This window comes from Labeo rohita, chromosome 3 (assembly GCF_022985175.1).
Source record: "Labeo rohita strain BAU-BD-2019 chromosome 3, IGBB_LRoh.1.0, whole genome shotgun sequence".
NCBI classification, from domain to species: domain Eukaryota; kingdom Metazoa; phylum Chordata; class Actinopteri; order Cypriniformes; family Cyprinidae; genus Labeo; species Labeo rohita.
In genome coordinates this window covers 8,590,769-8,831,552 of record NC_066871.1, presented here as the reverse complement: position 1 = coordinate 8,831,552, position 240,784 = coordinate 8,590,769, and the positions used below count along the sequence as shown (strand labels likewise).

The following is a 240,784-nucleotide window of genomic DNA, read 5'->3' as shown; positions in this document are numbered from 1 at the left end:
CTGAACTTAAAATATTAAAGCATAACAAATTATTTTAAGCTGACTCAAACTGTTTTTTTTTTTTTAACAGTGTGGCCGTTGTGTTCCCAAATGCATGATCAACTCACAGCACATGCAATAAACGAGTTCACTGCATTCGCTGTGAACGGAGCCATTCTGAAGCACGGAAAACACCAGATCACAAGCTGATCGCCTAATCCAAGTGCATGCTTTGCTTAAAACACGCAGCAAAAACAGACTTGATGAAGGGATTAAGTCATATTGTGCTTTTGGTTTTAGTTAGTTTGACAGATACTGTGCCAAACCATAATGGCTCAAAACACATCTTTAAAGACCTTTTATGGTAGCATAAGTTTAAATATATTTTTGAAACTACGCTGTATGCCCGGAAGACCTATCATTTCATATCATCATGTGACCACGATGATATCGCGATCCACAATATTGATAATAACGTTACATCCCTACTATTAACTTTTAATGCGTGTTATATGACAACAAATGTAATCTAAATATAAAAATAGAAATTAGCATGAGGAATTAAATATACAACATCTGGTAATATACACTATCCTTCAAAAGTTTGGGTTCAGTGTTTTTTTTTTTTTTTGTACTTTATAGTCACTAAGGGTGCATTATATATTTTTTTTAATCAAAAATACAGAAAAACTGTAATATTGTGAAACTGTTTCATGATTTATAATAACTGGTCTCTATTTGACTATATTTTAAAATGTAATTTATTCCTGTGATGCAAAGCTGAATTTTCAGTATCATTACACCAGTCTTCAGTGTCACATGATCCTTCAGAAATCATTCAAAAATATGGATTTGCTGCTCAAAAAAAACATTTAATCACCACTGTTAAAAACAGCTGTTTTTTTAATCTTACTGTCCTCAAAGTTTTTGACAGTAGTGTGTATTTAATTAAAAGTGTCTAATATGAGCCAATAACTAATATGGTACACATAAACTGTACCACCCTCAATTAAAATTCTACAGTTTATTTAAAAGCTGAAAGAAGAGAGCAATACCAATTCTCTCATGTTTCTAATCACCTGTTCGAACTTCCAGCCATCTGACATGGTGGAGACCATCTGTGTCAGTTCCTCCTCCTGACACTGCAGAACTCTGTAGACGTGCTTCACAGGCAGCTGAAAGAAGAGGAAAAACTTATGAGAAGACTAAAGAATACTATATGAAGAGGCAAGGCACAGCTTTTCTTTTTCTCAGTGCTCCAATTTATTTGCAAAATGACTCTTTGTCATTCCTGCAGACCAGACAAATGTCATCCGATTAAGCTGAGAAGGCAGATTTCAGAGGACACATTTGTCATGGGATACTGCGAGAACATTTTGAAAGGACCTGGAATTGCAGTGTAAGATGAACCCATGTAAAAAAAAAAACAAAAAAAAAACAGGTTTGCAGGTTACAATCTTTCTGACTGGTATATATGTTTGAAATCAATGGCCCTCATTCATGAAAGACAAACAGAATGTGGAAATAATCTGTTAAAGAAAGAATTCTGGCATAAATTTAATTCTAACCATTAAATTGAATTATACTGAACTATTTATACAAGAATGGTTTAATTAATGATTAAAGAAATTATATATACGAAGATTTCAGATGCAAAACCATCTAAAAGCCACCTCAAAATTTATATAATGATACTGAGTGAATTCTCCTGACACACAGTATATGTCCAACAAATATTTGTACTTCACACTCCCTAAATTCCAGCCTCAGCCCAATCAGAAGTACCAGTACTTACATAGAAACCTGTATAAAGTAGCCAGAAACAAATGCAAATTTTAAAGGAATACGTCAGATGGATTTAGAGGCTTTTGCATCTGACATTTTCATATATATAGGGTTATATATATTTTTTAAATGGCTGATGGCCAACATAATGTTGATTTACATATATGAAAAAATATTAATAAAAAATAACAAAAAAAAAACATGAGATGTATATACTATTAAATGAAAAACAAGAACTTGAAAATAAAAAGGCTTTAATAAATATGGGCTACTCAATTAAAAAAAAAAAAGAAAAAAAAAAAGAAAATTACCCATATTTACTAAAGGCTTTTTATTTTCAGTCACTTGAATGCTTTGTATTTTATTTACAAGTTAGCTTTCATGTTTCCAATGAGCATGTGTGGATATATACTTAATACACCCTTTTCTATACTTTGAGGATTTACATATTCTTTCTCATTTTACAAAATAATATACTTAGAATTCACTCCCAGATAACTTTTGTTTTGTTAGATATGTAAAGTAGCACAACAATCTTGAAAAATAAATAAATAAGAAAAAAAAAAATTAAAACACATTCCCAACAATATAAACCCAAACTGATTTACCTGAGCCGTTTTACAATCCCTCTCTCTGATTTTGTCTTTGACCAGTTTAATCAGTGAAGTGATATTGTAGAATTCAGCCTCTTCCAGCACACCTGACAGACGAAACAGATGAAACATTTAATCAAAAACCACATATTATAAACAAAATAGCTTTAAGTCGAGAACACGCAGAGCTTACAAACAAGTTACAACTGAATTTAGCTGCATGTTAGAAAACAGAGAAAATCTAACAGCATGTTCAGACATATTTTAAACGTCTTGATTGCATTCCCATCATACCTTCCTCTGCTAGGCCTCGGTTCAGCACCAGCTTCCCGTGTCTCAGATAGTTGAGCACCGGACCAAAATAAGTGGGATCCCGGTCTATCAAATAAGCACCTGTTTCATCCTGGATGAGGAAAGCGCATTGTCAGTAACAACCAAGACGGCAACTCATCAAATAGTTTGTCTGAATTAAAGACAATTTTCAACTAAATAAAATGTTCAGTGCCTGATCAGTACCAAAGAGTGTCTGTTAAGACGAGGTGCAGCTGACATTTAACATACATGCTGCAGAGCCCATAGGGACGCTGATCCATCTCCAGCACAACATCATTACCACGGATCAATACTGAGGTCAGAAAAGTGAGCTTTATTCCGCAATGTTTACACTCTAACAAAAGCAACCTGCAAGTGAAACTTAAAAGCTAAATCATGCAAATTTTGTTTTGCAATGAGAACTACTTTATTTGTAAGAAATATTTTTGGCCAAGCCGACGGACAGAAGAATTTCTTTGTCTTTTTAGTGGCTTTCAACTGTCGTTGCCCTAATAAATGATGCATACTGACCTTTAAAAGTTTAAAAGCATACAGGCAACCCTACTTCTTCTTCTGTCACAAAGAAGAAACTAGACAATTTATTAAAAAGGCAGATATGTTTGTTTGACATGATAAATAATCAAACTCAATGCATAATATACATTACCATTAATTAAACTAGTTTAATTCAATCTTGGTTCAGTTAATCTAAATTACAGTGCGTTTTGAGTATTAAAAGAGTTACATATTTATTCAGGTAGTTATTTAGCATTTTGCTGGCAGGTTTAAAATTAAATAATGTTTAATTAAATTAAATTCATAATTTATTGATTTAGTTAGTTTATTCATTTGTGCATTTATCATTTTGTTTATGAAAACGTAATATATATACTATATAATGACCTTGAAGATTTAAACTAATTTAAAAAAAAAAAAAATACAAAAAAAATACAAAAACTAAAATCTATATTACATATCCCTAATATTAAATACTTTTAAATTTATAAAGTAAACTGACCAGCAACTCAAAGGTTTGTATTGGTTACTCTAGTTAAAGCCTTGCAAAACTGTTTTATTGTTAAACAGGATAAACAATATATATTTTTAGAGTGTAGTCTAATAAATTTTAGTAAAACCGTTTAATTGGACTAGTTTAACACAAGTTTACACTAATGTTCATTGTATTCAGATAAACACCATTAAAATGTTTTATATTTTAGTCATATATCACATATATTAAGCACTGATTACTGATTTGTTGCCAGTTCTATTTTGGATTAGTTTTTCCCAATTATACTGCATTTTGATCACAATGTAATATAGCAATGACAACTTTGAAAACTAATTAAAAAAAAAAAAATTAAACAATTAATTAATTTAATTCACTATTTATTCATTTAGTTAGTGTATTCATTTATGCATTTATCATTTTTGCTGGCAGGTAGGGCTGTCAACGATTAATCACGATTAATCACATACAAAATAAAAGTTTAAGTTTGCCTAATATATGTGTGTACACTATGTGTAATTATTATGTATATATAAATACACACAAATTAATGTGTATATATATGAGAAATACGTAATTAATATACAAAATGATTTTATTTATATATAATATAAATTATATAAAAATTATAATAAATACATATTCTTGTAAATATTTCTTAAATATATACATGAAAGTGTTTGTATTTATATATACATAATAATTATACACAATACACACACATATATTAGGCAAACTCAAACTTTTATTTTGTATGCAATTAATCGCGATTAACCGTTGACAGCCCTACTGGCAGGTTAAATAATGTAATATAGAACTGGCAACACTGAAGATGTAAACTAATAAAAAATAAATCAATAAATACCCAAACTAAAATCTATATCATATTTCCCTACCATTAAATACTTGTTTCTAACGAAACTAAACTGACTAGCAACTCAATGGTTTTTATTGTTTACTCCAGATAAACACTAGCAAAACTATTCTATTTTTTAACAAAACAAACAACATCAATAGTTAATATTTTTACAGTTTAGTTTGATAAACATTAGTAAAACAGTTTAACTGGACTAGTTTAGCACAGTTTAACAACTTTAACACAAGAGTTAATATAGCTTTGGTTTATTCAGACAAACACTAGCTGAAATACTTTATATTTAATAACACTTCACATAAGATAGCATAGTTAGCTTTAGATATTATGAACTACTAATAAACAAATTTTCCATTAACTAAGATTAATAAATGCTGTAAAAGTACTGCTCATTATTAGCTCATGTTAACTAATGCTTTTAAACGGTCTTGTGAAGTGTTACCAATATGTCAGTGGTTTAATCAGATAATAGCTAGTAACTTAGTTTAGAAGTTTCCAGTCAGACAAACGGTTACTAACAAAGGCTAGTAATCGTCATAACGTTTAAGGTTTGCTTAGACAAGCATTAGCAATGTTTAATACTTCAGTTTTAATGAGAACAACACTAGTTTAAGTTCTTCAGTTAGCTCCTGACATGTAGCATGTAAGTTTGTACTAATGAAGGATTAAACGAGACGTTCTCGTATTTCAATATTAACGGGTTAAACGAGCTGAATCTACTTAAAATATACCGCAAATGACCTCTTTAACTAGATCTGACAGTCGAGCGCTGACTTTATTTGGCGAACAAGCTACATCAAGTGTTATCAGTTAGGCTAAGCTAGTAAGCGGAGCTCCATTCACTGTAACTTTACCAGCTAGCCGTCTAGCTACATTATTAAAATGCATCAATGTAGCGAAAGGAAACACTAAATGCTTATCATTTTGAGTTTTCACATTTTTAAAGGAACTGTTTAACGCTCAGATAAGCGAAGTGGCGGTTAATGTTCATTGTCATGTTAGCGAAGAGCTCGCCGTATAAATACCTTGTCAGAGTCGAGGTCGGGGTCGGCCTGGCACAGGCGGTACAGGAAAGATTTCGGGTCTCTGCACAGCGTTTGTCTCGTCGTGAGAAAGTACGTGCCGCCGACGTTCAGACGAACCCATTTGGCCGAGCCGCTTCCAGACGGCTGCAGTCTGTCTCCGGGAGAAAGAGCGGGACACCTCCGACCGTTCGAGCCGCTCGGGTCAGGGCTCTTCTCCGCCATCCCTCCACTGCTCTCCCGCTGCCTTACTGATGGAACTGAGCGAGAGCAGGAAGTGTGCGGAGTTTGAGAGTCGCTGTGCCCTCCCATTCCAACCAGCTACACAGGCCGTGTCTCCAAACACACAGTTGCTGACTATCCAGACCGCACACTTTTGGCACCCAGGAACGCTGGACGCGCAGTGATACTCAAGAATTCTACCTAGCTAGGCAGCTCGGTACGTTTTGAAACACAACCACGATTTTTTTTTATTCAAACTGTTGAGACTTTTTACACACTACAGGAATTTTCTACTGGAATTTTTTGTTTGTTTGTTTTCCTCATTCTTCTTCTTTCCAATTTCTAAGAAATTATGTAATAATAATAATAAAAAAAAAAGAGCAGAAGTCGACCGACAAGAACGTCATTGTTTCCGTATTTAAAGCAGCCACATGATGTAGGGGCCTCTATGCAAAAATAAAACGTCTGTCAAGCACTTAGAAAACTGTATTTCAGTGGTTTAGTCAGATACACGATTTAGACGGGGAAAATGCCACACTGACATGCTTTGCTAAGTCATTATGACATAAAAGTCGAAATTATGACGACAAAAAAAAAAAAAAAAAGAAAAAAAAAAAAATTAATTATGGCACAAATAGTTGAAATTACAAATGATATCAGTGATAAATCGCAATTATGACACAGAAAGTAAAAAGTGCATTGTGCTTTAGTGTAAACCTTTTTCCATTTTTATGTTGATTTTTTTTTGTTTACATAATTATGACATAAGTCAAACTTTTTAGATAATTCATAGTTATGAGATGCAAATCACAACGATGTCAAGGTCAAAACTGTACAAAAAAATAATTTATGAGATAAAGTCATAGTTATGAAATGCAAAATTAGGTAAATTTAAGTCAAAATTGTAAGATAAAGTCAGAATTATAAGATAAAAGTCAGTGATGAGATAATTATATTTATGTCATAATTACAAATTACTATAAAATACTGTAAAATATTATATAAATTTTTTTAATAAAGTCATAAAAAGCCAATCACTATATAAAATTGATCACACGGACAAAAGTAAAAATTATGAGATTAATTGTGAAAGGTGAATTGACTAAATATTGGCTTTTCGTCTCTTTTGACTTGAATTGTGACTCATATTTATGACTTTTCATCTAAGAATCACAATTTTGACTTTTACATCATAATTATGATTTACAAAGGCACATTTCTTTTCGTATTTAGCGAAAATGGGCTTCCATCATGATATAGCTAGTGTTATATAAAATACTGTAAAATATTATATAAAATTTTGAAAGAAAGTCATAGTTATGAGCCTGAAAGTTTCAATTGTTATAAAAAGCCAATTATGATATATAAAGTCTAAATTATTAGATACAGAGTCATAATTATGCCATAAATAATTGAAATTCTAAATTATATTAATATGATAAATCTCAGTTATTACATAGAAAGAAAAACACTCATTGTGTTTTAGTGTAAACTTAATAGATTATGTCCTGGCAGAAAATTACAGTACCTTTTTCCGTTCCGTTTTTACGCTTTTCTGTGGATTTTTTTATTTATTTATTTTTTTACAGTGCAGAATTATGACATAAAATTACATTTATGAGATAAAAGAGTCACAGTTATGAGATGCAAATCAAAATGATGTAAATTTAGTCAAAATTGTATATTTTTTTACAGTACATAATTATGACAAAGTTAATTTATGAGATAAAAAAGTTACAGTTATGCAATGCAAAATTGTCAATTTAAGCCAAAATTGTAAGATAAAGCCAAAATTATATAAAAAAAAAGTCAATTATGAGATAATGATTATGTCACATTTGTCAAAATTACAAATTACTATAAGATAAATGTAAAATATGGATATAAAAATTTGAAATGAAGTCACAGTTATGAGACTGAAAGTTAAAATTGTTATATAAAAGCCAATTATGACTATATATGACAAAGTCTAAATTATTAGATACAGAGTCATAATTATAGCATAAATGGTTGAAATAATAAATTCTATCAATGATAAATCCCAATTATGACATAGAAAGTAAAAAGTGCATTGTGCCTTAATGTAAACTTAACATTGTGTCCTGGCAGAAAATGACCTTTTAACAATTTTGACTTTTTTTTTTTTTTTTTTTTTGCAGTGCATAATTATGACATAAAAGTCAAACTTATGAGATAAATATTCATAATTATGAGATGCAAATCAAAACGATGTCAAAGTCAAAACTGTGAGATAAAATCAAAATTATAAGATAAAAAGTCAATTATGACATACTGTTAAATGTCATAAAATGACAATCATTATTTATTTATTCATTTATTTATTTAACAGTACCTTTTTCCTTTTTTTACGGTGAGATGCAAATCAAAATTGTTAATTTATGTCAAAATTGTATTTTTTACAGTACATACTTATGACATAAAAGTCAATTTATGAGATAAAAAGTCATAGTTATGAGATGCTAAGTTATGTCAGTTTGTCAAAATTTTAAGATTAAAAGTCAATTATGAGATAAAAAGAGATTATAAATTACTAAAAGATAAAAAGGATATGACATGACAAATACGACATAAAAATGTGAAATTATGAAATTTAAAGTTGAAATTGTTATATAAAAAGCCAATCACTATATAAAATTGATCACACGGACAAAAGTAAAAAATTATGAGATTAATTGTGAAAGGTGAATTGACTAAATATTGGCTTTTTCGTCTCTTTTGACTTGAATTGTGACTCATATTTATGACTTTTCATCTAAGAATCACAATTTTGACTTTTACATCATAATTATGATTTACAAAGGCACATTTCTTTTCGTATTTAGCGAAAATGGGCTTCCATCATGATATAGCTAGTGTTTATTTGGTTTAATCAGATCAACACTTAATAAATCAGAAGTAGAACAGTTTATATTTCAATGGCTTTGTTAAGTATAATGATCTAGTTCATATTTTTTTTTATGGTTTTATCAGATCATGTATCCGCTTCAGTGATATTACAGTGTAAATGATCGTGTTGACTGATGACTGATAATATGACTGATAATATAAAAGACAGTCTACTGAGTAGCAGGCATTTATCATCGCTTCCTGCTATTGCTACTGTATAAACTGAGATGTGTTTCTCATAGCTGTTGTTTTCCTATGTATGAAAGCCTGTGGGCATTCTCATGCTGTATATGTTTACCTAAGACCTGGAAAGCTGAATGGTGAGTTCATACAGTGTGACCTCATTTCAGCGCTGCGAGATGTCGAGAAATGTAAACAGCCAGCATGCATGAGAGAGCCAAATGTAAAAGACATGGAAAGTCTATTGGGAGCTGTTGTCTTAGCACTGCTGTCTCGCACATGCTACCAACACTCTGACAGAAAGAGAAGCAGAAAGATGTTACTCTTCATATACACTTTTATTATGAGACTTAACATGATTTCCCTCCTGGACATTCTTCAGTATCATTAAAGGTGCGCGGAAACCCCGAGGGCCTAAACAATGAATCTGATATCATTTACGTGGCCTGATTAGGACACGTAAAAATCTTGCAAAATATTACAGCCATCGTTCACATTCAGAGGTTTTACATCTCAATATTTACAACACGTGGCCCCTGAACGCGAGTCAATTTTAAAATCTCTGAATATTAGAATTTAAATAACATTAGGTACTACAGGCTGAGCCGCTGCCAGCAAATAATCTTATATAAGAATAAAATTATACAAGGTGCAAATCCAGTAACACTGCGTTACTCTCTGAATAATACATCATCTGTACATCACAGTTATATTCGTTGACAAACCTAGTCGAATTATAAATACACGATTGAACGATGCAAGGAGAAAACACGCTTGATTCTCACTTAGTTACAGCATTTTCGTCTGTCTGTGCTGGACCAACATCCTCTTAAATGTACAATAAAGTGGTCAAAAACAGCATCTGCAAACACGGCCCTTATTTACAGTTGCGATTCTCTTCACAGCTCAATTCCCGTAGGTATAACATCATATTTACACTGCAAGAGAGTGACCCCGGGACGACAAAACAAGAGTGTTGACAGCCATCCGCTTTTTGTTGCGACACCCAATGCTGCTCGCTTGCAGTGTATTCTGTGTAACGTACCTGATCAAGTACTTATTTTCAATCTAAACTGATGTTTATAAATAAAATATAATATAAAACAAATATAAACAGCAGATTTAAGGAACCCAGTGCAAGTTTCGCATGTGAAACCACAAAAAAATCCACTGCTGGGTACTAAATGTAACGGCTCAAAAGTGATCTTTTTCTGATGATAATAATTTCATGATATCATAGATGAACAACATGACTTAGAGAATAAATATAAATATATTAATCATTTGTGTATCAATTTAATATTTACTTGACCTGTAGGATTGTTTGAGTGTCCTCTATAGCTATCCTTATTATTTTAAAGGCAACAAATATTTGAGTGTTTTTTTTCCCCCAAGCTTTTAGGGATACTTTTTATGTATATACATATATATACACATATATAGTGTACAAACTGCTGATCTTTGACTTTATATTACACCTGCTAAATATGACAAAAACACTGCAAGCAAAACATCTTTTCTCTTCAAGAAGGAATATTGAAGCACTAGTCCCATAAAAGCACAGTTGACTTCCTGTTTGGTAGTTGAATGGTGAAGGGCTGAGACGTCTAAGACTTGCCTTGACTCTAGTGGTCTTCTGATGTCCCAGTATGCCAGTAGTCTGTTATTAGTGATATACTGTTCCCCACACCTCTTGAATCTTCTTACACCACTTGTCTGCATTGCCACTAGGATCCATTAGATAATATGTCCTGTTTGGCTGCATACGAGAAAACAATTAAAAGATTTAGCAGCATTTAGGAAAGTCCTAAAAAGTAAAACAATACTACTGTTTTTTCTTTGGATATGTAACCTTGGAACACCATGTTAATGCTATGTGTAAATCATATTTAGTAATCTTTCAGTATGATTCATTTATCAAAGTACCATGATATTACATTTAAAAGATTAGTTCAAGCAATAGTTTTTTATTTAATCAGAACAGATTTGAAAAAATGTAGCATTACATCACTTGCTCACCAATGGATTCTCTGCAGTGAATGGGTGCCGTCAGAATGAGAGTCCAAACAGCTGATAAAAACATCACAATAATCCACAAGTATCCTGTCCATCAATTAATGTCTTGTGAAGTGAAACTTTGAATGTTTGTAAAACTAATCCTGATTCAGACTAGGGGTGGGCGATAGGAATCTGTTTTAATTTGATTTTATGTTTATTGCCACATCAGCTTTATAGGCTATTTCATGGCAAACAAAGATTATATATTAAAAAAATGATACAATAGTACACAATACAAAAAAATTAAATAAACCAATTCTAAAACAAAGTGTACATTAAACTTCTATAAAAGATTCTTTAAATTTACTTTTGAAAAAATTGTAAAAGTTTTTCTGGGTCTATCTTATAAAACAAGTCCTTGAAGGAGAAGTATATGAAGAAAATATTTCAGCATTTTTCTCCATATAATGGACTGCTATGGTGCCCGCGAGTTTGAACTTCCAAAATGCAGTTTAAATGCGGCTTCAAACGATCCCAAATGCAGTTTTAAACGATCCCAGCCAAGGAAGAAGTGTCTTATCTAGCGAAACAATCAGATTTTTTAAAAATAATACAATTTATGTCGGCGCCGATAGCCTTGTGGGCAGCACGCCGACATACAGTGCCGTTGCGCTCCGGGCGTCCCATGTTCGAATCCCGACTCAAGGACCTTTCCCGATCCCACCCCCTGTCTCTCTCCCACTTCACTTCCTGTCAATTCTGATCTGTCCTATCACAATAAAGGCAAAAAAATGCTGATAAAAATAATAATAATAATAACACAATTTGTATATTTTTTATTGTCAGTCGCTTGTCTTGTCTTGCTCTGCCTGAACTCTGTTTTGTTCCGGTTCATGACAGTTAGGGTATGTTGAAAAACCCTCATCTCATGTTCACCCTCAACTTTAAAATCATCCTATATCGCTGTTTTGCCTTTTTTGTTAGAGGCGTTTGATCTTCTTTGCATGTTCACTTTGCAAAGACTGAGTCGGTACTTCTGCAGCGATGTAGGATGATTTTGAAATGATTTTTTGAAGTTGAGGGACAAAATACGATTGGAGTTTTTCAACAAACCCTAACTGTCTTGAGCCAGAATACACAGAGTTCAGGGAGAGAAAGGCAAAATGAGCATTTAAGAATAAAAAGTATTTAAATAGTATTTTTTAAAATGAAAATAGCCAATAGTTTCGCTAGATAAGACCCTTCTTCCTTGGCTGGGATCGTTTACAACCACATTTGGGATCGTTTGAAGCCGCATTTAAACTGCATTTTGGAAGTTCAAACTCGGGGCACTATAGCAGTCCATTATATGGTATAAAATGCAGAAATGTTTTCCTCAAAAAACACAATTTCTTTACGACTGAAGAAAGAAAGACATGAACATCTTGGATGACAAGGGGGTGAGTACATTATCTGTAAATCGTTGTTCTGGTAGTGGACTTCTCCTTTAAGAGTTTGTCCTGATAATAACCTTTGTCTCATGACATGAAATATTTGGCAGACCAAAAGCACATGCTTCACCATCAAGTGAGTCCCACAGTATTGACATTTTGGTGCTTCTTCACCAATCAATAAATGTACACGAGTTAATCTAGAACGTGGTTACACGCTCACATGATGTTGCTATGTCGCGTGGTCACGAAAACGTACGTTTGCATGCATTTTTAAGCATTGCAGAAGTGATTTTAAGCTGTTGAAACATAATCAGCAGTGAAAAAGAACTCATTTCACGATATGCGCGCACTGTCTGAGCGCACTGTTTCTGAATGCGGTCAGAGAGGCGCTCACACGTGAAGACGGTGTTCAAAGTGTGTGGGAGTATTGAACAGAGTTATTTTGTTTTGCATGTATCATCATAACCAGTAATTTAGGTCTTAAGTGAAAGTAAACAGCTGGGCAAGAAAACACACGTGTAACAGTATATTAGATCTGGCAGCTCTTAAAGTGACAGCAGTCTAAAATGTTCCTGTTGTCTATTATTTATGTTAATCAAACAACAAAAGAAAGAACATCTCACACTGCTCTTGACTAAATCACTTCTGTAACTTTAATAAAGAGAAATATATTTACACAGTAAAGAATATTTTATGTTTTTATACATTTGATTACTTGATACAATATATGTAGTAGGGCTGGGCGATTTTTCAGATTTTATCGATTAATTCGAACTTAATGTTTTGCTATTTTTTTTTTTTTTTTTTTTTACAAGTCAAGGAATCGCGATTTAGAATAGAAGCATTACCAAACGTTAAAATTAAACATTAAAATGATTTTTACTGGATTAGGAACTTAAATAAAGATCATGTTAAAGACCATGAAGATGTTTTGTAAAATTCCTATTGTAAATATATCAAAACTTAATTTTTGATTAGTATTATGCATTGCTAAGAACTTAACTAGGACAACTTTAAAGGCGATTTTCTCAATATTTTGATTTTTTTGCACCCTCAGATTTCAGACTGTCAAATAGATGTATCTCAGCCAAATATTGTCCTAACAAACCGCACATCAATGGAAAGCTTATTTATTCAGCTTCCAGATGATTTATAAATCTCAATTTAAAAAAAAAATTGACCACTTTGACTGGTTTTGTGGTCCTGGGTCACATATATGATGTGATTTGTTTAACATTGACAACTTCATGTGTGGTGCACTTGGAATAAAATTTTCTTTAGGGGTTAATAAAGAAAAAGTTACTTAAATCATGCTGTACTTACATTTTCAAATTGACTAGTTAAAAAAAATATATCAAGAATCTTTCTTTTTGCTTCACAAGATGTTAACTGATGGACTGGAGATGTTTGGATTACTTATTTGGATTATTATGACGTTTTTATCGGCTGTTTGGACTCTCACTCTGACGGCACCCATTCACTGCACTCACTGCAGGATCCATTGGCGAGCAGGTGATGTAATGCAAAATCTATCCAAATCTGTTAAGATTAATGAAAAAAAAAATCTACATCTTTGATGGCCTGAGGGTGTTTTTAAGTGAATTATTCCTTTAATACCATCCCTAAAGCTGCTAGAGAAAGCAAACCTTAATCAAATATCTATAACCTACAAAGCAACTATAGAAATATCTATATACAAAACTACCTATATATGTATAATATAATGTAATAAAAATCACTATATTAAAAAAAAGTACTAAATAAAAAAAAATCTATATTTTTTACCGTATGGACAAAAAAGGTCTTGAAATTTTTGGCCTCGGGACGCAACTCTGGAGACCATGGAATTTCCCCCTTTAGTACTTTATTCACAGGATCCACATAATATAGATGTGGCCCTTCTGTCAGTAAAAGCTGACGGCGTCGAGCAAACAGTCCCTGTGAAAAATAAACAAGAATGAGGCAAAAACATTCACTGTCATTACCAACTGCAGCCAAAAGAGGGTGCTATTTGTTTTTGTATTCAACTCTTAAAAAAAGAAAAGAAAAAGAAAAACATGCACCTGTTTTTCACTCTAGATACCATAAAAGATAAGAACCAGGGGGGAAAATATTACCTTTCGTTTGTCAACAGGTCCCATTTTATATATCAGGTTATTTTCAACAAACTGGTGCCTTTGAGACAGAAAAAATAGCAGATGTTAATGAATAACAAACTGACAGTTACTGCTACTCATGTTGTTGAAAACAGAACTGCAATGATCAAGAGTTCATTTTACAACATGCTATAAAAATCCTAACAGGAAATGCAGGAGATAAAAAAAAGGTCATTATTACCACATACACACGCAACCCTTTATAATCCCTATTACTATGTGTAAAAACAAAATGAGTGTGTTTAAACTGCGCTGTCACTACAGGATGGCAATTTAATATTTAACCAGAATGAACGTTTATGAGCAGGAAAACAAATTTCTGAATGAAGGTTATAGCATACCAAGGGTTGCCACTTGTTTGCTTCTGCAGCAGAAGTCGTTTCTCCTCGCTGGAGAACTGCAGGTCCAGCTCAAAGGAGTTGCTGTCCAGATCATGGATGTACTGCTCAATATTGCTGCAGGATCTCAGCGGGACGATCTGAAATGAGCTGGACGGGACCACTTGCAGGCTGCTGAACTGACTGAGGAGATCTTCATACTGTGGGATTCAAATAAAACAGCAAATCAGCAAAACAGCAAATCAGAGCTCACGATTTGACTGACTTTAGACACTTTAATATTTAACTTTCATTTAACCTCAAGTCGTGGCCGATTTTACTTTGTATCTCAGAGTGAAAAAGAATGTTAAATGAGAAAAAGATAGATGGCGGGCTTGATTTTAGCGCCGTCTCAAGCTCACAGGAGACTGACGGTCAGAGTAGAGGGAATAAGGATGTTCAGCACAAGCCGTCAATCTGACATCATTAGAAGATTCACCATTCTAGAGGGGAAGCAAATTTTCAGATTTTGTCTAGATTACGAAAACAAAGTAATTTTCTGTGGACTATTTTGCACCGATTAGTTGTTCACCACAAGACTAGTAATGTGTACTGACAAAGTAAATAGGATCAGTTTTGATTTCATCCAGACTTCAAAGAAACATGAAAAGGTATCTGTAATGTACTGTTAGGACCCAGTTTTTATAGACATAATTTTACAGTGTCATAAGGGGTCATGAACTGGGAAACCAAAATATAAGGTCATTGTACTATAAAAAACATTTTGTTAGTTTCAGAACTCAAAACGTTCTTGTTAGCCTGCTTCCACATCACTACTTGTTTGGCCCTGCCCACCGATTCATGCATGTAGTGTAAATAAAGACTGAAACTAAAAGACGATCCTGTGCAAAATATGTTGGATCCAACAGTAATGCTGCACCACACAAGTGTGAGTAACTGTTTTTATGTGCTCACTATTCCTTTGTCTGTTATTACAGATCGTTTGATATGTTCTGAGTATTTATGCATTTTTAACCTCACAGCAGTCCATTTATGAGCAATGTAGAATGTCAAACATGCACAACTGTTAGCCAGCCATAGCAGTGGGTGTTTATTTCCGTGTCTAAAATCTGCTATGGCTATTCAGCGTTCTGATGAGGTGGGGTCAAAATAGGACAGAGCATAGCCTATGACTTCTAAATTATTATGTTTTTTACGTACAAATCCTCAGAGAACAGTGCAAAATAATAAAAAAGGCAGTTCATGATCCCTTTAAAACAAAATGTATGAAACAAAAAGCAAAAAGCAAAGCATAACAAAACAAATCAAAAACACAATACAACAAAAACAACTAAACAAAACACAAAATAAACAAAAAGGAAAAAACAACAACAAACAAATCAAAACAGTATTGCAAACACAACAACAAAATAAAAACATAACATAAAACAACCAAACAAAACATGAAACAAAACAACAAAATAAAAACATAAAACAACCAGCTAAAACAAAAAAACAACAAAATGAACATAAAAACCAATCAAACCAAACACAAAACAAATAAAAACAACAAATAACCAAAGCAAACAAAAACAATAAATAAAAACATAATAAAACAACCAGACAAAACACAAAACAGATAAAAACAAAATAAAAACATAAAAAACAAACAAAAATAAATAAAATAAAAACATAGCAAAACAACCAGACAAAACACAAAGCAAACAAAAACAACAAAATAAAAAACATAAAAACATCCAAACCAAACAAAAACAACAAAACAAAAACAACAGAAATCAACCAAACAAATAAAAAAAAACACACAAAACGAACACAAACAATAAAATAAAAACGTAACAAAACAACCAGACAAAACACAAAACAAACAAAAACAATTATACAGAAACATTAAACAACCAAATAAAACACAAAACAAACAAAAACAACTAAATCAAAGCACAACATAAAACAACCAAACAAAACAAACAAAAACAATTAAAAAAATTAAAACAACCAGACAAAACTCAAAAAAAAAAAAACATGACAAAAACATCTAAACCAAACATAAAACAACAAAATAAAAACACAACATATAACAGCCAAACAAAACAAACAAAAACAATTAAAAAAAAACTTAAAACAACCAGATAAAACAAACAAAAACATCAAAATAAAAACATAATGAAAAACAAACAAAACAAACAAAAACATCAACATATAAACATAACAAAAACAACCAAACAAAACAAAAACACATCAAGCAAAAACAAACAAATCAAAACACTGTTTATATATGATTTTTCAAAGTATCGTGGATAATAAAAGGTATGATAAATCTAACTAACATTGCCATAGTAGTCTTCATCATCTTCAGCCATGGCTGGTAGGTAAGGCGTCAGCTTGGGTGGAGTCTGAACAGGCAAGTTCTCCCATGAGATTGTCTCAAAGAACATGTGGCCTTTCAGTGGATTGAACCCACCCATTTCCTCACATCCTAGCCGCTTTCTAGGGTCCAAAGACTGAAATCAGAAGGAAAACAATGAGTGTGCTTCACCACAGTCGTGCAACTGAAAATAATGACATGTGATGGAAACAAAGATTCTCACCAACAGTCGCTGCACCAGATCTTTAGCCTTAGGGAAGAACTTCTCAGGAAATTCATATTCAAGCTTGATTATCTTTTGGAAAATCAAGTACTCGTTCCTAATGAAAGACAATCGGTAAATGACTAATAGTGCTAAATCAATATCAACTGAGTGGGTGTGTAGTCTCACTAGCAGAGCTGAGAGAAAGGGAGTGAGAGGGTTAAATTAGTCACATGGCTGAATGTTTTGTTTTCAACAGCCGTTCAAGCCAATTTATTGGTTGTAATGTTACCAAAACGGCAAGCGGGTCATGTGACCCGGTGGTTGGGGTTTCCTCAGAAGCCCTCTGTACTGTCTACACAAACAAGTCATAAACACCAAAGCCAACACTTCCTGTTATTTCACACCATGTTTTTTAAAACTGCGATTACAGCAGTGATCAACCACCAGCACTTCAGCTCAAGTGCGAAACACCATCACATATTTTTAAACGTTAATCGAACTAAAACCGAATGATCAGTAACCTACCCGGCTCTAAACGGAGGTAATCCGGCAACCAGCTGGTAGATTATGCAACCCAGTGCCCAGAGGTCAGAACTGAAACAGAAACAGACAATTTTAATGCAACTTATTCACATCTTAATCTGCTAATATGTACATTAAAAAAAGCCAATACCTTTTGCAAGCTGATTTTTCCGTCAGCAGCTCTGGAGAAACATACTGTGCAGTGCCAACAAAAGAATTGGCTCTTGCTGTAAAGATAAATTTTGACATTAAGAGCAGATTCAGGTGGGCACAAATAGCATTACACATCTTCATTGACCATAACGGCGCTGACAATTCATATATGTGCATAACAAAAAATAAAAGACTGTCCCATATTTATGTTATCTGAGAGCTGTTATGAGTGTATCTATAGATAACAAACACTTCACGCTTGACCTACAAGAGGGTTAAAGGAAGTTAACGACAGTCGTTAGGAAAAAAAACAACAATAACCAGAGCAAAGCAATTCTATGAAATATTATGAAATAATAACAGTGCATTACTTTGAGCGCTGTCCGTCGACAACTGTTTTGCCGTCCCGAAATCCGTAATTTGAATGTGCATGTTTTCACTCAATAAAATGTTCTCCGGCTTAAGGTCCCTAAAATTAAAAAAAAAAAAAAAAAGTACAAATAAATATTTTAAAATGCATAAAGCAGTTATTTCCATTCAAAGTCACATTGTTAGTGAAAACTGTAAATTACCTGTGAATAATTCCCATTGCGTGCAAATACTCGAGTGCACAAACTATCTCAGAAGTGTAGAATCTTGTGCAAGTCTCATCAAATGAGCCTATTTTGCGAATGTATCTAAGTAATTCTCCATTCTTTGCATAACTGAGGGCGAAATCTGACGGATTAGAAGTTAAGAACATTTTAACAATGTAATAATGAGTTTAACAAACACAGACTTGATTTCATTTCACAGTTTCACAGCTCAACACCACAAAGGATACATAGTTTATGGGAATCTTGAAACGTGAAGAAGAGCTTTACGAAAAAGGGATGATCTATGCTTGACAATATATCCTTCTCTCTGATTACATAGTGTGCTTTATTCTCTTTCCTGATGTGATTCTTCTCTAGAATCTTCACTGGAAAACATATTGACATCAGGTTAGATGAAATGAAATAAAATGAAATGAAATAAAATAAAATAAAATTGGCCATTACTTGCATATTCTTTTCCTGTGGCCAGTTCCTTCGCAAGCACAACCTGCAATTCAAATATGTTCAGCTGTTATAACTGGATATTTCTTATTAAAACTGTTAATTATTAACTAATTCTTAAAGATTTAATTGCAAAATCCGTTAAAACAAAACTCTGTACGCACCGTTGAGAAGGAACCCTCTCCTAAAATTTTGCCAAAGCTGAAATCCTCCTTCTTGCGTGATTGCGGAGGCTTGATGGTAGACGTCTTTGGCTGAGCGCTTGCCTCACCCCCGCGGACCTCCATGCTGAGACAGTGAGGAAGGTTGGAGTTGAGCTGAGTCCTTACCATTGATGAAGAAGCACAGGAGCACAACACCACGCTAGGCTGGATGGGAGCAGCATCGTACTGAGCGAGCAAAACACACACAGAGAGCAAACATGACACAGACTCAGACATGCGGGTGCATGTGCAATGAGGAACAAAACCACCTTGGAGGCAGTAACCAGCAGCTGATAAAGTACAGTAGAGCTTCCGCAGAGAGGGAGGGCTGTGTTTGTTTTCACCCAGGATTACGAGTACTCAAATTCATTCACTCAGACCTGCCTTTGTTTACGCTGGAGAGAACGCAAAATATTTACCCTGCTGAAGTTACAAAAACATCATTTCTGCGCCGCGCTGTTAAGCCTAACCACACTTTAGATGCTAAACCACATGTACTGTACTTGAAACTCGTGAGGTGATGGTTTGAAGGTGCTCTCAGTCATTTTTTACTTATTAATAACTTAATTCATCATAATGCCTCCTTCAGTGATTCCTCTCGCATCAAAAATCGAAGAGCATTTTTTGTTCGGAACTGTTTTAAACTGGCTTTGAGTTTGTGCATATTTCTCTCCTGATTCAGGCAAGGTGACTTTTTTTTCAGAAAGCAGTTATTATGAATCGAGGACTTGTATTTTAAAAAACTTCTTAATGATGGATTTGTTTCTTACAAATTTGCAGCTTTTCACTTCACATGATGTTAAATGATGGATTGGAGTCGTGTGGATTACTTATTGCAATGTTTTTAATCAGCTGTTTGGACTCTCATTCTGACGGCACCCATTCACTGCTGAGGAACTATTGGTGTTTAAGTGATGCAATGCTAAATTAAAATATTTCCAACTTTGATGGAGAAACAAACTCATCTACTGTACATCTCGGATGACCTGAGTTTAGGTTAGTCCATTTTTGGCACATTTTTATTTTTGGATGAAGATTATTAATATTATTAATAATTTAATTATCAATATTATTATTAATAATTTAATTCATAATAATGCTTCCTTCAGTGATTCCTCTCACATCACAATCCACCAACATATTTTGTTTGGAACTGATTTTGAAAAGGCTTTGCTTGTAAGAAATGCAAGAGAAAGCAGTATTCTGAATAGAGGACTAATATTTTTGCTGGAAGCAACTTTAAAATGTCTTAATGATGGACTTGTTTCTTACAAACATGTAGCTTTTTACTTCACATGATGTTAACTGATGGACTAGATTTGTGTGGATTACATATTGTGCTGTTTTAATCAGTTTAATTTGCTCAGAGTCGGTAAAATGATCCGAACTTCCCATCACTACTATGAATCAAGTGTAAGTTCATTGTCTGTGTACTGAGTATGGCGAAAAACTCCATCTTATTTTCTCCTACAACTTGAGAGGAGGACATCGTTGTACCTGTGATGTGATTCAATAGTACGTAGCGCTGTGAACGCACATCCCAGAGCCTGTGCTACACAAGCTTTTGTACTTAAAAAGTATAAAAATGTTTATTTTCCGAAAAAAAATTACTGATTGTTTCACTAGATAAGACACTTCTCCCTCGGCTGGGATCATTTAGAGCCCTTTGAAGCTGCATTTAAACTACATTTTGGAAGTTCAAAATCGGGCCACCAATAAAGTCCATTATATGGAAAAAAATCCTGAAATGTTTTCCTCAAAAACCATAATTTCTTCACGACTGAAGAAAGAAAGACATGAACATCTTGGATGACAAGGGGGTGAGTAAATTATTTGTGAATTGTTGCTCTGGAAGTGGACTTCTCCTTTAAGTTTGGCCAAATTGTCATATCTGGGTGAAGATTGGGTGCTGTTATTTATAATTTAATCAATAATAATGCTTCCTTCAGAATGTTTCCTTGTAAGAAGTGCTTAGTCTGTGCATATTTCTCTCCTGATTCAGACATTTTTTTCACTGGAGGAAGTTGTATTATGAATTGATGTCTCATATTTTTGCTGGAAGCGACATTAAAATGTCTTGATGGATTTGTTTCTTACAAACTTGCAGTTTTAAATTTCTGAGTAAAGATTGGGTGCTATTATTAATAATTTAATTCGCAATAATGCCTCCTTCATTGATTCCTCTCACTTCACAATCCACCAACATATTTAAATTGGAACTGTTTTTGAAAAAGCTTTGCTTGTAAGCAGTGCTTGATCTGTGCATATTTCTCTCCTGATTCAGACAAGGCTCTTTTTTTGTTTACAGGAGAAAACAATTATGAATAGAGGACTCATATTTTTCTTTCTTCAATAAAAAAGTCCATCTCCTGTTATTCTCTCACATCAAAATCCACCAACATATTGTATTTGGAACTCTTTTTGCTCGTAAACAATGCTTGATCTGTGCATATTTCTCTCCTGATTCAGACGAGGCAACTTTTCCACTGGAGAAAGCAGTATTACGAATTGACTTTTTGCTGGAAGCAACAATAAAAATGTCGTAATGATGGATTTGATTCTTAAAAACATGGAGAGTTTCACTTCACAAGACGTTAATTAATGGACTGGAGTCGTGTGGATTATTATTGCGATGTTTTTATCAGCTGTTTGGACGCTCATTCTGACGGCACCCATTCACTGTAGTGGATCCATTAGTGAGCAAGTGATGTAATGCTAAATATTTCCAAATCTGATGAAGAAACAAAATCATCTGTTGTATATCTTGAGTCAATTTTGGACAAATTTCCATGTATAGGGTGAAGATTGGGTGCTGTTACTTTAAGTAACATCCAAGCAAGTACAGTAGAGTACAGTTCATGTACAGTTCTTTCTTGTACGCAAATCTATTTCTTTATTGGTTAATTGTAAATGCTATTTTATGGTAATATGGGGCAATATGGCATTCAGTCTGATTATGATTAATAATTATGACTTCAGAAAGAGGAATCTGAGAGACAAGACTAATCATAATGCAACCATCCAATTAAGAGTGTTTTGTTTAGTGACCTGCAAGAATTAAGTCTTAAAGGGACAGTTCATTCATAAATGAAAATCCTGTCATCATCTACTCACCCTCAAGTTGTTTCAACCCTGTATAAGTTTATTTCTTCTGTTGAAGACAAAAGAAGATATTTTGAGGAAAAAAAAGAAAGAAAATGAAAAAGAAAAGAAAAAAGGTTAATGGTCCCCATTGATTATCACAGTATTTTTTTCATACTATAGAAGACAATGGGGACCATCATTACCCATATTCTTCAAAATATCTTCTTTTGTGTTCATCAAAAATAAAGAAACTCTGTATGAGTTTGGATTAACCTAATATGGTTTGGGTTGAGTAAATGATGAAAGAATTTTCATTTTTGGGTGACCTATCCTTTTAAAGACTTATACATCTCTTATATACATACAGGGTTATGTCTGTATCAACATGAGGCAGTTTTAGCTTTAAGATAACACCCAAAGCCATGCAAATAAAGGAAGACCTGCTTCCCCACAGCAGGTTGATCACTCCTCATTTGTTTACTATGAGAAATGTGGAGAGAGAAAAAAAACATATTCTAACAGGTTCTGTTATTAGTGTAAAACCCTGGTACTTTCCAGACACCTGCTACATAACTTCTCCAATACCACTATGCCAAACAAACTCAACCACAGAAACTAAAGAGGACTGTCCCCTTGCCTGTAACTGACAGCATGGATGCTACAGGAGCTTCACGTATAGAAAAAATAGAAATCATGCCATATACACATGGATTAATGACATATTAAAAGCTAGAAGGAATTTAACTGTCCGCAAACAGCACTCAGAGAAAAGTACTAAAATAAGATCTCAGACATGCAGCACCAGTCTCTTTTTTTTATAACTAGAACTATTTTTATTTTATTTTATTTGAATATTTATTTATTGAAACATTTCTGAATAATAGTATTTTTGAAGTCATCAATAGTATGAAAAAATGCATTATGCAGTGACAAAAAAGGTGCATCCTGGGATGCTTTTTGGCCAAATCTTAATTCTTAGAATTATATATTTATGTATTTAAATTATCAAAATATGTACTGTCAAATAATAATAAACTCATATATTTACAATATATAAACTCAAAATTATGAGATACTAAGCCATAATTATGAGACAATTAAAAAGTCAAAATTATGAGATACAAAATCATAATTATGACTGCTATAAATGACTTTGACTGTTTGTGTAATAATTTCTGCTTTATCTCATAATTATGACTATCCAACTTTAATATCATATTATGAGATACAAAATATGACATTAAGCCATAATGGCTTTGTATATCATAATTATGACTGTCATAATTTCGTCTTTATCTCATTAATATAAACATCTCATTTAATTAGAATTTTTATCTCTATGTGTGCAACACCTGTCAAAAGTTTTCAAACACCTCCTAATTATTTTTTTATTACTATTTTATTTATTTAAACATTTCTGCATAACAGTATTTTGAATAATATTTTTGAAGTCAGCAAAAGTATTAAAATATTTTTGCCCATTTTTGGTTCACCAGCCAGTCCCAATAATCTTAATTCTTAGAATTATATATTTATGTATTTCAATTATCCAAATATGTACTCTCAAATAATATCCAAAATACAAGAAAGCCATTTCCTCCACATGAAGTCATGCTTTGGTAAATCATAATTATTACATAAAATGTCAAACTTATGAGATACTAAGCCATAATTATGAGAAGATTAAAAAAGTCAAAATTATGAGATACAAAATATTTTAAGTCATAATTACTTTGTATGTCATAATTTTGAGTTTTTGAAAATGCCACGTCCAGCACCAGTCAAAAGTTTTCACAAAAGTTTTCTAATTCTTTTTTATTACTTTATTTATTTATTTATTTATTTATTTATTTATTTAAACAATTCTGAATAATAGCATTTCAAATAATATTTTTTTTTTATATTTCAATAGTATTTTTGCCACTTTTTCACCAGCCAGTTCAAATAAACTTAATTCTTAGAATTATATATTTATGTATTTAAATTATCGAAATATGTGCTGTCAAATAATATCTAGAATACATGAAAGCTATTTCCTCCACATAAAGCCATGCTTTGGTAAATAAAAATGATGATGTAAAATTTAAAATTTACAACATATAAAGTCAAAATTATGAGATACTAAGCCATCATTATGAGAAGATTAAAAAAGTCAAAATTATAAGATACAATATATGACATTTTAAGTCACAATTACTTTGTATGTCATCATTTTTATTTTTATCTTCACATGTTCCACATGTGCAGCACCAGTCAAGTTTTCACAAAAGTCTTCTAATTCTTTTTATTACTTTATTTATTTATTTAAACAATTCTGAATAGTATTTCAAATAATATTTTTTTTTAATATTTCAATAGTATGAAAAATGCAGTATGCAGTCACAAAAAGGTGCGTCCTGGGATGCATTTTTGCCACTTTTGGTTCACCAGCCAGTTCAAATAAACTTAATTCTTAGAATTATATATTTATGTATTTAAATTATCGAAATATGTGATGTCAAAAAATATTGCGATTACCTGAAAGCCATTCCCTCCACATAAAGTCATGCTTAGTCAACACAGAAAGTCAAAATAGTGAGATACAAAATATATTACATTTTAAGTCATAATTACTTTAAATGTCATCATTTTGACTGTCTTTTTATTACAATTTTTTTATCATTTATTTAAACATTTCTGAATAATAGGATTTCAAATACTATTTTATTTTTATTTTATTTTATTTGAATATTTATTTATTTAAACTTTTCTGAATAATAGTAATTGTAAATGCATTATACAGTGACAAAAAGGTGCATCCTGGGATGCTTTTTGGTCATTTTGGTTCACCAGCCAGTCCAAATAACCTTAATTCTTAGAATTATATATTTATCTAAATTATCAAAATATGTACTGTCAAATAATCGCTCAAATACATGAAAGCCATTTCCTCCACATAAAGTCTTTGGTAAATCATAAGATGTCATATTTACAACATAAAAAGTCAAAATTATGAAACACTAAGCCATAATTATGAGAAGATTAAAAAGTCATAAATATGAGATAAAATATATGACCATTTAGGTCATAATTACTTTCACATTAATAACTTTGACTGTTTGTTTTGGCTTTACTCAATCAAATTTAATTTTACTTGTTATCTCATAATGACTTAGTATCTCATCATGTCTGTCACACTTATGTTTTACCAAAGGTTTTTATTTAAAAATTAGATTTCAATTAAATATTGGATTTATGACGGCGCCATGGTTAGTGCGCCGACATATTGGCGGCGACCCGAGTTCGATTCCCATCTCGAGGTCCTTTGCCGATCCCACCCCTTCTCTCCACCCAATACTTTCCTACTGCCCTATCTAATAAAAGGCATAAAAAGCCCAAAAATATAACGAAAAAAATAATAAATAAAAAAAAATACTGAATTGATAGAAAAACACACACATAGACATTTTGTTTGTCAGAATATAAGATCATGAGAAACTTGTTTTGCAGTGTGTGTTTGTAAAAGGATCAGCTATCTGAACAGATACTTCAAGTATTAACAATAAACATCACTTCCTTTATGACACATTAATAATATAAATGGGAGTGGCATAAACACAATGGCTAAAACAACAATAACAATTCCAAGCTGTGGAATAAGCCCTCCGCCTCCCTCAGGATCAATGCTATCAAAATAGCGTACTACGCTGTAATCTGATCGCACAATGGACATCTTTCCTGGAAGTCGCATTTAAAACTAGATTAGGAAGTCGAGTTTTGATAGAGTCAACAAGTTCAATACTCTGACATGGCATCAGCCAGCACTGGGTGACTTAAAAAGCAAACAGTGGCACTGTATGCATGACAGAACACTATAGTAAAGGTTGACAGGCTGCCAAAATAAGCGTGAATGCAAACAAGTTGGTTACCCTGGTCATAAAGTGCCTTCACAAGGAAAATAAATTCAGAAAGGTCTAGACAGTGCTTTTATGTTTCAAAACACAAATCATAATGCAACACAGCGAGAGACAGATGACAGCTTATCTGTAAACAGTGTCTAGCCTGTCTGCATATTACTGTTAAGCATTTGTGAGACACTAAGCGACACTGTCTCTGTACATGCCTAATATGTTGAGACATACAAGCTGCAAATGTCAGATCGTATCTTTAAGACTGTAAACACTTGTTCAGCACACACACAGCCACAATGACTTTGACTGTTTCATTCAGTGCATTTGTAGGTAAGATGCAGCATGAATTTCCTGCATGCGCTGTGGCTCATTATCAAATACGTGGTCACATAAACAACATCCTAACACAGATTAGAAACACAGTTTGCCTAGTACAGCTGCATCTAAGTAATTTCAGTATTTATTAGCATGATATTGATCTTGAGGAAATATATACAGGGACTTTTTTGGCCGCTGAATTTTAGTTATTACTTAAATCTTAGAACGGATTATTTACATTATAATTTTTTACTGCCAAATCGTCTGTAATACATTAAAGTCCATTTCTGACACATGAAGTCATGCTTAAAAATGTCAAAATTACAACATATAAAAAACATACTAAGCCATAATTACGAGAAGATAAACATTCAAAATTACAAGATCGAAAGAACAACTCTACATGTCATTATTACTTAGTATGTCATAAGTTTAACTGTCGTAATGATGTAATATTGCATAATTTTGCCTTAGTTGACTCAGTATCTCATATTTCTAGGGCTGTCAAACTATTAATCGTGATTAATCGCATTCAAAATAAAAGTTTGTTTACATACAATATGTGTGTTTACTGTGTATATTTATTATGTATATATAAATACACACACATGTATATATTTAAAAACATATATTTATATGTATTTGTACTTGTATATAATTTAGATTACATATAAAAATCTTATATATAAATTTAATATATTTTTCCTTAGTATAGACATGTATTTGTGAGTATTTATTTATATATAATAAATAATCTTATAATAATAAGAATAATAATAATAATAAATATACACAGTGTATAAATATAGTATGTAATATATATATATATATATATATATATATATATATATATATTAATCGTTTGACAGCCCTACGTATGTCTATTTCATAATACTGATTTAACATAATAATATATTTTTTTTAATGTGGGGGGAATATGCTTTCATACTAAAAAGACACAAAATTTAATAATGAAATTTACATGATACTATTTAAGATTTTATTCATCTCCATAATTCTTCCAGGTTTTCTATGTCCATTAGCATAAAGAGCAACCAATGTCCTAAAAAAATAAGGTTCATTAGTTAACATTTATTCATCTTCGTTAATATTAATTTCAGCCTTTTTATCAGCATTGTTAACATTAATGCACTGTGAACTTAACATTAACACAGATTAATAAATAGCGTAATGAATGTATTGTTCATTATTTGTTCATGTTAGTTAATACATTAACTAATGTTAACAAATGACAGCTTACTGTAAATTGTTACCAAATTAATTTTTTTAGTTTGTTTCAACAAGAGTCCTAAAAAATGCAAAATGTAACTTTAAAACACCTTTAAAAAAATTCTAACTTATTTGACATTTTGTTTTCAATCAAGAAAAAACAGAATTGTCAGTAGCGCTACAATACGGTGTCATTTGTTAACATTAGTTAACGTATTAACTAACATGAACAAACAATGAACAATACAATTATTATACTGTTTAATAATCTTTGTTTATGTTAGTTAATAAACATAGTCATTCAATGTTTGTTCATATTAGTAAGTAACTAATGTTAACAACTGTGATTTTAATAATGCGTTAGTAAATTCTGAAATTAACATAAGCTTAAATACTGCAGAAGTATTGTTTATTTTTAGTTCATGTAACTAATGTTAACTAATGGCTCTTACTGTAAAGTGTTACAGCGTTCGTGTTAAGCAATATTTGTTTACAATTCGCATCTGCTGTAAAGCAGTGGAGTAACTAGTCTTTTGAGGTGGATTATCTCGTGTACGGCTGGTTACATTTCTACGGTGTTGTTTGTCAAGTGAACAGGTCTCTAGTGAGAGCCCTTTCATGAGGTGACTGTACGGACACCTTAAACAAATTAAACAAATCCATCATTAACCGACTCTGCGTTGCTGCGTCACTTCCTCTGGCATGTTCACTAGCACTGCTGTTTGTTTTTAGCCTGTCAGCTGACAAACTGCATAGGCTATCAAAACAACCACAGTAATTAAAAAAAAAAACACTGTATGTAACTAATGACATCGCTACGTGTAATAACGATGAGCTATGTTAAAGCACGGGTTTTATTTTTTATTTTTTATAACATAATAAATATGAATGCTGAAACAAATAAGCCCGTGCCCTTCGTTTTCTTTTTTTTTCTCAAAAACGCCTAAACAAACTAATTACTTAAATTAAGTGAATTATATTTGCAGCGTAAAACTTACTAAAGTGAAACCCCTCCCAAAACACTAAGCTGCTTAGCTAGAAGAAGATAGCAACTGGCTAATTTAAACAGTGTAAATAAAGATGCGGTTTCAGGACATCCCATCGTTCAGTGTTACTCGAGATATTACGTTGTATCTTTCATCATATACTCACGGCTTGGCTCTTGGTCTTTGCCATGGACGTTTTCAGGCAGATGTGTCAGTAATGTTGTCATTACAGAGCTGTAGTGGACGGCCGCTGCTGCGTCGCTCCTGCCAGCTCTGACGTCACACCACAACAAGCTCTCATGCAGCGGAGAGGCGTGAGAAGCGCAGTACTGACTCCAGACCGCAGAGGGCAGCACAGCACAGGGAATGAGGGCGAGACTGTCTTCTGACGACCGTAATCCATCGCTCTGTTTCAGTGGTCCTCAATTACAGTCCCGGAGTACCACTGCTCTGCACATTTAGTATGTCTCTCTTATAAAAGTTTACCCTCTTAGAGGTCATTTATGTATGTATGTATGTATTTATGTATGTATGTATCTATTTATTTATTTATTTATTACTTTCTCCCATTTACCTCTATAAAAGTTCACTCTCTTAATTTTATTTATGTATTTATTTATTTATTTATTTATTTATCTCTCTCTCCCATTTACCTCTATAGAAGTTCACTCTCTTAGTTTTATTTATTTATTTATTTATCTCTCTCTCTCCCATTTACCTCTATAGAAGTTCACTCTTTTAAAGTTTATTTATTTATTTATTTATTTATCTCTCTCTCTCCCATTTACCTCTATAGAAGTTCACTCTTTTAAAGTTTATTTATTTATTTATTTATTTATCTCTCTCTCCCATTTACCTCTATAAAAGTTCACTCTCTTATTTATTTATTTATTTATTTATTTATTTATTTATCTCTCTCCCATTTACCTCTATAGAAGTTCACTCTTTTAAAGTTTATTTATTTATTTATTTATTTATCTCTTTCTCTCTCCCATTTACCTCTATAAAAGTTCACTCTCTTAATTTTATTTATTTATTTATTTATTTATCTCTCTCTCCCATTTACCTCTATAGAAGTTCACTTTCTTAAAGTTTATTTATTTATTTATTTATCTCTCTCTCTCTCCCATTTACCTCTATAAAAGTTCACTCTCTTATTTATTTATTTATTTATTTATTTATTTATTTATTTATTTATCTCTCTCCCATTTACCTCTATAGAAGTTCACTCTTTTAAAGTTTATTTATTTATTTATTTATTTATTTATTTATTTGTTTATCTCTTTCTCTCTCCCATTTACCTCTATAAAAGTTCACTCTCTTAATTTTATTTATGTATTTATTTATTTATTTATTTATTTATCTCTCTCTCCCATTTACCTCTATAGAAGTTCACTCTCTTAGTTTTATTTATTTATTTATTTATCTCTCTCCCATTTACCTCTATAGAAGTTCACTCTTTTAAAGTTTATTTATTTATTTATTTATTTATCTCTCTCTCTCTCTCTCTCTCTCCCATTTACCTCTTTAGAAGTTCACTCTCTTAAAGTTTAATTAATTAATTAATTAATTTCTCTCTCTCTCTCTCTCTTTCTCTCTCTCTCTCCCCCATTTACCTCTATAGAAGTTTACCCTCTTAAATTTTATTTATTTCTCTCTCTCTCTCTCTCTCTCTCTCTCTCTCTCTCTCTCTCTCTCTCTCTCTCTCTCTCTCTCTCTATCCCATCTACCTTTATAGGAGTTCACTCTCTTAGAGTTTTATTTATTACTCTCTCCCATTCATCTCTACAGAAGTTTAAGTTTATGCATGGTTACTTTCATTATATATTTATTTATTTATTACTCTCTCCCATTTACCTCTATAGAAGTTTACCCTCTTAAAGTTTATTTATTTATTTCCCTGTTGAAAAAAACAGCTAAAACCAGCCTATCCTTAGCTGGTCAGCAGGCTGGTTTTAGAGGGATTTTGGCCACTTCCTTAGCTGGTCAGGATGGGAGACCAGCTGGAACAACCAGCTAAAACTAGCCTGACCAGCCAAGGAAGTGGCCAAAACCCCTCTAACCCCTAAACCCCAACTACTTCCAGCTTAGGCTGGTTTTATCTGTTTTATTATTTTTATTATTCTTATTATTTTCCAGCAGGGTTTTCTACACTCTCCCATGTACCTCTGTAGAAGTTTACTCTCTTAAAGTTGATTTATTGATACTTTATTATTTATGTACACTATTCATTCATTCATTACCTCTATAGATATTTTTCTGATTATTTATTGACTGATTTATTAGGGTTCAAGAAATCCTATTGTAATTGTTAGACCGGTCACGGATCAGCGATCTCCATGTAAAACTGATCGTGCAGACCAAAGCGTTAGTCGTACAAGGTTAACAGAGGCTGATCAGAACAAAACTTGGTGGTCCTGTTTAACTTGCAGCCCCAAAGGTCTGTGAGAAGTTTGAAAGAAATCAGCCACTGGGAGTCAATATTGCATTATTCAAGAGCATAAACGATTGTGCATTGCACTGTTTTTCGCACATATGTACGATATTCGTATCATATGACAGAACTCCTCATTCCAGAGGAGTCTAGGTCAATAATTATCACAAAAAAAAAAAAAGTTGAAATTTACCCTTTGGGAAGCTATAACAGGGTCGTTTAGAAAAGGGGCCTGTCCAAATTGACTCAAAATCCTATAAAGCCTAAAGGAAAACTGGTGAGCACATGTGACAAGTGATTTTAAACAAACATGCTAAGTTTAAGGAGATCGGACCACAGCTGGCGCTATAACAGTGATAAAAAAAGGCTTGCTACATAATGACTTTTTTCATATGAGCTATATTTTATATAACATTTATACATTTATATAGCAGCTATATAATTATATATGCATTATATTTGACCTCTATAGAAGTTTAAGTTTATTTACAGTTACTTTCTTATTTATGTAGGCTATTAATTCATGTATTTATTTATTTATTTGACTGTCATCTGTCTGTCTATCTATCCATCTATGCTCTCCTATATGTATCTAGAAGTTTACCCTGGTAAAGATATATTATTCTAAATGCACAGACATTAAAACAGAGTTTGTCTTCCCTGTTACAGCTATAGCAGTTTCCACTCTTTGAAAGATGATTTTGGAGTGTTTCTGTGTGAATTTTTGCCCATTCATCCAGTAGAGCATTTGTGAGGTCAGGCACTGATGTTGAATGAGAAAGTCTAGCTCACAATATCCATTCCAGTTTATCCCAAAAGTGTTCTAACTCAACCAACTATGTCTTTATGGACCTTACTTTGTGCACAGGGGCACATGCAGATAAGGGTTTACCCAAACTGTTCTTAGCACAGCATTGTCCAAATTGTCTTGGTATGCTGAAGCATTATTTCCTTTCACTGGAAGTAAGAGGCCTAGCTCAACCCCTGAAAAACAGCCCCATACCATCCTGTACAGGTGGCACAATGAGGTCAGGCAGTTCTTTTGGCATCCACCAAACCTGGACCCGTCTATCAGACTGCCAAACAGACAAGTGTGATTCATTATTCGAAATTGCAGTCAGTTCAGGTCTGGCTTTAACAGGCCTAACCGCATAAAATGCACACTATTTTAATGTTCTTCTCATTACAAATGTCACAAATAGAAATATATTCAACACTAATGTTACTTAACGAATGAAAGAAAAGAAAAACACAGAAGCATATAATCAGTGTACACAAAAAATCAAACCTCACTTGAAACAAGCCAGTATAGAGTATACTCACCACCGGGCAACTTGTTTTCATTGACGTATAAGAATGTCTTGTTTACGTTATTTGAAAAAGTCTTTTTTATTTTGTTATTCAACGTAAATTATATACATTAAGACTTCAAAAGTGAATAAATGATCAGCAGTTGATATCAATTCAGAATGTCCACATATTTACAGATGTCTGTCGTGTCCTGGTTTCCGGTTTGGTCGTTTCCGGTGTCGTGTTGCAGAGTGGTGTGCGTTTGTAGCTCCCTGGAGTCTCATTTATCTGAAGAAATCTCTATTTTACTATTACTTTCTGTTGTTTAAAGTGATAAAATATAGCTTTTTCCCACCAGATTTCTGATATTATCCATCAAACTAATCGTTCGCTTTTATTCTATAACCGGGAGTGCAAGGCCATGCTGTGTGTTAGCATTCCGTTTGCTGGTTAGCCTGCCATTTGCATTCCCACTCACGCCTCTATTCACGTCTACTACCGCTCTCCTTTTTTCCCTCGCTCTCGTTGATCGCTCGTTTTTATTCTACACCCGTGAGTGCAGTGTGCCTGCAGTGTGTTAGCCGGTTAGCTTGCCATTCACTTTTACTTTTCTATATGTTTCTGCTATGTTTGACAGAAACCTGGCTAAAACCAGATGATTACATTATCTTAAACGAGTCTACCCCTCGTGATTACTGTTATAAACATGAGCCACGTCTAAAAGGTAAAGGGGGAGGTGTTTCTACAATTTATAACAATATTTTCAGTGTTTCTCAGAGAACGGGCTTCAAGTATAACTCGTTTGAAGTAATGGTTCTTCATGTAACATTATCCAGAGAAACAAGTGTTAATGATAAATCCCTCATGACGTTTATACTTGCTACTGTATACAGGCCACCAGGGCACCATACAGATTTTCTTAAAGAATTCGCTGATTTTATATCTGAGCTGGTGTTAGCTACAGATAAGGTCTTAATAGTAGGTGACTTTAACATCCATGTCGATAATGAAATCGATGCACTGGGAGCAGCATTTACAGACATTTTAAATTCTATTGGACTTAGACAACACGTGTCAGGTCCCACTCATTGTTGAAATCATACTCTAGACTTAATACTGTCACATGGAATTGATGTCGATGCCGTTGAGATTCTGCAGCAAAGTGATGATATCTCTGATCATTATCTAGTCTTGTGTATACTCCAGATAAATAAAACTGTAAATCCAGCTCCTTATTACAAGTATGGTAGAACCATCACTTCTACTACAAAAGACTGCTTTCTGAGTAATCTTCCTGACTTATCTGAATTCCTCAGCATGTCCAACAGCTCAGAAAAACTTGATGATGTAACAGAAACTATTGACTCTCTCTTTTCCAGGACTCTAGATACGGTCGCTCCTCTGCGCCTAAGAAAGATTAAGGAAAACAGTCCGACCCCGTGGTATAACGAGCACACTCGCGCCCTAAAGAGAGCAGCCCGGAAAGTGGAGCGCAGCTGGAGGAAAACAAAATTAGAGGTTTTTCGTACTGCTTGGCGTGAATGTACCCTAACGTATAGGAAAGCATTAAAATCGTCAAGATCTGATTACTTTTCGACTCTTTTAGAAGATAACAAACATAACCCTAGGTATTTATTCAATACAGTGGCTAAGTTAACAAAAAATAAAGAACAATCAGCAAAGCAGTAATGACTTTTTGAATTACTTTACTTCCAAGATCGATACTATTAGAGACAAAATTGTCACCATGCAGCCGTTAATTACAGTATCGCATCAGATAGTGTCCTATAGATCTCCTGGGGAACAATTCCACTCATTGTTTCTTTCTTATTCCAATTCCACACGAGTCTGTTTCTTTCTTATTCCGAGGTCACCTTAACCACCAGATCCAGTCCGTATCCAGATTAGATGGTCATTGCAGTCCTCCGGATCCAGTCCGTACCTAGCCCAGACGGTGGATCAGCACCTAGAGACGACCTCTACAGCACTGAATGTCAGCGGAGACCACATCGACTAGATGAGCCCCAGAGACGGATGCCCCAGTGAAGACCTCGTCACCTAGACGGCTATCGGCACAGGACCACGGGACCTGGCGAGTCCTCTGTGTCTGGCCAGAGGAGAACTGGCCCCCCGATTGAGCCTGGTTTCTCCCAAGGTTTTTTTCTCCATTTGTCACCGATGGAGTTTTGGTTCCTTGCCGCTGTCGCCTCTGGCTTTCTTAGTTGGGGACACTTTATCTTCACTTTATCTTCACACAATATTGTATTTTATTTTGTTGTATTTGATTAACTACCTTTACCTGAAAATTGAGTGTTTACTGTTGCCCTTTGCATTGTTGATGTACTATTTCCTATTTAATACTGTACAGCCGCCTTGTCACAATTCTGTATTGTTAAAGGCGGTATATAATTAAGGTGATTTGATTTGATAATGACTTCCTGGATTTATTCACTGGAGGTGTTTTCGTCCTGCTCTACATCTCTGTTGAAGGTGGGAACGGGGCCTGTGGGAGTGTTGGTGAGAGTGCAGTAGTCTTGTTTGAAACACACAGGAACTGGGTTAATGATAACCGGTGCCTCAGAAGCCTCACAGTCCTCAAGACACTCCAGATTAAGAGTCAAGTCCTCCAGTGACAGACCATCCCCACTCAGACACGCCACGTTCAGAGACTGGATTAAGTTGCCCACTTCACCAGGCAACTCTTCGCAGAAAAAAGAGAAATCTTCACATGGGATGCTCGTCTCGCTGCACGTATCAGGCATTTGGCGTGGGGCCCAGATCTCAGTTGTGGGGCCCACATAGGGTGTGTGGCACTGTCCTGTGGGATACATGCCCGTTTTCTCTGCCTGATCCTGTAGTGTAGTTATGACCTCGGAAATCTTGTCAATTGTTGAAAAGTCTTCCATAACGTGAAAATCTTGTAAAGGACTTTTTGCCAAAACCCAACACTTATGGGGAAAAAGGACAAACATAACAGGATATGAATATATGAATATATCGTACACAATCACATTATATATTATTACCAGGGGTGTGCATAACTTATTTACCTACTGCATAAAAAAATGCACTGCATAAATAAGTTCAGACTGCCCATTTGTGTACAGCTGACTGACAGCTGTTAATGCACAATCACCGTTTTAGATCGACTAACTGTGTACTGTGTAAGATTTCAATTCAAATTGAAAGCATAAATCTAGGCACAATGCAAAACTGTGACATTTCATTCACTTAAGGTCTTCCAGGGTTGCCAGGTTTTTAAAACAAAATCTGCCGAATTGCTACTGAAAACTAGCCCAGTCTCCTTTCGAGGGGAACCCCTGTTAAAAATCACGTTTGTCGGCATATAATATACGTTTTTGGGTGGGGTTTTCCTAGTAAAATTCGCATTCCAGTGGATGAATATAACATTTTTTGGGTCGCTTCAACCCACGGACATGAAAAACAACCCGTGGCAAAAGCGTTAAAGTAGCCCGATTCCGCTGTAAAATCGCGGACTTGGCAACACATTCGGCAGCGCATATACCTACTTACTTGCCGGTGTTATGGCAAATTCTGATCCCTGCCAGATTACTACCCCCCTAGTATTGGTAGGTTTAGGTTAGGTGTGGTGGAGGGGTTAGGATTAGGGGTGGGGTTAGGGTTAGGCAAATCAGGTAGTGATTTCAACGAGATGGGGTAATAATTTGGCAGGGGTCGAAAATGGGCACAACCCGCCAAAATAATAGCTTGCTGATTTTAGGTTTTAAAAATTAATTTTAAAAAGTTAAAAGTGCATATTAGCATATTATTTTTAAGCATACTATACAGTAATTGGGTTTTTATTTAATAGTAGTATATTACTTATTAGTATTAGCATTATTAATAATAGTATTATCACACTTTATTTTTTTATTTATAGTTATATTTATTGGGTTACACTATGTGCAGTGTGAGCACCAAACCAAATCTCCAGGTGCTTTCATGAAAACCAGACTGAAAAACGTATGTGCACCCCTGATTGTTACAAATTAAATTAACTGTTTTCTATAAGAATAAAATGTAAGTTATTCCTGTGATCAAAGCTGATTTTTCAGCATCATTACTCCAGTCTTCAGTATCACATGATCCTTCAGAAATCATTATAATATGCTGATTTGCATTTCAAGAAATATTTAGTAGTATTATCAGTGTTGAAAACAGTGCTGCTGAATATATATATATATATATATATATATATATATATTTTTTTTTTTTAAGGAATTAATTCTGGGAATGGTTTCCACAAAAATATTAAGCAGCTGTGTTCAACATTGATAGTAATAACAACCATTATTAATATTTGAGCACATTAATTGATAATAACTAAGCGAAAAATAAAAAAATAAAATCAGCATATTAGAATGATCATTCTGAAGTACCCAATTTCACATAAGCCCCTTACAGTCAATTCGTGAAACCCCAAAGGGTTTAAACCCTCGGTTATGAAACCCCGGTCTATTTGAAGTGTGAAATATTACCTGAAAATTGCCTTGGTAATTTTGATAAAGTGGCTGGAAGTACGTTGCTGGTGTTGGCACCCATGGATTTTTTTTCATCTGAAATCTGTAACGCACAAATATCGTATTCTATTTCCAGTTAACTTTCCTGCGACACCGGAGTTGCTCATTACATCTGTATATTTTTCCGATGTTTTGCATAACTGCACAATAAAAATATCCTGCAATATGAATAAACAATTACCTTGTAGCAGAAACGCACATAAGCAGAATTAAAAGTCCAACCATTGAAAACATTCCAATGGTAATCTTTCTGACTTGATTGGCCTCATCTTGTCCTTGTCATTTTCCAGAAGAGGGAGATTGAGGATTAAAATTGGAGAAAAAATTGGAGAAAAAAGAATCAGCAAGCAATCATAGAATAAAAGAATTATTCACCCAAAAATGAAAAAAAAAAAAAAACAACAACAAAAAAAACTGTCAACTGTCAACTGTCACCCTCATGTCGTTCCAAACCTGTAAGAGCTTCGTTCTTTTTCGGAATACAAACTAAGATATTTTTGCTGAAATCCAAGAGCTTTCTGAGCCTGTACAGACAACAGCGCAACTTAAGTTTTATTGCCAAGAAAGGTAGTAAGGATATTGTTAAAACAGTCCATGTGATGCCTGGCAGAGAAGAAATTGTTGTATAAAGTAGTTCTTTTTGGAAGAAGTATTCTTGCAGCTTCAAAAAATTGGGTCTTGAACGTGTCAGTTGCGTTGCTGTCTAAGTGTCTATGCAGGGCCAGAAACCTCTTAGATTTCATCAAAAATATCTTAATTTACAATCTTAACCTTCAAGGTTTGGAACGACATGAAGGTGAGTAATTAATGACAGAATTTCATCAAGTATGTGCAAGTGTAAAGGTAAAGCCACCACAGTGTTCACCTGCTGTTTTCCATTTCACTGCGTTGCTCCAGTCACTCCATGTTCCTATGTAGTCTCCTCCATTAATTTTACTCCTCACCTCCGCAGTGTATGCAGTGCTCGGATCAAACCACTTTTCATCAATCGGAATCATTTCTTTGCCTTGTGGAACGACCTTCAAAAACAAGAAGCATTAATGTTAACCCATTCATAGAAAACATTCATTTTCAAAACAGGATTACACAGATAGATGGTGTTATATAAATGTCTTTGATGTGGGTGAAACAGAGGATGTTCTCTAAGAACATGCCCTGTGAATGGCGGACAATCAGAATTGAATCGTCATTATAATCAATCTTACACTTGTATTGTCTCCATCTTTGTAGTACTTGAATTCGTATGTGATGGGTAGAACAGCTCGGTACATATGATCTTCATATCCATTCTTCCAAAAGAAATGATACGTTCCGTTTGCACGTTGTAACGTCAGATTAAATGGCGTTTTCGGTTTAACTGAGAAAAGAGAGAAGCTTCATGTATGTGAAATATAAAGTGTGTAAAGCATGTTTTTTTCTTCGATTCCACAAAAATCTACTCACTGTTTTTTACTGGCCTAAAAGAAGCATTCAACAGAGAATTCTCAGTTCCGTTTTCCAAATAATAAAGTGTTATTGAATATTTCTGATGACTCTTGAAGTCTGATTTTACTGTAATATTGCAGATGTGATCTTCATGTACTTTCTGAAGTTGGCATCTGCTCGTCCTGTGTGTAGAAATCCATGTTTGGGGAAATCTTGCATACAACTACACAACTAATGCATACAACTATTTGAATAAAAAAAAAAAAAACACTGTATGAAGAACTAAAAAGACAATAACTGGAGCATGCTTACTCTTCTTTATCAGAGATCAGTCGAGCTTCCAGCCAGTATATGTTTTTAGAAGATGTGACTGCTTGTTTTAAAGAGCAGCTGATGGTTTTGCAGTAATCTGTCACACAGTTGAGCCCTTTGTCGGAGATGAAATGGAAATGGTCATACATTTTTGGAAGTACAGTAACTGAAACTGCAGGTTTAAGAAACATGTTTTACCCTGTGAAGAAGCTTTAGGCTGCACTGAAAAAGCCAGGAAAATGTAGAAAATTCCAGTGCGGCTCATTATTCTTGTCTTCAGTTTGGCTGGAATTCACACAACTCAGCACATGCCACTGACGAGATATGAAATGTTACGCATAACTGCAACAACTATTCATTCAACATTTATTCATTCAAAGGTGACTTACAAATGAGAAATACAATGGCGATTCATTTTACTAAACTGATAAAGAAATGCCTTTGATATAAAAGCCCCTCAGGTTCCGTTCAAGTGATCAAAATCAGATGTTCATTCTCAAATTTAATGCGTTCAGTGAAAATAAACAGCGCAAGTTAAAACAAGCACAAGATGCTTAAAAATCAAGTACGTATTATAAATTTGAAAGGAGACACATATCGACTCACCAAGTTTATTCTGAAGCTTTAGAGATATATTACATAATGTCATGAAAGTTGAAGTCTAAGGCGCTGAAGGGCATCAAGTTGGCTTTATATACACAGAAGTTCCTGTTTATGTAGGAGGTCTTAACCTCAATATTATCTGAAAATCTCTCATTAGTGAAGATGGCATCTTGAGGTTCAAACTTCAACAAACATCACGAATAGAATCACACGGTAAACTCTCACAATAAATTAGAATTCGCAGGTAAACACATTTGCTTAGGAGATTTTTAAACAGTTTTGCAAGGAGAAAGTTTCCTCACATTGCGACAGAAGAATTCAAATACATTGATTGTGATTTGAACAGGCCTAAATATATACCTCTTATCTTTTTATTATACTAAATTATGTACATATGTAACATTTCCAGTTAAAAACATCTCTACGTGACTTTCCCCCATGTGTGACTGATTCTATAAATGACTGCAGCTGACATTTAGCAAAGACTGAAAGTTGGAAATATGAACTTGTATTTGTGGCTTCCTACTATATGTCATGGTGTCTTTTTTCATCTTCCACTTGATGTTGTAGAAAAATTTTAGAGTGCTTCTACATATACAGTTCGAAAAGTAAGGCCACAAATGTGGCTATACAAATTTTACAAATTTACAAAGTCATTTAAACATCTTATTGTAGTGAGTTGAAATGATTGTACTTTTAAATTGATTTAACTTCAAATTTTAAGGCAGCTGCTGAACTTAAGTTTTTAAGTTGAAACTGGAGAAAATTTGTACAATGTACTTACTTGTCTGTATCACTGTAAAAATACAGTTTGTTGAGTCAACTTAAAATAATTTGTAACCCTGCTGCCTTAAAATTTTAAGTTCAGTCAAATCAAATAAGTTTAGTCAACTTGAAATGTTAAGTTGTTCAGCTTAGATATTCGAGTTGACTAAACAAAAAACTGGTTTGTTAAACTTAAAAGTTGTGGTTGTTACCCGGCTGTCTTAAAATTGTGAGTCGAATCAACTCAAATATCTAAGTTGTCACTTAGTAAAACTTAACATTTCAAGTTGACAAACATTTTTTTGAGTTGACTGAACTTAAAATTTTAAGGAATTTTAACTAATTGTTTTTTTACAGTGTATAGCTTTTAAACCAAACACATTGTACAGTAATAAGGTGGTATGGTAATGTAAGTTTGCGTTCAAACCCTCCACTCTAGTTGTGCATAAAGTCTGTAATCACCTCTAAAGATCAAAGTGTCAACTTCCTTAATAATAAATAATCAGATCATTAAAATAAAGTGCATTTCATGAAAATAAGAGCATTAATGAAAAAAAAAATGAATAGGTTAAAAAGCACTTGACAAAAATGTATATATATATATATATATATATATATATATATATATATATATAGTCTATATGCTGAGCTAATGATTTGTACAAAAGATCTGATATGTAGAAATACCCGTAGTATTATCAGGTGGCTGGCATTTTGTAGATCCGTCTGAACCGTGCCTTATCTTGCTCTGAGCAAACTCAGATAACTGCAGCATTGTGTGCAATGACAGAAGAACTGCACAGCTCATGCCTTTCTCACGCAAAATAGTCACAAAACATGTACATCATTAGATTATCAGTACATAAACACTGCTCGCACCTCATGTCCCATACGTTTGCTACTTGCTAAAAAAATGTACTTCCACTGCTGCTGGGAAAGTACAGAGCTGCTGATGAGATGGTACGTCAGTACTGAGACATATGACCACATCATAAAATCACCACAGACCCCTGTCATGTACTGATCATGCTAGCATGTAGCTAAATTCATTACTTATCTTAGGTTCCAAACATTTACACAACCTGCAAATAGTCAGAATATTAGTTGATCAGTATGGGTTTTCAGTGACCAAAATGTTGAATTAGCTCAAAAAAAATGCACAAATTACCTGACATTGTAAACACCCAGGTACATTTTGCATGTTCATTTCAATGGGCTATAAATTGGTACGCCCTAATTTTACTCTTGCATACTAAATGTGCTTGTGTTGACCATAATTTGGCAAATTTGCAAATGCATAATGACAAATAATTCAAAGTCTTTTCTGTCGTTTACACCAAGTACGCTAACTATGAAGATACCTAGAATGCTAACTTATATTAGCATCCACAACCCACACATGATAACGTTGTTTCTTTTATAAACGCACACTGCAATTTTGTCTTTTAAATGTTTGAGTTTGTTAAAGCACCATGGCTGTCAATGTTTTTATTGTGCATCAACTGGGAAATATCAGTCTGAAAGTAATTTGAATAATTTTGTTCCTCTATAACGTTATCGTTACACCATGTCCACACCGGACGCGAGCAGACAAAATACTATAGAACTCATTATAATCAGTGATGCTTGCCATCTACGTTGGATGCCTGACAGCTATGGAAGGCCGTTAGGGCCAAAATGTTATGGAAGGCTGTCAGGGCCAAAACGTGTAGTACTAATGTGTTAACACCGAATTTACACATTACGTAATGTAAATTGCGTGTTAAATTTTTATGATGTACTGACACAAAGTTCAAACGATTTGCAACAAGTGCTTTGTTGCGTCCAATGATGAAAGGCTCCCAAAGCTGTTGTGGCATGGCACGACAACGATCATGTCCGTTGTGGACACTTTATTTTTTGTGTAAGACTGGGCACAGCCATTTGTAAATTTTATGGGTCTGGCTTTGAGCTATAAATAGTCATAATTATCTTTTATGTATTGGTTTTTACTCTGACATGTTATTTCTTGTAATTTTGACTTTATTTCTTGTGACCACTTATCTCACAGCTGTAATACCATACATCTTAAAATATAATTATATTTCTTATTTTAAACTTTCTCACAATTACTAAATAGATTATTTTTTTCAGAGTGTCTATTTACACCAAGTGCAAACAGCCTGTCTTGTTGGCAGAGGCTATTTACACTAACTCCACCCACCAACGTGTGATTGGGAACATCAGCTCCAGTAGCGCATACGATACAGTGCACGCAGTAGTCTTTTTGACACGATCGACCAGGGTTCGAATCTGCCGATAGGTGAGTTTTATTCTCCCTTTTCAAATCTTACATCATATCGGAAAGGCATTTATTTTCAATAAAAATAAAGGAAATAATTTGAAAATAAAGTATCGGGTAGGTCTAGGGTGGGTGTAGGAAGACCTTATTGTCCCAATATAAGGCAGCATCCAAATAATAATTTGAATTAAAACTATAATTTGCACTCAATACGGTATTATTGCATACTGTTTTATAATACTGAAGTGCAGATAATTGCCTCTATTTGCAATAAGTATTACAAATAGCAGAAAATCCTGCCATTTTAACAGTGTAAACAGAGTCTATAGCTATTTGCACTTAGTGTAAATAGCATGCATCATTAAGAAAGTATGCCATTTTCATTTAGTGTAAATAGCCTCCATCGCAAATAGCCGCTGCCATTTTTTTTTACTCTTAACCGAAAATGACCTTTCATAGTTATTAGAAGGAAAAAGGAGAAAAGGTTTAAAAATTCAAAACTGACTAGGAAAAGTAGGATTTAAAAAGTAACATGTTTTTTTTTGTAGTTTGTGTGACAAAGTCACCTTAAAAATATTGAGTGTTACAATATTTTACTGTAATATAAAAATAGAGCATGACAGAAAAAGTACAACCCAGTCCATTAGAGTGACAGGCAATCATAATTAGTAGCACAACCTCTGGCTACAGAACTTGTTCAGGTTATACGCCATATTGAATTTAACACGGATGAAAACAAGGCTGTGAAGGATAGACTTACAATATTTACAGTGTCAGGCACTGCATAAAGCTCCTAGGTCAGCTCTTTTTCACAACTTACAAACACATTTTAGAGTTTTTGTCAACTGAAAGTTTCTTTATAAAGAGGCTTTGTTGCCTGAACAACAGTATAATTCTTGGAACGCACTGTAATTCAGTCTCTCACAGCTTTGTTTTCAGTCCTGTCATATATGGCACTGACCTGACTAAAGTCTACAGGCCTAAAGGAATGATAGTATGCAAATTGAGATGCAGCCATTTATACTGTCCTGAAGTCTTAATGTAGACCAATGTCCTGTGAATGATGACACAGCTCATGTCTAATGAGTCTATTTATGCCACAAATACAGTTCAGTGTAACAAGAAACAGCTCACATGTGAGCAAGTTGAAGTCTTTATACGTTTTGTAGATGCTTTCACTTTCTGTTGTCTATTATTCAGTATTTAGATTGGCGTAGCTATAGAAACTCCCATGAGCAGCTACTTTTCAGTGGTGTGGGCATCAACTTGAACTGATGTAAAAGCCACCCACTGTTTGACATAATTTGAATGGGAACGTCCCACGCCATCCAGCGATGAAGTCTCTATCTGCTCGTTCCCGTCGAACGCGGACGGGCTTGAACAGTCCGACTCAAGAAATCCACTGTCTATGGTGTCCAAATCCAATCCCATTTGTGGATAACCGTCATCGGACTGCTCATTAGAGCTGTAGGAGTCCAGTGAGACCTGCTCAATGTTCTCCAGGTCGTGCTCCTGTAGATGCCAGTCGTCAAAGTCTGAACCCTGTAAACTCCTCCTGCCGTTAGGTACAAGAGGCTGCCTGTCATCGATCTCAGCCGCTCTCTGATTGGCGTCTTTGCCGTTGAGGAAGTCCTCTAGGCTCCGTCTGTGACTGTCACCAGACCAGTCGGCCATGACGCCCTCCTGACCGGACACTGTAACGGTGTCCATCGATATGTGGCCGCCGGAGTGTGCGATGCCGTGACTGTTGCTTCCGAGGAAGTAGAGTTTAGATGAGTTTTGACCCGCCGGACCAAAGTCCCGCTCGGCGCTCCTGTTGTTAGCAGGCTCCTCTGAGCCTTCGTTCTGCTGCTTCTCACAAAGCACCTGCAAAGTGGTGCTCTTCTCAAGGACATCAAAGCTGTTGAAGGTCAGGACTGGTCCGACCCATCTCTGCAATAAAACACAAGGAGATCTTGTAAATAAATTACTCTATGCCCCTCCTCAAACATACAAACACATTTGAATTCTTAAAAACATGTTCATTTAGAAAAAGTGTCGAGACTTTTTAATGTTTTTTAAAGAAGTCTTGTGCTCACCAAGGCTGCATTTAATCAAAAACACAGTAAAAACTGTAATAATGTGAAATATTACTAGAATTTACATAAACAGTTTTTTTTATTTGAACAAATTGTAATTTACTCCTGTGATTTCAAAGCTGAATTTTCAGTTTTAAGTGTCACATGATTAGAAATCATTCTAATATGTGACCCTCGAGCACAAAAATAAGGGTCAATTTTTTTTTAAATGAGATTTATACATCATCTGAAAGCTGAATAAACAAGCTTTCCATTTTGTTTAGGGTTTGTAAGGACAGGACAATATTTGGCTGAGATAAAACTATTTGAAAGTCTGAAATCCAAGGGTGCAAAAACATCAAAATATTGAGAGAAATCACCTTTAAAGTGAAGTTTTGTATATTTATGGCAGAAAATGTACAAAACGTCTTCATGGAACATGATCTTTACTTAATATCCTAATGATTTTTGGCAATAGTTTTGACCTATACAATGTATTTTTGGCTATTACTACAAATATACCCATGCTACTTAAGACTGGTTTTGTCATCCAAGGCCACATATGATGATTTGTTGCTTGAGAAATGATCAGTATTGATATTTAATAGTTGTGCTGCTTAATTTTTTGGTGAACCGTTATCGACTCAGGAGTCTTTGATGAATAAAAAGCTCAAATCAACATTTGCGCCAGAATTTTTTTATAAGTTATAAAATTTTTAATTATAAAATTATACATTTTTATATTTTTTTTATAAGAAATCTTTTATAAAATTATGAATGCCCTTTATGTGACTTCTGATTAATTTAATGCATCCTTGCTGAATAGAAGCATTAAAAGAGAAACTTCATATATTTAAACTACAAATCTTTAGCTGTGTGCAGTTCTAAATCAGCAAATGAACTTGCTAAAACACTGATTAAAATCAAACCACTTCTTCACAAACAACGCCTACTCGCAGATAACGTAAATGACATCCGTAATCATCGTAACCATCATTTCCTGACTTTTAAAGACGTGTTAATTAAAAGAAAAGAAAAAAAGTCATTCATCAAATGCTTTTCATCCCTATGAATGGTTAGCTCTTCAAAACACGAAGTCGCAATGAATCACAAAGCAACATTTGTCAGGTGTTTGGTTCACACAGAACGCTAACCAGAACAATTGCACAAAAAAAAAAATAAATGACATTAAACGTTTAATTACTTCATTAATTTTGTAGTATATTCTGAGAAGTCTATTTTGGATGAAGAGGCGCTGGAAAATTAGAGTGTCACGGAACTATTCACAGCAGATCAAAACACTTATCCCACGACACCTCTACTGTTTCGTCACAGTATGGAAAATAACATTGTTACGTATATCCTTTTGGAATCATTTAAAAGAGTTGATCAAGATGACGTTCTGAGATGTATGGGTTTAACTTTCCATTTGATGACGCACAGCTCTCGCTGTTGTTAATGCAACGTGTTACTGACCCCTACTGGAATGTGTGTTTATTACAGGTGAAAAACCATACAACTGCCACGTTTCCTCAGTAACTGTTTGGTGGCGCCACGACACTGTCACATTTCATAACGCTTAAGTTTAAGAGCAATCCTCAAGTTCAGAAATGCTATTACTATTAACGTTCTCTGAGGAACAAAAATAGCCTAACTCAAGCAGCAGCTTATTTTTGTTAGGTCGAACCTGTGATAAAGGGTAGTATTTTCACCTCACACTAGCCTACCCAGCGGAATATTCACTAAATTCCCCTTTAGCTGAAAACAACTATTTATAACTACCCACCTTATCAGAGTTTGGGTTTGAATTCATAGTACTTTCCATTAGAGGGGAAAACTGATACTTTCAGTTTTCATATTCAACACAATCTTAGCCAAATGTTAAGCGAGCCCTCCTGTTCCTTTGAAGCCCCTACAGACTGACTCATTTGAAAAATGTCACATTCCCCGCTTGCAAGTGAGGTTAAGCATGTCGCACTTATGAAAGTCCCCTTACAAGACGTTATCATGCTCGCACACGCACGCAGAGACTTCTGCTTATATGCTCAAAGACAGAAGAAAACATACCTTAAAGTCTCCTTGATATGTATGGTAGAGTGGTGTGAAGTACTCGTGAGGGCTTGGGATGTGTTGCCATAAGGACAGCTTTTTGATGCCCCCTCTATAGATGCAAAAAGACGTGGTGGATGCATTAACAGGCTGTTATTGTAGGACACATCAAGTCAAGCTTTATGTTTAGGACATTTTATACAAGCAAAGCAGCTTTCAGAGCCTCAATTATGCAAACTTCAAAAACAAGGCAAATTCTGCTATGAACACATGAGCTGAAAGAGAAATGGAAACAGCAGATGTCATAAGAACAGTCAAGCTTATGCACTCGCAGAGCTTGTAGGTCTGACTTCCTCCAGTTTTTGACCTACATGAAAATAGACTGTCTGCAAAAACATATCTGCTGCTGTTGTGGTTTTCATGAACGTAGGAGGTGAGAAAAAACTATTCATATACGGTAAGCGTTGTCATACCGATTACCGGAAAACTCATTTAGGAGGCACTATCGAAATTTAAGATCACGCTCGTTTATTCTTTTATTAAGCCTGTTACTTTGTAGGATATCAGGGCTAGCTTCTCAGTACATTATCTTTAAGATTCTTAGGAATGAGTGAACCGATCTAGATAGTTTGAAAGGTTAATACAGGCATATGACTAACAGATAATAAAGGGACTCTTGTGACTCATAAATAAAGTAACAGTCATATTGAGAAAGCTTTGAGTTTGCTTCACTTCTCCATATTCCAAAAAGTGACTTCTGTGCAATTCCCTAAATGTGCCTCATGGGCTTTATAAGTAGGCAAACTTCTCAATTTCAATTTTGACTTTGTCAAGTAAACAGTTTGTACGGAGAACGCCATTTATTTCAGACTAACGCATATCTGAGGTGAAAAAAAGTGAAATATTGCACAAATAAAACAAGTAGGATTGATACTTACAATTTCACACTGTACACAAGCAGCACCACCACCACAACCGGAAGTGCCAACAGTAGGAAATAATACTGTTCTGACTCTGGAGAGTCAGTTGTCCATTCAATGCTGTTGCTCCATTCACTCCACATGGATTCAAAACATGAAGGATGCACTGCAACCTGAACGTCTGCCACATACTGCCTTCCCGGCTTGAGGTGTTCACTTAAGATAACCAGTGATTGCTGGTTCTGCTGCAGGTCGTAAATTTGCCCATTCTGAGGAATAATCAGCATTACACTGCATTTAGAAAAACATCCAAAGTAAGCGTGGTTTTCCTTTCCAAATATATATAGAAAAACTGGGTTTTTTACCGTATCCAGGTTGCTTTTAGTTCGTAATCGTACTCTGTACATTAATTTTGTACCGAGAAATTGACCTGCATAAGCCACATCCCAAGTGAGGTTGAAATCCACACCGGTTTTTGTAATGTTTAGGTTGAAAGGTTGCTTTGGCTTAACTATGAAACAAAAAGAAAACCAATGTTAATGCATTGTACACAAGTATATGAGACTGCTGAATTACAGTTGAGTCCAAAAAGCCTGAAATCACAATAAAGCTATAGAATTATAAGTTAACCAGAATGTTTTAGCATTTTAAAATTTTACACCAAATTCTGCATTCCCTGTGTCACTGATCATGTGACTTTTTACAGATGGTCAAATGTTCTTCTTCCATTAAAGCTTAAGATGCTTTTTGGATCAAATCGTGCTGGAGAACATGATCAAGATACAAAAATCTCAAATACTAAAATCGTTATTAAATTACAAAATTTTTAAGCATGAGTGTTCTCACTTCTTAGATCTCACTTCATCCGTCTTATTTTTCAAAACAGAAGTGAGCTATTTTTTTTGTGAACATTCAGGACTTTCGATTCATTGGAACTATAATAACAAAGGTTAGCGTGTTTATATTTACAACAATATACATGTGACCCTGGACCACAAAACCAAAGGTCAATTTTTTGAAACTGAGATTAATATGCTTCCCACTGATGTATGGTTTGTTATGATAGGAATATATTTGACGACAATATCAGGAATCTGAGGGTGCAAAAAAAAAAAAAAAAAAAAAAAAAAAAAAAAATTATATTATATTATAATATTATATTATTATATATTATACATTATATTATAATGATTTTTGGCATGAAAGAAAAATCGATAATTTTGGCCCATGAAATGTATTTTTGCCTATTGCTACAAATATACATGTGCTACTTAAGACTGGTTTTGTGGTCCAGGGTCACATATTAAAATAGTTTGGTCTGATGAAAAAAAATTGCAGTTTACATCATAAAGCAGCTTAACATTGTTTCGTGCTGCTAAAATGACCTGAATCTGACCTGAAGTCTTCATTGTCCACCCACGCCCTTACATTTGACATTAATTGATCAAGTAAATAATTAAATACGTACTAGATCTGTACAAAACAATGTCTTCAGAGTGACTCTCTGTTGGGGTCTCCACATTGCCTTGTTTGGTCATTTGTGTTACTATGATAGAGCAGTTGGTATCAAAGGACATTATATCCAGATCTTCTGGCTCCATTGTGCACCATGACTGTGGTGGGCTGATGCTACAGCTACCATTTCCAGATAAATATTCATCCCTGGAAAACATGAAAATGTGCCAATTAGACAACACATTGGTCAGTGGTAATGAAGGGTAAAAGGGTAAGAGCAGGCTAGACAATGATTCAGTACAATGAGTCAATTCAGCACATGATGTGCTAGATCTGTACCTGCAATTAGCCACAACATGACACGAAGCTGCTCCTCCCAAGTCAGAATTCGAGCAGTTCAGCATGGAGATAAAATCTGTGGTGCAGGTCACACTGCACACGCCGTCATCTGCAAACAATGATGTGAGAGGAATTGTGGTCAGTCGAGCTACAGAAACGGTAGCGTTTCTTCTCAAAGCAACACCTGAATAGGTCAAAGGACACCAGCTAAACTGCATTAACTGTTGCAAATATATCCTTTTAAGGGTGGCGTTTTTAAACACTACATCTGCACTTGTTTTACAAGATGATTGTTAGATATGTTGCAATAAATGTAAACTTACTGCACTCAGCAAGTCCACAAATTACAAGCAAGGCTATGGCTTGCCATAGAGCCATCATGGAGGAAGAGGGAAAGAATCTGCAGTCAGCCCCACTCAAATGCATTGTAAAGAGCCCACATGCAAACTGCAATAAAAATAAATATGTTATTGTACTGCTTTTGTGTATTAATGTGTAACAAATTAACATGTTGTGTTTTAAATTATAAAGAAAAAAAAATAAAATGTAAGAAAATAAATACCACACACACACACATTTTTAAATATATAAAATGAACAAACACATTACAATAATGTATTAACGTTTTTTCCTCTTAATCATCATACCGTATATAGTTTAGTCTACAATCAACATATTGTTCAGTTCAAGAAGGTAAGTGAAAGTGCCTATAAAAGAAGTAGAGAAATTTTAAAACTTACCTTGATAATATTCCCATTGAACTTGTTCACCAAAATATCAAATCTGGATAGAAATATGAAATTATCCCGTTCCCAATCAAACACCCGTTGTACATTGCGTAAGTCTTGACATTTACAATGCCAATCTACTGATCAACATGCACAGTCAGAGAGCTTGTGACGAAAATATGACATGAAGGATGTGGTTGTGGTTAAAACAAGAGCCTATTTGCAGAAGCCCCGCCTCCTGTGTGGCCAATTAGGGTATTTCCTGTTATGTAGGTGTTGTCCTCAAGGTCCTGATAAAAGTGCAAAGTCATCAATTTCTGATTTTAAACACGGTCTACACCTAAATTTGTTTTTAATATTAGACTCCAATATGTGAACCTGGACCACAAAACAAGTCAGATTTTTTATTTTTTTTTTAAATTGAGATTTAAATAAGCTTTCCAGTGATGTATGGTTTGTTAGAATAGGACAATATTTATCAGAGATACAACTACTTAAAAACCTGTAATCTGAGAGTGCAAAAAAAATCAAAATATTGACAAAATTGCCTTTAAAGTTATCCAAATAAAGCTCTTAGCGATGCATATTACTAATCAGAAATTAATTTGATATATTTATGCTAGGAAATTTACAAAATATCTTCATGGAACATAAACTTTACTTAATATTCTAATGATTTTTGGCATAAAAGAAAAAGCAATCATTTTGACCCATACAATGAAGTATTGCTATCTATTGCTACAAACATACCCGTGCTACTTACAACTGTTTTTGTGGTCAAGGGTCACATATTTACTCAAATTTATGTCCTTACTCATATTTATAACATGAATACATGTGTGCTAGAGATTCTATAGGAGTCTGTCCAAAACAATGCCTGACCAAAACGTTTAGATCATAAATCAGTGGGTTTCTCTACCTCGGTTTGTAAAAATAAGCAATAAAGATTGTGAAATATATTGCTGTTGCACTAATCACATAGTATTAATTATTATGTTTTAATCATTTAATTCTTTTATTGATCAATTATCAATTAAGTATTTGTTATTTGCTCTAAATTGGATGTTCAGGTGATATTTATCAGCTTGTGTTTATAGGTAACAGCTTGCCGCTGATCCTCTTGTAATCAAATAAAACAATCAATTCAGTTTGACTCAGGATAAATAAACACTGTTGAAAGTTTCACACAGGCATCTGCGTGTGTGCTCACGGGTCCTAGTTATCTTGGGTAAATGTCTGTGTTTTCTTTTTTTCCAGGAGGGAAACTTCGATAGATTTTTGCTTTGAGTTTGACCTGAATTCCCAATTAAACGGTGCTTGGTCTAGAGTACACTACTCGACTTTACTGAAAAGGTACGTGTGACGCGAAAAACAGAGTTAAACGGTGAGCATGCACTGTAGTTTGCGGTGTTTTTGTTTGCGGCTCTTGTTAGCTAGCCAGCTATGCTAGGCTAACAGTTTATTCACACAACACGCGACGCGACAAACTACAGCGCGCGTGCATTATAATCCAGTAATTGCACGCATGTAGAGTAAACGATTCCGCCTTTGTAGTTTTTACACGAGCGGTTTATCGCAGTAAAGCGTGATTTGGTTCATTCAGCGCTAAAGTGCGCAGTGAGGGATGCTGGTGTGCGGCATCGCGCTGAAAATGCGCATCTGACAGGTCGATTCATTCAACGCGCGTTATAACTGCAATCAAACATAGAATAGCGTATTCATTATAGTGAGCTGCTTTGTGCAAACTGCAGAAACCTTGAAAATAATTTGCATATTTTAAGCGTTCGCACTTTTCCACTCATGCATTATTATTATTATTATTATTATTATTATTATTATTATTATTATTATTATTTTATTTTTTTTTTTTCACCAGAGATTTTAACGTTACCGTTGTTGTTTATTGTCGATTGTGTGTCCCCAGACTGTTTCCCGCGATTTAACGGTTTGTTTGATTTTTCACTTCCTCTTATTAAAGCCAACTGCCCCTTAAAGTTACACTTTGTTTAGTCTGTTTAAACGGTAATTTTCGAATGCGTTGGTTATGAGAACAGTGCATATTTTTAGTATTTTCGCTTCTTCATTTGTTCTCACCACAAAATTTCTGTACACAGTACAGGTTTTAATTTTCCGCAAATGATCGCGTGAACATGTTTACACTTGTCAAGTGTTCTTCGAGCCTGCATGAAATCAATTTACCACGTCTGTTTTCTAAATGCAAACTGTACTCTGTAAAAATAGAAAACAGTCAACTTAAGTAATATTACAGGCGTTTTACCTATTTATTTATTTATTGCATTGTTTTTAGGGTTAATGGAATGTCAGTAGAACTAATAACGGATAATGTCTTGGTAGATAGTGTGTGTGTGTGTGCACACACTAGCTGTGCATATGTTTTGGGCCTCAGTGTTCATTAAAATATCATAACTCTGATCTTCTGGTGAAATGACAGACTTCTCCAATGATATAGTCTGCTTGAACCCTGTCCCTTTCTAAATTCCACTGTAAGCTTGCACTGATTTGAGTGCAACGCGCACATCTCAAGATCCGATCAACAACCAAAGGATAGACACCGTGCCGTCCTACATCTTTTTAGATAATCCATTATACTGTATGTCACAATGCGTAAGAAAATGTGTGCTTCGTTTGTCTTTGTGACCTTAATAACATTAACAGCCCCTAAAATGATCTATAAAAGGCACTTTGGATTGGATTATATAATTTCCGGGTGTGCCGTTTTAGAACATGTCACTATTGCATTAGTGCACATATTTAGTTGTCATTACAAGTGTAAGCATTGTGAATCACACGTAGCTTATGTAAGATAAGCTCCCTTTTGACTCATGATGATCAGTATCAACCTTTTAACGTTACTAATCAGGAAGCCTTTTTGCTGTTTGGCTATTTTTCTGTTATTGCATTAAAGCGAGAGCTGCAATATTTCTCCTTTTAGAAACCAGGTTTTAGATGTGTATTAAATGGGGGAAATCTTAACCAGTCATAAAGATGATATTATTGTATTTTTTTTTTTTTTTTTTTTTTTTTTTTTTTAAATTGAGATATATATATATATATCTCAAATAAGCTTTCTACTTATGTTGTCCAAATGTTAGCAATGCATATTACTAAGATCTGTACTTAATATCCTAATAATTTTTGGCATTAAAAGAAAAATTTATAATTTTTACCCATACAATGTATTGTTGGCTATTGCTACAAATATAAACAGTGTCCAGGGTCACATATTACAACCTATTAGTCACCCCTGATAAAATTGGAAAGTTCATATTGTACACATGAATCACCTACACCTTTTGTTATGGGACTCCAGTAACCTTATGTTGAGAAAAGCCTTAGTTATTTGTATGATTTAAAGGAGAAGTTCACTTCCAAAACAAAGATTAACATATAATGTACTCACTTCCTTGTCATCCAAAATGTTCATGTCTTTCTTTCTTCGTAAAGAATTTTGTTTTTTGAGGAAAACATTTCTGCATTTTATTCCATATAATGGACTGATATGGTGCCCCGATTTTGAACTTCCAAAATGCAGTTTAAATGCGGCTCCAAATGATCCCAAATGCGGTTATAAACTCTTCCAGCCGAGGAAGAAGGGTCTCATCTAGTGAAAGGATCGGTTATTTTCAAAAAAATATATAATTCAAATACTTTTTAATCTCAAATGCTTGTCTTGCCTTTCTCTCCCTGTGTATTCTGACTCAAGACAGTTAGGGTATGTTGAAAAACTTCAATCATATTTTCATAAAATCATTTAAAAATCATCCTACATCCCTGCAGAAGTACCGACCCACTCTTTGCAAAGTGAACATGCAAAGAAAATCAGACACTCTTAACAAAAAAGGTAAAACGGCGATATAGGACGATTTCGAAGTTGAGGAAGAACATGAGATGGGACATACCCTAACTGTCATGAAATGGAACAAAAACAATCCAGGCAGAGCAAGACAAGACAAGCATTAGGTATATAAATTGTATTATTTTTATGAAAATAGCAGAATGTCATGCTAGATAAGACCCTTCTTTCTCAGCTGGGATCATTTATAACCGCTTTTGGGATCATTTGAAATCCTGCATTTTGGAAAAAACTGCATTTTGGAAGTTCAAAATCGTGCACCGTAGCAGTCCATTATATGGAGAGAAATCCTGAAATGTTTTCCTCAAAAAACATAATTTCTTTACGACTAAAGAAAGAAAGACATGAACATCTTGGATGACAAGGGGGGTGAGTACATTATATGTGAATCTTTGTTTTGGAAGTCGACTTCTCCTTTAAGTCAGATCATCTACTAAGGAGACTGTGTACATTTCACAGTCATTCTGTACTAAACAGCAGGGTGTTGTTGCATATCACCACTGATACAATTGCACTGCTGCATGCTCTTATAAAATAGAAACTAAAAAGCTCCCTATGTACAGTATGTTTTAGACACTATGGTAACATCTCTTCATGGGTGTTAACCCGATGTGGTTTTAATGTTTACGTCTTATAGCATTCTCAGAAACAATGTTGTTTAAATTTTATGTTATGTAGTTTGAGTTATTCATTAAAGGTTAGAGTGGAAAAAAATGCAGATAAATATATGACCCTGGACCAAAAATAAGGGTCAATTTATTTTTGAATCTGAGGGTGCAAAAAAAAAAAATTCTAAATATAGAGCATCACCTTTGAAATTGTTTAAATGAAGCTCTTAGAAATGCAAATTACCAATCAAAAATTGAGTTTTGATATTTACTGTAGGAAATGTACAGAATATCCTAATGTTTTTGGCATAAAAGAAAAGGTGATGATTTTGATCCATACAATGTATTTTTGGCCATTACTACAAATATACCCGTGGTACTTATGACTGGTTTTATGATCCAGGGTCACACATTATTTATTTATTTATTCATTTATTTATTTTTTTATTTTCCCCCTTTCTCCCTATTACTCTGTTTTCTGTCTTGTATCCTGTAATAACTAATAAAGTAAGTAGTTTTGAAATTGCATACTGTGTATAGCTTTACCGATACGTGCATCTTGTTTAAAGAGAAGACCATTGTCTTTATTTTCCAGATTTTCAATCATTTTGTGGGCCACAAGTCATGTCTGGTATAGCGTTAAGTCGTCTCGCACAAGAACGGAAGGCTTGGCGGAAAGACCATCCTTTTGTAAGTAGAAGACATTTCCGATCATCAATGTGCAGCTGTTATACAGAAATATAGAAAGAGAAAGTTTTTGTTTAACTTGTGTTTGAAATGCAGCAGTGTTTGCGTACATGTATCAGTTCCCAATGAAGAACTTTTTTTTTGAGAATTATTAAATTATTTAGAACTGCGGAATTGACCTTCAGAGGAAGAGCACTGTGAGGGGGTTAATGAAGGGGAGTACTTTCCATCTATGGAGGGAAACTTATTTTAAGATGTCACTATAATTTAATTTATTCTGCTGAGAAGTCACTATTGAAACTGTTGGGGTGTATTTGCTTTCACAAATGAGACCACAGATAAAACAGTTTCTAGAGTCTGACATTTTGAAACTTTCGTAGCCACCCACACGATTAAAAAAAAAAGAGATTTTGGAAAAAAAAAAAAAAAAAAGTTTATAATTTAATTTATTTTCCTCTCAGGGTTTTGTAGCCGTACCAACAAAAAACCCTGATGGAACTATGAACTTGATGAACTGGGAGTGTGCCATCCCTGGAAAAAAAGGGGTAAGTGCCCATTTTGAAAGTTAAATTTTATTTAAAGTCCACTTCCAGAACAAAAAAGTACAGTTAATTTACTCACCCCCTTGTCATCCAAGATGTCCAAGATATATAGATATATATATATATATATATATATATATATATATTTTTTTGTTTTAGTTTTTTTTTGAGGACAACATTTCAGGGTTTATCTTCATATAGTAGACTTCAATGTTGCCCCGCAAATTTGAACTTTGGCTTCAAATGATCCCAAATGTGGTTGTAAACGATCCCAGCCGAAAAAGAAGGGTCTTATCTAGCGTAAGCTATTTTCATAAAAATAATACAATTTATATACTTTTTAATGCCAAATGCTCCCTCAACTTCAAAATTGTCCTATATCGTTGTTTTACCTTTTTTGTTAAGGGTGATTGATCTTTGCATGTTCACTTTCCAACGGATCTAAACGATCCCATCCAAGGAAGAAAGGTCTTATCTAGCGAAACGATCGGTTATTTAAAAAAAAAAAAAAAAAAAAGGACAATATTTTATTTTATTTATTTATTTTTAACCTAAAATGCTTGTCTTGTCTAGCTCGGCATGAACTCTGTGCATTCCGGTTCAAGACAGTTTTTAACTTTTTAATGCTGCGTTCAAGTACTCCTGGGACGTTCCTACTTACAAATTGACAAGTAATCATTACGAGGTCAGGTGCATTCAAGTCACTTTGGTCGGAACAAAATGATGATTTTACCTTTTCTACATAAAATTTAAAAGTTTTTTTTTTTTTTTTTTTTTTTTTTTTTTTTTTTTTTTTAATTTATTTTATGAAGATGATGCACTGCATATATTCTGTGGTAATTATACAATAATATAATATTTATTATATGCAACTTGAGTAGTTTTGTTGTATGTTTCAAAAAATAATTTTATTTCAACAAATTTACCATCAAGACAGATGCTGCATATCAATTGTCTTTGGCTGCTTCCATTGCATCCGACACGTTTTTCACTGACACGCCCCCAACTCAGAAGAAAACTTCAAGTTTCCCACTCGTAATAACGACTGTGGTGGCGTTCGTGTGCGTTCAACTCATAAATACAATCTATCCGACATGACTTGAATGCGACATGACTTGAACGCACCATAACTGTCTTGAACCGGAATACACAGTTCACGCAGAGCTAGACAAGACAGCATTTGAGGTTAAAAAGTATTTAAATTGTCAATTTTTGTTAGAAAATAATGGATTGTTTCGCTAGATAAGACCCTTCTTCCTCAGCTGGGATCATTTGGAGCCCTTTGAGGCTGCATTTTAAACTGCATTTTGGAAGTTGAAACTCTGGGCACTATAGAAGTTCACTATATGGAGAGAAATCCTGTTTTTCTCAAAACATTCTTCGGTCATAAAGAAATTAAGACATGAACATCTTGGATGACAAGGGGGTGAATAAATTATCTGTAAACTTGGTGATGTTTTACAGTAGAGTGACCTATTACCATTTACAACTTGTGTTTACATTCTTCTCAAAAGTATCACCTGTAAACTCTGTGTTTTGTATTTATGTGGTTTGAAAATACATGTTTGGGACTTGTATGCACCTTGTATGTGTTTGTGTTCTCAGACACCGTGGGAGGGAGGCTTGTTCAAACTTCGGATGCTGTTCAAGGACGACTATCCTTCCTCTCCACCAAAGTGTAAATTCACTGTTTGGTGGATCTAATCCTTTATTTGCACTTTGCAGTATGCACGTTGTGTCTAATTATGGCTGGCTTTTATCATGTGACTCCTACAGGTAAATTTGAGCCCCCTTTATTCCATCCGAATGTATATCCGTCTGGTACCGTATGCTTGTCCATATTAGAGGAAGACAAAGACTGGAGGCCTGCCATTACAATCAAGCAGGTAAGCCGTAAAAGTTGGATCCTTAAAGGTTGTTCCGCTTACACAAAGTGTAGTTCAAGATTGTTTAAGGATGAATATTTTCATTGGATTGAACTTCAAATGTCATACTGATTTGTGGTGCATCTTAAAATGTCCTTAAACCAAATCTGCCATGCAATCCTGAAGAGGGCAGTGTTATCTCATAAAGCTCCACAACTGATTTATATTTTTAGATCTTGCTAGGAATCCAAGAACTCCTTAACGAACCAAATATTCAGGACCCCGCACAGGCTGAAGCATACACAATTTACTGGTACGCAGCTCTAATATAGTCTTTCCTGTTGAGACAGAAATGGTTATTGCCTGTGTTATGAATGTTGTGTTTGCATTTCTGTTTCAGCCAAAACAGAGTGGAGTATGAAAAAAGGGTCAGAGCACAAGCCAAAAAGTTCTCGCCGTAAACCTCAAGATTTCGCACTGTATTGGAAATGGGTTTTGACCAGGTTTTGCCCCGTTAACCCAACCCCCCCCACCCCTTTACAAATCATATCCACTTCATACTAATTTACTGCTGGGCTTAAAGAAATGAATGTGTCGTGCCATTGTCAATCCACTGATGCTCGTCCCAACAAACTCTTTCTGGGGGTTTTAAATTTTGTCCTTTTGTATAGTATCTTTGTTTTTTTTTTTTTTTTTTTTTTTCCCTTCCCGTTTGGGCAGCAGAGACGCTCACACAAAGTTGTGAGGTGCGGAATATTTTTTTTTTTTTTTTTTTTTTTTTTTCTTTTGGGTGGGGTACTTGGTAACAGTGCTACATATTTGCAAAAAAGGCACAATGAACATCCTCCACATGCAGAAGAAATGATATTCCACAGATGCAGAGGTATGAGCCTACAACTGCTTTAGTTTTGCTTAATCTTTGTTTTCTTTCAGACTGGCCTCCTTAGTCTCTTTCATGGTTTTAATGATTTAAAACTTGCTATTAATGTCAGTATTTCAACTGCTGTAAAATGATACTTTTATACTTTCTTTACTTTGAATTAGTGTCCGTAGAGAGATTTCCATTCCTGATGCAGGCAGTGTACTAAGCATGTACCATTCAGTATGATAGCATTGTGCTGCCTCGGCCGTCTGTGTTTTGCTAAAAAAGAAGAAAAAAAGACTTAACGTAAAAGGCCTCTGAATCAAATGGTTAGTTAACCGCTGCATCAGTCTCTTTGTGTTCATATGGTGTTTTGTTCATGTAAGTGTATAGAGTAAATAAAAATGTTTATACAAAGCCAGTCGTGACTGCAGGTATATTCTTCGCACGAATGGATTGATTTCAACAACCTTGAACGGTAAGTCTTCTCATGGTTCTTGGCCATGGTCACTTTTTAGTTTTTGAAGATTGCTATGCTACAGGAATGAATCCTTTCAAGATTTGGTTTACTGCTATAGTATACAGAAGAAAATTGAACATCTGGGAAGAATTTAATTTGTCTCTGAAGCTGTGATCTGCCTGACAACACTGGAAACTATTAGTGTTACTAATAGCAGTAATAATTATATAGATTTATTATTGTTTCTTTGGAAGTGTTATTTGATCATTTAAATGTGTAAATGCAGAGAAGAAATAAATTGTTAATACATGAATTTATAACATTGTTGTAGTAGTAGATATGAGAAAAATGAAATATGAGTCATTTCATTTTTTTTTTTTTTGATTAATAAAGGCGTCTTACAAAATGTTTTAGTCATAAATGTTAACTTTGTTTTCAAGTTATTAGTAGAATTGATTATATCAGCTGATATCTTCAGTTACTATTAGTTTTATCTCTTCACAAGTTTTATGACTCAAGTCCTGCTTTTGACTCAAACATTGGTTTAAGAGCTCCTGTTTTGAATATGAGACTGTTAATGTAACCGGTCTAACAGGTATAGGCGGAGGGTGAACCAACTGCAGGGTAAGGCTAAAAGTAAAATAATATTAACTAAAAACACCATTAACCCCCTTGGGGGGTGTTTCATAAAACAAGTTTACCGAATAAGCCAGGCTTATTTCATTTAGCCTGACATATCACTTTATTTGGCTCAAATTAAGTTTGAGTAACTGAAATATGCCTGGCATATATATATATATAAAATAGCTAAAACCAGCCTAAGCCGGTTGTCAAGTCTGGTCATAGCAAGTAAGCAGGCTTGGCTTGCAGGGTTTTTGACCACTTCTTTAGCTGGTTAGTTTGGGAGACCAGCTGGAACAACTAGCTAAAATCAGCTTGGCTAGACTGGGAGACCAGTTAAAACCAGCTACTTCTATCTTAAACCAGCTAAGGCCAGCCAACCAGCTTAGTTTTGTCCATCTTTTTAGGCAAGCACCAGGGTCCCTGGTGAAAAAACCTGCATATGCTGGTAGATACGTTTTGATGCTGGGATGCTGGTTAGGCATAATTTGATGCTGGTTTTATGCTGGTCATGTTGCTGGTCAAGGACCATCTTAAACCAGCATCAAAACATACCTACAAGCATATGCTTTTTTTTTACCAGGGGTGTCCTGTTGGTTAATAAAATATTTTAACAGGACTGAATTTTCATTCAACTATATCACAAGTTAATAAAAACATTAAGGTGGTAATTTTAACGTTCAAACAGCGAATGAGTTGTATACAGAAAGCAAGCCAAGAACATTATCGCCAATTTAAATCTATGACAAGTTTAAAGCTAAAAAGCTATAATCTATAATCAGTGAAGCTGTTTACACTGTGAATGAATCTTACATACATTGTACATCTGCATTTTGTTGTTCATGACGGGAGAATTCGCGAGAGTGCAGTATTCAATGAAGAAAATCTGGTGTTTCAGTGATGACTCATCTGAACGCCTCTGATTGGCCACTGCATTCATAAGCTCAACAGAATCGCGTGTGATTGGTTAATGCGCGACGCGTAAAAAGAAAACTAGTAAAACACGAGCAAATCTCATTTTAAAGGCACAATATATACGATTTTTTTGATGAAAATATCCAAAAACCACTCAAACAGTATTATATATTTTGTGGACTTACATGATCTCAAATGTTTCCGAGAATGTTTAAATCCAAAGAAATAAATAATTTAAATAGGGTAACATGCCCCGTGTCGTTGAGTCGCCAGCCAATGACGCCATACACCCATGAAAACATGGAAACACCAAACATGCTTTAATATGTTATGCATTTAAGTAGACAAGTGACAAATGATCAGAGTAGTATTATAATATCACTTCAACACGCAAATGGATCTAGTATGATAAAACAGTGCCACTTTACCTCATATACGCATGACTGGAAAGAGCAGAAGCGGTCGACTGTGGCATAATAAAAGCTCTGTGAGTCACGCTAGTCTCATTAGAAATTGCTCCAGAGGCCTCGTTTTTTATTAGCTCATCCATGAACATGATTTCTTGCCGAGTCCCATTGGATTGCAATCAGTGCATCGCCTGTGGGAATGAAGACGACAGCTCCCATGATTCCACACTCGTTCACAGTGTCATCAAACTACGCCTTTGTTTCGTTGTTTGTTTTGGATATGTACGCTCTAGCAGTGAAAAATACATATTGTGCCTCTAATGCTGCAATCGACACTTTATTTATTTTCCACCCAAGCATGATTTTTACTAGGGGAACATCCTGAAACACAATTGGGCTAGTTTTAGGCTAGTTTTAGGTAGACACACTCCACCTATGCTTACTGAGAAGTGCCATATTGAGTCACAAGGAGCTCGCATTGTTGTTTCATAACTACATTTGTTAGCGATTTAATAATTAGCCATTAGGTGTTTGTTTTGTGTTCTGAGAGAGATCTGTTTGTATGAATTAGAGGCAATGTATGTGATTGGGGGAACTTATGTAGTGGTGGTAGCTGGTTTGAAAAATGTGAGAACTGCTGTTCTACAAAGATTAAATATGAATGTTTTCATTTATTTAGTGCCGTCAGATTAAGCATAAGCCCTCTAGGGTCGATGCTGCTTAGCAGCTGCAGACCAGGACCCCTACTTGGGAGGTCAGTGTTTTGTTGGGCTGTTTGAAGGGATCTAACAGCCAGACACCCATGAGAAAAATGCCCACAATTGTATGTTAAAGGTGCAACAATGGCTGGCCTAGAATTTGATAAGCCTCCTCACTGAAATGAGATGTTAAAGCATGAGAATTTCCATGCTAATTATGTATTCTTCTTCACAAAGGTAATGTTTAATCACGTTGACATTAACTTGGTAAGGTGTTTCTTACTGCTCTCATTCCTGTGAGAATTGCAGGTACTTTGAGCTTATCAAGACTGTTCCGATAGAATGAGGAAAAACCCTGGACTCCAGGCTCTCGCTGGGGTCAGCACAATTATGAATATGAATATTTTCTGCATGATTTCCACAGCCTGAGTTGTAAGGAAACTGCTAGAAACTATTAGGGGAGGAATTCATGTCAGTGTAGAGACAGAAAGTCCCACTTAAGATGTTATTCTGCTAATTGCAGGAGGAGATTGCTAGAGTGTAACTTCTGGGTAATTACTGGGTTTATTTAATTCTTTTTGAAAGCTTATTTTGATATTTTACAATTTTTGGCTTTATGCACTTAAAATTAAATATAAAATCTCAGCTTCAGTAAAGCTGACACACTATAATTGGTGGTAGCTGTGAAGGCAAACTACTACTATTGCTTATTGAGATTTTTCAAAAACCTTACCATTTTTTGTATTTAACTCATCCTGTTATATTTACTCACACTTAGGACATCAAATATGTAAATGAGTTTGTTTCTTTACTAGAGAAAGCAATATGTGACCCTGGACCACAAAGCCAGTCATAAGTAGCACGGGTATATTTGTAGCAATAGCCAAAAATACATTGTATGGGTCAAAATGATTGATTTTTCTTTTATGCCAAAAATCATTAGGATATTAAGTAACAATCATGTTCTATGAAGATATTTTGTAAATTAACTACCGTAAACATATCAAAACTTAATTTTGATTATATGCATTGCTAAGAACTTAATTTGGACAACTTTAAAGGTGATTTTCTGAATATTTATTTTTTGTTTTTGCACCCTCAGATTCTAGATTTTCAAATATTAACAAACCATACATCAATGGAAAGCTTATTATCAATTTAAAAAAATTGACACTTATGACTGGTTTTGTGGTCCAGAGTCACATTTTATGGTAGAGGACTTTTTTTTTTTTTTCGCGTTTAGCGAAAGCAACAGTTTGAAGATAAAAATGTATTAATGGTGGATTTGTTTCTTACAAGAAGCCAGCTTTTTGCTTCACAAGACATTAATTGATGGACCGGAGCTGTGTGTATTACTTGTGGAATATTGTGATGTTTTTATCAGCTGTTTGGACTCTAATTCTGACGGCACCCATTCACTGCAATGGATCCAGTGGTGAGCAAGTGATGTAATGATACATTTCTCCAATCCTGTTCTGATCAAGAAACAAACTAATTAGGCCATCTTGGATGGCCTAAAGGTGAGTACATGATCAGCAAATTTTAATTTCGGGTGAACTATATCTTTAAATCTTGCAGATCTGTAAGGACAGGTGTGCTAATATCTTTCTACATGTTACAAGTTATGATTTTCGCCTGGCTGATAATAAAATGGCTGAAAAATCTCACTGATTTACACTGAAAGTCCTGAGCCACATAGAACCACAACTTTAGGTCTAACTGGATATTAATGTTCTCTACGAGTTTCATATGACTCAATGGGCTTTTGAAGCCATATGCAGCAATCTGTATTTTGCTAATTACAATGTATAATACAAGAATGTCTCGAGAACATTTCAAAATCATTTGTGTGTCTTATGGGATTTCTTACAGTAACCTTGTTGATTGCCATCTTCAAGTATCTGGTTAAATAAGATTAACACACAATGCAAATGACAGTTCTGCAATGCAAATTAAATCATTAACAGTGCTCTATTCACATCCTCGACATTGAATTTGTGCCTCTCCCCATTTCGGGAAAGGTGGCGTTGATTATTTTTCTCAGTCACGTTTCATAAATGTTGATTGCCATTTAGAGACCTTTTACTCCTGACATCAATTTCATTTCTAAATGACTTATTTGCTCTGTATCCAGAATGGCTGCATATAATATCCATTTAGTAATCACCAGATGTAATGGGGAAATTGTACTTGTTCAGGTGTCACAGTCTGAGACCAGGAAGAGAAATCCCTTTGATGCATTATTGCATTCTCTTTCCAAATGCTAAAGATCTTGATCAATGCTAAATCCTAATGCATGTTCAAAACAAAACACCCTGCTCTGTGTCCCTACCCGTCTTTAAAGTAAAGCTCTATTTGTTTTTAAAGATGCTGTGTGGTAGGTACTTCAAACAGTCTGATCTAGCCGGGGCGGTGCACTAATGATGTGCCCATGGAAACAGACGGAAGGGTCATTGTGAACCTTTTCCTCTGATCAAAAACCAACAGATATCTGCAGTCATCCACTGAGAGATCTACCACACGTTATGTAATGTCAAGCAGCTGTCATTTATAGTGTGAGAAATGATTTCACTGCGTATATTGACGTGTTGATGCGTATATAGAAATGTATGAGTCATTTTAATATCAAAAAATAACTTACCTGTATTTGTGTCTGACTGTTTATAGAGCCGAGCTTTGTTATTCATCACCTTAGACTTGACGTTCGTGAAGCCTTTCGAATTAACTACATTACTGCTGCATGACTCATGAAATGTGATTTCAGCTGCATCCAGGTACTAATAACAGACTTATTTAATTAGCAACATGCGCAACATTTGGCAGTGCTGTATTTTTAATGAACAAATGCTTTGTACAACCAAAATAATTAATGGAAAAAGTATTTGAGCACTTACATCTAGTAAGTAGTAGAATTAAATTGCTTAAGCCAGTTGTGTAGAACTCAGAGAGAAAAAGGTACAAAAGGTACAAAACTCTTTCAAAAATACATCTTTGTACCTTATTTATGCATAAAAGGTGCATTTTAGTACTTCAAAGGTACATATTTGTACATAAAGAGTACAAATAAGTACCTAAATGATACATATTAGTGCCCTTTCAAAGGCTACCGCCACATGGACAGCTTTTTTCTGAGAGTGTGGGTGGGAGTTACCATTATTATTATTTTTTTTCTGCTCCTTTGGCATGAATCTATGGAAGCTTATTTCCGCCATGGGATAAACATGTAATATTTTTGTCTTTTATTTCATTGTCTCACAATTCTGACTTTTTACCTGCGATTCTGAGTTTATATCTCACAATTCAGACTTCTCTTCTCGGAATTGTGATTATATATCTTGGAATTGAGTTTGATTGACAGGCGATCTGACCAATCATAATGCAGAATCTGCAGTTCTGTCAGACAAACAACCCAGACAGAAGAGTAGGTAAATATCGGTGGGCTTAAACTTGAAAAGTAGTGTGTATTGACGTCTTTCCTCGGAAACAAAATGCCTTTTGATGTCCATTAATGTTTATGTTCTGCTATAAGTGGTAAAGAGGAAGAGATGATCGGTTCACGTGCCACTTTTACTGAGGCACTACGGCGATCTGTCATGATCACATTGAAGAGCCACAAAACGGTATTTGTTATTTGAATTTCTTATAAAATTACAAAATTTGAAAGCTGAGACTTTGTTTCATGTCTGAAGTAACCTGCTCGGTCCTGTCTGACAGCGCGTTGTCAGTTTCTTCTTTGCTTCTTTTTGTAACAAAGTAGGGCGGTCTTTGCGATAGGTCAGTTGACCCTTTGCAAAGACCCGCCCCCCTTCGGAACTGTTCGGAATCCCCTTCGGAACTCTACGCCCGACAAACCATGACGCTCTCACCCGCCGACAGTCAATATGTACCATTTTTGAAGTTCAAGTCCAACAACATAAATCTATTCTCCTGTCTGGTTTGTTTGTCAGACAAAAATGACAGACTTCATGTTACGATTGGTCAGTTTGATTGACAGGAGCTCTGACCAGTCATAACGCAGAATCTGCAATCTCACGATTCAGAGAGCTGGAGATGGCTGAAATAGATTTTGAAAAACCCTTGTTAAAAAATAAATATTACAGAAATAAAATCATATGGAACAGGGGTGCTCAACCCTGTTCCTGGAGATTTACCTTCCTGCAGAGTTTAGTTCCAACCCTGATCAAACACACCTGTCTGTAATTATCAAGTGCTCCTTCAGATCCTAATTAGTTGGCTGAGGTGTGTTTGATCAGGGTTGGAGCTGAGCTCTGCAGGAAGGTAGATCTCCAGGAACAGGGTTGAGCACCCCTGATATGGAAGCTTGTTGCTTGTTACTTTATATATTGCAATTCTGACTTACATATCTTACAACTAGCTGTTTTTCTCAGAATTATGAGATCAGAATTGCAAGATAGAAAGATGATCATATATGACATAGCTTGCTGCAATTTTGTCAAATTTATTTTTTTAGTATGAAGTTTACAAAATCTGTTTCAGCTCCCTCCAGCTTTGCTTAAAGTATAGAAACCTATTTCTGCTGCGGAGCAAGAAAAGGTCACTTTAGATCTTGAAATGTAACTTAAGCTCAGGTTTGTGTTTTGTTTTTGTAAAACTTTGAGGTCTTTTGTAAGAGAGCGGTTTTCTATCCGATGCTGTTTTTCTTTAGATTATGTAATGTTCTTTGACGCCCTGTCATATGATCTTGTGGCAGCACTGAATAACCCCCTAATATATGAATGCTTACGATTATACAAAGGAGGGAGACGCTCGTGTGATGACGATTCAATCCATGAAAGCTTTGAGTGCAGTCTATGAGCGAAGCTTGAAAGAAATATTTCCATTTGATCCTTTCAAACTGTGATATATTTGAATACAAAACAGTACGCGGCGCCACAAGTGGGCTGGTGGAAGTGGAAACCTCTAGAGCTTCAAAGGACCCATCAATTGCGGCGAATGGCTATTTATAAAGCGCAGGCCCTAATTCTCCATGTTACAAGCACTCAGCGTTTGCAGGAAAACAGCACAGTAGCATCCTGTTCAAATCTAATTCATTCTGACCCGACCACTTAGCATGTACTCAAAAAAGAAAGAAACCTGCATGCTGTGGTCCAGTGGAGCTCATTACATTGGGTTATGGCTCAATAACATTGGCTCATACTCTTAATTATGGTTTTTACGACTTTTAACATGTTTTAGTTGCTGTGGACAGTCTGTTTCAATGCTAATGCATCTATAAATGACTAATCTGGACGTATTAGATGTACCTACTCAGCACTGTTGCCAAATGTATTGTAAACTGTAAACTGTAAAGTAATACAGCAAAGAAAGCAATGCCAATATTACAAAATATAACATTAGAAAAACAAGTGATCTGTGCAATTTTTAAATAAACATTGTCCCACAGCGACACCAGCAGGTAAAGTCTCCATCGCGATATGATTGGCTATAACTGGTTATGCTCGGCTGTGATTGGTTCATGCGATAAATCCCGCCTCCTCTGTTCGTTCGCTTTCACAGTCTGAATGAACCATATAACAGCAAGACTTATATGACCAAAATAAGACTTAAAATGGCATGAAAACATGATCTGTGGGAGTTTTTAGTAAGTAATAAGCTTGGTGAACTTTAAAGTAATCTCTGTGTCTGTGACCAATATTTACCAAGCTTTGATGGTCCGAAAAATTCAAAAAATAGTTCAATTTTAACTATTATAAAAGAATAGCTTAACAGACGTTCACAAATAACTGCATTTAACACTTTATTAATTAAAAGCAGAATTTATGAAATTTCAAAACTTACATCAACTATAGAAAAAAAATTCTATAAATCATTATATGAAATGTGTATGAAAATGTAATTTAAGAATTACCAGCATCAACTAGGTTTAAATTCCTTTAAACTTTTAACAAATGACTGCTCAAAAAGAGTCATTTGAATGTTACACATATGTTTCCTAACAAAACAACATAAATATTACTCTGGAATATTTTTAAATCAAGTAAATATATTTTACTTGCATAAACTTCTACTGCTACAATGCTTCATCAAATCAAAATATAGTTCCAAAAATGTGCAAGATATGGAAAAGATGCTTATAAAAGCAGTATTTACAAAAATTATCTACAAAAGTATTTTTGAGATAGACTTAACTCATAGATAAAAAATGTCTGGATAACATCATGTGTGATTAGTTGTCTTGGCACATTTTTAAAGTTTGATTCCCATACTCAAAACTCTCTCTAACTGAGATTATTCATTTTAAATCTATCATTGTATTTCTACCAGCAAAAATACGGCTTTTTAAAGAAAAAAAAACATATCGCTCCTCAAGTTACTTCAGAGTAATTAGCTACTTTTTTCCCCTTGTTTGTAGCTTGTATAACTGCTTGTTCAAGTATCTTGTTTAATTATATGATTAGCTTGTATCTTGACAAGCTGCAGTTTCAAAGCAGCTTCTCTAAGATGTTTGATGGCGACAATCCCAATCCATTCCAGCATTCAAGCCAGGTGCTGTGATTTCAGTGCAGCTGTGAAATCAATGAACGAAAATAACCGTTGGACACATCCTCCTATTCCCACCTTCTTGAGTGCAGGTAAAGCCGTTTAGAGCTTCATCCAGCCATTTGGAAATCCGTTGCTGAGAAGAGATGCCTGGCTGGTGCTTTGTTGTATTGGCTCTGCTAAAGAATAATTTCAGTGCACTGAGAGGCACCTCACCCCAGCAGCTACGTAATTAATGTGTCCGAGCCTATTTATAGTAGCGAGGAAAGGCAGTGGAGACGTGGGTGGTGTCGATGGGTGAGGGGTACGGTTGGTGGCGGGGTAGAGGGAACGAGCCAGAGGGGGTGAAGTGACACTTTACGTTGCCTGTGAATTCTGAGGCTTCATAGGTGAATGACGAATAGTGAAATGTCCTGAGACAGGGTTTGATGTAGCAATAAAAGACACAAATTGAACCGAAACATCTGATCTTTTACTTTTACCTTTTCTGTACAAAAATATCAGCTAACCCTTTTCAGACACTTTTCTTGAGAGCGTGTGCAAGGTTTGAGATCCATTCAGCAGAACTCTCTTGTTGCTCTTTCATCGCTCACAGACTTCTCAGTTCGGTTTTCAAAGTATCAAATTTGTCGAATATTTCTCCCAAAATTCTTGATGTGAAATAAAAATAGATATAAAGAGCTATAAAATGAAAGTGGATAGCATAATAGAAGAATTTAATGAAAGTGACATCTGACGTTTAAAGAATTTGACATCTTAGGAAATCAGATCATGGTTTGATGCACTCTTTCTTATTTGATATGTTGTTCACACATGTGAATTTTTTTTTTGAGGATAAAAATCTAAAAATTAGGCTTCAAGTCTGTCCATTCAGTCTCATTTCTGTGTATGAAGATCTTTTTCAGAGGAGAAAAATCTAAAAATTATACTTCACGTACAGAAATGAGACTGAACAGAGAGACCTGAAGATCTTGTTCTGAGGACAGAAATCTAAAAATTAAACTTACAGTCTTTCCATTCAGTCTCATAAACAATTAGGATGCTAACTCTATAAACAATACTGTATCATATTTGATGAACATGATCTCATGATAATTTGTATGGGTTTTACATAAAATGTGGTTCTACAAAATGTACAGTTGAGGTCAAAACTTTACATACACCTTGCAGAATCTGCGAAATGTTAATTATTTTACCAACAATTTTCTTTCTATTATTATTGTTTAGTAATTACCTGAATAAGATGTTTCACATAAAATATGTTTACTTACATATTTCCCAGAAGACAAAACAATTTCAATTTACCCTTATCTTCAAATTTAAAAAGTTTTCACCCCCCTGCTGTGTTTCCTTCTGGAGCATCAGTGAACATTTAAACCTTCTGTAATAGTTGCACATGAGCCCCTCAGTTGTCCTCAGTGTGAAAAGATGGATCTTAAAATCATACGGTTGTTCCATTGTTGGAACGGGTTCAAATACACAAAAATGCTGAGGACATGTTCAGGACAAACAAGGGACTCATGAACAACTATCACTAAACAAAAAAAAAAAAAAAAAACACAGCTGTGTATCATTCAGGTAACAACACAGATTTAAGAATCAAGCATATGTAAAATTTTGAATAGGGTCAGTTTTATGAATTTAACTATTATTTTCTCTTGTGGACTATGTGTAACTATGTGTTAACACTTACTGTCAACACTTACTGGATTGACGCAACTACTTCATCCATACATAATTTTCAGAAATATAATGTTAAATGTGAGCATCAGATTTGATACAGCAGGTTTTGAGGACCTTTTTGTATTGCATTGAATTATGTTTTCACCTCCACAAAAACAAAAAAAAAACAAAACTACAGAGCTTTAATCATAAAACGAAGTATTTAAAAATCATCTTATTAACACATTTATTGGGAGATATCCACCTTATTTTTCCCATAAGAGTGGGTGCAGCCATTTGTCTTTTTCTTTGTGTGTGTCTGGCTTCCGGTCTCATCCACTTCCAGCTATTTTTAGCTGCACAAAAAGCTTGTTTTGCTGCTTGATATTGCAAACTGGTGTGTCTTACCATATTATTTTAATGTATTATCTTAATTATGAACACACTGGTTTGTAGTGCAAACTGTTTTACCGTTTACTGCACTTCGATATTCTTCTCGTTATTTCCCTATGGCTGATTATGAACCGGACATGTAACACATTACCAGAAAACAGCTTACTTCCGCATTGAAAAATAAGGTGGATAGAGCAACAGCTGATATTATTATGCATTTTATGTAAGTCATTTGCTATACAGTTACAGCAGTCTCACTGATTTACATTACAAGCTAGAATTTCATCATGCCTTTTGGCCATATAGATATCAGCAGCATTGTATTTTACATTTTGTTTTCTAGTTCAATAAAATTTTATTAAAAGAAAAAAGACTTATTTCATTTGTCAGGGTTTAGAGAATTAACAAGGACTTCTGACCGCAGGTGCTCTCCGTAATTCTTTGAACAAAAATGCCCCGTGATTGAATCACCTGGATTGTGCTTGAGCCTAAAAGCTCTTGTGAGGGTCTTTAAACAAAATGAACAACTGGCATTTGGCAAAGATTGCGTTTTAATTTCCTGAATTGACTTGCCAGATCTGTCTTTTGAGACTGACGTTGGCTCAACCAATAACTATGTTGACACTAATCTAATCTAGTTCCCCACATTGAAAGACTGGTAATCAATAACCACAGCTCAATAAGATCAGCCTATGTTAGTGAAGAAGTGGGCCAGTTTTAAAGACCACCCCATGTCGCATGCACACATTCAAATTAAACCTGGAGAAAACACAACAGAATAAGAACATCTCAGCGATGTTCGTTGAGTGAAGGCAATTTTCCTCGTGCGATCTACAAAGACTCCTCAACATTCTGTGCTTTTCATCCTCCGGCTCTAAGCACTAAAAGCACAGTGTTTTATCATATTCTCACACGCGTGTGCATGAACACAAGGCTCTCACACGTTTGGTCTCTGACAGCATGAGTCACCGCACTGTTTGGTAGCTCGGGTCCACGCTTCTGTTTTACTCATACTAATAAATGTCTCAGATCTACTGTCTGCAGGGTAGCACCTCCTCCTACTGCTTTGTCTAATTGGAACAAAATAGAGGGGACCTACATAAATGCCAAGCCTTGGCTGCGGCTTTGCTTTCAGTCAGCTCTGAAAACAATAGCCTAGAGAGGTTTTATAAAGGTTTTGTGAAATTTGCCCTAGTTATGCAATGCTGGCAAGCCCACAGCAAGGGAGAGTCAATTATTGGGCTGATTTATAAAATTGTAGGCTGTCCAGACTGTGATATTCATCTGTTTGGCAGGCAATACTCACGCAATCCTTATAGAGAATCTATTATTCTCCATATAAAGCAGATGACTTGCTGACAAGAAAGTCAAAACACACACACTTTCTAAGCGTTCATAGCTACCTGTTTTGCATAACGAAGTCTTTTTGTATCATTTTATGTCGCGGTACACGGTCTACACACTAAAAACTAAAACATTTTTGTTCCACAATAATATAAAACACGGCAAAGCTGTTCTTTCTTGGCAAAGCGGCTGACAGCCCCTCAGCAACAGCTAGAGGCATGCAAAGTAGTCTTGCACTTCCCTTTGCCATATATGGATCATACCGGCGCGCAAGAGAGCAGACGGAAACGTCTCGGAGAAATTAAAACGTTTTCCTGTCATCAGATGAGGACAAATTAACGTTTATTGCTTAGTTGACATCTCCCGTCTTAAAGGGATATACCACCAACCAGTTGCGTAGATTTCGATGGGCGAAGAAAAGTCTGAGACGCACAGAAACAGTCGAGCGCGCATCGCACAGCAGTGAATGAGAAATCCACAGGTGAGATGCATTTCTATGCATTTAGACGTGCATTGTGCTGTCTGAATTAAATGCTTTCATTTAACATTGTGAATTAGAGTCTAATAAGGCTGAGTGGGAAATATTACCAGCTTTATTCAATTATCTGCGAGTACAAGTCAATATATATGTTGTTTAGTCTTGCTTCACACCTGCGTTTTTTCAACACACTAAATCGCGTTATTTTTCTAATTCAGTCTGCGTAATGGCTTTCTCTGGTTTTGAATTGCGTTTTAGTGACTGGGCTTTTTAAGCTTTTGATTTATTGTTTCTACCTTTTTTCCTGCTTGCCGATTTCTGTTTATGTCTTATAGTAGTTCAACACCTGTAGCTATGTCTCAACAGATGTTATGGCTGGTAAAGTAGCTCTGTGAGGGCGCAGTTTTTGTATTTATTGATCCATTTGTTTGTCTGATGATGAAAAAGAACATTGCGGATTGAAACTGAATCATCATTATCGTATTTAGTATGCAGACAATCAAAAGTAGAATCATAAATAGTGGGATGTACATCATTAAGTATTGTTGATGTATTAGGTGATGCACAGATTCATATCATTTATTTGATTGTAATATATAACGAATTAAATGGTGTAAAACTGCTCTAAAAAAAATAAAAATATTTGTTTTAGTTTTAAATTTAAAAGTGCAGATTTCAGCCACTGAAAGTACAAAGAATTCGAGGATAATTGAAAGACGTGCGTCTTGGGTAACTTAGGGTACCCATTAAAATCTTCATTTTAATGCGAACACATTTTTTATTTTACCCCTGAGTAATGTGTTGATGGTGCAATGGTGCACAAGGGAGTTAGTTGCCAAGACAACAACACATATAGACACAAGATAAGGTTGAAATTCCTAGAAGCAAATTATAAATCACGTGTAGCGTATGCATTTAAACAGTTTGGAGGGCAGAAACTTTTCAGTACAAATCACATAGAATTCTATTATTATACATAGGAGCAAAACAACTTAAGTAGTGGAGTTTAACCACTGAATCACCACTGAAAAAGATTGTAGATGTGATAAAATGTTTACTTTCTGTCATTTTTATGTTTTGTATTCATCATAAACATCATCTCATAAGTTGTCAAGAATTTAGAAATAGTGTAGATATCTAAATGAAAAATGAATAAAATATTCTATTTTTACGTTGGCAGTAGAGATGTGAGCGCTCACGCAAGAGCTTGTCCCACTGTAATTGAATGTGAAATCTGCGCAGTCTTTCCTTTGGTGTCTGATTGACAGTTTAAATCTTTGCTGTTCTTAATGGGGGCTTGAGCAGACGTGTGAGCAGAGCTTCCTGCCACAGGTGAAAGACAGCACTCCATTCTCTCATCTGTCTTTCTGTGAGCTGCTGTGAACGTCTCAGTACAGCTATAGAAAAACAAGTGGAATTGTATTACTTTTTTTTTTTTTTTTCTTTTACACCGACTATATATTTTAATGTGCTGCAATCAGATGCTGTCTTGGAGTTTAAGAGTCCTTTGATTTGAAAGTAACTGTTTTTTTATTAGAGCTGCTGCCTTGCAAAAGTCCATCCATTTTTCATTCCTCTCTAAAATCATGATGGCTCGTCATCATTTACCCTTTGTGTTACCCAATAATCAGCTGCTCCACTTTAGTAGAGTAAAATTCCACTCCCTAATTTGAGAAGACTACTTGAAAGTTGCTGTTGATTTGAGTACTATATGTTAAAACCAAAGTAAATGTCAGATAAATCAAGGCAATATTACTGTTTCTTTCGATCATGAAATAAGCAGCACAAGATACGTTTCCATTCATATAACGAGGACTGACAACTGGAAGATTTGTGTAATAGATGGTAATAATGCACACCAAATAGGGTGTGCAAAGATGACAAAAAATGATATCTCGATATTTTCTGGAATTTTGGCAGTAACGATAATTACCTTGGCAGGTTAGGACTGCTGTGGACAGCTGACTCCCAAAGCTTTTGATATTCGTCATATTCTGTGTGCTGATTAGTTTGCAAGAGTAACAGAAATTAACTTTTACGATATGTTTAAACTGATTATAACCTTTTATGGGCACTTTTACCTTTATAAGGACAGTTTTTTCTAACATAATTAAATGTATGCATCATCTTTTGTGTCAAATTCTTAAATTGAATCAACAAATTCAAATAGTAAGACACTATAGGGCTGTTACCAAACAAATAAAAACTCTGAAGTGTCATTTAGATTCATTCTCACAGACTGTTGAACGCTGGACATGAATGCATTTAACCTGCAGTTATAATTCCATAAATAATGTTTGATGTTTTAAAAAACGTTGAATACTGATATTTAAAATGATTTGGGGAAAAAATGAAAAATCACCAGTAGATGGTGGCAAATCACTGCATGAGTGAGTCACTGAGTCATTCATTCAAACGATTCGTTCAAACGGCTGATTGATTCAGTAACAAAACACTTTTGTGTGTTGCTGAGAGAAGCAAAACAGCTCTGCTGTGGCTTTGTTTTAAACTATTTTCAATGACGAAATAGAGCAAAAACAGGAACTGTTGTGTCTAAAATGCAAGTCAGTTAATATTAACTTTTTGTTTACTGGACTTTGTTTTATAAAATCAACATAATGTCAAATCGCATATCATTTAAACAATAATTATGATATTATCAAAGATGATATATATCCCCAAAATGAAATTTGTAATAATTTACTTGCTCTCTCTTTACAGCTCTTTCATTTACAATGGTATAGTGAACATGCCTAATAAGGTACAAAAATGCATTTTTGTATGCTATATTCCAAGTCTTCTGATACCATATAAAGCATTGTGTGGCAAACAAATTGAAATTTAAGTCATTATTCACTGAAAATTTCCTCAATGCGTCAGTGAGTTGAACGACAACCACAAAACTATTGTATAGCTGCAGAAAACTTGCAATATAGCTCCAATTTTTATGTTTGGAGCTTAAAGGAGAAGTTCACTTCCAGAACAAAAATTTACAGATAATTTACTCAGCCCCTTGTCAGCCAAGATGTTCATGTCTTTCTTTCTTCAGTCATGAAGAAATTATATTTCTTGAGGAAAACGTTTCAGGAATGTTCTCCATGTAGTGGACTTCAATGGTGCCCGCGAGTTTGAACTTCCAAAATGTAGTTTAAATGCAGCTTCAAAGGGCTCTAAACAATCCCAGCCAAGGAAGAAGGGTCTTATCTAGCAAAAAAATAGGTTATTTTCTAAAAAAAAAAAAAAAAAAATGTACAATTTAAATACTTTTTAAACCTCAAATGCTCGTTTTGTCTAGCTCTGCGATGCACATGTGTACTCTGTGCGCTCCGGTTCAACACAGTTAGGGTATGTCGAAAAACTCCCATCTCATTTTCTCCTCCAACTTCAAAATTGTCCTACACCGCTGAAGAAGTATCGACACAGTGTTTACAAAGTGAATGTGCAAAGGTCAAACGCCCTGTACAAAAAAGGTAGCGATGTAGGACAGTTTTGAAGTTCAAACTCACGGGCACCATTGAAGTCCACAATATGAAGAACATTCCTGAAATGTTTTCCTCAAAAAACATCATTTCTTTACGACTGAAGAAAGAAAGACATCTTGAATGACAAGGGTGAGTAAATTATGTGTAAATTTTGGTTCTGGAAGTGAACTTCTCCTTTAACATTCATGGACAGACATTTTGGACAACATAAGGGTAAGTAAATGATGTGTGAAAAAATAAAAGAATAAACTAAAATAAAATAAATAAAAAATAAAGATGATTGATATTACTCACCCTCATGTTGTTTCAACCCAGTAAGACCTTCATTCATCTTTGAACCACAGTGTTATGAAGCAACGAGAATACTTTTTGTGTGCAAACAAAACAAAAATAACAACTTCATTCAACATTTTTTCTTGTCTGGATCAGTCCAACACCATTCACGAGAGTATCATAATACTATTTTAACGACACTACGAACTTACTACGTTTCCGTGCCTTTACCATGGTAGTTCTTGTTGTCTATGCAGGGTCAGAAAGCTCTCGGGTTTCATCGGAAATATCTTAATTTGTGTTCTGAAGATGAGCGAAAGTCTTGCAGGTTTGGAACGACATGAAATATCCCTTTAACAATATTGCAGTATTACCTTAGCAACAATGTCAAAATGTCAATTGTGTGCATCGAGTCTCCTATCCAGAGCTATTTGTGTTGCTGCCTATAGCCAAATATATAGTGTACTACAGAACTAGCATGTTGCCTTTGATTGATTCAAGTTGATGGGTAGTTTGCTACAAGAAGTCACAGATCCCAGTGCATGTGTCCAGTGAAGTTCTTCCAGTGAGATGACTTGTGACGTGTTGTTTGTTGAGCTGTTCTCACGAATCAGCTCTCCCGTTTATACGCGAGCAAATTCGTTCAGAACACATTCAAGGATCAGGGAGAAGAATGATCTCGTAATTGACGTTCCTAGCGATCAGTTGTGTAGTGTGCACAGCAACATGACAGCAAACAAGAAACTAAGTCTTTAAGTGTCCGCAGGGAGACATTTTCAGTCATGTACTGCGTGCTTGGCTTATTTAAGAATCATTTGAAGTGCTGTGATGGTTAGGACGCTGATTTAGAGGGAATTTGTCCATGTAAGCAGTGAGTTAGATCACTAGGTTTGGAACATGGCCAATATTTCACTAGCTGTCATTGTTCAGCATTCGGTGACAGAACACATTCGGTGAAAAGACTGTGTCATTGGACGTCTATCTGATTTGTTCCATCACATGGTGAGTGTAAATGCAGCTTGGACGGACACAGAACTATAGCTATTCTAATTTAGTTTCATTCCAGAGAGACCAATAGGGTTTGGAGTCCGATCGATCCCAATTGCAAAATGTCTGTGGTATTATGCCTGATGTTAACGTCGATCAACACCACAGATTGGCTCTTTGAGAATGGCCTTGTGGGGAATAAGATGGCATAGATCCCCTGATGGCCCCATACACCTTTATCACAGCCTGGAGGATTACTGGTCTTATCGGCTCTGAGATCGTAATGATATGAGCCCTGGTTCCTCCCCTGTGCTACCTGCCCTGTATTAGTGTTTCCTAACCTTTTTTGTCTCAGGAACCTAACAGCCCATCAGCAGTAAGTACTAATGCATCAACAAGTTAAACGTGAAATATGTTGCTTTTTAAAAACAAGTTTTACATTTAGTGCAAAATAATAACAGCAATTTAAACAATATATTAACAATATAGTTAACTATTTTTGAGTTCTTCTTCATCAAAGCTCTGTAAATATTGTTCACAGACATAGAGATTTGCTTTTCACCATGCTGATTACTCACTAAAAACTCCCACAGATCATGTTTTCATGTCAATTTAAAGTCTTGTTTTGATGTAACAAAGTGGTTATATCTAAGTGTGTGAGTTGTTTACTTACTTTTTATAATTAGTCTTCCCATTAAAGCTATTATATTGTTCATTCAGACTGATTTGCGAACATAGAAGGCTTATGAACACAAGATACTTTCCCCCATTCATTCTCAAGTACCCCCCACCAAACTCAATGCATGCTTTAGGGGGTCTGTTAAAACTAAATGGGCTCAGGGGAGGTGAGAGAGAAGTGGACTCCAGCTGTTTTTATTCATTTATTTATTTGTAGTAGTATTAGTATTATTATATAGGTATTACCAGAGCCAAAGAACACATTGGAGAAACACATTTAATTGCAATTTTATTATTATTAATAAAATAATAATAATTATTATTTTTTCTGTATTATTTGTATGTGATACTATTATGTTGTTGTTGTTGTTATCATCATCATTATCATCGAACCAAATTATTATTTATTTATTATTTATTATTATTATTATTATTATTGTCATACATAATAAAAGTACAATTACACCACTATTGTTTATTTACTTCACTACTGTTTATCGCAAATAATAAACCACAGAGCTTTTATTTTAGCGAAACCACATGAAAACTTCTCTTTTGAAATGACTTTATAACAGATTTATAAATCATTCCCACATGTTGGCGGATGTTATATTTTCAAATGAACATTGAGATAGAGTTTGTGTGGAGCAGCATTTACTGTGACGATTTTTTTATTAAAATATCCAAAAACTACTAGAACAGCATTACATATTTTGCTGACTTATGTACTTACATTATTCGAAATGTTTCGAAGAATGTTTAAATCCATAGACATAAGCATAATTTTAAAGAGGTCATATTATGCTCTTTAAGAGAGTCTTGATTTTGTTTTGGGGGTGTACTAGAACATGCTTTCATGGTTGGTGGTTCAAAAACGCATTATTTTCAACATAATTTACAATATTACAATACATTTCTCCCAGCCTGGCACAAATTACTCGATTAGATCCAGGTTCTGCCTTCCGAAAAACTAAATGTTTTGTGATTGGTTAGCTGTCCCACTAAGTTGCGATTGGCGAACAGCTTAGACGGTGTTTCAGTACTGCCACGCCCCTTGTCAAAGAAGCAAGCTCCGCATACAACTGTTAGCGCAAGCTAAATTAAATTGATTCTTACGTTTTATATATGGGTATTTTTCTTACAAAAATCGATTCGATACAGGAGGCCTTTATTAACCCCCCGGGGCCGTGTGAGGCAAATTTTAATACAACTCTGAATGCATTCCTCTGAAAGAAGGAAGTCATATACACCTATGATGCATGGAGGGTGAGTAAATAATACACTACAGTAGTGTTGGATCCTATCATCAGCCTGCCGGATCGCTGATACATGATATTATGGTGCTAATCTATTTAATTATTTACATACTTAGTTTCATTGCCCGAAACCAGCTCTAGCATAAGGCTAAAAGCAGCCTAACATTATCAAAGAACATCATCACTTATTAGCCTAGCCTATTCTAATGCAAGTTTATCTACACTGTCTGAATCTGTTTTGGAAGTGGACTTCTCCATTAAAGGATCAGACTGAATATTTATTTAATTACAACACAGTTTTCCTGATGTGATAATTGTGCTAAACCATATTGTGTTCTGAGGCGTTCTTAGAATTAATTTTAAAAAGTTACCAGCCATCTGGCGAGTAACACTGTTTCGCATACTCGCCAACGCTGATTATTATTCGCGTTTGGCAGTGTTTAATTTTAGCCACTGGTTGTTAAAGATAGTATTCATTAATAAGTGTATCATTAGTTACAAAGAAAAAAATTAATATGTTTAAATGTTTACATTTTTTGACAGGCCTAACATTTTTGCAACAATTATATATGTTGTGCATACAATTTTTTTCTCATGATTTCAGTTATAGAAATAGAAACGTTTCAGTGTTCCCACGGAATCACCCACTCACTGAGAAAACCCATGTCTCATACCGGCAACACCAGCTCTGCCCGTCTGCTGACTGATCTGCTGCTCCGTCTGTCTTTTTGTCAGTCAGGTTAGACATAGCTTTCACTCCAACATCTCGCTTGGGGAGAAAAAGCTCAGGATATTCTACACCCACACAACTAATATAGATGAGAAAGCACACATCCCAAGAAAGAATTGTGGGTCTGATTTGATTGGATCACATAGTGGCTAGGCAGGTTAAAATATTAAATATATGTGTATATCATTTCATTATTGAAGTGAAAAAAAAATTGGCACCCATACAGGCAACCTTTTACCCCACCATTCAGAGCTTCATAATGAGAAGGACACTTGACATTTCTCCAATTTATGAAATACTGGAGACACGGTTATGGGCCGTCTCTCAGTGCTTATCCAGAAAGACTTCATTGTGAGAGAAGAGAGCGGTGATTGCATCCATGACAATCACAGGGCCTGCCATCACAAATTATTATGAAAACAGTGTTCCTGTTGAATTGGTGGGCTGAGAGCAATAGAATAAATAGGAAATGGTGTACAGAACATGCAGCACATACAATTTATGTTAAAAAATAATGAAAAAATATCACTTTATGTGATATCTGAGGATGCCAAAATCAAACAACACTCTTAAAAATAAAGGTGCTTCAAGATGCCATAGTGGAACCTTTTTTGTCTAAATGGTTCCAAAAAGAACCTTTAAAATCTGAAGAATCTTTCTGTTTCACAAAAGGTTCTTTGTGGCAAAAGAAGGTTCTTCAGATTATAAAAAGGTAAGAAAGAGATGGTTCTTTAAAGAACCTTTGACTGAATGGTTCTTCTATGTGAAGAACCTTTTAAACCCCCCTATATTTAAGAGTAAAGACGGTCTATTTAGTGACAAAGGTGCATAAAACAAATAGATGCTGACCTGGAAAACCTCATTGTAGTCTGAAAGGTCTTCTTCCGTGGATGGCATATCTTGTCAGAAAGAATCTGCCGCAAATGAATGAAGGTTGAGGAATAGGCACTGGTCAGGCTGGCGAAAGCATTATACAGCAGCCCTGCCTCATTTCGCTTGACAAAGATCAGAAGGTTAACTCATCTCTATGAATGAGAATGAAAATCCATACGACGAAGCCATCCTGCAGCCTTTGTATATGAATGAGAGCGGGAATCTATGTAAAAGAAGATTAAGAAATCAATAAAACAATTTGGTAGCAATTGGCGAAATTGAAATCGCTAAATCTGAAGGCAAGGAAAGAAGCATATCAGCGATATTGCTTATCTGATGGGGGCGCTCTTAACTTTTACATGCGAGTTGAGGAATTGAAGATGATGTGAAATTTCTCCCAGAATCCCTTGGTGCAGCTTAACTGCCCCAACAAAAGGTGATATGAGCAAAACAAAAGCATGATTTGTGGAGCTTTTGTTGAATCCTGTGTACCTGCATTGGCGGTTCCTCTCGCTCAACCGTTACCATAGAGACCCGTCCGTCCCCAGCGGAGAAGCCTTTGACTGCCAGGCTTACCGTCTCTCTATTGAGCAGCGGTGTCATTCACGTGGCCCGAGAGCCTTTGCGAGGGACAGAGGCTCAGCGGGGACGACCCGGTGAGAAGGAGCCGATGTTCCCGCTCTCGGCTATGGCAACGCTCCCTTGGCAGCTGTTGTCTTGTGTTTGGTAGCGTGTCAGTTCTCGCCTTTCATGGGAGCTGATGGCTGAGACGGAGTGACATTCAATTCAGATGGCGGAGTGCGTAATTGAAATGAGTTCACCTGGGAAGCAGCTGCTCGGTGGCCTGGTGCTAATTGTCACCAGTAAGAGTTGAGAATTCAGGTGAAAGCGCCGTGGTGCCGTTCGATGTGCATTACGCTCGATTCCAGCACAGCGACTGGTGGAATTCGCTCTGTGGAGGGAGTCGAGAAGGTGCTGGGATTCAGATAGAGTGCTTTGCTTTGTTTATTCTTTTGGTGTTTCTTAATGCACGCCTGGTCAGATTAAAGAAAGGGGAAAAGCAAACACATCCTTTCCTTTTGTCCTGCAGGGTTAATCAAGCTGAGAGGAACCAGAAATGCGCTTACCTTGCTGGAACAGAAAAACCTTAAAGTAGAATAAAGGCTGGATACACTATACAACTTTTACCCAAATTTTTGCCTCTATTTATGAGTTGACGCTGGTTGCCAAAAGTCAGAGCCAGTCTGCAGATTTGAGTTGACATTAGTGTTCCAACCCATTTCCAACCCGATCTCATGGCAATTCATACATATTTTATGGCTAATTCTTATGAATTCGTACAACCACACTCATGCAAATTCATACAATTTGTACAAGTTGTACATATTTTACAAGACTGCAAATTCTTAGGAATACATACAGTGGACCACCCCTAAACCCACCCATGAATTAACCACCTCATAAAATATGTACAAATTGGTCATGAGATAGTGTTGCAATTTCAGTACCATAGCAAAAACTATTCTAATGCTAATAATAATTAAAAGTAAATATGTTAACAGAATGAGCATGTAGCCTTCAAATATTGTTCAATGATGTAAATATTGTATTAAAAAGGTTAAAGTAATAACAAAGACACATGTTACATGTAGCAGAACAAGCATCTGTTAATGCACAAATCTATTCTGACACGTCAGATTGGTTTTGTCCTGTCCTGGGGTGCGTTTCCCAAAAGCATTATTAGCCAACTACGGTCGCAAGTTCCGATTTGGTGTTTCCTGAAACCATAGTGCAAACGAACATTAACACAAACAGTGTCGTAAACATAAATGTAAGCTCTCGACCTGTGGCTAGAAGCATAGTTTTTTGTTATTAAGACATGGGCTTAAATAAATTATGCTCTTGTGCACAAAAAGCAAGCTAACATGCAGTACAATCCATATCGTCCATTCTATCTACATACAAATGCATTTTAATCTACGTATTTTACGCATCCTCAATAAGCGCTGCTTTTGAAGAGTATGCATGTGCATAAATGCCTAAGGGAACCCCAGAGTATGACGTAAGAGGAAACCCAGGATGAATCAAACATCAAATACAGCAAAATGACAGGGAACACATAGTAAATTAGTAAATTAAGTAGTAAATTTTTCATCAGGTGCCATGTTCAATACAACGGCATCTTAGAGATCTCAAATCAGTTAAAAAGCAGAAGTTATCACTCTACCACATGTGTGTGACATCATTAACAATGGAGCTATATTGTTGAACTAATGTGGTTCAAACGCTGGAGATGCGACCGTGTTCAGGAAACAGTCTAGCTGGTTTGTTTCCACAACACTGCATCATACTATGGTGGTTAATTAGTGAGTTATATCACTGGACAGGAAACACACCCCTGCTAAGGTAAACACAATGTCAAACATCACAGTTTCAGATTAAGTCCCACATTTTAATACAGTCATCACTCCTGAAACTTTGCAGTGTGCGCTTAGCATGAAAACTAAAACTTTTACTCATATTATGAATGGCTATGCACAGAAAGTGAGCAAATTCCTTAAAATCAATGAAGGTGCTATCAGTTCAGTTCATCTGCAGCACAAGCTCACTGACTGAGTGAAAACTCCTGTTATAATAAAAAAATTGTTCTACACTGCACAATGATTCTCTTATTTACATAGTGTTTATACCAGGGGTCTTCAAATTTGGTTCTGTAGAGCCGGTGTCATTTAAATACACCTGAATCAGCTAATCAAGGTATTACTGGGCATGCTAAAAATTTCCAGGTAAGGCAAGTCTGCCGGACGAGTTTGGAGACCCCTGGTTTATAGTCTCGTGTAGCCAGACCTTCAGACTGATGGCAGAAGGTCTGAGAACTTTGGGCAAGGTCTGAGAACTGAATGACCAAGGTCTGCCCAAGGGGCCATATGATTGACAGGTACAGCAACGTCACGTTTCAACTGTTTCGTTTTGTGTCAATATTTTGAGCCAGTTTTAGAAGACATATTGTTTATCTTTGTTACATGTGTTGGTTTTCTTCATAGTCATTAACAAGTCGACAAGTGTATGATGTAAAGTGTATTCAGATGTCATGTAGCATATACCAGCCTTAAGAGGATTTGAGCAAGTGCCACCTTCCAGAATGTTGCACATTTCTGTACCTGAAACTTGGCAGCCACAAACATGCCATGAAAGTAGACTACTGAGAAAACATTACACATATTCTTTTCTTTTCTAATTTGTTATTCACTGTACAACAGAACGTGCACCAGGAGAGCCAGCTGACAACGTTGATTGTCCTTTATGTGTTTTTCTTCTCTAGTCACATTTGATCTTGTGAGTCTTCTTGAGATCTCATGTCACTGGGAAATTCTTCCTACAATCAACAAGTGTCTGACAGCAGACTGATGCCGTGTTTTATTTATGACATACTGACACAAAGTTCAAATGATTTTCGCTTTGTCATGTCCAGTGTAGACAGACATCAAGGTCTTTACACTCTTAAAAATAAAGGTGCTTTAAAAAGTTCTTCACAGCGATGCCATAGAAGAACCATTTTTGGTTCCACAAAGAACCATTCAGTCAAAGGTTCTTTAAAGAACCATCTCTTTCTTATCTTTTTATAATCTGAAGAACCTTCTTTCACCACAAAGAACCTTTTGTGAAACAGAAAGATTCTTCAGATGTTAAAGGTTCTTTATGGAACTATCTAGATTAAAAAAAGTTCTTCTATGGCATCATGAAGCACCTTTATTTTTAAGAGTGTAAGATCATTAGAAACTTCCAAACAGGTGTGTGGGGGCAGATCAGACCTAAAGTCTGCAAACTCTGGATTGGGCTAAGATGTTTTTTTCAGCTGGGTGGACTTAAAATCAAAGCTGCAAATGGCTTAAACCAGCTAAACTGGTAATCAGCATAAATTACCAGTTTATTTTAAGGGGTTCTGAGGCACCTTCATGCTGTTTTTTTCAGGTCATGTCTAAGAGTTGATCTAGCTGGACTGTAGTAAACAGCTCAAAAAGTATGTTGCAACATAAACCGGTCCAAACTGGTCTATGGTGCTTTTTTCACTGATTTAAAATGCAAAACCTGAAATTGAAAAACCTGATAGTCCGATGTAGTATTCTGAGGTAATGTACTAATGACATGTAAACGTAGAGTCACATTTGCATGTCTTTGATGTATAGAAAACAACTGTTACAACAGTGGGCTTCAGAACTCCTCCTCGTAACATTTAGAGATCTGACAAAGGCGGACTGTCAGGAGATGAAAGAACCGTTTGTATGTCTGACATCTCAATCAAAATTATCCTCCGCCACTCATTCTGTCACTCTTTTTTCACCCCATGGTTCTTTCTGTACAGAGCCGTCGCTTTTCCCAGAGATGTGAGTGAATGTGGCTCACTAGTGAGTCACTCTCAGTCCGTACCCAGAAGTGGCTGTTCTCCGATCTCGGACTCCTTGGGTTAAGAGCCTAGAGTTTAAACCTCTGGTTCCAGTCATAACAGAATTAAGAGCCTGTGCCGAACTCCCACAATCTCCGTCTGCACCGCATCTGAGCTGTCGGGTGAAAAATTCACCGCCGTCTTGACATTGAGAGTAATTGCAGGCTTCGCTTCTCACACCGATGACCGCTCGCTGCGGCTGAAGACAAATGTGCCTGACACGTACGTCAATTAACACCGGACAGCAGCCGCGTGCGCCCTATGCAAAGTGTGTTTATAACTGGATTACGAGAGGGAGGCATGATGCCTGTAATTACTCATCGTGCCCGTTGTGAGCACAGCCAATGGTCGGCCCGAGAGGTGGACGCTGGGTTAATTGTTTCCCCGCTCCCGCCTTTCTGAGAAGTGCTCTCTGATAATGGCCCCCACACGTCCCCTCATTCTGTCACCTTTCCACCCCTCCTGCGGCGTAGCTGATGCAGTGTGTGGTATTTTCTGCAGATAGTGAACGAGCATGTCGACGCTGCTGGATCTGAAGAGCAGTGTGCTGAGGCAGGTGCAGAGGAGCCAGTCCCTGAGGACCAGGAGAGAGCCACCGGCCAGCACCAGCACCGGAGGGAGTCCCCCGCCGCTCGCCCGCCGCTCTGGCACCATCGTGCACAGGTGAGTCCGCACCACTCGCTCATAAATTGAGGCTTCCATTACAACCTAAAAGGCTTTTACAGCCTGAACTCGCCTCTTTATTCACCATTTCAGTTCTATTTGTACTTTAGAAAGCTTCTTTATACGCAAAGTGGAACGCAGATCAGGATTGAATGCCGCTGCTTTAAAACACCAGTACAAAGATTTATGTTTTCTAAAGAAGGGAATAGTTCTAATCTCCAAAGAACCATGAAATCAATTCAGTTTGTATTTGTATGTATTGTGCTTTCACAATGTTTCGTCCCAAAGCTGCTTTACAGAGAATAGTGCCTTTCAAACCTTCCAGAGAGCAAGACAAAGGTGACGGTGGAAAAACTGAATATGTTTAAGTGAATAGAGAAGAAAGCTTAGAAACCTTTTCACACTGACACACACGTACGGCACTGACAACACATTAATACAAGTCATACATGTACAAATTTAAATTAAAACAGATGTAATGCAGTCATAGAATAGAATAGAATAGAACAGAACAGAATAGAATAGAATATATATGAGTGTACTCTTAAAAGGTGATAAAACAGTTTTAGCAATTTTATTATTTAAAAGTTTGGGTTTTGGGATTGTTTTTTTTGTTTTGTTTTTTTGTTTTTTTTTGAGCTTTTGAAAGTCTCAATCATCATTGTTAACAGTAATTATGTGAAATATTATTATTTGAATATATTTTAAAATGTAACTTGTTTGTGTGATGCAAATCTGAATTTTCAGCATCATTACTCCAGTCTTCAGGGTCACATGATGTTAAGAAACATTTCTTATAGAAACATCTTATTATTATCAGTGCCAATGGATTTGTTGAGTTTTTAACAGTTGTGCTGCTTAAGATTTTTGTGGTAACCATTTATTTATTTATTTATTTGTTTATTTTTAATGTAAAGCTTTTTACTCTCACTTTTGAGCAATTTAATGCATCTTTTCTGAGTAAAACTATTTAAAAATAAATAAATAAATAAATAAAATAAAATAAAACAGTGAAACTTTGAACAGTGTGCACATTTATAATTTATCACTCACAGAATAAAAAATTCTTGACAATTTACCTACCCCAGTCTTTTTTCTTCTATCGAAAAGAAATGAAGGTTTTTGAGGAAAACATTCCAGGATTTTTCTCCATATAGTGGACTTTAATGAGGATCAACAGGTTGAAGATCCAAACTGCAGTTCCAATGCAGTTGAGAAGGGCTCTACATGATCTTAGCTAAGGAATAAGGGTTTATCTAACAAAATGATCAGTCATTTTCTAAAAAAAATACAAATTTATATACTTTTTAACCACAAATACCCTTCTTGCACTAGCTCAACTACACACATTACGTAATCATGTTGGAAAGGTCACGCGTGACGTAGGCTCAAATACCGACCAAGTGTTAACAAAGTAAATGTGCAAAGAAAGTCAAACGGCCTTTACAAAAAAAGGTAAAACAACGATGTTGGATTTTGAAGTTGGAGAAGAAAATTAGATGAACCCTTTTTCACTGTAATGCTTGAAGGCGTAGACACGCATCACAGAGCTAGTGCAAGATGCACATTTGTGGTTAAAAAGTTTCAATTTGTATTTTTTTTTTAGAAAATGACAAATCGTTTCACTAGATAAGACCTTTATTCCTCGGTTGGGATCATGTAGAGCCATTTGAAGCTGCAACGAAACTGCAATTTTAACCATCAACCCGCTGATCCCCATTAAAGGTCCTAGAATGTTTTCCTCAAAAACCTTAATTTCCTTTCGACTAGAGACATATCTTGGATGACATGGGGGTGAGTAGATGATCAGGAAATTTTAATTCTGGTAGTGAACTAATCCTTACATTTTGAAAATGTCTTTGTGTGTTTTTCGCCCATTATCAACCGGTCAGGGCTGGTTAAAAGGGATGAGCACTTCGATATGTCCTGTCCCAACCCATCTCAGTATTATACTTCAATCCAGAACAGAAATTGCTTTAACAGCCATTATTTTACTAAGCGATACAATAGAGGTTAATACACTTAACAAACGGAGGGTAATTGTTTTAATGTTCTCAATGTTTTGAGTTTTCTATTGATCCTTCAGATCTTAGCAGATGGTGGTATGACAGTCCATGAACAGGCCAGTGACTCATTTAGCTCTTAAACGCCTACTGTGTCTATAGTACATTCAAGCTTTGAGAGTGACTCAATCTCGACACCTTGCTCTATCACATTTCAATTTTATCGTTGTTAAGAATTCAGTACAAGAAGACCTTTGTGCGGATCGTGCAACAATTACCTTTCTGGCTCAATGCCGTTTCTTTTCCATTCAGGCCAGGTTTTTTTAGACAATTTCCAGGCAGGAAAGATAAAAGTGGTTTGGTCTCTGTGCTTTGCGAAGAACGATAATGCAAGTCAGTTTGATCTTTACGAAAAGGCGAAGAAAGTCCTAATACCAGAGGCTATAAATATAACACGGCCTAAGTGTTTTCCAGCACATCTCCACCAGTGTTACAAGAACAGAGCGTGTTTTTTACCCTATCTGGCGTATTATACATCACTTTGACTTATTTTGTCCTAGGTCACATGACCATTCAGTGCTATACGATCAACTTCATTTCCACAATTGTGTACGTGGTGAACAGGTTGACTGCTGTAGGTAAACAAAGTCGATTGTTTTTCAGTCGTCCTCTGTGTCTGTCTTGTTTTGATTCCTTTTTGACTGATTTCAAAGCCAAACGTAATGATGGGCATATGAACCTTGAGGTTTCTATAGCAACCAAAACACGTCTGTTTATCACAGCTGCTCCTAAAATATGAGCTGCTTTATTTTTAATGACTGCACCTCTTCTGTCTAGGAGGGAAAAACACCTGTTACGTGCAGAGCTGAACTAAATGATTGTTTTGCGCTTGATTTGATGTACCCTTCTTCGCTAATGTTTTTATACCGTACGCCAGGGTGATTGCTGCCGTCGCCGGCCAGATGTAACTAGCAGTCAATGCACGCAATCCCTCCATTGTTTTCCTAACTAGCGGATGGACTAGACAGGATTCAGTCAGCCTCCTGTGAGACTCTGAAACGTGTTAGCCAGCGTTGCCTCGGGCTATATGACTGCCATCATTAGGTCTGCAGGAAGCAGTTTGTCTCCTTCATTAGCACCAAAGCGAAGTAATACCTGTAACCCAGATACTCACTCATTAATATTATGCAAATGATACAAAGCTGTGCAGAGCGTCCTTTCCTTATTCACATCACAGGTGATCCTGATTACAGCCGGTGTAAGATCTACAGATCAATGGAAACGTTTGAAAAAGATTATGTGGTGTAAGATCCCAATGCCAGGCACAGATTTTTGAGAGATCTTTTGTATTTCTGTATTAATATGTTATTACTCACATAATAGGCCTTCTGTATAACATATATAGGTTTCACAGCTGTATGTAAAAAACGGGAAGTCTTCATACTGTCTTCATTTAAATGCATACAAAATGCTTTTTAATTTTTATTTAGTACTGATCTGAATAAGATATGTCACATAAAAGATGTTTACATATAGTCTACAAGAGAAAATAATAGTTGAAATGATAAAAATAACCTCATTTAAAAGTTTACTTGCGCTTGATTCTTAATACTGTGTTGTTACTGAATGTGCATTCGAATCCTTCACAGCAATGACTGTATGATTATGAAATCAGTCTTTTCACACTGAGGACAACTGAGGGACTCATATGCAACTATTGCAGAAGGTTCAAATGCACACTGATGTTCCAGAAGCAAATGCAATGCATTAACAGCCAGAGGGTGAAAACTTTTGAATTTGAACATCAGGGTAAATTTTACTTATTTTATCTTCTGGGAAACATGTAAGTATCTTCTGTAGCTTCTGAAGGGCAGTACTTAATCAAAAAACTTATCAAAAAATATATGATAATTATGCGAAATAAGAAAAATTTACACATCTTCGTTCTGTTCAAAAGTTTTCACCCCCAGCTCGTAATGCATTGTGTTTCCTTCTGAAGCATCAGTGTGTGTTTGAACCTTCTGTAATAGTTGCATATGAGTCCCACAGTTGTCCTCAGTGTGAAAAGGTGGCTCTCAAAATCATACAGTCATTGGAAAGGGTTCAAATACAAAAATGCTGAAAATCCAAAGAATTTGTGGGACCTGATGGATTTTTCTGAAGAACAGGGGGCAGTTTAACTGTTCAGAACAAACAAGGGACTCAAGAACAACTATCACTAAAAAAAAAAAAAAAAAAAACAGCTGTGGAATATTAGGTAAAAGCACAGTAGTAAGAATTAAGTGTATGTAAACTTTTGAAAAGGGTAATTTTTATGAATTCAGCTATTATATTCTCTTGTGGACTATATGTAAACATCTTTTATGTGAAATATCTTGTATGTAAACTTTGGACCTCAACTGTAGGTTAATTATATGATGGGTCAACACCATCAGATACACAAACAGTTAAAGGGATAGTTCACCCAAAAATAAAAAATTCTGTCATCAGTTACTTACAAGTTGTTGTTCCAAACCAGTAAGATCTTCATTCATCTTCAGAACTCAAATTAAGATATTTTTGATGAAATCCGAGAGCTTTCTGACCCTGCATAGAAAGCAACACAACTGACACGTTCAAAACCCAGAAAGGTAGTAAAAACATTGTTAGTCCATGTGTCATCAGTGGTTCAACCGTAACTTTACTTTTTTTTGTGCGAAAAATAAAAATTATGTCCGTCTTTGACACACGTTTACGAAAGTACCCCAACAGATGCATGTGAAGAGAGAAGAAACTGTTGAATAAAGTCATTATTTTTGTTTACTTTGCACACAAAAATTATTCTTGTAGCTTCATAAAATTACAGTTGAACCACTGATGTCACATGGACTATATTAAAATGTCCTTACTACTTTTCTGGGCCTTGAATGTGTCAGTTGCATTGCTGTCAAAAATAACTTAATTTGTGTTCTGAAGATGAATGAAGGCCTTACGGGTTTGGAATGAAATGAGGGGGAATAATTCATGACAGAATTTTCATTTTTGGGTGAACTATCCCTTTAATCATTCGTGTATCTGATGGTGTTGGCCCATGCAGATTGGTAGGACAATAAAAACACATTGTGTGAGAATATGGAAGAAGCAGGACTAAATAAACCTCTGAACATTTGGATTAATCCAAAATAATTTCTCTCTCTGGGTACATACACTTGTTTTTCAGTTCTGTATCCACTGATGTCCCATATCTCCAGAATCAGAGCAGGGCTTCCCTTATTTTTCAGCTATTGATTAGATCAGACAGTTTGTAATAGCTTTTTTGTCTTGGTAGTATCTAATCACGCACACTAATTTGAGTTGATCATTACAGCGAATAGTAGAACATTTTATTTTGTATCGTCAAGCCGACCGCAGACCGCAGCACAAACTAAAACACAGAGAGAGCAATTTGTCATCATTTTAAAAGGAGAAAGAGGTGGAGGGGTTCTCCACAACAAGCTCTATACTGAATCACATCATTACAGATGCGCTACATGACAAAATGTGAATGTTTTTGTACTTCTGGTCTGTAAGAGAGTATATTAAAGCAAAGGAAAAACAAATTTTTATTGCTTATGGTAATAAAGTCGCAAGCTTGATTATTCAGCCTTGAGTGTTGGAACCGAGAATATGAAGCTTCTCTTGTTACATTTGTCTTTTTTTTTAAAGCGATTATGACTTGAAATAAATATAAATATTTTAAGTATTTCATCCAATTACCACATATTATCCAATGCTAATACTGCAAACTCAGTGTGAAAGCTAATCAAATAAATTGAAAAATGACAGCACAGAATGTGGCAAACTACAAAAACCAAGCAATAAAGTTAAATTATAGATGAAACATTATTCATTCTCAATCATCCATAAGAACAAAGACTTTCGGGAAGACGAGACGGAGCTGTTACAGTTCAGCGCCATGTTTACTTGATATAATCACCTTGTTGTGAGAGAAACAGCAGTGGGAGACTGGATGTGTAACTTTCATGTAGCTGTGACAGTCATCTAAATGACCTGGTTAAGAGACAGATCTCGTATTATGATGCGCCCACAGTACACTGTGGAAAATATGAGGAATACAGTTGATTGGTGGCAGCATTAGAAATTAGCGTAATCACATGCAGTACGACCTGAAGGGCCCGAATGGAATCAGACGTAATGAGCTCCATCCAGAATTGTATTTCCTGTTGTGTGGGTGAGCGTTACTTTTATTTTCTCCACAAACTCAGCAAAATGATTTGTCCCTAAATGTCGCCTTAACCAAAGGATGATTATTGCATACTTAACATTTAATTTTGCAGGGCATTCATCTGATTCGCAAGTGCCAAGCCATATTTTTTATTCTGTGCCTCTGAAGTCCAGTCGACGGGAAGCTCCTGTATTCATCCTGCTTGTATCTGTGTGTGTTTGTGATATGTCAGTAAATAATTTACTTTTTCATTTTTGCTCTCTGATACAACCTTTGAAGTTGGAATAATGAAAATAAACAATATTGCTAAAATAATAAAAAGCTTCACGGAAAAGTCTGTTTCCTAGCAACATGAATGTAGACGGCCAAATAAGCTTTGTGCCTATTTGTGTGTGTGCGCGTGTGTCACTCGCATTCGTATAAATCACAGAAGTTGTAATAATCCATGCCTCCCATGCAATCACTTTTCAAGTAATAACAGCACAGGAAGGTTTAAAAGCTTTGATTGGAGATGTAAAGCCAAGCACAGACGCAAAGTGTTCATGACTTTTAAACAGCATGCTCATTGGTTTTCAGCAACACTCGGAGTAAAATATTATAGCTTAGAAGTCACTGTTTATAGCTTTGTCAGTTACGTCTCAGATGTTTCTTTTAAAGGCAGAGTAGGTGATTCTGTTAAAAAGCATTTTTTGTTATGCTAATTGAAAGTCTCTTCACATCCTGATAGAAATCATTAAGTTAAAGGGCACCTATTATGCCCCTTTTTTACAAGATGTAATATTTGGGTGTCCCCAAAATGTATCTGTGAAGTATCAGCTCAAAATAACCCACAGATCATTTATTATAACTAGGGCTGCCTCCTGATAGTCGGCTAACCGTTAGTCGACAAGAAGAGGCTTGTTTGACCAAAATTTTATTAAATGCTAAGTCGCGGGAAAAAATCCACAGGAAGTGGTGAAGGCACGCAGTCCATGATGGACAGATTGTTAATGACTGATCTATGTGGTAATATAGTTCATTGGGCAGGACATTTAAATGCTCGCCTATCATTCATCTACCTCAAATATGGCTTTTCATTGGAAAGATGTATGTTGTAGCAACTTTACATGGCAGCTCAATTTAATGTTAACTTAGAAAAATGTGTGCTATTTAAGTGTCTGTGCGGAGTGTGGAAGCTGAATAGTAGCAAACTCACTGCATGACAGATGGAGGCGCCGGCGCAGTCACTTGCACTTAAAATACTCCGTCATTTTTGGTCATAAAGATCAGAGTAATACATCTTTCAAATCTCCAAATGTTTATTTGTGTGCACAATAACAATGAAATGTTGCACTTTTGTAAAATAATGAAAGCAAACAGGATGTGCTTTCTGCCATCTCTGTCTCTGTGAACTTGAGCATGAAACTTCGAAACTTTGTATATTTGCCTTACAGGCATGAAAAATATATCTATAGAGATTGGACCAATTCAAATAGAAAACACATATTCTTAGATTATGTAGGCTGATCCATATGAAACATGCATACAGGTGCATCCACTACTGCGGAGATGAGAAGTCAGTGTCGCCGACTTCATCTCTTAAGCCGAAAAAAAAAAAAAACTAGTTTATCAATAAATTGTTTTAGACGTTGATGCAGTCTCCTTGATGTTTTTCATGGACTCATTCATAATTATCAAGTGGACAGGGTCTTATTCAGTAAGGATATTATCAAGTCAAAGAAGAAGGGTCTTATCTAGAGTAAGGATCGGTTATTTTAATAAAAATAATACAATTTATATACTTTTTAATGCCAAACGGTCGTCTTGTCTTACTCTGCCTGGATTGTTTTGTTCCTGTTCATGACAGTTAGGGTATGTCGAAAAACATCTCATGTTCTCCCTCATCCTGAAAATTGTCCCATATCGCTGTTTTACCTTTTTGTTAAGGGTGTTTGATCTTCTTTGCATGTTCACTTTGCAAAGACTGGGTCGGTACTTCTGCAATGATGTAGGATCATTTTTAAATGATTTTTGAATTTGAGGGAGAAAATACGATCAGAGTTTTTCGACACACCCTAACTGTCTTGAGCCAGAATACACAGAGTTCAAGGACTGCAAGGCAAGATGAGCGTTATAGAGAATAAAAAGTATTTCAACTGTATTTTTTTAAATGTAAATAACTGATCGTTTCGCTAGATAAGACCCTTCTTCCTCGGCTGGGATCGTTTACAACTGCATTTGGGATCGTTTGAAGCCGCATTTAAACTGCATTTTGGAAGTTCAAAATCGGGGCACCATATCAGTCCATTATATGGAGAAAAATGCTGAAATGTTTTTCTCAAAAAACATAATTTCTTTATGACTGAAGAAAGAAAGTCATGAACATCTTGGATGACAAGGGGGTGAGTAAATTATTTGTAAATTGTTGTTCTGGAAGTGGACTTCTTTAAAATGAATGACTACTAGTCGAACAGAAACATGTTTAGTCAAAAAATATTTAACTTGAGGAAAATGTCATTTTTGGGGCGTGTCTACAAAAGAGGTGTTTTGGTGTATATCACTTTAAATGCAAATGAGCTGCATATTCCCGCTCTGTTTTCCGATAAGGGAGTAGCATATGCATCTCTGCTTTGCATACCTACAGCAATAAACAGTCAGTAGAAGCAACATGACTGAGAGTGAGAGAACAAGTGTACATCCGTACATATATATCCAAACACAGAGCACCAGGATTGCTTATAAGACATTGTTGATGGTACAGCTGCTCGAGAGTGGAGAAAATGGAGAACAGTGGACAACCAAACATAACTTGCTGAGGGTGGAAACTATGGCAGTGCGGGACTCTTAGTCAGCAGCTGTGGGCGGGGCCTAAACAATGTGACATCACACTGCTTTGAGAATAAAAACCACATGCCTAATGAGACTAGTTTGGTTTAATGGGGATTAAAAAATAAAGAGTGGGTGTTTTTTTTTTTTTGTTTGTTTTTTTGCATAATAGGTGCCCTTTAAATGTACTATTTATATAGTCTGTGGAAGGCGTAGGACCATAAAATGTTCGTCCAGTTATATTCCTCGGTCCAAGTGCTATGATAGGCAGTCGTACCTGCCTGTCAACGTATGTATTTGCATACCTCCGTGCACCCTATTTGCACAGACGTGATATGTAATCAGTGCGTTCGTTATGCTAATGAAGACCAAGTGAGAATGGAGGGTGTTATTGTAATATTATGTGCTTTGTACTGTAATGTTTTCCCAACGGTGAATGAGACATGAGGTAATCTGACAGATCTGTAATCTGACAATCTGATCTGTCTCTTATCATTTCACATGGTTAGCTTCTGGTTGTCATGTGTTTTAGAGGAGGCTTGGCTTTAGAGAGTGATTTGCAGGGAGGGTGGGATCTTATGCTTTTAAAGCTAACTTGCTTTTCCTAGCCTCTCTGAAATCACCTGCCTTACCTTTAACATTCCCCAGGAGAAATAAAAACAAATGAGGCAGTTGTTGACATGTGGTAAGAGTATACAGCTGCAAAATGAGCTGAGATCATTTGGGTTTGAAGGAATTTGACATTCTGAAGTGTTTGTTAAGACTTTATATGAGAACATCTCACTTTTGATTGCATTCTTTGGCATCTTGGCACATTTTTGACATTGTGGAGATCTTTGCTGTAGCTCTAGAGTAGATGTCTTTTCCCAGGAGACAAAATCTCTGAAACAGGCAACTTGAATGTGCTCTAAGCAATGTTTTTTGAATACCACACATAAAATGGCCTCCCTGTCTGTCAGATACCACCAAAATATATCACTACCTGTCTCTACCTGACAGTATTAGGCTTTGTAAACAGCTGAAAATAAAGAGAGAAGCAGCCTCTGAAACTAGCCAATCAGAAACAGTCTGTGCCTGTCAGTCATTTTGCATGGTTGCCAAGGATGTCTGTAGGACCTCAAGGAAGTCTGTGATTTGATATCTGCCATCTGTGCTCATGGGACCGTAATGTATTTGAACCAATCACCTGAGCTTTACATGTCATGTGCCTAATCACTCTGGAGCTACTCACGACAACATCGATACACACAGGAACTAGGAAAAATATAAGGTTGCATGTAATTTCACACATTCTCTGAATAGGTAGGCCTACTTCTTTTGAAAATGTTCTTAATTAGGGACATTTTTAAAGTGTGAATGTACGTAGTATGAATAGAATTGTCCATCATGTTTTCATTGTCATGTGAGCTACCTGCGTTAGTTGTATCGCTTCACTGCCATTCATGTGGCGGGGACATCCAATGCAAAATTCACTTTTACATGGTGTTTGCATATAAATGTGTCTTAGGAGTGTGTGGACAGAACCACCCTACAATGATAAAAATCAATTTGCTTCTTTTTTTCAGAACCCAAAAAAACCTTAACAGTCTCAATTATCATGCCGTTTTGATTTTCTGAGCATTATGACGTCATATTGCTCAGATCCCACCCACAATGCTGTTGGACTGTCCTGGCATATTTCTGCCTCTTCCAGTTATACACTGTCCACCATTTTCTCAGTGCTCGAGCAGATGTAGCGACAACGTCTCTTAAGCAATGCAGGTGTTTTGTAGTTGGATATAAAAGTGAACATAAAAGTCTTCATTTTCTCCCGACATCAGAGCCACTGAGGATGCAGTGGACCAATTTTATTTTTGATGGTGATTCGCCACCAAATACACAAAAAAACAGAAGAGATATAATTTAAAGAGGAATGCACCGAAACGGCTCGCTGTGAACAGAGCTGGTTTTGACAAGGGAAAAGGGGTGTTGTTTTACATGACCATTGAGGAATTTTAACCAAAATATTTTGCAGACATTTCATGAAGAACCTAAAGAATCAAACTTGTGGAAAATGGGCATCCAGTGTAACCTTTAAATGTCCAACAGTGAATAAGATGATTTGCAGAACTAACAGTGTCATGATGTGATGTCACATTCTGTGGTGTCTGTTTTAGGACTAAATTCAATATGTTGCATTCTAAAAAATGCTGCGTTAAAAACAACCCAACTTGGGTTATTTGGAAACACAGCGCTGGGTGAATATTGGACAGAACACATGCCGGGTTATTTTGACCCAGCTGGTTGGGTTAAATGTTTTTACAAAACACACTGGGTTATTTTATTTAAGTCAACTGTTGTTTAAAAATGATTATATTGCTGGCTTAAAATGGACTGGAACTTATTAAAAAAACATATAAAATTACTAGAGGTGACAGCAATAATCAAAAGATGAACATTTATTATTAAGCAAGAACACATGGACAAAATACAAGACAAATTTAATTTATTTGGGTGAATGCCCCATAGTTCACAATACTACATACATTTAAACTCATTTGACAAGCATTTTAGATGTAAAAATGTAACATTTAAAAATATCATTTTAATTTTAATGTATTCAGCCTTTCTCTGTAATCGGTTTTTAATGAAATATCTGAACCAGGGAAGAACTGCTGTTCGCCGGGGTAACTGCAAACTTCAGACTGCATCCTCACGTTTCACTCGTAGCCGAAAGACGCTGTGACTGACTCCAAAACCTGCCCATAAACAAACAGTACTGACATTAGAGAACATATTTTAACATCAAATTAAATTAAACTCAACTCAGCACTATAATGAATAAAATCCATTTATTTTATGCAAGGCAAAAGGCGTTTCCATCATGTGACTTGACCGCTGCTGACGCAGCTGACTGACATCTCGTCCTTGTGTTGCGTTGCACAAAATAATACAATTTACAGCACATAAGACTTTATAAATGAAATAAAATGTATACAAACCTTTATTCCGCTGAAGAAGTGCAACAAATCGGTGGCGCTGAGAACCGCTTTTGCCTATAGAGGACTCAAAAAGCCCACACTCTGCCTGTAACTGAGCAGCTGGGTTGTTTCATCAGAGACAGGCTAAACCCAGCGGTTGGGTAGAAAAAAATAACCCAGTGTTTAAAATGACCCAGCATTTTAGTTACAGAAAAACTACCCAGCACCTGGGTAAAAAACATTAAAAATAACCCAATAAAATGACCCGACAAGTTAAACCCAGTATTTGGGTTCAAAAATAACCCAGCACCTGGGTAAAAATATTAAAAATAACCCTATAAAATGACCAAACGGGCTGAACCCAGCATTTGGGTTAAAAAAGTAACCCAGCATGATTTTGTACATGTAATATAAACTACAAAATGCAAAAAATATACAGTCAACTCCACTTTTATGCATGCTTTACAGTTTCAGCTAGGTTACACAGTGATATGTAGATCTTCCATTAACCACACGTAATGTAAATTTGCTCACATAACGCTTACATCTGAATGCAGTGAAATTCGCGAGAGCTTATATTTCCAGTATAATTCCAGTATAATTCCAGCTTTATATTTCTCACAATTGCTCAAGTATGAATTAAAGTCAGGGGTTACCACCCCTTTACAAGGCCATGATAACCAGCCCCAACCTTAAGCCTTGGGGCTTGCAGACATGTTTTTGGAGCACCTTTGTGCTTCTTTTTATCTCATTGCCATCTATGAGAATCCATTTGTGATTTTTCCTTCTCAGGGGTAAGTACAAAACAGTCTAGACAGTCCTAGAATTATCAGACAATGATATAATGTGTGGCCTCGTTGAGGGTACATTAATATGGATGTATGCGGACTCAAAGTGTCATCCCTAATTCATCTCATGAGGGAATCCCGGGAACGCTCCGTTGGATATCTGGGGGCGCAGGTATCTAATGCTCACCTGCTGTGATGGTGTTGATAAAGAAATGGTCTGGAGTGCTGTGGGCTGGATAAATAATGAGAGGCGGGGGTGGGGAGGTGGGGGGGGGGGCTCACAGAGGGGGTCTGACAGCTGTATGGCCATACTAATGCATTCCCCGCTCATTCCTCCGCACTCTACTGAAGTCAGGCAGGGCAGAGCAGGAGAGATGGGCGATATTCCCTAGGTGCTGCGCTCTGCCAACCAATCCCGCATTGAACGGGCTATCATCACCATGACGACCGGGTCTGGAAAATTAGCAAGTGGCAGGGGTCCAGGAGTTCACCCCGGTTTGCGGGAGATGCACGCTTTCCACCCCCTCCTCGGATCGGCTGGCGATAAGATAAATGAAGTTAGACAGTGCCTAAGAGTCTTGATCGGAAGCGGCAAGACACGTTTGTATACTTGTTGCATTGATGATGTTTAAGCAGCGCGGCAGTGACTAATGAGGACGGAAAACGTCCATCATCATCTTATCTCCATGGAGGCCGTTTCTCGGGGACGCGCTTCAAGCTGTTGATTTTCAGGCTTGTCAGAGGGATGGGGAGGCCTGTCACCTCAATCCCCAGTGAGCGCAGGCGTTCTGCAGATAAACTCGAAGCAACAAGGTCCACGACAAGTCCTGATATCTGCTGTCAGTGTTTCCCACCATGTTTGTTTGTTTCGCTTGGCTGAGCCACATCTGCTTTCTGATCCCATTCTTTCAGATGAGTAATGTAACGGATTACCTGCCTCGATGAAAAGACCAGCATGAATTTACAGTATGCACCAGTCTGAAGTGCGTTTCCCAAAAGCATCTGTAGCCAACTGTGGTTGCAAGATCTGACGTTTCCAACATAATTCAACGATTTGGTGTTTTTGTGAATCCATAGTTCCAAAGAACATTTGCAAACTGCATCACAAACTTGTGTGATTGAAACTACAGCTCTAAACCTGTGGTTAGGTGGTTAACCTGTGGTTATCACATTGGAAAGGTCATGCGCAGTTAATTTTTTGTCTGTGTACTTTGGTTCAAAAAGGTAGGGTAAAAAAACTACAAAATTGTCCGACATCGTTGTTGTACCTCTTTTGTAAACGGCGTTTGACTTTCTTTGCACGTTCACATTGTAAACACTGGGTCGGTACTTTCCCTTTACGTCACACATAACCTTTCCAATGTGACTACGTAATGCATGAAGTTGTGGAGGCAGAGCTAGTGCAAGATCTTGAGCATTTGTGGTTAAAACGTATATCAATTAAAATTTTTTGTATAAAATGACCAATGATTTTTCTAGATAAAACCCTTATTCCTTGGATGGGATCATGTAGAGCCCTTTGAAGCTGCACTGAAACTGTAATTTGGACCTTCAACCCATTGATTCCCATTTAAGTCCATTATATAGAGAAAAATCCTGGAATGTCTTCCTCAAAAACCTTCATTTTTTCGACTGAAGAATGAAAGATATGAACATCTTGGATGATGTGTGGGTGAGCAAATCATCAGGAATTTTAATTCAGGAGTAGCTAATCCTTTAAATCTTTTGATAATAACAAACCAGCAAAGGTCAGCATTTATCTCTTGCAACCGGATCTCATGAAAAAACATAACTACTTTATAAGATGTCTTTCACATGAATTTGTACAATGTGATTTGTATTTTTTTTCTTTGAAAAAAATAAACTCAAAGGTCCATCCCAACCTAACTATCAATGGAGTGTATGCAGATTGTCTGAAAACTTACAAATAAGATTGTAGAAAAAAATTCATATGAATACAAATTTGTTTTGATCTGTTCCAAAGACAAAATGTTCCAAGAACAGAATGTAGGCAGGGCTTAAACAGAAAGTGCAACTGAAGAAAATCCAATTTTCATGTATACTTTTCATACTGCAAATATGCCATATATAATTCATATTTTATTCCTTTGTTATTAAAACCTTTAAAATACAGCTAAAAGTGAGACACAGAAGCATTCTGATTTCTGAGACACAATAAAATGAGAATGACCACCAGAACTTACACAGAATTATGAACATTTTTTATTTATGATGTTCACACTTTAGTCCTATTTAGCTTTATAAACTCACCATTGTGTTCCACAGTGAAAAATAAACATAGTAAAATGGGTTAGGGTTCATTTGAAATATATTTATTTCATGCTAAGTAAACTACAAATACATTTACATATTTATGTACTTAATAAAAAATACCCTGCAGTTTTACTTTTAGTATACTAAAGTTGTATACTGAAACTAATTTGGTGCTTAATGCACTTTAATTGTGCAAAAGTAGTGCTAACGTCCAACTAAAGATATACTGAAGTATATCTGATTGTGCTAAAGTGGAACTGTTGTAAGTATATTTCATGTACACTTGAAATATATTGCATTTAAAGACCAATATTATTCATAGATCATACAGTCCTCATCAATAGTGACATTAAAACACATTAGGCATATTAGGCATATTATTAAGAAATGTGCATTGTGCACATGTACTCCAAATAAAGAGTTTAATTAAAATTTTTATATCAGTATGTCTTGAGCGATATGTTGGTAAATATGTTAGTTTGACATGAATTTTAAATACAGTATATTTATTAAAAATGAAAAAAAAAAAAAAAAATCTTTTTATGTTGGTATAGTTGGTAAATCAGTTCAGTGAATAATTTGTCTTATTATTGTTTGGTTGAATTCATTATTCATTTCTGTTATGAGTCATTATTTGTGCTATTCAGAAGAAGGTGTTCAACACATTGCTACTAAGTATTGTTGTTCATAGTGTTCACATTGAATAATGAAGTTTAATTTTACTGTCATGTCAAAATAATTTTTACTTCTCTTAAGCCTAAGCATTGTTTGAAAGTAAAACCTTCATGCTAATTTGTTCTCACCCTGCCGTACGTCAGCCCCGCTCTCGGTTTCAACCTAAATTTGACAATTTGACAGTTTATTACCACTTCTCCATTTATCTATGTTCCAGTAATTACATGTCAACACAAAACAAGCATTTGCTGGATGCCTGTCAAAGATCTCTCAATGTTGCTCATCTTATCTTATTAGTGTGAACGAGCAGCACTCCAGAGGTCCAGATGAGCTTTCAGCATATATGTGGTACTGATTACGGTGAAGCAGAGCTGGGGAGCAAAAAAAAAAACATCCCAGACTCGGCTGGAAGGGAAACTCTTTTTGAAGCCGCATTGTGTAATTAAATGTAAACAAGGGTGAAATGTTCCGCAACTGAACTGATCCGTCTCTATTTCCAGGGTTGCCAGGGGAAACGGGGAGTTCTTTGACCGCATGAATAAAATCCTCCAGAAACAGGATAGTCTGCTGTCTGCCGACCAAACTGAGGTAACCACATTCTTCAAAACGATTGCATCCCTGCTTATACCAAGGTGTATCCCTGTCCCCTGTGTGCTGAAGAATCAGGTCATATTAAAGTAGGTCTTTCTCCTGAGCACTGCTGCGAGATTTAGCGATCACAGAAACTCACCCTCTCTTTTCCCCTCATATAAAGACAGCGTCAGAGTTAATGTGCTAGAAGTTTACTGAAGAGCCTTCCTCTGCCACTTTTCTAGCGGTAAATGTTGAAAAGGACAGCAATCAATGTTGGCCAAGTGGTTCTGGGTGACAAAAACATCATTAGCACTTATAATGGGCAGTACTGTATACTCACAATTAAAGCATCCTACATAAATGGTGTCCTTAAGATCTATTTGCTTAATTAATGTACGAAATTATGCTTTTTCACATCATTATTGAACACAAAATTGTGCAAACCTTGATGTATAGAAAAATATTTTCTCCTTTATCCCTTGATGCATGAATTAGTGAATCACAAAGTAGCAAATACATACAGTGCTGTTTGAAAGTTTGTGAACCGTTTAGAATTTTCTATATTTCTGCATAAATATAACGCGTAATATAAGTCTTTAAAGTTGACAAAGAGAATCCAAACAAACAAACAAGACAAAAATATATACTTTGTAATTCAGTTATTGAGAAAAATGATCCAGTGTTAAATATTTGCAAGGTGCACAAGTATGTGAGTCTTTGCTTTCAGCATCTGTTGTGACCCCTTTTTAAAGCAATAACTGCAGGTAACGTTTTTTGTAACTGCGGATCAGTCCTGCACAACGACTTGTAGGAATTTTAGCCCATTCTTTAGTACAGAAACACTTGAACCATGTGATGTTGGTGGGTTTCCTCCTAAGAACTGCTTGCTTCAGGTCCTTCCACAACATTTTAATTTTAACTCGGCCGTTCCATAACATTACTTTTGTTCTTGTTTAACCATTTTTTGCTAGAATGACTTGTGCGCCTGGGGTTATTGTCTTACTGCATGACCCACTTTTTCTTTAGATTTTAGTTCATGGACAGATGCCCTGACATTTTAGAATGTATTGTTCAATCAATGATGGCAAGTTGTCCTGACCCAGATGCAGCAAAACAGGCCCAAACTCTGATACTACCACCACCATGTTTCACAGATGGGATAAGGTTCTTCTTATTCTGGAATGCAGTGTTTTTCTTTCTCCAAACATAACACTATTTATTTAAACCAGAAATTATATTTCATCCACAAAACATTTCTCCAATAGCCTTCTGACATGTCCACATGATGTTGACAAACTGCAGACAGGCAGTTGTGTGGCTTTCTCCTTGCAACCCTGCCATGCACACCATGGTTGTTCATTGTTCTCCTGATGATGGACATACGGCCTTTAGTTGCTTAAAGTTATCATGGGGTTCTTTGCAAACTCAGAAACTTTTATACATCTTGCTTTGGAGTGATCTTTGTTTGTCGACCACTTCTGGGGAGGGTAACTGTGCTCTTGAATTTCCCCCATTTGTACACAATCTGTCTGACTGTGGATTTGTGAAGTCCAAACTCTTTAGAGATGGTTTTGCAACCTTTTCCAGCCTGACAACCACTTTTTTTTCTGAGGTCTTTAGAGATCTCCTTTGTTTGTCCCATAATTCACTTTCACAAACATAATCAGACTTTAACAGATCCGCGTTCTTTAAATAAAACAGGGCATAAACTGACACCGATAGATTGACTCTAATTTTGCCTTCAAATAAACTGCTAATTCTAGAGTTTCACACACTTTTGCAACTCACAAATATTTAACGCTGGATAATTTTTCATAATAAATAAATGACAAAGTATATATTTTCATCTCATTTGTTTGATTGGGTTCTCTTTGTCAATTTTCAGAACTTGTGTGAAAATCTGATTAACTTTTTGGTCATATTTATGCAAAAATACAGAAAATTCTAAAGGGTTCACAAACTTTCAAGCAGCATATTTTTGACTCGGAAAATAAGAATACTGACATTTTATATATGTTATGAAGGCTGCATGTTCTTAGGCATGTATTTCTCTTCACGCCATTGAGATTTTTGTGCTGTCTTGCTTGAACAGGTCATGCCACAACATTTCATCCGGCTAAAGGTCAGGACTTTGACTTGACCATTGGAAAACACAAAATTTCTCTGGTTGCGCCTCTCCGTTATTGATTTCCTTGTGCGTTTAGGATCATTAGCATTGCGATGCTCGTCCTGCAAACTGTTAAGCTTCACCTCGAGGACAGATATCATGATATTCGCTAGTATATTTTTCAAGTCAAGTCAGGTTTAGTGCCATTCTTCTCATTATAGTCCAACTGTAAGGGAAAACAATAATATGTTATTCTCCCACAACATTACAGCGACAATGGCAAAGAAATGAGGAAATGTCATGTAATAATGGTAATAAATGTCAGCTAACCTTAGTGACAGACAAAAAAATAATAAATGCAGTGCTGAATGAAATACAATGCCAAGTGAGATTGGATGCAAAGCAGACAGAGAAATTCACAAGTGTTAGCTGGCGGTACTGCTGTGGAGATGAAGAGTACAATTAGGATTCATTATGCCCACAAAGACTGCGAGCTATCCGCTTCTTAGGCTGTAAATCATGCTACTCCCACCACCATATGGTACGTCTGCTATGAGGGTCTGATGTCGGGATTCACCATTTTGCTGTGGACGAAAATAGCTTTCCCATTTATGCTGTAAAGTTCAAATTTTATCTCTCCACTTGGGTAGATGTGTCTGAACCATACTGGTGGACTTTAACAAAGATGAAACGGAGAGCACTGTTCTTTTTGGCGAGGAGTGAATCCCTCCTTAATAACTTCCCACGCGCACATCACCGGCTCAGTGTTTTCCTTACAGTGGATTCATGAACTCTTGACAGCAGTCAGTGCTGGAGTTATTGCTACAGAATTGGTGGCTGTTTTCCTGGGATTTTGAGATCAAGTGACTGTTGCTGAAATTGAACTGGTCACACCCACAGGAAGTTTTGGAATTGGAATTACAGAAAGTGGAATTTACAGAATTAGGTGCCGGAAGTAAAAATCCTATTCATTTTCTCCATAAGAGAATTAATGTTTGACAATTACTAATAAAGTGGTTGATTGATGTCATACACTTTTGTTGAAGCCATCAGTCAACATTATTTGAACTTTTCTTTTTAAATAATTTCAACCTAGGCTCATTTGAAATGCATGCCTCTATATATGTTTCTGCAAAACTGAAAAAAAAGTACCTATATGTACAAATTACTGCGGTTTCTAGTTGAAATGAACACTAGAGGCAGTAAAACTCTGACAACTTTTATTCCTTTTCACACAAAGTATGATTTACACACAGAGTTTTGATTAATAAAGCCTAATTTTCACAAAGTTTCTTGCAGAATATTATGTTATGACTTGAAAACAATTTTAACGTCCTGCACGATTTGAAAACTGATACTTTTGAACATTGTCGTCACATATACAGCTTCATATGTACAAATTTTCTAATTCTGTAGAGTTGCTTGGTAGCTCACGCGATACAGTGTTGCGCTTGAGTGATGAAACTACGGTTCGACAAAACAGCTCAAATCCATGTAAGAAGTTAAAATAGCACGGCTGCATCAACAAATGCATTTTTCTATGACTTTTGCATTTGTTGAAACTATTGGTTAGGTTTGGATTTAGTGTAGGGGATGTTTACAACACATTAGTGCATTAACCTTTAGCAACACTACCCGGATATTTTAATTCTGAACAGCTGCAATACGTACCTCAAGCAGTGTAATAAAAATGCAGCATTACATGCCTGTACCAACGTAATAAAAACTTGCCACGGTCACGTATTGAACATATTTTTTGGCGCCACTCTCTGGACATTTCAGTTCCGCAAAATGTGCAGTAAGGTGTTTCAGAAATGTATATAGAGGCACGTATTTTCATGAGCCTGGGCCTGGAGAAATCTCAATGAGAAATCTCCACCAAATCACAGCAAGAAAATTACACTAAATTAAAAACTACATATATGCATTTTATATATGCTTATCCACCTTTTTCTGAACATGAAAGTCTCACCCGACCAAAACGGAGCTGGTGTTTCCAGTCAAATTAACATATTTCATTAAACCTGCACTTATTTTCATATTTAGATATATTGAAAAAGTTTAAATTCAGTCCCATTTTTTCCCCGTTTTAAAATAGATTTCTATGGAAACTGGAACACAAAAGCACCCAAACGGAAGTTAGAATCCCTCATGGCGCTGCTCATTGGTTACTCAGTAAAAAGGTGGATATATGCATATTTTGTAATAAGCTTATCCTACGGTATATGGTAACTTTCGTCATCCATTTTTTAAATGACATTGTTCACAATGCTTCATGGGATTGTAGTTCTTTCACTCATTAAAGTTGAGTATGCAGTTAAGTTTATAATGTTGTGATTCACTTCATAGCTAAGCTGGTTTGGTTCATGGCTTTTAGCCATGAAAGGATAGTTCACCCAAAAATGAAAGTTACTCCATGATTTACTCACCCTCAAGCCATCCTAGGTGTACACTCTTAAAAATAAAGGTGCTTTGAAAGGTTCTTCACAGCGATGCCATAGAAGAACCATTTTTGGTTCCACAAAGAACCATTCAATCAAAGGTTCTTCAAAGAACCGTCTTTTTCTTACCCTTTTATAATCTGAAGAACCTTCTTTCGCCTCAAAGAACCTTTTGTGAAACAGAAATGTTTTTCAGATGTTAAAGGTTCTTTATGGAACCATTTAGACAAAAAAGGTTCTTCTATGGCATCGTGAAGCACCTTTATTTTTAAAAAGTGTATATGACTTTGTTTTTTCAGATGAATACAATCAGAGTTACATTAAAAATGTCATGGCTCTTCTTATAATGGCAGTGAATGGCTTTTGAAATTTAGCAGTCCAACAGAAGTCCAATTGATGCAAATCAATGCATTTTTGTAAGAAAAATTTCCATATTTAAAACTTTATAAACCGTAATCTCTAGCTTTCACTAACTGTAATAGTGGTTCACTAGACAGTGGCGTTCAGGCGGATGATGCAGGACGTAGGCGTACCAAAAGCTCCGGTGAGTCTTGTGAGAACCAAGTTTTGTTCACAGCAAAGGAAAATCGGTCTTCTGGCTTACAGTATATCGAAATCCTATGACATTTTCCTTTTCTGCATCTTCATTTTGTACTTCTAATTTATGACCAGTGTTTTGTTTTGTCTCACCGGAGCTTACGCTAGACCTACATCCTACGTCATCCACTGGAACGCCACTCTCTTGTGAACGCACGTACGTCAGTTAGTCAAAGATAGAGATTACAGTTTAAAAAATATTAATTATGTATATTTTTGTTACAAAAACACATTGATTCACTTCAGAAAGCCTTTATTAAACCCCGGAGCCATGTGGAGTACATTTTTCTTTCTTTCATCATTCTTATGATGGATGGACTTCTGCTGGACTATTGAATATCAACAGCCTGATTGTATTCACCTGAAAGAAGAAAGTTATATACACCTGGATGGCTTGAAAGTGAGTAAATCATGGGGTAATTTTTATTTTTGGGTGAAAAACAAGGCCTCTGAATAAATAAATTCAACAGGCATAGCATTTGGGGAAATTAAGTGTTCTTCCACCTTTGTCCATAAATGTGTTAAATGTAAAGAAGTTGCCCTCCAAAAGTTTGGAAACATCCCTGGCAAAGTGTGGTTTTGGACGATATCAGAATAAATCCTTATCAATTTTTGGTGCAAATACATTAAAGTAAGTTGACATTATCGTTGAAGACCAACAATAAAAATTTTCATGTTGATTACATAATAATGGCAATACATACATGTCAAAGTCAGACATGCCCCTTTGCCAGTTGTGATGCCTGGTTACTGGTTTAAACTTGGCCCAGGTTTTTAAAATAATTTTGGGGCAACACACCTTAACAGCTTCAACAATTGATTACCAATTAAGAATACAGTGAATTTAGGCCTAGATTATGCAGAGCTGTAATAGCTGCTAATGGTGGATATTTTGATGAATGTTTTTTTCTATGTATAAACTGTTTATGTAATACAATATGTTGTCATAGTTTATGTTGTCTCATTTGCTATTTCCATTCCAATTTCACATATTAAATTCAAATGTATTAGATTTTTTTTTTTTTTATCTTAAATTATTTATGAATAGCACACTAATCCAGTACAGCGAGGCTATTGGTTAATAACCATTTGATACAGAATCAGTGTTTTATTCTTGGCCCATGGTAAGTACTCTAAAGAATGCAATGGTATTACTATTGGTAGTAACCCATGGCAGAAAATCTTTTTATCAGAGTTTTGTTTTCTATTTTTTTGTTTCACATTCTCCCAGAAATAGCTGATTGTGAAGACATTGATTAGAACATTCGTCTCAAATGACTCCTCTCAGAGAACTGATTGTGTTGTAGATTTGCCGACTAAAAAGTAAATGACGTTCATCGACAAAAGTGGGAGTTTATCGCTGTGCCATTGTCAAGATCCTCTTAATCTATTAGCCCAGCTCAAATGAAAACGAGCTCATATGTTGGATCAAATTATCCATTGCTCACAGAGGATGCTGAAGGGCTCATAAACTCTCCTCTTGCCTCTTGCCAGGCTCATTGCTCTCAGCCGGTGAAGCCCTTGAATCTACACGGTTAGAGAGCTGCTTTGAGCACATTGTTACGCACAATTAATGATCTCCCCACTCTTCATTGATCACCTCACCTGTCATCTTTGTTTCTATTGGTTCTCCATCCTCATGCATTTACAGGAGGAGAGCAGCTGTGCTCCTCCACCCCCGGAGTGCAAAGACCAGGCTTTTGTTCCAGAAAGATCCACCAGGGATGAGGTGAGTCTCCTGGTCATCCTTTGAAAAGCAGCAGTGATTCAGATAGCATGATTCCTTCTTGTGGTACATTGCAGTTTTCTCGTTTTTTAAATAAACCATTCTGTTTTAGCTGGATTTGTTGTATGAGGAGGCCATCTACACCGTGGTCAACCGCGTCGGGGTGCCGTCACCAGAATATGTTACCAATGAAGGGGACATTTTCAACTACCTGCAGAAGGTGCAACTTTGTTATTTTCTCAATAAATTGCATACGTGATTCAAACACTCCAGCATCCCTCCATAGCATCACAAATATCACAATGCGTGTCGTGCCTCTGGCGCTTCAAATCCACCAAGACCTAAATAAATATCATGCTCTGATTGATTTCTAAATAGAAATGAAATACACAGAAATACTTGTTTTATCTTTTGTTTTCAAAGGGCTTGCATTCTTGAAAAAAAGCTGGTCCTTGAAGGGATTGTGGGGGAACGGAGGGTTGCGCTTGGGTGGTGGTGGGGGGGTTTGTTTACTTTGACTTGGTTTTATGAGTTGGAGCAGATGCTCTTGTCTCAGACATGATTAAACATCAAAGCCCGTGCCCAATGGGGATTGATGTTCGGTGCTTATATTACACCCATGAAACCCCTGTCACTCCAGAGGAGCCTGATTCCATTCTGAGACCTCTAACACTGAGGTGTAGCAGGTCTTACTTTTGAAGTGTCTGATCTATAATGTTTTTCCTTCCAAAAAAAAAGAATGAAGAAAGATTTTTACCTTAAGCGCTGACATAACCAGAGCTTTGACTACCAGCACTACTATAAAAGGCAATGGCCCTTTTCTCAAGAATAATGTTCGTCAGCACTCATAACCTTTGAATTAATTAAGTTAAAATGAATAAATAGTAGACATGTAGAAGCAGTTAAACAGTTTTCTGTAGCAGTTTTTGAAAGCTGAGATGGAAACTAAAAGTCAGAGCTTCTGAATTGCGCTCATAAGCACTTTGACTCCAAATTAGAGACTTGTGAACAACACAACAGGCTTTCACACTGGACATTTTAATAGTTCCTAGAACTATTGGTGAAAGTACCTGCTTTTTGGCATGTTCGCACCACAGGAACATGGAATAATTTTAGTTATAGGAAAGCCTTTTGGCAGAACTACATTAGCTCCTATTTTAGTGTAGGGTCTAACGTTGGAGAAAGTTATTTTAATTTTAAAAGAAATGCATTACAATATTGTGTTACTTCCTAAAAAAGTAACAAAATGTGTTTTTATGAATAGTGAATCTGTTTTGTGCAGGTGAGATGAGTTAATGCATGTTCACATTTAGTCTAGAGCTACAGTAACCATCATGTTTACACACACAACGCCTCTGTACTTACTCCCAATTTCTCTCAACATGGGGGCAAGAGCGCTGTCAGTCAATAAATGGGAAAACAAAGTAACTTGCATTACTTATTTGAAAATGTAACTCAGATATTTTCTTGTAAATTAAAAAGTAATGCGTTACTTTACTAGTTACTTAAAAAAGTAATCTGATTATGTAACTCTTATTACTTGTAATGCATTACCTCTCAACGCTGGTCTAACCCAGCACAATAGGAACTACTATTTATGTAAGTGTACACTGATTGGACTATGGCACCTGCCATTTTTAAAAGTCATAGTTTACATATACTTACTATATGAACTAACTCCACAAACATGGAAAACAGCGATAGATGGACCGATGGCAAAGTCCAGGCACTTTTCCATCCTCAAAAATCGTACGTATTTTACGAGATGGCTAAATCGTATGAATTCATATGAACTCTCTTGTATGAATTTGTCTGATTTGTGGAAAACCGTATGTATTTTATGAAGTGGCTAATTCATACAAATTTGTACGACCTACTTTGTATTTGTATGATTTGTGAAAAATCGTACGGACCTTACGAGGTGGCTAATTTGTATAAATTCGTACAACCTCACTCATATGAATTTGCATGATTCGTGAAAAATTGTATGTATTTTACGAGGTGGCTAATTTGTACGAATTCATGTAATTCACTTATATAAATTTGTACAATTTGTGAAAAATTGTATGTATTTTATGCAGTAGTTAAATCTTACGAATTCGTACAACCGCTCTTGTATGAATTTGTATGATTTATGAAAAATCATACGTATTTTACGAGGTGGTTAATTTGTACGAATTCATATGAACTCACTCATATGAATTTGTACGATTTGTGAAAAATTGTATATATTTTACAAAGTGGCTAATACGTACAAATTTGTCAGCCTCACTTGTATGAATTTGTATGATTTGTGAAAAATCGTATGTATCTTACGAGGTGGCTAATTTGTATGACTTTGTACAACCTCACTCATATGAATTTGTATGATTTGTGAAAAATCGTATGTATTTTATGACGTGGCTAATTCGTACGAATTCATATGAACTCACTCGTATGTTTTTGTACGATTTGTGAAAAATCGTATGTATTTTATGTAGTAGCTAAATCTTACGAATTCGTATGACCGCACTTGTATGAATTTGTATGATTTGTGAAAAATCATATGTATTTTACAAGGTGGCTAATTTGTATGAATTCATATGAACTCGCTCATATGAATTTGTACGATTTGTGAAAAATCGTGTGTATTTTCCGAAGTGGCTAATTCGTACAAATTCGCATAAACGCACTCGTATGAATTTGTACGATTTGTGAAAAATCGTATATATGTTACAAAGTGGCTAATTCGTACGAATTAATACGACCTCACTCGTATGAATTTGTACGATTTGTGGGAAATTGTACGTATTTTACAAGGTGGCAAATTTGTACGAAGGACAACCCTTAAACCTACCTGTTACAGAAATCATACAAAATCATGCAAGTGAGGTCATACAAATTAGCCACTTCATAAAATACATACAATTTGGTCGTGAGATAGTGTTGGTTTGTCGGCTTACAGCACTTTAGGGTTCCTATTAAAATCTTTATTTGAAATAAATGTCAATTGAATGCATCCTTGCAGAATAAACATACACTTTTCTATCAAGATAAAATAAAAATAAAATATAATAAAATATAATAAATAATAATAGTATGTGCTGTAGAAATTAATTGTCCTGGGTTTGTAACACTCGAGACTAAACTGTAAAAGACTTGAAACTGACTTGTGAACACGTCTGTCATTGCATTTTGAATATGACGTTTTTATGACTTAGTATGATAGGTATAACTTCATATTCAAAATGCTATTTTTCTATAAACCAACCTTTTCTCTGATCACTCTCTTGCTCAGGTCTTTGATATGGGTCAAGAGGAGCATGACATCATCCTCCAGCGAGTCCGAGAATCCAAGGTGAAGGTCTCACATAGATTTTGTCTGATACCCCAAACACGACTCTCTTCTTCTCAACCTTTTGTTCTGACACTTACAGCAATAGCGGTATCTGCCGCCAGCTCGATATCAAGAGCCAGCTTCTTATGTCTTTATAGACAGATTTCATTCTTTTCTTCGTATGAGTAAAGGCAAAAGAATTATTCAACAAGTGGAAAATACTGATATCTATAGAGAGCCTCTCTTACTAAACACAGATGCAGAATCATTTAGAGTAACGATTTAAACAAGTTTTATCTTTTGCTAGACTAAAGAAACTTTGAAATGTCACAGCTGAAAGAAGCTCCAGCTACCTCTTGTAACCTCTTAAAGGTCTTTGAAAAAAACAGGAAAATGTTGTGCTATTTGAATGTGCATCACAATGATCCCAGCCTTCATTTGAAGAGCAGGCTCCCACTGCCTGTGTCATACATAATATACTCACCTCTAACATCTGAAAAAGAAAACCTCTATTGATTTCTTTCCTCTCGACAGGCCTTGGCACTACAGCACGGCATGCTCGCATTTGTTTTACTGTGCACTCACTCGAGGTGCCGCCACCATGTCGAACAGCAAATGAAACATGCTTAGTTTTTATTACTGCCGTGATGCCTTCTAATCCACGTCTGAAATGTTCTTTTGTAGAAAGCCAGCTTTTCTCTCAGGGTCTCTGTAATGAAAGGCAAGAATCTCATGGCGAAAGATGCCAATGGTAAGATGTTTTTGCCTTTCGTGAATTATTTGTGTGTTTTGCTTCTGATAACATGTCTTTTTGATGTAGTCTGTGGCACTAACTTTTGTTGTGGAAAAAAAGAAAACAGCAAGACAAAACATTCACATATAGACATAACACCTATATTCCTTGGAAAATCTTCAAAGGGCATTTTATTTATTTAACCCTAAAGCATCACAGAAATTGTATTCGTTCTTAAATTGTATTTTGTCTTCAAAGTTTTATTCTTGTTTTGAAGAGCCAAAATTCACATTGCATTCTCAGAAATAAAGGTACTAAAGCTGAAAGGTACATCTTTGTGTCTTATTTACCTTTAAATGGTACATATTAGTAACTGAAAGGTATATGTTAGTCATTTAAAAGTACATACAGTCATGGCCAAAAATATCGGCACCCTTGTAATTCTGTCAGAAAATGCAACATTTCTCTCAGAAAATTGTCCCAGTTGCAAATGTTTTGGTATTCATATGCTTATTGTTTTTGTTTGCACTGCAACAACACAAAAAAACAGAGAAGAAAAGTCAATTTCACACAGAACTCAAAAATGGACTGGACAAAATTATTGACACCTTGTTAGAATTGTAAGAAATAATTGCTTTTCAAGCATGTGATGCTCCTGTAATTTGTATTTAGACACACCTGTGGTAAGTCACAGGTGTGGGCAATGTAGTAATCACTCTTGCAACCAGTCAGCTCACACTATCCCTCGAAAAGGGACGCTATGGTAGGAGACCCAGGAGGACACCACTGCTGACACAAAGGCATAAAAAGCAAGACTGGAATTTGCCCAAACTTATGTAAAAAAAAAAACAATCCGTCTAGGAGAATGTACTGTGGACAGATGAGGCAAAAGTAGAGCTTTTTGGTAAGGGACATCATGGCAGTTTACGGAAATAGAAATGAGGCCTTCAAAGAAAAGAACACAGTCCCTACAGTCAAACCTGGTGGAGGTTCAAAGATGTTTTGGGGTTGCTTTGCTGCTTCTGGCACTGCATGCCTTGACCGTGTGAACGGTATCATGAAATCTGATGATTACCAAAGAATTTTGAGGCACAACGTAGTGGCCAGTGTCTGGTCATGGGTCTTCCAGCAGGACAATGACCCGAAACACACTTCAAAAAGCATTCAGAAATGGATACAAACAAAGCGCTGGAGAGTTCTGAAATGGCCAGCAATGAGTCCAGATCTGAATCCCATAGAACACCTGTGGAGAGATCTCAAAACAAAATGAAGGCATCCTTCAAATCTGAATGACCTGGAGCAGTTTGCAAAAGAAGAGTGGTCCAAAATTCCAGTAGAGAGGTGTAAGAAACTCATTCATGGTTACGGGAAGTGCTTGATTTCAGTTATTTTTTCCAAAGGGGGTGCTACCAAATATTAAGTTAAGGGTGCCAATAATTTTGTCCAGTGCATTTTTTGGGGGTTCTGTGTGGATTTGTATCAGATTTGACTTTTATTCTGTTTTTTTGTGTGTGTGTGTGTGTTTGTTGTTCCAATGCAAACAAAAAATAAAATAAATAAATAAACATGTGAGTACCAAAACATTTGCAACTGCAACAATTTTCTGAGAGAAGGGTTGCATATTTTCTGACAGAATTGCAAGGGTGTCGATATTTTTGGCCATGACTGTATTTGCAACTAAAGTGTACATATTAGTACCTACAAAAGGGAATTTTTGTACCTTTTTTCTGAGAGTGCATAAATGTCAACACAAAAACTCTTCCAGGAAAACAGACTATTTCCTGACCTTTATTGAATTAATTAGTGAACATTTTTGTCTGTGGGTGCTGTGTAGGTTACAGTGACCCCTACTGCATGCTGGGAATCCTCTTGGGACAGTCGCCCAAAGACACTGAGGAAAAGAAAGAGAGGAAGTTCAGTTTTCGCAAGAGGCGGGAAAAGTTAGAGAAGCGCTCCAGTGTTAAGGAAGTGCTGGCGGGTCGAGATATCCAGGTGACCGAAGTCAAACCAGAGACTCTGAACCCAGTGTGGAATGAACACTTTGTTTTGTAAGTATCCTACTGTTAGAACTGAATATATATTATTAGATGATTTGTGCATTTTTAAGTTTGTTTGTTTTTCACAGTGATATTGATGATGTTCACAATGACCTACTCCATCTGGACATATGGTAAGATGCGTCAACATATGTCCTACAGAATGAGAACAGTCATCTCTGTTTTTCTCAACTGAAGAGTTGTTTGTTATTTTCCACCCTAGGGATCACGATGACGATGTTTCTGTTGCGGAAGCCTGTAAGAAGCTGAATGAAATCAGTGGATTCAGAGGAATGGGCAGGTAGGTCACACAACAACCATCTGTTTTCTTAAAGCAAATGAGCCGAAGATACATCTGACACATTCTCTGCAAATACTGGCTCAAATGCACACGCTGATTGCATGACTCAAACAGTTGCATCATATTTTTAGATATTTCAAGCAAATTGCCAAATCCGTGAGGGCTAACGGGGCCGCAGCATCTGGAAGTGAGGAGAATGCTGATGACTTCCTGGGTTGCATCAACATCCCGTTGAATGTGAGTTCTAATTCCGCTTTAACAGTTCTAATTGTTTCTGTAACAGTAAGGCAAGTTATTCTGTTTGCCGTTGAACCTACTTTTGGATCATTTTTAATAGGAGATCCCGGTCGTTGGTTATGATAAATGGTTTAAGCTGGAGCCCAGATCCAGCGCCTCTAAAGTTCAAGGAGAATGTCACCTGATTCTTCGTCTCTTCACCACTCAGGTACCGCTGCTCACCTGAGATCTATCAGTACTCATGAAAGAGATAGTAACGTGTAAAATTAAAATTCTGATGTCATTTATTCACCCTTATGTGCTAAAAAAAAAAAACCTGCATGACCTACATTCTTTTGTAGAACGCTGAAGAATATACTGGCTTCATTCTTCCATCTACTTATTAAATGAGGATGCATGCTGATCAGAAATTTTGGAACTCCCAGATTCCAGATTTGAAAACCCAGATCCCTATTTACTTGCATTAAATGTACAAGAGCAGAAGATTTTATTTTATTTTTTTCATTAAGCATGCATTAAATTGATCAAAACTGACTGTAAATACTTTTCTAATGAATTCTGAAAAAAAAAAAAGAGATTCCACAAAAATATTAAAGTATTAGTTCACTTCTGAATTAAAATTTCCTGATAATTAACTCACGTCAGTATACAACTTTAGTATACTAAAAGTAAAACTGCAGGGTATTTTTTATTAAGTACATAAATATGTAAATGTATTTGTAGTTTACTTAGCATGAAATAAATATATTTCAAATGAACCCTAACCCATTTTACTATGTTTATTTTTCACTGTGGAACACAATGGTGAGTTTATAAAGCTAAATAGGACTAAAGTGTGAACATCATAAATAAAAAATGTTCATAATTCTGTGTAAGTTCTGGTGGTCATTCTCATTTTATTGTGTCTCAGAAATCAGAATGCTTCTGTGTCTCACTTTTAGCTGTATTTTAAAGGTTTTAATAACAAAGGAATAAAATATGAATTATATATGGCATATTTGCAGTATGAAAAGTATACATGAAAATTGGATTTTCTTCAGTTGCACTTTCTGTTTAAGCCCTGCCTACATTCTGTTCTTGGAACATTTTGTCTTTGGAACAGATCAAAACAAATTTGTATTCATATGAATTTTTTTCTACAATCTTATTTGTAAGTTTTCAGACAATCTGCATACACTCCATTGATAGTTAGGTTGGGATGGACCTTTGAGTTTATTTTTTTCAAAGAAAAAAAATACAAATCACATTGTACAAATTCATGTGAAAGACATCTTATAAAGTAGTTATGTTTTTTCATGAGATCCGGTTGCAAGAGATAATTGCTGACCTTTGCTGGTTTGTTATTATCAAAAGATTTAAAGGATTAGCTACTCCTGAATTAAAATTCCTGATGATTTGCTCACCCCCACATCATCCAAGATGTTCATATCTTTCTTTCTTCAGTTGAAAAGAAATGAAGGTTTTTGAGGAAAACATTCCAGGATTTTTCTCCATATAGTGGACTTCAATGTGGATCAGCGGATTGAAGGTCCAAATTGCAGTTTCAATGCAGCTTCAAAGGGCTCTACACGATCCCAGCTGAGAAATAAGGGTCTTATCTAGCAAAACAATTGGTCATTTTCTTAGAAAAATACAAAAGTATATACTTCTTAACAACAAATGCTCATCTTGCACTAGCTCTTCGATGCACGTCTACGACTTCACTCATTTTGTAATCACATTTGAAAGGTCACGCGCAAACTACTCCATCTCTTTTTTTCTCCAACTTTAACATCGTCTAAAGTTGTTTTACCTTTTGTAAATGGCATTTGACTTTCTTTGCACGTTTGATCCCCATTTAAGTCCACTATATGAAGAAAAATCCTGGAATGTTTTCCTCAAAAACCTTCATTTCTTTTTAACTGAAGAAAGACATGAACATTTTGGATGACATGATGATAATGCTGAAAATTCAGCTTTGCATCATTGGAATAAATTACATTTTAATATGCATTATACTGGAAAACAAATTAAACTGTAATATTTCTAAACATTACAGTATTTTTGTTGTATTTTTGATCAAATAAATGCATCCTTGTGAGCATAATTGTCTTCTTTTAGAATAATTACAAAAGTCCTACTAACCCCAAACTTTTAAAAGCTAGGCAAGGCTCTACACTTACTTTTCTTTTTAGGAGAACTTGTGCTCCTAACTTTAAAAATAGAGAAGAATTAAAAATTTCAGGAGCACCTTCTAATCAATAATTAAAAAATCTGATAAAAAAATTTTGCCTTCCCATTACGAGATGATATTTGACTCCTTAAAGTGATTTACAGGGGAATTTTCGCACTGGTGCTCCTAAATATATGCAGTCGTTTTCAGTCACAAATGCCAAAAGACAATATTTAATAGCACATATAATATGTATTAATCTCTCCTCCTTCTGCTCAACAGAGAGACACAGCCCTGAGTAAAATGGCCTCCAATGTGACCATTCACAAGAAGATGCTGAGTCAGATTCTGGACTATGAGCATAATCAAATTCAGGTTGCGCTTTTTTTATTTGCCTAGAATTCATTTGCATCAAGCTTAAGGCTTATCATAAATAATCATACCGTTTTAATTGCAGAAAGAGCCTTATAACTGGAATGGACAAGTGTGTGCGGCTGCATGGACTGTGCTGTCCCATCATGCCGTGCAGGCTGACCTCTCTCCTCTGCAGCAGGCCATCATGTGCGTATGAAACATCAAACCTGTAGTGAGATCATGGCTCATCTGTGACATGCCACGCAGTCGGCGTGTTTATTGACAGGAAGAGCACAACAGCATGAAAACAGCAAATGCTTATAACACCAAGACCCATCCTGATAATCGCTGCATGCCTCAGCTACACATGCCTGCCAACAGTGAGACTGACACTAGTGTGTAAACGGATGTTTTTTCATGTGTTTGCAGCCGTTGGCAGTGTTACAGCAGCCATCACCGCTCTCAGCGGATGAGCTACGCTCTGCTCCTCAGGCTGCTGAAAACCGTGGAGGCTGAGTGGGAGGATACCGCTGTGCACGGGGAGCTGGTGGGTTTTTACAGCAGCCTGTTGACCCTGAAAGTCTGGGCACATTCATGTGCCGTATCACTGAGACTAGGGCTCAGTGCTCTTTGGAGCTTTACACATTAGGGGTGAATTCATTGCGCTGCAAAAAATCATTTTCTCGATCAGCATTTTCTTCTTGTTTACCAGTAAAATGCTAATTTGTAGAGCAAGAGACATTTAGTTAAGAAGCAAATATGCGTGATATGAAGATTTGTTTTCATGAGAATATCTGGAGGCAATATTCGTTTTAAGCATAAATCTTACAAAAATGAGGTTTATGTTTATAAATTATGCATAAACAATTTTTGCTTAAAGGTGAAGTATGTGCTACAGTTAGAGGTCTAATGATACACAAATTCACGATTTGGCATGTACCTCGGTTTTGGGGTCAAGATTCTATATAGTTCATTACAACAGGAAATGTATTTTTTATAGTAGTTCTACATACATGTAGCATGAGCAGTTGTATTTGACTTGAATTAAATTGTAGCCTATAATTTTAATATTTAAGGCAAAACAGAATCTGATTTTAGATTTGTGAAATTATGCTACATAAGACAGTTGCACAAAAAAAAAAAAAGCAGGTGGATTGAATGAAGATGCAAATTTATTACAGCAGGTGGCACTTATAGAACAGCAGTGATATAGAGTTTTCTTGGTTACCGTTGTAAACAAAGCAGCTGCGCTTATAAACACTGCTTTAACCTCCTGAGACCCAGGAAAAAAATGTAGTAGAAAATTTTTATTTTTTCATGTCATTACATTGTTCAGAGCATTAAAAAAACGAATATTTTTAAACAACATTTCATTCATACGTTATGCTATGTCTCAATAAACACTCCAAAAAATGCACGTCTGCGCCGATAGACCTGTGGTTAGTGCGACATATACAGCACAACTGCGCTTACGGTGACCCGAGTTCGAATCCCGTCTTGAGGTCCTATGCCGGTCTCGTGTCCTTCTCTCTACCCAGTACTTTCCTATCATTTCTTCACTGTCCTGTCTGAATAATATATTAACAAAAATATAACTTAAAAAAATATATAAATAAAAAAAGACATATATGAACATGCATGAATACTTCTTCCAATACATTTTTAGTTTTCAGGATTTTTTTTTTTTTTTTTTTTACCAAACTTTGTTTAAAGATGAGTCTCAAATATGTTATAACAGAATGATTTTATATACCGTTTTTCTTTTCTTCATAAAAGGGTTTTCTCATTTTATACAGTGTATCTATAAACTAAATCTAACTTGCATATTAATGTGTTTTGGGGCAACATGTAACGAAAAAAGAAGTGTAATAATGGGAGTTATAATTGACAAGATTTTCATAATAATATATAATATAACATAGGAATATTGAAATATAATTTCATTCCCTATTCATTTGTTGTGTCTCCCAAAATGCGTAATAAACATGCTTTTAGTCCTGGTGTCCTCATATGAGGACATGTATGAAATCAACATCTTGTTTCGTAACAGAAAGTCATATTTTGATTTGAAACCCCATAACATTTTTCTAAGACGTTGATTTATGACACAGTTTAAAAATTAGTCAGATTTAAATGATAATTACAAAATATTATCATACTTCCATAAGAGTGTCACTTCTAGTAATACTGTTACTTCATGTAAAAAAATCTTTCTTAAGAGTGTAGGTTAAGAAAATGTATTTTTTTTACTTTTTACAAACAGACTTCACCTTTAAGTACATTTATGTTCCTTTATAGATATGTAAAAGATTTTAGATATTTCATCACCTTGGAATTATAAAGTTCTGGTATTTTTTCACATATGTGACCGTGGAGCACAAAACCAGTCATAAGAGTCAGTTTTTTTTTAAATGAAGATTTATTATAAATAAGCTTTCCATTGATGTATGGTTTGTTAGGATATGGCAATATTTGGCTGAATTACAACTATTTGAAAATCTGGAATCTGAGGGTGCAAAAAATCTAAATATTGAGAACACTGCCTTTAAAGTTGTTCAAATGAAGTTCTTAGCAATGCATATTACTAATCAAAAATTAGGTTTTGATATATTTACAGTAGGAAATTTACTAAATATCCTCATGGAACATGATCTTTACTTAATATCCTAATGATTTTTGGCATAAAAGAAAAATCGATAATTTTGACCCATACAATGTATTGTTGGCTATTGCTACAAATATACCCGTGCTACTTACGACTGGTTTTGTGCTCCAGGGTCACATATGTTATTCACATATTCTTGTTTACATTATGTTGTTTACATTTTGAGCCTTCTTATTTAGAAAACAAAAAAAAAAGATCTATATGGCATGCAAAAAAGCTCAATATCTCAAAACCACTCAAAATTCAGACAGAAACTTATAATTCCAAGGTGGCGGTTTTACTGGAAAAACAAAACAAAAACAGAACATTTTTGCATTTTAACCTGAGCACCTCATTTTTAGAACACCATCACCCAGTTTCACAGACAAGGCTTAAGCCTAGTCCTAAACTAAAATGTAAGTCTGAGCTGTTTCAACGCACGTGTATAAAAATTACTTAATTGTCCTGTCCTGTCTATGAAACCGAGCCTATATCTTGTAATAGACCTAAGATGTGAATGCAGCGGCCCATGTCGACTTCATTGCATCGCATCTTTTAAGCACAAACCCACCTCTTTTTTGTACACTAGGCTTATTATACTCAACGCTGCTTGTGCAGTTAACGTTGCATAAAGCGCTCGCAGAGTTGCGCTGTGCAAATTGCAATTGGTGCTAATTTATTGCATAATTCCTTTAGCGAATCGGGTGCTAAAACAACGCAGTCAGCGTGTGCAAATAAACGGCGCTATCAACGGGTGTAATTAATTCTCCGTGAATTCCCCCCTAAGGCTCTAGTTTGGAACTAATTCTTTTCATCTGGGTCCAGTCTGTAATTATGTGTTTCTGAGTGCAGGAGGGTCTCTTGGCAGAGAGCTTCAGACTTTACTGTGATTACTGCCTGTCTCAAATGAAGAGTATGCGTCAAGTATTCCCCTGCAACAACTCTGCAGCCATCATACGCTGTGAGCTTATGCTGAGGTGAGTTCATACACGCACACGGGCTACATGAACTCGCACACATGTTCACAGAAACCGGCATTCATACGGTCGATTTCCTTGCTGAAGGACCAAAATAAAACCATTTGAATTCAGATATTTCTCCCATCAATTGCAGCAGCTGTGTCTGGGAGCTCATGGTGATCTGCCCTTTCGGACTCCTATGGGTAGATCAGTACTGGGTAGCGGGACACACAAAAATTGACATCCTGTGGGCATTTCTAGTGTTGCTACTACAATGTAGTACAGTATACTGAGCTCAGAGACACACCAGCACACAAACAGTTCATGCAGTTTCCACATGGTGTCGTTGAAACTTTTCTTGGGTTATTGATCTGCTGTGTGTATGTGTGCTTTAGGAGCATTGGTCACATGCAGTCAATGGCAGCCTTTAGAGCCGTGTGTTCAAACCGCAGTGAACTGCACTTGGAAATAGCGACAGTTATAAAGGTAATAAGGTGATACAGACATACAACAGTGAGACATACAGTGGTCCTGAAAGGTATTTGGACACTGAAGCCACGCTTTTAAAAATGTACACTATTGTTCAAAAGTTTGGGGTTACTAAGAATTTTATTCAGTGGAGACACATTTAATTGACCAAACTTTTGAGTTCATCAAAGAATCCTGAAAAAATGTATCACGGTTTCCTCAAAATATTAAGCAGCACAACTGTTTTCAACGATAATAAGAAATGTTTCTTAGGCTTCAAACCAACATATTAGAATGATTTATAAAGGATCGTGTGTCACTGAAGACTGGAGTACACTGTAAAAAAACAATTTGTTGAGTCAACTTAAAATAATTAGTAACCTGGCTGCCTTAAAATTTTAAGTTCAGTCAACTCAGAAAAAAGTTTATTCAACTTGAATTGTTAAATTATACTAAGTGACAACTTAGATATTTGAGTTAAATCAACTTAGCAAACAAATATCTAAGTTGTACTTGGTACATCTTAACTTTTCAAGTTGAATAAACTTATTTTAGTTGACTGAACTTAAAATTTTAAGGCAGCAGTGTAACTAATTATTTTAAGCTGACTCAACAAATTGTGTTATTTATTTTTTGTGTAATGATGCTGAAAATTCAGCTGTAACACAGAAGTTTAGTTTGGTTTCAAATTGTAAAATGATAAATAAATAGTTCTAAATACAGACAAAACAGAGATTCTGGTTGCCAAATGTAGAGTATAGTTCATGTGATGAAGTACGCCTGTGGTCAATATATTACACCTTTGTGAAATGGAGAGGAAATGACTTCATACATGCACTGCTCATCTTGAGAGACCAGATGGTTAAAGGTTGTGGCTCTGAGAAAATCTCTAGCAGATGCTGTTTGATTTTATACAGTATTTTGTATCAAATGCAGCGACTTTTTGAAATTTGAACAGTAAGTTTGGTTTACGTGTCCAAAATTGTTCAAATATTTTCAGGGCCACTGTACACAGAGATTTTTAAATAGCTTTATTGTATAATGGATGCATTTGTATATTATTACTATTTGTAATTTTTGGTTTCTTTGTTTATTCCCGACTTTAGAAAGGCACAGTTGAGTGGTATGAAGGAATAATATCAAGCATTAAACCAGATGAAGGCGTAAGTATTCATTTAATTAGCTTTTAAAAGTATTTTAAAGTGCCCCCATATTATGCCATTTCAAATATTGCCTCTCATGCAGTGTAATGTAGCTGTTTGTGAATGTTAATGATCTACAAAGTAGTAAAGCTAAAAGTGCACGTTAATAAAGTTATTAAAGAGCTGACTCTGTACAGCCTAAATGAGTCGTTGGTAATTTAAATCCCAGTTCTGTGATGGCTACACTTCATGAGGTAACACATTTGCATAATGCACGCCTATGTTCTACTTTGGCTAAAAACTTGGCCCATCCCATAAACACGTAATTTTATTGACGACTACTTCTCTAATCTCTGGGAGTTCAATAGACCAATTTAGAGTAGACTTCACAGTTATATTACTTGCAGCTGCGCACGCATAGTGGTTGCAGAAAAACACTGGGAACAAGCAGAGGTAATTGGGTAAAATCCATGGAATAAGAGGAAAAAAATATATGTTTCTGCCTTTTAATGTCAAAATCGGAATGCAAATAATTTTTATAGAATACTGTCATCAAAGACGCCATTTGAAGCTAAACGCAGATGTTTAAACGTACATACTATGGACTGCTATGATGACTTTTAAAGCATAAATTGGATTTAAACAATAGGTCTACATAATATTCACATATGCTGTTCATAGTGGACGTATTGTATTATCCCTACAGTTACAGCATGAAATATTATTTAAACCTATTACTATTAACATTTTTACATAACATATATTTAGTCTCACAATTCTGAGAAAACAATTTTTCTCTCAAATGCAAGTGTATATCTCCTAATTCGGACTTCATAACCCCAATTTAACTCAAAAATAGTGAGTTTGTCAATTCTGAGGGTAAAAAAGCCAGAAGTGTGTGCTATTCTGAGCCAAGGGGAAAAATGAGAAAGACGAGTTGTTTTTCCTTATTAGAATTGTGAGATATAATCTTGGAATTGCGAGAATAAAGTACGAATTCTGAAATATAAAATCAAATTTACCTTTTTTTTTCTTTTATTCCATGGCTCCATAGACCACTACTTAACTGTAGTTTTGTAGTGTACTTAACTGTCATTGTCTGCCACCGGATTGGCACCGCCCACAAAAAAAAAAAAAAAAAACGTCATCTCTGTTTCAGATCTGTAAGACTAAGACTAACTGACATCAATTTCGTCGAATAACAGTGCCTATCCATGGGTGACAAGCTCTTGTAATATGCAGAGAATATTTTGAAAATGACATCTAATAAATCTAATCTATAATCTTTTTAAATCTAATTATCCATGTAATTCTCTAGCCGTAAAGGCTATCTCTCTCGGGTTTTCTGCAACCATGATGAGCGCACATACTGAATGTTTACAAACATATAATTGGTCTATATGGGATTTACAGTGAGCTTGCTCATGAAAAATAACTCAGTACCCAGCTGGTTCCACTGAATCTTAAACTGTAAGTTTGAAAAATAATAGATGTTTATCCTTTTTATCAAGGGTTTAAAATACAGAATTATGACAATGGGCGTATCGTTTCTGACACATGCTGTACGCGGTAGACCAATCACAACAGACTTGGCCATCTGACCAATCAGAGCAGAGTAGGATTACAGAACTGCTTCAAACGAATAATTTGAGAATCACTAGAAAATTAGGTGATATTAAATACATATTTTGAGAAAACAAAAACGTTGATTGTTCATGCATGTAAGGCTAATTTGTGGGAGACTCCCAAAACATTATTAGGAACCTTAAAAATGGCATAATAGGGGCACTTAAAAAGTAGTTCCAACCATTTAGCTACAGAATTAAGTAATCTTGGAAACTAAAATGAATACCTAGTTTCACTGGCCCTTTATATTATGATTTATATTATCATATAGCATAAAACTAGAATAAACTGAACATTTTGTACTGTATGTCTACCAGTGTTGGTGGTAAAACATTACAAGTAACGCGCGTAATCAGATTACTTTTTTCAAGTAATTAATAAAGTGACGCTTTACTTTTAAATGTATAAAGAAATATCTGAGTTACTTTTTTAAATAAGTAATGCCAGTTACTTTGGGAAAAATCAGGAGTAAGTCCAGAGGCACTTCCTTCTGCCTGAGGATTATCCATTTCACAAGTGTGAAAGGGCCTTTACAGTTGCCAAAAATATAACTTTTGGGTTTTTTGTTATAGAAAACAAATAAGCAAGCCTAGCCTGGATGACAAAAAGTCATGCAAAAGTAATGTAATGTAATGCATTCGTTTCCTTAAAAAGTAACTAAGTAACGCAATTAGTTACTTTATCATGGAGTAACACAATATTCTAATGCATTATTTTTAAAAGTAACTTTCCCCAACACTGCTGTAGATAAAGCACCTGTAGTTTCTCTATTGCTTTTAATTAATTTTAACTAGCATTTCAGTATATGTATCTGTTGTCTGCACATCTCTCCAGACTCTAGAGGAGCAGCTGAGGCGTTTGGTTATGGTGGTGGATGCAGTATGTGTTGATGTGCAGAGAGGACAAAATGTCTACAACAAGCTTTATTACAGGTAACTTTAGACTTTTGCTAATGACTATTTTCAAACAGGTTTCCAAAGCATCCTCCCTGCCTTCCAATGATCAGCTACACAGTCCCAAGTCAGTATGTCTGTGTTGGGCAGGTTGGAATGTTCAAACAAACAATGTTTTGTTTGCCCCGCAGAGACACGGGATTTACACTTTTCGGAAAAACCAACCTATGACTAGCTTATTTAAAGCACACTCTTTTTTTAATGAGATGGGTTGGGACACAACAACAATGAAACAAGCTTAAAACAGATAAAATGTTTTTTGTCTTGTCTTTCAGCTCTGTGAAAGTTGACTTCTTCAGCATCTCCTACCGGCAGTTAGAAAAGCTTGTAAGTTTGAGCACCCTTGGGAACGCTTACAGATCTCTGTTAAAAATAAATCTTGCTTCGATAAACAGGAGTCAGGCGATGGAGAGGGAGCTTTAATGTTGCACTGTGTCTCCAGGTGGCAGATGACGTGAATGTGGCAATGGAGCGAGTGTGTGGGAACCTGGAGCAGGAGAGTTCACGACTCACCCAAACCATGGGAGAAACCCTTTTTTGAGCTTTACATGTCTCTGAAGTCCCTCAAGCGCTTCAGGGAGTTTCTGCCTCTCAGGTAAGTCACTGGGATCCTCTTAATCCATCTGCATAAGAGCTAATTAATCAGCTAGGCTAATTATGTAAAGAGTAAATGTACAGGGTTGATAGATAAATGATTTATCCATAATTGACAAGGCTATCTACTCTTGAGTGAGCTTGAGTATGGCTTAGTCATAACTGGTGATTCACATGTGGCCATTTCTCTTCAGAGACACTAAGATGTTGGCTCTAACTGGATTTCACAACTGGTTCAAGACCTCTATTCATAAATGGCTGCAGATTGTACATGAAAGATCCACTGACAGGATCCGCAAAGCTGTGGAAATGGATCAGGTCAGTTGGAGGCCACACTAAAGACATTATAGCTACCAAAACAGGACGTGGTGATTTCAAAAAGAATAGCATGAAATAGCAACAGATTCATGGCCTGAGCCTGTTTCCTGAAAACTATGGCTCTCTTGAACATTGACTTAACATGAACATACAAGCACTTTACATTCTACTTAAGAGTCTCTGTCTTCTTGTGAAGTGTTGCATTATAACCTAACTGAATCACACTGAGGCCATGTCATCATAATCCTGGTCCACTTTTCCACGTCTCTCAATATTTACCTACTATGTGCGTGAATTGGTGGGCGGGGCTAAACAGGCAGTGATGTAGAAGCAGGCGTCGATCTTCTTCTGCGGAGGCTATGTTTAGCCACACTGTTGCGTCATAAAATGGCACATTCCACAACCTGTCGTTTTGGCAGATTGGCTTCAATATAAGTTATTTTTAGACTAATGATACAGTTTTGAGTGCTGAAACTTTCAGGATGTTTTTATAGTACAAGGACCTCTTATATGTCAAAAGAATAATGGAATTTTCTCACTTCCAGTGATGGGAATAAAGGCGTTATAAGCAGCATTATTTTTTCAGTAACGAGTAATCAAAATAATTACTGTTTCCCTTGTTCCAACGCCATTACCGTTACTGAAAATATGTTACCATAATTTATTATAATATAATTTTATTTTACAGTTTATCTGAATGGCAGCGTACCTGTTTTTGACGAACCGTAAACTATAGCGTGAAGGCACATGACTAGCCGAGCCATACAGAGCGAGAGAGTTGATATGCTACATGTAAACAATTTTCTTTGTTGTATTTCCTGTCAAAATAACGGAGTTCGTTTGAAATTCTGCAGCTTTTAAGAACTGCCGCTTTCTCCGGTAGTAGGCGGAACTGTTGCACAAACGGCAATCTCATTGGCTGGCGCTCACCTATTATCATTCCTGTTTTGATTTCAGCAAATCGGTTTGAGTGAATGCAGACAACGTGATTAATATTCATGAACCCAGCAGCTCATTAATCCTTAGTGTGTTTTATATTATTAGTAGTAGTAGAATTCATAGTAGTTTTGTTATCTCATCAATATAATTTTTAGTTTGTCCCTTTTTATAGAAACACTAAATGACAAACAATATCTTAAGCACCACCACCAGTCATAAGTTCAGTCAACATGACCAATTTGCATTCATACATGGTTATTCTAATTACTAAAGTTCTAATTACTAGTTTAATGCTAAAATATCATATTATTATGCTTGACTGACTGATGCAAAGTGTACTTTCAGATATTTAAAAAAAAAAATATATTAACATATTTAACAAATATGTTAAAAAACTTGGGGGCAGCCAAGTTATTTAACATATTTGAACAATTGTTTTTTTTTTTTTTAAAGTACCACAATAGTTACTTTCCCTGGTAATTAGTTACTTTTATAATGATATAACTCTGTTACTAACTGAGTTACTATTTGTGAGATGTAACTAGTAACTATAACTAATTACTTTTTTAAAGTAACATGCCCAACACTGCTCAGTTCATGACCCCTGAAGTATTGTACAGAAATAACAATGATGGCAATGCTGCAGATGAGTTAACAGAGCAGAATAAGTTATGGAAGATGAGGAAGATGGTGTGGGGTGACATGATGACAAGCCAAGACGTGCAATAGTTTCCATGCCTGCCAGTGAGTCATTGTAAAACCCATTTCTACTTTAAAGACAGCATATCCGCTCCTGCTTAATGTTATTTATATAGTTGTCTGCACCTGTCATGCCAGTGCTTTGTTTATACCAACATTGGTTGCCCATCCAAAATGTATTTTTTAATTTTTTAATTTTATTTTTATACTAGATTATTTCCTGCACAACTTTTACAGTTTCCAGACTCTCCAGTACTAGTTTCAATGCTTTTGGGATCCATGTCAAACTATAGTTTGAAGAATTTTCATATAATAATTTCTGTGATTTACTTACAGTTCTTTTTATAAAACACGGCCCTGGCAGAAAATATTCTTCACGTTAAGAAATGGCTCTTTTGAGATCTGTCCACTGAAAGGTTCTCTGTGGAGCCCAAAATATTTCTTCTATGGCATTGCTGCGAAAACCCCCTTTTTATTTTTAAGACTGTATCGAGAAGACCTATAAAGTCAGCCTCTTGGAGTGAAAAATGTACCCTATTGAGGGTGTGTGTTGGCTGCGTAGCGTAACGTGTCTGTTTTAATGATACAGCTGGAGCCAATCCAGAGTCAGACCAAGCACAGCTCCTCGGCGGTGGACGTTACAACATGCTTCAGCCAGGTGCGGGAGTTCTGGGCCCAGCTGGCGTGGCCTGATTCAGCGGGAGCCTTCATTTTCATCACGCGGCTGACGGACGTGAGCGCCTCTAAGCTCTAAGCTCCACTTTCATAAGCATGTAGTTTAAGCTTGCACAGCTGGGGAGCGGCGGTCAGAAACACTGAAAATAAAAAGTATGCTCGTAATGGAAAGGAGAATTGATGGTTTCACCCACATAACGCAATTCTTTCTTGATGTGTGGCAGAATTTCTGCAGCGAGGCGGTGTGTTACGCCGAGCTGATCAAGCGCAAGATTGAGAGGGGCCAGCTGGGACGAGACCACAAGAGTTTCATCGTGCAGGTACCGATTCTGGGCAAGGGAGGGTTGGCTTTCATTACGAGCGAAGTAAATGTCAGCGTTGAGTGCTTCTCCCTGACAACACTGACGTCTCAGCGGTGCGCCTGTGTCACAGTGTGTCTGACCTCGTTAGCGCCCCCCTTTTCATTTTGCACTATATGCTTTCTCTCTCCCTCCGCCCCATTTAGACCTCCTTATTTTCTTCCTTTTTGTTCTTTCCGCTCTTTACCTCTCCTTTCCTCATTTCCGATCTCCCTTCCTCCTCTTCCTGGCTGCTGCTTTGGCGCAGGTTTGTATCGCTCTGAACAGCACGGAGCATGTGCGCGTGTACCTGGGGGGTCTGCCGCGGGACCTGGACTGGCGGGGGGTCGAACAGGCCATGGAGGAGTCATGCGGCTTGGAAGGGAAGGAGCAGGTCAACAAGTCCCTCAATGGGCAGCTCTACAACGCTGATATCGACTTGCAGAGGGAGGCCAAACGCCTAATCACACACCTTACTGATAGGGTAATGACATACATCAAAAAGCACAGTTCAACTGCTAAGAGACCTGATTATATCAAGAGCTATGGCAACATACTGTACAACACTGAAGCATATTGTACCCAAAATAGATTTCTGGGGTGCCTTTTTCCCTTAGCTATCCTAGGCAGGGATGTAACGGTACACAAATATGGCGGTTCGGTACATTCCTCAGTTTTAACGTCATGGTTCGGTATGATTTCGGTAAAGCGGGGAAAAACTTTTTTTTTTTTTTTTAATAAACAGTGGTTTACTGAACAAGTTGCTCTTTCTTTAAGTGCATTCCCTTATAATTAAAAATGTCTTAGTGATAAAAATCTACTTCAGCTTTTGCTTTAAACTATAGGGAGCACTTTTACATTATAAGGTTACAATTAACAACTTAACCCAAACTTAAATTCAATTACTATTTACTCTTAAATATAATAATCAACACTTATCTTGATATTGATTAATGCCCAACCTTTTTGACACTCTTGACCACTCTCAACGCTTTCCCCGCTCCGTTTTTCAATCCCACAATGCACTGTGCAAGCGTTTAAGCTCAGTTTACATAGGAATGAATTGAAAACGCCCACTCCGCTCCACTCGCTACGTGCCAGTGGAAACGCACCGTTACAACGCCAAATCCACGCTCAGTGCCACTGGCAACGCTACAACCCCACTGCTTTTTGATGCTCTCACCCACTCTCAACGCTTTCTCCAAGCCGCTTTCAATCCCATAATGCATCCCGTGAGCGCTTACGCTCAACTTCCATAGGAATGAATGGAAAACGCTCACTCCGTTCCACTTGCTACGTGCCAGTGAACACCCACCGTTACACTGCACAAGTCTGCGGCACATTAGTGGCTCTGCGGCCAGCAGAACTGATCACATTCACTCTAGTCAATGCATCTGTTTAACAAGCACGTTTCTGAACCATCCCAGAAGCAGATCTCCAAGGCGTTTATACAGCGATCTGTCATTCCACATCAAAGACTGTCAAAAACACAGTTTATTGTTTGAATTTGTTTGAAAATTTTTGCTACAAATACATGTACCGTTACTCCCCTAATCCTAGGTGTATATGACTTTCTTCTTTGAGTTATTTTAAAAAATGTCCTTATCCAAGCCTTACAAAATATCCATATTTAAAACTTTATAAATCTTAATCTCTAGCTATCGCTAACTGTCGTACATGTGTTCATGAGAGAGTTGTGTTACAGCAGAAGTGTTATAGCTGAAGTGTAAGCTCTGGTGAGAAGTGGTGAACAGAAGCACAGAGGAGAGAGCAAACCAAAAGACAGCTCACAAATTAGAAGTATAAAACAAGTGTTTGTGAAGAAAAATGTCAGAGGATTTTGATTTTAACCAAGGGGAGTTTCCTTTTCTGTAAACAAACCTTGGTTCTCGCGAGACTAGCTGGAAAGCCACTTTCTTATGAACACACCTACAGATGTGGCCATTAATAATACATTAATAAATGTGTTGTGCTTCACAGATTATCCACCACATGGAGCTTTTGCTACGTCTACATCCTTTATTAGACTTCAAAACACTACACTTTATTAGACTTCAAAATCTCAGTGCCCATTTGCTGCCAGTATAATGCCTGAAAAAGCCAGGACATTTTTAATATAACTCTGTATTCGTTTAAAAGACATATACACCTAGGATGGCTTGAGGGTGAGTAAATCATGGGGTAATTTTCATTTTTGGGTTGTCTATTCCTTTAACTATGTAAATGGCTAACATGGTTTTGGGGAAAAAAAACCCTGATTAATTGGTTTGCACAATTTTTGAAGTAATAAGTCAATCACATAAAACTGTATTACACAGATGCTTCCTGAACTCAGAAGATGCATTCAACACATCAGCCTATCTCCAGACTCCATTAACAATGATGAGGCAAGTATGAATAAACAGAGAAAGAACATATAATTACGGCCTAATGTGTTTTTCAACATATGTCCTCTTTGATGAACTAATCCAGGCTGTGGCTCCCCTGATGAAGTACCTAGATGACATTCTAGTCATCCTCAATGAGTCACTGGTTAAGGAGAATCTAACAAGGTAATTACTTGCTTCATTTAATGATAAGGGGAACATACTGTAGCGATAACAGTAATAACACATAGATTTATCCTTGGAAGCATGTTTTCCAAGTAAATTGGGCTCTGTAAAGTGGTAATCAACTGAATGTGAAGGAGGTCGCTGTGTCCGTGAGCTTGATCTTTCTGGTTGTTGTGCACCCCAGGGTTCTGCAGAGTCTGTGGGAGCTGCTCCTGCGGATGATCCTGGACACTGTCGCAGAAAACAGGGGTGTCCAGGTGGAATTTTACACACGATTCCAGTACACCGTAGAGGTCAGTACGAATGAGTCACAATAGTGGCTTTTCCGCCGTTGGGCAAAAACGCTCTTGTTGATTAACCATTCCATTCCGTACCGATTCCGGTACAGATATTGTTTCATTTTCCACTATGGGGCTCATAGCAGAGCTCGTAATACAAATGCGTCAGCCGTGCCCTTGGTAACGCAAGTGTTTACATACAGTATGAGATGCAAATAGCAACCGCGTTATGCAGTATGATCAGATATTTCTGTTTACTTCGCTCAAATAGTGTGCTTGCACAGCTACAACAAACAAGAGACCAATTCTGAGTATTGACGTCACAACACGCAGTCTACCAGCACGGTTCCAGGCTCAGAACGGTTTGTAATCATGCCGTGGCGAACCAAGCTCAAGTGGAAATATAACTATTTGGCCTGACGGTGGAAAAGTGGCTAATGAGTATCACAAAGTAACTTTCAAAAAAAGTCAATTCACTCTGACCATATTTGTGACCCTGGACCACAAAACCAGTCTTAAGTAGCATGGGTAGATTTGTAGCAATAGCAAAAAATACATTGTGTGGGTCAAAATTATTGATTTTTCTTTTATGCAAAAAATCATTAGGATATAAAGTAAAGATTTTGTTCCATGTAGATATTTTGTAAATGTCCTACCGTAAATATATCAAAACTTAGTTTTTGATAAGTAATATGCTTTGCTAAGAACTTCATTTGGATAAACTTAAAGGCGATTTTCTCAATATTTAGATTTTTTTGCACCCTCAGATTCCAGATTTTCAAATAGTTGTGTCTCGGCCAAATATTGTGCAACCTAACAAACCATACATCAATGGAAAGCTTATTTATTCAGCCTTCAGGTGATGTATAAATGATGTATAAATCTCAAAAAAAAGACCCTTACAACTGGTTTTGTGGTCCAGGGTCACATTTGCAACACCTCCTTGCAAATAAATACAGTAAACAGTTGGATAAAAACGACAGATTATTTCCATGTTTTTGCGACAAAATTACATTTTATTACGTACGGAAAGAACATACTCTATTTTTTTAACTCTCCTTTACACATGCACACAAATACAGTTTGCACACACGTTAACATACACGCTAATGTTGTTAGCACTGCTCTGACGATTAACAACTTAAAAACTACATGACATTTCTCACAAGCAAGGTAACAACGGCCGTGTTCAGAAAATGAACTTAAAAGTTTCTGCTTCGCATCATGGCCACATCACCACCTCAGGTGTGCATTATTTTCTAAGAATTGCAACACCTTCTAGAAGCTATTTTACTCATGCAAGACCAACTCCTATATACTTGAATGGGGAAATATTTAGTCTCAAAAACAGGTTACCAAACACATGTAAATAACAATCGGACATTAACTGTCCCATAAATGTTGTTTCTTATGCTAAAATATTGTTAAAGAGTCATGTATTTCAGGTTGGTCCAGCAAATGCACGTGTGGTCCCAAGTGCGTGCCTCGGGACACTGACTGTTTCTATAGCAACTAGAGCTTCTAACAGCAGCTGTAGTGATGCCATGACTTTACCAACTGGCATCTGGCTCTTTTGTTATTTATTACTTATTGTGCCATATTGCATATTACAGTTTCTCCAACACATACGAGTAAAGCATCTTGGTGTATATATAGTCCTTGGTTTCCATAGATAGTTTACTAGTGATCAACCTGGAATCTTTCCATGTGTTCCCACTGGAAAAAAGGTGATTTTAGGCCAGATAAATTGGTTCCACAATGGTCCAAAATGCTCTATAGTAATCAGTACAGCAACAGCAAGAGTGACGCAAATGAATACATAAACTCTGTAAAACTAGACTACTATTACAGTTGCGCAATGTGTCGATTCAACACATTTATATGTGTTAATTGACCCTTTGCCAGGAGTTTGATTGACAGGCAACCTGACCAATCTGTAATTTCTTCTGACAAACCAGACAGAAGAAAAGATTTATGTTGGTGGACCTGAACTTGAAAAATGTTGTGTATTGATGTCTTTCCGTGGATACCTTCTGATGTTTATTTATGTTTATACTTCAGGGCTGTTGAATGCTTGAATCTGATTGGCTGACGAACGTTCTAAGGTGTGCAATTAATTTCAGGGAAACGCACAGCGAACGTAGTTCCAGGCAGCTTTTGACCGCATTACATGTCCATATCACTTCGCCGCATGATTTTATTTATTTCAAAGGTCCTTACAGCCTAAAACAGCAAAATAACCAAAACCCACAACAAACTAATGAATACAGTAAACAATAGGATAAAAACAACTAATTATTTCAATGTTTTTGCCACAAAGTTACATTTTATTATGTATGGAAAGGACATACTCTATTTTTCCCATTCTCTCTTCCTTACAGATGTACAAAAAGTAACCTGCTCTGTCTTGTCTGTCAACACATTGTCAGCATTGTTCAAACTCACACAGAAACATGTGCCTCATTGTTTGGAGACACATGACAAATTAGAACAATATGTGTTCTAAAATTGGTCAAATTATCGAATGATTAATACCCAATTGAATGGAATCATAATCTAAGGATTTAAAAAAAAACAGTCAGTTGTGAGAGAGGTTGGCAGGAACCTTACCTGAGCTCCAGCAGCATTTTGAGGGAAAATAAGTACTGTATTAGTTAGATTAGTTAGAAATGCTGCTGAAAGCCAACTATGTGTTTTGCCAGCTGGCGGTTTATTACAAGACTGCAAAGGGCAGCGATCCTCATGTCCGGTTTTCCTCAGCCTGCGTTCACAGTCACAGTTTTACATCATGCCTGACACCGTCAACAGCACGTCAGATATTCGCCAGCGCTCTTGGCCACAGCTCAGTGGAGAATTTAGGACGTTCCCAGTAGTATGTCAATATGTGAGATCCAGTGTTCCAACAGAGAGGAACTGGCAGGAACTCACCACAGATTTACATGAAAACTCATGAAGTGCTGAGCGGGCGCGTGGGTTGAACATGTTGTTCGCCATATAGTTGGTCTATTAGCATAACAAGTCTCAAGAGCTTGTTACGAGAGTCTGCGCGCGTCCGTGCAGTCAAAGAAAGAGCATAAAGAGCATATAGTACAGTGACTTGTATTGATTGTCAGTTAGGTAGCAAGCAGACCTTAATAACCTGTTCTTTATATGCAGACACTGGTGCGGTTCTTCCACGCTGATGGAGAAGGGCTATTCTTGGAAGACCTTAAGAGTGGAGATTATAAGGTATTCTCACCTTTAATCAATGTGGCTGACAAAATGAATAAGCATGGCTTCATCCGCCTTCCTTCTTCCTTCCCAACAGGCCTTGGACGAGGAGCTGCGTCTGAACAAATGCTCCTCCTTTGAGCTGATCGAACAGTATTTCCTGGAGAAAATCTCCCAGCAGGTGGGTAGGAGTCTTGCTGGGCCACCACAGCTTTTAGCTCCAGCCCTGCAGAGAGAGGAGGTGTTGATTAGGAGCTAAGACATCACAAATACTATTCCTTCCTCTGATGATTAAAAGTTTACATCAGTCATTTCCTCTTTGACTAAGCGTTCTTTGCACTGTGTAAGATTTCGCAGCCTCTGACTGTGTCTCAAATCCTGCTAAGCTGACTTGCTGTCTACTGCCTACGGGGGCAGATGTCTGCACAACCAGCATGTTACGAAACCGAAGCGAACCTCATAAATGTCTGATCTGAACTGCTTTTCACAGGCAGCAACTTTGTTAACTTAATTAAAAAAGTTTGCTGTCAAACAAACGTCATAACTCACATGAAGTACACAAAATGCATGTCCCACAGTTGATGTTAACATGTTGCTAAGCTAGTCAATTTCTTAGTATTTCAACAGTTTTTCATTGATGAAAAAAATATAATTGTGCCTTTCAAATTTTCTTATGTTCTTATGAATTTAGAAGTTGCTTAATGTGGCCATTCAAGTGATTTTGCTTAGAATATGAAAGCTGTAGGCAATTTTATATTTCTTTTCCTCCTTTTTCATGTGTTTTCAATTTAGCTTGTTTCTTGGCAATCTTTATAGCTCTACTTCATGAACAGTACAGCAAATGCACACAAATTAAATTTTCTTCGATATTGTCATGCCTGTTGACATAAAATCTGGTGGTGGCGTTTATGTAAAGTAAATATGATCATTCTGACATGACTTGAAGTCAGATTTATCCAGTAACTTAATATCACCATATACATGGAAGATGCATGCAGGTTTGCCACAAATTTTGTTCACAGTATGGTGGGCCAATCTCAGAAAGTAGCATCATTGCGCCACCTATAATTTGAGATGATTTTCACACCAGGGGCATGTCTGTGGTGCCCAAAAATGCTATTTCAAATGTTTTTGAGACATAACCTATTCGTAAAATTTTCACTAAAAGCCAGAGTCTCAAGCTGGCCTATTGTGTTATTAGTTCTAAACTACATGCACATTTTATATGTATTATGTGCTATAGGTGGTCATTTTTAACAGATGCACATTTGCTTTACAGAGAATCTTAAAGCACAGTCGTTTTGGTCGTGTCAGTGTGAAGTGTTACTATGATGCCCCTGAGCAAAGACTCACTGTGGAGATACTGCATGCAGCTGACCTCATTGCCCTGGATGCTAACGGTAAATATATTTACAGTATGTATGTATATATATATATATATATATATATATATGGGTCATTCCATGTCAACTCAATCAGAGGTCCCCGGCTCAAATTTTTGATTTTGCCGATATTTTTTCTGAAGAAAAATCTATTGTGATGAAATCTAGATGTGCAGTTGAAGTTTACAAACACCCTGCAGAATCTGCAAAATGTTAATTATTTTATCAAAATAAGAGAGGTTATACAAAATGCATGTTATTTTTTATTTAGTACTGACCTGAATAAAACATTTCACATAAAGGATCTTTACATATAGTGCACAAGAGAAAATAATAGTTGAATTTATAAAAATGTTAGTATTGTGTTGTTACCTAAATGAACCACAGCTGTGTTTTTGTTTAGTGATACCTTTGAACCTTCTGTAATATTTGCATATGAGTTCCTCAGTTGTCCTCAGTGTGAAAAGATGAATCCCAGAATCATACAGTTATTGTTAGAAAGGGTTCAAATACACGGAAATGCTGAAAAACCAAAGAATTTGTGGTACTTAAAGGATTTTTTTGAAGAACAGCGGGCAGTTTAACTGTTTAGGACAAACAAGGTAACAACACAGTATTAAGAATCAAGCGTCCTTTTTATAAATTCAGCATTATTTTCTCTTGACTACTCTTTTATGTGCAATATCTTGTTCAGGTCAGTACTAATTAAAAAAAATATATCATGCATGTTGTATGATCCCTCTTGAAAAATTAACATTTTGCAGATTGTGCAAAGGTGTATGTAAACTTTTGACCTTAACTCTATATTTACTGAGTAATCCATTATTTTGTAGAGGGGAGTCAAAATGGCAATTTTCACCTGAGATTCAGAACCAAATTACAGGGGGTTGAAAATGACTTAAAGGGGTCATCGGATGCCCATTTTCCACAAGCTGATATGATTCTTTAGGTCTTAATGAGAAGTCTATAACATGCTTTGGTTAAATTACTCAATTGTAGTGTAAATAAAAGCTTTTTTACCTTGCCAAAATCATCCCTGCAAAAATCATCCTGTTCTGGTCAAGGTCGCTTTAAATGTTAATGAGCTCTGCTCACCCCGCCCCTCTCTTCTCTCTGTAGAGTGACGAGCCTGTTTACTTTAGCCGTATTTAGCTGCCTTCAGCTGTTAAACTTGCTAACTAGCACATTATTAGGAAAGGTGATTGCAAAGATTCATAAATAAACCCTTATACTCACTTCTGCTGTAAGAGATGCTGGATCACGAATGATTCACCAGAACATAGATGCATTTATGTAGATCGGGAGGTGCATTCCCTTCACAAACAAATGTAATCCACTGCATCTTCAGCGGCTCAGATGTCGGGAGTAAATGACGACCACTATGTTCATTATTACATTCAGCAACACAACACCTCAATCACTCAAATGGAGATAATCTTATCTAATTTACACCCCTGCTCCTGCATCGAAACAGTGGAGGATTTTTAGCGTTATAGGGTATATGTGTACATACACTGCCAACACACATTAATGTTTAAGCAACATGTAAAAGTGAACTTTGCATCCGATGACCCCTTTTAGAAAGATGGCCATATCATAATGGTATTTTTACACAGAACTTTAGCGATCTTTGTTGCATTATATGCCAATGGTGACCATTCAAATATGGGAAAATGGCACTTTTTAAGTTTTTTCTCCAATGTTTGCAAGCATGTAACTCAAGAAGTATTAAAGATATCATAATGCCCTTTTAGATATTGTGTCTTAACAAACTTTTCTTTTGGCATCTTCCTGTTAGGGCCCTATATAGTTCAGTTCCAGAGATATTGGAATTTTAAAATGCAGTAAATCATTAGATTGTACACATTTTCAGTAGTCAAAAACCAAATGTGGATCACTTTGCCAAAATATGATACTTTGTTTTAACAATTTACTAACTTCTTATAGACCATTTCGCTAGATGTAAACAACACTGGTCCAGAAGCACTTCCTGTTTTTTTGTTTTTTATTTTTTATTTTATTTCACATATACAAATACATCTTAAAGGTGCTAATGTAACATTTTCATCCAGTCAAATGTTATGTTGGTTGTATTTTTTTGTGATGTTTGTGTAAAGTTAAAAAAAAAAAAGAAACAGGAAGTGTATCGGGACCAGTATGTTTACATCTGACGAAATGGTCTATTAGTCTTTCTTACATCTTGTATTGCTTGCATATTTTAACCAGTTATAGCCACTTTTACAAATTGTGTGTTGATTCTGATGTGTTTTCCTGAAACCTTGGCACTATTCCTTTGCTGCTGTGTTTACTACTGGTATTTCCTTCCGAATCTAGTTACTTACTGATATTTTCTGTTGTTACAAAATTTGTGTTTTCCTAGGCCTCAGCGACCCATTTGTCATCGTGGAGCTGTGTCCTCACCATCTGTTCCCCACGGCTCGGAGTCAGCGCACCCAAGTGAAGCTCAAAACCCTGCATCCGGTTTTTGATGAGCTTTTTTACTTGTGAGTACCACATCAACTGCCTGAGTCTGCATCCTAAACAGCTCTTTGATCCCATTTGCTTCTTCACAGCCATGTCAGCCCTGAGCAGTACAGGCACAGGTGTGCCTGTCTGACCTTCACTGTGATGGACTATGATTGGTTGTCCACTAATGATTTCGCTGGCGAGGCTGTTGCCCCACTGAGTGACTTCTGCTGGCCGGGCAGGCCGAGTGCCACACCTGCTGGAAAGACCCTTCAACCCGTCATCCTGCACTTGTCCCGCCAAAAACCAAGCGGTATGCTAATCTGTCCATTTTATCCACCTACCCATGACATTTTTCCTTAAGAGTAACCATAAAACGTCTTAAATCAGGGGTGCTCAACTCTGGAGACCTGCTGAACCTTCCTGTAGAGTTTACATCTAGTCCAGCTCTTAAACACCTGCCGGTAATTATCTAGTAATCCCGAAGACCTTTATTAGCTGGATCAGATGTGTTTGAATAGGGCTAGAGCTACTGGTACCTTCAAATCCTACTGGGAAATTCCTACCAAGAGTTTGCAATTATGATGTGATTATGACAGTCAGATTTTGATCTGAATAAAATTGAAGTGTTAGGAAATTGAAAAACGAGAAAGAAATATGAAATAGTCTAACACAAAGTGCTACTGCCATAAATGATAAGCATAAAATGCACATTTGCAAAAAAATTATATCTCATAAAATATTTTTGACATGACTTAAAGGGATAGTTCAAGCCATTGTAGGTGTATATGACTTTCTAATTTCAGACAAATACAGTTGGAGTTACAGTTGAGATCAAAAGTTTACATACACCTTGCAGAATCTGCAAAATGTTAATTAACTTATCGAAATAAAATTGTGTTTTTTGCATGTTATTTTTTATTTAGTACTGATATAAATAAGATATTTCACATAAAAGATGTTTACATATAGTGCACAAGAGAATTTCAAAAGTTTACATACTCTTGATTCTTAATACTGTGTTGTTACCTGAATGATCCACAGCTGTGTTTTTTGTTTAGTGATGGTTGTTCATGAGTCCCTTGTTTGTCCTGAACAGTTAAACTGCCTGCTGTTCTGCTGTGTGGGATTCTTCCTTCAGATCCCACAAATTCTTTGTTTTTTCAGCATTTTTGTGTATTTGAACCTTTTCCGACAATGACTGTATGATTTTGAGATTCATCTTTTCACACTGAGGACAACTGAGGGACTCATATGCAACTATTACAGAAGGTTCAAACGCTCATTGACGCTTCAGAAGGAAACATGATGCATTAAGAGCTGGGGGGTAGAGGTTAATAAGTTTGTGTAAGGAAAACATTCATATTTAAAACTTTATAAACTGTAATCTTCATGAAAGAGTGGCATTCTATCGGATGGCTTGGAATAATGCGTAATTTTACTGTAAATATGTCATGTTATTTAAAGACGGCTGATTATTTCTAGATTCAGAGAGACAAAGCAAGTAGCACTGGTTAGATTTCATTGTTTTGTCAGCATTGCTTGGTGTTTGGTATCTGTTGCAGCCTGTCCTCTTGAAAGGATTTCCAATTACATGTGTCATTGTCTATCAAGGGGTCTGCCACCTCAACAATATTGTTGTGTCTGGTCTGATGAATTCATTTCTGACTGAGTTGCTTCTTTTGTTACAGAGAAGCCCATCATGAAGATGCTGGAGGCGAGAACAGGAGACAGAGAGGCTCAAGAGTTTGTGCGAAAGCTGAAAGAGATCGAGAAGTCAATGGAGGAAGAGTAATGTGTCCCCTGTAGTGCACGTATTTCTGATGGTGGTCTTTTTTACCTGTTGTACTATGTTTACTCTTTAAATGCAAACTCTTTTCAATGTATTTTTCACTGTTGTCCAGAAAAAAAGGTAAGATCATGTTTAAAGATCAGTATTTTATCACTGTTCAGCACTTGATGTGTGCTGTGTTTTGATGTTGAAGCCCTCTGACAGAGCTTATTGTTCATAGAATTGTATGAATTTAGTAGTAGAAGGGTCTATTTTGAAAGAAGAAACATTTATCAGTAGAATCGAATTCAAACGCTGAGCTATAGATTATGACTTGAACTCAGAGAACTTGAACTTTGAAATAAACAGATGTTTACTTGAGGATTTTCAACAAACTACAAAAGTAACAGAATTTCTATACATGCAGCAGTTTTGCAAGGCCACGTACACACTGCAGATAAATAGTTAACTGAAAAAAAATCATTTTCTTAATCAGTGTTTTTGGCTTATTTTCAAGTCAAAATATCTAAACATTCTTTTTTAGATTTTAAAGTTATTAGGGGGTAATATATTTATATATTTTCAGAAACTTGCAAGAAAATTTATTAATTTATAAAATTTTTTTGTACTTTTTAGGAATAGCATATGGAATATTTTGTTGCTTTTTTCGGTTTAATTTTTTTTCATACACTACATTAAAAAATTTGGGTTTGGTAAGATTTATTTATTTATTAAGTTACATACAAATAAATTCAATTATGTTTTTGTAAGAATTATCTTATGCGCTCCGAGACTATATTTATTTATTTAATTTAAAATTATTTAAAATGTATTTTTTATTTATTATAAAAAGTACTTTATTTATTTTGGTGCCGATAGCCTTGTGGGCTGCGCGCCGACATACAGCGCCGTTACGCTCCCGGCTTCCCGTGTTCGAATCCCAACTCGAGGACCTCTGCCAATCCCACCCCCATCTCTCTCTCCCACTTTGCTTCCTGTCACTTCTAAACTGTCCTGTCATAATAAAGGCAAAATGCCAAAAAATAAATCTTAAAAAAAAAAAGTAATTTATTCCTGTGATTGTAAAGTTGAATTTTCAGTCTTCAGTGTCACATTATCCATCAGAAATCATTGTAATTTGCTGATTTGCTGCTTGATTTGTGACCCTGGACCACAAAACCAGTCATAAGGGTCAGTTTTTTGAATATTTAGATTCATTTTTAGAATTTTTTAGATTTTACATCATAAATAAGCTTTCGAGTGATGTATGGTTTGTTATGATAGGACATTTTTTGGCTGAGATACAACTATTTGAAAATTTGAAATCTGAGGGTGCAAAAAAATCAAAATATTGAGAAAATCACCTTTAAAGTTGTCCAAATTAAGTCCTTAGCAGTGCATATTTCTCATCAAAAATTAAGTTTTGATATATTTATAGTAGGAAATTTACAAAATATCTCATGGAACATGAACTTTACTTAATATCCTAATGATTTTTGGCATAAAAGAAAAATCGAAAAATTTGACCCATATAATGTATTGTTGGCTATTACTATATACCTGTGCTGCTCAAGACTGGTTTTGTGGTCCAGGGTCACATTTATTATTATTACAAATATTAAAAAGCATTGTTCTGCTTAACATTTTTGTAGAAATAATTTTAAAAAAATCATAAATGTCTTTTACTGTCACTTCTGATCAATTTAATGCATCCTTGCTAGATAAAAGTGTTAATTAATTTAAAAATCTTACTGATCCCCATCTTTTGAATAGTAGTATATCCCTAAGCATGCTAAAATGTCTTCAAAAATAGCTAACACTAAACTGAGTGTCTCAAACTACCAGCCTGCAAGATAGTTTCATACAGCTCCTCAAGTTTATCTTTGCACCAAGCCCATAAATCAAATGTCATTTTCAACTAGCCTTTAATATTTCCCCAGAAAACTTGAGATGCCATTTTTTTTCTACAGCCAAACAGTTGCTATGGTTATCACCATGTCAACCATCGCAAAAGTGACTCCTGATTTAAATGCAGTCGTCACTCGCAAAACTTCGTAGTGTGTACGTGGCCTACATGTAGCATGAAAGGCAACAGAACGTTGATGACTTTTTCATGTAATCATACAGCAGCGCCGATATGAAAACGTTTACCTTATTATTGATCGAAAGTGTTCACTGTTCGCTCTTATCAAGGAAAATACTTTCAGAAAAGTCCTTTATCTTAAACTGTGAATGTTCAGTATTTGTCCTTGAATCACACTGGATTGTGTTGAGATTTTATCGTAGCATTTCTGTAAGATGTTGTCTTTCCTAAAGAATGTATTCGTTTATGCCAAGTGGTTTTATCAATTTACGGGTTTAATGTTCAGATGGTTCTCTTCTCTTGTATTTTCTCTGCCAAATGACTTGTTTTTATTGCTAGTAAATGATTAGGGTAAAAAAAATAGGACTTTTTCCACATCGCAAAAGCTTTTCACCACCACTTTTTGAATGTCTGGCTACTTTAGCGGCTGAAGCAGGTACAGTATGGGGGGGGGTTATTGGATTTATGAACTCTTCTGTCACGTTCTTTCCCATCTGTACATTACCAATAGCTCTCAGCAGGCCACTTCCTGTTCAGCTATTATAACTTCAGCCTGTTACTTTTCCTCACCAGCATCTCTCTTCTTCTGACCTTCACACTTCTCATGTGCTATTCACCTCCCGTTGAGTGAAAACCACCAGAAATGAGCCACTCGCAAACAAATGAAGGCCAGAGCCTGCTGAAACATACCGCAGCACCCAGCAACACTGATATTACTGCTCCACTTGAAACATGCTCAAGAATGTGATCCTGTCAGCAACTCTCTGTCTCCTTTGTGACTCCAGTAATGGTGTATATGGTGTGTGTGTGTGTGTGCATGCACGTGTGTGGCTGCGTGCACTTCAAATTCAATAAAGAGATGATAACGATTAGAAAGAGACGTGTTTATGCTGAAAAACTTGTTGAGAGGGGTCACCGTGTGATCATTATGGGGTTTTTTGTGCAGATGGTGTTGTGGTGGCCTTCAGCATTTCATCTCCCACCAGCAGAGACGTCTTCAGCCTCATTATCACTGCATGCTTTCAAACCCACACTGCAACTGAGCCTCACAAGTTCTGTGGTTATTCCAGGTACTTATTCCAGGTGTTATTACAGTTATTTCTTAGTAGATAAATTGTATAACAGTTACAGTAGAATTTCCAGCAGCAGTTCAGAACCATTTTTGTTATATAATTCATGAAATATATGTTTAGGTGGGTTTGGTTATAGAGTAAAGCACAGTTTTGCAATGTGAACGCCTAAAGACATTGAGTCGTAGTATAATATGAATTTATCTACCTTATTTTTCAACGTGGACGTTTATCCCTGGTGAAAAAACCAGCATATGCTGGTAGGTATGTTTTGATGCTGGTTTAAGCTGGTCCTTTGCTGGTTTTTGCTGGTCATGTTGCTGGTCAAGGACCAGCATGAACCAGCAAAGGACCAGCATAAACCAGCAAGGACCAGCTTAAACCAGCATCAAAACATACCTACCAGCATATGCTGTTTTTTTCACCAGTGAATGTCCGAGACTTCTGATTCATTAGCCTAGGTAAATAACTAAAATAATGAGTGCAGTAGCCTAAATAATAAAACTATTTGAGGTACAAACCAGTGTGTTTATGGTGATAATAAAAAATAGCATGATAACAAATACTAGTTTGTAGCAAAACAGACTGTTTTTGTAAACTGGAAGTTCTGCTAGTTACAAACGGTTAGCTCTAAAGTTAAAAATAAGGTAGTAACGTTACAAATTTTAGATTAAGTTGTATTAAAATGTGTAAACATACTGCAGTACAACACTCACAAGGAAGAAGTCACCACCAGGTGTCCCCCAGATTTCAGAATTGCCGTCTTCAGTTCCTTGCCCGGTCGCAAGATGGCGAATTAAGAGGTGAGATGGGTCATTTAATTGTAGCCGTAAAGAAAATAGTCCGTTATTGCAAAAACCTGCATCATTACTAATAACCCAGGGCTCTTTAAAGGACAGATAACAGTATTATCATAAAAGGCAAAAGAGCAAAACGCCTACTGCAAGAGGTGGGAAGCTAATCTGCGTTGTGTTGAAGCATCATAATTATGAGCAAACCATTAAAGACACCTACTTATTAACTCCAGTTATTATATATAGGTATTATACTTATAATTTAACAGTCCTAGTTCAAAACTAGCATGGCAACACTGCCTTGTATTGTTTACAAAGTATCATTAGACTGCTAAAATTAGATGTTGTGTTTTAATACAGCTTTCAAACCTTTTTGCATGTGATTACTAATCATAGAAAAGTGCTATTAAATGCATTTAATCAATCTGTTGTGCGTAAACCTCAGAAAGCTTGTCAAATGTCACATCTGAGTCATATTTGACCCGAAAGTGTATACCAGTTAAAAGTTTATGAACAGTGAGATTTGTAATGTTTTTAAAATAAGTTCTGCTCACCAAGCCTGCATTAATTTGATCCAAAGTACAGCAAAAACAATAAAATTTTGGAATATTTTTACTATGTAAAATTAACTGTTTTCTATTTGAATATATTTTGAAATGTAATTTATTCCTGCGATTTCAAAGCTGAGTTTTTAACCTCATTACTCCAGTCACATGATCCTTCAGAAAGCATTCTAATATTCTGATTTACTGCTCAAAAACATTTATTCGTAGGAGTAGTAGTATGTTGAAAGGGTTTTTATTATTATTATTATTATTATTATTATTATTATTATTATTAATAGAGCAGTATTCATCTGCAATAGAAACCTTTATTAAAAAAAAAAAAAAAAAAAAATTGACTCCAAGGTTCCAAATGATATTATGTTACAAAAGCTTTTCATTTCAGATAAATGCTGATCTTTGGGTCTTTCTATTCATCAAAGAATCCTGGAAAAAAGTACTCAACTGTTTTTATAATAATCAGCATTTTAGAAAGATTTCTGAAGTATCATGTGACACTGATAACTGGAGTAATGATGCTAAAATTCAGCTTTGAAATCACAGGAATAAATAATATTTTAAAATATATTCAAATAGAAAGCAGTTATTTTAAATAGTAAAAATATTTACAATTTTTACTGCTTTTACTGTGTTTTGGATCAAACAAATAGAGGCGTGTACTGTTCAAAAACCTTTGACTTGTAGTATAGTTCATATAATTGTAGAATTGCTTATTATATTTGCATGATATATTTTATGATGTATTTTAAATTATACATTGCTTATCATGATAGTATTATTAGTGTTTGTTCACTTCTCACTGCTGTGTGTGTGCACTCGTGATGGGTTAAATGCAGAGCACCAGTTTCGAGTATGGGTCACCATACCTGACAATACGTCACGACTTTCACTTTCTTATCAGGTATTTCACACATGATTCAAATGACGTCTGTCAAGATTTTTTTTAATACATTCTGACTGGCATGGCTTTACTGAGCTGTGCTCGGAAATCAGCGTGTACTGAAAACTGACCTGAAAGATCCACTTCCAGCCTCCCACATGTTTGTGTCCTGCCAGTGTCTCATAAAGCTAGCCATGGGCTGTTAAGCTCTAAGTGGCTCCTGCTGATGGTCAGGCTCTGGACTGTTATACCTGGTGTGTGGGCCTGCTTGGACCCAACATACTGGTCCTGTTCCAAATAAACCACTTCACTGCCTATAATACCTACATAGTCAGCTGTCTTCTAAAACAGCATCTGTAATGGAACCTCACAGGTCAGTGATTTGGAACTCTACAGGAGACTTGCTTCAGTATAGAACAGCTAGATCTATTTTAGAATTTTAGAATCTGGTCAGTGTAATGAACGTGTGTATTTTCAAAAAGCCTTCATGTAAGGCTTCATTCAAAGGCAGCCAGCTAAGAGCAATGGACTCTTGCTTGCTCGCTGACTCACTCATTCCCCAAAAGCACTTGTTTACTTGCACGTTCATTCAGATGTTCTGGGAGGATATAGATGAGATCCCCTGATGTCACAAACAGGAACTGTTTTATCCTTATGGCCATTACATCACATTATTAACACATAACAGGCCTAGCCGTGTCTGGTGGCGGTGGTGGGGGGAGGGCTAATTGCATTTCCATTCCACTTGTCACACGTGTTAGACGTGATGGACATCTCCTTACACATGGTCCTCATCCATCCTGAACTTCCTGGATGTAGTGTTGTTAAAAGAGACAGATGCAAAAGCCCATTGTAACCCCCCTTAGCACTCGTCCTGGATGTGGATGTCTCTGTGGGGGAGCGAGGCCCTCTTCGGAGTGTATGTGTGAGGGCCACATGGCGCTTGGGACGCCTGCCTCAGAGTAACAGCTTGATGGGGAACCGTCCCGAATCACGGGGGCTGGCTAATGAAGAACAGAGAGTAGATGAGGAGAGAAGTACAGACTCACTGTCAATCCTTTATAAATATTACATAGAATGACTGATGAGGGGCACAGAGTGCGAGCGTGTTTGATAAGATGGAATGTGCTGATATGAACTCCCACGCCCCGCTGAACATACTGAATTATTCAAAGGACATGCAGGACTGGGTCTTCGCAAACATGAGTTAATTCTCTAAACTTTTACATTTTGGTTATCAGCGCTTTTTTTGTTTTGCTTCAACTCAAGTTTGATATCATGCCTTAAAGGTCTGTTCTGGGTTGAATAGCCTACAATGTAAGCTATTCCTGCAGATGCTAATGATTAGCACAAAAAAAGCTTCAGAAAACATGAAAACACATTAATGGAATAAATGTTACGCAACTGTTAGGCAAACATTTTTCCACACTGTTTCGAAATCGTAACACTTAAAGATTAGTTTTAGAATGTATTAGCATAAAAGAGTGATTGAGTCCACAAAGCGCTGTCTGGATCGAGCAAACTCCATTAAAATTGCATTATGTAGTGCCTAACCAGAAGTTCATTCACTTAGAAAAGTAGTTCCCTCTAAAAGGATGGTTTAGCCAATGTAGCAGGCAACTCAAATACACTCAGTGTAAGCTCCTTAACAGAAAAAAGCTTTGCATTTCTTTTTTAAACCCTCCAGAACACTTGTTTGCTGGTCTACATGCATTACTGTTTTTAATTCTTAACTACAAAATGAGTTAGAAGTGAAATAGGCAAAGACAACTAGAAATATACACTGCCAATCAAAAGTTTTTGAACAGTAAGATTTTTAATGTTTTTTAAATAAATCTCTTCTGCTCACCAAGCCTGCATTTATTTCATCCAAAGTACAGCAAAAATAGTAAAATCGTTAAATATTTTTACTATTTAAAAAAACTGTTTCTATTTGAATATATTTTAAAATGTAATTTATTCTTGTGATTTCGATGTAGATTTTTTGCATCATTTCTCCAGTCACATGATCCTTCAGAAATCATTCTAATATTCTGATTTATAAAAAATATTTATTATTATTATGATGTTGAAAACAGCTAAGTAGAATTTTTTCAGTTTTCTTTGATGAACAGAAAGTTCAGAAGAACAGAATTTATGAAACAGAAATCTTTTGTACTTTAAAAACATTAAAAATCTTACTGTTCAAAAACTTTTGACTGGTAGTGTAGGTTGATCTCAGAAAAAAATGAAACATGCTAACAATAGCATACTAGTAAGTAGTCTTTGACAGTTAAAAGTATGTCCTATATAGCGTTGTTGCGACCCTGAGAGGGTCACTACAAATAAGGACAAGACGAGTGCATTAACGCTGAAAAACATTTAAAATTGATTTAACCATCAGGCCTAAAACAAATCATTCTTAAACCCGTCTCAAGCTAAGTAGACAGGGCACAGAGATGTGTTTACTATGTATTTGATTTGGCCGTACTACAGTAATAATTTTCTCATTGTCATGTGACTTACCAACATCAGTTTTACTTCTGCCATTCACAAATCCTCTCCTTAGCCTTAAGTATTCATTAAGGGTGTGTTTTCCAAAAGCTCCGTTCTGTCATTATTAATAGAATTCAGTGGAACTTGCAAACATAGTTAGCTAATGATGTTTTTGGGAAACACATCCCAGATGTGCTCCTCAGAATTTCGCCCGAAGTAGTAGGTCATCTGTGTACTTTTTGCCTACTGTTACGAAACACTGTCAATTCTGACATACTAGAATGCATATTTAGAATCAGCCATCGGCTACATTCAAAATAGGCTAGCACACTAGCCATACTATGTATGGCAGATGTATTAAAAGTAGTATGCTATTTCAAATTGAAGTGGTGTCCAAACTTGGTCCTGGAGGACTGGTGTCCTGTAGAGTTTAGCTCATACTTGCCTTAACACACCTGCCTGGAAGTTTCTAGTATGCCTAATAAGACCTTGATTAACTGGTTCAGGTGAGTTTAAGTGGTGTTGGAGCTAAACTCTAAAGGACAGTGGCCCTCCAGGAGCAGGATCGGGCACCCCTGCTCTTAAGCATACGCAGTGGGGGTCTCCAAACTCGGTCCTGGATGGCCACTGTCTTTGTTTTTGCAGTTAAATTTTGTTATGCTAGTAGCTTAGAAATTACACACTTCACCTGTATAAGTTTGTACTGTTTTTAAAAGCAAGACAAGGCCCTAAACCTCCCGCAGTCATTCTCTGAGTGTGTGAAGAGTGTCTGAGGAATGCTAGCAGAGGGCTGTGTTCAGGGGTGGGTCTCAGTTTGGATCTGGCTCTGTCAGGCACGTTTAACAGCGCTCTGATCTCACGTCCCTTATCTGTTCTCACACAGCCTTAATCCTCCCGGAGAAATGTAGCAGTAAAGAGTTTCATCGATAGCAGGCCAACTCCCCATGGCCCTGCCGCAGAGTTACACCTGCACGTTCCTCTGCTTCACCTGAGCAGCCCGCACTTCAGGATTAGTAATGATATCAGAAGGGATATGTTTCCATTTGAGATTTATGCTCGCTGGGCTGTCATTAACCACAGGGTTTGTGTTACTACCCTCATGTTAAAACATGTTGTCTGGAAGCCGAAATCCTCTCACGGGGAACTTCCAGACTTCCAGCAAGTCAAAGCAAATGCCATCAAAGGCACAAAAAACTGATCTGCTCTTAAAGCAAAACCTTTTGCACAGCTCATCAAATCTACACCATTGAAAGAATCAGACTATCCCATGAAAGCCAAACCAATAAATGAAAAGAAAGTTCCTTGAAAACTCTTCTACACAAAAAGTTGTGTAAAATCTTTTGCTTTGTTCGAGAGCACATAATTAGATTCCCACAGATAAAAGCTGAACAGAGGCACCTGTTGAAAGGCCCTTTGGCAGAAGGCCACAGGTGGGCTACAGATTGGAAGTGGCGTCGGGGTAATTAAGCATTACAGAAAGGAAGGTTGGGAGAGCTGGGGTGAGGATAGACCGGCACAGCGACTCCTTTGTGGCTGCCAGAGCTCCTGTCAAAAGGAGCAGAAATGATATTGGACAGCTCGCCCCTGAGGAATGCAGCTGGACCGGCAATGGGGGCTTCGCTCAACCCCTTCCACTGTCCCTCTTGCCTCAGAGGACTTCTGAAAGTGCAGAGTCATTCTTGTTATCTCAGCTGAAGAGAAAGCAAAGTACAGTGAGTGTGCAAAATTAAGAAGGAAGGCAGGCTGTTATTCTAACTGCGCCGTGTTAGGAGGCCAAATCGTTAAGCAACACAGGGTTTCTTTAATGTGACTAATGCAAAGGTTCAGGTCCAGTTCAACAGCCCAGATACACACCCAAGATATTTGAGCATACATTTAATATAAATATAGCATTTTGTCCATACCATGATGTACTGTTTGTACCTAAACTGAAGTACGGTTTAGGTAGATCATCATCTACATCTGTTCTGATTCTAAAATCCAACCACCCATTTTTGATACCACTTGTGTAGGGTCACAAGGAATCTGTTTTAGACTAAGCAGGACCTAGCACCTCAGTATAGTGATGGGGACACTACATAGCGAATAACCCAAGGTCCTGACTCTCTGTGGTCATAAAAAAATTCCAGGATGTTGAAAAGAGTAGAAGTGTGACCTTGTCATCCTGGCCAAATATGCCCATTGGCCTCTGACCATCATGGCCTCCTAACAATCTCCATATACTGATTGGCTTCATCACACTGTCTCCTCTCCACCAATAAGCTTGTGTGTGGTGGACGTTCTGGTGCACTATGGCTGCCGTCACATCATCCAGGTGGATGCTGCACACTGGTGGTGGACCAGTGTGGAATGTAAAGCGCTTTAAGAGCTTAGAAACTATACACATGTAAAGGATGATTATTATTATGATTAGGATGATTATTAACAGTCTGCCATTGTTTCGACACCTGAGCAGGAGAATGGCTCTTAAGCAGTTGAGGTGTGTTGTTGTTGAATGTAATAATGAACATAGCAGTCATCATTTACTCCTGACATCTGAGCTGCGGTGAGTGTAGCGCAGTCTTTAGCCTCCTTGTTAGTGTGCCCGTCTCTCATGCCGGAGACCCAGGTTTGAGTCCCACTCGGAGCGGGTGTGAGTAAGACCCGGAGGGGTTACGTTGGTGCCATGACCCAGATGGCAGTGAGATTTAGGGGGGTGAGTGTAACGGAGGCCAGTGGTAGTTGCTGTGCAGGTAAACCTCACTCCCCCGATCTCAAGAGGTGATAAAACCCATACCAACATGTGGTAATAAACCCATGCCAACATATGGAAAACATGTAAACTCCACACAGAAAAGCTCAGCTGGGACTTAAACTAGGGACCTTCTTGTTGTGATGCAACAGTGCTATCCACAAAGCCACAGTGTGATTATTTGCAACTGGACAAATGCTAATTTACTGTTTTGACTAGGATTTATTTTTTTGTATTATCACTGCCAACTTGAAAGTTGTTCTGAAACCGAGTTTTCCACATCGCTCATTTCATTTCATGACAATTCATCATTCAGGCTTGTGAAACCAGGGGCGTTGCTAGACTTTTTGCTGGAGAGTGAGCCCCAGTAGATTACTGCTGTGCCCCTGTAAAATATTACTGATAAATCCTTGTCTGTTAATGAAATTTACTGTATACCAACCTGAGAATAATTCTCCCTGATAAGATTTCAGTCATTTAGAATCAGAGCTAACAATGCCAGATTCACAAATGAATGACCCTTTCAAACAAAAGCAAAAAGAGTGCTGGATGAGGTGGATATTTACCTGCAATCCATTATAACAAGCAAAACTGGCAAATGTATTTTGTCAAAAACAAATCAGCTTGACATACCCATATATCCAAAATAGTATTAAAATAGGTGGCCAATTTTTTGATTGTGAGGCCTCTGCCCTCAGTACTGATGAAAAGCTAGAAGAACCAATATGTGAAACCGTTTATGTTGGGACCTTTGTTGGGAAGGAACTTTAAAGGTTAAACACCCCAGGACTAATGTATGGAGCATAAACAGCCATTAAACACTGTGCGTCACAGTAACATCTATTCCTAAACAGTATTCTATAGAATGCATGATGAGAATGAAAGAGCAGCTGACACCAGTGCAGTACTTCAGGGCTGGGAAGTGGGAACAAGTCGATCCTGAATATAAATGATACATTGTATGCATGCAAGCTCAGGACATTTCTATATGTGGCCTCACTGGAAGGGTTTACATTTAGCATATGAAGACCTGTTAGCGACCATAATGCTAGAAGACAAATTTCTGGAACAGTTGAGTCCATAAATACACTGGCAGGGAATCACATGAGCCTAATCAGATTTTTTTTTTCCCCTTGTCCTTGTGTTTCTGCCGTTGATATTGTTTTCTGAAACAGAATGGCTTTAAGCCAGCATTGTAGAGAGGAGCCAAACAGTCCATACGTTTCAAGGTCTCAGGAGCTTTAGCTTGTGCAATTAATTAGCTAAGGTTGGCTCACTTCCTTCAGTGCAATCGAATAACATCAGATTGGCGGACTCATTTGTTTTTCCTGCCCTCAGCCAAATTTGGGCTCCTCTTGCAATTTTGTGTGTGGATAAAAGCAGAAAAGCCTTCCCGACACAAGAAGGGGGACAGTCGGGGAGTGACGTTAACCCACTCTGGGAGCATTTTCTGAAGCCTGAGATGTTCATTTTGGGAGTTCTCTAATGCGGTGGATGTTTGTTCTGCTGGGTGGAGCAGAGGGGGAACTGCAGAGTACCCATTATTGTGGTGAGGCTGGGCCACATCAACCCTCTGTTTATGCCTACAGCTCTGCATACTGAGACATTCTGCCTCCTTCTTCTGCAGTCTCCTCACACGCACATCAATGCTCCAATGGGCAAACCTCACACACTCAGACTCAAATGACAGCAAGTGGACCACAACTTTCCTATTAACCTCTTACTGAAGAGTTAGTTCACCCAAAAACGAAAATTCTGCCATCATTTATTTACCCTTATGTCGTTCCAAGCTATTATGACTTTCTTTCTTCTATGGAACACAAAGATTTATGTGCAGTAATAATGAATGAGGTTTTCAGACTTCAAAAACGAAATGACGCAAAAGCAATATAAAGAAGTCCATTCAACTTGTGTGCTAACCCTGGAAATGTGGTCTTGGTCTTAGACTCAAGATGGACTCAAGGCCAAGTCCAGTCTCAAGTACTACAACATTGTTCATTAGAGTTTTATTCAAGAGCAAAGTGTTCTTCTGAGTTTGATCTTTTGAATAAATCAGTTGATCCAGAGCAAGCTGAATCATACATGTCTTTTGCACTTGTACTTGCACTTGTAGTTCTAATAATTCTATCCAGCATGGTGGTTCTTAGAGAACCTGTTTCTCCTTTTTTCCTGGCCATTTTCCTGGTTGCAATTGCACCGGCAAACAGGAACTCTGAAGCGGCCATCAACGTATTTATTTGCAGCATTTACAAATGTCAACAACCAGTAAATACACCATGATCAGAGCTGTTTTTGTTGTGTGTCATGGGTTTTGTGATAATGGACATGGAATGTAAATGCACAATTTACATGACTAAAAGAGCATGGAAATCTGACTAAATCTCCTATGACAACTTGCAGTGTTTCATATCATTAAGGCTGAGAAAAGAACACAACGCTGCAGACAACAAGTAGTTAAATGCCGTTATTGTTGTATTCCACAGGGGCTTTCACACCAGAGGAACCTTTTCCTAGTTTCAAGAACTATTGGCGGAAGTACTTGCTTATTGGTGTTTTCACACTGCAGGAACTAGGAATGGTTTTAGGCCCTGTTTACACTAGTGCATTTTTTAAAATGAAAATGATCCTTGTCTACACTGGTGTTTTTACTACATATCCGAAAAATCTCCATCCACACTACACAACCGAAACCGTATGTCACATGGTCATTCGTGCCAGTACAACCATAGATATGTATAGGTAGATGCCTTATTATTTAAATTGCGGATGCGTCAACATGCTTAGAGTGGTCAAATGGGGAATATAACTATATATATCTATGGGTACAACAATGAGCATGATGTTATCATGTACATGGTTGTAAAGGATATGCAGAGCAAATGTGGGCAGCCATGTCATCATTCTCAAAAGTCTCAGTTTTGGTCCGTTTACACTGAAACGCAACACTGGAGTTTTCAAACTAACACAGGGTCTGCAGCGTGTTCAAAGTCAAATGCTGGTGTAGTGTAAATGACAGGCATAACCATAGCAAAAGTCATTCATTTTAAAATGAAAAACACTAGTGTAAGCATAGGATCTCCGTTTGGGGGAACTAAAATAGCTCCTACTTCAAAGTAGGATCTAAAAAAGCTCTATAGTAACTACCCGTGACATAAATATACACTGATTGGCAAAACACCTATGAAACTTCAGCTATCCGGCATTTTCTAAAAGCCATGTGAAAATATTTATTCCACAAACATGGAAAACAGCGATAATGGCATTTATCGGTTGTCTGCAGTTTTGCGTTCTTTTCTCAGCCTTGATGATATGTAACACTGCAAGTTGTCATAGGTGATTTAGTCAGATTTTCATGCTCTTTTGATCGTGTAAATTGTGCATTTACATTCCATCTCCGTTATCACGAAATCCATGACACGCCCCTGTTGAAAAAACTGCGTATGCTGGGTAGGTATGTTTTGAAGCACAGCTGCTGGTTTAAGCTGTTACTTAGCTGGTCATGAGCTGGTTTAAACTGGTTCTTAGCTGGTTATGTGCTGGTCCTACGCAACTAGCTCCTGCTCAGGACCAGCTTAGGACCAACACATGACCAGCTTAAACCAGCTCAAACAAGCAGCCTTGCTTCAAAACATACCTAACCAGCATATACTGGATTTTTCAACAGGGACAACAAAAACAGCTCCGATCACAATGTCCTCCATTCACCAGTTGTTTACACTTGTAAATGTTGTGCATAAACACGTCGCTGTCGACCGCATCAGAGTTCCTGCTGCCAGTGCGAATGCCACCAGGAAAGCGGCCCAAAGTGAAAGTGGTCCTCTAGGAACCACCCTGCTGGTTTAGTTCCTAGAACTACACGGTGTGAAAGCCCCTCATGTTTGTGGTGTTTCATATGCGTTTGGCAAGCGTACACTTATATCACTGGTAATTCCTATAGTAGTGTTTTAGATTCTAATCTAAAGTAGAAGCTAATTTAGTTCCCCCAAATCGAGTTCCTAGAACTAAATACGTTCCTAGTTCCTGTGGTGTGAACACGCCAAAAAGCAGGTACTTTCGCCAATAGTTCTAGGAACTATGAAAAGGTTCTTCCGGTGTGAAAGCCCCTATATAGTACACAAGTCATAAGGACCTATATCATGTTTTTTATGATGTCCTTCAAATTGTTTAAACAAAATGTTCTTTCAACATCAGCTAATGTAGCACTCAAACCATAATAATGCATCAAGAAGAATGAGTTTTAAAAGGACATATTTTAGAACTTGTCTTTTCTAATTTAAAGACCTCTATATGCAGTTAGTTCCTCTTCCGTAGGTTTTCGATCTAAAGTAAGGACAAGGGTAAGCAAAGAGCAACGCATGCTTACTCAGCACAAAGTTTAATTGAATGTGAAGGACCACCGCACTTGTGTTTGCTTATGTGTGCCCCCCTCCGTCTGTTCGCTCTCCTGCCATGCACTAATACCATCAGAGGCTTAACTAATACAGAAGTGCCCCCCAGAATCCAGTGACACCGCACTGCAGTAATCTATACTTCATTTCCTATCATGACTCCCCAAAGGCAGGCATTTGCCGGTCAAGTGGTCAGTCGTCGAGCCAGAGTGTCCACAGCTCCTTCCCTTTGATGTCTTTCATGAGCAGTGAAGTAACAAAGACCATGGTAGCCATGACCACCAGCAGAGCAAGAAAAAGAATGACCCCGGTTGCCATGGATGCTGTCTCCTGGTTCATGTGAAGGTCAATGGAGCTCCTCCACGTCTCAGTGCGCAATGCACAACTTGGCACATTTAGATTAATAAAATCAAGCTGTAGGAACTAACACTATAGTAGTGCCTCCAGGTACTTGCTAACAAGTAATGTGGAACTTTATCACAGATAAATAAACCAAGGGCATTCTTTCCAGAACAATATGGATGATTGATTTCAAATTTTCTGATGCTTTTATATTGAACGACTGACAGTTTACTCATTACAGAGATAGTCTCTCCTGAGCAAACTAAGGCTTATTGTGTTTCTCAAGGGCACAGTGGTGCTAGTTCATAGATAGCACCTCGGTTCAATCGTTCACACCGATTATCAGACTTGGCCTTGTGATATTGAACATATGATAACTGAATTCCTGTAGTGTTAAATGAAGCACTGGGAGCAGTGAAATAAACAAGCGTGGATATGTGGTTGATTTTCTGCGTAATGGCCTTAATATTTTTATCTGAACTGTAGTGAACTACAATACAGTACAGTTTTTATGATATTGTTCAGTTTCTGAACAGTAGGGATGTGCCTGAATACTGTGTTCGGAAAGGAAAGGACATGTACGTGTATGGAACTCCTGAATGGAATAAATATGAAATAGGAGGTAAAAACATACTTCAGGGTTCACTTTTGAACACTCACTCGGTTTTTACTTTACCTTTCGAGATTAGTGTTCACACGTACTCGTATACTACGGAGCGGCAGTACTTTCTACACATTTTACAAGATTAGGTGTTTGTCAGTAGTGCTCAAATCATTCACCATCATACTACCAGTCTTCTCTCCTTACTTTGTTTATGTGGTAAGTGAAATTTTATGTACTGTAACATATCAGGCTACCACTAGCAAGCAGCTAACCATGTTCCTTTAGTGCAGTGGCATCAAACTCAATTCCTGTAGGGCCACAGCTCTGCACAGTTTTGCTTCAACCCTAATTAAACACGCCTGATCCAACTAATCAATGTTTTTAGGATTACTAGAAACTATTAAGCAGATGTGAGTTGGAGCTGGTTGGAGCTAAACTCTGCAGAGCTATGGCCCTCCAGGAACATCTCTTAAAATGCTTTCTTCGGATGCGGAAAACGCAGAAATTTTAACCCGATCTGAATTTGTTTTTTTATGACAAATGAAAGTTTCGGCGGTAGTGTGTAAATGTGATTGACGCACAGGTCATATGTTTTAACATGCAAAAATTTTAGATGAGAATTACCGTAAGGTGAGACACTGCAGGTGAATAGGGTAAATAATAATAATAATAATAATAATAGTTATCGCCTTACCCAGTTAATTGATTACATTGATAATTGCAAACATTTTTTTGTATTACAAGTTTTCTAAAATGTTAGGTTTAAATATACAAATGAGGCATTATTTAATTAAATATGTGCTAATTTGCATACATTTCTAGTACAAAAATCTAAACACTGGATGAAAATTTCAAAATTCTTGTTTTATTTTTTGACATATTAGAGTCAAATGTTTTCACACAGGGGATTTGGGGTATTTTGTCACTCCATAGTTCAGAAAATACTTAGAACAGACAGAAAACAATATTACAATATAATTTTATATATAGAGAGAGAGAGAGAGAGAGAGAGAGAGAGAGAATTTTCACATTTTGGGGGGGAATAAAATGTTGTATAATCAAACAAATTATATATGAACAAATCCCTCTGTAAACACTTAACAGTGTCTTTTGGATGTTTTCTTTTTCACTAGTCTGAAAAAATACTTTATAAAAACCCAAAAAGACCAAAATTTGACAGGTGCATGAAAAAACATGCTTTTTTGCCTGCAGTGTCTCCCATTAACACGTAAGTTCCATAAATGTAATTGGTCATTGAAAAAAAAAAAATATCACACATTTTAAAAGGGAAATAAGTCATTAAACTGACATGGTTTGAAAAACAGTACAAAAAACTGCAATTGGAAAATCTGAAATCTCTCTTTTTGAAATTTCGTCTTATATACTTTGCATAAATGAAACTGTAAATATACAGTATTCTTTTCTTAATCTTAACTTTAATGTTTGACATGTTGTTCTAAAATAAAACAAAAAAGACTAATTTACCTATTTATAGTTAATGCAAAAAGTAAATGAAATAAAAAAATTGTAGATATTACATTCAATTTAATTAAATATGAAATGTTTAGTCATTTAATGTTTATTAAATAAGTAATTATTTACTAAATACATGTAGCTAAAATAAAAGTTTAAATAAAAAATATGTCATTTAGTTAAAATACATTTACTAAAGATGAATTTTAATTAAATATTTAATAAGTGTGGATTGGATGTGGAACATTTATTAAAAATTAAGGTTTAAACAATGATTTATTCATAAATGTCATGCAAAAAATAAATGCTTCTTTTTTACTTGCCTACTTGGCTTGTTTGCACCACAACCAGTTCTAGTGTGTTTTTCATGCAGTAAACTGGTTAAATTGGTGTGAACATGTTAAACTTGATATCTTAACAATTAAGTGACATCTTTCTTAAAATCTTAAATAGTTTTAGGAGCACTGTATGCAAAGATGTAATACTGCATGAGACAGTCTGTCATGTCCACTGGAAAAGAGGCAGATGTATGTCAGTGATATCACATCCATCCATTCGTTCTTGAAACCAAACTACGTACGGTCACATGATACTTTATCCCATTTTCCCAGGAAAACAACCTGGATCAGGGATGTCAAACTCAGTTCCTAAAGGGCCACAGCCCTGCAGAGTTTAGCTCCAACCCTAATTAAACTCACCTGATTCAGGTAATCAGGTCCTTCAGGCTTATTTGAAAACTAGATAGTATGTTTTGGAGCAGGGTTGGAACTAAAGCAGGGCTGCAGGGCTGCAGCCCTCCTGGAACTGAGTTTGACATCCTGATGGATGACCAGTCTATCACAGTGCTAAAATACACACACATATACACACATTCACAGTGATCTCATATCTCCAGTGAAACACACTGCACAGTACACATAGTACATAGAGTGGACCAGAGCCAGACCAGTTGGCAGAATTTGCTTGAGAGTTCCTGTAAATCCTGTAAAGTGCTGAAATAGATGTGTTTATTAGAATATCTGTCAAGGACACCCAAAATATCAGGTCTGAACCCAGTGAAACTACTGTACTTTCCTAATCTACGACTTCATTAAAAGTGCCATAAAATGTTCCCTGGTGTGAGGCGCAGGCTCAGATAAGCCATCTTTCTTCTTTCCCTCTGATCTCTATAGCTCCTGGTCAGCCAGTTGCTGAGGAACTGTGGGAATGCTTGTAGGGAGACGTCCCAAGTGGAATGTCAGAGTGTGAGAAACACAAATTCCTCAAGGGTTGCTGGTCATTAGGGCTGTGGGTACAGCGTTCTTGTATACAAGGACTGGTCAGGACGTCAGCAACTCTCTCAGGCCCTGCATGTCCAGCCGCACAGAAAGAGTCCAGTTTATGGCATTCGCCCTCCCCTCCACTCACAATGGCCCCTAAATCGCCCCGCTGCCATTGGCCACCAACCGCCTGAGGGAGGCGATGTGGCCTATGCACTCCACTGCAGGAGGTGAGCAAGTGGAGTGTTTTGATGGGTGCCGAGCAGCTGTTAAAATGTTATCTTAACGTTTTTTTTTTTTCTAAAATGCACAGAAACATAATGTTTCAACAACATGTGGCATTGTCTCAGCTGTTCCTCCTCCCCAACTCCGATTCTGTGAACTTGACAGAGAACATGTGGTTTTCTCTGTAACTCTTATGCCTTTATTGTTCCTTCTCAAGTTTTAAATGGATTACATTCATTTGTAGTGGTGTTTGTTCATGCAAGCGTCACTTTTACTACTGGATTATACAAAACCCATAATCCTAAGTATTAAACTTCAGCATGTAGTTCATCCCACATCACAAGTGATATCTCAAATAGTGCAGTACATTGAGGAGAGGTGTGCTATTAGTTTTTTAAGTGATCAGAACGGCGATGGTTCCAGAAGTATTTTTTTCCATTATATTTTCCTATAGGAATTTTAGAAACAAGTCTTTTTTTGTTGAGTCAACAAAATTATTTGTTACCTGGCTGCCTTAAAATTTTAAGTTCAGTCAACTCATATTGAACTTGAAATGTTAAATTATACTAAGTGACAACTTAGATATTTGAGTTGATTCAACTTAAAATTTTAAGGCAGCTGGGTTACTTACCCATCTGTTAAGTTTGGCAAACACAAATACCTAAGTTGTCACTTAGTACAACTTAACATTTCAAGTTGACTAAACTTATTTGAGTTGACTGAACTTGAAATTTTAAGGCAGCAGGGTAACAAATTTTTTTAAGCTGACTCAACAAATTAATAAGTGAATCAAACGTTATAACCTTTGATCTGAAGTAAATGGAAATTGGACAAAAAGACAAAAGAGCAAGTTCTTGACGGATTTAGGGAAATAACTACAATCCCATGAGCTACTGCAAATTACATAAATTAAAAACTATGAAGAAATATAAAAAAAACTATCTATTTAAAGTTGTTGACTGTATATATAGAAACAATATTTGAAGTGTATTTTATTGCAATTTTTTAAACTCATTAATCGCACATTTTTCTGAAATTAATCAGGATTATTCGCACAAAGTACTTTTAAATTGCAGTAATTTCACATTCAATCTTCAAATTAATGTAGAACCAAAAGAAATACAGTATATTTTTTAAATATTTGTTAAATTTGTTTTTTAATGACTGAAGGTGAGTATCACCTCAGAGTCTATGAAACTGTTCTTTTTTTCCTAATATTTAACAACTGACTATAGCCATTTGACATTATAGTATAATTAAGAGTCATCAATTTTAACATATTAGACTGCATTTATTAGAAAAAGGAACAACTTCTAATTTAAATGAACTTAAAACAATCTTCACATTATTTACCTGTGCCCTTCAGCAAGTAGGAAATATACAGAAACTGAATAAAATACAAGTTATAAAACACTGAATTCTAAATTAAATATAGATGAATTCTTAAAGCTACAAAAGTTATTGATTTCCTAATTTTCTTTTGTTCTCTGTTTAACAGACATCACAGCAGCTCTTAGGTTATTTCTCCATATAGTGGACTGATATGGTGCCCCGAATTTGAACTTCCAAAGTGCGAACGATGCCAAATGCAGCTGTAAATGATCCCAGCCGAAAAAAGAAGGACCTTATCTAGTGAAACAATCGGTTATTTTCATTTAAAAAAAAAAATAATTTAAATACTTTTTAATCTCAAACGCTCGTCTTGTCTTACTCTCCCTGAACTCTGTGTATTCTAGCTCAAGACAGTTATGGTATGTCGAAAAACTCTGACTTTATTTTCTCCCTAAACTTCAAAAATCATTTCAAAATCATCCTACATCACTGCAGAAGTTCCCACCCAGTCTTTACAAAGGGAACATGCAAAGAAGATCAAACACTCTTAACAAAAAAGGTAATACAGCGATATAGGACGATTTTGAAGTTGAGTTTTTCGACATACCCTAACTGTCTTGATTCTCATTTTCTTCTCCAACTTCAAAATTGTTCTACATCGTATCACTTTGTAAACACAGGCTCGGTACATCTAAAGCGATGTAGGATGGTTGTAGTAGAAAATGAGATGGGAGAGGAATGAAAGTTTCTGACATACCCTAACCGTATTGACCCGGAATGCACAGAGTTCATGCAGAGCTAGACAAGACGAGCATTTGAGGTTAAAAAGTATATAAATTGTATTTTTTTTTAAATAACCAATCAATTTTGCCAGATAAGACCCTTCTTTCTTAGCTGGGATCATTTAGAGCCATTTGAAGCTGCATTTAAACTGCTTTTTGGAAGTTCAAACTCACGGGCACCATTGAAGTTCACTATATGGAGAACATCCTGAAATGTTTTCTTTAAAAAACATAATTTCGTTACAGCTGAAGAAAGATGGATGACAAGGGGCTGAGTAAATTAACTGTAAAATTTAGTTCTGGAAATGAACCTCTCCTTTAAGGCAGCTTAGGGTCGACTCTTTCTTTTGACAGACAATATCTTTCTTTATCATGCACTTTTTTGATTAACAACTTTGCAGACTGTTTACACTGAAGGATAGCTACGTTACAAACTGCAAAAAAGATCATTTTAAAAAACCCATATGACCTGCTCTATAAAGGTTAATCAGTAATTGCTAAAAATCAGTTTCCCTAAATGAATGGCAGTTTTACTCCTGGAATCTGACTTTTACCAAAGTCCCTTTAAGACAAGTCATTTTACTCAGCGGCCATCTTTAAAACCCCTCTCGGGGTCTCTTTGAATGGGGAAGCATCAAATTCTCCAAAACTGTTCACCAAGCTTACGATTAAATGTCATATTTTAAATCACCAATGAAATCCGACAACAACTGCCTCATCAATACAGTTCTCCATGCTCCAATAGTGGAAAAAAAAAAGGTTATTTCCAGGCGAGATCAGCCGGTGCACATGCGTAGTACTGAGCAAACGTCTCAAAACGCTGACTGTTTCTATAGCAACTGGGACTTCTAACGGCAGCTGCAGTGACATGCTGACTTTACCGATTAGCGATTGGATCATTTATTCTGAAGGTGGGGCTTCGCTGCCATAATGAGCATTACATTTTTCCCCATTCAGAACTACACGAGTGACACGTCTTGGGTATTCTATGGTATTTGCTTTTACACTCTATTGAGTCTGCCTTAACAACCACATAACAACCCCCAGCAACCACCCAAAACACTCTAGCAACCAAATAGCAATGCTTTGTCCCCTCTCTGGCACAGTATTTGATTAGATGATAACATTTTGTAAAACTGGAGGGAAAATTATGACTCATTCAAGTTAAGCTCTCATTTACTGTCACTGCATGCTTAAAAGGATCTCGTTTCGCTCCTCTAATGTGCTTTTGCTGACAAGCAGGAGCTTTGGCAAACAATTTTCTTTAATAGACCTGTTTACACACAGCCATCTATCAAAAATAGGAGCTTTGTCAGAAAGGCAGCTCTGTGTGAAATTAATACAATGACTCTGAGTAATTTTCCTTTAATAGCACATTCAGCTCAGGTACATTCGACTCGGCAAGATTATTCATATACCGTATATACTGCATCTACATTGTCACTCCATCCATCATGTTCAGACATGCTCGAAGTTACGCTAACAGCTCTCTCCTCACGTCCGATTAGCATCCAACAACCACAGAGCTGAGGATAAACTCTAGTCTTATATAGCCAGACGTTTAGTCCCATTTTAATCCGTCAACTCCTGATATAACCTTTGTTAAACCTGCGATTCTGACAAACACATGAAATTAGTGTGTGCGTGTGTGTGTGTGTGTATGTGGAGGTTTGGTTCTAATCAAAGGGGAGATGTTTGTTTGGTGAGCACCGCCTGAGGAAGACGAAGCCCAGCCGGCAGAGCAACTGGATCCAGATGCTTGTTAATGGATAACACCACCAGCCTGTCCCTTTGCTCTTCTGTAGCTGTCAAAAGGCACATCACTGTCTGGATTAAAGCCCCAAATGGTCTCTTACGTTTCTTCCTTTTTTCTCTCCTGTTTTTCGTGCTCTGCTCCTCCTGGTTCCACTCCTCTCTTTCATTACTGCACACTTTGTAAACAGCAATTAATGATCCAGACATACTATTCGATGCAGCTGGAGGAACAAACTATGTTTTGGAGTATACGGTAGGATCCAAAAGTCTGAAAGCACTAGTGAGCAAGACAAAGCCACATTTTTCTCATTTTCAACAAAATGTTTTCTGTGCAAATTCAAATTATTTTATTTTTTTAATATTCATTGTGCCCCCCTTTTGTTTTAATGAGGGCAGCTGACATGATTTTTTTTTTGAAGTGGTCTCATTTTGGACCCCACTGTAAATTGGACTGCAGTATAATGAGGTAAAAAAAAAAAAAACAATTCTTGGTTATGTCCCTCATTTTGCATTAATGGCAGCAACAGTAAAAATGAGAAATTCATATATATATATATATATATATTTTTTTTTTTTTTAAACAAAAGGTTTTAGTACAAATCATCATTTTAATTTAATTTAATTTAATTTAATAATTTAATTTAATTTGTTGTGCTCCCTGATTTACATTAATGATGGCAGCAATAGTGTAAATTAGACGTTCACATGTTTATAATTATAAAAAAAAGGTTTTCAGTACAAAACATTTTATTTCATTTTATTATTTTATTTTATTATCATTTCTTTGTTGTCCCTCATTTTTTGTTAATGACAGCAACACTAGTGAAAATGAGAAATTCAGATTATTAAAACAAAAGGTTTTTAGTACAAATCGTTATTTTATTTTATTTTATTTTATTTTATTTTATTTTATTATTTTATTTTATTTTATTTTATTTTATTTTATTTTATTTATTATCCTTTCTTATGTTCCTCCTTTTGCATTAATGACAGCAACACTAGTGGAAATGAGAAATTCAGATTTTTTTAAACAAAAGGTTTTAGTATAAATCATCTTTTTTTAATTTAATTTAATTTAATTTAATTTAATTTAATTTAATTTAATTTCTTGGTTGTGTCCCCTATTTTGCATTAATGATAGCAGCACTAGTGAAAATTAGAAATTCACATATTTCTAATTTTAAATCATACAAATACAGGAGAAAATCACAACAAATTATTATTTCATTTCATTATTTTATTTTATTGAAATTTCTTGTGTTGTGTTCCCTGTTTTGCATTAACAACAGCAGCACTAGTGAAAATTTGAAGTTCATATATTTGTAATTATAAACAAAATGTTTTATTTTATTTTATTTTGTTTCATTTAATTTCATATTTATTTTATTTATTTGTTTTACATTGTTGTATTCCCCATTTGTTCTTAATGAGAGCAGCACATGAGTTGACATGATTTTCAAAATGGTACTGTAAATTGTAATAATAAAGCAAACAACTTTTTGTTAAATCAAACAATTAAATGTGGAAAATAACATGTAGAACTGACTATTTTTATTTCTCAATGGGATACTTTTAGATGAGGAAGTCCCAGCAGGGATGATTCACCTAATGGGAAATGTTACGGAAAAACACATTAGATTCTCTGCTTCTCTGGAATCACTCCATGAAAAAGCAGGCCGCAGGCTAAAAGCTTTCCAGGGACGAAAAAAAGTGCCAAGGTCTGCCTCCACGGTTTATTTGCTTTCCCTGAAGCAGAGGTGCTATGACATCTCCGACATACTTTACAGCAAATTACAACCACAAACTGTCTCATACGCACACAAATGCGCATAAACAGATGACTTCACTCACTTACAGTATTGCTCATTAATCAGTTCTGTTTGGCAAAGTAAAACTCACTGGTGGGTACGCCTGCCAACAGCACAAAGAGAAAGCAAAAGCAAAAAATGCTGCTTTGGCTCATCGCACACCCCCGTCTGCTTCTTTTTAATTGTCCTAAACATGCAGCCATTTTAGTGGCGAGCCATTAAGGAAGATTACGAGCGTAAAGACGCTGTGAGATCAGTACAGCGTACATAAATATGACAACGCTTTCCTAGCAAACCGGAGGTTCGTACTCAACGACTTCTCTTGAAACAATACACAGGATGGACTTGCACGAGAAGCGGATAATATTTAATAAGCAGGGGTCAAACATGACTATAAGACTGTATTCATTACATGTAATCGTGTAGTTATTTGTGCAAACTCTGGCTGCGTTCCAGCAGTAAGCGCTGCCGCAATCGCTGCCAAAACGTTATGCATCACTTGGTGGGGAATCTTTCAACAAAATGATTTAATTTTCCCCTCGCTTGCCATAAACAATAATGATGTCCACATTCGGATTATGCACACAATGCAGAATCCCCTCCTTTGGGATTCTTTCAGCACAATGGAGAAAAATAATTTGCGAAGACTTCAAAATGTCTTTGAAGGTTTGCCGTCTGCCATTCACTGTAGGAAGGATTCTGTTGACGACGACAGAACTTTATGTTCTACCCTGAACGCGACATTCATCTAGTCAGAGCAGACGGCATATTTAATGTGACACAAACAAAATAAAGCTGTGAGGCATGGAAGTACAGTCTGTTCCATACTTCATTATTGTGTACTTGAAAGATGCATAATCAATGTTTCATTGGTGGGATTATTGAAATTGAATGACTAAAGCAACTCTACTTGCGCTTCTCGCAGCTTCCCTTTCATCCACATCCAATTAAATAAGGGTGTTTACTGTAAATAAAGGCTATGAAGTCTTGCTTTTCAGCAAAAAAGTACAAATCCAAGAGTGATTCAGTGAGAAGACTGCATTTTGTGTCCCTCATGAACAAAAGTCAGTATGTTTTTATTTATTGTAAAAATGCAAATGAAAATATTTTAACGTCAGTAAAGTTTATAGTATTTTTATATTCTTTCATAAGGAGGATACCTTTGGAAATAACCCTCTTTTTTTCCCCCACAAACTTTCAGTGTTTGACCTCTTCAGAGACGAGTAAATATCACTCTTTTATACCATTACATTTTTTTCAGCAGGAGATAATCTGACATTGTCAACCCTGTTATCATTTTATATTATTGAAACATGAATATTTGTGGAAATATAAGCATTACATTTTCTTTCTAATTAGCACCTTGCAGAATGACTGTAAGCACTATGATAAATCATAGTAAATTGTAAAATGGTCGATCATGTCACCGTCAACCGTTATTTTTAAGGTCTTCTTTATATATCAATAAATAATAATAGAATCTGACTACTTTTAGAATATTTTGTGACGTATCTCATTTATCACATTGATATAAATGGGATAATCTGGTACCATATTGATATAAAAATACAAATAAGTAGGAAAATAGTTGTTATTATAGCAGCATGTAGTGCGTTAAACATCACATTGTGTAAAGGGTTCCCAGACTGGGGTTTAATGAAAAGCTAATAATGAAAAAAAAAAAAAAAAACATAAAAATGTAAAGTATATATTTGTATTTGTTTACCTCATGTTATGTGACCATATCCTATGTCAGAGAAACATGGACATGTATATATATATATATATATATATATATATATACACATATATACAGGTGCATCTCAATAAATTAGAATGTCATGGAAAAGTTCATTTATTTCAGTAATTCAACTCAGATTGTGAAACTTGCATATTAAATAAATTCAGTGCACACAGACTGAAGTATTTTAAGTCTTTGGTTCTTTTAATTGTGATGATTTTGGCTCACGTTTAACAAAAATCCACCAATTCACTATCTCAACAAATTAGAATACTTCATAAAACCAATAAAAAAAAAAAAAACATTTTTAGTGAATTTTTGGCCTTCTGAAAAGTATTTTAATTTCCTGTATATGTACTCAATACTTGGTAGGGGCTCCTTTTGCTTTAATTACTGCCTCAATTCGGCATGGCATAGAGGTGATCAGTCTGTGGCACTGCTGAGGTGGTATGGAAGCCCAGGTTTCTTTGACAGCGGCCTTCAGCTCATCTGAATTTTTTGGTCTCTTGTTTTTCGTCTTGACAATAGGTCTGGTGAGTTTGCTTGGTAAACAGGTGCAGTGACTTTGGTTTTCAAAAAATACAGTGGACCAACACTAGCAGATGACATTGCACCCTAAATCATCACAGACTGTGGAAACTCAACACTGGACTTCAAGCAACTTGGGCTATGAGCTTCTTCACCCTTCCTCCAGACTCTAGGACCTTGGTTTCCAATTGAAATACAAAACTTGCTCTCATCTGAAAAGAGGACTTTAGACCACTGGGTAACAGTCCATTTCTTCTTGTCCTTAGCCCAGGTAAGACGCCTCTGATGTTGTTTGTGGTTCAGGAGTGGCTTAACAAGAGGAATACGACAACTGTAGCCAAATTCCTTGACACGTCTGTGTGTGCTGGCTCTTGATTCCTTGACCCCATCAGTCCATTCCTTGTGAAGTTCACCCAAATTCTTGAATCGATTTTGCTTGACAAGCCTCTCAAGGCTGCGGTTCTCCTTCCACTCAACTTTCTGTTAACATGCTTGGATACAGCACTCTGTGAACACCCAGCTTCTTTAGCAATGAATGTTTGTGGCTTACCCTCCTTGTGAAGGGTGTCAGTGATTGTCTTCTGGACGACTGTCAGATCAGCAGTCTTCCCCATGATTGTGTAGCCTAGTGAACCAAACTGAGAGACCATTTTGAAGGCTCAGGAAAACTGTGTTTTGAGTTGATTAGGTGACAAGCTGACAAGCATGTCACCATATTCTAATTTGTTGAGATTTTTGTTAAACGTGAGCCAAAATCATCACAATTAAAAGAACCAAAGACTTAAACTATTTTAGTCTGTGTGCACTGAATTTATTTAATACACAAGTTTCACAGTTTGAGTTGAATCACTGAAATAAATTAATTTTTCCATGACATTCTAATTTACTGAGATGCACCTGTATATATATATATATATATATATATATATATATATATATATATGGGTCATTCTATGATTGTGGGTACATCTCATGTCCCTGAAGTATATTTTTAGTATACTTTCATCAAAAAATCAAGCCCCGATGCTTAATTTTCTAGTACAAAATTACATTTTTCCCAATCACACCACTATATGTTGAAAAAGCCATATTTTTTTATTATCGATTTTGTAAAGTTGCTCATTCTACTCTGCATTTAAGCATGAAAATTACCTAAAATATAAATTATTTTTATAGTTTTCCCTTCAGTTAATTTAGGTTATCAAGACATTTGGGTATGTGCTTCAAAAATAATAAATGTTTATTGTGACATAACTTGTTTTATTTGTGTCCGAAAAGTCATTGTTAACTAAGTTACCCACTAGAAACTTATGAAAAAACGTATGTTTTGTTTATTAAAATATATTTCTAAACACCATATGCTCAGTAGTTCCAGGGTTCCAAGTTGAGTATAGGCCTAAAACACTAAAAATGTCAACTAAGTTACCTGTCAACTGTGTTACCCAGTAAAGGTAACATGGTGGACAGTAGCAAACATAGATGGTATTTTATGCACATACTCTACAGATTACCTTTATTTATATAGCACTTTATACAATATAGATTGTTTCATGGCAGCTATGTAAGGTCATGTTTGAGTTTTTGGGAAAAAGGAAACTTTTTTCCTCACATTGTCAAATTCTAAATGTACATATATAATGCATTTAAATGACATTTAATTCACAACTTGCATTTTCTAGTCTACATTTTTGCTGCTAAGCAAACAAATTCATTGAAAACCAAATGTTTGGAAGTTCTCTGAATATGCTTTCATCGTTCTGACAGAAAACAGACACTACAGGGTGGATGCAATAGTTTTGCTAACAAGTAACAGTCAATGACATAGGAATGCTGTGCAGTCATAGTTAAGATGTGATTCTATGGTACTCCCTTCTGTGGACTGATACAATAAGTATTAACAGCTCTGTTGACAGAAAGTGTCCATTGGGAAAACAGAGATGTTGTTTCATGCTGAGCAACCCAAGACAGTTTGAAACGATTGTTACAACAATCATAACATCATGTACCAAAACAGCACGTGAAGGACCAGGACATGAACTTTCACTGTCCCACTGTCACTGTGGTAAATGCTATCCCTCTTTCAAACAGAATCAAAAAATGTTTTTAGTTTTAAATCTAACACTAAACTTAAGAATGTTTGAAATGTTAAGGCTGGAATACACTACACAACATTTAAAATCTGAACTGATTTTAAAACACTAGGCCTCATAAACTTGACATCTTCGTAAATGTTTTTATTTGTTGCTTTTTTGTTTTTTTTTGTTACTATTCACAAGCCTGTCGATTCCAATTCCAGTTCAATTTAATATAGATTATTCTGGATATATATCAGGTATATAATAAAAATAATAAAAATACTCATGCTGTAAATATACATTAGCGTTAGCTCTACTACACTGCTATAGTATTAAATGAAATTAAAATGAACTGATTTGTATACAAACACACCCGCTTTCATAATTATAAAGTTATAATATAAACTTTTTGAGATATAAAATCGTTTTTGAAATCTAAACATTTAATTTATTTGAACAAAACACTGAGGAACAGTAAAAAATGATAATGAATATGGTATATGGTAAACATATTCAGCAAAATGCTTTAATTTTCTAGCTGACAATTAAGTTCATGGTCACCGAGAATAGGCCTATATCTTTTTCCTGAGGTAAATGTGACGTCATGTGACATTGTTTACGTAACTCTTTTAAAGCGAAGGAGATTCACGTGCGTTGCGAACTTCCGCTTCTCTACGAGGCGTTCCAGTAAACTGTCTCTCCACATTAAACAGCGCCAAAACGGCATTTATTGTTTAAGTATTGTAGTAAAATCCACTGAATTTAAAAGCTGAGACTTTGTTACATATCAAAAGTTAGAAAGCAGAAAAAATTATTACGATTCATTGGATGAGAGGCGAGATAAATGTTACGTTCATTAACTGAAAACAGGCTAGAATAATCGATTGTTGCGATTTACGAATCAATATCCTTTCGTAAAAATGAGTTTAACATCGATATTTTCACCTAGCCCTAGACGAAAGCGCCTACTAAACGGATAAAGATAAACTGTTAGAGAGAGAAAAACTGGGCTTTACACACTAAATGACCGAAGCTCACACAATACCAGGGGCACATTCAAGCTCAAACCGGTGCACAAGGTTTTGCTACGGTTTCCAGGTTGAACGACATGTTTCCTCCCTGGTGAAAAAAACAGCATATGCTGGTAGGCATGTTTTGATGCTGGGATGCTGGTTAGGTATGTTTTGATGCTGGTTTAAGCTGGTCCTTAGTTGGTTTATGCTGGTCCTTTGGTGGTTTTTGCTGGTCCTTTGCTGGTTTATGCTGGTCATGTTGCTGGTCAAGGACCAGCCAAAACCAGCAAAGGACCAGCATAAACCAGTAAAGGACCAGCTTAAACCAGCACCAAAACATACCTAACCAGCATATGCTGGTTTTTTCACCAGGGCTGGAAACGGTGTGCAACGGGTTTTGAGTTACATTTTCTCTGGTTTGGTGGGTGTGTCAAAAATGTCAGCCCAATCAGCAGCAACATGTGTATAAACCATGTGGTATTAAAGAGACACTGATTGATGTAACATAAAAACACTCTATTTATATATTTTGTTATTGTATTATGGAGTGACACTTTCAAAAATGTTTCTATACTCCTCTTATTATATAATAGTAAATATTACAGTATCATAGCACAACAACAGTGATCAGCAATAATGATAAGCCTAATATTCACAATAAAAATAATGTCATATAGATCATAACACAGTCTTGGAGGTAAGAAGTGCACAATAATTAAGAACCACAGTTTCCACAAATCCCTTCACTCGATTTGGGATGTTCTGTTTTATTCTGGACGGCAAGGGCAGTGACTGTAACATCAGGCGTATTTTGCAGTATTAAACACATATTTATACCAATTTCATTAGGCTCTGAAAAATCTTCAAAAAGAACATAAAGAATGGCCTTCTCAGCTGCCATAGTTGCAACTCTTGCGTCATCAGAACAGGGTGTTCAGCCGTTTCCGTTTTGCAACGTTTTGTTGGGCCTGAACCAAGGCATATTTTAAAGTCGTTATGAACGCAATAAACTCAGAAGCTTCTGCTTTGTTGTTAGGAAATAGAAGACAAGTGAATACAATATGTGACCCTGGACCACAAAAATAGCCAAAAATACATTGTATGGGTCTACATTACTGATTTTTTTATGCCAAAAATCATTAGAATATTATGTAAAGATCATGTTCCATGAAGATTTCTTTGAATATTTCCTACTATAAATATATCAAAACTTAATTTTTGATTAGTAATATGCATTGCAAAGAACTTAATTTCGACAACTTTAAAGGCGATTTCTCAGATTCCAGAATTTCAGATAGTTTAATCTTGAACAAATATTGTCCTATCATAACTAACCATACATCATTTGAAAGCTTATTTATTCATGTATTCATATGTATAAATCTCAGTTTCAAAAAAATTGACCCTTATGACTGATTTTGTGGCCCAGGGTCACATATGTGTTTTAATAATGTCTTCCGAGACCTCCGAGTCTGTGACCATCATACATTACACGATTTTCTGTGAAATCTGTCGACTCAAATCTGCAGACTGACGCTGACCTTCAGCAACTAGCGCCAACTTGCCCAGACTTGTAAATTGTTGCAAAAATCTGGGCAGAATTCAGTTCAGGTTTTTCTTTTCTATAACTCTCCCAGGACTCCACAGGGGAAAAAGTTCAGCTTCACTCTAGCTGTCTTAATAAGTTAACCAGTAAATAATGACCAAGATAATGTTCACCTCATGCATATACTTCTCCAACCACCGTCTTTTATGAACGTGTTTAAATTTTGCTAGCGGCCTATGTGGGAATTGTGGGAAATGCAGCTTTGCTGGTGCTTGCCAGAACACCGTTCTAGTGCATCCCTGGTGGGTGGTCCTCCCTGCCCAGGGGGAAAACTCCTATTAATGACTGAATATGTGGGCTTTAATCAAATCCCCTTCCTGAGAGGATCCAATTAGGTGCAGGAGATCACTGCCTTCTGCAATCTAATAAACAGCATGCATCCTGCACTCTGGCATCACTGCAATGCTGTCCGATGTAGGCCACAAATATGGCAGGGCACACAAAGAGCTCCTTGTGTGGGGCCGAGAGGAATGCTCGACTTACTCTGTGTCTGTTTTCGGAGCTTGTTCTTATCTGATGCGTCGTGAGGAGAGGTTTAGGCCGTGCCATTGTTCCAGCTGTAAAACAGGCTTACTGTGCAGGGTTGAAAGGGGACAGTTTGGCTCCAGGGATGAGTGCACACTGCTGCCTCACTGATACACTATCACACACAGCCAGACTGATGGCAAGTCTCAAAACACATCGTAATGCAAACAAACTACAAATCAGTGAGGGCCTGTGTAAATACTTCTATATTAAGTGTATAAAATACACTGTATAAACGTTATAATATAAATATACAAATTACTTTTTACTTATATTATACAATTCTGTATACAATACTTTTCAGCAAGGATGCATTAAACTGAGTAAAGACATTTATGTTACAAAAGCTTTCTTTTTCAAATAAACGTTTCCATTCATCAAAGTAGCCTGATAAAATAGTGTATCCTGGTTTCCACAAAATTTATAAACAGCACAATCGTTTTTAACATTAAATTAAGAAATTAAGAACAGAAAATCATCATGTTAGAATGAATTTTGAAGCATCATGTGACACTGAAAACTGCAACAACGATGCTGAAAAATCAGCTTTGCATCACATTAATTTAATTACATTTTAAATTATATTATAATAGAAAACTATTATTTTAAATTGTAATAATATTTCACATTATTGTAGTTTTTACAGATTTTTTATCTAATAAATACAGCTTTGGTGAACATACTTAAAAAATCTTATTTTATATATATATATTTAGAAATATATCATATATTTAATAAAATGATTATTCATTTAAAGTTATTATTTATTTAATACATACCTCAATGGGTGTCTTTAAAAAGTCTCTCCAGTTTACACATTACAAGTAACACAAGTTACGTAATATTATTACTTTTTCCAAGTAACTAGTAAAGTAACGCATTACTTTTTAATTGACAAGAAAAGAGTTACTTTTTTCAAATAAGTAACATCAGTTACCCTTTTATTGATTAAAAGCTCTCCTTTCGCCATGTTGAGAGAAATCGGGTGTAAGATGTTAGTTTTAGAATAAATCTCACACAAAAAAACAGATTAAGCATTCCTCAAAATAAACAAAAACAGTCAAATTCAACTCAGAATATGACGCAAACCTGCAATAATTTATTATGTTAAATAATACAAATATCCTTTTATGCAGTTAATACCAATGTCTTTGCTGCTGACCTTTAACGGTCCAATTCAACCATACTAATAAGCAAAAATTACTCAAGATAATTTAACATTTGTTTTCCTTTTTTTAAATTGCTGAAGAGTTGATATTTTTTCTTCTGCGGTCTAGTGTACAGACGTGAATTCACTTTTCTCAAAGCCTGAGGCTTTTGGTGTGAAAAGGCTTTTACATTTGCCAAAAATATAACTTTTTATATTAAAAACAAACAAGCAAGACCTGCCCAGATTTAAAAAGTAATGCAAAAGTACAGTAATGCATTACTTTCCATAAAAAGTAACTAAGTAATGTAATAAGTTACTTTTTAAGGGAGTAACTCAATATTGTAATGTATTACTTTTAAAAGTAACTTTCCCCAACACTGGTCATCTCAGCACTAAACAAATCCAGCACAATGCAATCAGAGAGACAACAAAGACTGCAAAAAGTGAAAAAAAGTGACAAACTGCAATAATGAGAAACAAAGAACAAAGAGACGCTTGCTTATCACAAGATATCAGCAGCATTAGGACTGTTTGCAGCTCAGACAGTCTTGACATTGTTGTCAGTTCCAGAGGTTGCAGTGCAGACAAAAGCAAAACTCCATTCCTGAGACACGTTCTTGGCAGCGATGGGCGCTCGATGAGAGCAGGGAAAAACAGAGACTCCCTTAACGATCCTCTCCCTCTCTATGGGCCCCACCTCAGCTATGACCTCACAGTACTGGAGACCCTCAGTCTTTTGGTGGAGCTTATAGAACCTTTCATAGCTTTTCTAGAGTGTTGTGGGTAGTTGTCAGGATGTTGCTGAGTGGCTTTTAGTGTGACTGCCCGAAGTCCAACTTTTATCATCCACCAGGCAAAAATCATAACACTGGTTGACGAGTCAGAGCACACTTAAACAAACGACTACATGAGATGAGGCATGCTGGACAGGTTACATGCTGTTTACAGATTTTTACAATTGCAAGGATGAATTTCTCAATGAGCACAACAGCAATCAGTGTGGGTTAAAGTGTGGATCATTTATGACCACAATCAATGACCACATCTTTCAAATGGAATGAATTCTTTGCTCACTCAGACACAACCAGTGCTAAAAACTTAAAAGGATAGTTCACACAAAAATGAAAATTCTCATATTAATTTCTCACCCTCAAGTCTCTTTCTGGCCCTGCATAGACAGCAACACAATTACCACGTTCAAGGCCCAGAAAGGTAGAAGCAGAAGAAGATGCACTCTGTACACAAAACAGTCTTCGTAAACATGTCTGAGGATTTAGACAAAGAGGATGACTTGCAATTTTTTGTCCAGCCTTACTTATTTGAACCAGAATATATTTGCATCTGAAAGGGTACGTTCACACTGTCAGTTTTTGGGATTGACGACCACATTTACTTACAGATGTGAGTCTCAAAATGTCCTGTTCACACAGCAGCTTACAGAAGCATCTCGAATACTGTCTGTTTGAATGTGCAACGGGAGTCAAGCCCGTATTCCTTACTAGTAACCGTAGCAGTTGATTCATTAAACCTTCATTAAACCTTCATTAAACGACACCAGCTTTTGAGCGGAGCGGAGCATTTGAGCCACGCACAGAGCACAAAACTGACATTAATGGCTCCAGTAACGGGTGTGAGTTTGGTTATAAAATGCAGTTGTCACACCCATAAATAACCATACTGTGTGTTAACATAAAATGGACGTTCTAAGTCAGAAGCCGGCACCAGTACCACACGCATACGTCATGGTACTCTTGAACACGCAATGAAGACTGACATGGAAGAGAAGAAATTGTTGAATAGTCGTTATTTTTGTTTTCTTTGAGCACAAAAAGTATTCCCAAAGCTTCATAACATTATGGATGAACCACTGATGTCACATGGACTATTTTGAAAATGTTACTACATTTATGGGCCTTGAATGTGGTAGTTGTGTTGCTGTCTATGCAGGGTCAGAAAGCTCTCGGATTTCATCAATAATATCTTAATTTGTGTACCGAAGATGAATGAAGGGTGGAACGACATGAGCGTGAGTAATTAATGATTGTAATTTTTGGGTGAACTATCCCTTTAAACTTAAAGGAGAAGTCCACTTTCAGAACAACAATTTACAAAAAATGTACTCACCCCCTTATCATCCAAGATGTTCACGTCTTTCTGTCTTCAGTTGTAAAGAAATTATGATTTTTGAGGAAAGCATTTCAGGATTTTTCTCCATATAATGGACTACATTGGTGCCCCGATTTTGAACTTCCAAAATGTAGTTTAAATGCAGCTTCAAAGGACTCTAAACGATCCCAGCCGAGGAAGAAGAGTCTTATCTAGCGAAACAGTCAGTCATTTTTTTCGGAAAATGAAAATCTGTTTACTTTTTAAGCACAAAAGCTTGAGTAGCACAGGCTCTGGGATTGCTCTGGGAACGTACTATTGAATAACATCGAAAGGTCACGCAGAACGTAGGCAGAACTACAGACCCAGTGTTTACAAAGTGAACGTGCAAAGACTATGGAAGTGCAGGTAAGTCAAACGCTGTTTACAAACCAAAAGGTACAACGATGTCAGACGATTCTGAAGTTGTAGGAGAAAATGCCATACTCTACCTTTTTGAGCCGTACACGAGTACACAGATGATTAACTTAGACGTTATTCGTAGTGTCGTGGACACGCATCCCAGAGCCTGTGCTACACAAGCTTTTGTGCTTAAAAAGTATACAAATTTTTATTTTTCGGAAAAAAAAATGACCAATTGTTTCGCTAGATAAGACTCTTCTTCCTCTGCTGGGATTGTTTAGAGCCCTTTGAATCTGCATTTAAACTACATTTTGGAAGTTAAAAATCAGGGCACCAATGAAGAAAAATCCTGAAATTCTTTCCTCAAAAATCATAATTTCTTCACGACTAAAGACAGAAAGACATGAACATCTTGGATGACAAGGGGGTGAGTACATTATTTGTAAATTGTTGTTCTGGAAGTGGACCTCTCATTTAAGTTCAAAACCGAACATAATACAAAACTGAATAAGACAGCAATTTAATACATTTCCACAGTAATACCATGTTATAAATATATTCCAAATCTAAAAAAAAAACATGTAGCTGAACAGGTGTTAGTCTTTCAATTTAATTACTTGCTTTGCCAGGCTAAAAGTTGGTTAGGACAGCTGTCTGTTGAGTTTTAAAAAAGAGTTTTGAGAAATGGGTCCCAGCAATTGCAAAAAAAACTTTTTTCAGTTAAATAACCTTACATATATGGAACCAAAGTAGAGAGCCTTGACGAGTCATTCTCAGATGTCTGACATTGTGGCGTCACACCGACAGAGGCCACTCCCACGATAGTTGATTGACATGAGCATTTTACCTCAGATCAGCTGTAACAATCCGCCCTCTTTGTTTCGATGCCGGAGCAGGGATGTAAGTTAGAAAGAATATCTCTGATTGAGCGATTGAGGTGTTGTGTTGCTGGATGTAATAGTGAACGTAGTGCTCGTCATTTGCTCCCGACATCTGAGCCGCTGAAGATGCAGTGGATTACGTTTGTTTGTGAAGGGAATGCGCCTCCCGATCTACATATATCCGTCTATGTCATTCATGATCCAGCTTCACTAACAGCAGAAGTGAGTATAAGGGTTTTTTTTATGAGTTTTTGCGATCGCCTTTCCTAATAACGTGCTAGTTAGCAAGTTTAGCAGCTAAATGCGGCTAAATGTGGCTAAAGTAAACAAGCTCGTCTCTCCACAGAGAGAAGAGAGGGGCGGGGCGAGCTGAGCTCATTTGCATTTAAAGCAACCTCGACCAGAATAAGATGATTTTTGCAGAGCTGATTTTGGCAAGGTAAAAAGGGTGTTGTTTTACACAACCATTGAGAATTTTTAACCAAAGTATATTATAGACTTTTCATTAAGACCCTAAAGAATCATATCAACTTGTAGAAAATGGGTATCCGATGACCCCTTTAAACAAAACGGCAGTGCTGTGGGTGGAAACGTGCAGATTATAGGGGGCGGTAATATTATAATAAGATTCCTTTCTACGTCACGGTGGCAGAGAAATCTGAGTGGCTCATTTTTCACGTGCTTGCAGAAAAAGGCTTACCTAAACAAAGTTACTGGGTTGTCCTTTTTCAGGTTTTCTGAGTTGGTAGATGCATTGGGGACCCAGTTATAGCACTTAAACATGGAAAAAATCAGATTTTCATGATATGTCCCTTGTAAAACATAATTTACTGCTGTGAAATCAAAGATGATCATTTTAATATGCTGATTTGATGCTCAAAAAAAAACATTTGTAAACTTTTGTCACATTGTAATGAGAGGATGATTTAATGAGTTTTTGTTAAATAAAAGTATTACTTCCAAAATAGTTTATGTTTTAAGGTTAATCGTTAGTAATTATATTTTCCTTTGTATTTAAACAATGGACGTCTATAGTGTGTCCATAAGTAGCTATGTAAATGTGTGTGTAGGTGTGTGTGTGGGTTTGGGGTAGAGCCAGACTCTGCTGATATTGACAGCTCTCTTTGAACACACCCACCAAAATAACAATAGAGATTAGCAGGACTTCAGTGTAGAAGAGGCCCATGCAAGGGCTTCAGCACATACAGGCCACACAACCTGATCACAATGTAAATATCTGACCACACTGTCAAACCTTTACAAGATTAATAAGATTAAGGTTAGATCTTAAGCATGATTACTCTGTTCAACAGGCTGAAAATCAAACTACTATATTTAAAATCTCTTTACAATATGGTTGAAATTTGATACAAGTTCCTATAGACCACTTCTGGCACAGCTCTTATAAAAGACCCTTAAAGGGACAGTTCACCCAAAAGTGATTATATATAAGCTGTAGATCCAGGGCAAAAAGAAAATATCCTGAAATGACACTTTGGATCAGAAAGCAGCTATAAATTAGTCTGACAATCCACTTTACCGAAGATCAGTGTCCTCGATTTCCTACTGACGCAATGTTTAAGTGCCTCTTTCTCTCTCTACACCTCTTTCCATCATTCCCTATTCATCCTTTCACTATAGACTGTGTGAGTAACCTTGAGATGAACTTAGCTTCCTGTCATGTGAGCATTTGCTTCAGCTTACTGAACTAAATGAAAAAAAATAAATAAATAAATGGATTTTTCATTTTGATGGTCAATGAGGTGACTAAAGTGGAGTCATCTCTCTAACTACTTTAAAATGTAAGGAAAAAAGATAAAAGAAGTAAATATTCTATATAAATATATTTTAAAAATACTTTTTTTCCAGCAAGGATCCATTCAATTGGTCAAAAGTGACAGTAAAAAGTAGCTGTTTTCAGCAGGAATAAGAAATCAGCAGCAAATCAGCATGTCAGAATGATTTTTTAAGGATCATGTGACACTGAAGACTGGAGTAATGATGCTGAAAATTCAGCTTTGCATCACAGGAATAAATTACATTTTAAAATGTATTAAATTAGAAAACTGTTATTTTAAATCGTAATGATATTTCACAAAATTACTATTTTTATTTACTATTTTTGATCAAATGAAGCCTTGCTGAGCATAAGAGATGTTTGTAAAAGTTTACAAAACATTACCAAACCCAAACGTTTGAATGATACCGAATGCGTATAATAATGTGAAAGCAATCAGCTATTTTTAACAATATGTGAATCAAAGCTACTGCATTTACTTTGAGCTGCACACTCTGATCTTTAAAATCTTACAAAACAGATAGATGAACTTTCTTACTTTTAAAAAGATCTATTCAAGAATGTTATCTGATCTCAGAGTTCAGTTATATAAAAGTACAGGTCAATGTCAAAAAAGTCAGAGCAGTTTTGAGCAAGCAACCGAGCGGATGCCAGAAGACAGCGCTGTTGCAAGCCACTGAATTTATGATGAGACGTTTTCCTCCAGTTCTGCCTGGAGTCTTCAAAGCAGCTGCTGCCAAACAGAGAGCGTCTTGTTTTCTGATGTGTACCTGGTTTATATAGAACCACAGCCAACCTTGATCGCTTTACTGCACCAAATATATTTATAGCCATGGTATATTGAAGGTCTTACTGTTCCTACTTTTTTTCAATCTCAGATTCATGTGCAAGTACTTAAAAGAAGGTATTATTTATATCCATGTAGCCTCTGCTGCAGAAAAACAAAAATTGAACATGCCAAAAATGCTGGAGTCAAAGCGAGACCGTATCAAAGGTGACTTGTTTGCTGTTTTTTTCACCATGTCTACTTCCTCAGTGCTTTGCATTGACCCATATCACACTAATGGCTTTGAGCAAGACTATGTAAACACATTTTGTAGCCAAACATGATATGTGAGAAGCCTGAAGCATATGGAAGTTCCCCCGCTTTTGGGTACCATGTTAATGGGTAATAAATGTTGGTTATTTAACTGCACTCTTTTGGTGCACCGCAATATGCAATCACGTTAATACAGAAGCAAGTCCCACATAAAAAAGCTACTGATGCATTTGATCTGGTGAGACAGAGGGAAAGTCGATGCGGTAATGATGACAACCAGTGTATAAACAAAGTACGGCAAATTCAACAATCTGTGACGTAGATGTGTTTCTGGGATAAAGCTGAGCGCAATGTTTTCCCAATCCTAGAAAATGAGGACAGAGGTTTATGGGAAGAACATGTTGTGTTGACAAGTCCAAAAATAAGCATGGTTTGAAAGAAAGAAAGAAAGACAAATTGTATAATTAATAAAATAAATATTTTATTATTTTTATTATTATTTTATATGAGATTATTATACGTCATTTTAATTATATTTTATTATAATAGATCTTGCATTTTAAGAGCTTTATTTTACATGCTTTTAAAAAAAAGTATTATTCTGAGACCATCTTTTTACACTGAGGACAACTGAGGGACTCATATGCAACTATTACAGAAGGCCCAAATGCCAAAGTCCTTTTAAAGGAACACTCCACTTTTGTTGAGAATAGGCTCGTTTTTCAACTCCCCTAGAGTTAAACAGTTGAGTTTTACCATTTTCGAATCCATTCAGCCGATCTCCATGTCTTCCGGCGTAATAATCAAGGAACTTTGCTGCGGTACCATGGTTGTTCTTTCAAACAACTTCTTTCAACATAACCAACGTGACCACCTGCTTGCACAGGGAGACTATTTTCAGGCACTGTGTAATATCATTGCGCCTGCTGCCCCCATGGTACGGCAGCAAAGTTCCTTGATTATTACTCTGGAATGAGAGTATAGTTCCTAGTCATATCGGTCTAGAAAAATGCAACTTTTCATTTTCCATCAGTCTTATTACACAATGTAACTACAGAAGAGTCATGTTCTAAATAGGAAAAATATCTAAACTCTTTGGTCATTTTTGAGTGAGATGCTATCGGTCTAATCAGATTCAATGATCTATGCTAAGCTATGCTAAAAGTGCTACTGCCAGACCTAGAGATCGGCTGAATGGATTAGAAAACGGTAAAACTCAACTGTTTAACTCTAGGGGGAGTTGGAAAATGAGCCTATTTTCAAAAAAAGTGGGGTGTTCCTTTAAGGCAAGTCATTTCACTCGGCAGCCATCTTTGAAACATCTCTCGGGCAGGCAAGTGCAGCTCCTATCTTTTTGAATGGGGAAGCATCAAATTCTTTAAAACTGTTCACCAAGCTTACGATTAAAAGTTCCTTATGCTCCAGTAGCATTAAAAAAAGCTTAATTTTCAGGCCAGATCAGCCAGTGCGCATGAGCAGTGTAGGGCTCAGAACTTCTAACAGCAACTGCAGACTTTACTAATCAGCGATTGGCTCTTTCATTAAGAAGGTGGGGCTTCATGGCCATACTGAGCGTTGCATCTTTCTCCATTCAAAACTATACGAGTGACAGGTCTTGGGTATTCTATAGTCTTTGTCAAACGCTCACTGATGCTCCAGAAGGAAACACGATGCATTAAGGGGGTGAAAACTTTTGCATTTGAAGATCAGGGTAAATTTAACATATTTTTTCTCTTCTGGGAAACATGTAAGTATCTTCTGTAGCCTCTGAAAGGCAGTACTAAATGAAAAAGGAAATATGATATTTAGGCAAAATAAGAAAAATGTACTTATCTATACTGTTCAAAAGTTTTCACCCCCTGTGTCTTAATGCATGGATTTTCCTTCTGGAGCATCAGTGAGCATTTGAATCTTCTGTAATAGTTGCATATTAACCACCTTAGTTGTCCACAGTGTGAAAAGCTGTATCTCAAATTCATACAGTTATTGTTGGAAAGGGTTCAAATAAACAAAAATGCTGGGAAATCAAAGAATATGTGGGACCTGAAGGATTTTTCTGAAGAAAAGCAGGCAGTTGAACAACTATCAGTAAACAAAAAAGCACAGCTGTGGATCATTCAGGGAACAACACAGTATTAAGAATGAAGGGGATGTAAACTTTTGAACTGGATCATTTTTATAAATTCAAAAGTAACAATTTGGAAATTACGATTTTGTTCTCTTTGACTCGTTGGATGGAAATGGTGCTTATTCGCAAATGTTTTATGCAATATCCCAATTTTGCAGCTTTGGATGGAAACCCCAGCTGGTTGTAGTGAGGAAGAATGCATTGCACTGGTGTTCCAGAAGGCAACACCTTTGAATGGATGGCCAGGTGGCGTGTGGCCAAAAAGAGTTTTTTTGGGCAGACATGCTGCATTTCTTTGTTGTTGCACTGGAATTGGAACACAACCATGCTAGTAAAAACAATTTGTGTCAGAGACACGTAATACAGTCTTATCTGATGGATGCTGAGGGTGGAATATTTCTAAGATAAACATCACGCCTTAAAAAATCTGCTCAGATGGTGTGCAGCACACAGATGCTCAAACGCCTGCGTGTCGCTCTGGAGCCAAAGGTTGCCTTCAGTGCGGTTTGGGCCAGTGAGCAGAACAGTGCTGGTGTTATCTGATCGAGGGGCCCCATGGCAACTTGGGGCCGGTAGAGCCTGTGGAACTGGGCGGGAGAGGGGGGTTCAATTTCTGCTCCATTAAGATTGAACGCAGGAGGCCCTATGCCACTCCGCGGCGAGGGGGCTTCACTTCCAAACAGCTTTTAAGAGCCTTTCATCTCGGCTCACCCGGTACAACACAAACACGCATTAGACTCGGATACCCAAGTACACTTTTCAGGCGGTTCAGATCAATGACAAACTAAAACAATGACAATCTATAATATCTTTATACTGGAAGCAGACTAGAGACACGATGTCGGCAGGGGTGAACACAAATGGCGCAGTGTCACAAGTCTGGTGGGAGTTCGGGGAAAGGGTGAGAGCAAAGTTACCGATGTCTTTTATACTGTGCCAGGGTGGCTCCTTCATTACCGGTGGATGAGTTCAGGCCTAACAGAGACACGCATTTAAAGCTAATGGCGGCTAAAACTGGATACGACAGTGGCAGGGCTTGGAAATGAAATCCATTTCTACCTAAAGCCAGAACACAAGCACTCTAAAGCCTAAAGTCTTTTGGGGTTATGCAACGAACCTTCTCAGCCAAAAGAACAAAGAACATGCGAATGTTTTTACAGCATTGGTTCACTTCAGCCCTAAGCACCCCGTGACATCATAATACCACTGATCTGTCTGTGAACACACTCTGATGAATGAGCAAATGCACAGCAGAGACTATAACCAGTAGATTTATGTTGCCTTTACAGCCGATACTGCCAGTTGCACCACTCCTTTTCTCCATATGTGAACCTACCAGATAAGTGAGATGACATTAATACATGCAAAAATACATGTGTTATCATGGTGCTTTGCTATATGCTATGGTATATATTCAGGTGCCATTGCGTGTGCATGGTGCTTCTAGGTATTACAATGTCCAAAACAAAGGAAATCAGAACAAACATTGTAATACTATGATACGTTTTAGTGAAAGAATACAACGGATACAAAAAAATTTCAGAACTTTATTAAAATATATGACTGTATTAGTCAGGAGTCAGTTGAGTTAAAGGAGAAGTTCACTTCCTGAACAAAAATTTACAGATAATTTACTCACCCCCTTGTCATTTAAGATGTTCATGTCTTTCTTTTCTTTTTTGAGGCAAACATTTCAGGATTTTTCCATATAGTAGACTTCATTGGTTTATTAAGTTTAAACTTCCAAAATGCAGTTTAAATGCAGGTTCAAAGGGCCCTAAACGATCCCAGCTGAGAAAGAAGGGCCTTTTCTAGTGAAATGATCAGTTATTTTCTAAAAAAAAATGTCAATTTTTATCATTTTTAACATCTTGTCTAGCTCTGTGTGAATTGGTCAGTACAGTTAGGGTATGTCGAAAAACTCCCATCTGATTTTCTCCTCAAACTTAAAAATTGCTCCACATCACTGCAGAAGTACCGACCCAGTGTTTACAAAGTGAACGCGCGAAGAGGGTCAAACACCCTTTACCAAAAATTTAAAACAGTGATGTAGGATGATTTAAAGTTGGATAAGAAAATGAGTTTTTCGACATACCCTAACTGTCATGAACCGGAATACACAGAGTTCACACAGAGCTAGACAAGACAAGCATTTGAGGTTAAAAAGTATATAAATTGTATTTTTTTTTTAGAAATTAACCAATCGTTTTGCAAGATAAGACCCTTCTTCCTCGGCTGGGATCGTTTAGAGCCCTGTGAAGCTGCATTTAAACTGCATTTTGGAAGTTCAAACTCACAAAACCCAAAAACCCATGAAAGATTCATGGTTTTTTTTTTTTTTAAATCCATGTTGTTTTATGGGTATTTTGGACTATGTGGGGGTGCTATTATTTCGATGATGTCAAATGGTTGCACTTGGTGAGCTACTAGTGCTACCTGTTGCTATTTTTACCGTAACACAACTTGGAAAATAAAATACTGATACGATGACCACAAATACACTGTAAAAAACAATTTGTTAAGTCAACTTAAAATAATTTGTAACCTGGCTGCCTTAAAATATCAAGTTCAGTCAACTCAAAAAAAATTAATTCAACTTGAAATGTTAAATTATACTAAGTGACAACTTAGATATTTGAGTTGAATCAACTTAAAATTTTAAGGCAGCTGGGTTACTTACCCATCTGTTAAGTTTAGCAAACACAAATATATAAGTTGTTACTTAGTACAACTTAACATTTCAAGTTGACTAAACTTATTTTAGTTGACTGAACTTAAAATTTTAAGGCAGCAGGGTAACAAATTATTTTAAGCTGACTCAACAAATTGTGTTTTTTATTTTTTACAGTGTACTAAAAGAGCTTACAGGTGGCGATGGATACAAGTGTAGGCTTAAACCAAATGCCGTACCATCAATTTGTCCCTACAAGGAGTCTAAACACCCCCGGATGTTGAATGAAATCCGCGCTGGCCACAGCGTCATGACAAACGTCGGCATGTTTACATCCTGCCAGGATGGCATCTAGCGTTTCTGGTCTCTGCCATTTGTAAGCACTTTCAGTAGCTGTGGTCTACTTAAAGCCTGAAATGGAGAGAACAAAGACAAGGGTCTTTAGGAAGTTTTATTCATCCATAGGCATCTTCCCATTATTTTCTCCTCTTCTTACCACTAAGAAAGCAGTGAAGACTTACATCACTTCTCTTGTTGCCCTTTGACTTCAAATTACAACCAAAAGCCACACAATGTGGCGTCGTATCAATATGTTATTTTCCAAGGTGTTTTGTGATTAAAAAAAGCAACAGGTAGTGCTAGTAGCTCGCTGAGTGAAGTATTTGACGTAAACGAAATAATGGCACCCATATAGTCCAAAATATGTATAAAACGATGTGTATTTTTAAATAATGTAAATCGTTAATGGGTTTTCTACATATTTCAATAAGAGAAATCATTTACATTATATTAAGCCATATAGGTCGTTATAATCATTTTATTCATGAGTCAAGCTGATTTTAAATGTGTAACTTATAGAATGTGTGTTCCCCACTTTTCACATTGTTCCTTTCCCTTGGCTGGATGCATTGTAAAGGCACAATGTTTACTTTTCAGGTCAGATCATGTTCCATAAACAGTTACACACATTCTTGTTTTCCATGTTTATAGGCACTAAATAAGCTGTGCGGTCTACACTATAAGGTCTTTTCCTTTTTCTCTCCTTGATTTGCCCTCTTGTTGCTCATGTTTTCAGATTTCAAAGTACTATGATTTCAGAGGCTGCTGGGAAAATCAATATGGAGTACCTCTTGCGATACTCCCGTTAAGAGTCGCCTTTCTCACAGCAACCAACCAAGCCTCCAATTTACCAAGATAAATCACCACAAGCACACTGAAAGTAAATGGCTCTCTAGTCAAAGCTCATGGATCGAATTCACTTAACTTCACTTGGTTTTTTTCTTCTTTTTTCTTTTTACAGGCCGCGTTCAGGCAGCCAAAGGCATTGACTGTTTCAGTGTCTCATATGCCTCACCATGGAGTCTTTGTTTGAGAACAAAAAAAACCCTTTAAGACCCTGTGTTTCAAGGTACCAACTATGATGTGCAATGTTTCTCTTTTTCCACGCAACAATTTTGCAATGGTTTCGTAAGAAGGATGTGGTCAGTTGATGTCATTCCTGGTTTTGAAACAGAGACACTTGACAATGGACAGTTGGGATACTTCCTGTCAAATAAGCTATTTATCTGTCCCAAACAATACTATGCTAACCACAAAATGTGAAAACAACAAATAATGTCTGTTTTGTCTCTGTCTGAATATTATATGTGGAGACAACAAGTGAAACAACGATCAGATTTTCAGCTCAGTCAAATGCAATAGTTTACCACTATATGAAGCAGAAAAGAGAAAGATGTTTAAAAAAGAAAAAAAAATGAAAATGCTTTACATGAGAATCAACTTCAGGCATCATGAAAAAGCAAAGGAGACTCAACTCACAATTGAATACAGGCAACAAAAAGAGGAAGAATTTGATACTGTCATAAGCATAAATATTTTTTAAATATTAAAACATAAAATTGAATAAAACAGTCCATTTTAAATTATTTTCAAATATTTTTACCAACAGTTGTATGTGTCCATTTATGCCAACTTTCCATTCTTTGTCAGCCACACTGGATTTAGAAGAGTATGTCCTAAAGCATTCTAGCATTTCTGGTCCATGTGCTTCATACAGTGCTAGACTAAACTGACAATAGACAATGGGCTTTTTTACCAATTAAATTTTACCAAAGTTTTCCACCTATTAGAATGACCTTTACATCAGGAGATTTTACAAAGAGCTTTTTTCATTGTTCTGCACCGCTGTCTCTGATTGTCTAAAGATTATCAGAAAAAGCATGGTCATATGACTCATTTGCAGCTCCCAGATATATTGGTGGATTTGCAGAACATTTTGACGTGTGATATCAATGCCCACAAGCCATCAATAAAACCAACAATAGACATGTTCAGTGCATAGAGCGTCCTGAGGTGAGCCCACCCATCACAGGACAGTCTTGTGAGGAGTTGATCAGCATGATCATGCTTTAAGAAGATCACTGCTCTGCTCGGCTCTAGCACGCCGCTTTTATCAGCTGATTAAACAGAACTCAAGAGGTGTCCTATATCTAGATGCACTGAAAGCCGCAATAGATTATAAACAGTAATTATTTGAAATTTGAAGCTTATAACTTTTATTTTCTCCAGTTTTGTGCACATTAGATACAAACACAAGCGCACACACCCTTTGGCAAACTCTTTTGCGGATAGCGGGCCACAGGGAGTGGGCTTCACGCCAGAGTAACCGCACAGTACTGAATATCTTTAATGAGACCCAGACCAGAGCACAACACACCAGAATATAGGCTTAGCTATATGCAATAACAGCTGAGCGTGCATTTGACATTTTTTAAAAATTCCATAAACTTTAAAGGTACATTATGGAATTTGCAGCACTTTTTCCAAGCTATTTGGGATTCAGCCGAAAATGGTTTTCTTAATTCTCTTGTTTTTTTTAATAATAAAAATCACGAATGTTTGGTATGAAAATTTAGCCCGATTTTCACATTTGTGGGTTATTTGGCAACCCAGCACTGAGTAAATATTGGACAGAAAACATGCTGAGTTATTTTAACCCACTTTGTTTGCTTTTATACCTTAACCCTTTGCTGGGTTGTTTTTTGACAGTGCTGGGTCTGTCAACCAATTGAAGGTTTTTCATTTTAAACAATAAAAAGGCACTCTAAAATCAGTTTTAGCCTATATATATATATGTGTGTGTATTTTTTATTTAATGTCAAGTCAGTCTTTTACAATCATAAAATACTCAGCAAAGGTTTTAGTACGTGACAAGACCAGCAAGAGGGATCCTGTGGGAAGAAAACTACTATCAGTAGGCTGTTCCAGTTAATTAAATTACTTATATTCATGCCTTACCTTACATTTATTTTTGAAAAGTTACATCAAAAACAGCTTAACTTCATTCCATCCTGTCTGTCAGATATTTAAGTTTCAATCCCTCAAACGCATAGCACAACCACAGCTGCGTCGCTAGCGCGTTGGATCAATAGCACTCCTATTGTAGTTAATGGAGCGCATGGAAACTTTGTTACATATAACAGTGAAGTCACATCATGTTTCAGCCCTGGTCGTGCATTCATTCAGAGACTACAGATGTTTTTGTATTCATACAGTAATAATTTGACAGGAATACAATGTAATACAAACCCTAATTTCATTCAGGAAGCTTCCCGTCAGTCACGTTTTCTCTCATGACAGAACACAAAATGACCGCTGACCCAGTGCTGGGTAGGTATGTAAGGGGGTTGATAATTCTTTTTAATGACATTAAAAATGACCCAGCAACTGAGTTATAAAAAAAAAAACTACCCAGAACCTGGGTAAACATATTGAAAAATAAAATAAATACCCAATAAAATGACCCAACAGGCTGAACCCAGCATTTGGGTTGAAAAAAAATAACCCAGCATTTTTAAGAGTGCAGAAAAACTACCCAGAACCTGGGTAAAGTTATTAAAAACAACCCAATTAAATGACCCAACAGAATGAACCCAGCATTTGGGTTAAAAAAAATAGCCCAGCATTTTTTAGAGTGCTGAAAAAACTACCCAGCACCTAAGTAAAATGCTAAGACTAATCCAATGAAATTATCCAACAGGCTGAACCCAGCATTTGGGTTAAAAAAAAAAAAAAACAGCATTTTTTAGAGTGCCGAAAAACTACCCAGCACCTGGGTAAAAGTTAAAAATAACCCAATAAAATGACTCAACAAACTGAACCCAGCATTTGAAAAACAAAAAACCAAATAAAACCCCAGCATTTTAGAGTTGTCAATAGGTACCGAGTTCAGTACTTTCGGTACTCAAATTTTCAAAATGTCCATTTCCCGCTCACATTTGAGCGCTGTTGAGCCGATTTTTAAACATCGCTGACTGGCCATAGTGTTCACGCACTCAACAGATATGACCCTACAATGATAAGCGCTTGATGCTCCTCACCGAGTGCTCATAAATAAGCACAACGGGAACGTTTGAAAACCACGTGTGTCAGCGGATCCCTAATACATCTGCATATAGACGGATCCGCTGACTTTCAAACGCTTGGTGAGGAGCGTGAAGCGCTTATCATTGTAGCCAATCACAGTCATGTCTGTTGAGCGTGTGAACACTATGGCCAATCAGCGATGTTTTAAAAAAAAAATAGCGCTCAAATGTGAGCAGGAAATGGACGTTTTTTTTTAAATTTCAGTACCAAAAGTTCCGAACCCGGTACCTTTTAACAACCCTACACCATTTTTTAGAGTGCAGAAAAATTACCCAACAGGTTGAACCCAGCATTTGGGTTAAAAAAAATAAAAAACCCAGCATTTTTTAGAGTGCAGAGATCTACCCTGATCTCAGCATTTGGGTTAAAAAAATAAACCTAGCATTTTTAGAGTGTACACTGTAAACCCGGATAAGTTCTACTAACTTAAAAAAATTGAGGCAACTGATTGCCGCTATTTTTTTAAGTTTGCAAACTTAAATATCATCAGTAAGCATATAGCTACTTACTTTGAGTACCTGTAAATTATAAACAAACATTAATTTAAATCAAAATATATATTTAGTGTTTTGTTCATCTTTACTTTAGTGCAACTCAAAGTTTTGAGTACTGACAACTTTAATTATTTCACTTAATTAAAATATCCCTCAAATATATATCAAAATTTTTAATTGATCTAAACTTAGTTTAAGGAGCTTTAAGTGTTATTAAATCAAATTATATAATTTACATAACTTAAATTGTAGTAGTAATGTTACTTAAATATTTTGTGGCAACTGATTGCCTTGTTTTTTTTAAGTTTCCTGTACTCAAATATCTACATTTTACAACTTAACAGTACAAATTACAAATCTGAAATCATTAAACAAAGTACAAAAATTTATTATAAAACATGAGACATTAAAACAGTTCTGTGCAATAAAAAGGCACACCAGCTCAAATAAATTACATTAAAATATTACCTTAACAGCCATTATGCCAACAAAAACTGTGACCACAGTTCTGTGCAACAAAAAAAGGCATACCTGGCATGAATCAGCAAGTCATTCTTTAGAGCCAGCACCCTTGGCTTAAGTTTGCCATCATCAAGACCCAAAAGAACCTTCTAAATAAACTCAAACGTGTTGGCCATCTCTTTTGGATATGAGAGATCCAATGCATAGATTAAGCCAAACATCAAAAGGAAAGCATCAGAGTCTCTGAAGGTTTGTTATGACAACTCCATTCTCAAGGATGATCAAAATCTTCTCTGTATTGTACCGAACTGCAATGTCTGGGAGTTCTCGGATGACTGTCAAAAGGGCAACTGATGAATCAACATCTGGCTCTTCTGAATCATCTTCAATCTGGATGTAAAAAGTATTGAAACACAATTACCAAATGCTATCTTACCAGTGTGAAAAAAATGCTGAAATATAATCCTAAGAAATATGCAGAATAAGTGACTTACCGTGCATATTTTAAAGAATTTTGAGGTGTCTTCTCTCAGATACACAGGAAGTGCACAGAGCGCTGTTGTTCGCCTTGTGTGTACATCATGTTGATCCTTAAAGTTCACATTGAAAACAATGTTAAAAGTGGAACACACACGTTTTAGCCAGCACAAAACCAAACAATGCTAACTTGACACAGAATGAATGCCAAAAAGTTGATCAAGGCATAGATAAAACTCTTAAAGGGACAGTTCATCCAAAAATAAAAATTGTGTCATCATTTACTCACCTTTAAGTTGTTCCAAATCTGTATAAATGTCTTTGTTCTGATGAACACATGATGATATTGAGAAGAATGTTTATAACCAAACAATTATTGGACCCCATTGACTACCAGCATTCTTCCAAATGTCTTCCTCTGTGTTCATCGAAACAAAGTATAGTAAGTTATACAGATTTGGAACAACGAGCAAGTAATTCATGACAGAATTTTCATTTTTCTGTGAACGATCCCTTTAAAAGTTTTTTTTTAATGTATTTTAAATCAACGGTTCTCAAACCTGTCCTGGAGGACCCCCTGCACTGCAAATTTTGTATGTCTCCCTCATCTACACACATGATTCCATTCATCAGCTTGTTGTAGAAACTGCAAGAACTAAATTGGGTGTGTCTGATCAGGGAGATATACAAAATGTGCAGGGCAGGGGGTCCTCCAGGAAAGGTTTGAGAACCACTGTTCTAAATTAAATACAAAAAATTCAGAAAATGTTTACTCATCACTTAGTACATGATAAATCCAAGTCATAGTTAGACTTATATATTTGGATCAAGTGATAATATTCAGTATATACAGTCAAAACAATGTCTGTTGAAGCATTAAACAACAATAATACCATGATAATACCTTTAAGTCATAAAAGTGCATCAGCAGTTTTTCCAGTCTTCGCTGCTCTCTGTCGATATAAAGTCATCAGGCGAAAACTGTGGCGGTCTAGCTCTGCGTAAAATGTGTTTGTTAAATTCTGGTTGGTAATGCGCTGAAATTCAGCACATACCTGAAACAGAAGACAAGAAAAGCATGTCACAAACCGACTGAATATATTAAATACATTTTTTAAACACACAATTAGAGTTTATTATATCTGTGATTCCAAACGTAGAGCTGGCCAGCATCCAAGGATCTCTTTCACTGGTGATGGACTAACTTTTGAATAATGACTATGCTGCAATTGAATGTGTGTGAGCAAGTGTGTTCTGGATTGAAATGAGGCTGTACACAGCTTACAGTCCCAAGCCATCCCTCTAATTCACCAAACAAAAATCTAAGACAAATTTACCTGGAAGTTGTCCCAATTTTTGTAACTGTAACTTTCAACTTGCTCAGCAGAGATCCTAAAAAAAAAAAAAAAAAAAAAAAAAAAAAAAGTTGAAATTAAACCTAAACTTCAGATGCAATAAATAAACATTTAATTCAGTATTTTATTTATTTATTTATTTTTTTTTTTTTACAAATTTTTATATTTTGTAATAGAATTATATTTGCAAGAATGTGTGTCTCACCTTAGGAACTGCAATAGGAACAACGTGGACTCAATAGGCCTGTGAAGTTCAAACTAGTTTTATGCATCAAAAGGTCGAAGAAAAGATAACACAAAGAAAACTAATTTTCATCAAATGATCTGCAGCTGACTCCACCTATACAAAAATACACACATTTTCAGAAAGTCCAAACTGTAAGACTGCATATGTACTGCATCATTTAATATCCTTTTTTTTTTGTAATATTCTTTCAAAACAAAAGACAACCTTATTTGGTATTTCTTAAAAAATGTTGAATTTTAACAGGCAGTGACAATCCTAAAAACATAATGCCAATGAAATAACCTTTAACTTCAGATTTACGTAAACATTTAGCGTCAACGGGGAAATTTCATTAAACAAAATCTATGTTCGTGTAAGGATTATGTTACAAAAATGTTCGTGTCTCACCTTGGGAACTGAAACTGCGGGAACAGCGTGGACAGATGGACCGGACAGGCCTGTTAAGTTCAGACTACTTTTATGCATCAAATCGTCGAAGAAAACTATCCATAACACAAAGAAAAAAGATAGAACACGCACTTTCACCAGATAACCTGCAGCTGACTTCACGTATAGAAAGAATACACGACTTAATATGTTTAAAAATGTTCATGTGCGCTGCATCATTTAATATCCTAACGTTAGAGAAATTTAGATATGCTTGTACACTTTTAACTGGTAGCTCTATTCTAAATATTCTGAAAAACTGTACACATTAACTAGAAAACCTAACGAGCGTGGATGGTGTGAGTGTAGCCGATACCAACTATAAATAGACGGCAACATTATTTGAAACAGCTGAATACTTGCATATGTTTGTAGACATCCAAATAGAGCGCGAACTTCTGTGCATCTGTTTGAAACACGCCTGAGTGCACGTTCAGCGATGACGTCACTTTTTCGTAAAAAAAGACGCCACTAGAGGGCGTATGTTTGACATTAAAATATTTGATTATGGTTGAATCTATTTTTCAAGTTCCCTAAGCTCATAACTTTAGTGTAGTTGTAAAAACTAAAACTAAAAATTACTGTTAACTTAAAACTCTGATAGATGTTGTGTAAACTGAAAAATAATAGTTAGCTAAACTTTTTGGCACATTTTGAGTACCAGGTACTTTACATTATAAGTTAGTTATACTGTTTGGGTTTACAGTGTACGCAACTTTTTAGCTTAGTCTGTTATTACATACAACCAAGTTGTTTTTAATATAACAGCAGTGGCTCTGAGCATGTAACGCAAACGTTATTGCTTAGACAGAATTATTCACAGTGTCATGGAAAACAGATCAACACCTCTTCATATAGAAAACAGGTCCTGTTGTCGCCATGTGAATGTTTGAGTCGGTCTAAACAGAGGCATCAACTTTCAATTTATAGTGTTTTCGCACCAGAATTTTATCACACCTGAACACACCTGTCTTGTTGTAACCAGACCTTAAGCCACATAAAACGGTGCCACACCAGTACATCAAACTACCAACTATGTGAAACCTTTATCTTTCACAAAATGACTGGAATTACACAACCTTGGCTGGCTTACATAATGCCATGGGGTATTTTCCATTGGAGGGGCTCTTTGTTCTCGGCTTTTGTTGCCAGTAACAGTTACCGGGAGCTGACGGAAACGTTATGGTGGCATGACATTAGATCTCACCTGCTGACGGTGCGAGAACAAGGGTTGCTTGTTCAGCCATGCTAACCACGATCGTATCCAGACATCTGTTATCAGTTTCAATTCGGACACTGTAATAAGTCAGATACAACATTGGTAACATCACCGCAAAGCTCTGATTCTGAGTGGCGTTTTAAAATCCGCACATCCCCTCAGACTGCTTTGATTTGGGGGTTGGTTGCGTCATGAATTAATTAACAAACATGCCACAAACAGATGCCCCCCCTCGTCTAAGATGGCCTGGTGCACAATCCGGAACATCTGCTTCCAGGCATTTCATTAAAGCTCAATTTCTCCGCGGGGAGAGCACCGCCGAGGGTATTTCAGGGAGAGTCAGATTTCCTCAAGAGCTTCCATGCTGCGCCGAGAGTTTGGGAGATCCTGCTGCGTGACTGCTCCGGGCCGGAGAGTTCAGAGGAGGAGAGCTGGACATTATGAAACATGGAGACACACAGCTGTTTCTGGACAGTCTCCTACTGTCGTGCCACGGCAACCCGCTAATCGCCTTACATATCTGCCGCCCAGGCCAGACGGAACCCTTCCGTGGCGCTGCTGCATCTGGTGGAACCAAACAGCGGAATAATTTTGGCTTATGCTGTGAGAGGCACGGGTCAGGGGCCTAGATGTGGGTCTGACGGCCGGCTCTGTTTCACTGTAGGGAGAAAGGGGGGAGGAGCAGAGGCGTGATGAGATGATCAGATCAACCGCAGGGGAAAAATCAAACAATGGCCCCACATGACTGCCCCTTTAGTGTAGCGGTGACGCACCTCGTGTCACAGGAGCTCATGCACACTAATGAGATCACGCTCGCAAAGGGACATAGCGTCTTTCGCAGGTGCGTGCTGCTTTATTAGTGTTAGATTGGGCTGTGGCCCCATTTTTGGCACTCTCGAAGTTATGCACTCTGGAAGGATTAAAATACGAATGTGCAAACCTCGCTTTGAGACAGCTGTATGCAATCAGCAGCTTCGGGGAGCATGATATGAATAACAAATCATTTAATATCCAAGGACACATGGATTCAGTGAAAACTTGCAGTCTTTTCCAGGAAGTCGATTCTTTGGTACCTGCATTCTGAACATGCATACCCGACACGCATATGCAAGACAAACATGCATCCTTGGGTTTGGAGATACTGATCTCTCTTCTCACCTATGCGGTGATGTTTATCTCTCACACCTTGTTTTTTTACAAGCACATAAAACATATGGCAGCTATTTGCGTCAAGTTCGGAGACTTTCCTTCGTGCACCCTTTATATTTGCTTTGGAGAATCTCCACAGCACTGTGTTTTTGTTGCTCTGTGTTTTTACAACAAAGCCAGGGATTTTAGACTTGCAGTCTGAGCATGAATTCGGCATGAAGTGTGTACACACATCAAACCACTTTAGATGCTTTAATCGTACAGTGCATTCATGCTGAAGTGCGAAAACAGCCTCACCTTTAAAATGAATGCATTTATGTAAAGGCACACGTCGCTGAGAGCTGATAATGTGAAGTTTAGATGCAGGCAGCTCTCTTGTTCTGTGAACTCGGATTTCAGATTGCATTAAGCGGTTTTAGGCCGCCGTTCGCCGTGTAATTGTATGTTAATCAAATCAGGCGAAAGGATTTCAGCTGTGTAAGATGAAACAGGACTGGATCTCCCTGGTCGTTTAGTGTGTCTCAGTTGTACACTGACCTTTTAATCAGGACATGTGGTTTTGGTCTCCCTGGCAACTGTATTTCGGTTATATTCAATTCAGTTTGAAGACCTTTTATCTCAAAGGGAACAGGAAATGTAAGTAATATAATGCTTTGAAGGACATTTCGCTTAAAGGTGAACAGTGTAATTTTGGCACGGTGAACGGAATTGCAAAAATGATGATTGTTTCCACTTCCTAATCGCCCCCCCCTTCCCCCACCTGAAACCCATCTACTGTTGCTCAGACAAATAGGTTCTGACCCATATGCCATTAGTTGAGCTGAAAGCTCTATCAAGCTGGAAATGAGCTGAAAGTGATTACACATTTAGGGAAGTCGAGGAGATGCAGGGCCCCCTTTGGTCCGTTCATGATCACTTTCTGGGAGAGAGGGGGTGGAGGTTATTGACCTGACAGAGAAAATTGACTTTACTGACCGTTGTGGCAATGCTAAGAATGCAATGCGTGATGACACTGCCCCTGCATAGCTAGCAGTTGTGCGCCATTCAGAATTGAATTTAGAATGCTTTTCAAATTCCAATCTGAATTGAATTTGAATTGAGGTAGCAAACAGAATGCTACAAGATGGAGAGATGGACGGATGGATGTATGTTAGGGTTTTTTACTTTTTCCTCCAGAATGCATCATCTGTCTTGAATTTATTTGAATTGCAATATTAATAAATATCTCGTTGTCAATTCAGTTTAAATTTCAATTCAACTTCATGTGGGTAGGGGTGGGCGAGACAAGATTAACACAGATGTTGGACTATCGTCTTCACGTTTTTAAGCATTGCATCACTACAATAAAATAAGTTGAAATGACTTGTACTTTTAAGTTGATTTAACTTAAAATTTTAAGTTTAAGTTGAAACTGGTAAAAACTTTTTACAGTGTTTGAAAACCATAGTCCTATTATAGTAAAAGTGTAGTAACCATGATTTTTTGGTGTATTAATTACCATTTGTATAACCACAGTTTTACTACAAATACCATAATTTGTGGTTACCCTGGTTTAACTATAGTAATCTTTTTTTTTTTTTTTTTTTTTTTTGGTTTTATTTGTAGTAAAACCATGGTTAATTTTTGTAAGGGTGACACTGTTGACAAGAATTATGAAATTAATATGGTATCAAAACTATTTATATAATAAAGACCTTATTTTTAGCAAAAAAAAAAAAAAACTATATTATGATATACAGTCAAACCAAAATTTATTCAGACACCTTTAACTTTTCTCACATTATCACAGTTTATGAAAATGGTAATAAAATATGACAAGAACTCATAAACTGTGTCAGAACAAATTCATCTTGATAATTCCTCTTCAGACAACTGTTAGTATGCCAATATTTACACAACTGTTAATACTTTGTTGACCAATTACCAAGCAATGCTTAATTTAGTTCAGTCTGTGGTGTAAAAAGGTCACATAGCAAGTAAAGAAAAACACTTACGCAAAACATGGTCAAGTCAAAGTGTCTAAATAATTTTTGGTCAAATATTTATCAGTTTTACTGGTAGTCGACTGTATGAAGAATGTTTGGTTATAATATGCCACAATTTACTTTATTTTGCTAACCTCACTTACATAAATGAATAGTGTCCTGCACCCACTAGTAAAAAAAATATCAACAATTCTATCTGGTTTATAAATATTTTTTTGGTTTGACTGTATATCGTTATTGTACAATTAAAATACTTGTATCATGATATAAGATTTTGGTCATATCACCCACCCTTACTGTGGCGTGTGGATAGTTCGTGATAATTCATGCTGGTGTGTTTAGCTGAACTGGAGCCAATTTTCAAGTTTTGCATATTTGTTCTAGGCCTGATAGTCATCGCTGCATATAAACAGAAATGTCCAAAAACACATAGACTTCACCTTTACCATATTACATTGAATAATAAATGGCGATTCATATTTTCTTCTCTTAGTAAAATAGTATTTGAAAGCAGCAAGTATAATGAACATGTGACATAACAGCATGAACAGCAGGGACCAACAATACCAAGAGGTTTTCCCTTATACAATAAAACAGCCTTAAACCCAATATATTTGTAAGTGGATTAGGTGAGAGCGGATTATGGTGGTATGCCGTTGCTCTGGCGGCTCTCGCAAAAACTGCAAATGTTGACCAGCTGAAAGTGCTTTGAATGATTTATGTGTGTTAACCCACGATGACTACGATGCAGGGAAAGGTTCACACCGACCGCTGCAGATCAGCAGACTGGGAGCGGACCGCAGAACAATGCGTCCCCGCCTGATGCTTTTATCAGACAGGAAGCGCTCTGGTTGAGAGGTGGCCACAACAAAGGAGTGACAGGAATCCCTCGCACTTAAAAACAGGATGTTATTCTTAGACCTCGGCCCTGCAACTCCACCTATTTTATGACGGAAGAGAATATGCACCAGAAACCCTCGTGGGGGAATATAGGAAAATATAATGTGGGCCATAAAAAACACTGTTAAAGAATTATGGCAGAAGGGGATGTTATTGAAATGGCTATGTTACGGGGTTGATTTCAGGTCAGCCTTCCACGCTTATACACATAATACACGGCAGGCCTATGGGAGGTTGCGACTCTGACAGGAAACAAGAGCAGCAGATACACACAGCTGCCAACATCTGTGTGTGGCTTAATTCTTCTGAGTCAAAGATACCGCAACCCCTGGATCTCAATTTGGATACGCGTGCCAGGGTCGCTCAGGTTCACTAACATGAGGAATGTCTCTGCGTATTGCAAGCCTCTGAAGAACAGAGTGGTGTGACGCGCACGTGGAACGGTGCCATTTTTGCATATTTGTGTTTGTGGGTATAAATAGGGCTTAGGATGTGTTGCGTACGTGCTTCCACTCGAGCGTCTGTTTGAATACTTCTCGATGAATTACAAAATCCGCGTTTTGGCTAGGCTGGATGTTTTTTACACAAGAGTAATCCGGCAATTACAGCTTTTATCTTTGTGCTTGAGTTCCATCTGACAAACAACGACTGTTCTGTCCCTTCTAGTTTATTTAGATCTCGGAGCCAAGAAGACTAAATCAAGGATTCCCCCTTTCAAAAGAGGAGATTATTCATTCAGCGCAGGGAGGCCCAGATGCTTATCAGGAGACTTCTGGCTTGCCGTGCACCTCATCTGAGGGTAAATAACGTACCAACGGGGATCGCCGGCGGAGATTGCATCATTTACGGGGAATCAAAGGTCTGCTGGCTCCTATTGAAAAAACATACGGGCTGAAGTAGACCATGATGGTTGAATAAAAAAAAAAAAACAGTCATAAATGCACCATGAAAAAGTACTATAAGCTTAAAAGTTGATTTCCACTGCCAAATATACTTTTTACACAAATTGATATCATTCCAAACCCTAATGACTTTTTTCTTCCATGAAACTCAAAATGAGCATTTTTTAAGAATTGCTGTGGCTGTATTTTCCATGTAGTTTGGAAAATAGCGCACAAACAATAATATAGCATGCATTCTTTACTCTTTTTTTATATTTTAAACACTACACTTTCAAATCCCTACAGTTTTTAATGTTGCAAAAGATTTCTATTTCAAACAAATGATGTTCATTTTAAATTTATTCACAAAATCCTGAAAAAAAGGCATTGCATTTTTTGCATTGATAATAATCATATATGAGATGTTATAATTTATGAAGGATCGTGTTACACTGAAGCACTGAAGACTAAAGTTTGCATCACAGAAATGGATGGGGGGGGTAAATTTTTCTTATTTTGTTGAAATATCTTTTTTTTCCACTTAGTAAAGCAACAGAAGGTACTTTCATGTTTCCCAGAAGATAAATTAAGTACAATTTACCTTGATCTTCAAATTTAAAAAGTTTTCACCCCCCAGCTATTAATGCATTGTGTTTCCTTCTGGAGCATCAGTGAATGTTTGAACCTTTTTAAATAGTTTTGTGAGTCTCTCAGTTGTCCTTAGTGTGAAAAGATGGATCTCAAAACCATACAGTCACTGCTGGAAAGGGTTCAAATATGCAAAAGATGCTGGAAAACTGAAGAATCTGCAGGACCTGGAGGATTTTTCCGAAAAACAACTGTTCAGAACAAACAAGGGGCTCATGAACAAACATCACAAAACAAAAAAGCAGTCGCCGATCATCCAGGTAACCACACACAGTTTTAAGAACAAAGGGTTCCCAATCTTTTAAAGGGAGTTAATTTAACAATTTCAGCTATTTTTATGTAAAATATCTCAGGACAGTACATAAAAAATAACATGCATTTTGTATGATCTCTCTTATTTTGTTAAAATTATTCACATTTTCATGCCACTGTAATAAACGTAAAAGGTTATTTTGAATTGTAATAATATTTCACTTGTTTCCCACAGCATCTTTTGTCTCTAGCTCAGCCAAAAATAGTAGCAGACAGAGGATTAGGCCACACCTGCAGCCTGAGACGGGCAGACAGGACCTGCCTCATGTGGGTCCCTCAGGCTGAAGCGTCCCAGACTGATCTGACAGGGTGACAGGCCTCAGCATGATGCCAACCTAAAATAATCACACAATGTCTCCTCATGTGTCCTTTATTGTTTTACTCTCATTAGAGGTGTTTGCTAAGGAAAGCGTCACTTTTACTGTCACTTATAATTAGTGGAATCTGAACAAACCTCTGTGTGGTACATTTCAGCAAAAATTTCATCCCTCAGAGTTTGTGTACAAAGAAAAATGATTCCTCAAATCATGCGGCTTGTTCTATGCGAGTCTATTTTATTGCCACAAAATAAATCAAAAGATAACTGCGACTTTTTATCTCACAATACCAACTTTTTCTCAAACTTTAAAATTGTGAATTTACATCTTGCAATTCTGACTTTTTGTCTCTCAAAATTTAGCATTTACTACTTCTTTCAGAAAATGACATTTTCTTTCAGAATTTTGAGTTTACGTCTATTTTGTTTTATTTACCTGCCACAGAAGGAAACAATAAAAACAAAAATTGGATTTTTTTATCTGATTTTTTTAGGGCTGCCCCCTAACAGTCAAATAACCGTTAGTCAACGAGAAGAGGCTTGGTCGACCAAAATTTTATTAATAGCTTAGTTGCTGAAAATAAAAATCCACAGGAAGTGGCAAAGTCATGCAGTCCGTGACGGACAGATTGTTAGCGGCTGGTTTATGTGGTAATATAGTACATCGGGCAGGACATCCAAACGCTCACCTATCATTCATCGACATCAGATATGGCTTTTCATCTGAAAGATGTATGTAGTAGCAACTTCACATGGCAGCTCAATCTAATGTTAATCTAGAAAAATGTGCGCAATTCAAGTGTGTGGAGTGTGGAAACTGAATAGTAGCGCGCTCACTGCATGACAGATGGAAGAGCCGGTGTGCTCACTTGCACTTAAATACTCCGTAATTTTTTGTCATACAGATAAAACAAACTACATTTGTTTGTGTGCACTCAGAATAACAACAAAACGTTGCGCTTTTGTAAAACAATGAAAGCAAACAGGATGTGTTTTCTGCCGTTTTGGTCTCTGTAAACTTGAGCGCTAAACTTCTAAACTCTGTGTACACTTGCCTTACAGACATGAAAAATATATCTATAGAGAGTGAAATGTCTACTTTTAAATGAACCAATTCAAACAGAAAACAAATATTCTCCGATTATGTAATCCATATGAAACATGCATACAGGCGCATCACTGCTGCGAAGATGATGTGTCAGTGTTTCCGACTTCATCTCTTAAGCTGAAAACAAAGAAAGGGCTACTTCATCAATAAATGATTAAAACTTAAATGCAGTCTCCTTGCTGTTTTTCCCTGACACATTCATAATTATTATATCTGCTGGTTTGCTGTGGCAGGCTTTTTTGTGTGCGCTTAAGTGCTTAGGCTATGTAGGTAATTAAAGGCTCATTATTATAACTTATGTTTTATTAGTAAATGTGTGACTAATAGTTAACTAATGCTTAAAATGAACAACTACTAGTCAACCAGAAAAATCTTTAGTCGAGGGCAGCCCTAGACTTTTCCCACAGTTGTTTAAATCTCACAATTTGGACTTTTCTTGTCAGAACTGTGAATTTATAACTTGTAACTCTGACTTTTTATCTCTCAATTCTTAGTTTATGTCTCATTCCACAACCTGTTGTTTTGGTAGATTGGCTTCGATATAAGTTGTTTTTAGACTAACAAGAAAGTTTTGAGTTCTGTAACTGACAGGATATTTTTATAGTGCAATAACCTCTTATATGTCAAAAGATCCAGGGAATTTGGATTTCAGTTCATGAACACTTAAAACATCCATAGTTTGCCATTAAGCACATTTAAATGGACAACATATCTGGCTAAAGCCTGATAAAGTCCAGAAGACCACAGGGAGAGGAAGGTTCATTATGTGTGTCAGGGGTGAGGAAGAGTAAAGCTGTCCATGAACCTAATCTGTGCCCCAGCGTAATGGGTTTACGTTGCCTAAGAGCTTAGAGGCATGTGAGGAGCGATCAGATGGTGCGTTGTTGGTAAATGTGGACAGAAGTGTTTTGGGACAACTTCCATCTCAGATAAGACATTGTAAAAACCGTGTCTGATGTTTTATCTTTCACTGTTTCTCACTTGTGTGCACAAATAAAGCTGCATACAATAACCACGCCAACTTTGCCCAAACCGGACGGCAAGCAGTTCGCATCAAAGGCCACAGTTATGTCTGATCTCTCTTCTCAGGAAATACCAAGGAAACATCGGTCTTGCCGTGGGAGGTGATTGTACTCTCTAGAACTGCATTTAGATCCTCACAATCTCTATGCAGAGTTCACTGCTCCCTACACAGTGATACAGAGTTTGTTGTTAATTGTTTTGCATTTAAAGACTGATATTTTACAGAGATCATGCAATCTTTATTAATATTAATATTAAACGTTTAAAAAACCCCATTGCTCTAAGATGAACAAGTGAGGGTCTTTTGTAGTGATGACGAGGACTTTCATTAATTAAACTGGCCATATGTCCTGGTGAAGTCTAATTCCTTTAGAGGAAGGTGACAGCAGGTCAAAACTTCACTGCACTGTCCTGTGACTTCTAGGAAGAGGAGAGATTTGGGAGCTTGGGGATAAACAGTGATTTAGTCTTGCCCCTGTTTTTAATCTATATCCCTTTCTCTCATTAATGTCTGTCAAGTAATATAAAAAATTTAGGTCTCAGCATTTATAATTTCCTACCTGCACAAAGAAAGAATTACTCAGCAATAATGTAGACAGACAATAATGCACCAACTGACCTCAAATGTAACTGTGATTATCGCTGATTTGTAATCAGTCTACAGCTCACAGAAAAACAAACACTGACCTCACTCTCAAACATACGGAAATACTGTACAGTTACTGAACTTTGGCAGGATCCAATAAATCTGCAGGACATGTTCAGGCCCAGCTCATGTCAAAAGATTTACATTAAGAACAGGCCAGAAATATCTAAAGCCTTATATATTTTCACACTTATTTACAACAGATATTCATTTCATAACAGAACAGCTTTTTCAACTTTCTAAGAACCCGGAAATAAATATCACTGTTTCCAGCAGCACAAATGTTTTCAACATTAATAATAAGAAGAAATGTTTCTTGATCATCAAATCAGCATATTAGAATGATTTCTGAAGGATCATATGACACTAAAGACTGAGTCAAGTTATGATGCTGAAAATTCAGCTTTGACATCACACACTCTAAAAAATGCTGGGTTCAGGCCGTTGGGTCATTTTATTGGGTTATTTTTAATATATATATATATATATATTTACCAAGATGCTGGGTAGTTTTTGGTGGTCTAAGTTGGTGGGTAATTTTTAACGCTGGGTTATTTTTTCTACTCAACTGCTGGGTTAAGCCTGTCTCTGATGAAACAACCCAGCTGCTGAGTTACAGTGTAGCAGCAGTTGTTTCGCAGGATGGAAACACCTTATGGCTTGCATAAAATAAATGGACTTTATTCATTATTGTACAAAGTTTAATCGTAAAATATGTTCTCTAATTTCAGTACTGTTTGTCTGTGGGCAGGTTTTGGAGTCAGTCACGGCATCTTTCAGCTACGAGTGAAACACGAGGTTGCGGTCTGAAGTTCGCAGTTAGCCTGGCGAACAGCAGCCCTTCACTGGCTCAGATTTCTGCGACACACCGGAATGAGAATTAGCGCTATTACGGTAAAAAGCAATTACAGAGAACGGTTGAATACACTAAAATTAAAATTCTAAAATTCTAAAGTTACATTTTTATGTTTAAAAGGCTTGTAATATTGTAAACTATGGTGTATTCACCCAAATAAATTAAATTTGTCTTGTATTTTTCAATGTGTTCTTAGTAATGTTAACCTTTTGATTATTGCTGTTGCCTCTAGTAATTCTGTTTGTGTTTTTATAAGTTCCAGTCCATTTTAAACCAGCAATATAATCATTTTTAAACAATAGCTGACTTAAATAAAATAACCCAGCATGTTTGGTAAAAACATTTAACCCAACCAGCTGGGTCAAAATAACTCAGCATGTGTTCTGTCTAATATTTATCCAGTGCTGGGTTGCCAAATAACCCATGCTGGGTTGTTTTTAACCCAGCATTTTTTAAAGTGCAGGAAGAAATTAAATTTTAAAATACATTAAACACAAGAGTAATTGTACATTGAAATAAAAAAAAAAAAATGACCCCACACTTTTGAATGGTAGTAAATCTAGGGAGTGGAATATTATAAGCCCTTTCACACATACAGCCTTTACTGGTAAATTACGGGTAAATTACCATTAAGAGATCATGTATGAACAGGACCTTTTCCTGTTACCGGTAATGTGCTCTGTGTGATCACAGAGCGCGATTATGCAGTATGAGCACATACGAGTTCAGAACAAGCTGATGTAAGATGTCTACTCTGGGCGAAAAGCAGATGCATAAACGTAAACATTTGACACGAATATGAAAATATCACCAAAATTCTGACCATGTATACTGGGAGGCTCATCCGTTTAGAGGTCATTCCCATTTAATGATGTCACAGAATTTACCGGTATTTTGAAACTGATATGTGAATGGTGCTTTACTGGTAAAAAGGTGGAACGTGTAATGTGTGAACATTTATGTATTTACAAGTCGTTCCGGTAATTTTACCACAATTCAATAGTATTATGTGTGAAAGTTGATATATACAGACAAAAGTAACCAACTAGAAACAGCTTAGCATCCAGCTTGGCAACCACCTAGAACACCCTAGCATCACGGCAGCACGTCATGAGAATAAAACACTCACTTTCATCAGAAAAATTTATAAATCTAGTTCTAAAACGTAGGTTTGTGCTCCATTCAGCTTCTGCAGTTCATTTCTTACTTCCCTGACTCGTGTAAAGATAAGGATTTAGTCCATGCATTTACCTATTCACACCCACCATCCAAGATCAGATAAAAAATATCATGTCCTTTTAAGGCACAGCAAAATGCAGAATACCTGTAAACATATGAGTCAGTTTCCCATAAATGAAGTGACGCACAAATGACAAATTATTATCAGAAGTGGGTGGTTTCCAGTGAAAACAATGAAAAGTGTGGATCAGTTCATGGACGAGAAAAACAAAACATATTTCTTATCTGCAAATCTCTCACACAATGTAAAACTTTTATATCCTACGCTAAAGCAAATAAATGTTTCAAAGTCACCCACAGTCTTGTAAAAGAAATGGGTTTTGTTTATCATCTTCCTCTCTGCAAACTGCGATCATCAATGATTCTCATCTCTCATCTCCTCACACGTGTTGCAGGCCGTGTCCCACCAGCACGCATTCACTGAGGATTAAATATAAAATACTAATTCTTTAATACCTCACCGGCAGCTCGAATGAAACGACGGGTCATGTCATCTATTACTTTGGATAAATGTGAATGCGGCACAGTTCAAAAAAGGCAGTTGGGATTACAGCCCATGTGATTTGCAAATCACTATTATAAAAATCCACATCAAAAAGTATTGAACTAAATTCAGGTCACATTAAAAGAGATTAGGCCAATTGTTCGGAGGAAATGGGGACGCAGACCTCTAATATTTCTGTTGCACGGGGGTCTGAAGAGGAAGGCAAAGACCTGTAAGTACTGCAAACAAATGTAGGCATGTCTCTACACCTCTACGGTTTAAATTGAATAGGATTACACAGGTATGCTTCATTCTTTATCTGCATTCCTTACATCGCAAATACTGCTGCTACTAGGATGGCAACAAGGGGAGGACGCAGAAGTTCACGTGGTTTCGAGAAAAGGATAAAGTGGTCGCCATTAGCGGACACGGAAGTAGTTAACAGTGGTCATCACATAACCACAACACTCAGCCCGCAGAATAATTTCTTCCCAGAGGCTCCACAGAGCTGCTGAGTCAAAGGATTGTCTATCTCCCAAGAGGTTTTCTCCATACGACTCAAAGAAAGCAATAAAAATGCATTTATTTAATAGATTTTACCTTAATCCGCAGTGTCATATCTTGTTATAAATTGAAAGTCCTGTCAGAAATTTCTTAAAATGAAATTGGTGGGTTACCAATTTTCTCTCTATATGTGGTAATTGCCAGCGTACAACTAAATGCTCCAATTCACTGATTGATAAGTACATGCCATAAACATGGAAGTTTGTATTCTAAAAATAAAGCAGTTATCCTCCAACTAGAACAAACATTACGGTAATTACAGGTTGTTATAAAACGTCTCTCTGACGCTCTGTGGGTCAGGGTTTCAAAATGTGGGTCATAAACAGGGATGTACTTAGAGCGGGTTTCACTTCTCATAATCTTTAAGCTTCTTTGCAAACTAGTCACATTATGAGAGAGACTTACTACGAAAAGTTCAGGAAAGCAGAACTGCAAAAGACTTCCCTCTAGTTCTTGAAATGAGGGGCAAGAGGAAACTGATCTACCATATATAAAATGAATACACCAGTGAATGACTATCTCAAATGCTGATAAAGCATGCATTGGAGGCCTTTAAAGACTAAAACTTGTTTTTTTGTGTTCGCATTTATCCTCATTTTGTGGGAAGGGAGGCTTATTATGTTGTATCTGGAATAGTTAACATTAACACTTCCAGAATTAACATTTCCTGATAATTTACTCACCCCCATGTCATTCAAGATGTTTATGTTTTTCTTCATTTGAAAAAAAAATCAGATTTTTGAGGAAAATACTCCAGGATTTTCCTCCATATAGTGGACTTCAGTGGTGGCCAATGGGTTGAAGGTCCAAACTGCAGTTTCAGTGCAGTCTTATCTAGCAAAACTATTGGTCATTTTCTTAGAAAAGTACAAATTTATATACTTTTTAACCACAAATGCTCGTCTTGCACTAGCCCAACCTTAAGCATCACGCACACATGACGTAGGCTGAGGAACTGACCCAGTGTGTAAAACAATGATGTCAGACGATTTTGAAGTTTGAGGAGAAAATGAGATGGAGATTTTCGCCCTTGAATTGAAGTACACACACTAACTGCGCATGACTTTTCCAATGTGATTACGTAATGCAATGAAGTCGTATAAGTACATCACAGAGCTAGTGAAAGACAAGCATTTGTGGTTAAAAAATATACAATTTTTTATTTTACTTTTGTTTTTTAGAAAATGACAGATTGTTTCGTTAGATAAGACCCTTATATCTCTGCTGGGATCATGTAGAGCCCTTTGAAGCTGCATTAAAACTGCAATTTGGACCTTCGACCCACTGACCACCATTGAAGTCCACTATATGGAGAAAAATCCTGGAAATCCAGTAAGATTATGAAGTGCACTGGAAGAGAGTTGTGAATTGCAGTAAAGAGACGCAAATGATGCTGGCAAGTCACATGACTAGGACAACATCATGGATGCAGTACGTCCGGATTTAATTTATACACAGTTATACTATACAGAACATAAATTTTTAACAATCATTGATTAAGTACTTATTCAAAACGAGTGCATACTCAGGGAGTACGTGATTTTTAGACACAGACATATTATTAAATCAGTAAACCAGTCAACTGCGTGACACAACTGGTCATGTGATCTCACTAGAGCAAAACTCCATGTAGAATAAAACCGTTTCTTTTCTTTGAGTCTGTCACAACAGTGTTGTTTTATTTTTAAACATTTTTAGTCTGAAAAAAAAAAAAACAAAAACAAACAAAAAAAAAAACAACACTATAAATGCACCTTTAGGTATCGAATAACCCATAGGCTTTTGGCTAAGCCATATTCTGCACACTGGGGTAGCTATTATAAAAATCTAAACTAAATTTAAAATCATAAGCATCCTATTGAAGTTTGCTTGTTAGCTTTCACATTCTATGTCTCTGTCTTTTGATGTAGTCGTTTTTTGAGGTTCTTTCTACCAAACAAAACCGACCTGAGTTTATTGTCTATGTAAAAAGTAGGTTAGTTTCCTCATCCAGACTACCGGTGTAAATTGGTCTAAATAATGCTGCGGGATCCATAATCCTCTAACCTGCAGACTCAAAGCTGCTTTTGTGACATGTTTTTGAACGCGATAGTGAGTGAGTGTGCTGTTGAAAGTTGCTGTATGTCACCCCTCCCTCTACTACAGTCGTCCAATGACTGCGAACTAAGCGAAATTACGAACGCTACTATGGCTGGGGCTAAGCTTATGAATATTAAGAAGGTCGCGCTCACGTGACTTGGTAAACTTCAATTGGCGAAGGCTTGGTTCATGCATATGAACGACCCTACGCAGGCGTTGTTCGGTAAGCTTCCAATAGCGAACGCCTACCTAATGAATATTAATTAGATACGCGCGCTTTTGCCCTGTCACCGTCCAATAGCGAAAGTTTGCGTTATGAATATTAAAAACTACGGTTTGTCGTAGTAGGATTGAAAATTTTGCAGTCGGGCCTCTTGAAGAGGACTGTGGGGGAGGGTCACGTGACGTGTGTACACACTGTAGAGTTCAGCACCACTCGATTCGTAGTAAGATCATCAGCGTCCTCCCCTTTCCAGAACAAGCTTTGACGGACCAGAGACGAATATACCATATGCAACTGTGTTTACGCCACATATCGGCGCCTTGATCGATCGCATTTTTACTTACTTCATTTTACACGAGGTCCTGGTAGTCTAGCTACCGATTTGGGAGCTTTTGTCAAACTATCTGAAGAGAAATGTCAATGGAAATACAGCAGAACCCGATGCCTCCGTAGAGCTGTCTCAGTGCCAAGAACTGGTCCTCTGGTGAGTAGGTTAGCCAATACCTCCCTATATTGAGTTTTAAGTTGTTTTTAAAGTAGCATTTAACCAGGTGTGTTTCGTCAGCAGTGATGCGAGAGCTCGCTAAATCAGTCAGAGTCGTGTTTGACACTTTTTTTTTAACAGTTTACCGCTCGAAGTGTGGCTTATTTGTGACAGTGAAGAATAACTGCAACATCAGACAGGTTAAACTCAAACGTGTATTGCCCGGATGAAAAACAAACCAGTGATACGCACTGCTCAGTCAAACGCATCTTTTTAGTAGACTTTTTCCTGTTATATGTGTACATAAATGCATTTCAAGGTCTGTTTTGACATTATAAAGGACATTTAACTTTTATTTTTATATTACAAATAAAAACAAGGGTGGTGAGTCATTTAAGTACTCAACTATGTAATGAACAAATGAAAAGTGGTAATTGAATTTAAATTTGAGGAATCAAATGTGAATTTTGCTTAGTCTTATTGACTAAGAAAACCACTGTGGTGTAGTGTAATACTTACTAAATGTAATCAAAAACGTCTTTTATTTGCATTTAAACCTCATTTGGGACCCTAGATCACAAAACCAGTCATAAGGGTCAATTTATTTTTAAACTGAGATACAACTATTTGAAAATCTGGAATCTGAAGGTGCAAAAAAAAAAAAAAAAAAAAAAAAATCAGTTCTTAGCAATACATATTACTAATCAAAATTTAAGTTTTGATATATTTACGGTAGGAAATTTACAAAATATCTTCATGGAGCATGATCTTTACTTAATATCCTGATGATTTTTGACATAAAAGAAAAATCGATGATTTTGACCCATACAATGTTTTTTTTGGCTATTGCTACAAATATACCCATGCTGCTTAAGACTGGTTTTGTGGTCACATTTGTGTTGTATGTGTTTAGAAAGAGCAGCATATTTTGAGGTTTTTACACATTAATCCTGTTAATTTTGTGTCAAAACAACAACTGGAAAAGCATGACCATGTTGGTTTTATTTGACTGAAGTTCGATCTCATACTATGACACATTGGGTTATTTTGCAATATACCTGTGTACAAATGATGCTGCTGAGAAGTGACAACCGACTTCCTTTTATTGCCTAAGCAACCAAAAACCTTAGGGAGGCTACGTTACCTTTGGATCAGGTCCATGTAGGACTTGTAAGAGGATGGCAGTGTGCCTATGCTTTCTGTTGAAGATCGCAGACGTCATATGAGACAGCTGAGAAAAGCATGCCTCTTTGCCTAAAGACACTAGTGAGCGCTTTACTCTCCGACACGGTCTGGACTGTCCAGCTGGACATGAGAGGATTACATAACCTGTTATCCAATTTTCTCATACAGTTGTCAACTTTGATCTCTCATGTTCTCTTCAGTCCTGATATTTCATTCCGCATATTTGTAATGTTATCAGTTGGATGTAAAATTGGTGGAGGTATTTTTATAGAAAACATTGATCTGACCCCGGTAACCCATGGTGTCACTATTCAGCTTTATCTATGCACCAAAATATAATGCTCACCAGCAAAGTGATGCATAACCAAATTGTGCTATGCAAAAGCAAGAATAAGTTTGTGTAACCAGGAATGCTCTTGCACCGAGAATTTGTTTGTCTCGGTTCAAGACTGCCTAGCGATAATCCATGCACGTGGTACGCAAACACCCAGAGTGATCTCTCCTGCTGATGACTTTACAAAGAAGCGCTGAGAGAACATGCTGTCCCAGGGGTCAGGCCAGCTGAGGTGCTGTCAGGAAGGCTAATACAGATATGTGCCGGAGGTTTAATTGAGACGATGTTTGTTGGTGTTTCGCAACTCCAGGAAGGTATTGCAGGTCATCGTTTGCCTAAACACCTAATGTACGTTACTGATAAAAATTAAAACAATTTATATTTATGAACTGTGTATATATATTTATACTTGTGTATATAAATATAAATATTTCATATATAAATCTAACACATTTTTCCTTAAAATATACATGTATGTTTGTGTATTTATATATACATAATAAATATACACAGTACACACACATAGTATGTAAACATGAACTTTTATTTTGGATGTGATTATTCATGATTAATCGTTTGACAGCCCTACCTTCATGTCATTTTGCAATGTAAAAAAATATCCCGTTAAATGTACAGTAAAAAAAAAACAAAAAAAACTGTCAGCTGTTGCTAGAAATTCGTTGAATAAAATTGATGACATTGTTTCTGGTATTACATGATGGCATTATTGATCATCAGTTTAACATGATGCTAAAAACATGATGCAGTAAACGTAAATAAAAAATGTAACACAAACACCTAATGTACATTACTGATAAAAATTAAAACTATTTATATTTATGAACTGTTTATATTCATAAACTAAAATTAAATAGACTATATAATAAACTAAAATAAAAGTAAATTAAATATAATTGTATGTGATGTGTAGAGGTCGACCGATGTATCGGTTTTGCCGATTAATCGGCACCGATAGTTGATTGGCAGAAATATCGGTTATCGGCAAAAATCCATGCCGATAGTTTTTTCTGGGTTGGGTTCGTCGCCGGAGCGGCTGAGTAGGCCGTCATTATACAGTAAAGTCCCTATAGTCTTTGTTATACAGCAGGAGAGCGCCTCTAGTGGTGGAAATCACTGACAGCACGTGCTGTTTGTTTAGACACGTGACACTGCGCGCTGCACAGAGCAAACACTTCAAAGGCGGATTTAAAATATCAACAACGAAACGGTGTGTACAGTATACTGTTGTGCATATTTTCATGTCATTACTAAGCGATGAATTTGTTGACTAGATGCTGCATTAGTGGGGAAAGGACAGCAGTATACTTTTGCCTGTTTGGTGATCAAATAAAGTCTTGTAGACCGCCGCTTGAATTGAACACGACCCGTCCAGTGTGTGTGATAGCAGATAGTTGTGAGTTCTTCTAGACACAGCACTGCACTTTTGCCCGTTGTGTGACTAACATATTTTTATATTTTGATTAAATAACCACAGATGTTCTAGAATAGAAGCAGTTAAATTGTGAAAGTACACAATATTCATATGTATGCAATTTCAATACTGTTGCCTTTGTGTAGATATTTAAAGATGGCCATCTTTAGCTTGATTGTTGATCTAATGGTAGCACTTTACAATATGAGCCCATTTGTAACATTAAGATTGATAAAAGCTGTAGAATAGAAGTATTGTTCTTTGTTACAGTGTGTTAATTTCAGTATTTACTGATATATTTTAAAAAATTAGTTGGTTTTGTTAACATAATGAACAATTAACTAACTGTATTGATCAATATATAATTAATATTAATATTTTTATTCATTTACAAAGTATGGTTCAGTGGGTTACTTTTTTAAATAATAGAGCACTATTTATTTTCCGTTCAGTATCCATTTTAAAAATGATTGGTCGATTAATCGGTATCGGCCAGTGTGGTCCAGCCTAGTTATCGGTATTGGTAAAATCCAATATCGGTCGACCTCTAATGATGTGTAACACAGGGACTTTTTGTTTTTCACTGTAAATGATATGGAAATTCATAGTTTTTACTTTCGAAACCCAAAAAATGTACAGTATTTTACAGTAAATATAATGTAATGTTATATTGATTACAGTTTATTGCTGTTTTAGTCTTTTTCTTCACAGTAAATAATTTGTAACTTTTTTTCTGTGCAAATTTTGAAAAATGTCTCTCTCTCTCAAAAAAAAACGAATAATAATTAAATAAATTATGAAAGATGTTTTACATGCAGTACTAGATGTCTATATATTGTAGTTAATAACGGAATGTTTACATTTTTGTTTGCGTCATTTATGCATCATTTTCGTTTCAAAAATGCAGAATGCTTTAATTTTTGACTGTAAATACTTGCTCATCCTCTTAGTCTGCTTTGTATTTCCTAAATCCTCGCAGCTGAAACACAGAAGTGAAAAATCTATTGTAGCACAACATGATTTGACTGCAGAGTACTTAGTCCTCATCTTCATTTACTATTCGTCACCTAAACCCTCGCAGCACGCATGCACGCACAAAGCTCAGAAAATGCAATCATGTGACATCACTCAGCCGATTCTGAGAATTTGCTGTACATTCCATTGAGAGGTGCACTGTGCGGTGAAGTGGATGGACACTTACCTTGCAGGCGTGCTTGCTCATGTATGTGAGCCGTGAGCTGCAGGTGTTAGAACGCCTTCCGAAATGACACGCTTTACAGCAAGCCATGATGTCAACTACCTTTTGCACCCACATACTTTAGTCTGCCAGCCTAGACGGTGTTTGGTCATGGTCTTTTGAAAGAGACGAGATGCTGCAAAGCAGGGATGTAAAGCAAGAATGAGCAGGATAGTTGACTATATTTACCATCTAGACTTAGTTTTAGATTTTTTTTTTTTTTTTAATTAATTATTTTTTTTCCTGATCTACAAAATTTACAATACCATTCAAAAGTGTGGGGTTGGTAAGATTTTAATACTTTCATTCAAGATAAGAGAAAAAATTAAATGCTAAAAGACATTTATAGTGTTACAAACCAATTCTAAAAAATGTTTTTGAACTTTCTGTTAATCCAAAAATCCTGAAAAACTTCAGGTATCATGGCTTCCAAAACTGAGAATAATAATGTTTTTGAGCAGCAAATCGGCATATTAGAATGATTTCTGAAGGATCATGTGACACTGAAGACTGGAGTAATGATGCTGAAAATTCCGCTTTGCATCACTATATAAATTAAATTTTAAAATGTATTAAAATAGATTTTTTTTTCTAAATTGTAATAATATTTTATAATATTACTGTTTTCACTGTATTTTTCACTGGATAAATTAGGCCTTGGTTACCATAAAGGACTATAAAAAAACAAATTTTTCTATAAAAATTACAAATTTTACTGACCACATAATTTTAAATGGTAGTGTAGATCTACATTATAATTAATTGAGAGACAACTGAGGGACTCATATGCAACTATTACAGAATGTTCAAACGCTCACTGATGCTTCAGAAGGAAACACGATGCATTAAAAGCCAGGGGTGTAAACTTTTGAACAGAATGAAGATTTTTCTTATTTTGCCTTAATATCATATTTCTTTTCATTTAGTACTGCCCTTCAGAGAGTACAGAAGATACTTACATGTTTCCCAGTAGACAAAATAAGTGAAATTTACCCTGATCTTCAAATTCAAAAGTTTTCATCCCCGGCTCTTAATGCATGTATTTGCAAAAAATCCTGAAAAACCAAAGAATTTGTGGGACCTGAATGTTTTTTTTTTTGAAGAACAGTGAGCAGTTTAACTGTTCAGGAGAAACAAGGGACTCATGAACAACTATCACTAAACAAAAAAACACATAGCTGTGAATCATTCAGGTAACAACACAGTATTAAGAATCAAGTGTATGTAAACTTTTGAACAGGGTCATTTTTATAAACGCATGAGAAAAATTATTTTCTCATGTGGACTATATGTAAATGTTTTTTATGTGAAAAATCTTATTCAGGTCAGTACTAAATATAAAAATAGCATGCATTTTTTATGATCCTCCTTATTTTGGTAAAATAATTAACATTTTGCAGGTTCTGCAAGGTGTATGTAAACTTTTGACCTCAAATATATTATTATATTCCCTTATAGAGCAGCATGCAGTCTGAAACCTGTCCTTAGATGAAAATGTTTCAGTGAATGAAATAACAGTTTGCAACTGAAACTCAGCAGTACTGCCCTTATTTGCACTATTGGTTGCCATGGTCACAGAAAGAGGAGGAAGGGAACAGGATGATGACTGTTTTTAAGTGAGAGATAGGGACACAGGTAGTGGCTAGTCTTGGCTGCTCTATTGTGTTTGCTAGAATAGCATTGAAGTCCATTTGCCAGATATTTTGTTTCGCTGTAAGTAATTCATGTGGAAAAGCCGACATGGCCTTGGAAGCATTATGGACTCAGACTTTCACACCTGCCCTTTAGAAACCACGTCGCCACATCTTGTTTTCCCACGGTAGTCCTTTCTCCTGTTCCCAACTTGTGAGTCTCTTGCCAGTGAGAAAAACAGTTTAGCTTTTACAAGTTTTACCTCCAGACACATTTAAGTATAGATGTGAAGATATATACTGGTAGTTATATACCGGTTAGACCACGACATAAATTGCTGCGTGTACATACTGAGTAGTTAATGCAAAAACATGCTGGATCGCTGTAGGTGTATGACTACAAGGTGAAAAGGGTGAATGAGTGTCTCCACCCACTAGTGAGAGCCATAGAGAGGCAATCCGTGGCTGTCTGTCTCCAGGCCAAAACAGTGCTCTATGACTGTTACGTAAGCAGACAGAGAAACGCTCACTCAACAGTCATTATATCTGCTCAGATGTGCTCAGCATTGTCTGGGAAAACTCCAGGTCTACTACCAAATACATGCTGACGTGCACACGAAAGCCAGAGGCCTTGTGTCAGAAAGTTTGAGCTGCAAAATATTCCTAATACTGTTGTTTTCAAATAATATGGCTCATACATGGAACTCAAACAGAGTGAATTGTTGGATATATTTTGTGGTCACTTGGATAGGAGTATGTGAGAATGGAAAGTGCACTGCATGTTGATTGCAAATATCCCAAATAAACATAGTATGAACAAACAGGTTCAAATTGGGCTTTTTCTTCAGCTTTCCTCTATTTTCTGTCTTTTAAATAAAAAAAAAAGTCCAGAAAACCAGCTAAATTAATTAAAACAATAATGTAGCCTGTGAGTAATCATAGGCTAATACTAAAGTGAGGCTTGTGTTCAGGGAGAGCGTTATGTCATTATGTTTTAATGAGTGGACTGTGGAGCAGTTCTCTGCATGTGCCTGTGCTGTGACCTCACACTGAACTCAAACCTCACACTGTGCATCCACTGCACCCTTGACATGTCACGTCTCATGCCATAAATCTGCATGCCTCACAGTCTCACAGCTGAATTATGCCATCCTTTGGTCACAGCACGTGCATTGTCACGCCCAACGAGTAAAGGTGCTGAGCTGTAGAGGTGGATCCTATTGTTATGGAAAAAAAAAATGTCTGATGACATATAATACTGCTCCTTCTTTTGGTACAACATGAACCTCAATGGCACATGGTAACTGGGATGAAATCACTGGGTTTATAGTCTTGCTGTCCAGTGCAGCATATTGTGCTGAGTTTTATTTAGTCTGTAAGATGCAATGAAGTGGAAATACTGGTGTTACTCCAGATCTAATGGCTATGCCATGCATGTGCTGTTAATGCATGGTTTCTGTTTTCTACACTGTGTGATGATATAAAACAACATCAGGATGTATTTTGCAAAGCCATTGATCAAGATAAGCCTAGAAAGAATAAAAATGGTTATATTTAGCATTACAGATGCACTATATCATTATTTGTCCTCTACGTAAAGTTGCACACTATAAGACATAAACAGCAAGTTTGAAATTATGTACATTCCCATGATACAAAGTCTCAACGGCTTATAAAGAGCTGTTACTCTGTAAGGAATGGCATCCATCTTGAGATCACATGATTAGCTGTGTCTTGCAATTTGAGAAAGTTATGACACTACCACAAATTGTGAACAGTCCTAAAATTTTGCAGCATTCCAGAGTACATCAATATGTTATGTTGCAAATTGCAACTCAATCTGCTTTTAATAAATGATGTGGTAGCTCCAGAGCTGGTGGGGGCAGTAAAGAGCCTGATCCTATCGGATCAGCTGTTTAGAAGGGCAAGATGTAATTATTTGGTGCACCTTTAAAATACAATTTTAATCATTAGTTGATCACAGAAGAATATTGTTTGTGAACTATCCATCTTGGATAGGGGTGTCTAATTAAATGCCTAATTAAACACACCTGAACCAGATAATCAAGATATTCAGGATGATGCTGCCTTCACACCATGTCGTAATTACTGTAATTGCAAGATGACATCAGGTGACGTTCTACTCTGAGCTGCCCATGTTCTCACGCTCAGAGGTAGCACCAAAGTAGCCCCTAAATCAGTGGTCTCAAACTCAATTCCTGGAGGGCCAGAGCTCTGCACTCTTTTGCTCCAAACCTATTCAAACACACCTGATCCAATTAATCAAGGTCTTCAGGATTACTAGTTACTTCTAAACAGGAATTGATAGGAATTGAGTTTGAGACCACTGCCCTAAATGAATCTGGGGGTAATCAGGTGGTACATCTGTCACATGGTCCAAGTTGTAACTCTCAGAACATTCAGAGTTCACAAGTCGTAATTTCGAGTGCTGGACCATGTGAAGGCTTAGGCGTTGACAGAGTTTCCATAGAAACACATAATTAGGCTACGAGTAGATTTTCACGTGTTGTCATTTCGGAATTACAGTAAATACGACATGGTGTGAAGGCAGCTACACTAGAAGCTCCCAGGCTCTGCAGGAAAGTGGACCTTCTGGAGCAGGACTGGACACCCGTGATCAAATGCCTTTTTTTAATCAAAACCAATCCAATCCATTAATACATTGCTCATATTCTTTTTTTTTTTTTTTACAGCTGATTCAGAAAGAAGGATCGGACACCTTTGGAAATCTAGAAATGTGGAGCTGCATGGTTTACAATGAGACGGACGACAATGTGGACCTCCGGCTCTGCCAGGACTTTGGACTCATCCTGTCCGTCTTCTCTCTGGTGTACCTCATCATCTGCTTTCCAGTGGGGCTTTGCTACAATGCCCTGCTGGTGGTGGTCAACCTTTCCAACAAAGTCACCATGACTATGCCCGACGTCTACTTTGTGAACATAGCCATTGCTGGCCTGGTGCTCAACTTGGTGGCTCCAGTAGAGCTGCTTGGGCCCAGTTTTACACGCTGGCCCATGTGGGAGTACAACAACGAGCTTTACATTACCCTTCTCATTCTTTTCAACATCTCCTCTCTGGTCATCATGTACTCCACAACCTTGCTCAGTCTGGACTATTACATCGAGCGGGCTCTGCCGCGTACCTACATGTCCAGCGTCTACAACACCAAGCACGTTTGCGGCTTCATCTGGGGCGGCGCTGTCCTCACCAGCTTCTCTTCACTGCTCTTCTACGTGTGCAACCACGTCTCCACAAAGATCATTGAGTGCTCCAAGATGCAGAACAAAGAGGCGGCTGATGCCATCATGATGTTCATTGGGTACGTGGTGCCGGCCGTGGCTGTGCTTTATGCATTCATCCTGATCCTCCGCATCAGGAAGGAGTCCACCCCTTTGGACCAGGACTCTGGGAGGCTCGATCCATCCATCCACAGGTTGCTGCTGGCCTCTGTGTGCATGCAGTTTCTTCTATGGACTCCGTACTACATGACCTTACTGGTGCACACAGTGGCCGGAGCTCCCGGGAGCCATTCCAACAGGCAGCACCTTACCATATACTTCTTCCTGAGATGTTTATCCGAGCTGCTCGCCTTCTGCAGTAGCTTCGCCATTCCCCTCATGTACAGGCAAATGAACAAGAACTTTTCCCATAAACTCCAGCGGCTTCTAAAGAGGCTGCACTGCAGGGACCAGTCGTGTCCTCACGAACGCTCAACAGTACAGCAGGTGGTCACATGAGGGCTTGTGCCCAGTCAGACCTGCTTTTCCCTCACTGGCACTTACTCCGAATCCACAGAAGTAGAGCCAGCACATGAACCTGGATATATATATTGCGTGCTGAAAGGAAGTATTTTTCTCACCACAAGGAGTGGTATGTGTCTCTGTGAACTTTTGGAACCTCCGTAACACTTAACGACTTAACTTTATTTGTCCATCTCTGTGGTGAATGGGCGACCAAGAAGAAACCACTAAGTGCTGTTTTTGTGTAAGCTATGTCTATTCTTTAGGTTCTGGGGCCTAAGGAAATTCTCAACCCATCTGATGGTCCTTTCGAGGGGGGAAATGTCAAACGTTTGTAATCTGTTACAGGATATGTGGCATAGCCTTCTAATGTGATGCTTTTAGACCAACCCATTCCTTTTCAGCTCAAGGCTACATTTCGCACCAGGCTTTCTGTGTTGTGATCCACAACAGCATAAGCTCTTCAGTCTGGATTGAGTTTTCTGGTCACACTTTCCATAAAACCTCTCTAGTAGACGCTAGTAAACGCAATATAATTACCTCAATTTCACACACCAACGGGCATTACATTGGAACGGTCTAACCAACTTTTACAGCACTCAGAAATAACTCAATGAGACTGATATCAGGGAGCGGGAACGATTGTGTGTGTGTGTGTGGTTGTGTGCTGGCGGTTGCGAGTGTGTGTTCTCGAGTGCTTGCTGCTAAGGTGACGTGCATCATAACTGCACAGCTGCTCGGCCATATTAAATCCAATCAAATGTGTATAGCTTAAGACGAAGCTATAGAAATGATCTACTAGACAATGGATCAGAGTTTTGAGGTCAGCTAGTTAGAGATTTAATCTTTATTCAATACCTTTTCAATCATTAGTCTGTTACTACTGTAATTATTATTCAGGCACCCGTGAGGAAGTGGTTAAAAATTCATTTCCAGATTTGATGTCACACAAGTCCTTTTGATACAATCAAACATATTTGGTTTTTTCATGTAATGGCTCTATGCAGTAGATTATTCGGTAAAACTGCTCTCATTTGTACTGGAGGATACAATTGAATTTTGAAAGTATTGGTCGGACTTCAGTGCTTCTAAGCGATAAATCACATTGGAATAACATTTCCTTTCTAATGTGCATATCCAAAAGAGATAGCTTTTATTGAGATTAGTTGCATGAATCATTTCACTGTATGCATATAAAGAGATATGCATCAATGCTCTTAGCCTGAGAGAAACTTGTAGACATTTCCAGAAAATAATGCTCAGAGGCAGAATGAGAAATAGTACAGTTTAAGCTAGTAAATGGTGTGTTGTTATCGAAAATGTCTTTACTCTTGTTTTCCTGGAATCAGTGGATGCAAATTAGTATATTTTTGGAGAGAAAGCACTGTATGTGAATGGAAGAGTGAAGAAGTGTCATTTGAATCCACTTATGTGTGCAAGGGAAAGAATGTATTTAAAGTCACGAAGGGGATTGAAATCAGTTAACCCTCAAAGGATGAAACAGCATCACATCACAATGTTATAGCTGTTGTTAGCGTGCTAATGCCAGTATGTATCATATTAAGAATGTGTATATATTGTACTTCAGAGATTTACTGGAAAAAAACAGACATGCCATTTTAGATTACAGTATTATTTTCTCAGAGATTTATTTAGATACTAAAGTGTCAGTCATCCTCTGTCCCATACTGAGTCAAAGACTTGTTCAATAAACTAACATGAATATAATCCTGCTTGGCTCTTCATTGATTCCCCACATCTAAGAACATCGCTGATCTTCCGAATGACAAATGATGAAGCTTGTTTTGGTTTGCGTCAACAAAACAGGTATGGATGACTACACTCACTCATTCATACCAAAGAAAATAAAATAAATATAGTTTATGCCACAGATGCCAAAACATATTTTTCTTGCTTGGTGTGAGCCTCAGAATAGTGCCAGGCCCCAGGAGCACAAACCACACTGAAATGTTCTTTGGCAGAAAGATTTTGTTTAGTTGCCCATCTACAGAGCAGCAACAGCCACAGACGTTAGTACTGCGAATCACATGTTCTGCTTGTTCTTCAATTGACAACTGCCTTAATTTCCAAAAAACACATTTTGTAGCATAATGAACTCTTTCAATAAGAGGTTGAGTTCAGGTAAGTTCAAATAACTACTACAAGCAAAAATAATTACTGTTACCTTACAGGTTTCCCAAACAGATCCTCAACGGCATTTGTTGAGTCAATATTTCTGCTGTCGGGCTGGTCAGGAACAAAAAGTGCAGTGTTTTAGTGAGACAGAAAAAGCGTTTTAACATCAAAAAAGGATTGCCATTACGCATAAAGGTCAAACATTTTTCGTTTGCCGTTTAAACAGGAACACACACTTCCAAACCACCTAAATGTTTGTAGAGTAAACTGTAAAGAGACTCTGTCCAGTGTTGACTATTTCAAATAACCTTTACCAAGCGATCCGCTTAGCTGACCTAAGACGCTGCAGTGTTTATGCTCGCAGAATAAGAACTCACCTGGGTTTTGTTATATACTGACTCGCAGTGGGGGCACCTCCAGTCAACAAAGTCAGCGGTATGTGTGTGTGTGATTGTGTGTGTGTGCGCGTCTGGAATCAAGTGAGCTCGGTCAGAGTGGGAGTAGACCGAGGGGCCCCGTTCAGGCCGCAGCACTGTGTGCAGTCTCTCCGAAGTGCCTGTGGCGTCCCCAAACCAAGCCACAAAACCCTTGTGAAAGAAGAACATTCTAGACATTCTGAGAATTGTTTTGGCTTCTGAACACCCCCAGTGCAACATATCCGCCTGTCACAACACAAGAACAACATTGTCCCATATAGAACAATGGATCCAGGGTGAGTATCGGAATGTTAGACAAGGAACTGACCAGGAGACATGAACAATTCCATGTCGTTTGGCATAACGCTACTGAACTTTGTCGGATGTGTATTTCTTAAACTATTTTCTTTTTGTTACATGATGGTCACATACTTGGAAGGCTCACTGTACTTGAAAATGTTGGTAGCACTTTAGTATAGGGAACAATTTTCATTATTAACTAGTTGCTTATTAGCATGTCTACTCATAACATATTGGCTATTTATTAGTACTTACATAGCACATATTCAGCATGACTATATTCTACATTCCTAATCCTACCCAATACCTAAAATTAGTAGAAAAAAGTCAGTTTATGGTTTGTTAATAGCAAGAATTGGACCTTCAAATAAAGTGTGACCAAAATGTTTTACCATACGTTCATTATTTTATATTTTTATTTTATTTTGAAAGAGATTTCTATGGAAGCCTGTTTCCACCACTGAATAAAAATTTAAACAATTATTTTTATATCACAATTCTGACTTTTTTTCTTGCAATTGCAAGTTTACATCTCACAATTCTGAATATTTTCTGAGAAATTAGATCAAAATTGTATGACATAAACTCGCAATTGCGAGTTATAAACTTACGATTCTGACTTTTCTCAGATCTGCGTGATATAAACTCGCAACTTTGACTTTTTCCTCATAATTGCGTGATATAACTTCGCAACTCAATATAAATTTGCAATCCTTAGAAATAAACTCAGACTTGCAAGATATAAATTTACTATTCTGACTTTTTCTTAGATCAGCATGATATAAACTTGCTATTTTTGAGACTTTTGTTCTCAGAATTGCAAGTTTATATCTCGCAATTGTGACTTTTCTCAGAACTGACAGTTTGTATCTCTTTATGAAATACAATTACAAGTTAAATCAGAATTGTGAGATATAAACTTTTATATCTTAGATATAAATGCAATTCTGCAAACATATCAGTCTTTTTTCCCCCATAAAATTGGACTTTATTTCTCACATTTCTGAAAAGTCAGAATTGTAAGAAAAAAAGTAAGAATTGCGAGTTATAAACTTTGTGAGAAAAAAGTCAGAATTGTGAGCTTATATCTCGCAATTCTGACTTTATTTCTCGCAATTGTGAGAAGAAAAGTCAAAATTGTGAGTTAATATTTTGATTTTCTGACTTCATAAAATCACAACTGCAAGTTCATTTCTCACAATTCTGAAAAAAAAGTCAGAACTGCAAGACAAAAGTCAGAATTGTGAGATATAAACTTTTATATCTTAGATATAAACGCAATTCTGCAAACATATCAGTCTTTTTTCCCCTCAAAATTGGACTTTATAACTCACAATTACAAAAAGTCAGAATCGTGAATTGTGAGACATAACTCATTTGTGAGGAAAAAAAAAAAGAGTCAGAATTGCAAGTTTATATCTCGCAATTTTGACTTTATTTTTTGCAACTGTGAGTTTATATTCTGCTATTCTGAGTTTATAACTTGCAACTGTAGGTTTATTTCTTACAATTCAGAAAAAAAGTCAGAATTGTAAGAAAAAAGTAAGAAATGCGAGATATAAACTCATTTGTGAGGAAAAAAGTCAAAATTGTGAGTTTATATTTTGATATTCTGACTTTATAACATGCAAATGCAAGATTATTTCTCACAATTCTAAAAAAAAAAGTCACAATTGTGAAAACTCATTTGTGAGAAAAAAGTCAGAATTACGAGTTTATATCTTTCAATTTTGACTTTATTTCTTGCAATTGTGAGTTTATATCATGCAATTATGAGAGAAAAAAAGTCAGAATTGTGTTTATATTTTGCTATTCTGACTTTATAACTTGCAATTGCAAGTTTATTTCTCACAGTTCTGAAAAGTCAGAATTGTAAGAAAAAAAGTAAGAATTGTGAGTTATAAACTCATTTGTGAGAAAAAAGTTAGAATTGTGAGCTTATATCTCACAATTCTGACTTTATTTCTCGCAATTGTGAGAAGAAAAGTCAAAATTGTGAGTTAATATTTTGATTTTCTGACTTCATAAAATCACAACTGCAAGTTCATTTCTCACAATTCTGAAAAAAAAAGTCAGAATTGCAAGACAAAAGTCAGAACTGCGAGATATAAACTCATTTGTGAGGAAAAAAAACTGACTTTTGTGTTTGAATCAGAATTGTGAGATTACATTTTGCTATTCTGATTTTATAACATGCAATTGCAAGTTTATATCATGCCATTCTCACTTTGTAACTCGCAATTACAGTTCTGAGAAAAAAGAGAAAAAGAATTACAAGTTTTTTTTATTATGCAATTCTGAGAACAAAAGTCAGAATTGTGAGATAAAAACGCCTAGCCTTATTTTTTATTCAGTGGTGGAAACGGGCTTTCATAGATTTAATTGTTTTATACATGTCCAAGACTTGGATAAAACAAAATATCATAATTCCAAATATGAAAAATCAATGTTAAGCATTAGATTAAAAAACTATGACAATCTAAACAAGACTCAATGAAAAAAAAAAAATGCAAATATTTATTGTGTGAATTCCACCATTTTCAATCAAGCTGTAATTCAAGTAGTGCTAAAATAATATTGAATGATATTTAACTGAGTATTCAGGATATATAAATGACTAAGTAGACTGGTGAATTATTATTTTGTTGAATATACAGGTGCTGGTCATATAATTAGAATATCTTCAAAAAGTTGATTTATTTCACTAATTCCATTCAAGAAGTGAAACTTGTATAATGTATACATTCATTCCACACAGACTGATATATTTCAAGTGTTTATTTCTTTTAATTTTGATGAACTGACAACTAATGAAAACCCCAAATTCAGTATCTCAGAAAATTAGAATATTGTGAAAAGGTTCAGTATTGAAGACACCTGGTGCCACACTCTAATCAGCTAATTAACTCAAAACACCTGCAAAGGCCTTTAAATGGTCTCTCAGTCTAGTTCTGTAGGCTACACAATCATGGGGAAGACTGCTGATTTGACAGTTGTCCAAAAGACAACCACTGACACCTTGCACAAGGAGGGCAAGACACAAAAGGTCATTGCAAAAGAGGCTGGCTGTTCACAGAGCTCTGTGTCCAAGCACATTAATAGAGAGGCGAAGGGAAGGAATAGATGTGGTAGAAAAAAGTGTACAAGCAATAGGGATAACCGCACCCTGGAGAGAGTTGTGAAACAAAACCCATTCAAAAATGTGGGGGAGATTCACAAAGAGTGGAGTGCAGCTGGAGTCAGTGCTTCAAGAACCACTACGCACAGAAGGAAATTTTGCATTTCCTTTGGAAATTAGGGTCCCAGAGTCTGGAGGAAGAGAGGAGAGGCACAGAATCCACGTTGCTTGAGGTCCAGTGTAAAGTTTCCACAGTCAGTGATGGTTTGGGGTGCCATGTCATCTGCTGGTGTTGGTCCACTGTGTTTTCTGAGGTCCAAGGTCAACACAGCTGTATACCAGGACGTTTTAGAGCACTTCATGCTTCCTGCTGCTGACCAACTTTATGGAGATGCAGATTTCATTTTCCAACAGGACTTGGCACCTGCACACAGTGCCAAAGCTACCAGTACCTGGTTTAAGGACCATGGTATCCCTGTTCTTAATTGGCCAGCAAACTCGCCTGACCTTAACCCCATAGAAAATCTGTGGGGTATTGTGAAGAGGAAGATGCGATATGCCAGCCCCAACAATGCAGAAGAGCTGAAGGCCACTATCAGAGCAACCTGGGCTCTCATAACACCTGAGCAGTGCCACAGACTGATCGACTCCATGCCACGCCGCATTGCTGCAGTAACTCAGGCAAAAGGAGCCCCAACTAAGTATTGAGTGCTGTACATGCTCCTACTTTTCATGTTCATACTTTTCAGTTGGCCAAGATTTCTAAAAATCCTTTCTTTGTATTGGTCTTAAATAATATTCTAATTTTCTGAGATACTGAATTTGGGGTTTTCATTAGTTGTCAGTTATAATCATCAAAATTAAAAGAAATAAACACTTGAAATATATCAGTCTGTGTGGAATGAATGTACACATTATACAAGTTTCACTTCTTAAATGGTATTAATGAAATAAATCAACTTTTTGAAGATATTCTAATTATATGACCAGCACCTGTATATAGACTGCTGAACATTGTTAACTATGTTTTAATTATGAAAAGCATGAAGTTTAAGAAAGTTTACTTTCCAAGAGTCCACAAGGCCAAAATTTCCATAGTTAAAGAAACACCAATAAATGTGCGACTGATAGTGTCTGGTAATATGTTTTGTGTTTGTAGTCATTTTATTTTCAATTGATCCGTCAGTCACACTGTTCTTCTCTGGCCACATTTGTAATTACTTTAGAGGGAATGAAATTTGAGCTTAACCAAATGGAAACACCACTGCATTAAGGACAGCCCTTTAATCTACTTTGAAGGGGACCCTTCATAATCATGAAACTGCCTCTGCATGCCTTTGCTTCACATATGCACGTTCAAACTCTTGTTTTGGCCAAAGCCTGTAGAAATTGTTTTATACACGCAACCTAAACAAAACACAGATTCGCTGGGTCTGCTAAATCCAGAACTGTCAAAGCACATATCTGCTCAGCTGTTTTTCGTTTTTACATCTGTCTAGAATAAACTACATATGGACTGAATAAAATAATGGATGCCATGGATGCCTTTCTCCATTAATAATTCAAATCAGCACCGAACCGTTTACCTCACAAGCTCGAGTCATAATCAATACGCTTCCTCTTTTTGCAGCAATGAGGCCTACTTGGATTTTTACCTCAGCTCACATGTCGCTTTAGAATACTTGATTCTGATTGGTCACAGCATTTAGCAATCAGATATATATGATAACTGTTTTATTTCCTATTTGGATTTATGCATATGCTATATTTTTTTTTTAACATTAACTTTTTTTCTTTTTTTTTACAAAGCCGTTTTTAGAAGCCAGTGTTTCCTAGGGACTATATCGGGGTGCCCAACCCTGTTCCTGGATATCTGTCTTCCTGCAGAGTTTTAGTTCCAACTCTGATCAAACACACCTGTCTGTAATTATCAAGTGCTCCTTCAGATCCTAATTAGTTGGTTCAGATGTGTTTGATCAGGGTTGGAGCTGAACTCTGCAGGAAGGTAGATCTCCAGGAACAGGGTTGAGCACCTCTGGACTATATCTTACTATGATTTAAAATCTGTATTTAACCTTAGAACAATCTCAGAGTAAAAAATGGTGCTAACGTCAGATTTTGTGGTGGCTGTGCTTTAAAATTACATTTTTATAATCTAAATTCAAGTCATGTAGGGCCCTATGAAATCCATTTTATTTTTTCCCAAATTCCATTTTTTTAAAATTCCAAATTCCGCTTTTTCCATTTTGATTTTTCTGGATTACGTTTTTTCCCGTTTTTTAATTTTTTTTAACTCCTTTTTAATGGTTAAATTAAATTTTATTAATCAAATAGCATGTCTAATAAATTAAAATCATGAAACGTACGCAATTTCACATCAGTTTAATAAAGGTTTAACAAAAATGACATTGTCACGAATCTGGTCGGTGCTCTGCGGACCGCTCACCACCAGATGTCACTCTCACCTTTCCATTGCACTCTGACTGTTACTTTGCACTTCGGACTGCATCTCCCATCCTCCACCGCACTGATTGCATCAGCCCCTGTGACCAATCAGGTTTCCTATAAAGCCCCGGACTTTCCCAGTGCAAGTCACGGATTGTTGTATTGTTGTATTCCCATTGTTAGCGTTTCCTAGTTTCTAGTTTCTAGTTCCTAGTTCCCAGTGTTTTGTTTCTCCCGCCTGGTTATCTCGTTTTGACTGTCTAGCCGCCTGCCTTTTTGGACTATCTTTCGTTATTGGATTATTCTCTACAATTGCCTGTGATATTCCTGTCTGCTCCTGCTTGACCCTGCCTGTACGACCATGTCTTTGTCTCGCCCCTTTAATAAAAGCTCGCGTATGGATCCGCTCGCCTCTCGCCTCTCATTCCCCGTTACAGATATGTTTAGGGTGCAATATTTTATTCTTTCTCACCATATGTTCTATTGTTTTCAAACTCTGTGTTTTAGCATGCCTAATTATTTGAATACACACTTAATTTATTCAAAATTATTCTTAAAATAGTCTTATGAAAGGTTTTTTTCAGATGTGTATTTAAAATGTTCTGGTTATCAAATGAAGACATAAAATGTTAATTTCTTTTATCTTTTAATTATAAAAAAATAACCCATTTTTTTTTAGGCAAACAAAGGGGAATTTACTATTGAAATTAAAACATAGAAGAAATGTTGTGTGATTATTCCCTAAAAATAAATATTCCCTAAAAAAATATTTGTTTCATTTAAGTAGTAGTAGTAATAGTAGTAATATATATCTGGCACAATGTCTTCAAGTTAAACCGGACTTTTATTTTGACAGGTTGCCGTGTCTACCGTTACATTTCTGTGTGTATATGATATAAGGCTAGTTTTCCTAAAATGGAACAGTCAACTGCTCATGAAGTGACTCTCGGCAGATATTGTTCATGTATTTATGTCCTCATTTAGTGAGACTACAGATGCTGAAATCACTGGGAGGGTCACGCGCGCTTCCGTGTGTGTAGTAAACAAAACCGCTAGTCTGCTCCGTTCATTAAAACAGAGACACAAAGAACATGCAGGATTCACATTGAATGGTATATTGGCAGCATATTATTGACAGATACTAGTCCATATTTTGGTTTGATTTAAGTGTTATGACCTACTTTTGATTAATACATTCAAACTTTGACAAATTCTGTGACATTCTGCGTCATTCAGTAAACTCTTAGGGCCCGTGGAGGATTTTGAGACGTCTGACAGTAATCAGTGTTGAGTACTACTGTAAGGTTAACCCTGCCTGCTTTAAATGTTTCAAAATGAGTAACAGTTGAAAACATTAGAAATATAGAAAAGTATTGAAATGTGACCCTGGACCAAAAAAACAGTCATAAGGGTCAATTTTGTTATTTTTTATTGAGATTTGTACATCATCTGGAAGCTAAATAAACTTTTTGAACTATTTGAAAATCTGGAATATCAGCATGCAAAAAAATCTGAACATTGAGAAAATCGCTTTTAAAGCTGTCCAAATGAAGTTCTTAGCAATGCATGTTACTAATCAAAAATTAAGCTTTGATATATTTATGGTAGGAAACTAACAAAATATCTTCATGGAACATACTCTTAATATCCTAATGATTTTTGGCATAAAAGAAAAATCAATAATGTTTACCCATACAATGTATTTTTGTCTATTGCTACAAATATACCCATGCTACTTACGTGGTCCAGGGTCACAAATGTAATCACTTTCATTACTTTACCAAAGTAATTAAAATAGTTACACTACTTTTTACATTTTAAATAGGGTAACTTGTAATCTGTAACCTATTACATTTCCAAAGTAACCTTCGCAACACTGGTTATATGTCACATAAAGCTTTTTCGACTTTAATTCCTGGCTAACTGTACAGTATTCCATATATATTTCATGTGCTTTGTCTTAAGATGCTAAAAACTCTTTTTAATCACTCAACAGGACGTGGTTTATAGAGATGGGTGGATGAGGCGACCTCCCCCACTAAATTACTAAAGCTTTAACCAGAAATCCACACCTGCATTAACGTTCAACATCCTGTTGGTGTGTCCCGCCCAAAGAGAAGGCAAGCAACCTCAACAGCTTTGTGGTTTTTTAGTGCTGCTAAAACACCCAGTGTTTATTCTCTTAATGGAAGCTCTCATCATTCCGATGGCCTCAAAAAATGACTTCACAGTTTTCTTAATCTGAAAGACTCTAAATAATTAGCTGGAAATCCATCGGCAAACAGGCAGGAGGTTTGCACAACAAGTTTTGAATCCCACGTATTGGATAACACAAGCCGAATAATGTTCTAATTCCGGACATGAGCTCAATTTACCCCTAAGAAGCTGGGGTCTCTAATGTTCTCTGGTCTTGTTTCAAAGTAAACTTGGGTTTAGCTTAAAAAGTAATTGTTTTGCAGACCCCAGCTTAAATCGGCCACACTAGACCACCAAGGTTGCACATTTGGGTTGTCTCTTAAAGTTTTTGCTGTTTGACTTGGCTCTCGCCCAAATCTTTCACAAAAATTAGGACAACAATTGCTTTTGGAAGTTTAGGGTCAAACCAGGCAATCCAACTCATTTAGTTGATCCACATAAAAAAGATATGATCAAAACAACATAAAAATACAATGAAAGCCTGACTAAAAGTGAACATGTTCCTATCCTATGGATTGACCTGATTTAAAACTGTCAAATGGCTGAAGTTCGACCCCTTTTCAGTATGACATTATAAAAATAGGTCAGGAGCTTTGTATTTACATGTCTCGTTTACCCAACCCACCTCTATTCTAACCCCGATAAGCGTGGGGAAATGGGATGGGGCAATTCAATCATGGGACCCAGATTTACCACTCTTCAGATAATGTTATCATTTTTCCACCAGAAATATCTATGATTGGCACACTGAATGCCTTAGGCGATTACACGCTCCCTTCCTCCTTTGCACCACCGGAATGATCTGGCATGAACTGAATGCTTTGATAAATCAGACCCGATGTGGAAAGACAGTCCAGCCTTGCTGGAGAGGCCCAGACTACAGCAGATGGCTGAAACCCAATCCTCTACGCTCCTGCCAGACCGGCTCAATATTTTTCCTCTTTGCAAATGTACCAGAGATTTGGAAATACAACAACAATGAAATCCTGGTGTCAGCAGAACATCTGAGGAATTGGACCATGGGAACCACACAGGGGAGAGTGCCCAGGTTGGCCGTGTTTGACGCTGCGGTTGTGTGGGTTGGAAGGCAGGGAGAGCGTGTCTTTTTAAGTGAGAAAGTCCCTTGTGTCTTTTCTACTCACTGAGACAAGTGTATCTCCACTAGACCACAGGCACGGAGCTCTACAAGACATCATCCTGGGGTGTTGGCGGGGTGGGGGTTGGGGGTGTATGATTCTCAAGGGGGGCTATCGGGGGTGCGGTGTATTTTATATGAATAAAATACGTCGTCAGATTTTAACTGGAAGGATTATTGCCGCTTTCTTTACACACCAGTGCATTTAACAAACTCACAAACATCATTGTGTATTTAACAAGTGTTTTTTTTGGCTAGTAATTAATTTCAATGAAACATTATTTTTATATGGTTGAAAACACTGAATCGTTGTGATAAGGCTAAAATCGATGAGTTTTGGGGGTTAGCGTGGGTCAAATTGAATCCGAGGTGGCACAAATCAGATCGGAGGGGTACCCCTTAGTTTGAAATCACAATCTGTTTAGCTTTCCGCATTTAAAATCTTTTTCTGGGGCTAAAGGTGTTGGTCCTTCAGATCATTGCAGGGGGCTTCAGGACGTCATAGGGTGGGCTAAGCCCTTGACGCCAGGCCTGACAATACACCAGCAGGGCCCTATGATTTCCACGATGAGGAAAACGCAGAAGAAATAGCTGAATCCAGTTATAAAAACGGAATGTACTGTATAACATGGAATGTCACGGAATTCAGGAAATTTTGGACGAATAAATAATGTCAGTACGTGATATAGACTAGCATCTGTGAGTATTTAAATCTTGCATGTTCTGTGTGTCTCTTTGTGAATAAATGGTGCAGGCTGGTGGTTTCGTCACATAACTTGGCTACTCACATAACTTACTGAAGAGCGCACAACACTTGTGGTGTTTTCAACCCCTGCTCCCTCAATATATAAATACACAAAATTTCTAGGAGTGCTCTGAGAGTCACTTCATGAGCATTTTACAATTTCTTTTGAGGAAAACTACCGTTATATCATACACAAACAGAAACTTCATACAAAAACAGCAACCAGTCAAAATAAAAGTTCGATTTAACTTAAGGAAGCCATGACAGAAATATTATTTAATGTAATGATAGTAGGCCTACTACTACTACTAATAAAACTATTTTTAAAACATTATCTTTAAAGGAATATTTACCAGAAAAAAAATATTTACCAGAATTTATTCAGCAGAAAAATTTAAATACACAGGACAGTATTTCTAGAAAATAAATAAATAATCATAATAATAATTATATATATATATATAAATCAATTAATTATGATGCTTTTGATCATTCATATTTAATGAAACCATTCAAATGGAATCCAGAAAAATTTACGGAAAACAGAATTTGGTAAAAATTAAAATCAATTTGAGTAAGAAAATTAAACATATTTCATAGGGCCTTAAAGATTTTTAAATAAAATGCTGTTTTAATATTGTAAGTTTCATGATATTAATTAATTATACTTGCTTTTTGATTAATAAAATTTAATTTAACCAATAAAACAGAGTCTAGAAAATTAAAAGGAAAAAAAAAAAATAAAATGGATAAAATGGAATTTGGAAAAAAGAAACAGAATTTGTGAAAAGATTAAATGAATTTCATAGGGCCCTAGACTAGTGAAGTTTATAATTAATAAATAAATAAATACATATAAATAAAATTTTGTACTGATAGCTATATGTTCTTCTTCCATTAAAACTGGAAAACATTATAAGTAGGTTTTATACTGAAATTCATGTAAATTTTTAAGCTTTTTACTGAAATTGTTATATATATATATATATATATATATATATATTAGTAAAGCATTCAAAGTGAACGGCTAATGGTATTGTGCATTCAAAAGTAAAAGGCCCAACATACAATAAATAATAATAATAATAAAGCAATGTATTATCATAAACCAGAGCTTTTAAAGTGAACAAAATGAAAGAGGTCACAAAAGAGGTGTTTACTTGTCACCCATATCCCAGGGGTGTTAGCAGCAGGGTGTCAGGCGCTGTGTTTTGCTGCTTGTTATTGAGGAGACAGCTGGAGCATAATGCTGTGCTCACCCCTCGGCTCGGTTCCCACAGGTGCAGGAATCTGTCACAACAATCTCTGCATTGCCTCGCTCAAGGCCACTGACCTCTAACATGCCTGCCTTTGAGAAAGCTGCTGCTCTCTTGTCTTGACCACTGGAAATAGCATCTGACCAACCCATTCAACAAAGCATTTGAACATCTGATGGTATAACGTTACACATCTCTGCATTCCCAGAGACTTTCATTCAATTCGCCTACATAAAGGAATTTGTTATTACTTAAAAGGAAAAATGCTTTTGTTTTTGGAGAAATTACATCCATAATTTACACTTTGACTCCACCCTGTGTTCAAAACGAATACTGCAACAGGATGAACTTTGTGTTGAATGGGCATTTAGAAATGTTTCTTTTCTATTTTTACCCACAGCAAAATCACAAATATGGAAGGGTCACACCGAGCATTAAATCTTTGTGCACTTCCCATGTGCTGATGCTCATTTCCTGACTTAACACATACACAACATGTTTAAAAGGATCACTAAAAGACATTAACAGAATAATTCACTGCATAAACACGAAAACCACTGAACACAAGCCATTCAGAATGCCTCGTATTGCAGTAAAATGTCTGTTCTGGATCTAGTCAATGTCATCCTGTAGCTGAAAAACCTAATGCTAGACAGAGCTTTGTAGGCATTTTGACACACCGTTTTAATCTTCATGTTAGCCATGTTTCCTGTGTTGTGAATTCATTTAGTACTGGGGCTGGATCCCATCACACTGTCCATGCTGCACTCAAAATCTATCATGGCAGCGTATGCTGCATATATACATGTCAAGGTGATATACAAATTAATAAACTTATTATTATTTCTATGCATTATTATTTTTTAGTGACTCCTTCTGCGAGTTAATTTTTTTCAGACCAGTAGGTGGCAACAAGTGTCTTTATAAGTCATTAAACTGTCAATGTTACATAAAATGTAAGTAATTCATTCAATATTCTTGTTTTTTGAACTGCTGTATAAAAGTTCATGCTGTTAATATTAATAACTGCATACAGCACTCTGGCTCGTTTATAATTTACCTGGCACGAACGTTTTTTAAGATGCTCTGGTAGAAAATTCTAAACAGAATTGCCTGTTATTTAGTCTGTGTAGATGCTGCTTATCCAGCTGTTTCAGCAAGCCCATGCTAATTGGAAAAACGTGTCAACATTGTGACTACATTTGTGCAAAATGACGTTGTTTCGCAGAGCCTTCTAAGTGAAATGTCCAGTAAGTGGCGCTAAAAGCGCGTTTACGTTCGTCTGAAGCTAATGAATGTGAACCTGACAATCTGCAATACATTGGTTGTTGTGTGTATGCATCGCTTCAGTTCGGCAATGAAATATTCGGAGAGTGGCTTAAGTTAAATGCTTAATCGCGTTTGAAAATAATATAGCCACTGAACCCTACCCGATAATATTAACAGTAGCAAACGTGAGATAAAACCACATTTGCTGATACAATTTTAGCTTCTTTTTGTCAGAATAGTTTTTTTTTTTTTCCAGACGCGTTATGAATTGGCTATATTGGCGGCACCGAGCATAAACAATGCCACTGAACCTCACAAATTTTGCTTATTATTGCTGCTGTAAATGGTAAATTGTTGTCATATTTTAAATTTTTGGGCTGTACTAATTGGTCGAATCAGGAAAAACGTTTGGAATAGACTGCCAAAATTTATAACAAATCAGAAAACTGTCTGAGGAACAAAAGGTGTTTGTGGTTGACCAAACTGAACCATGATTTCCAGAGCAATAATCTTGACAACATTCGTGTTTGTTCCTATCATTTCCAAGCAGGTAGGTGAAATATTAGGCTAATATCTTAATAAAAACTGCTCATACCTATCTTTACCACCTATTAACTTTAGTTTCCTGCTTACTGAGTCCTTCTCTATACAATTTAGCAGCTTCCACACATTTTTTTTCGTGTTTTAGACAGCATAAATTAGCAGAACAACATATTCAGTACTACATTAACTGTGCAATCAATGTTGTTCACATTCAAGTATTTCCAATATCGCATACCAGTAACTGAGGTTGTGGCTAGAAGGGATACAGCTCCGACCGGTAACTATCAATGAAATGAATTGTTCTACCTATTGGATTGGGTTTTTTTTAATGTCTACACCTACCGCAACCCTAAACTTAGCCCTTACTATAATACAAAAACAGTTTTATTGTTGTACGGTGTGACAAAAATAAGTAGCTAGAGCTGTTCCTTCTAGGCTTTACCAGTAAGTAACCAAACTGTGATGTAAGTGCAAACCCTCTATAGCCTAGCCTATGTGCAGCTGGTTGTGTAAACATTAAAATGTACTAATTTACAAATTATGCACTATGGTAAAAGTGATTTGAGGTCATATTGTGAAAGGAACTGTGTGGAAATAAGTCTTAATTGATAATCTGCCTAATTTGTGAAGAGAGATAAAGGCCAACAAACACAGAATGTTGCCTCAGCGTAGCTAAACTTTTAACATTGTTCTACCAAAATGGTTGAAAGGTTGATGGCTCTGCATTGCGTGCGACACGTACTCATCACTGGATTCATGGACCGAGCATACGTGAGTATTACTTTTAATTTCTTTCAGCTGAACAAAATATGTAAATATCCAAACAAAACCTACAACAATAAGCGATTTTTTTGAAAAATGCTGCTGGACGTTGTTAATATTTGAAATCAACACACATAAACACACCCCTCTCTTCATTGCTCCGCCTCCAAAACACCCTACAATGATAACCACCCTGCTCAGAGTCAGTCTTGAACCCTGATCACCAGTATGCCAGGGATATTCTTCTGAGATTTTCTCTCTTTCTGCAGTCTTTCGTTAATCTCCCTCTTGCTTGTTCCCTCTGCTCCACCATCATACACCCCCTAAATTATTCTGATTGGCTACACGTTTTTTGTTGTGTCCGTCCGAGTAACGTGTTCTGTTAACAAGCATTCATTTATGGAGTGTTAGTCTATGTTCTAGTTTAGTGCCAAAAATACAGGTGTAATACTAGCTATTTTCATATATTTTGGGAACACGTCAAACATTTTGTTCTTACGTAATAACAAGTATTTTGAACATCGCACTCAAATAAGGCATAATGAAGTTACAATAATGAGTGATTGACATGTCAGCAATTCATGAACAGACAGTGAATTAAGCGCTCTCACACCTTAATGAAGTCCATTGGTGTTTTACTGCAGCTGGTGTTCATTCCAGCTGGAAACTGAAGGGAACTGACAGTTCGTAAACAACTTGACTGGCAAGTGATCTGACCAATCATAAAGCCGAAACCGCCATTCTGTCCGACAAACAAATCAGGCAGGAGAGTTGTCTAACACTGGTGGACTTATACTTGAAAAATTGTGCGTGTTGATAGTTTTTCAAAAAATATAGGTAAAGGCACGTTTGAGCTTGGGTTCGTTTCAGCTCTCCACTCAAAATGTGAAAAATGTCATGTACACAGGAGCTCTTATGTTTTCCAATCTTGAATCTGTCGTCCCTTAACTTACCTTTGCTGTGTTGCTATGGTGATTCTTATAATTAAGACAGATCGGTTCAGTCCAAGAATTATTCAGCGCTCTTCTGGATTGTCAGTCAGTGGCTCACTTTTGTGAGAAAGCAACTCTTGTGAATAGATGTGCAGTAATAGGGGCTCATTTAATTATGAAAGTTCATTGTGTTAGATCAAACTCTAATTTCAGTCAGTTGTGAGCCTACAGAACTATTGTTCAGTGACTCAGAACCAAATGACAAGCTCCATTTAGTCTCTAAAACATGGAGTGTATCAACTAATTTTATGGATGTTCAGAGCTCACAGTAGGACAGTGTTTTTAGAGAGAGCACAGTTCCTAGAACATCATGCCACGCCATTAACACGTAACTGTGCGAGGGAAAATCGTGACACTTAGTTTGCATTTAACAGTAATACATGCAGGTTGTAGAGCACCAAGCTTCCACCACATGTTGCCACCCAACAAATGTAATTACCTCCCTGAAGAGGGACACGGTCAGGCATGTAAAGTGAGAAAAGCAGTTTCATGCTGTCTGTAACTCATCAGTTGTTCCCGGTATCATAATTAATCAGTTCCCTCCAGATTGTTCTGTGAGTCCCTGTGAAAATTGCATTGATAGAAGGTTTAATAGAGGGAGACAAACAACAGCCTCCCCATTTAAAAGCAACACCTCTGGGAAAATGTTACTTGGGAGCAGGTGGAGACTTTGGGACTGTAATTAAAAGCGCAAGCAAAACAAAAAAATGAATTCTTCAGGATTGAACATCGTGTACTATGAGGACTATTAGATCTGTTTTTATTTAAATTTTATTCTGCATAAAATTAGCAGCATAAAAAGTAACTAATTTGAAACTCATCAAATATCTGTAAATATCGTTCACTCTAAAATAAAAAAAAATGCTGGGTTAAAAACAACCCAGCGCTGGGTGAAATATGGACAAACTCAGTGACTGGGTTGTTTTAACCCAGTCTTCTGGGTAGATTTATTTAACTCAACCATTGCTTAAAAATGACTATTTCTTGCTTAAAATGAACCCAAAATAGGTTGGACATGAATATTTATTAATATGATCAATAAATGAACATTTATTATAATGAATGCTTATTAATGAATGTTCACCTTTTGATTATTGCTGATGCCTCTAGTAATTATGTGTCTGATTTTTAATTTCCAACCTACTTTGGGTTCATTTTAAACCAGCCATGTAGTCATTTTTAAACAATAGTTGAGTTAAATAAAACTACCCAGAAGGTTAGGTTAAACATATAACCCAACCGCTGAGTCAAAACAACCAAATCGCTGGGTTTGTCTATATTTTAACTAGTGCTGGGTTGTATTTAACCCAGCATTTTTTAGAGTGTTGTTTTTCTTGTTAAATAACACTAAAATTATTTGAAAATAATTGTTAATTAAAATAGATGAAAAACCTAAACATAAATGAAAATTAAAAATGTTGGCTAAAAACTACAAAAAAAGTTGAAATACTTAAATTACTAAAACTAAAATAAAAATAAATTAAAGCTATATATTGTGAGAATGAGAAAAGCACATGAGAAAAGCACATAACAAAAGTACTAAACCTCAAACTAAAATTCTAAAAAATTGAAGCCAATCCAAAATATTAATAAATACTATATATATATACATACATTATATATATATATATATATATACATACATACATATATATATATATATATATATATATATATATATATGTTTTGACATAATGATAAAAACTACAGATATTTACCATTTTTAATAGATATTTTACAAAAATGAAATTAATCACTTTTAATCACAATTAATAATTTTATTTTAAGGAAAAAAAAAAGTATTTTTAAACTTATTTTAATGACCAAATCCTTTATTTAACTGTTTACCTATTTTACACAAAAAAAAAAAAAAAATTTGGACACTCTGGCAAAAAGGCAAGTAAATAATGCTGCATTCACGCCATCTCATAATTCTGAGATGAAAACATGAGACATTCTACTCTATTCTAATCTGAATTATGAGTTTCTATGGCAACACAATCAACACCAAAGCCCTCATGTGCTCCTGAACTCGTAATTAAAACTCTGTATGTTCTGAGAGTTATGACTTGGACCAGTGACAGATGTACCACGTGCCCACCGCCAGGCTCATTTTGGCGCTACTTAGGCGCTACCTCTGAGTCCGACAACATGGAAAGCTATGAGTAAAATGTCACGTGTTGTTATCTCGGAATTACAATAATTACGACATGATGTGAAGGCAGCATAATTTCCTGCTGGAATTTCCATTTAACCCAAGGTATTTAAAAATGAAGAAATAAATGAATAAATGAGCAAAAAACAAACAAACACAAAAAATAGATAGATAGATGGATAGATAGATAGATAGATAGATAGATAGATAGATAGATAGATAGATAGATAGATGTGCAAAATGTCATTCATGAAACAACAAAATTACAAAAAAGTATGTGTTAGGTGCATATTTCTAACTGCATTTCAAGCTGTTATTTTCATCAAAACAATATTTACATACTATTAATTATTATGTGCCAGCTAGGACATAATAATAATGTTTAGCTAGTACATAATGTTTAGCTAGCACATAATATTTCGATGTTTAGAAATACAATTTGAGCCCAGAAGCCAGTTGTGTTTTAATTTCACAGCTTTGCCCTTATGGTGGCCTTAAGCAGCGGGTTTGTTTCTTCATTGTTTTCTCAGGAAGCTCTGCAGGTGGCATGCAGCGCTTAAAAGAGTTACACAACTGAACACGTTCCCTCAAGAATAAATTATTACTTTTATAAAGATAATGCACTCTGACATGATGCAAGATGATCAAATTTATTCCTCTGCTTGACAGCGGTGCAAAAATACTTTTAGATGGAGATTTCATCTGTAACAGTAGTGCCGGCTAACTTCTTTTATCCCTTATTTGACGTTCAGACCAAGAATGGATTATGGTCTGGACACAAGGGACCAGTTCCCTAGAGTGTTTCTCTAAAACTGAGAGAAACCCAGACAACAGCTACAGATGTGAAATAGATAGATAGATAGATAGATAGATAGATAGATAGATAGATAGATAGATAGATAGATAGATAGATAAACCTTTAACCCTGTAATTTGTACATGTTTTACCTTTAGTGAAAACATGCCTTAGTAGAGGATACGTTTCTACAGCTCTATATTTGTTGTTCTATGTTCTTTCTGTGATCACAAAGAGGGTTCATTACAGACAGGTTGACAGGGATTCTCACCATTGAACCGCTGACTTCAGGATGTTCTACACAAACCTCTTTGAAGACGTAGTTGACGGCACATAAAAGAGCCCTCAAGCTTTCTGTAAACCCATCTTGACACAGAGAGGCTGATAAGGTGAACAGAATCCATCCCTGTTCAGAAAATCGAATTACAAGCATAATAGTTTGTGACTCAGTAATCTCACGGCCGACAAAAGCATTGGTGCCCCTCATTCTCAAACAAAGGGTCGTATCGGTTCTCCATCCAACATTGTACTGCACGTTTAAATGATTATGTTCTCAAATACAGCCTTATTATGCATATTTTCCATTCTCTCAGAGCATATAAAACAACAACATTACAAATGTAAGGGTCATTCTATAATAGAATTTGACAATGTGAAGAAAAAAGTTTTCCTTTTTTCCCAAAAACCCAAACATGACCTTACTGTTTTGAAACAATATATATTGTATAAAGCGCTATATAAATAAAGGTATATAAACAAGTTATATCACAGTAAACACTTAATTTTTTTTAAGCACATACCCAAATGCCTTGATAACTAACTGAAGGGAAAACTATGAAATTAATTTATATTTAAAATGAGCAGAGCAGAATAAGCAACTTTACAAAATCGGACAGCTGAATACCAGGGTTGTATGTGATATGAATAATTTTTGAACAAAAGATATGGCTTTTTCATCATATAGTAGTGTGATTGGGAAAAATATAATTGTGTACTAGAAAATTAGGCATCATGGATTCATATTGATGAAGATATATTAAAAATATACTTCATGGACATGAGATGTACCCACAATTATAGAATGACCCATAACATTAAAGGGGTCATATGATGTTGCTAAAAAGAACATTATTTTGGTATTTGGTGTAATGCAATGTGTTTATGCAGTTTGAGGTTTAAAAAAACACATTATTTTCCACATGCTGTCGATCATTGTTGCTCCTCTCTGCCCCGCCTTTCTGAAATGCGCCAATTTTTATAAGGCTCATCATTCTGAAAGGTGCGGTGTGCTCTGATTAGCCAGCTATCCAGTGCGTTACAACTGGCCGAATACCTCAAGCATGTGACAGAAATGTTACACCCCTTACCATGTTGTGATGCCATGTCCCAGGGCAACGAGACAAAAACAATAAAACCAATTATAAATGAGGCAATTGTTGGAGCCAGTGAAGACATAATTACTGATTAAAATGACTGCGTAAACATAACACCGTGTCCGCATTTGTGACTCACGTTTGAATAGTCAGTAATAAATACTTTAAATATGAAAACGTACTTACAGGCTGTGAGTCAGAAGCACCAGACTGTCCTTGCAAAGTTGGAATTGCTCAATTTTATCGAAAAAGCCAGCATTGTGGGCTCTTCTCCTAGGTTCAGGAAACAGTCCTCCGTAAAATGCGCTGCACACACTCAAATATTTGCATTGTACTGTTCTGGAACGGTGTTGTAAATATAACTTAACTGATTTTTAGTTGTGTACTCATTTGTAAGTGCAAACAAAGTACTTTCGCTTTTGCAACGAAACACACAGCGTCTCCACAACATGGTGGCAGCAACTGCAGCGAGAATAAAAGTTTGCGTATACATTTGGGCGGTGTTATGCAGATCTTCCCACATTGTGACGTAGATATGTGGGGACGTGTTTGAATGAGCCATTTTAGGAAGGCGTGGCTAAGTCTTAACTTTTATAAAGAATATCCTTTTTGGCTTGAGACTTTATCTTTGCGACTTTACAGATCTTATATATGCACAAACAGCTTGTAACACTCTAAAGACAAGTACACAGTAAAAGTGTCCAATGGCGACACCATCAGATAAAGTTACAGCAGAGTCCACA

The 240,784-nt window shown here is 36.3% G+C and overlaps 7 protein-coding genes and 1 long non-coding RNA gene across 12 annotated transcripts in view; 3 read left to right on the top strand and 5 right to left on the bottom strand.

The window, feature by feature from the left end:
* The window catches only part of kctd5a (potassium channel tetramerization domain containing 5a), a 13,237-nt gene extending 7,300 nt beyond the window's left edge, over positions 1-5,937 (bottom strand). The window contains exons 1-4 of the mRNA XM_051100277.1: positions 5,578-5,937; positions 2,652-2,760; positions 2,373-2,464; positions 1,059-1,154 (exon numbers count right to left, since the gene is read on the bottom strand). Of these exons, the coding sequence (XP_050956234.1) occupies positions 1,059-1,154; positions 2,373-2,464; positions 2,652-2,760; positions 5,578-5,886 (606 nt within the window). The 5' untranslated portion in view covers positions 5,887-5,937. The remainder of the gene's footprint in view (positions 1-1,058; positions 1,155-2,372; positions 2,465-2,651; positions 2,761-5,577) is intronic.
* Positions 5,938-9,187: 3,250 nt separating this feature from the next.
* On the bottom strand, positions 9,188-29,081 carry pdpk1a (3-phosphoinositide dependent protein kinase 1a). 3 transcript variants are annotated; one of them, XM_051100250.1, is made up of 15 exons: positions 28,965-29,081; positions 19,252-19,476; positions 19,091-19,133; positions 18,874-19,011; positions 18,623-18,767; positions 18,422-18,519; positions 18,049-18,124; positions 17,901-17,969; positions 17,394-17,490; positions 17,133-17,306; positions 15,210-15,290; positions 14,812-15,008; positions 14,432-14,489; positions 14,100-14,252; positions 9,188-10,642 (listed from the first exon to the last, which is right to left on the bottom strand). In XM_051100250.1, exons 1-15 carry the CDS (start codon positions 28,986-28,988, stop codon positions 10,550-10,552), a joined length of 1,671 nt encoding a protein of 556 aa, XP_050956207.1. In that variant the 5' UTR covers positions 28,989-29,081; the 3' UTR covers positions 9,188-10,549. The 3 variants fall into 3 exon arrangements, with proteins under 3 accessions (XP_050956207.1, XP_050956222.1, XP_050956214.1); XM_051100265.1 differs by lacking the exon at positions 15,210-15,290 and having other exon boundaries at positions 9,189-10,642; positions 28,965-29,075; XM_051100257.1 differs by lacking the exons at positions 15,210-15,290; positions 28,965-29,081 and having other exon boundaries at positions 9,189-10,642; positions 19,252-19,542.
* Positions 29,082-34,730: 5,649 nt separating this feature from the next.
* On the bottom strand, positions 34,731-40,692 carry il21r.2 (interleukin 21 receptor, tandem duplicate 2). Its single transcript, XM_051105665.1, has 9 exons — positions 39,407-40,692; positions 38,999-39,114; positions 38,801-38,915; positions 38,507-38,670; positions 38,269-38,420; positions 37,929-38,082; positions 37,245-37,338; positions 37,022-37,106; positions 34,731-35,470 (listed from the first exon to the last, which is right to left on the bottom strand). The coding sequence occupies exons 2-9, from the start codon at positions 39,063-39,065 to the stop codon at positions 34,967-34,969; spliced, it is 1,335 nt and encodes a 444-aa protein (XP_050961622.1). The 5' UTR covers positions 39,066-39,114; positions 39,407-40,692; the 3' UTR covers positions 34,731-34,966.
* A 2,120-nt stretch (positions 40,693-42,812) lies between these two features.
* Positions 42,813-50,909, bottom strand: il21r.1 (interleukin 21 receptor, tandem duplicate 1). 2 transcript variants are annotated; one of them, XM_051105663.1, is made up of 9 exons: positions 50,812-50,909; positions 50,010-50,287; positions 49,593-49,716; positions 49,270-49,378; positions 48,944-49,137; positions 47,841-47,986; positions 47,494-47,744; positions 46,574-46,667; positions 42,813-44,381 (listed from the first exon to the last, which is right to left on the bottom strand). In XM_051105663.1, the coding sequence occupies exons 3-9, from the start codon at positions 49,693-49,695 to the stop codon at positions 43,689-43,691; spliced, it is 1,590 nt and encodes a 529-aa protein (XP_050961620.1). In that variant the 5' UTR covers positions 49,696-49,716; positions 50,010-50,287; positions 50,812-50,909; the 3' UTR covers positions 42,813-43,688. The 2 variants fall into 2 exon arrangements, with proteins under 2 accessions (XP_050961620.1, XP_050961621.1); XM_051105664.1 differs by lacking the exon at positions 50,812-50,909 and having other exon boundaries at positions 50,010-50,293.
* Positions 50,910-51,202: 293 nt separating this feature from the next.
* On the top strand, positions 51,203-58,856 carry ube2ia (ubiquitin-conjugating enzyme E2Ia). Its single transcript, XM_051105666.1, has 7 exons — positions 51,203-51,350; positions 55,075-55,169; positions 55,628-55,711; positions 57,314-57,386; positions 57,485-57,594; positions 57,807-57,886; positions 57,974-58,856. Exons 2-7 carry the CDS (start codon positions 55,104-55,106, stop codon positions 58,032-58,034), a joined length of 474 nt encoding a protein of 157 aa, XP_050961623.1. The 5' UTR covers positions 51,203-51,350; positions 55,075-55,103; the 3' UTR covers positions 58,035-58,856.
* A 12,814-nt stretch (positions 58,857-71,670) lies between these two features.
* Positions 71,671-141,210, top strand: baiap3 (BAI1 associated protein 3). The gene is given in 35 exon segments (XM_051106716.1): positions 71,671-71,917; positions 85,139-85,300; positions 101,510-101,597; positions 108,379-108,456; positions 108,566-108,673; positions 111,731-111,790; positions 112,454-112,520; positions 114,337-114,550; positions 114,628-114,672; positions 114,762-114,839; positions 114,971-115,076; positions 115,177-115,284; positions 117,511-117,603; positions 117,686-117,789; positions 118,012-118,129; positions 121,079-121,203; positions 121,581-121,671; positions 122,760-122,816; positions 125,256-125,353; positions 125,650-125,701; positions 125,817-125,909; positions 125,911-125,969; positions 126,163-126,286; positions 128,514-128,657; positions 128,824-128,919; positions 129,206-129,421; positions 131,256-131,324; positions 131,410-131,489; positions 131,674-131,782; positions 134,924-134,995; positions 135,075-135,158; positions 136,257-136,377; positions 138,740-138,863; positions 138,933-139,138; positions 140,517-141,210. Coding segments are annotated over 34 exon segments (3,540 nt in total). The 5' UTR covers positions 71,671-71,917; positions 85,139-85,151; the 3' UTR covers positions 140,621-141,210.
* A 48,899-nt stretch (positions 141,211-190,109) lies between these two features.
* LOC127163184 (uncharacterized) lies at positions 190,110-192,902 on the bottom strand. 2 transcript variants are annotated; one of them, XR_007827459.1, is made up of 7 exons: positions 192,671-192,902; positions 192,242-192,376; positions 192,019-192,073; positions 191,586-191,736; positions 190,971-191,099; positions 190,699-190,794; positions 190,110-190,594 (listed from the first exon to the last, which is right to left on the bottom strand). It is a non-coding gene; the product is annotated as an uncharacterized LOC127163184 (long non-coding RNA). The 2 variants fall into 2 exon arrangements; XR_007827458.1 differs by lacking the exon at positions 190,971-191,099.
* Positions 192,903-208,550: 15,648 nt separating this feature from the next.
* Positions 208,551-220,133, top strand: gpr146 (G protein-coupled receptor 146). Its single transcript, XM_051105951.1, has 2 exons — positions 208,551-208,825; positions 217,359-220,133. Exon 2 carries the CDS (start codon positions 217,401-217,403, stop codon positions 218,400-218,402), a length of 1,002 nt encoding a protein of 333 aa, XP_050961908.1. The 5' UTR covers positions 208,551-208,825; positions 217,359-217,400; the 3' UTR covers positions 218,403-220,133.
* Positions 220,134-240,784: the final 20,651 nt, after the last annotated feature.

Bases quoted from the DNA above. Each gene is read 5' to 3' on its own strand.
- gpr146 (XM_051105951.1), top strand. From the start codon at position 217,401: ATGTGGAGCTGCATGGTTTACAATGAGACGGACGACAATGTGGACCTC.
- ube2ia (XM_051105666.1), top strand. From the start codon at position 55,104: ATGTCTGGTATAGCGTTAAGTCGTCTCGCACAAGAACGGAAGGCTTGG. The intron at 57,387-57,484 runs GTAAATTCACTG...TGACTCCTACAG, and splicing joins TCCTTCCTCTCCACCAAAGT to GTAAATTTGAGCCCCCTTTA. The intron at 57,887-57,973 runs GTACGCAGCTCT...TTTCTGTTTCAG, and splicing joins GAAGCATACACAATTTACTG to CCAAAACAGAGTGGAGTATG.
- il21r.1 (XM_051105663.1), bottom strand. From the start codon at position 49,695: ATGCATTTGAGTGGGGCTGACTGCAGATTCTTTCCCTCTTCCTCCATG. The intron at 49,138-49,269 runs GTACAGATCTAG...CATGTTTTCCAG, and splicing joins CATGTTGTGGCTAATTGCAG to GGATGAATATTTATCTGGAA. The intron at 46,668-47,493 runs GTAAGTATCAAT...TTGCATCTATAG, and splicing joins CTTGTGTACAGTGTGAAATT to AGGGGGCATCAAAAAGCTGT.
- pdpk1a (XM_051100250.1), bottom strand. From the start codon at position 28,988: ATGGCAAAGACCAAGAGCCAAGCC. The intron at 19,012-19,090 runs GTAATGGCCAAT...TATGTTTTCCAG, and splicing joins CACAGGAAAAGAATATGCAA to TGAAGATTCTAGAGAAGAAT. The intron at 14,490-14,811 runs GTATGCTATAAC...TCTGTCTCAAAG, and splicing joins CAAACAAGTGGCAACCCTTG to GCACCAGTTTGTTGAAAATA.
- il21r.2 (XM_051105665.1), bottom strand. From the start codon at position 39,065: ATGAGCCGCACTGGAATTTTCTACATTTTCCTGGCTTTTTCAGTGCAG. The intron at 38,916-38,998 runs GTAAAACATGTT...TCTCCGACAAAG, and splicing joins GCCTAAAGCTTCTTCACAGG to GGCTCAACTGTGTGACAGAT. The intron at 38,421-38,506 runs GTGAGTAGATTT...CTCTTTTCTCAG, and splicing joins TTTTAGGCCAGTAAAAAACA to TTAAACCGAAAACGCCATTT.